We start from the raw sequence: 288,358 nt of genomic DNA on the forward strand, positions 1-288,358 counted from the left end.
GAGAGAGACTATTGGGAACTATTCTGGGCTCAGACGCCTCCTTAGCTGTGAGCAGTGGGAGAACTGGGGATGCAGAGCTGAGGCAGATGTGGGCACAGGGTCCAGGATGCCTCTGGGAGGGTGTGACTCATCTAACAGGAACAGAGCTATAAGCATGGGGCACACACCTCCAGGGGCAGCTGAGTGGGCCAACCCAGAGTCCCAGAGGTAGATGCGGGAAGAGGGATCCTGTCTAAGGGAGCTAATTCCTAGAAAGGGACCTTCACTGAGACTTAGAATCCAATAACCTTTCACTCTTAATCCTCTGGGGAGAAGTCTCTATTTTGACAGGCCAAGGTGACCAGCTGGTTTGATCTCATTTAAATCAATAACCTGGAGTTCTGCTCCTATTAGCAGATGCATAGTGGTCAAGTCACAGATTCTGGAGACGGACGCTGGATTCTACACTCACTCTGTTGTCGATAAACTAGGAGGCAGCAAGGAAGTTGCTTAATCTCTCTGTGTCTCTGTGTCCTTATCTGCAGAGCAGGCTTCTGTGTGGATTTAATTTGAACAGTGCTGGCCCGTAGTAAATGCTCTGTGTTAGTTATAACATGCCTTTTCATCCTCAAATATGGAGCTAATAGAAGTCTTCTTTACAAATGTGTCAACCATTTCTGCCAAGACATTCTTCCTGTTCCTAATCACTTGGCCTGAGGCTCCAGTTCTGACCCTAGAATTATAGAGGGTTCCCTCAGGCAGTTGGTCCCTTTAGAAAAACTTTACACTTTTTTTTAATGGAATAGGTGAGTCATACCTTTTTCAGAAGTTAAGTTCTAAAGTCAGTACATGGAATATAATCATGAATAATCAAAGTTGCCCTTGACATCATACCTTAGGGAGCCACTGCACTGCAATATGAGGACCCAGCATCTCTCATGCACCCACCATGGACAGTCTTCCTGCAATGATGGACCAGATCCATGTTTCTCCAGCTGGGCAACGGGTAAGGGAGACAGCTTGCGTTTAAGAGCCATGTTGTATGAAAGACATGGGTCTCTATATGCTACAAGCCTACTCAGAAAAGCCACATATCCACACTGAGTGACTCATAGAACTGGACACTGATGACCAAGGCAGAGCAGCTTCATGTCTGTATCTCACACAATTTGCTACCAGTCACCCAGAGCTTCCCAGTGACAGATCCACCGTTTGAATCTCTCGTAATCACAGATGTCACTGCAATCAGCTCCTTCCCTGTGGTGAACTGTGCTGCTACCAAGACCCCACAGCTAGCTAGCCCCCTGTTTTCATAGATTCTACTGAGTATTGCCTCACTCCTGATAGTTTCTACTTTTTGAGGCAACAGGGGTATTATCTAATTATCTAATTGTATCACTTGGCTGAAAAGCAGAGTTGATGGTTTGGATTTTTCTTTTCAATCTCTGATCATAAGCTGTCTGAGCTCACCACTGTCCATTGGAATTCAGGTCTGTTCTTGCTGGTTGAATGAGAACTGGGACAGATGCTGAATTCCCCTGGAGGCAGGCCATTGAAAAGTCTGCTTCTATTTACTGTAAAGATACAAAACCGGGCGCCAGAAGGAATCTTGGGACACATTGTTCTGTTCCCCAAAGATACAGTGCAGATGCCCCTAAAGCAAAACTTCTGTTTCCTTACCCCGAAACTTGCTTAAAATGATGCTGCATTAGCCACTGCATGCCATACATCAGAGACAAACCTTACTGAAGAAGTACTCAGATGTTAGTGGAAGTATCCAGAGCTGGGCATAAAAGTACATAAACCATGAAGAGTGGTGCTTTTAGCGTAAATGTTGCATGTTTCCATAGAAACAACACAAAATATGACCAAGGAAATGAACACTGAATGTAAAGTATTTGTTTAATTTTAATGTAAGTAGGTTTTAAGCTGCTTGTTCCCATTGCTATAGAAATGTTCACATGGTAACAGTAAATGCCTTTCATCTCTTTTAGTTTTTAATTGTTTTTTCTGGTGGATTGATTCCTTATGAATAAAGGGGGGACATGAAGCAATGAAAACAGAGCCAGAATCATAGACAATGAAAGGCCAAATGAAAACAGAGTCCAGTGGGATTTGTAATTAGAACCAACGCATCTCAGGCACAGATCCAGAAGACCCTTCTATTCCAGAGCCACAGTTCTATCAACACAGGTCCTTTCATATTTCTAACTTGTTGCTTTTAATTATATTTTTCAGACACACTGAATAGTGGTTTCTCTGATTACAGTTGCCATCTGCTGGATTCCAGAGCAAAGCAAGTCCTGAATGGGAGGGGACGGGAGGGGTCTTCTACTCCAGGCTGTTTTCTGAGCTGAGTGCAGGTCATCCAGGTATGCTCACCCAGATGGAAATCTACTGGGCTGTGCACTTGTGATTTGTAATTGAATTTCAATAAAAGGAAAAATAAGCCATTCCCTGAGGTAATCAAAGACACTCTATTTTAAGAAACAGACGCCACTGTTTTTATTAGCTTCTCATACCTGGGAAAGGACCACGTATTCCCTGCTCAACTCAGAAGTGCTCAAGCATCACCTTGCTTCAGCCAAATAAATGTGAAGGAAATGTAGTGTCACTTCTGTCCAAAGGCTTTGAGTCCCTCTCTCCCCCTGCATTTCTGTCCCTTCTCCCCTCCCTTCGCTCTCTTCCCCTCCCCCACTTGCCAGTCCTTTGGTTCATGGTGCCTTTGACTTGTTGCCAATAAATATCATCCTATGGGAAAGGCAAAGGGGGAAAACCTTTGTGGGGAAAGACAGTAGCAATGGGACCTGTTAAAGAGAGTCTGGGATAGCAGGGAAAGGGAGAAAGAAGAAAGGAGGAGAGAAGTAAGGAGGAGAATGAGGAGGAAGAGGGCACCAGGGAGATGGAGGAAGGGAGGAGGTAGGGAGCCAGAGCCTACACAATGGAGTTGTGGCTCCTGCTAGGAGGAAGAGTCTGTGAGTGAGATAGTCAAGAGGAAAGGTAGGTTTGTGTAGTGATGAAATAATTAGGGGTGTGATGACCACGTGGATGTGTCTAGCACACTTGACAATTGGCTGGGGTCTGGGATAAGAAGATCACATCTCCATCTTCCTCAAAGTTAGACCAACCCTCACTTTCTGCATACCATATCTATATGATTGCCTTTGCTAATACTTTTTTACTTTTCATAAAATGACCCACTTTTAACAGGTGGAATTTGATACACAATACCATTTACTTTAGCATACCCCAAATTGAGCACTTAGGTATAAATCTAACAAAACATAACAAGATATACATGAGCAAAGCTAAAATTATCTGATGAATATCAGAGAACTAAATAAATGGAAAGATATTCATTCCATCTTCATAAAGAGGGAGATTCAATATTGTCAAGATGTTAGTTCTTTTTTCCCCAAATTGATCTATAGATTAAATTCAATCTCATGGAAAATTCAAGCAAATTATTTTATCATTATTGACAAACTGATTCTAAGATTTACATGGAGAAGCAAAAGAACCCACATGATATTGAAGAACAGAGTTAGAGGATTGATGTTACCCAATTTCAAGACTTGATATAAATTAGAGTAAGTCCCATACATATGAACAAACTCCATCTCAAGAGCACATTCATAAGCCCAATGTGTTCATGAGTTCAACAAAGATAGCCTAGGTACCCAACTAACACAATCGGCTATATAGTACTTTACTGTAATAGGTTTACACACAATAATACCTAAAAAGCAAAAAAACACAAAAAATAAAGAAAGCATTTTTAATATTACAGGAAAGACCTTGAAAAATACAGTAGTACAGTACAGCAAGCAGCTGGCATACAAGCACTGGCATTGAGTGAACAGCAAGAAAAGTTACTGATTGGAGGAAGGAGAGGAGGTGGGAGAAGGTAGAGCTGAAGGACCGTCAGCGATAGGAGGTGGAGGGCAAGCTGCAATTTCGCTCACACCTGACATTGGGGGCACAGGTTCTGGTTCTTTGCTGGATTCAGTTCTATTTACCCTCTTGAAGAAACAATCCAGGGACGTCTGGGTCGTAGCTCTTTTTTTCTTATTACAGATGACATGGTAACACTGAATGGTATTCTGGAAGGCTGCTGCAACCTTTGTGTGTGGTTCTACATTTGAATCTTTTGCCTTCAAAATTAATCATGCCTCCTCAAATAAAGAAAATCCCCTTGCAGTGTCCTTCATCATGAATCTCTTTGGTGTGAAAGCACAACAAAAGCTCACAGCTTAAAGGTTTGTATGTAGGGGACTTATTGTATTAGGACAGTGTGATATTGGTAAAAAAAAACAGACAAATGGATCAGTGGAAAAAACAGCCCAGAAACAGATTCACACAAATAGAGTCAACCTACCTTTGACAAGGAGCAGAGGCACTACAATGGAGCAAAGAAAGTCTTCAACAAACGGCACTAGAACAGCTGGACATCTATATGAAAAACGAACTGAGTTTAGACATAGATCTTACGCATGTCACAAAAGTTTACTCAAAGTGGAGCATAAGCCAAAATACAAACTGTAAAGCTACAAAACTCCCAGAAGATAACTTAGGAAAAAACCGAAATACCCTTAAGTATGATGATGACATTTTAGATATGATATTAAAGACATGATTCATGGATGAAATAACTGACAAACTTTAAAACATCTGCTCTGTAAAAGATACTATCAAATGATTTTAAAGATAAGCCACATCTGATAGAGGACCATTATCCAAAATATACAAAGAACTATTAAAACTCAATAATAAGAAGATAAGAAACTCAATTAAAAAATGGTCTAGGGACCCAGACTTGTATGTCCCACCAAAGAAGATATACAGGTGGCAAATAAGCATATAAAAATGCTCCATGTCATATGTCATCAGATAAATGGAAGCTAAAACAATGAGGTACCACTACATGCCTATTTGGAATGGCCAAAGTCCAGAACAGTGACAATAGCAGAGAGGATGTGGAGCAACAGGAATTCTTGTACATTGCTGGTGGGAATGCAAAGTAGTACAGCCACTTTGGAAGACAGTTTGGTGTATTTTTTTTACAAAACTAAACATATTCTTGCCATATGATCAATCAATGGAACTCCTTAGTATTTACCCAAAGGAGATGAAAACTTATCTCCACACAAAAACCTGCACAAAGATATTTATAGCAGCTTTATTAATAATTGCCAAAACCAGGAAGCAACAAAAATGCTCTTCAGTAGGTGAATTGATAAGTAAACTGTGGTAAATACAGAAAATGGAATGGTATTCAGTGGTAAAGAGAAATGAGCTAAAGGTTGATGTCCACATTCCAATGGCATAAGATATCCATCTATTTTGTCCTTTTCCAGCAATAAAAATTAACAGAGATAAATAAAATTGACAAAAGTAATTAGATTAAGAAAAAAAAGAGATCTCAAACAAATAAAATCAGAAGTGAAAGAGGAGACATTACCAAAGATACCAAAGAAATACAAAAGATTGTATGAATAATCAAAGACCAATAAATTGGATAACCTAAGAAAAAATAAACAAATTCCTAGAAATACACAACCTACTGAGATTGAATCAGAAAGAATAAGAAAATCTGAATAAACCAATAATGGGTAAGAAAATTCAATCAGTAATCAAGAACCTCCCCAAACACAATAAGTTAGAACCAGATGGATTCACTGGTGAGTTCTACAAGCATTTAGATAATAATTAGTGACAATCTTTCTTAAATCCATCCAAAAAATAGAAGAGAGAGAAGCATCCCTGAACTCTTTTTACAAGACCAAGATTACCCTGATATTAAAGCCAAATAAGGACACCACAAGAAAACTCTAGACCAGTATCCCTGATGGATTTAGATGTAAAATTGTCATAAAAATATTAGTAAATTTAATTCAATAGTGCAGTTAAAAGGATTGTACATCATGATCAACTGTGATTCATCCCTGGAATGCAAGGATGGTTCAACATATAAAAATCAGTAAATGTGATACATTGCATTAACAGAATGGAAGATGAAATTCATATGATCATCTCAATATATGCAGAACACACATTTGGCGAAATACAGTATCCTTTCCTGATTTTAAAAAAACCTTCAATGAATTGGACATAGATGTGCCTCAACTAATAAAGTTTATATATGGCAAGCCCACAGCTAATATCATACTTAGTGGTGAAAGGTCAAAAGCTTCTCCTCTAAGATCAAGAACAAGACAAGGGTGCACACTCTCACCACTCTTATTCAATCTATTACTGGAAATCCTAACCAAAGCAATCAGGTAATAAAAAGAAATAAAGACATCCAAATCACAGAAGAAGAAGTAAGATTTCTGTTTGTAAATGATATGATTTTATGTGTAGAAAGTCTGAAAGACTCCAACAAAAACTATTTAGAACTAATCAAAGAATTCTAGTAAGGTTGCAGGATACAAAATCAACACACAGAAATCAGTTGTGTTTCTATACACTAAAAATGAAATATCTTTAAAGGAAATAAATTATTCCATTCACAATACTATCAAAAATAGCAAAATAACTTTAAGCAAGGAGGTGAAAACACAGTAAAAATGACAAGAATTTGGTGAAAGAAATTTAAGAAGACACAAACAGATGGAAAAAATACCTTGTGTTCATGGATTAGAAGAATTAATATTGTCAAGATGTCCATTCTATAGCTAAAATGATCATATATTATCTATAGATTCAACTCAACCCCTATCAAAATTCCAATGGCATTTTTCATGGAAATAAAAAAAACCTAAAATTTGTACAGAGCTGTGAAAAACATCAAATAGCCAAAGCAATACCAAGAAAAGAACAAAGCTGGAGGCAACAGACTTCCTATTTCAAGCCGTAATAGAAAGCTACAGTAATCAAAGCTTCATGATGCTGGCATAAAATTAAATGTATCAACCAATGAAACAAAATTTAGAGCTCAGAAATAAACCCTTGCATATACAGGTCAGCTGATCTTTGACATGGGAGCCAGGATTACTCAGTGGGGAAAGGATTGTCTCTAATAAACAGCATTGTGAAAACTGGGTAACTACACGCAAAAGAGTGAAATTAGAGCCCTAACCTACACTACCCACAAATGTAGCTTGGAACTGATTAGGTGGGATGATCTGAGAGAACAGCATTGAAACATGTATATTATCATATGTGAAATAGATTGCCAGTCCACGTTCGATGCATGAGGGTGATCAGGGCTGGTGAACTGGGATGACCCTGAGGGGTGGGATGGGGAGGGAGGGGGGAGGGGTGTTCAGGAGGGGGGACACATGTACATCTGTGGCTGATTCATGTGAATGTATGGCAAAAACCACCACAATATTGTAAAGTAATTAGCCTCCAATTAAAATAAATTTAAAAATAAATAAATAAATTTTTAAAAAAGAAAAAAAAAAGACTTAAGCATAGTGCCTGAAATTATAAAACTCCTAGAAGAAAACATAGGGAAGAAGTTTCTTGACATTGGTCTTGTCAACAATGCTTTGGATATTACATTAAAATCACAAGCAACAAAAGCAAAAATTAATAAGTGTAACTAAGTCAAACTAAAAAGGTTCAGCAGAGCAAAAGAAAAAATCAACAAAATGAAAAGGCAATCTATAGAATGGGAGAAAATATTTACAAACATACATCTGATAAGGGGTTAATATACAAAATGTATCAAGAACTCACACAACGCAAGAACAGATATATATATGTATTCAACTTAAAAACAGGCGTGGAACTGAATAAACAGTTTTAAAAGAAGACATCTAAATGGCCAACAGGTACATGAAAAGTTGCTCAACATCACTAATCATAAGGGAACTGCAAATAAAACTACAATGAGATATCACCTCACACCTGTTTGGATCAGATCAGATTAGTCAGTTCAGTCACTCAGTCGTATCCAACTCTTTGCGACCCCATGAATTGCAGCACGCCAGGCCTCCGTGTCTATCACCAACTCCCGGAGTTCACACAAACTCACGTCCATCGAGGCTGCCGTCCATGGGGTCGCACAGAGTCGGACACTACTGAAGCAACTTAGCAGCAGCAGCAGCAGCATATGAATATTAATCAGGCATGAGAGAAGAGGAAATCCTGTCATTTGCAACAACATGAATGGACCTTGAGGGAATTACTCAAAATGATGAGACAGAGCCATCTCATCCTCTGTCGTCCCCTTCTCCTCCTGCCCCCAATCCCTCCCAGCATCAGAGTCTTTTCCAATGAGTCAACTCTTCGCATGAGGTGGCCAAAGTACTGGAGTTTCAGCTTTAGCATCATTCCTTCCAAAGAAATTCCAGGGCTGATCTCCTTCAGAATGAACTGGTTGGATATCCTTGCAATCCAAGGGACTCTCAAGAGTCTTCTCCAACACCACAGTTCAAAAACATCGTAGCCATTATCAAAAAGACTAGAGATATCAAGTGTCAGTGAGGACTTAGAGAAAAGGGAGCCACGGTGGCCTATTGGTAGGAATGTAAATTGGTACAACCATTATGGAAAACAGCTTGGAGTTTCCACAAAAAATTCAAAATAGAAATTTCATGTGATCGAGTAATTCCACTTCTGGGAATATGTCCAAAGGAAATGAAAACAGGATTTCAGAGCGATATCTGCATTCCTATGTGCTTTGCAGCAGCTTTCACAGTAACCAAGACATGGAAACAATCTTAGGGTCCATCGGTGGATGAATGGATAAAGAAGATTAGATAGATAGATAGGCGTGTGCTAAGTCACTTTAGTTGTGTCTGACTCTTCGAGACACTATAAACCGTAGCCCACCAGGCTCCTCTGTCCATGGATTCTCTAGGCAAGAACACTGGAGTGGGTTGCCATGCCCTCCTTCAAGGGATCTTCCTGAGCCAGGGATCGAACCCGAGTCTTTTACATCTCCTGCACTGGCAGGCGGGATTTTATTTTTTACCACTAGCACCACCTGGGAAGCCCAAATATCTATCTATTTATATCTATCTATCTATCTATCTATCTATATATGAATATTCCGAGAAGGCAATGGCACCCACTCCAGTACTCTTGCCTGGAAAATCCCATGGATGGAGGTGCCTGGTGGGCTACAGTCCATGGGGTCACTAAGAGTAGGACACGACTGAGAGACTTCCCTTTCACTTTTCACTTTCATGCATTGGAGGAGGAAATGGCAACCCACTCCAGTGTTCTGGCCTGGAGAATCCCAGGGACGGGGGAGCCTGGTGGGCTGCCGTCCATGGGGTCGCACAGAGTCAGACACGACTGAAGCAACTTAGCAGCAGCAGCAGCAGCAGCAGCAGCAGCAGCAGCATATGAATATTATTCAGGCATGAGAGAAGAGGAAATCCTGTCATTTGCAACAACATGAATGGACCTTGAGGGAATTACTCAAAATGAAAAAATTCAGATAGAGAAAGACGAATATTGTATGATATCACTTATACATGGACTCGAGAAAAACAAAAATCATAAAAGCAGACAGTAGAATGGTGACTACTAGGGGTTCAGGGATGGGGAGATATTGGTGAGAGGATACAAACTGCTAGTTATAAGACCAATTCGTTCTGGGGACCTAATGTAAAGTAAGCATGTCTTATAGTTAATAACACTGTATTATATACTTGAAATTTGCTAAGAAAGTAAATCTTAAATGCTCTCACCTCAAAAAAAGAAATGGTAATTATGTGATGTGATAGAAGTTTTAGCTTTTGCAATATAGAGGTGTTTTAAATAAACACGTTGTAAGTACACCTTAGAAAACGTAAAACCCACAACATTCATGCACACATGTGTGCTAAGTCACTTCAGTTGTGCCTGACTCTTTGCAGCCCCATGGACTATATGGACTGTAGCCTGTCAGGCTCCTCTGTCCGTGGATTCTCCAGGCAAGATTGCTGGAGTGGGTTGCCATTTCCTTCTCCAGGGGATCTTCCCGACCTAGGGATGGAACCTGCGTCTCTTAAGTCTCCTGCACTGGCAGGCAGGTTCTTTACCACTAGCGCCATCTCAGAAGCCCCAGTATATACCCTGTGCTGGGTTGTGCTCAGTCACTGAGCTGCGTCCGACTCTTTGCAACCCCATGGACTGTAGCCCACCAGGCTCCTCTGCCATGGGGACTCTCCAGGCAAGAATACCAAGTACACCTTAAACCTACACAAATTAAAATGTTGATTATATCTCATTAAAGCTGGAAAAAATAAATGAGCTATCAAGCCCAGAGATGGAAGAACCTTAACTGCACTTTCCTAAGTGAAAGAAGTCATCTGCAAATGCTGCCTATTGTATGATTCCAACTATATGACATTCTGGAAGAGGCAAAACTGTGGCAAGACTAAAAATATCAGTCATTGCCAGGGGTTGAGGTGGGAGGAAGGGAGAAACAAGCCAAGTGCAAGGGTTCCCAGGGTAGAGCTCTGTAAGATGCTCTAATGATGTACACGTTTCATTACACTTGCCCAAACCCACAGAATGTACAGTAGCAAGAATGAAATGTAATATAAACTATGGACTCTGGTAGGGGGGGTTTTGCTACAGGGGGCGGCTATGTTTGAGAGGTGGGGGGTACATGGGAAATCTCTGTACCTTCCCCTCAATTTTGCTGTGGACCTAAAACTATACTTAAAAAATAAAGTATTTTAAAATAATGACTCACATTTTTCTTAGATAATGCATGGACTTGCTCACAGATAGCCCTTGCGATTAAATAATACAAGATACAGCAGCTGACCAAGGGCTCTGAGACTCCAAGGCAGAGGCTGCCATGGGCAACCCCAGGCAGGAAGCAGGTTGGAAACACTTTGCACTCCTGGAGAGGGAGTTCCCAGAACATCGAGCCCGATATGTCAATACACACTGCATGAGAGAGCCAGAGCTGTTCCAACCACCAGGATGGAGACCTGCCTTCCTGGAACCCTGTCTGCATAAGGCAGGGTCCAAGGCCAGTTCCAGGAACTGGAACTTGATTCCAGGCCAGGAATCAAGACTCTCAGACCTGAGAGGATCTGCAGAGGCAAGGGGGTCCTCAGGCCCCATCCTAAACCCTGAGTCAGACTCTGCAAGGAGGAGCCAAACAGTAAAATACTAAAGCTTCCTAAACTTTCCAAGATTGATCATCAGTGAACCTGATGGAACACAACCTTTTTAGTCCAACTTCCCCCCAAGGACTGAGCTACAGATCAGTCCCTCCATCTCTGCTTGTATGCTCCCAATGATGGGGAGCTCACCACCCATGAAGCAGTCCCTTCACGGGATTGTGAGAAACAACTTCCCTGTGGGCCCCAGTCAGCCATCCTCATCTCTCATCCTAGCCCATCTCTGCAGGCGGCTCTGCTCCATCCTCTACCCCCAGGTCCCTGCCTATCCTGAATCTTGGCCCCCAGCAGAGCCCCTGCACATCACCTCCCAGCTGTCCCCATTCAACAGGGAGGTATCCTAGGACTCCTGGTTCAGCTGCTGCCTCTCCCTGCGGACCTCGCCCTACTTCCCTCTGGCACCCTCAGGGGCAAAGTAAACACCCCACCGCCCCCTCAAGTCAGGTGTCAGGGTCCCTTTGACAGCTCAAATGGGGATGAGAGGGGAAAGAAGATTCTGCCAGATGCTGTGTTTGCATTTTGCGTGCTCCCAGCCTCCAACTGCTACATCGACATTTATGTTGCAGGAAAGGGCTGAATCTTCACCTGCAGTCTGGGCTCTACTGATCCTTGATGTGGAGCCCACAGGCGCTGGGGTTTAGGGACCCAGTCACCTTGTGGTTCCAACCTCAGGTTGGGCGGAGGCAGGAGGTCTGCTCTGCATTCTGGAAATCTCTGAGCCCCTCTCTACAAAGGAGCTCCATTATTCCTCTCTGGAGTTCAAACTCCCCCTTCTGTAGCTCAAATCTGCAGTGACAGCCACAGAGCAGGAAACTCACCTGCCCTTCATCCCTGGGCGCAGCTCACGTGGCACATGGAGTAGGGTTTGAAGGGCCCCTGGGAGGCTCAGACCCACTCTCTGGGCTGCGTTTCCTGCAAAGCCACTCACCTGGTGACTCACGCAGGTGTGAACAGTGGATGAAACCTGCTTCCTGCCCCACAACCAGCCCTGAGTGTACCTGGGGGAACAGAGGACAGGGAGCTGCAGGGACCCAGGGTCTTCTGACTGTGGGTGCAGGAACAGGTCCAACTTCATTCTCTAGAGACACATCAGCTCCATCCCACAGGCAGAGAAATGGCCTGAGGGAGAGAGAATGGGCCCCGTCCACCTGTCAGCTGGCCCGTGACTCATGGCTGCTGCACCTGTCAAGCCCTTGGGCTCAGATCCCAAGGACTGCTCTTCTGGGTCTTCACCTGCAGAGTCCTCCACTAGGGGTTCCTTACATGAGACTCCTCACCTGAGAGGGGTGCCCCCGGAAGCCTTGACTGTCAGAAGTTGTCTGAAGCCAAAGGGTGTGTCTTAGACTTGGGCAGGACTTTCACTGTGACCACTAACCCCCACTCACTCCTCTTCAATTAGAGTTTGTTATCTGGAATTCTCATCTGGATTGGGCACTGAAGTTTCTACCCAGAGAAAGGGGACTCAGTCTTTAGATTCTAGGAAGAGGAGCTGTGTCTTCTCCCACAGCAACAGTGCCTCCAACATGTGAAAGCAAGTGAAAATGGAGTTGGTGTTGCTGAGAGCTGAGAGGCCATTAAGGAAGCGTGACTTACGCGCATCTCAGCCTGGGTAGAATCTGCCGTTTTGACCACTACTGTCTTAATGCGCATGTGTGCTCAGTTGCTCAGTCATGTTCAACCCTTCGTGACCCCATAGACTGTAGCCCTCCAGGCTCCTCCGTCCATGGAATCTTCCATGGCAAGAATACTGGAGCTGGTTGCCACTTCCTATTCCAGGGTATCTTCCCCATCCAGGGATCGAATCCACATCTCTTGTCTTAATGCAGGCATCCAAAATCAATCTTCCAGAAACTCAAGATACTCTCAGACCCTTACCTTAAAGTAACTACCTACGTAATTGGATTCTTTCCCTAAAGTAACTTGTGACAACATATTCTTTAAAGACAGTATTTCCTTTATTGCACTAGAATCAATCATAATTCCTGAACAACATTGTGGCTTTTGCTTTTATAAGCCTCTGACTCTTTCTCGTCTCTGGAACACTCTTTCTGTTTATCTAGATTTGTGTCTCCCAAACTGCAAATCTTATTATTCTTTATAGCTTTGATACCAATTAACTTTCAGCATTACATGGTGTCACAAGGGGGATCCAGACCTGTACCTCCAACACCACCATGAAATGAGTAAGGCACCTATGAAAGGTCCTTATCATCGTTTAGTCATCTCCTCGGTAGCCCTGGGTCTTGGGAGTAAGTCCTCTCGGATTTCTAACTTCCCATTTTGGTCAAGATTCTGAGTTACTGGGGTTTATCTGGTGTTAGCTTAATCTGGGAAGGAAATCCTTCACTTTGTGAGCACTGTTCAATTTCTAAGGGCTGACGGACAGTCATCATCCAGAACTCCAGCTCATTTGAAAACTTCCTCTTGTATATTTCTCAGATGTTGGACTAAAAGTACCCACAACAACTTGAAACTCTTTTGGTTTACTCGGGGCTCATTTGAGATTCCTAAATTAGTCTATTTGCATGCTCAATTGGGGGAAAAAAAAAAAACCTATAGGATAAGACTAGCATGGGAAGCGTATTGCAACTGATATTTTGAGGCCCCCAAATGAATTGACTATTGCTTCCCTCAAAGAAACTAACTTACTATTATCTCAAAGGATTTCCCAGTTGGAAAAATTCTGTGAGGTTTCTGAGAACTCTGTCTCTGGCTCCCTCTGCTCCTTCCTGTTCCTCTAACTATCCCCACAAGGCTCTCCTTGCAATTCATCTCTCTCTCTGACCTTTTTTGTTCTAACACTGAGCTTGAGCCCTTGCAGAAGACTAGCCATACTGCCCACCCCCTGTTAAAGACTGTCCCTTTTAAATCAGGTATAATGTAGTCGGATGGGTGGATCAATGTATTTATCATTTAGGTTATACCTTATAAATCTTTGCAAAACTAGACATGCAGTTCAAGGCAGTTAAAATCCACAGATTCTTTTGCAACAACCCCCAAATCTCCCCTATTTGTCTCAAAAGCTTTGTAACCTCTCTGGGAACTCTTATTTAGACCACCTCCAACTCCCAAGGTTAGAAGAAAAAAGAAAAGGAGCAAGGTGTTTTTATATACAAACTGTTAGAAGGCCTCTCTTGCTCAAATAGCCTTTTTAAAATTCTTTGTCAAGCACAAATACGGATCTTAAAGTCTTCTCCACACATAATGAAAGACTTTAGCCATCTGAGCAGGTGGACTTACTTATTTCAACTGTTATTTATAAACTAATGAGTTTTGTATTGTACCTGATTCATGACTAAGCTTTTAAAGTGAAAACTATGAGATTTCTGTGTATACCTGTATGTACGTATGTCTATGCATGTATGTCATAAAAATGGTGTCTTTATACCTCCAAAATGGTATTGCCAAAATTAATTTTTAAAAGAGCTCTATTTAATTAGGTTAAACCAACAAGCACTTATATAAACTTCTCAGAAATATATAAACAAAGCAACCCAAATGAGTTTTGGGTTCACTTGATCTGGGAAAATATTCAATATTATAGTTAGTTATAGTTAGTTTAAGTCTGTTGGTTTAATAAATATAAACATTTCTTCAGAGTTAGCAACATTAAGTATAACACTTTTATTGTATCTAGGTTTACTAAAAGTCAAGTAATATTATGTTATCTCTATTATGAAATTTGTACAGAAAAATACTTTAATAAGTTGTTGTTGTTGTTCAGCTCCTCAGTCGTGTCCAACTCTTTGTGACCCTATGGACTGCAGCACACCAGGCTTCCCTGTTGACATCTCACCATTTCCCAGAATTTGCCCACATTCATGTCTGTTGAATTAGTGATGCCATCCGACCATCTCACCCTCTGTTGCCCTCTTCTCCTTCTGTCTTCAATCTTTCCCAGCATCAGGGTCTTTTCCAGTGAGTCAGTTCTTTGCATCACGTGGCCAGAGTATTGGAGCTTCAGCATCAGTCCTTCCAATGAATATTCAGGGTTGATTTCCTTCAGGATTGACTAGTTTGATCTTCTTGCTGTCCAAGGGACTCTCAAGAGTCTTCTTCTCCAGCACCACTGTTTGAAAATATTAATTCTTCAGCGCTCTGCCTTCTTCATAGTCCAACTCTTACATCTGTACATGACTACAGGAAAGACCATGGCCTTGACTATACAGACCTTTATTGGCAAAGTGGTGTCTCTGCCTTTTAATACACTGGCTAGGTTTGTCATAGCTTTCCTTCCAAGAAGCAATCATCTTGTCATTTCATAGCTGCAGTGGCCACATGACTGTAAAAGATCGATCTTCATTCTAGTTCCCAAGAAGGGCTATACTAAAGAATGTTCAGACTACTGGACAATTGCACTCACTTCCCATGTTAGTAAGGTTATGCTCAGCATCCTTCAAGATAGGCTTCAGCAGTACTTGAGTTGAGAACTTCCAGATGTACAAACTGTTTACAGGGTTTAGAAAAGGCAGAGGAACCAGAGATCAAATCGCCAACATTTGCTGGATCATAGAGAAAGCAAGGGAATTCCAGAAAAACATCTACTTTTGTTTCATAAGAATGTAAATTAACATAAATTGAATAAGAGTTTTAGGTGAACGCTTTAAGAATAATTATGTTTTGTGATATATCAACTTAAAATAGCTTCCCAAATCTCTTTGGTAACTTCATCCTTAGCATTTTGCTAAATTAAGTTAAATAATGAGTTAAGTTAAAGTCATTCAATATGTAGCTCATTCCTAAATAATATGTGATACCAAAACATTAATTACTGAACACAGGCAGATAAACATAGGCAGTTTTTCAGAGAAACAAAAGGTATTTGGGGCAATTAGTAACATGTTTAGTGCCACAGTGAAATTTTTCTATGAGAAAACATATTTCTAGAAATCATAAAACATATAAACTTGCCAACCTACAGAATACTAACATAAAAGAAAATTGCTTCCCTTTTAGTTCTCACTGGAAATCAAAAGTTTCTTGGGGTTTAAAATTTCTAATATATGTGATTAAAGTTATATATATAGCGAGAGGCATGGAGAGAGGGGGGAGGAAGGAAAGGAACATCTACATAAGCAAGGAAAGTAGAATGTGTGTTTTAGGTAAAAGAAGGTTTATTAAAAAGAAATCTTTGGAAGAGAATTTCGTGTGCGGTCAGAACTGGTTGAGATTGGAATGAACTTAATTGAGTAAATGACTCAATATCAAAAGCTAGTATCAAAATATATTTTTTTTCTCTCTGTTTAAAGAACAAAGTGTTTCAGATTATTGGTCTAGTCTTAATGGGAAACTGTGGGCAAAGGTTTTACTTTTGATGTAATCTGTATAGAAAAACAAAGATTCTATAACTCGTAGGCAAGACTCTTTACAACTCTTTAATTTTCTATATTTGCCTGTGGCATCTTTGTCACTTTGAGTAAATGGATAACTAAATATTGTTTTTCAGTGACCTAAGATCTTACTTGATCAAATGTTTGTAAAACTTTCGATATTTTTAATAAGCTCCCCACAAATCACATTCTAACTGAAGTCTTATTAAATTGGAAATAACTTTGAGATTTTCCAGAAGGGTCCCTGGAATACCTCAAAAGATTTATTTTCTCTGTTTATAAAAGAGACATTAAACTAATCAAGCTTATTTGGTAGGCTAAATTACAAGAAAAGCATTGTCAAATAAAGGACGATAAATCTTCTTAGGTTGTACTGTATGGATAAATGTTATTAACATAAATGTTCTAGAAATTACAGGAAACTCCCAAAATTTGGATATGTCCTCGTATGTTATCAGTCATAATTCTTTTTATTACGTTAAGACTCTGTGTGTCATGAAATAATCCATTTTCATTGTCAATTCTGTTCTAATGAATCAGATCTTTAATGTAAAAATAAATTTTGAATCATGTATATGAATTAACTCATTAGAAATAGTGATAAAATGGGGAAAGCAATGTTATTGGAGGCCCAAAGAAAGCCTCCTGAATTCATCAGAGATGTCAAAATTGTCCTAACTATAACCTAGGAAAACCTGTTTATGCATCTGTCGGACATTTTCCTCTCCTCCCAGGAAACACAGCAAATAGACTCGGTCCCTCCAAGGTGGATAGGATGTTGTACCACAGGACTTCCCTGAACTGAAGTGCATAGTCACACAACTCTCAACACAACCTCTGAAAATTATTCCTTTAAAAAGCAGGATGGGCTAGGTTTGCCATTTGCCATATTTTTTTTCCCTCACTGGAACTTGAAGATGTCATTACTCACATACAAGCTTTAACCAAATTTCCCCAACAAGTTATAAATCTTTAAAATTCTGAAATATCTTTAATAATAAAGACAGTCTTACAAAACAGAATGGTTCTTGACATTATTATAGCATCTCAAGATGGTTGTCATTTTATTCGCTAAGTCATCTCTGACTCTTTGCAACCCCGTGGACTGTAGCTCACCTCTGTCCATGAGATTTCCCGGGCAAGGATACTCGAGTGGGTTACCATTTCCTCCTCCAGGGAAGCTTCCTGACTCAGGGGCCAAAGCTGCGCCTCTTATGTCTCCTGCATTGGCAGGTGGGTTCTTTACCACTGTTGCCACCTGGGAAGCCCAGTGAAGATCCATGAACTTCTATTTTGAATGCCATTTACAGCTCACTTTCTAAATGGATCCCTGTTGCTTAAATGTAGCCATAAACTCTCCAAAAGCATAACTCTCACATACTCACCTGTTTCCCTATACCGTGGCAAGTAACTTTCTAAGAGAGCTCCCTAAAATGGAGCTGGGAGGTCATTAAGGAAGCATGATTTATGTATGTTTCAGCCCAGATGGAATCTGATCTTTTGACCACTTACTGCCTTTTAAATCTTTCTTCCTTATTTTGTAAGTTATTAAAAATGATCACACATTTACAGGAGACCTGGAAAATACAGAACAAAGTTACATATAGTTCCACTATATACTACAACTGTTTAAGTAGGTAAATTACGATTTTTTAGTTGACATTTCAATATTGAATTCTCAGAAATTAATAGGATGAATATACAGAGGAGTAGAAGAATGTAATAGACCTGAAAAGTATTATGAACCAGTTTGACATAATTAAGGTTTATTTGATCACTTACTGTCTTAATGCAGGCATCCATAATATGTGCCAGAAACTCAAGATATTTATCAGGCCATTACCCTAAAATAACTCCTGACAGCCTATCCCTTAGGGCACAAATATTTCCTTTCTTGAATCACAGTGAATCACAATTCTTGAGCAACCTCGTGGCTTTGGCTTTTATAAGCTCATGACTCTTTCTCTTTCCTGGAACTCTGTTTGGTTTTACCTGAATCTGCAACTCCCAAATAAAGCTCTTTGCTCTTTGCAGCCTCAATACTAATTACTGTTGCACAACCATCAGCGAAGGGAGCCTTGCCCTTAATCAACAAGTTTAATTGAAAACAAAAGCGTCAGCATCAGCTAGGAGAGCTCCATGTGAGAAAGGGCTAGCTTGTTAAGCTTGCTGATGTAAAGAGGACAAATATTTTCCCTCTACCCTCCTGTGTTCTCCTTGACTGAGAATCCTATAATGAAAGACAAGAGAAAATCAAACAGAACTTTATTAACATATGCACCTCAACATGCACAGTAGACAACCAGGAAAATGAGTAATTCTCCCAATCTGACTTGAATAAAGACTAAAAATGATCTTAGTAAGGAAAGGGGAAGGAGTTGTAGGCCTCTCAGGGGAGAGTGAGGGGTACTTTAGGAAAGATGGCAGGAAACTTGGAAGAACAGATGCGAGGTAGGATAGCTTGTGACAAGCTTTGTCTGGATGCAGTGTCTCCTCTCCTGTGACAAGAGTCAACCGTCCCCATTTGTGAGCCTTCCAGGAGGGGATCTGTGACAACTGAGTTCCTGGAAAGATCTGACTTTAGGCACATTAAGGGGGTTCAGCAAATGCCTTCCCTGCATTTGCTGTTTCTTCCATGCAGACAGTGCTAAATAATCAATGCACCGGTGGACACACCCCAGGTGGTACATGCTACTGTCCAGTCATGTAAGAGATTTTGCCTGAAACGGGCTCACAGTTGCAGGAAAGGGTCCTGGACTGACCCGGGAGACCTACCTTTGAATCTGTCTCTGAAATCTGGGTCTGGGAAGGGGAACACAGGCCCAATGCTTCAGTTACCCAGCGTGGGTTGCCTTTGTCATTTTCACCTGGTGAGTGGATGCTTATCCTGGGACCGTCACCTGGAGCAGATGACACCTGTCAACCAGGTTCCTAAGCACGTGCTCAGTCAGCAAGACCCAGGCTCGGGCTAAACAGCCTTCCCAGAAACTTAGCTTGAATGGGCGTCCTGCAGGGATCCTTGCTTCAGGAATAAGAGCCTCAAGTCCCCTGGGGACTGCACCCTATACCCCACAGTCAGCCTGGGAAGCCAGCTTCCCGTTCTACAATGCTCCTTCCCTCACCAGCCCCAGGAAGGGTGCGCCCTCTCCTCCTCTAGCATCTGCCCATGTGAATTTCTACGCCAAGTTTCTGGGGTAATCTCTGTGTCCCCCGAGTTTACAGGAACTAGCCTGGAGCCCAAGGTCTCCCACCAGCACATCTGAATTTGGTAGTCAGAGCATGGCCATGCTGTCGGGCCAGGTGATTCATAACAGAGCACAGGAACCTTCACCAGGGGATCTGGTTCTGCCCTGACTCTGAAGCCTTCTTGTAGGAATGACACCGTCCTCCCTAACGAGAGCTCTGAGTGTGACAAGGCTATGAACACCCCAGCTAATGGGACACTGTGAGGAAAATGACTGATGTCTGCTGTCCCGCCACCTAGAAGTTCCCACCATGAGGTGCTGATGTGAAAACGGTGGCACATTTGTGACACAACTTTGCAAAATTCTATGGAAAACATTTAAGATGGGGTGATGATTGTGACATCCCTTTAAGCAAAAGACAAAAATAAAATAACATAGTAATGAGCTTGTCCTTTATTCAAGGAAACAACTCATGGTTTTGGGGTTAATTGCCTTACAAGCAGCGTAGCAGTTTCTGAGGGATACGGGGCGAGATGTAGGCCAGGTTAAGCATCTGGGAGTCTCCCAGCCTGTGGTCCTGCACGTTACCATCACTGCCCTGGGAAATTTCCTATTTAACAAACTCGCCAGCGGCTCCCTCCCAGGCCTCCAGAGGGACATCTCTAAGATCAGATCTGATGTGGCCCATTCATATCGCACACCTCAGAGGATCCAGTCCTGGGGCGGACAGCTCCCTCCACCTCCTCTCAGTCTGACCTGCTGCCCCACCCCTCCTTTGACTTCCCAGGACCCACAGCAGTCTTCACTCAGCCCCTACTACGTCCACACCCCGAGCCCCTGTGTTTCCCAGCAGTACAATGTCCCCTCCCTGGTCCCTGTGGTGTGCATGTTTGGAGAGAAAAGTCCACGTTTCCAGGGGAATGCCTTCAACAGTTCCCAGGAGTGTACAAAGGTCACGTTGTGAAAAACTGCCTGTGGTTAGATGCGCACAATCTGCAACCTCACCAGGCTCTGCAGCAAAGCTAAACTCTGCAGTGGAGTCACCGTCAGGTGGAGAGGAGACATGACATTTTAATTCCTGAGAGAAAACTTGATAAAGTCATGTGAGGCTGAGAACGAGGCCACTAATGAAATAATTTCTGGGGAGTGTCTGGACCTATTACACAGAAATGAAGAGTGCCCATTGGAAGCTATGTGAATAATCCATCGCTGGTAGATGATAAAAAGAATTCTCTGAAGCTCTCAGGCAGACTTGAAAAGACCCACTGGGGATCTGGATCTTGGGGCTATTGAAATTCTAGAAATATTCACAGCCCTTTATCCTGGGGCTGCTGAGGAAGTGTCCGACCATGTGACCATCAGGATTTTGCTGGCATGTACCCCATCCTGGGATGTTTTTCTTTCATGTGATCCCCATCTCGACAGCAAAGCTGCCTTCATGTTTAGGGCAGAGGTTTGGGCTTCATCCATGGTTTCCTGGTTAGCATCACATCCCACACCCTGAATTTTATAAGTCCTGGAGAGTTGATCCCTAGTACGTGTCTTCGTTGACGTCCCCCCGGTTCCATACGTGACCTTGCCCCGCCCACCTTGTCTCCTGCATCTTGTCCTCTGAGACTTCACCTGCTCCCGCTCAGCTCCTCTCAACTTCCTGTTCCTTCTTCCACCGTTTTCCCAAAAACTTCACCTTAACTGTCAATCCTCAGAAAAGCTTTCACTGACCCCTGTTCTACCTTAGAATTAGTGTGTGTAGACGTATGCTGTGTGCTAAGTTGTTTCAGTCGTGTCCAACTCTTTGTAACCCTATGGACTGTAGCCTGCCAGGCTCCTCTGTCCATGGGATTTTCCAGGCAAGAATACTGGAGAGGGTTGCCATGCCCTCCTCCAAAGGATCTTGTCAACCCAGAATGGATCCTGGGTCTCTTAATTCCCCTGCATTCCCAGGCACATTCTTTACCACCAGCGCCACCTGGGAAGCCCAAAACATACTCATACATATAAACACACCTGTATTATGTTTACACACTTACCCATATATGCACACTTTCATACATAGAGATATATATGCACCCCTGCACACTCACACATACTCACTCACATCCACACATACCCCACCCACTTACAAATCCACACAAACTCCATTTACACACACACTCCTACAGATCACACACACACACACACACAATCCATCACATTGCCCTGCATCTTGGTCCTCAGAACACACATCACCACCTGGTGTCACCATGTCCATGGTTCCAACACTTGATCACCATTGGCCTTGTCCACCAGGACATCATCTCTAACAGGACAGGAGCTTGGTCTGACCTGTTCAGTGTCTCCTCCTCAACTTCTAGAACTTTCCCTACCATGTGGCAGGTACTCAATGAACATGTATTGGATGATGAGAGAGGCTTCATCCTCAATAAGGTCCAGAGGCTGTAGCAATGACCCCAGACCCCTGGGCAGGGGCTGTGCCATACCCACTGATCACTATCCTTCCCCCATCCCCAATTCTGCACCCACCACACTGATCACTGCCCTTAGAGGTGTAAGCACAGACCTGCCCCATCCTCCCCAGGTCTTGGGCTGTTTCTTCACAGAGATAAGGGGTGGAGTCCCACCTGCCTCATGCACCAGGGTAAGGATCTGGTGCTCCTGACACCCAGCCAGCTCTCACCTGGGCTGAGCCTTCCCACACGCCAACCTCCAGCCAGTTCCCAGAGTCTGCAGGATGGTTTGTGTGGGTTCTCTCCAGCCAGGGGGTGTGCGTCATCCCCGTGGAAACCAATGGAAACCACCGTGTTAACTTATAAACCTGCAGACTGACCCATCAGTGGCAGACATGGAATAGTTGTATGTAAAGTTCGAATGTGATTCTGAAACATTTTTTTTTTAATTCAGTCTTTCCTAAATGTATCACTGCAGTGTATGTCTTTAAACATGCAAGTCCTCTCTTAGGTTTATATAGTGGCAACAAATGGTTTATTTTTTGAGTATTTAACTTAATCAAATAATGGTATATTCCTCCTTCCAGTCTTATTGACCTAATTTTAAGTATAACAGTGGTTTGTGGCACCTCTTTGAGCTTCAAGCCCCTGTTTATAAATGGTGAATGCTCCACTCAGAAGTGAGAACACTGAGTAAAAACACTCTTGAACCATGTGTATTGGCTTTGAAAACCATTTGAGGACCCAGAGGTGAAATTAATGGGCAAAAAACTACAATAAGATTCTAATTCTATGACTTGAGGAGAGAACATTGAAGCAAAAATAAGATACAAATAAAGCTTTAAATAAGATTAAGCACATTAGAACTAATAAAACAGATGTACCAGAGTCAAATAAATAAATCCTAATCCATGCAGGAAGAGTATGCTATATAGGAAATTTGGGTTCCAGCTCTGAGCCCTGGAATGCAAGATAACCAGGAACAGCTAAGCCCTTGCAACAGATAAGCTAAACGTGGTTGTGAAGCAACCTTCGTCTGCTGTCTGAGACTCCCAGTCGATTGTAAGAGATGCTTTTGAGGGCCGCACACAGCCAGTCATTGTCCTAAGAAAGGAGCTCGACAAAGGGGTCACGAAAGACTGAGCCTCAGACGTTTCTGGAGGTGGGTGGAAGTCTGAGCGCTGTGTGGGCTCAGCCACTGTCTTTGGGGCTTCCTGCTCTGTAACTTGGAGAAGGAAATGGCACCCCACTCCACTCTTGCTTGGAAAATCCCATGGACGGAGGAGCCTGGTAGTCTGCAGTCCATGGGGTCGCACAAAGTCAGACACGACTGAAGCAGTAGCAGCAGCTCTGTAACTGATGACATGGATTCTCCCAGGCAGCACGGAGGGTGGATGCAGGCCATCAGTCTGGGCACTTTCTCCACCTGAGGAGAGACCCATCACCACAGGAGTACCTAGCCCACTTCATTAGGACACAATGCCATGGGGGTGTCTGTATCCCCATCTTAGATCTTACTTCTAGGAGTTGTTCCCACCAGGAACAACTCTCATCTTTCCCAGGCTGGCTAAGCTGTGGGCAGATGGCTCAGTCCTTCCTGCCACACAGGGTCTCTGGGTCTCTTCTCTCCGAAGCGTGAGTGACAAGTTGGTACGTGATAGAGGGTGGAAACTTTTGACCCAGTGATCCAACTTCCAGAATTTATCCACGATAACTGATGTATGCAAAGGTACATCTACAGATATTTCACAATGGCAATTATCTCTCGTATAGACTTATAACGGCAAAAATATCCTAAGACTCCAACAGCATGTAATTGATTAAATATAAGAACCTGGTTATCCCTAAGATAAAACAGCAGGCACCACCACCATCAGAGCCTCCAGGGAGAACCCAGGAGTCCAGTTACTTTTAAAGACTCCTTGGGGGACTCTGTGAGCCAGAGGACAATTCCTGCTGCAGGAGAATGATTTGATGTTATTAAAAAGCTACACTCTATTGATACATTTAATTGTTAGGGAAAAGCGGGTACAAAAAAGTGTGTGCAATCAGAATTCATTGTCATTGAGATAGATGCACACACAGGTATGTGTGTACACACTCAAACTCATACAAACACCTGAAAAACCACAGGATATTTGTCACTGTTGTCTCACTGGCAGCATCATATTAATAGGTGATTCTTTTCCTTCCTTTTGCTCATCAGTAATTAACACACTTTCTACAATGATTATGCATTTTATAAGAAAAAAGAAAACATTTTAAAATGCTTCTTATCATCCAAACAGAGTTGCTAGCTCTTGGATGCTTGGGGATGGATATAAAAGGCAACAATGATGATGATATAGCAGAACCCCAAAAAAACTATTTTAGCACTGATTACAGCTATGGAAATTGATGAGAGTTGGAAATTAATTTAAATATATTAGTGTACCTGGAGTCTAATATTCACTGGCTAATTTTCTCCCCATAATCCCTGATCTTGAAACTTCTGACTCAAGAAGATACTCTTTAAAAATTCATAAATGCAAACAAATAAATAGATGAGCTCCCTAAAGCTTGATTCATTGCTCAAAAAAAAAAAGAAAAGTGATATGGAGATTTCACACACAAAGCAGCAGAAATCTTTCAGCTGGCCAGGAAGACTGCACAAGTATGAGTGGGAGGTCTGAGGATTCACCATAGGAGCTGGTGAAGCCCAGACCCATTCCCTGTGGAGCAGTGTGGTAATGAGAGAAGGCGCTGAGGACCGTGGGCCCCGGCGAGAGGTTGTGACCGTCCCTGCAGCCCCGCTCTCTTGTCCAGGCGCTGCGCTTTCCCCAGCAGTGCTTACAGTGAGGGTTTGTGCAGAGGCCACAGGGAGGGTGGGAGGGGCTGGAGGGAGTGACCTTCTGAGTCCAGGCTGACCAGCAGTTGGGAGGGGACTGAGCATCTTTGGATGCGAATGGATGGAATGATAATCAGGGATCCTAGGCTGCAGCCTTCAATTTCTAACCAACCTTTGGAAGGTAGAAGGCAAACCACTCTGAAAACCCAGAAAAGGCTCAGAAAACCTGCTTCAAATATTAACTCATCCTCTGGACCCATTCTGGGCCTCTCATATCATGATGGCCCAGTTTCCTGCTGTGGAATGAAGCTTGCAGGAGCAGCCAGGTGAGGGGAGGTGATGGGTTTCCTCCAGGACCCACATCACTGAAGAGCCCCTGTTCCCCACTGACCCATCACATGAAAATCCTCTCTGTTGATTGCTCTTCTCCAGCAGCTGCTCTTGTGGGCAGAGCCGGGCAGGAGCTACCCTGGCTGGGACGGTGAGAACACCTGGGTTGAGACTTGAGGTAGAGGAGTTCTAGGCCCCAAGTGTGGTCAGGGAGTTGCATATACCTGGCATCCCCTGGGAGGTCAGAAATGCAGAATCCCAGGCCCCGGCATCAGTATCTGCAGTGTCAGCAGCCCCAGGGGACTTGCGAGCACGTTGTTCTCTGAGGAGCTGGACAGCAGCTGCTCTGTCCAGTCAGCACAGCACGGAAGGAAGAAATGCACCCACTGTGGCTGCATAGGGTTGGGCAAGACAGCTCTGAGTAACTACAAACCACAGTCCACAGGTGCTCACACAGGACAGAAGCTACTCTCCCTCACAAAACCCAAGCCTAGAGAAGTGTGGCCAGTGCTGGCAATATTGTTCATGGTCATAGGGAAGGAAGCTCCTCTATCCTGTGTCTAGGAATTCCCCAATAGCTGATTCTTCCTCATGTTCCAAGATGGCTGCTTGAGCTCCAGCCCCCACATCTACATTCTGGCTAAAGCCACTGTCCTTACCTGACTCTAGTCTCCCAACCTTCTCAGCCACCTCCAAATTTGGGGACCAGCTTCACACAAAACCATGGCACCCACAGCCTGTCTCCTGGGATGAGTGCTGGGAAAGTCAGAGGAACTCTTCTAGCAGGGCCAGGTGTGAGCATTCTCTGTGTCCCGTGTTCCCTATCCCATGTGGAAAGAACCTGCCCAGTATCCATCTATAGGGCTTCCCTGGTGGCTCAGTTGGTAAAGAATCCGCTTGCAATGTGGGAGACCTGGGTTTGATCCCTGGGTTGAGAAGATCCCCTGGGGGAGGGCATGGCAACCCACTCCAGTATTCTTGCCTGGAGAGCCCATGGACAGAGGAGGTTGGTAGGCTACAGTCCACGGGGTCACAGAGTCGGACACAACTGAGCGACTAAACACAGCAGAGCATCCATCTATAGGATCCAGCAGGGAGAGAAGGGAGAAAGTCAATACACTTAGGAAAGCTCTCTCACCCCAGGGAATGTGTAAAACCAGGAATAGAACCTGGGGCCAGGGATGCTTGCTGTTTAATCGACAAACACAGCTTGAAGCAGAGGAAGCTCCAGAATATCCAATTAAGTGAACAAGCTACACAGATGCAGCTGTCAGGCCATTAACTCGTTTATCTGGACAGACTCCATTTGGTCCATTACTCTTCGTGGTGAAGTCTCCCCCAGGAATGGCTGCAAGGATGGAGGAATGGGCTTGGGGAGACGACAGGGCAGTCTCTGAGTGGTGTCCCCACCCCGTGGGCTGCAACTCCCTTCAGCCGTCCCTCCCTCAGCCCCAAGCAGGAGGCACACAGGGCCCGTCCTGCTGCTTGGGGACATGGAGGGGAGCCCAGCTGTGAGCAACAGGGAACTCTGCTGGTGTCTCTCCTGGCTGCACCTCCAGGACCATCCACAAAGCCAGCCTGCCTGCAGACAGGAGCCCCGGTCCTCTCCATCTTCTCCACACCTATCCTCGGGGGTCAGCTGTGGCCTGGCCACCTGCCCTCTGTCACACCATGGCTCCAGGTTTCCTGGGCAGACATCAGTGTCCCCTCACACATCATCCTGTGCCTTTGAGCAAACCAATCTCTGGGAAGGAGAATGGGACCACAAAGGTCATTTTTAAAATATCTTTAATTTTTTATTATTTATTTATTGGCAGCACCGCACACATGCGGGATTTTAGTTCCCCTACCAGGGATTGAACCCACAACCCCTGCATTGGAAGCAGGGAATCTTAACCACTGGACCACCTGGCCATGTGAACCAACGACCCACCTAGGCCATTTAGACCCATCAGGATGTGCCCCTGCATTGGGGCTGGGTTACCCTTCCCTGAGACACCCAGGAGATTCAGAGTTCTCTCAACAAAGAACAAGGGGTCTTGGAATGCAGACCCCGTGTCTGCTGCACCTGCTCCTGCTGTTCAGAGGATGGAGTTCGAGCTGCTGCAGCTTGAACTCAAAAGTCACACTGACTTGAAGAAACTGATCTCTCTGTTTCAGATTCCACTCTGCCTGAGTGGGAACTTAACCTTGGGGGATTTGAGGATTCTGTACCCACTTTCTGTCTTGTTTCCAGCGTTGAGTCCACGTCCCAGGGGGGTTATGCAACACCAAAGTATCCAGGAGGGAAGATCAGAGCCCTGGGAACTGCAGTCGAGACCCTGCATGCTGGCTTCTTTGTTCTAAGGTCTCTGAGTCTCCAGGGAGGCGATAAAGAGGTCAGGGGGTTGGAGGAGAGAAAGTATCTTCACCGCAGCCAATGTGCACTTGGCTAAGTGACAGAAAAAAAATGGCAGCCAGAAAACAAGGAGTCATAGCTCCCTCCCATCATTTTATCAACAACTACCCTACTTTTCGCAGGAAGTGCTTTATCAAAGCCTTTTTCTGTCTGAGGGGAAGGGCATTCCTGACTTCCTAGCCCCCTCTGGGCTTCCTGTCTCCCCAGAGAGGGAAGAAACACTAGAGCAACAGTTCTGAGAGGCACCTCCCTAGACACAGACTCTCTAAAAGATGGAGATTTATTATAATATTACGGAACATTTCTCCTACCTCACGTATTAACATCACAGCAAAAAAGAGCCAGTATATTAATACATTAGGTCGAAAGTGCTGTAAGATGCAGGCTCTATGACGAGTACAGTCCATAGGGAGAGTTCAAAGTCAAGAGCAAAGAAGGAATTGAAGCTCAGGCACCTACGGCTATAGAGAACATTCAACACAGCTCAGCTTCTAGTCAGATTAACATAAATCCTTACGCTAAAGACCTATTTACCTCAGTTTCTAATACCCAGTACAAATATGTTTAGCTTTCAATAACAAGAAAAAAATTGTAAGGCGATCAAAACAACAAAAGGCAAGTAAAACAATAAAACAAGTATCAGAACTAGACCACATACTATTACACAGTTGTTGACAGGAAATGTAAAATAACCATTATTAATATGTTAAGAGGGCTTCCCTGATGGCTCAGATGGCAAAGAATCTACCCACAATGCAGGACACCCGGGTTTGATCCCAGGGTTGGGAATATCCCCTGGTAAAGGAAATGGCTACTCACTCCAGTATTCTTGTCTGGTGAATTCCATGGACAGAGGAGCCTGGTGGGCTACAACCCATGGGGTTGCAAAGAGTCGGACACAACTGAGTGACTGAGCACAGCACACAGAGTAACAGTGTATTAGATGATTATACCATAAGGAAATGAATGACAACAAAGTCATGAGGAATGGAAGGGAGGAATAAGATTGCAGTGTTAAAGGTGGCTGAAGTATCAGTGGTACACTCTTATTTGGAGATGGATTTAGACTAGTTGAAATCTGTTTTGCAGACTTTAGAGCAATCGCTTTTTAAAAACATAGTATAAAAATATTTTGGAACCCAAAAGTCAGTCAGTCTGAATTCTACCAAGCATTTAAAGATGTTATACCAATTCTAAAGATCTAAATAAATAAAGAGATACTCCATATTCATGGATTGAAAGATTCAATAATGTTAAGAAATCAACTGTTCAAGATGGGTTTTTATAGACTGACTGTAATCCCCATCAATACCTCAGCAACCTACTTTAGATATATTGATAAATTGATTCTAAAAATTATATGAATATAATTCTAGGCAAAATACCAAGAATAGCCAACACAATACTGAAGGAGAAGAACAAAGAAGAACAAAGTCTGGGGACTCACACCACTTCCTGATTTCAAGACTTCCTATAAAGCTGTAAAAAGATGTAGTAATCAAGACAGTGTGGTATTGGTAGGAAAAAAACAGACACATGGACAATGGAACAGACAAGAGATCCCAGAATGAAAACCACACACATACAGTCAACTGATATTTGACAAAGGAGCAAAGACAATTCAAGGGCGAAAGGACAGAGCCTCAGATGAAGGAGACTGGCCCAACTGGATGTCCACAAGAATACTGATGGGCAAAAGAATGAGTCTTGACTCAAACTCCAAACCTTATACAAAATTTAATCTTAAAAGGATTGTATACTTAAAATTTTAAACTAAAACATGTCTACTTTCTCCAAAGGAGACATACAAATGGCCAATAGGCACATGAAAAATGCTCAACATCACTAATTACTAGAGAAATGTAAATCAAGAGGTATCCATCCATCCACACCAGTCAGAACGACCATCATCAAAAAGTCTACAAATAACAAACGCTGAAGAGGGCATGGAGAAAAGGGAACTCTCCTACACTGTTCGTGGGAATGTAAATTGGTGCAGCCACTATGGAAAACAGTATGGAGGCTCTTTAAAAAACTAAAAATAGAGCTACCATACGATCCACCAATCCCACTTCTGGGTAAATATCCAGATAAAACTGTAATCTGAAAAGACACATTCACCCCTATGTTCATAGCAGCACTATTCACAATAGCCAACACACAGAAGCAACCTAGATGCTCATTGACAGATGAGTGGATAAACCTAGATGCCCACTGACAGATAAGTGGATAAAGAATATGTGGTACATATATACAATGGAATATTACTCAGCCATAAAAAAGAAAAACAATTAAAATGAATAGACTATATTTAATATCTTGTGACAAATCATAATGGAAAAGAATATGTTTATGTATATGTACATATACATATAACTGAGTCACTTTGCTGTACAGAAGAAATCAATACAATACAGTAAATCAAATATACTTCAATAAAATAAAAAAATCTATAGCATGCCTAGAAGAAAATATAGGAGGAAATCTTTTTAAACTAAGATTTGTTAAGTATTTCTTAGACATAATACCAAAAGTATAATTGACAAAAGATAAAACTAATACATTTCACTTTATCAAAATGAAGCATTTGCTCTGGAGTGACATCATCATGGCAGACAAAGAGTTTTCTACCATCTTACTGCCAAAGATCATCCTTTAGACAACAACCGACAGAGGAAAAAGCCTTGTGGAAATCCAGAAGTCCCGTGGAGAAGTTCCAGGTACTGTCAGAGCAAAACAATCTGAAATTGGACGCTCTAAAAATGCAGAAGAGCAGTTTCATTTTACCCACATTACTCATTCCCTGCACGACTTGGGGCCAAGAGAGAGCTTCCTGGACTCTGATTTCTCCCACAGGGTAAAACGAGACAGTATGAGTGAGCACCTGGCTTCCCCAACTGTTCACGTTGCCAAAGCCTCACATCTCTTTCATCCCATGCAAAATGCTAGAATGTGCTGCCTTACCAGGGGCAGGGAGCAGGCTGGGAGAACAGCAGACAGGGCTCTTGCATGAAAAAGACACAGACCCCAACACATTACAGACTCCATCAGGAGGCTGGACCTTAATCCCCAAGCTGGCCCACAGGAACCCTCAGTGCTCCATGAGTCACACACACACACAGAGACACACACAGATATACACAGATACACACATACACACACACAGATACACACACAGACACACACCCAGACACAAACATACACGGACACACACACACACAGAGACACACACACACAGAGACACACACAGACACACATACACAGACACACACACACAGACACACACACACAGACACACACACACACACAACCACCATGTGGCAGGTCCCTGTGCATACTGCCAACTGCCCCAAGAGGAGGCTTTTGAAAGAGGACTGTGAGCATATGCAGAAATTTGGCCTGACTATGTGAGCCTGGGAGAAACCCCACAAATCTGAGCAATCAGCACCACCCTTGGGACAGCAAAAGGAAGCTCAGTACTCAGCCCAGAGCTTTGCAGGATGGAGAGAAGGTGTGTGAGCTTAAGAATTCTATCACAAGAGGGAATAAGATGTATGGAGTAGGTGTGTCCACAGAACAGCCTGAGAAGGCCTCAGACACTTAGAGCTGAGAGACGGTATCACACACGCACACATAGAGGACTCAAACAAAACTGGAAATTAAAGAGGGCATATTACAAGTAATACCACAGAAATACTAGAATTGTAAGAGTGTACTATGAACAATTATATGCCAACAAATTGGAAAACCTAGAAGAATGAATAAATTCCTAGAGAGATACAACCTACCAACACTGAATCATGAAAGTACAAAAAATCCAACTAATATAAAGTAATGAGGTTGAATCAATAATCAAAAACCTTCCAAAAAAGAAAAGCCCAAGACCAGATGGTTCACGGGTGAATTCTACCAAGAATGTAAAGAAAAACTAACACCATCCTTCTCAAACTCTTCTAACAAATTGAAAAGGAGAGAACACTTTCAAACTCATTGTACAAGGCCAGTATTACCAAGATATCAAACCCAGGCTAGGACACTACAAGAAAACCACAGGCCAATATCTCTGATAAATGCAGATGGAAAATTTTTCAACAAAATGCTAGCAAACTGAATTCAACAGAATCTTAAAAAAAAAAAAAATAATACACCATGATTTATCCCTGGGATGCAAGGATGGTTCAACATATTCAATCAATAATGGGATAAACCATATTAATAGAATAAAAGATAAAATCATATTAGCATCTCAATAGACACAGAAAAGTCTTTGGCAAAATACAATATTCATTCATGGTTAAAAACTCAACATAATAAAGGCCATACTTGACAAGCCCACAAATAACATATTCAATAATGAAAGGTTGAAAGCTTTCCTTCTAAGATGAGAAACAAGACAAGGATGCCCACTCCTACCACTCTTATTCAACACAGGAGTTAAATAATACTGGAAATCCTAGCCAGAAAATTAAGGCAAGAAAAAGAAATAAAAATCATCCAAATCATAAAGGGAAAAATGAAATTAGCATTTTTAGAAAACCCTAAATATTCCACCAAAAACTGTTGGAACTAACAAATGAATTCCATAAAGTTGCAGGATACAGAATCAATGTCAAGGAATGAATGGATAAATAAATGTGGCATATATATATAGATACATGTGAATATATATTACACACTGAATATTACTCAGCTGAAGGAAACCCTGCAGTTTGAGACAACATGAATGTCCTCAAAGGGCATTTTTCCATGTGAAATAAGTCAGGCAGAGAAAGATAAGAACTGTATGATCTCACTTACCGGAAGAATCTACAAAAGCCAAACTCATTGAAACAGGGAGTATATTGATAGTGCCAGAGACAGGGATGGGGCGGTAGGGTAGGGTGTTGGGGGTAGGTGAAATGGATGAAGGGAATTAAAAAGATACAAAGTTCCAGTTATAAAATAAGTAAGTCCTGGGGACATAACATACAACATGGTAACTGTAGTCAATAATGTTTTATTTGCATATTTGAAAGTTTTTGAGAATAGGTCTTAAAAGTTCTCATCACAAGAAAAGAAATTCTGTAGCAACATACTATGATAGATATTAATCAGACTTGTGGTGATCTTGCAATGTATACAAATGTCAAGTCATTATGTTGTGCACCCAACAATATTATAATGTTGTATGTCAACTGTACCTCAATTAAAAATAATAATAAAGTTAGAAAAAAAGACAGGAAGCAGGAAACTAGCCAATAATGAGAACAGAGCACCACCTCTACCCACCGCGCCCCCCACCCATGCCATACAGCCCAGGACTCACACCCAAACTCCCCAAACACGGTGAAAAAAGAGTTTAAAGGCCAATTGCAGCCCAGAAAAACAGTCCTCCGTGTCTGGACTCCAAGTTCTGAGGAATCTCTGCAGGAAAGACGGCCTGAGAACACTGCTGTGAAAGGCAGGTCTGTGGGCTCTGGCGGAAGGCACGCAGGGACCCAGAGGGCATCCGAACCCCTCTAGAACTACGATGCGGCTCCACCTTGAGGCAACCTTTCTGGGGGCGCCCTGCCCCAGCCACTACACTCAGGGCTCGCGGCTGATGGAGGAGGAAATCTGCGGCAGGAGAGGCAGCCACGGCACCCAACCCGGCCTGCACCCGCCTCCTCCAACACCAAGAGAGAGCCGGAATGATGCCCTGAGCGCTGACCCGTCTCCAAGATGGACCTAAACCGCGAGCAGGAGGCTCTGGTTCATGCTTTCACAGTACAGCTGGTGTGGGGGCATCATCTAACTCCGACCCTCAACAAGCCCCCTTCACCTCAGCCGTAAGAGCATCTGACTGAGATGCTCTCAGAGCACAGCGAGGAAGTACACAAAGAAGGGAAACGTTTCCCCTGTAGAGTCAGTGCGTTCATCCCCCGCTTCCACGAGAAAGAGGAAAAAGCAAGCCCACAAGTGCAAAATACCCCAGCCCCAGGAGTGAGCAGAGAAATGCAAATCATGACATTTCACACATACTAAGTTGGTGATAAAAACACTGATAATGCTCTTTGCTGGTAAAACATTTGGAAACCGAGAATATTAATAAGTTATCATTGGCAGTGAGAAATTACTTTCAATATTTTGGCAAAATGTTTCAAGAGTGATGGAATTATTTACTCTTTTTGATGCAAAAATCCAATTTTGAAATTTTAACCTGGATAGTAATCAATATACGAAAAAAAGTCATAAGCAGAAAAACCTCAAAGATACCAATACCCATCAATCTATGTAAAATAGATATAAAATACATTAAATGCATATAATATGAATATAACTACTTATTATATATGTTGTATATAATATAGAGGGCTTCCTTGGTGGTTCAGCTGGTAAAGAATCTATCTGCAATGCAGGAGACCTGGGTTTGAGCCCTTGATTGGAAAGATCCCCTGGAGAAGAGAATGGCTACCCAGCCCAGAATTTTTGCCTGGAGAATTCCATGGTAGAGGAGCCTGGAGGGCTATAGAAGCATAGCAATCATTACATTGTAAAATAGTGCCAAGTTTTGATAAAATATATGTAATTAAATGTTTATGTATATACATTATAATTATGAATAATACCTAATAATATGGAAAACAGTTTAAGAGAGTACATCAACTTAATTTTTGTTATATTATTTATTTATTTGGCTGTTTGGTCTTAGCTGCAGCACGTGGGCTCTTCCGTTGCAGCACATGGACTCTCTAGTGGTGGCACACAGGCTCCAGGGTGCACAGGCTCAGTAGTTGCATCACGAGGGACTGGCTGCTCCACAGCATGTGGTATCTTAGTTCCCTGACCAGGGATCAAACCCACTTCCCCTGCATTGCAAAGTGAATTCTCAAGCACTGGACCACCAGGGAAGTCCCCACAGTATGTCAGTACATCAAGTTTAAAAACAGATGTCTGCACAGCAGACAAGATGTAGAACCAAGTAGATCACGTGTAAAAGGAACCAAGAGAAACATGACAAAGCAAATGAATAACTATAGCTGGGAGGATCTTTGAACCTCCCATGAAGAATCACCAGTGTATGTGTGTGTGTGTGTGTGTGTGTGTGTGTGTGTGTGTGTGTGTGTGTAACCTACAAAAATACAACAAACTATGCCATACTTGCATGCTCAGTCGTGTCCAATTCTATGTGATCCCGTGGACTGTACCCCGCCAGGCTCCTCTGTCCATGGGATTTTCCAGGCAAGACTACTGGAGTGGGTTGCCATGCCCTTCTCCAGGGGATCTTCCCAACCCAGGGGTTGAACCCAGGTCTCCTGCATTGCAGGCAGACTCTTTACTGCCTGAGACACTAGGGGTTCACAATGAACTAGTGACTATAACAAAAGAGAAGCAGACTCACAGATACAGAGAAGAAACTAGTGGCCACAGTGGTGGTGGGGCGGTACAGGGGTGGGGAGTGGGAGGTACAAACCATTGGGTGTAAGATAAACTACAGAGCTGTACTGTACAACACGGGGAATACAGCCAATATTTTGTAATAACTGTAAATGGAGTATTAACTTTAAAAACTGTACAAAATTTTTTAATAAAAAATAATAAACCATATTTAAAGACTTGGTATATAAAAAGAATATAAAATAGCTTGATAATTCTTTAATATTGTGTTGAAATATTTTTGATATATTAGCTAAAATATGTTAAGTTAAAAAAAAAAAAAGAAGCAGCACCAATATTCCATGCAATACATTAACCTGAGGAACACAGGGCTGCAAAAACCCCACTGTCTGTCATTCTTCCCTACCCAGGGAGGCACCCAGGGAGGCTCCTGGGTAGGGTGGGGCATCGTCTATGGCAGAGTCCCCAGAGCCAGAATGTGCTGAGGACATAGAAAGCACTGAGTAGAAGTCTGTCGAGTGAATCCCAGGATAGGATTTTACCCATGTGCGTTTCCCAATAGATTTTTGTCAAGAGACACACAGTCTTGCTTGCCTTTCACCAGCAAAAGATGCTAAGGACCACATTTTACTTAAAGGACATTAAGAGTTTATTTCATAAAAGTCACAACATATATTCACTACATAGTTGCATTCATCACCTTTCCTGTGCTATAAACTACTTTAAACACACAATTCTTTCCAATTGCTTATCTTCGGCCAAATTATGTGTAGATAATAGAGTGCCGCAGAAGCCAAAATATATAGCCTATAAATAAAGTGCACTACTCTCATTTTTAGAAATAAAAAGTTGTTCATTACTTCTCCTGATATATATTAGCTGTGTAGAGTGAATATGCAGAGTTAAAAAAACAAAGAATTCTATGTAAAATAAAGACAGTTCCTTATTTGATTTGCTTCACCAGAAACTAAATAAGAAAAAAAAAATCCAAGTGTAAATCTTAGGAATACAGTGTTCTCACTTCTAGGTGCTCTTGGGCACAAGGATATAATGCCAAGTTACAGGTGACCTGGCTTCTGGAATCACAAGACACTTAGAGCGGGGGCCAGCCATACTTTTCACCAAACACTGGGGTCTTTGCCTGCATCAGGCAGGTTCACCCCCCAGGGGCACTGTCACCACACAGGGCCCTGTCACAGGTGCCGAGGCTGGTACATCTGAAGACCCCTCCTCCCTGTGGAGGGACAGAGGTTAACCCCTCCATCAACATGCCACTGTGTCCCACCCTCAACACAGCAGGAGATGCTTGAAGATGACTGTTAACACTCATCGTCATCAGGGCAGTTCCTTTATGAAGGTGCAGAGGAAGATGGGAGGTCTACAAAACCACAGAGAAACTCACCAGGAGACAAAGCAGAGGTGAGGGGACAGGGCGGGACGGTCGTGGGGGGCGGGGCTTTAATGCTATCGCCGTCACAGTTTTCAAGGAAGATTTTCCAGTATCAAAAACAGGTTGGAATTTCTTACCCACACATTTCACAAGCACTCTTAGTGCTGTCATCACAGTGCAACCTTTCGCAGTCTTGCTTCCCAACAACTCCATGGTGTTTTGGTTCACATCTAGGATCGCAAACCCTAGCGTTCCACGGGATCTCGCCCAAACATGGGGTCGTAAGGATCATTCCGTTTCCTGGGGGGCTGAGTCCAGGTCTAGGCCTATAAATAAACATCAACTCAGAAGACACAGCCAGTGCCACCCCCCACCTCCCTAGGTCCGTCAGGACGGGGTTCTTGATTCTCCCCCGCACTCAAGAGCAGCCTGCCACGTGGCTCTGTCAAGGCACCTTTGCAGCAATGTGCAGTCACGTACTGTACCGTGCTACTCTCCACTGTAATCCACTCTTTGGAAAACTGGAAAAGTATTTGCAAGTGATGAGGAAGAAATCCTAGGGATGTTATGCCTTGGAAAACGGTGGCTCTTCTGGCCCATCATGAACACAGAGAAGGCTCAGGTGCCAGGAAAGGAGGAGGGGGTGGATTTTAAGGCTGACTTTGAATCTGAAGAGCAAAAACTCATGAGGAAGGGGCTGAGATGCTTTCGGAGCAGAAGACTCCACCCTCGGTGGAGCTCTTTGCCTTAGCGAGATCCCCATGCACAGACAGGGGCTGGGCAGCCAGCGTCTCCCCCCCACAGCCCTGGGCATCAGCAGAAGCCCAGCGCAGCCATGCGAGCAGACGTGGGGCTGGCCCAGGCTGACACCACCCTGCAGAAAGAATCACTCTTTGGCAGGTGCCTGGCATTGGGGACCCTGTTGTTAGGTGGAGTCGGCAGGTAGAAAACATGCTCATGGGCAGCTGCCTCAGCCCGACCCTCCCCTGCATACAGCAGGACTTTGGTCCAAAGTCCCCATCACAAGGCAGAGGTTAAACTTCTCACCGGTGCTATGGCCCCTGTGCGCCCAGTGTGGAGGGTCCTGTGCTGTGTGTGCGCTGGCAGGGATGAAATGGAAGTGTGTGCCCCAGGGTCCCACCCTCTCCTCTGTGTATCAGGCTGCAGGCAGACTGGCAGACTCTGTCACACGGGCAGATCACAGGTGAGAACAGCTCTCTCGGGGCTGTGACCCCCGGGTCCAGACGGTAACGAGGAGAGGGTCCCAGTGGCGACAGCAGAGCGTTGCTTGCGTTCTGTTTGCAGCAGGTAGAGGGGTTCTGAGCAGCAGGCCGGCCGGGTCTTCAGCCTCTCTGCTCACACGGCAGACAGGTCCACGCGGTGTCCGGAGTGACTGCTCTTGTCCCAAGGGCTGAGCCTGGTGGAGCCCGTAGCAAGCCGGGTCCCATTCATCTGCAAACCACAAAGGAGTGAGGAGTGAAGACTCTGCTCCCAGACAAGAAACCCATGGTGCCCTGGGAGTGTGGAGAGCAAAGCCTAGGGCCAGAAAGCTGCCTGAGAATCCTCCCTAGTTTGAGGAAGGGGCACTGCTCCCCAGAAAAATGAGCACTTTTCCCCACCTTCTTGGCAAGCATTTGCCTGCCTCATAGCCCCCAGTTTCTGGGGTGCACTCAACCCTGCAGTCATTTACTCATCGATCTGTCCTTCCTTCCTTCCTTCATTCATTCGCACATGTATTCATTCATTTGCAAATCTATTCGTCCATCTGCTTATGCAGTCATTCCCTCTGTGTTGATTTATGGAGCAGGCAATGCACCAGGGACCGAGGTAGGCTCTGAGGTCACTCCAGTGAGCCAAGCTGATCGGACTTTAGTTCTCGTGGAGCTTGCATTCTGATGGGAGAGGCGGACAATGGCCATCAAGCAAATGAATAAACTGAACAATTCCCGGGAGTGGCAGGCAGGTATATGATGCTGGAATAGGGAGGGAGCACCTTTGTTCAGTGCTGTCCGGGGAAGACTTCCTGAGATGGGATCCCTGAGCAAGGACCTGACAGGTAGGAAGCTGCATTGCAGTGAGAACGAAGGACACTGCTTGCTCCAGGCTGCCTCGGGACCCTGCTCAGGGGTCTGCAGGGCAGAGAACAAGGAACCACACATCCAAGCCCAGCACTGAAAAGTGCGTGGCTTGTTCAGACCCCTGATCACTCATGATCAATTTTTCAGGCATCTGTAGGGGGAGGAGCCCTGATGTAAAGGCCGGGCTGTGCCAGCAGACTTCTGTGCCTCTGTGGGTCACCAGTGTGTCCAATGTCTGCGTCTTGGTCAACTGACCTTCCATCCCCCTGAGTCAACATAAGAAGTTCTGATCCTGGAAAGTGCAGGAGAGAGGTTCAGGTGACTTCATGAGGAGGGGACCTTGTTGGGGTGTGACATCAGCTTGTGCCACCAGCAGGCCTATGTCAGGTGTGAAAGGGTCAACTGACAAGCACCAGCACCTGAGCCGAGCCTCCATCACCTCGACCTGGGCAGCCATTTGCCCCGACACAGATGGTGCGGATAAAGGAGCTTAGGGAAGGAGGAAGCAGAGGGGCCGGGGCTCAGGACTCGAAAGACACAGGCTCGGGACCCCTTGGTCCTCAGCAAGGTGGGAGCTGTGTGCAGCTCAGTGAAGCTGGAGCAAGTCCCCGGCCGGCAGGGACTGGCTTTGCAGGCAATAAGGACAAGGAACAAGAGCCCTGGGTCAAGGTGGGCCAAGGATGGAAGGCACTTGGAGAAGGATGGGCCGGCACAGGAGGGGTGCAGACAAGACACCACACGCACTCACAATGTCCGAGCTGAAGGGCTTCACGTTGGCCTGGCGGCTGGAACTGCTCGTGAGGGACCATACCTTGGTTTTATGCTTGAAAGCCGCTCTCACCTTCAAAAGCAGAATGGAAGGCTCAATGGAAGCAATTTCAGAAGTGGAAAAAGCAACAATAAGAGGTCATTCTAAAAGGTCCTGAGGAATTTTTGCTGATGCCAGGCCCAGAACACTGCACATGGGGTGAGACAGGATTCGGAGGTATTGGGTCCAGTCAGTGGTTCCAGAGCTGTGCTGTGTGTCATTGATTCGTTTGGCAGATACAGACTGTGCCCATCCCCCGCACCAACTCCCGCCATACCCAACCCTGCACGGGGAGAAAGCTGGATCTCCTGGTCTTTGCTGACCTCACAGCTCTGGGTGAAGAGACAGGACATGCTCAACAATGAACAGCATGAGGGCAGGGCATGTGACTGGCACAGACATCACCCAGAGCAGTAAATGAACAAATGCACGAGTGGGGCAGGCTGTGTGTGGTTCTGAGGCTGCTCCCCTTTCTGCTCCCTCTGCCACGTGGATCAGTCTCAGCCTCTGCTAGGGCTGCTCTCTGGTCTTTGCAATCATGTGACCTCCCTCTTCCATTGGCTTCCATCGTCCTGGGCAACTCACCCTGCGTGTTCCACCCCACATCTCCTTCCTCTCTGCCTGACCTCTCCTGTGCAAATGGACAGAATCTCCTGAAAGAGCACAGAGTGGGTGTTCCCACCCTGTTCTCAATCATCATTCCAGAGGCATTTCCCCATAATCCCAGCCTGTTGTGTGTGTGTGTGTGTGTGTGTGTGTGTGTGTGTGTTGAGTCACTTCAATCATGACCAACTCTGCGACCCCATGGACTGTATGTAGCCCACCAGGTTCCTCTGTCCATGGGATTCTCCAGGCAAGAATGTTGGACTGGGTTGCCATACCCTGCTCTAGGTGATCTTCCCGACCCTGGGATTGAACCCCTGTCTCATGTCTCCTGCAGTGGCAGGTGGGCTCTTTACCACTAGTGCCACCTGGCGCAAATACCGAGAAACATGGTACCAAACCCACAATGTAAGGGTAAAACTTTTCCTATGGATTACTGGTCCTCAGAGATGGGATCCAGAGCAGCCTGCACCATCCCGTGGCCAAGTACAGGGCAGGGGCAATGGCCCAGATTGCACCAAGAGGAATGAGCCCACTCCAAGTGCCCCAGTGCCCTTGGAAGCCGCATCACAAAAGCCCCGTCTCTAATCCCTGTAGTCAAGAGTCTTCCTTACACCCCAGGTCAGCTTCCTGTATGCCTTGGGGGAGGGTTTGCTGGGAGCCCATCTGCATCTCACTCTCCCTAATACACCTGATGCCAAGCAAGGTCCTGAGTCTCCAACTGAGTTACTCTACACTGTCTCCATCTCCCCTGGTCCTCCATGCAGCCAGCAGCCCCTGGGTGACATCAGTGAGGGAGGATTTGTGTATGTTGCTTAGCAACCGGGATGAGGGAGGAGGGACTGATGTGAAGCAGCCGCCTGCACACAACCTGTTACAGAAACCAAGGCTCATTCAGGGTTACAGTCCCAGAAACCAGCCAGATGAGGCCACACCTTTCCTGCTCTCTGTGCCCTTGCAGAAATGAAAAACCAGCTTCATGTTGGCAGGAAGTGGAGCAGACATACCTCTGAATTCAGAAGACAGTGAAAGAGGAAGATGAAAAATCCCTGGGAAGGAAAGGGAAGAAAACGCAGAATTAGAGCCTCTTGCATTTTTGTTACAAACACTTTCTGAGGGTTCCTTCCAATGTCACCCATGGACTCTAGAGTGGCATCAGCATGGCTTGTTGTTGGAGACGATGTGAGCAGGCTGTGATGCTTCACCATGAAACCATGCGGATGGAAGGGTGTCCTGTAACCTAACCTAGATGCAGGCAGACACCATGGCCAAGATACAGAGACAGGTACATGCCCAGATTGGCTTAACCTGGAAGAGGAGCAAACTTGCTGGGGAGGACAGGTGGGAGGGCACGAGCCTACCAGCTAAACAGCCCTTGTGTCCTCACCGGCAGACCAAGTATGATGATGACAACGAAAACAGATCCAAGACGAGGATGTCCCCAAACATCTAGAGACTTCTCCTCTGTGTCAGCACTAGGCAAACACTTCATCTCATTGAGTGCTAAAAGCAGCCCCATGAAGTGGGTCTTATTACTGTTCCCGTTTTATGGAAGCGGAGACCAGGACACAGAGGATAAATGAGGAACCCAGGACCTATGGTGTGTAAGGGCTGCTGCCACGACAACCTATCCCCTGTCACCATAACAACCAGAAGAAAGCTGTGTATAGGGGCTTATTACAGATTAAAAGTGCAACACAGCTGCTGGTCGTGAAGACCCAGAGGCAGCAAGGACATCACGGTAAGGGCTGAGCTGGGCCGCAGTGACATTGGCTGGGATTCAGCCCGCAGCTCGGCTGTGTAGGCTATGGATGGCAATGAGCATTCGCCTCTGTCCTTCCAGCAGGGGCTTGTGGGTCTGGGGACTCGGACTCTGGGCATCTCAGATCTCCGGTTTTCAGGCCGTTACCTTTTCTGTCCTTCCATGTAGAGGGCAGATGAGAACTCAGAACCTGAGGTACCTCCCTCTTCACCACCCCTCCATGCCCGGCTCCCTTTTAGGAGCCACCCACATGCTGATCATCTTCCATTCAAGCTGGATGTATCTCCCACAGGTACTTCCCTGAAAGATGAGGCAACCCTGTTGTAAATGGGGTCCTCCAGGCCCTGTTTGCTCAGAGACCCCAGTGTGTGCCCCATCCATGCCTCTGTCCTCTGGGATGCTCCCACCCTACGGGCTCAAAAGGTGAACCCCTGTGGAGGGAACAGATCAGAGTGTCTCCTTCCTGTTCATCTCCTTCCTACTCATCTATTCACAAAGCTGACAGCTCCCAGGCTGACAATCCCATTGGGCCCTCACCTGTAAGGAGTTGAGTATGGCAAACATGTACTGGAAGACCATGGCCTGGTTGTTGACAGCAAGCACGCCAAAGACCCACGAGGTTCCCAGGATGGGCAGCAGCACGGCCACAGCTTTTGCGGTCAACCTGCCAGAGAAACAGGGATGGGCACTCTGGTGATGGGCAGACAGGGAGGGTCCAGATGCAAGGCTTCTGGCTGGGAGCAGACAGAGCCGCTGCTAGAAGTGAGACCTGGCTCCTGCCTTCAGGAGACCTTGGGTGAGGCGCTGACCACCCCAGATGTATAAGACAAGGTCGCTGCCAGGCCAGCCCTGGGCCAAGCTGATCCAGGGCTTGTTCTGCTCCGGTTGGACTGCAGCCCGTTCTGGGCATCTGGGAGCCAGCACATCCACTGGGCAAACTTGGGATGGCCACCCTGACTCAGCCGGTGGTGATGCTGACGCAAATGCTGATCCCAGGTGTCACAGAGGGAAGCAGAGCTGTGGGGCTGGGTAGAGTGGGAGACACACCCAGTGCTGGGGCACCTGCAGCATCAGCCCTGAGGCTCCCCCTCGGAATGTGAGTTCCTCGAGAAGAAGGATCTCGATTCCCCAGTGTCTGGAAAGCCCAGATAGAGCTGGTGTTGAGGCAGTGCCCATGAGGTTGTCTGAATCCTGGTTGTTTCTGATATGCCCTGCAAATCACATGCTAACTGAAGCCCAGGCTACCTGACTCCTGCAACAGCTCAGCTTTCCATGGGGATGAGGGTGGAGGGAGGCTCTGCATGTGAGCTTTAGAGAAAAGTCTGGAGGCTGATGGGAGCCGTGCTGCCCAGGTCAGCAACCGGCACACCCCTCGTCCTTCAGCGCAGTGGCTGACACAGTCTCGCTCACTGGAGGGTGAGTTGTCTGGAGGCTGGACTTTGCATCTCCACAGCCCCAAAGCGCAGCAAGGCGCCAGAACCTGCAGGCTCTCAGGAAGTGGTCACTGAACGGATGAAGGAAGAGCTCACAGATGAGCCTGCAGACGTGGGGGACATGGATCCAACCCTTTCCGGAAGGTGGTGTAACAGCCCCAAGGCACTTCCGGGTCAGAAAGCCAAGCTCCCGGCACTGACAGCTCCTGGCGGCAAATTCCTGAGAAACCAAAGGTTGTTCCCGCATGTCAGCTCTCAGGGAAGCTGCCGCCGTGTGTTATCATAATGTTAACACCGTTAAAACACCCGAATCTGGGAAATAAAATATCGTGAATGATTTAGGTTCAAACTTTAGATCCTGGAAAAATCTGTAATTGAAAGGAGCAGCCGCCGACAAATCGGTATCAAATGTGCTACTTTAAAGGGATGGTTCATTTTTACTTTAAAAAAGAGAGCAATAAATAAGAATCTTGGGAGAAACTCCTCTAGTTGAGGCTCTCTGTGGGCTTGTTAACCAAGCTGCCAGGTCTTGTCAAAGGTGGAAGGAGCGGGGTCCCTGAACAGTCGAAGGCCCGGGAGGGGGACGCTGTCCACATGCACGTATGCATGACGCATGTACGCACCACGCACGCACGCAAGCAAGCATGTGACTCCTTGATGCCCCGCCCCAACTCGCTCCCCCCAGGGGCGGGGCCTGCGTGGGGCTCCACCTCCTGCATCCTCTAACCACCCAAGGCTCCATGTGGTTCACACCTCCCTCCCCATCCCCAGGTCCCTGATCTCACTGGGAAAACTCAATGTTCTCTGCTGCTTTCTGGGGAGTCTGAAGTCATGACCAATAAATAAGAGATGAGAAAGCAGGTGGAAGGCAGCCCATTAGGGCTCCAGAGGAAGCATCTGATCCCGTTAGTCACTGAGCATTGATTGAGCTGATGGGCAGGAAGGAGAGGCTTAGACTGAATCCAAGAGACGAGGAGCTGGAAGTGTCCCAAGGAGGCTGTGTTGCATCTTCCAGCCCAGCTTCCAGGGCTCCTGCTTCACCAGCCCAGGGAGGGGGTGGTCACTCTAATGACACTAAGAAGGGAGTGAGAGAGCTACTCAGGGTCCAGCTGCACCACGTGAAGAGGAGTCAGTGCTGGGTGACATCAGAGTCAGGGTCTGTCCAGAGAGACCAGCTGGACTCTCTTCAGGAGGTCGGCCCAGGGCCGTTGTGTCACTTGAAGGACACAGGACACGGGAGGGCACAGTGGCATTGCCCCAGTCATGGTTCCTCAGAGAGGCAGAAACACCCTCCAGATCACAGCCCCATCTCCCATGTGTCAGCCTCCACTCCGAGACCAGGTCCCCGTGGAGAGCAGGCAGGTCATGGGCTCAGCCGCCTCCTGGGCCATGATGCATAAAGAGGGGACAGGGGCCAGAGAGAAGGGGTGGGTGTGAGTTGAGACCTAGGCTGCTCTGGGCACAGCCAGGCCAGTGGTCCCCTGGGTGCCAGGTCAGAGGGGCAGCAAGAGCCTGTGCTGGAGACAGACCAGGGCCCTGTCCGTGGAGGGGAGGGCCTACAGACTGAGGTTGGGGTGAGGGAGGGTCGGGCTCCTCCCTGGCCAGGCCCCTTGGCTGGGGACAGGCTGCCTCATGGAGCAGCGCTGCCTGTTCTCGCTGATGAAAGAGGAAAGCAAGTGATCCTGACCCAGGAGCATCTCCAAGGTTTCCAGGGGCTGAAAAAGTCCAAGAAGCCAGAGCCACCTGTCAGGTTAATTTATAGTGTTTGGAATTCATTACAGAATAATTGTCTTATCGATTTGCCGCAGATATATTTACTCTTTTCCCTTTCAGATCAGAAGAGATGTAGTGTAGCTAAAGTAACTTACAGAATGCTAGCTGCCTAGTAACTGTGCCGTGTTTATAAGTCACTTCAGTCATGTCCAACTCTTTGTGACCCCATGGACTGTAGCCTGCCAGGCTCTTCTGTCCATGGGATTCTCAGGCAAGAACACTGGAGTGAGTTGCCTTTTCCTTCTCCAGAGGATCTTCCTTACCAAGGGATCAAACTCGCATGTATTACTTCTCTGGCATTGACAGACGGGTTCTTTACCACTAGCACCACCTGGGAATCCCGGTCTCTTTGTGTAACCCCCTAAATTCCCTGCAAGGAGCCACCTCTCCCACTTCCTGGCCCTGTGGTTTAGAGGTGCTGCCTGCACCCCAGAGCCAGGATGGACCATGTGACTCAGGCCTGAGTTAACTGCTGACTTCCATCCACTGTAACTGATTCATGAATGGGCATATGGCCTGGTCTGAGTCTGCTTGCAGGCTCAGGACCTCTGTCTGATTTTGAGGGAAAGAGACACACTTTCCCATGGACTTGAACCTTCTTTGGCAGCCATTTTGTCACCAGGAGGCACAGTTCATCTCAGGGTGAAGCCAACAGATGATGTGGGGCAGAGAAATGCAGGCAGACTGGGTCCTGGACTAAGCCATTCTAGACTCACTCCTAGACTCATGGTTGCCTTTTGCTTGAATCAGCTTGTGTTGGGTTTTCTGACACTTGCAAGCGGCAGATCCCCAATAATGGGGCGAGGAAACCCCAGAAGGCAGCAAATGTGAGTGTGGAGACACCTGCTCCTTCTGTGGATGGATCAGCCCCAGCACAGGTCAGGCCAACCTTTGAGATGGCAGCTATCACCCCTACCACACAGATCAGCAAAGCAGGGTGCTATGGGATTGAACAGCCCATGAGGTCTCAGCAGATGGTAAGGGCTGAGCCACAACCGACGCAGCAGGACAGTCAGGCTTGAGTACCTCTGTACCCCACCACAAGCTCCTCTAACTCTAGGGGTGAAGCTGTCTCTGGAGGATCATCCAATAAACCCCCTCTTTTACGGATGGGGCAGCGAGCTTGGAAAGGGGGCTGCTCCTGGTTGAGACAGATGAGGGCATGAGCTCTGTGCTCCCTGTGATGTCAAGTGGACACAGAGCTAGCCCAAGAGTGTGACCCGCCTTCCTGCCACCCCCACAGCATCAGTGGCGGGGTGGGGCATGGCTGACAGCCCCGGGTCCAGCTTACTTGAAGGCACTGGGATCTCCATGTATCTTGTAGTTCTCGGCGCTGATCTGTGAAATGACCCTGGTCACCGCGATGAGGATGCCAATGTTGACCTGCACGAGGAGCACAGGAGACAAGGTAAGGGCTGGAGCGCACCTGCAGGACATCTGAGTCCACCTGGGGGCACCCACTCCCCAGCCGGGCTTCTCGAGCAAACAGGTGGCATCTCTGGGAGAAATCTAACAGTGTCTTTGAACTTTCACCTACACAGATCCCCTGCAAGACTGCTTCCAGGAGCACACATCTATGCTAGAGAAAAGACAGCCCAACATCCCAGGGCTAGTCCCCAGAAGCACATCAAAGAAAGCACCTCTCAGGCCTCCCTGGTGATCCAGTAGTTGGGAATCTGCCTTGCAACGTGGGGGACACGAGTTTGGTCCCTGGTCCAGGAGGATCCCACATGCCATGGGGCAATGAAGCCCGTGGACTGCAACTAATGAGACTATGCTCTGGAGCCTGCAAGCCACACTACTGAGCCCACGCACCAGTAAAGCCTGCACACCCTGGAGCCCATGCTCCACGACAGGAGAGGCCACTGCAGTGAAAAGACCACGCATTGCAACAAAGAGTAGCCACCTGCTCGCTGCAACTGGAGAAAGCCTGCGTGCAGCGATGAAGACCCAATGCAGCCAAAAATTTATAAATAAATATTAAAAGAAAGAAAGCAAGCACCGCTCCACTCAGCATTGAGGTAAGGAGGTTGTGAACTTCAGCATCAGACAGAACTGGTTCCAATTTCCTTTCACCATGTACTCCCTGGGTGTGACACTGAAGTCCTCTGAACCTCAGTTTTTCCACCTAATAAGTATTAACACCCACAGTGCAGTCTGAGTGTTGGAAAGATAGGAAATCACATCTCCAAAGCCCCAGTACAGCCTGACTCTCATCTCCTGCCCCTACTCCAGGCTCCCAGCTGTGGGATCCACAGAGGCCATGGTAGAGGATTCTTCATCTTCTGCCGAGTGCTTGCTCCTGCTAGGCAAGGTCCTCTTGGAGTCTGAGGGGCTGGGAGGCTCCTCTTGGGGACTGAGGGCTAGGGGCGGGGGGCTGCAAGGGTCGGTGGCAGTGGCTCCAGCACAACCCATCCTCTCCCATGGGCAGCTCTCCAGGGTCCTGAACAGGAGTCCGACCAGGCAGATGACAGCAGAAGCATCCCCTCCCTCTAGATTTCTTTCCGCTACAGGATCCATGCCAGCTGGAATCCAGGGTCATGCTGTGGCCAGGGACTTCTTTGTATTTGAAAAGCTCAGAGGTCATTTACAGAATCACTGAGGAGTCCGGCTCCTGGCCATGTGTGAACTTCCAGGCCCGACCACAGGTAAGAACAAAGACTTTCCCTGGCAAGCCTCCTAGGGAAAGTGGCCCTCCCCATCCCAGACCTGTGGTACAGCAGAGCATCCTAAGGTCTGAAGGAAGTTGCAGGCAGGCACTCAGGCCCCTCCCACCCTGACCGGCCATGCCACACATATATCTGCATTCCTGGCCTGAATACCTGCATTCCTGGCTTTCTTAGGGGGTCCAACCTGGGGCCTTTCCAAAGCACCTCTGCTGATACCCCTTATCCCAGGAGTCTTGCAGACATGTCTCCCCACTCTGCCTCAGTGACCCGCACCTTCTCCACTCCCAGTCCTCCTCCTACCTCCTCCTCCCTGGCTCCCTGGTCCAGGACTCAGCAGCAGCCTCTCCATCAGTGAGCATCCCTGCCTGCACTGTTCTTTGGGATGGAGCACCAGGAAGCTGGCCCTTGTGCCCATTCAGCCCCTTGCTCACACCATCACAGTAAGTGAATAACGGTTTATTAGTTTTTATGCATGTGTGTGTGTCTATCGTACATTTGTGTCTGACTCTTTGCGACCCCATGGACTGTAGCCTACCAGGCTCCTCTGTCCATGGAAGTCTCCAGGCAAGAATACTGGAGTGGGTTGCCATTTCCTCCTCCAGGGGATCTTCCCCACCCAGGAATCAAACCCACATCTCATGTCTCCTGCATTGGCAGGCAGATTCTTTACCACTGAACCACCTGAGAAGCCCCATTAGCCTTTATAGCAAATAACAAACAGATGCTGTCAGTGGGACCCCAGTCTTCACTGACCACCTCCACACGGGGCAGCTTGGCTCCAGATAGTCAGGCCCCCTCATTCACTCCCATTCTCTCACCTGTAAAGTGAGGTTAAAGGTGGACATCTCCCGAGGTCAGGGAGAATGGAAGAAGCTGGCAAACAGGAATAACCAGCCACGCCAGTGCCCTCCCCACTCCACACTGGGCAACACCCACAGGAGAGCCACACTCAGCAGATGAGAGAGAGGTGGGCCAGCACGGATGTGAAAAACGTGGGGAGCAGCCCATTCAAGTGGGACTGTGACCAGAGAGTGAGGGAACTAACTGGTAGCCACTTTAAGAATGGGAATTTTAGGGACTTCCCTGGTGGGCCAATGGTTAAGAATCTACTTTCCAAGGCAGGGGGCACGAGTCTGATCCCTGGTTGGGACCTAAGATCCCATATCATAGGCAATGCACTTGTGCACCTGAGGTGCATAAGCCTGTGCACCTCAACTAGAGAGAAGCCCACGTGCAGCAACAAAGACCCAATGCAGCCAAAAATAACCATTAAAAAACAGAAAAGAATGTGAATTTTAATTCCAGACACTGAGGTTCAGGGAGGTCTGCAAACAGCATCTTCTGAGGGCAGGTGGACACTGCACAGTCGTCTCCGGAGGCGACAAGCTGTGTCGTGGAGTTGAGACTATCAGCTGGAGTGGTGAATCAAAAGCACAGACCCTGCTTATCTCACCAAGACTCATGATTTTCGTGATTAAACACTTTTCAGTTTCTATGCCTTTGGTTGATTTTCTAGAGTTCTGATACATCTGGGTTTCTCCCCCCTATACTTCCTCCAGTAAATTCCTTGCATTCCAGGGGAAGAATGCTTAGCGTGGTCCTCTCCTGCCTCTCTCACTTTGGGAATTTATATTCTGGGTTCCTCACATACTGGCCAAAGCTGAAGCCTTGTAAGAAAAGACTGGAAACAACCTGAATTGTTTCCGACAAGGAGCAGGTTGGGGGCTACCATGGGCAGCATGCTCCCTGGATGTATTATGAACCAAGGCAGCACTTTCTGTGCAGAAAATGCACACAAGGTGAATGCATATTTATATTCACCTATATCTGCGCAGCACTCCTAGGATACACAAGAAGTTAGTACCAGGGGCATCTGTTTGGGGAGGTGGGTGGAAACCAGAGAGCTGAGAGAGAGACGCGGGCAGAGACTATTCATATATATTGTTAAGCTTTGCTTTCAAATTTTTAGCCATGTGTGTTAATGTTCAAAAGTCAAATTACTTAAATTATAAAAGGGGACTAACATAAATCCCTTTTCCTGTGACTGTTTCAGTGATGTCCTTGGTCTCAGGAGGAAAATAGGCTTAACCATGAAGTGTCCCGATAATTTGGGGGAGAGGATGGAGAAGCCACAAAGCCCAGAACCTGGGAGAGGGACGCCAGGGGAGGAGCCTGAACACCCCACGTGGCCCCAGAGGTCACAACACAACCGCCCCCTCCCTCTGCGGGCTTGAAGGCTGAACTGGGACCCTGCCCCAGACTTCTCAGGTGTGAAGCCAGACGATTCAGGCTACAGTTCACAGACTCCGTGATGTGGTCGCTAAATGCATGATCAGATTACTGCAAATCGTTTAACAGACATAGAAATGCTACAAGTGACTGATCTAATTTCAGATCTTGTGTTATTTCCTGGTCTCTGTATTTAAGACCCGGAAGAAAGCGTTTCAATAATGGTTAAGCTGCCGCATGATTGGATGTTATAATTCATCTCTCCAAAGCTTCTGCTGGGGTTTATTTCCCCTCTCTCTTTCAGCATGGGCCTGTCTGATTTCATCTGGCGTGCACGCTTCCTCTGAGTTGGTAAGACAGTCACGTCCACCACGGCAATACGAGAGAAGGTGCAGAGAACCTGTGATCCCGCATCAACGCACAGTTAAGTGGGAGATGGTGGCTGTGGGTGAAACAAATCTTTGTATTTTCATGAAAATACAAAGCAGAAGCGGACCCAGCTCCCCACTGCATTTCACTCACCCTGGCTTGTGCCTAGCTGCAAACTGGGAAAGGCTCTGCAGTGAGGCATCTGTAACGTGAATATCATGTATCTCATCAACTAAGTGTCTCTGCATTCGAATAGCCAACAAGCTACTTACGACAGAACGTCAAACCAATAATTCACAAGCTCATTTCAGCAGGAAAAAAAGGCGGGGGGGAGGATATACACTCAAGACCATGGGGACCTCTGCTGGGAGGAGGGAACATCGTGGCAGGGCTTCTGGGGTTCAGACCATGCTGTGTTTCTTGACCTGACTCCGGGCTACTCAGGTATTCATGAAAAATCACTGGGATGTGGCCACGATTTCCCAATGAAAGTATAGAGACACATATAGACATAGTAAATGCTGCAGTTTGTATCTTTACTTGTTTCTATGTCCCTATAGGCATTTATGGAGAAGGCAATGGCACCCCATTCCAGTACTCTTGCCTGGAAAATCCCATGGATGGAGGAGCCTGGTAGGCTGCAGTCCATGGGGTTGCTAAGAGTCGGACACAACTGATCGACTTCCCTTTCACTTTTCACTTTCACGCACTGGAGAAGGAAATGGCAACCCACTCCAGTGTCCTTGCCTGCAGAATCCCAGGGACAGGGGAGCCTGGTGGGCTTCCGTCTATGGGGTCGCACAGAGTCAGACACGACTGAAGTGACTTAGCAGCATAGGCATTTATGACTCTGTATTTATATGTCTGTAACTGTAATTGTGTCCATTTCTGTATCTGTATTTAGGAATTGGTAACTGTATCCATGGGGCTTCCCTGGTGGCTCAGTGGTATAGAATCTGCCTGCCAATATAGGAGACGTGGGTTCAATCCCTGGGTTGGGAAGATCCCCTGGAGAAAGAAATGGCAACCCACTCCAGTATTCTTGCCCAGAGAAGACTGGCAGGCTAGAGTCCACAGAGTCACAAAGAGTCGGATATGACTTAGTGACTAGACAACAACTATATCCGTATCTATGTATCTTTATACAATGAGTTGACTCATTGGAAAAGACCCTGATGCTGGGAGGGATTGGGGGCAGGAGGAGAAGGGGACGACAGAGGATGAGATGGCTGGATGGCATCACTGACTTGATGGATGTGAGTCTGAGTGAACTCCGGGAGTTGGTGATGGACAGAGAGGCCTGGCGTGCTGTGATTCATGGGGTCGCAGAGTCGGACACGACTGAGCAACTGAACTGAACTGAACTGACTGATGTATTTTTATGCGCCTGTATTTGTAGAGTCACACAACCACTCTGGCTTCTTCCTAGGTGAGAAGTGGTTGTTGTTCAGTTGCTCAGTTGTGTCCAACTCTTTTCAACCCCATGGACTGCAGCACACCAGGCTTCCCTGTCCTTTTCCCGGAGTTTCCTCAAACTCATGTCCATTGAGTCAGTGACGCCATCCAACCATCTCATCCTCTATCACCCTCTTCTCCTGCCCTCAATCTTTCCCAGCATCAGGGTCTTTTCCAATGAGTCAGTTCTTAACGTTAGGTGCCCAAAGTACTGGAACTTCAGCTTCAGCATCAGTCCTTCTAATGAATATTCAGTGTTGATTTCTTTTAGGATTGACTGGTTTGATCTGCAGTCCAGGGGACTCTCAAGAGTCTTCTTCAGCACCACAGTTTGAAGGCATTTATTCTTTGGCTCTCAGCCTTCTTTATGGTCCAACTCTCACATCCATACATGACTACTGGAAAAACCACAGCTTTGACTATACAAAACTTTGTCAGCAAAGTGATGTCTGCTTTTTAATACACTGTCTAGGCTTGTCATAGCTTTTCTTCCAAGGAGCAAGCATCTTTTAATTTCATGGCTACAGTCACCGTCCACAGTGATTTTTGGAACCCAAGAAGATATTACCTGCCACTGTTTCCACTTTTTCCCCATCTATTTACCATGAAGTGACGGGACCAGATGCCATGACCTTAGTTTTTTGAATGTTGAGTTTTCAGCCAGCCTTTTCACTCTCTTCTTTCACCTTCATCAAGAGGCTTTTTAGTTCTTCTTCACTTTCTGCCTTAAGGATGGTATCATCTGTTTATCTGAGGTTACTGATTCCAGCTTGTGCCTCATGCAGCCTGACATTTCACCTAGTGTACTCTGCATATAAGTTAAATAAGCAGGGTGACAATATACAGCCTTGACATACTCCTTTCCCAGTTTTGAACCAGTCCATTGTTTCATGTGAGAGAAGGACTTTAAAGCTCCAGACTTTTCTCTTCCCTGGCTTGGAGGCTCTCTCCCCAGTGGGGCTGGCATGGAACAAGCCCTTTAGGGGGCTCAGGTTGTGTCCCTGCTTCTGTAAGACCTGCTGGCCCCATAGGTACATCTGCACTCAGGCTCACTGAAGTCACCCAGGGAATGACACCCGTGTCCCTTCATAATCAGGTAGGATGGTTTGTGAAGGGACAGTTGGGAGGGGGGTCGGTATCTGACAGTGGGATGAAGGGTGAGCTGTTCCCAGAAGGGGCTTGGATCTGCCCTTCCCTGGCCTCTGCCAATGGGCCCAGCAGGCATCACCATGACAATCTCTGTCCCCCTGGTTCCTGCCCCTCCAAGACCAACCTCACCAGGACACACAGAAACCACATGTCCCAACATGAACCTGCACCTTGCTAAAGTGTTTTACTTTAAAATTGCCGGGTGTTTTTTAAATGCATGGGATATGCAAACAGGTAGCTCCCAGACACGAATCCCTCTGGAGGGAACCCTATCCCATTGCATCCGTCTAGACATTTCTTTCCCACAGACATACTCCTGTGAACCTGCACCCAGACAGAGCTGTGCACACTTTACACAATGGGGCCAGGCCCTACCTGGGTCCTGAAAACTGCTGTCTTCAGGGGGCCCCTCTGAACAATGGGGAACAACTCAACACGCACAACCCAGGGTCCTCAGAGGAGACAAGGAACATGAGACACACCCAACCACAGCCAGCGTGAGCCCTGAGGCTCAGAGAGGCTGGGTCTCTGGACCCTTCCACTGCGTCCCCCAGCCCAGGGTCTGCATGATTTTTCTCTCAAGGTCCAAGTAGCAAATACTTTTGGCTTTCTAGGCCTCACAGTCTCTACTGAAACAACTCAACTCAATGGCTGCAGCATGACAGCCACTGCAGACGACTTGTAAGTAATCACCTGTGCTGCTGCACAGGCTTTACCACATGGGCCACAGCCCGCTGACCCTGCACTCGATTGTGAAGTCGCTGAACAGTTCTAGGCCTACACCTCCCTCCTCATCATCCAGGGCTCCCTGACTTCCCCTGACCCTCCTCAGACCTCAAGCTGGCTCCACGGTGGGATCCCCTGGAGCTCTGAAAGGTCCTGGAGCCCACATCCAGTAAATCTAGAACCTCTAAGGTGGGAACTGCTCCCACGCTCCCCAGTAACTCCCTTACTAACAAGTTTGAGAACTGCAGTCCTCAGGTGTTGATGGCTGATGTCAAGGAGAGGGGCTGGAGGTAACGCTCCCCCAGGAAGGACAGTGGGGCTCCAGTGATCCTGGAGGACTCAAGGTGTGGGGACCTTGCTGCAGCCGGACCCCATGCTGCATGGGTGGGGGGTAAGGATACAGGCAGGGCAGCCTTGGATCCCCTGCTGTCACTGACTGAAGTCAGATGAAACACTCAGATCACCCAGGGAGTCTGGGAGGGGGCGATGCTGCCGAGCCCTCCAGACCGGGTGGGTTAGGTCAGCACACAGACAGAACAGGGGACTTACACATTCAACTACTTCCCTTCCACCCCTGCCCGCCATCCATGCTCTGACCAGGAGGGTTTAATTGTCGGGGGAACTGGAGTCAGTCTGAGCCTGTGTCTCCATTTGGGTGACAAAGTGAAGGGTCTTCCCTGACCCCAGGAGCAGGAGGCGAGAGTGCCCGCCGGGTCGCTCACGGGGGCCTCTGTCATCCTGTGAAAGGCTGGGTGTAACATGACTGTAGACAGTCTTCACACAGCCCTGGGACAGGGGACAGCCTGGACTGAAAGCTCAGGGACACGTCACCACAGTAACGTGCCCCCTCCTGCAGCTGAAAGCAATTAACTGAAGAACCCAGGTCTGTGCTCAGAGCCCAGAGTTCACGCAGAGGAGGGACACCTGAGCTGACAGTCCCACCCCTTCCCCAACCTGGCAGCCCTTCCTGGAAGGAGCCCTCCTTCACAGAGCAGGTGTGCATCGCCCTGGCCTTGAAGAGACAGCTGTGCCCCCTTCCATCATGGCGGTGACCCAGCTACGTGATTCTGACTACCCATGACAAACAAAGAAAGAAAACACCCAAGCACCACAAGGGAGCCAGCAATTGGAGATGGAGTGCCTGGGACATTGGCTCCTGCGAGACAGAGGAGCTGAGGGCAGAGGGACAGTGTTGGGCCCCAGGGAGTCTGTGGCCAAGGCTGCACTACCGCTGCAGACAGGAGTGTGGCCTGTGGGGGATGGAGCAGCCCCTGCCACCCACTGTCCTGCTTGAGGGAATTGGGGATGCACTCCTGGGCCCTCCTCTTCTGAGTCTCGTCCACATCCATACAGGGCAGAAGGGGCACAGTATCAGGAGGGGCACTTGGTTGATGCCCACCCCTTCCACCAGGGCTCCACGTGGATCCTACAGAGAGCCCAGGGGCCCTGAAGCCCCACAGAGCTGGGAGTGCAGCCCTGCCTCACCGCTGGCACAGATGCTTGAGGGCTGGGACCACTGGGGATCCAGGAGGCTTGCAGCACCTCCCACCAACTCCCCATCTCCTGCTTGTACCTGTGGACACCCCAGAGCCCACATCACCTGGAAGGAGATGGGCATGGAGGGCAGCAAGTCAGTGCAGCCAGAACGAGGGGATCGTGTGCGGGGCTGGCACCACCCACCCTCCCTCCGGTCCCAAACAGACAAGGACACCACAATGAGGTCCCCTCTCTCCCTTCCAGAAATCCTTTACCAAGAAGATGCTGCTGCACTTTGTGTGGCATGAGGATGCCTGAGTGGAATTTTAATTAAGAAGCAGGAAGCCACATCTTCAGGCATCTTCCCTTGGACACATTTCTAATTAACCACCAGGGCCCACAGCTTCAGTCAGTGCCAGTGAATATGCAACAAAGTCAAAAAGAAGATTTCAAATCAGCAGCTGGGGAAGAGAGCAGGGGGTGAGAGAAAGGAGGGCTGGGTTCACAATATTTAGGAAATATCCCCATGGGGGAGGGGAGCAGGGTGGTGGCTTCAGTGCCATCCACAGACCCTCTCTAAGTCCATCGTCTCACCACCATCTCTGGTGACATGGGACATTGGGCTTGTCATTGGGAGTGGGAGGCGATGAATAAGGACACCAAAGGCACAAGTGTGTCCGGCTGGAGTCCCCTCCCATGCCTTCAGTATCAGGGTCGCCCAGGGGTGCTTCAAAGACAGCACCCTTTGGAGAGGTAATAAACACAGCCTGGATCCCACCCTGGGGGTGTGTGGAGAGCATGCTCTGGAGTCCCAGCCCAGAGTGTGAAGAGTGTGTTCTGTGGATGCTCAGGGTGGGCAGGAGGGATGTGGGGGAGGTTCCCCGGTGTCAGCCCCCAACACCTGAGAGGAGAGATGTTCAGACTGGGACAGCATGGGGATGCCTCAGCCCTAACCAGACCCCAGATACTGAGCAGGGTGCAAGGATGCTGTTCCCCCTCCCCAAAGCCTCCTCCCCACAGGGCTTCCTGAGAACCCCCACCTCCAGACCCTGGAGTTCAGGGGGGTGACCCCCGGGCAGTCATGTGGTTCAGGTCGAACAATCATCTGTCTCCAGCTCAGCCTCGGTTATTGGCTCTGGGACAGGCACCTGACCCACAGGAGCCAATCAGAATCTGCCCTGGGACTTCTGCTAGGACTGCTGGGAGCAGTGCCTCCCTCCCCACCCTGAGCTGCAGAGCTGGAGGATGTTGTCAGGGTGCCAGTTCCATCACTTCCTCCCCAGGAAAGCCTGATCCAGATGGAGCCAGCAAGGAGGCAGTGGGGCCAAGAGCTAAGTAGGAGATACCAGCTGACAGCACTGAGTGCCCAGAGCCAGCCAAATCTGATTCCCCCTGCGCTTCCCAGGACTGAGCCGTTTCTGCTCAAGAGAGCTCAAGCTGGTTTACTAGCACCTGAGAAGAAGGAAGAGGAGAGATACCAAGAGGAAGACGGCAAGGAGAAGGGGAGGAGGAGAGGAAGGGCACATCTATAGCAATACAGCTGCAATCACTGGCCAGGAGTTTATCATTCAATCTGCTCCTCTATAAAACAGAAATCACCATCTCTTCAAGTAGCTATTTTAAGGGCAAGGAAAAGAGACATTTAATGTAAAAACATCTTTTTTAAAAGATCTCTATAAATTTGAGCCTTTATCATTAATGTTAAATAACTTCACTGGAAACCAAGTATAAGGACCCAGGGTTAGAACTGTGACCTGCTGCTGCTGCTGCTAAGTCGCTTCAGTCGTGTCCGACTCTGTGCGACCCCATAGACGGAAGCCCACCAGGCTCCTCTGTCCATGGGATTCTCCAGGCAAGAACGCTGGAGTGGGTTGCCATTTCCTCCTCCAATGCATGAAAGTGAAAAGTCAAAGTGAAGTCGCTCAGTCGTGTCCGACTCTTAGTGACCCCATGGACTGCAGCCTACCAGGCTCCTCAGTCCATGGGATTTTCCAGGCAAGAGTACTGGAGTGGGGTGCCATTGCCTTCTCTGAGAACTGTGACCTAGGCCGAGTCAATCAGAGCATTTCAGAACTTTGGCCAATCAGAGCATTTCATTCCTCTGGGAGGGATGACCAATCAGGACAGTCTATTCCTCTGGCCAATCAGAACATTCTGCTTCCACTGGCCTCAGTGAAGGCTGGCCAATCAGAACAGTCCATTCTTCTGGCCAATCAGAGCATTTTGCTCCTCTGACCTCAGTGAGGGGGTCCATGGCAGGCAGGGTTCCAAGTCAAGCCCATTAGAAATGATGAGAATCGATCCTAGGATTTTGTGGGACATGTCAGCAGAACAATAACAAGAAGAGCAAAGGAGTTTTTTTCCCCTAAGACGGATAATGGAATTTTATATGGTCCTAAAAGTTTCTTACCAGCATCTGGGGCAGCCTAAAAATGGAGCCAACTCATAGGAAAACAGAACTGAGATATGAGAAGCTAGAAACACGTGGAGATGGCCACTTCTGAATCTTGAACCCAGCAGCCACAGCAAGCATTCCTGACTATGCGTTTATAAATCCCGATTTCTGTCAACCTCTCTGAGTAGGTCCTTCATAATCACAGGAGTTCTCTTCCCTGTGGTTCCCAGGGAGCTTTGACTAAAGCTTCCTAACGCAGCCTTGGATCCTGCATCTCCTTGACCATGGAGATGTGCATATGAGGAAATTATGAAAGAACGGTGAGGAGGAGAAGAACCAGCTGGGTCTGCACTGCCCCCCTGGGTGCACATCCATACCGGTTGCTTTGGCGGGAAAAGCACCAAGGGCCTTAATCCAGTCTGCATTAAATCTGAAAACATGGCCGACCTTGCCAAGTTCTCTTGGAGTAATGAGGCTCTGGGTCACAGGCCACAAGAGGGGCTGTAACAGGACTGATGCTGCCACAGCCTTGGACATTACTCCCAGGGATCCCAGCCCCATCTCCACACAGCCCAGTGCTCCCTCTACTCCACTACCCCCAGCCCCGCCCAGCTCCGTGCCCACAGGACAGAGAACATACCACGATGATGAACAGGGCAGGGGCCACGAAGGCCCAGATGGCGCCATTCCCGAGTGATAGCCAGCAACTGCAGAGAGAGACAGACGGTTACTTCAGTGCATCACCCCACCCACTCCAGCGCAGGGGCCCTGCATCCAGAACAGGACAGGGACAATGTGGGCATGGTGACAATAATGCCGTTAATCCCAACAGACGTGCCCGTATCCTGCTCACAATTTCAAGAGTATTCCACTCTTGGGAAGAACGTTCTGGGTCTGCAGACCGGCTCAGGCAAAAGAAGGCTTTTACAGGTCACCTAGTTAGTGAAAAACTTCACCATCTCTGAAGAGTCTAGCCAAAATCCAACAAAGGCTTTAATTTTATTATGATAAATAGGCTTTTGTCTATTGGAGGAGTGAGGAGGCATTACATGGCACAGGACTGACCATCCTCATCAGCTCATCAGCTATCTGTCAGTGCCCCTCCTGGCGGTGCCCCCTCAGCTGAGAGGAATGGTTCCCCAGTGGATCCCAGCCAGGGCTCTGACTTCCAGAGAAGCCTTGTCTGGGATGTAGGGTCCAGTTTTAAGGTTGTGAAATTCCTCCTGGATTCCGAGATGTGATTCCAGGGGCTCAGGCAGGACCGCCAGCCATTCTACTACCTCATTTCTCTCCAAAGCCTCAGAATTGCCAAGAGCCTGGGTGTCCCTTAGACACATCCCTCCCTGGATCTGGGCGCAGCCCCAGGGGCCTGGCACACCCTCTGGGATCTGGCCAGGCCCACGACACATCCTCACTGACTCAGGACGTGAATGTCACCTGGTCACTCACTCACAGCTACTCAAGGAGCCTGGCCCCTGCCCCCAGCTTTGCAAACCTAGAGACACATCATCCCCTGAAACTCCATTGCGCACCCCAAGGCAAGCGCTGTGATGACGTTCGCCCTGCAGAGGAGGAGGCTGAGGCCCAGGGAGGTTAGGGGACCCAAGTCCATGCTCCTGCACCTGCCTTTCTGGCCCCAGTCCTCCCCCAACCTGAGACCTCCTGGATCAGGAGACATGAAGTGCCCCAGACACGTGACAGTGCCTGTAAGAGGCTTGTTCCTGTCTGGAACCCAGACCCTGGAGAAAGAGCCTCTTGTCTGAGGATGCGGCATCTCCCATGGAAACACACAGCGAGTACAGTGGTCTCCAACCCAGGCTCCCTGAGAGGGTGATGACTCTGCAGGAGGAAGCCCATGCTTTCCACTGTTGTCATGCAGAGTGCTAAGTGGACGAGCATCCTCAGATCCCCCGTCCCCATCAGCCACTCAGTGACCCTCTGAACATTTGCCAAGGATGCCTTGCTCTCAGGCACGTGAGTGGATGAGAGGCTTGTATCAGACTCAGACCCTGGAGCTGAGCCACATGCTGTGGGCGGCCAGCATCTGCACTCCCAGATGGAAAGACACTGAACAAATGCCAACGAGATGTGTTTGAGATGAAGTTTCTTCTTTTAATTTGCACCTTGACTTCGGATACCACGCAGGCTTGCAAGGAATGAGCCAGAACAGTGGTTGTTTAATTATTCTTATTTCAGTATGCACTCAGACAGCACTTTCTTTAAAAGCCTCATCTCCAGGAAATTGTTGCCCTAAAGTGGAATAAGCCAGATTCCTCCCAGTTTAGTGACTCAGTTGAGAAATTATCTCAGGCTGAAGCTATGACCAAGTTTAACTCCCTCTCTCTTCTTAAACTCTCTCCATGGTGTTTTCTCTCAGTGGCTCAAGGGGGCAGCCTCCTAAAGACGGTTGAGCTAAAGCCTTTTTCTCTTTGGGAGGAAAGGAAATCAACTTTCTAGAACCTGAACACCTGGCCTGGCTGCACAGCACCAACCCAGCCTCTTCTTGATTCAACTCTGGACCCACCAGCTGCAGTTTCAAAACGGTGGCATGAGGTCTAGAACATACAGGGTCCCATCTGCTGCCGCCCCTGCGAGGAGAACCTTGGGGCCCACTGCTGGCGCGCACCGGTCTACACGCACACAGTCTTATGTTCACTGGGCTGTAACTGAATGAGACTTCTTATGAACTAGGCACTTGCTGACCAACCAAGGAAAGGACTCGACACAAAACTGGGCTCCACAGGGGACCAGACAGCATGTCTAGGAAAACTGCATGGATGGAAAGTTCCCATTAGAAACCTGTACCAGCCACCCAGTCCTGGAGGCACTAGAACACCCTCATTGCTAGTTTCAAGGTGGGAGAAAGCCCAAAACACTTTTTAAAAAAAACTGTCAGGGCTGGAAGATGCCAGCCTTGGACAGACCCCTCCCCCAGAAGAACACAGGAAGACAACGAGCCGGGGCCATGGGGACCCTCCCTACGGGAGTCCTGCCAACACAGGAATCACCGTTTCACTTACTTCTTACTTGTTCCATAACTGTCCATGGCAAAGACTATTGAAATGATACAGATCAGAAGAGGAAAACCTGCAGAAAATGAGAGCAGAGTATTGTATTAGCCACTCTCTTTTGATGCATTTATTCATTTTATACCTGACGGATACAAAAAACTGTGTGCTGAGTGCTGAGGGCACAGAACAGCCTCTAGGCTCCAAGGACTTAGAGTCTAAACAAAGAGATAACACACAGGTGCATTTTAGGGCAGATCCGTTATTAATCTATTCTTTATCTGAAAACAACCATTTCTGGCTGCTCAGAAAGCAGCCGTGCATCCTCCGGGCCTCTGACTGATCAGTGCCATGAGCACAGTGTCTCCCTCTGCTCCCCTGCAAGGAAGGGATGGAGGGGGGTGCGGAGACAGCAAGGGGTCCCTTCTACCCACTGACCCTCCCCTCCAGGAGAAAGGGCTCCTGACCAGGAAACTGCACTTGGCAGATTCCAAAGAAAAAAGGGTGGGGGGATACATTACAACAAGTGGGTCTCTGTCGCCCGCCCCTGAGCTGAGTCTGTCCCGCCCATGGGAGACCAGCTCCAGGACCCAGAGGGAAGCCTGCTCCTCTCCCCCACTACCCTCACTCACTCCAGGCCTGGGCACCTCAAGGCCACAGCCCTCCTGGGATGTCTGGTGGCTCAGTCAGCAGACAGCACACCTGCCCTTCTGAGGATCAATTTTAAATTATCTTGAAAAGGAGTTTCTGGAGAAACATCCCATCTCTGAAATACTTTGATTTGATGTCAAAATAGTCTGCATCACAGGATGTCTGCACAAGACATCGCAGGGCTCTCACAGGAGAAGAGCAGCCTCTGGGGAGAGGTGCCGGGGCCAGGAGGAGTTGCGCCTCTCACCACTGACCCGCTACCACACTGGGTTCTCTACCCGCGTGCACAACTTCATAGGAGCCAGAGCCTTTCCAGGTGTTGGAGCCACTGGCTGCCTCCTGCCTCGATGGACCCAGAGTCACAGGAGATAAGCGGAGACCTGGAACCAGGCCCCCACCCTGCTGCTCACTCACTGAGAGCCTCAGTTTCCTCAGATGTCACAGAGAACCCCCACTGCCTGGCTCACTTGGGGTGGGAGGAATACACGGGACCTGAGATGGTGAGGGACCTTGGGGGCATGGCACACCAAGGTCCCCCCACTCCCATCTTCCCGAGGAAGCCCAAGCCTCAGGGTGCAGGAGAAGCAGGTGCTGCAGGAGCACTGGGTCCACAGGACAGCCTGGCAGGTGCACATGGGGCCCTGCAGAGTCCCCAGGGCCCCGTTCAGGTGGGTTCTGAAAGGTGCAGGAAGAACTAGAGGTGCCAGAGAGGATAGATTTTCAAACTCAGTGGCTGAGGCTTCACTTGGAGCTGCCACACCTCTCTCCGCTGATCGTGGCAATGGTGGGGGCCCAAGTCAGAGGCTGTCATCCCTTTACTGCCCAGAGTTAAATGGAAGAGTAGAAGCTTCTTTTTCTGCCTTCACAACTGCGGTGTGATGTGTTTCTCCCACGATCCCCAAAGCAACACTGACAGTCCTTGGTCACAGCTTCTCCTGCACCATCCTCTGTGTCCTGCAGAGGACAGGGCATGGAAAGGTGACCAGAAGGGTCTGAGAAGAGGGCAAGCTCCACTCTGCTTTCTCTGAAACATGCTGCAGGAGCCACAGGGATCGGGTGAGCGCGTTGTTAAGAAGGAAAATTCACAGGCAGCAGGAGGATGAGCGTGGGAACAGGATGCAGACATCAGCCAGCAGGAAGAGCCTGGGCTTTGGAGCCAAATGACACGTGGTTCTAGCCCCAGGGCCAACCTGGACCAGCTGTGAAGCCTCAAGGGCTCGGCTGAACCTCTCTGGGTCACCAGGTTCTCACTCTGTAAATGGAGGTGACATCAGGCTACTTACTGTAAGGACCACACAAGCTGAGCTATGGACGTGATCCAGGAGGCACTGATGTACAAAGTCCATCTCTGTACAATAACCTCCACTATTACTAACAAACTCAGATGTCTTTTCCACTGTTGCTGTCATCTGAAATTCACACCTCAACAACCCATGCAGACATGTGACCTGCTTCCTGCAAACAACTTGAAGTCCCTCTGGCCCTGTCCAAGGATGTTGACCTTATGGAGCTCAAGAAGTGCTCTCTTTAGGCTTCCCTGGTGGCTCAGTGGTAAAGAATCCACCTACCAATGCAGGAGACATGGGTTCGATCTCTGGTCCAGGAAGAGCCCATATGCCATGGTGCAACGAAGCCCATCCACCACAACTGTTGAGCCTGTGCTCTGGAGCCTGGGAGCTACAGCTACTGAGCCTATGTGCCCTGGAGCCCGTGCTCTGAAACAGAAGCCACCGCAATAAGAAGCCCGTGCATCGGAAGTAGAGAGTAGTTCCCACTCTCTGCAACTAGAGAAAAGCCCACGCAGCAGAAAAGACCCAGTACAGCCAAAAATAAGCAAATAAATAAATCTTTTAAAGAAAGCAGTGTTCTCTTTGGAATGTGGTGACCTTTCAGAGGAACCACACTGGTTGTTGCCTCCTAAGACCCAGGGAAGTGGGGAGGGGTGATGTAAGGAGTGACCAGAAGGAGCATTGCTATGAAATATTAACCTGGACACACAGAGCAACGCATGGAGAGGATGGATAATGTGAAATCCAACACAGGGGCAGGGAGGTCTCAGCAGAAAGGGGCAGAGAGATAACAATGCCAGAAGACAAGTGGTCCACCCTCTGGTAGAAGTCACTGAGGCCGTATTCTGGATGCCTCGCTCTGGGCACATGAGAGGTTTGCACTTCCTTATCCAAGGCTGTTGGATCACTGACTCCTTCTGGCCAGTGAGTTGTGAACAGAAGGGACACATGCCTCTATCAGTTAAGTGTTTAATTTCCAGGGTGATATATACCCAAACCATCTTCTCTCTCACAGCAACCAGCTATGGCTCAAGGCAGCATCTTCCCCATCACCCTGGGCTGCTGAGGGACTGCCCTGAGCAGAGCCCCTCTGCGGCCACCAGCCCACTGAGGATACACAGTGTACACAGGAGACAAACGTTGCTGTTTTCAACTGATGTGAGTTGGAAGCTGCTTGTTATGGCAGCGTGACCTAGGCTGTCCTGAATGACACACCTCCCAAGATCTCGGTACTATGTCACTTCCCTGGGACACCAGCACGATTTCAGAGAAAGGCAGGGTCCAGAATGAACTACGATGAAGTTTTCAACCCTAGGTGAGTGAAAGTGAAAGTGTTAGTCACTCAGTCGTGTCCCACTCTTTGCCACCCTATGGACTGTAACCCACCAGGCTCCTCTGTCCATGGGGATTCTCCAGGCAAGAATACTGGAGTGGGTTGCCATGCCCTCCTCCAGGGGACCTTCCCAACCCAGGGATCAAACCTGGGATCTCTTGCATTGCAGGCAGATTCTTTACCATCTGAATCACCAGGGAAGCCTAGATGAGTGGATGCTCACAAAAGAAATGAAGTCATAACAGAGAAAAGTGAAGCAAGCTGCCTTTCTTTCACTTCTGAGTTTATGATCGTTTCTCTGACCACTTGGGAATTTGTGGTCAGAGATTCACATCTGCTGCACCAACATGTAAACAAACACTCAACTGTTTATCACTCACCTCCTCTCCCGGTTCCCAGGTGGACTCCTTGAGGACAGAGATTACATTTCACCCACCTTACAAGTTCAAGCACAGGGCCTGACATACAGAAAAACCTTGGGTAGGTTGTTCATGGGACACCTCCAATTCCAAGTCAGCTAAAACCACAATCCTTGAGTTTCAAAAAATGATACCGTTTGAAGGCTGCTGTAAGAGCAGGCTGAAAATCCCTAGGGAAGTGGCCTTTCTCTGGAGGATCCTTCCTATAGGTGACCTCCTAGGGCCTTGGATCAGCCTCCAGCTTCCTCCTAGTTAATAACTGCAGGTAGAGAGAGTCCAGCCATCTGCAGACTGTCTGTACTCAGGCCCAGAGCTAAGAAGGAGGGATGCAGTTCTGAGCCCTGATGAAATCAGTTAAGGGGACGCAGACTGGAGACAGAGGTGGCAGGCCTGCTGGCACCCATCCCAGCCCTCTGTTTGCAGGGAGTCTCTGATGGAGGCTGTGGAGGCCTAAGAACACCCACAGGGAAGACACTGGGACCAGAAACCACGCAGTCACAGCCACTGCTGTCAAGTAGGAATGGAAACTCAGAGTTTCCAGATCTCCTCGTTTTTCAAAAGAACCCCATAATTTTATGTAAACCTTCTCCATTTTTATATATTGGCAAATATTTCATTGTTTTTCCTCTAATACATTTCAGGCTAAAGAAGCTATCCTTCAAGGCTGGATTGGATTGTGACCCTCACCTCTACCCTGAACCAGCATAGATGGCTCCTGTCACTGCAGAAACAAATTCCGCACTTAATTCATTTCAACCGTCCTTGCTGTGGCTATGGGGTGTGTGTGTGCGCACGTGCACATGTGTGCATGCGCATGCACACACAAATCTAAACTGCATGGCCATTTCCATAAAGAAACTAGTCATCACAGGCGGTTGATCACACATCATCCTGTAAATGCTCACTAAATGAAGCATTTAGTAAGCTTACTAAATGCTTACTAAATGAAGAAGTCAGAGGCAGGAGCAACCCGCCTCTTTCAGGAAGTCACATCAGGATGGAAGGAGACAATTATGCTTGCGTGGGGCCCGTGAGTCTCCTCTCTCCCCATTCCGTTAGCCAGGTCAAAGCACAGAATAAAATGTTTGTTTGCTCCCTGCACCATGAAGTGAAGTGAAGTGAAGTTGCTCAGTCGTGTCCGACTCTTTGCGACCCCACGGACTGTAGCCTACCAGGCTTCTCAGTCCATGGGATTTTCCAGGCAATAGTAATGGAGTGGATTGCCATTTCCTTCTCCAGGGGATCTTCCTGACCAGGGATCAAACCCGGGTCTCCCACATTGTAGACAGATGCTTAAGACTGTGAAAATTAAATCTATTGCAAGAAAACTAGAAAGGAGTAGCAGGTCCCTGATGATGGACTAATGCTTTATAGCAAATGCAAGAATTCCAGGTGTCCATTACTCTGGCAGGAAGCAGGGTCTCCTGTGCTCTGGTGCTCCACCACAAGATGGGCAAGGAGGAAGTTCAACAAACGAGTCACGACAATGGGGAGGTAACTCCCAAGATAAAGGACTACCATAACTGATGAAAGTTAGCTTTTAAAAAAACATAAGCATATAAAGTCTCTGTAAATTTTCCTAAGGGCTTGCTGCAAATTAAGAATTTATTCAAGAAAACCTACTAAAAATAGAGAGGAAAACAGAGAGACTAGGACACCTGGGCTACAATCTGCTCCACTCCAGGCAGGCATGGCTAACAAGACAGACGCCCTCCCCCGAGGCCCAATCCAAAGCCACAATATCTCCCTGGGGCAGACTGCCTGCATATCTCATTCTCCCTAGCACCACGGTGCAGAAACTCTATTCCAGGTAAGTGCAACCAAGAGATCGGAATTCCTTTCCGCCTCCAACCACAACCCACAGTCTACAGAGTCCACCCACCGTGTGACTGGCTGGGAACACAGGGCCCCGACTGCCCTCCCCCCAGGGCACCCATATACTGTGGTATTAGAGGCTACCTTCCCCGCCCAGCACCCCACATTAAAGCTGGGTGTCAATCCAAGAGAAGCTGGCCACTGTTCCCGTACTGGCTCAGGAACATGCCTCTGAGATCTTTTCTAGACAGAAGGGAAGCCAACCATTAGAACAGAACACTCCAAAGCACTCCCCATGGGAACTGACAGTACCTGGCCTCTTCAAGGTGTTTCACATGAAGATGAAATCGCAACCCACCGCTGCCCCCGGCCCCATGCCATCCCCACCTCCCCATCCCATCCCCACCTACCCCATCCTATCCCATAGTAGTAGCGGTGCTTGCTATCTTCTGATCCAAAGACCTTGATCACCATGCTGTACAGATGCAAGCCTTCTACCAGCATCCACGCAAAGGCGCTCAGGAAGAAGTAGTGCAGGAGCATGGCCAGCACCTGGCACGGGGCCTAGGATCAACGCAACGCATAGAAAATAAGCTCTTTCAGGGTGTGAGCAGTGCGTGTTTGCTGTTGTCTCAACCTCCCTCCACAGATTTTCTGGGGGTGCCTTATGGTCATGTGGCTTCATTTCTTTCTGGAGAGTCATGTTTTGCTTTTCCCGGGGGGAAGTGATTTGAGTGGAGCACGTGACTCAAGCAGTAGCCAATCAGAACCCCTCCCAGGTATAGTGATTGGTTCATGACAGGGCAGGGAATCGGCCCAACAAATCGGCATAAATATCCCCATCCCTGCCACAGGATTGGTTCAGGGGCGGGCATGTGACTGGCCAGGTGGATGGCCTGAGCTCCAGAGGGGGCGGAGCCATCAGCAAGCGGGTTTCCCTCATAGCTCCAGACCTAAGGACCCTAGGAGCTTATGAAGTAACCTTGGCTCTGCAGTTGGGAGGTGCTGCAGAGCAAAGTGTATGAGGGGAATGGAATTGAGGGGAAGAGACAAATCAGCATGTGACGTGTCTGTTTTAGTTCTCTACTTCAAGGTGTTGGTTATTTACCTGGAGCTGAACAGCCTGAGTGACACGGCCGCTTCTCTGGAGTTTACTCTCAATGGTGTGTAATAAACAAGAGATGTACAAACTATCTGTAATGTCTGCTTTTCTTGGCTGTTCGGGGCACTGATATCCAGAAGGCCCACCTGCCTTCTCTCTGACTAGATGAGGAGGGCAGCTGTGCTCCTCTCTGTTCAGAGCATCACGGGGCATCTGGTCCCTCCTGCTCCTAGTGTCATGGCCACAGCTTCAGGCTCAGCCATGTGGCCTCAGATTCTCCCGGGACCTCGATCAGAAATTTCAACCCCTCTCCCCCGGGGCCACTATGCTCTCTGTAAGTCCACAGCCACCCATCCCTAAGCTCAGATCAAAGGGCCAGGGAACCAGGAGTCAGGGAGGAAAACAAAGATGAAAACCAAGAACAACCATCTCTGTGGGGGCTCTATATCCTGTCCTCCCAAGGCCCCCTGGACAGTTAATTCTTTGGGGAAGAAAAAGGAACAAGTTGCTAAAATGCTGTGTTTCTTGTCACCAGGCTCTGTTAAAGTTAGATATAAATATGGGATACATCTACTATTTTTGTGGTCCCAGTATTCATGGCTCTGGGTCTTTTAGGACCAGTTTCCCCTTTGGTGTGGGGAGCACCTTACCCCCCTACACACACAGAGGCCTGGATGAGACCAGCCACCACAGTCACCTTTCCTGTCTGTCACAGAGGTCATCCAATGGGTGGATCACTCAAGCAGATCCACCCACTGGAGCCCTGCCTGGGATTTCAGACACCTGGGCTCTGAGAGGGAGAATACTCCCGGGTCCCTGAGATCATCATCTGGACAGTGGATGCCTGGACCACTTCCCCTCCTGCTGCCATCACACCGTGGGAGCTCACTCCTCTCAGTGTGGCCTGGGTCAGCAGCATCAGCCAGATACTGGATGGAAACAGAACTCCAGATCCTGCTGAACCTGAATCTACATTTTAAGAAAATCCCATGTGATGATCCACAGTGGAGTTTGAAAAGCATCCTGTAGGAGAGAATGAGGCTGGTGCAGGTTCTTCTGTCCAAGGCACAGCCAAGAACTTCTTAGATGCTTGGTTGAACCCCTAAACCTGCGAGCAGAGGAGAGTGGATCTCTCCTTAGGCAGCAGCCCCAGGACAGGCAGGTGGGCTGAGGACACTGCTGGGCATAAGGATAAGAGGCTCTGCTGACCCTCACGTAGGGGGATAAAGAGTTCATCTTCCTTTAGCCAAATGTGATTGTATCCCAGGACTGATTCATACCGCTCGGGTCTCTTTCTGTCCTAATTTAGAGCAAGCCCATCTCTGCTTCTCCTTCCCATCAACCAGGCTTATAACCCACATCACCCAAGCCTGGGTCATTCTGGTCTCAGCATTTGACTTACTGTGAGATCTAAGACTTCCGAAGCTCCCCAGAGAATTCCCTGCCTGATTCAAAGGGTACAGAAATGTGGGTCTAGGTTTCACAGTCTGTTTGTGGAGAGCACCTGCCCTGGGTAGTCAGAGGAGGGGTGTGGCTGTGTGCAGTCAGAGCAGAAATGGAGAGCAGTGTCTGCAGCAAGACTGCACGAGGTCAGATTTTGGTCGGCACTTACCTGGGCGAGTCACTATAACCCTCTGTGCCTCAGTCCTGCCTCTGTGGCATCACTTCCTGGGCTTGATATGAGGATTAACTGAGTGGATCTATGTAAGCCCTTAGCACAGCGTCCAGCATGCAGTCAGGGCCATACCTGTCTTCACTACCAAGACTGATGTGAGCAGGGAGGCCAGTTCATGCCGGTCATCTTCCCTGTCTCTCCCAGAGGAACCACAGCCTGGCTATCTAGTGGTCTGAACTTGGAGTTGAAATCAGCAGGTGCCACCCCTGCTGATGCCTCCCTGGTGATGGGAGGAGGGGATGGGAGGGAGGCCCACTGTGGACACATCAGGACCCAGGAGACCCACTCACCGTGCCCGGCTCGAAGCGGAAGCTGATAAGCAGCAGGACCTGGGCCACCAGGACAGCGCAGGACAGGTTGGCGTGGATGTGGTAACGCTGGTTCCGGATGGTGCTGACCGAGCTGGGGGCAGAGAGGCACTGGCTAAGCTGTGGCTTCCCCCTACTGCTCCTCCAAGAATCACCAAAGAGGTCTTGATAAGCCTGCCTGGGTGCTGCCACTTCTGGTTATGAACCATCAGTGCCTCCCTATTACTCCTGGAAATGACCCAGCTCATTCCACAGGCCCTGCAGGACCTGACCCTTGCCCATCACTCCGACTCAGCTCTTTCCTTCCTCTGGTCACAGACCCCTTTTTCTGGTTCTCCAAGATCCCCAGCCCGCTCCATCCTTGAGGTCTCTGCACCAGCTATTACTCTGCAGTAAAGTCCCTCCCCGGGTCTCCCCTTAGAGAGAACTTCCTGAGCCTGAGGGAGCCCACTTCCTCTCTAAACTGCCCTCAGGGCTCAGACGGCTGTGGAGATGTGTGTTCAGGCCTTCGCATCCTCACTTGTCATCTGCCTCCCCACCCCCACCCCCAATCAGGCATGCTTTTACTGTCTGGGGTGCAACTGCATCCTCAGAGGTGACTATAGGCCTGGGTGGGTTGGAGTGGGGGTGGTGATGGGTTTGGACTTGCTGAGCAAATAGCTGGGGAACAAGGGAATCAAAGCAGGAACATCCTGAGCATAACACTGAGGCCCCTCCAAACCCGCCTCCATCTCCTCTTACCTGGCTCAGATCCTACCAGAAGCTCCTGTGTACAGTGGGAACCCCCGCTCCACCCCTCAGAGTGCCCAGGTCCCTGGTGGGCTGCAGCAGGGGCCCAGGGAAGCTAACAGCTTCCCCTGCCATTGTGGCAGATCCCGGACCAACCAAACCAGGGACCCCCCTAGACAGACAGTCACCCAGGTGGCCAGTGTCCTCAGGGAACAGGGCAGGTGAGGAGGGGTGCCAACTTCCAGGAGGAACCCCGTGAGCAGAGGAAGCACCTGAGCACCCCTTGAGACTGAGGCCCATCCAGGTGTGAGTAACACGCCCTTCTTAGAAGTCCAACAGCTCTGAGGGGAGTGTGCAAACCTATCTTCCCGGCTGACTGCCCAGACTCTCGGCTCTGATCTTGTTTTTCTGTCCCAGTCCTGAAAGAGCCATGGGCAGACTTAGCTGCCAGTATCCACTTGGTGGCGGGGGTTGGAGGTATCCCCTCAAGCTCTGACCAGACTGATGTGACTTCAGTGGGCGGAAGGGGCCCTCCAGGGATCTTACCCCTGCGGCTTCCAGCAGCCCAGCCCCACAAGGATCTGGCTGCTTTGATAACATTTTGGGTGGGGGGGTGGGGGGCGGGAGGTCCTTTGTTCTGGCACTCACCTGGTCAAAAGCCAGAAAGTCCTGTGGGCTGGGGAACTTTTCAGAACTTTCCAGCTTAGCTCAAGCCAGGTGCCTTCCAATTCGACAGCCCTTCCTCTCTCCTCCGTCTTTTCCAGAACCCCACAGGCTCCCCACACCCCAGATCTCAAAACAAAAGGTACTTGAGGAACAACCATCCACCTGTCACACACTGTGTGTGCAGAATCTAAACAGAGGCCAGCATTTGCCATCCCATCCACACCCCCAGCCCAGTACAAGTGCCAGAAGGGAAATCGAGGTGGGCAGGGGTGGCACTGACATTCGCACGAAGCTGCCAACCTCCTGGCCCCCAGGGGAGAACAGAAGATGACTCACGAGAGCACGGCGAAGGTGACCAGCGTGATGGCCAGGCAGAGCACGGACAGAGAGCAGCCGATGTAGCTGATGGACGAGAGCGCCACCTGGTGTCCGCGTGTGAGCTGTGCGGGAAGCAGAGCGGAGGTGGTCAGCCATCTGGTCCAGGTCCTACAGGGGGACTTGCCCAGTGGTTAGTGCCACCCGAGCCTGACTGAGGGGAGGGAAGGTAGAGTTCAGGTTGGAAAGGGTCCCGGGCTAATGCACAGCTGAGCACCAGGTAGTCATCGGGCCGTTCTGAGTTGGTGGTGACTGACAGTCCCTGCCTCTGCCAGATACCCTGCTGTTGCCATCAAGAGGGCAAGGCCTTTGATGTTGGCCCTTGGTTCTGTACATTTCAGATGCTCCAAAAGGCTCCACCAATCTCTCAGATTCCTCCACCCACCAGTCTCTGTGAGCCTACTGCCTACCCCTCCCCCACCCATCCCCAAGCAGCCTGCCTGCTCCTTGCCTCCCTGTCTAGAATGTGACATCCACAGCTACCCAGGAGATGTAGTGTTTGCTTAAGAGCCTGATCCATAGGCCTTGGTTCAAGTCACAACATGCCCTTGTCCCCAGCCAATGACCTAGGAATGAATTTACACATGTAAAATGCTCAGAGCGACATAAGAGTTTGCTATTATCCCTGATGTCAAATACAGCATAAACAAACTCAGTGGGTTAAGTGGATGCAAAGTCACAAAGGATGGTGACAGAAACCACAGCTCACTTAAGAGACCAATCCAAGACTCCAGGAGCTAGCATCTCAAGGTCATACACATTTGAACCTGGGATCCAAGAAACTCCGTGCTCCCTAAGCCACACAACTAGAAGACCAGCTTCCGGCAGAGGTCACTGCAGTACACTTCCTGCTGGGGCTCATGGCTCCTCCCCCAGCATGAAAGACCCAGCCTGGAGTTCATTCTGCATCTGTGTCCAGCCCTGGACATCAAGGACCCTCCAGCCTTGTCCAGGACACCCAGAACCTTGACCTCCAGCTAAACCACCTTCTTCCCTGTTCATTGGGACCTGAGCATGCATGCTAAGTCACTTCAGTTACATCTGACTCTTTGTGACCCCATGGGCTGTAGCCAGCCAGGCTCCTCTGTCCATGGGGATTCTCCAGGCAAGAATACTGGACTGGGTTGCCATGTCCTCCTCCAGGGGATCTTTCCAACCCAGGGAATGAACCTGCATCTCCTGCATTGGCAGGCAGGTTCTTTACCACTGAGCCACCTGGGACCTAACCAGGAACAAAAGGAGGAAACACTGAGATCTGTAAAAGGGCTGTTGGCCAGGATAAGGGAAATGCTACAGGCACAGGAGGCCCCACCAGGAAACGTAAGTGGATCGCAAGGAACAATTTGGGAGCCAGCAGCTCTGGGCCTGAGGACTCATCACTTAATGGGGTCTACTTCCTTAAGATCTGAGTCACTCAACTCATCCCCAGGGGTCAGGAAACATTTCAGATCTCTGGCTGAAGGGAGGTGGGGAGGCTGAAGCCTGGACCCAGCAGCCCTAGACGTCAAGGCAGGGCCCTTGTGAGTAACTCCTATCTTTGCAGCACAGCAAGCTTCCTAGGCGGGTGGGGCCACTAGTGGACTCCTCCAGCAGCCTTCCTTCTCAGCAACATCACAAGATCTTGGATCCTAAACTTCCCCATCTGCAGATGGAACACACGGTGCTCCGAGTCATCAGATCCCTTAGGAAGACAAACGGAAATATATTCCTGGAGCCACGCTCCCACACGGTATCACTCAACACTCTAATTCCTGTGAGATGTTGTCACTGGTCTTCTGTGAAATGACGTTTCTGGTTTTAGATAAGTTTCAGAGAAGTTGCACTCTCTATCTGCCTTTAAAGATGTTTTGGTGAATATAAGCAATATAAGGCTTCTGAGAAATCCTACAGGTGAATATACATATATATATATATATAGAGAGAGAGAGCTGTGTTAAACTTGGCATTTCTCAAACTCTTTGGGGGAGGGGAATAGAGTACATCTTTGGAAGTGCTGTTACTTCAAGTGATGCTTTTGAGAAACGGAAATGAAAACCCAAAGAGGAAACACTAACATTATACTGACTATGTCATCTTTCCTTGCTGTCTCATAAGACAATAGAAGTGTCTTGTCACAGTTACAATGATCCTTGCCAACAAGAGAAGGTTTGAAGTGTTGGTTACCAGAGTTTATAGACATCAGCAGGCCATCAACAGTTCTTGGAAACTGAGATTGACCTCGGCAGCACTCACTAAATTGAAATTAACTTAAATGACCAATGGAAATGCCAGCAAATGAAATATAGCCCCATGTCTGTATCAACAAGGTAGGCTGGCTCTGGTGACATGCTCACCCCGTTGCCACTGGGAAGTCCCCTCCCTAGTCTGGCCCTGAAGCGCAAGTTCTGTGCATGGAGTCCTCTGCACCCTGAGGTCTCAGCTCATCCCCCTCCCTGTTCATCGCTCTACTGCCCAAACATCTCACATCCCCTCAGTGTGAGCATCCCACTCTCTGACACCAGTCACATTTCATGGGGGGAGTCTTCTCTCTCCCAGAGAGATGGGGGGCTCTTTGAGGACAGAGATCACGTTCCTGAAATTTCCACTGCCTGATCACCCACAGCTCTGAGACCAGCAGGTACTACTGAGAATGAGGGTTCATTTGCTGAAGGTTTCAGGGTAGAAAGAGCCCTGGAGTCTATTCCCGACTCCCCCACTGATTCACCATAAAAGATGAATTTAATGTACACCATTTTGTGTATACCTCTTAGAAAAATAATGAAACTTTACCTCCTCCATTCACAGAGCTCTAGTGAGCTTCCTGTGGGCTCATGTGAGGTTCACTGCACAGCATAAAAGCTTCCAGATGTGAGGGCTATACCTGGCCAGCCACACTCACTGAAATCTTTGCCTGCTTTCTGCACACAGGCTCTGCCTAGTGCTTCTGAAAAATGAGAGTCCAGCCCTAGCCTCATACCCACAGCTACCCAGTACTCTACCATATGCCCCGCAGCCCCACTGTCAACCAACCTGCGGAAAACTGAAAGTGTTAGTTGCTCAGTCTGATATTTGCAACCCGATGCAAAGAATTCTTTGTAACCAGGCTCTTCTGTCCATGGAATTCTCCAGGCAATAATCATGGAGTGGGTAGCCATTCCCTTCTCCAGGGGATCTTCCTGACCCAGGGATCAAACCTGGGTCTCCTGGATTGCAATAAGATTTTTTACCATCTGAGTTACCACAGAAGCCCTCAACCAACCCTATTATCAACCAACTCAACCATCAACCCACACCACCATCAGCCAACCTCACCATCAACAACTTTATTATCAACCAATTCTACACCAGCACCCAACCCCACATCATCTGTCAATCTCACCAGCAACCAACCCCACCATCAGCTAATCTCACCATCAACCAACCCCACTGTCAATCAACCCCACCATCAGCCAACCCTATTATCAACCAACTCAACCCATCAACCAACCTTACCATTAATCAAAACTCACCATCAACCTATTTTTCATCACAGCTTTTACCAACCCCACCAAAGCCAGCCTTAAGCCAACCACAATAGGGAACACTTTAAAAATGAGATAAGGCCCCTTCCTCGAGCAGAACTATTATCCTGGTTGCTGCTGCTGCTGCTAAGTCACTTCAGTCGTGTCCAACTCTGTGCGACCCCATAGATGGCAGCCCACCAGGCTCCCCTATCCCTGCGATTCTCTAGGCAAGCATACTGGAGTGGATTGCCATTTCCTTCTCCAATGCATGAAAGTGAAAAGTCAAAGTGAAGTTGCTCAGTCGTGTCCGACTCTTAGCGACCCATGGACTGCAGCCTACCCGGCTCCTCAGTCCATGGGATTTTCCAGGTAAGAGTACTAGAGTGGGGTGCCATTGCCTTCTTAGCCAGTCTCAAAATGCTCATACAGAGCAGAAGGCAAGCTATTAATATATCGGAAGGTCATACTTTACACGGCACTTGCATGATAAAGCAAGCCTATGAGGGGAAAATGAGAGGTGATCAGAAGGACCTTTGAAAACCTCTCAGGTCCCCTACAAACCATGGTCTGTGCAGGTAACCTCATACATCATTCTTCAGCACAGTGGTCCAAGTAGCACTGAGGCAGACCACAGGAGGAACCTGCCTGCAGAAGTTAGAGTCTTCAAATTTTTCTTGTTTAAAACAGCTGTCAAATCCACAGAGCAGAACAGTGTGTGTGTTGGTGTTGGGATAATCTGAGAGACTCTGCTTGCCTGAAGGGTTTACTCCCCCTCTCTTTTTATATAAGAGCTTGATAACTTTAACGCATGTTCAGCCCACTGGTTTGCCAGTGTGTTAAGTGAACTTGTGTTAAACATGGCTCCACTGTAAGCAGCCAACAGCCTGTGCCTTGTGAAGTTGGATAGGAGGGAAAGTGGACTTCACACTGGCCCCAGCATGCAACCGGAAGCAGACAGAGAGGACAGGAGAGGACCTCCTGGACCAGAAGCAGGGTGCACTCTAGTGGTGAGGTCCATGGAGACAAGGGTTGTCTGTCTTGCTCCTGTCCAGATCCCCAGCGTCTGACAAGGACTGGCAAACTCTAGATGTTCGAGAGATGAACCAAAGATCAGATTCACCTGCATTCACTGCAGACTGGATGGTTAAGATGGGGAGAACAGAAGTGCCTTTATTGGGCATCTACTGTATACAGGCACCAAACCAGCAAAGGAGGCTGTGAGTGGGGATCGTGGTTCTCATGTTGAAGAAACATGACTGCTCATCACTGCACAGCTGGCGAGGAAGTACTGGACTGACCCCAGATGGCCTGGACCCCCATCGGCAGCAAGCATGTATTAAGCACCCACTGAGTGCCAAGCCTGGGGCTTAACTTGCAGGAGAGAAAGCAGATAATGAACAAAGCACAAACAGATACTGATAAATACATGAGTGAATAAATAAGGTCACTAGTTCTGAGCTTGATCAGGCTTAGATAATCAAAGGCCTTGCTGGAGGTTACTGTCGGGGACAGGAGGGGGTACCTAGACGTGAGAGTCATTCCAGGTCCTCTCTCTCCCCTCAGAGCTCATCCCCACCCAGTCCTGTTGGCTCCTCTGCTAACATGCAGGCATACATCTCTCCTTATCCTCAGTTTCCAGAGCCTCTATCTTAACCTCCTCTACTTCTTGGACTGCCTCGCTGCTCCCCGACTGCACCCCATCTTCAGCCAAGTCTCCACTTGGCTGAGCAGACATGGGTCTGACATGGGTCTGAGCTCACCCACCTCCTGGGCACCCTTGCACCCAGAATGAAATCCTTGTTCCTGCCCGGGTCTGCAAGGCCCCCAGTGCTCAGTCCCGCCAGCATCTCTGCCTCACCACCTTACTCACTTACTCTTTCAGGAGGGTCCACACAGGAAAGGAAGGCCTTCCCAGGAATTCAGCAGAGGGGACTGAACATAGGAAGTGGGGGACAAAGTCTGGGAACCCTCGGAAAAGGAGATGATGGTGACAGTCCCCAGAGAACAGCCACAGCAAGAACTTCTACCCTTGTAGGGTGGGAAGGACAACAGGAGGGGGTGATGTGAGCAGAGCCAGGACCACTGGAGAGCTGGAAACACAACAGGCCTGTCCCCTGAGCTGGGGTCCTGGGGGGAGGGCGGTACAGCGGGAGCAGGGACCACGGAGGGGCCATGGGCGGCATAGGAGCATCTGAGCAGAGAGCAGACCGGTGTCACTTCATGCCTGCCTCTCATTGGCTGGGCTCGGCAGGAAGCCAGTTGTCAAGGGAACCTGTGGCTGAGCAGAGTGAAGGACAAGTGGGGACAATCTGAGAGCGTGCAGCCCACCCGCTGGGTCAGCCCAGATGTAGATGCTCTCAGCCCCTCACTGCTCCTGGACCCTGCGTTCCATCAATTTCCCCTGCCTCCACCACCCCACCCCTGGCTCTTTGCAAGGCCTGCTCCGTCCTGCCTTCTGGTCTACCTTCTGCTGGGACCCAGGCTCTGCTGGAGCCTGCCCCTCCCCTGGTCCCCTCTGACCCTGGCTAAACCACGTGCCTTCCTTCAGCCCTGGACAGGAGGGGTATGTGGCTCACTGGGCAGCCGAGGTTTGACAACAGTCTCCGGGCTTAATCATCTGTGGGTTTCACTAGCAACACCCTCTGCACGCAGTCCAGACTGCAGGTGACTTTCACTATGTTCCAGTGATGGAAATGAGACCAGAGCTCCAAGCTTCTCGGCTGCTTGAAGGGCACCATCGTGAACTACAGGGGTGCACTGGTGGGGGAGAAACCCCACCAGATGCACGAAGACTGGGGTCCATGTCTTTAAAAAGGTGTCATCGACCTGCCTTCCTCAGGCTAGTCACCTCATCAGCAGAGTCAGCTGGGGGCTAGAACTGAGCCATTTCACTCCCTGGTTACCCAGACCAGGCCCCTCGGGCTGTCTTAACCATCTCCACTCAGTCATACAGCTGTGTACCAGTCTGAGGCTGACTGGGAAGACTACTTCAGTCTTTTAAAAAAAAATGAGAAATTTAATTCAGGGCAATGTTTGCAAAGGGGAACAGAGATGCCACAGGAATGATGGTGTTACCCAGGTATTAATTAAATCACAGCCGGAAGCCACCTGCCTTGGTCAAAGGTCACCTGGGGAAGCCAGGGCCACGGGCTGGAGGAGCTGCCAGAAGGAGGCTGCAGAGACAAGGCCATTGCCAGGAAAGCTGCCTGAGGCTCAGGGAGAGAGGATGGCACTTGGCTTCACCCTTCCCATCTTCTGCCAGAGCCCCAAAGGGCAGCCAGCACTGGTCAGCCCTAGGATGCTGAGTCCAGCAGGGGGAGGGGTGAGTCTGAGAGCAAAGGCCCAGGATCCAGACATGCCTAGGGTCCTGGGGATTGGATCCCTCCTGCATCCAGCCCTGGGCAGCTGGGCCGTGGGTGTCAGGGAGCCCGTGCCTCTGCCCCTGAGCCTGCCAACATGGCTGGGAGGCTGCCAGCTCCCAAGATGCTAACTGGAAGCTGTGTGATATCCGGCTTTACACGTGGGGGTGGGGATCAGGGGGAACTCGGCTTTATACGTGGGGGTGAGGATCAGGGGGAACTCAAGACGGAGATTGCAAAGCACACAGAGCAACTGTTGTGGGAGGCATATGGACGATGGGGTGACATGGAGCCAACACACCAGCCACCCCAACACTCTCTGCACAGAGGCAGGGCTGGAGCAGACCTCCCCATAAATGGTGGCTTCAAGCACCTAGCTACGAGAAGTTCAAACCTTGGGCTGTTCTACCCAGCAAGTCTACTGCGGTGATTTGTCCTACAGACGCACTTGCAGTGACGGGAAGGGTGTCTGCTCACAGATATTTATTGTTTGCAGCAGCCAAAGACTGTTGTCACCTGACATGGATCCACAGAGGCTTAGAGAAATCCCGGGGTTGAGGGTGGGGGAAGGGGGGTACCCAGTGGTGAAAATGAATGAGGCAGGTCCGCGTAGACAGAGATGAAGCAGTCGCCAGGATGTACTGATACGTCTCTCAAAAGCACAGAATGGTTTTTACAGCACACAACTCTGTGTTTAAGGAGCAGAGGGTGACACGGAGACTGTCTCTGAGGTGAGAGAGTCAGCCCTGCTCTGGGCAGGGGGCTGGGAGACACGAGAAGGGATGGGGCCCACGTGTTCAGCTCCACCTTCTGTGTTATTTACTGCATTTTCCCAAGTAGCGCAGCATCTTTACAGCAAGCATAGCCTGAGAAATTGGCCCTGGCGTTGTCTCAGTCCTGCAAGGAGCCCTCGGGCTCCTGCAGGGCCCCTCACCCCTGACATGGGGGGAGGTAACTTCTCCAAGAGGGTCCCCTTTCCCATCACCATGTGGTGATCCATCATGTTTATGACAAAAAATGCAGAGTGCACCCAATCTGGGTCAGAATGCACTTCAGTCCCCAGCTCAGTCCTCCAGCCCAGAGCTAACCACCTTGAATGGCTACAGAACCCTTGGGCTCTCTGCCCTGCGTTCTGTCTCTCCCTCCTGTTGGCCTCCTTCTGGCAGGTGGGCTGCACAGCAGTCTTTTTACCTCCAGATGGAGATGCCCCTGGCTCCACCCTGACTCCACCCCTGCATCCTCCCTCCTGGCAGCTACCCTCACCGCCTTCCCCGCAGGAAGCAAGCTCTCCCTCCTGAAGGGGGTTCAGAGACAGGAGCCCTTGGGATCCCACCGTCAGCTCCCCCTGAGCAGAGGTTTCTCAGAAGAGTCTAGGATAAATAAAGCAATAGCTGCTTTTCCTCTAAGGTAGTAGCCTGGGTCTGGTTGAAGGACAGGAGGATAATTAAATTTGCCAGGAGGGGATGCTGAGCCCACAGCAAGGCACTGTCCCTAGGACAGCAGGGTCAGGTTCATGGACAAGCTGAGCTCCCCAAACATCTGATTCCTCCTCCTGCAACTCTTTCCCAGGTGGGCCCAGTGCCTGCATGCCTGGGGTTCTAGCGGGGAGAGAAGGATGACAGGCAGTGGCCCAGCCCCAGAGCTCAGCCAACGTGCCCACCAGAGAGGCAGCAAGGAAAGGGCCCTGGGAGCCCTGGAGGGAGGCAGGAGGGAGAGAAATGGGAGGGGGAGAGGACGAGAAGGGAGAGAGATGGGAGAGGCAGGGGAGGGGGAAGGGAGGAGGGAGAAGGGAGGCACTCTCTGCAGTCCCCAGTGCCCAGCTCAGCACCATCACAGGCTCTCAGGCTCCATGGAGGTGCAGGGTCAGAAGAGGAAGTTCCTGGTCCACACACAGCCTGAAGGCCTTGGCTGGTGAATCAGCAAAAGGGAGAGAGCAGGTGGGCTTCCCTGGTGGTGCAGATGGTCAAGAATCTGCCTGCAATGCAGGAGACCTGGGTTCGATCCTCGGTTTGGAAGATGCCCCAGAGAAGGGAATGGCGATCCACTCCAGTATTCTTGCCCAGAGAATCCCAAGAACAGAGGAGCCTGGTGGGCTACAGTTCATGGGGTTTCAAAGACTCGGACACAACCGAGCAAATAACACACACGCACAGAGGGCAGGTGTGCAAGTCAGAGCCCAGAGGACGAGCCAGGACCCAGTGGGAGCCTGTCAGCTCCCCCTTTTGCTACATAACAGACCAGGGAACTGAGGAGTGATGTAGGGAGACTTTCTGGATCCATAAGAGAAAGGCATTTAGGACAGCCCCCTTCTGTGGAAACCCACAGGGTGAGGCATTACACCCTGGGAGAGAAAAGGGCAAAACAAGAGACTTTTCAGCTCCCTCCTCCCACAGGACTCCCATTAACAGGGAAATAGTAGTCCCGACTCTGCCCAGAGCACAGGACCCTACTGTCCTTTCAAAGAATGAAAGGAGAAGGACGACGCTGGGACACATGCTCTGACACTGCCATGTAGGGAGGTCTGGGGTCCCCAGGCTCAGGGGACCCCAGTCCCCTGCCTACTCCTGTCTGACATGGCTCCACTGGCCACATCCCAGGTGGGTGCCGCTGCTGACATCACTGCAGTCTCGGTCAGCCTGAGTGCCTGGGGCTGGGTGTTCATAGCTCAGTACTCATGACTCAGTGCTTGGAGCTCAGTACTTGGGCTGGGTGCTCTAACTCAGTACTAACAACTGGGTGCTTGGAGTTCAGTTCTCAGGGCTGAGATGCATCTGACTCCCTACTACAACTCCACAAGGAGAGGGTCCCCACTCATGTCACAGGCAGGTAAGCTGAGGTTCAGAGAAGGCACTTGCCCAAAGCCATGCAGAGTGTTAGGGGATGGACCAAGCATTCAACTGACCAAGAGACAGAATGGGGCCACTGCTTAGGGATAGAGCTGTACACAGTAGGTACTCATCAGAGTAAGTGATGTGCACCCTTGGAGACATCATCCTGATGGTGAACTGAGCCCTCTGCCAGCACCAACTAAATCCTGGCCCAGTCTGTCTCTGATACACCCACCAGGACCACAAATACAGCTCAGAGAGGGGCCAGTTCACTAGCCCCAGGGCTGCCTTGTAATTAGGTTCCACCCCACACCCACCCTGTGCCCTCCCTGGCAGCCAGAGCTGGGGGCATAGCCTCAGGTGGCTGCAGCCCAGGCGATCCTCTAACCACTGGCCCCGAGTGGACATGGGCCCTGAGAGGTCGGGGGAGGGGCTCTGGTGAAAGCAGGTGCCCCCCCCACCACTGCAGCTCCAGGCTCAGGAAGGCGTGGTGTGCCCCAGCCATGGCCTTCCTTTCCCACCAGTGGCTAGATTTAGAAATGCCCAGAAAAACCTGGAGTTTGCTTCAGGACATGGACTCCTCTGAGTCAGAGACCACAAACACCATTGCCCTCAGAGAGGCAGCTTATATAAATTCATGAGGCCATCTGGGAGCTTGCATACATAATAAACAAGCAAGACTATTCTTCCAAAAAGAAACATCTTTATCTGCATTTCTTTTCCCAAAGTTCCTCTTAGTGGATATGTCATTTCTCTTCCCTAGAAAAGAATAAGCAGCATTTTGCTGCCTTCCTAAAAACACAATGCGAACATGATGATGAATGGCCCCTCGTGAGGAAGGCAATAGGGAGTGGTGGGGGCTGTGGAGAACTGCAGTGCAGACCCCTGCCTGCAGGGGCCATGGCTGCTTGCTCAGGAGTGGAAGCTCTCTATGGTCAGATCTTTTTTTCCTTTTTTTAAAAAAGAAAACCAGAAATCCAAAATTTTAGATAACAGCTGAATTTTGAAGTATCGACAAATGACAAAAAGGCCATCATTAAAAAGTCTACAAATAACAAATGCTGGAGAGGATGTGGAGAAAAAGGAACCCTCCTACAGTGTTTTTGGGAATGTAAATTGGTAGAGCCATTATGAAGAACAGTATGAAGATTACTCAAAACACAAAAAATAGAGCTACCATACGATCTAGTGATCCCACTCTTGGGCATATATCTGGAGAAAACTATAATTCAAAAAGGTACATGCACCCCTAAGTTCACTGCAGCGCTATTTCCAACAGCCAAGACAAATCAGTTCAGCTCAGTTCACTCAGTTGTGTCCAACTCTTTGCGACCCTGTGAACCGCAGCATGCCAGGCCTGCCTGTCCATCACCAACTCCCGGAGTTCACCCAAACTCACGTCTGTTGAGCCATCCAACCATCTCATCCTCTGTCATCCCCTTCTCCTCCTGCCCTCAATCTTTCCCAGCATCAGGGTCTTTCAGACAAAGACAAATATCATGTGATATCACTTATATGAGGAACCTAAAATATGATACAAAAGAACTTATCTATGCAACAGAAACAGACTCACAGACATAGAGAATAGATTTGTGGTTGCCAAGGGAGAAGGGAGCTGGGGGAGGGAAGGACTGCAAGTTTGGGGTTAGCAGATCAAACAGTTATATACAGGATGGATAAACAACAAGGGCCACTGTATCGCACAGGGAAATATATTCACTATTCTGTGATAAACCATAATGAAAGCAAATAGGTATATATGCATAACTGAGTCACTTTGTTGTACAGTAGAAATTAATACAATATTGTAAATCAACTATACATCAATAAAATAATTTTTTAAAAAAAGAAATATTGACAAATGGGGGGCTTCCCTGATGGCTCAGACAGTAAAGAATCTGCCTGCAATGCAACAGACCTGGGTTCGATCCCTGAGTCAGGAAGATCCCTTGGAGAAGGGAATGGCAACCCACTCTAGTATTCTTGCTTGGATAACCCCATGGACAGAGGAGCCTGGCGGGCCACATTCCATGGGATGGCAAAGAGTTGGACGTGACTGAGCAACTAACACTTTCACGGACAAAAGGGCTAACCAAAACAGGTCTACGGGCCAAGTCAGCCTGCAGACCACAGGCTGTGACCCTGTCTTAGGGAACTGCTCCTTCCCCAGGCTACCTGGCTGATGGGAACATGAGGGGGCCCCTGGGGTCCAGCTCTCCCAGGGGCACCTGTCCTGGCACAGAGCTCCTGCCCCCACCAGGATAGATGCCCACACTCAGGCTGCTCTGAAAGAGCCCACGAGGGAGCCAGGGGCCAGCACCCTGGAGAAAGTCTGAGCTGTGCTGCGTGGGCCTCCAGTGCTCCTGCCGGTTCTGGGCTGTGCTCACCACCACCTCACCTTGGGCATTACCAGGTTCAGCCATCACCATGACTGTCTGTCATAGCACAGCTTTCCCACATTAGACAGCAAGCCTGTGCTCTGAAATGCAAGCCTCGGGTGGGGATCCCAGACACAGGAAGGACTGAATTCCCCCTAAGGCAAGAGATACCTTCAGCCTTTGTTCCAGAGTCTCTCTGTTCTCACCTCCTCCAAATTCTGCCTGTTCTGATTTCCCTGCCTATAAATTCCATGCATAAGTCTGACACTGCGGTTACCGTCGCTTCAACAAGAAACCCACCTGCCCCTATCCCCGGATCCTGCCTGGACCAGCCCACCTGAGCAGCCCGACAGTGGGAGCCTCTGTTCCTCGGTCCCCGGTGCCCCCTGCTGGTCAATCCTTGGAGATGAGGGAGGTTCTAGCATCTGTGCACCTGCAGTCCCTGTGCCTGGGAATCAGGGTTACAGACTAACCCCACATGCACTCAGCATTCCAGTGTCCAGCAAGAACACTCTGTGTTTCCCTAAGCTCCTCTCCCGGGTGGAACTGACTCCCTCATCCACGCACTTGTTCAGCCACATGGCACTGGGAGTCAGGAAGAGCCCTCAATGATATGCTCTCGGTCTTTAGCAACTGCTTCTCCAAGCTGTGAATCGTTACTCACTCATTTGGGATCATTCCACACAAGTGCATCAGTGGGAATGTATCACACAGGCCGGGGTTCAGCCCAGTCTCTCTTGACTCTTATTTGACTCACTCTGGGAGGAAAGGTCTTCCAAGAGCCAACCACCAAGGAGGAAGCTGGGTGGGAGAGGAGCCAGGAGAGACAGACAGAGAGAAGGGCTGACAGGTGGATGTAAGCTCAGAGGAGAGAACCTGTCCAAGACCCTGAGACCTGGGCCAGGAGGCAGAGCTTAGGAAGATTCAGCCTCAACATCAGGAAAATAAAAGCATCTGTGCTGTTTTTACTAATTCTCCAAAAGCACCACGGATCTGGCATCTACTTGTGATAACTGCCTTGTTTTTTTTTAAATGTTCATGAAAATGTTCATTTTTAGCATGGATAATTTTAAACCATTTTCAAATCGACCTTTCCTGGCAATGAGTAGATATGATTTGCTTCCATGAAGACACCCACAGGCTGTCTAAATCTGGCATCGCCGCTGAGTAGGGATGGATCTGTAATCACAGATGCTCTGTGACCCCGGTTTCTTAGTTTCCTGGACCGAGCTCCTCCCTTCCATCCTCTCCCACCCACAGGCACAAACACAACTTCCTGCTGAGTGTTGGGAGCCCCTGCCCGTTCCCACTGCTCTGCAGACCTACCCACATCATACAGGAAATCAGATTTAGTCCTTGGTATTTTAAGGATCAGGGTTTCCCAGGTGGCGCTAGTGGTAAAGACTCTGCCTCCCAATGCAGGAGATACAAGAGATGCGGGTTCAATCCCTGGCTGGGGAAGATCCCCTGGAGGAGGGCATGGCAGCCCACTCCAGTATTCTTGCCTGGAGAATCCCATGGACAGAGGAGACTGGTGGGCCACAGCCCATGGGATCGCATAGTCCGACATGACTGAAGTGACTTAGCACACACACACCCATGTAAAGGATGCAGAGGAGGAAGCTCTGCTTGTGGGCCATCCATGGGCATGGCCACCAGCCTAAGCTTTGGGGTTGGAGAGCAGAGCTCAGTTCTAGACTCTGTCCCCAGGTGACCTCAGGCAAGTCCCCAAGCCCTCATCTGTGATGGTGATGGTGACAGTCCCCCACCCCCCACCCACATGGCAAGGCCCGAAGGAGGCAACAGACCCCAAGCAGTCCTGTCTTAACTGTCATCAGCCGGCACCCAGCTCTGTGACCCACCCTTGGACCACAGTTGCCTCCAAGGACTCCAGAACTGCCCTTGTCAGGGGAGCACCCTGAAGACCCCGCTGTGGGCAGAACACTAGCCCTGCTGACTCTGGGTCTGCCCTGCCTGCGGCTCACTGTCTTCTTTGTTTCTTGTGTCCCTGGAACTCCTCTCCCCAAAGGCAGTCTCACTAGCTTCCTCTGCACCTAACTTCCTGGCGGGGATCTGTCCGACTCCCTCCTTTCAGACCCCAACCAAGATCACCCAAGATCATCCGTCTCTAGTGAGCACACACTTGGAATCAGACTAACCCTAATCCGCCCTTCTTATCTGTAATGATTGGCCTGGCCATTTTCACAGGACGTGAGCACAAGCTTGACCTGACTTTTACAGAGGAGATGGCTGTACCCAGGGTCTATTCAGAGAGCGGTCTGGAGCCAGTACAGCCTGAGCACTACTCAGGCCCCATCCGGACCTGTGGAGCCTAGGTCAGCATCTTCACAAGACCCAGTGGTCCCTGAGCACGCGCAGTTCAGGCTGCTGGTCTGTGGGCATCGGACTGGGCCAGGCCACGGATACACCTCTGACACGTGGCCTAGAAAGGATAATTAACGACACATCTAAACAATCGAGAGATTTTGCACAAAACTAATCTCCAGTTTTACTCAATTAAAGAAGGGGCAGCAGCATCTGCATCCGCAGTGGCTGCCCGGTCAGCTGGGTGAGGGGTCTCAATTCACCTTGCCCCCACCCTCCATGATGGCCCCCACTCGCACCACTCTCAGCCCCCCAGACATTCAGGTCTGAAGTCCCCGGCACCTTTCCTGGGAGCTGCACCAGCCCCTGGCCACTTCTGCTCAAGCCTTTGCATCTGCTGCTCCCTTCTCTCACGTCTGCATGGTTCTTCCCTCACTCCCCTGGGGTGTCTACCCATCACCCCCAGCTCAGGAGGCCCTGCGGGGACACCTCTGTCTTCCCACCTTACCCTACCATGACTGCCTTCACATGCTGTGTCTCCATCCCCACTCAAGATCTTGAGCACTGAACTTTCCAGAATAAGGCAAAACCTAGGGGTCACTTGGAACTCAGCAATTCACTGATGAATGGATGGACGACAGGCCGGGCCACCCCGCCCTCTGGGCCTCACTTTCTCCACTTGTCAAGGAAGGGGGCTTGGCCACAGGACCACATAGGTTCCCCGTCGAGGCAGCACAGTGCCTCTTCCAGGGACTAAAGAGAGTGGCTGGATCTTCCCCATGACACCAGAGGGACGCTGAGTGAGCCATGAGGGCCAAGGCCCTGGCAGGAGGGAGGACAAAGGGGCCGGTGTGGAGGACAGAGGGGAGGACTGAGCCTCTTGGAGGCCGTGCTCCTCATTTCTGGAGCCTGAGGTGCTAAGAGACACGAGTGGGAGCAGAACCTGTGGACCAGGACAAGCAAGGGAGGCAGAGAAAGGAGCCAAGTGGATGGACGGCTAGAATGGGTCCCCCTCTTGCAGTCAAAGTAGCTGATGCTTGGGTCCTGCAAATAGGGACTTACCCTCTCCACTTCAAGGCACTCTTGCTGTCTTATTTCATTTTTCTTTAAATCACTAGCAGTTGCCCCCGGCTGGTCTCCCCAGCTACCATTGGTTCCCAACCCAGCATGCTCCCTGATTTAGGATCAAAGAACTGCAGGTCAACAAGAGAAAGGGTTTTGACTGAACACACGGGAAGGATGGAAACGGAAAGGGAGGAGCACCGATCAACTCATTCCTAAATGTCACACCTTTAAAAAAACATTCCCACTGGGAATGTTTGGGGCTCATACCTGCCTGGACAAAGACTCACCACGAAGGGTGCTGGGCGGAGAGGTGGGCTCATGCCCCTCAGGCCTATGATAGAACCATCTGCTCTGAACCTCTAAAAACTCACTACCCAAAGGACCCAGACACGTCAGACCTGGGCTTCATTTCATGCATCATCAGGATTCCCAGGCAAAACCCAGAGGCTCTTGGTGACTCTGTCTGATGGGGTTGCTGAAAAGTGTGCTTACCCAACTCTCACTTGATGCTTCATCACAAGACCAAAGGGGGTCGTCTGTCCAGATAGACAGCATTGGGCATGTACACGCATGGACTGTGTAGGGGGTGTCTGGCCCCCCCACGTCCGCTGGAAGTCCTCTCTGGAGTCTCCGTAAGTAATTCACAGTCTGCTTGGAAAACCCATGATGTGCTTTGCAAACAGAAAGATCCCCATGCTCACTGCCCTCCCTCCATATACACCAACCTCATCTATTCATGCCTCCTGTCCTCTGCACTTGCTGGTTCTTAACCCGGAATATTCCTCTCCCAGGCCTTCTAGAGATGAGCCTCTTCTGGCCATTCAATTGTCACTTCCTCAGAGACACCTGCCTCCTCCCCACCACCTCCCTCCTCCCCGCCTGCCATCTCTTCCATCCTTCTCCCCAAGGGTCTTCCTAAACTTATTGCTCTTTGAAATTACCTATTTAGTTGCTAATTTGTTTATGATCTGTCTTTCCCACTAGAATATAAACTACTCCAAAGCAGAAACACACGGCTTTTCTTGTTTACAAATGAAACTCCAGGCCTGACACCTTAGGTCCCTGATGGGTATTTGTCGAATGATGGTGGATGAGATTTCGATCCTTAGGTAAACACCGCTTGCAGCCTGGGTGTTGCTATAGAAATCTCTCCTTCCCTAACAAAACTGATACAATCGTGGGCTTATCAAATATTTGCTGACACCCAATATATGCAGCACTTGGACTACAAAACCTCAGGAGAATAGAGTCTGTTCATAAACAGACAGACCCAAGAATGGATGTGCCCCGAGAGAATGGGTCCCTGTTAACTGGAGGTGGATTTGCCGGAGTGCCTCCCAGGGAAGGTCATATGGCCAAAGAGACTCACCCAGTGCTGGCATCTCACTTCCCAGCAGGGTTCAGCTCTGCTGACGAAGGAGGAAGAAGAGGTCCCTACCCAGCTCTTGCCTCACTATTCTGAGAACTCTGTCCCAGCATCACCCAAAATCTTCAAAAGGAGCCAGAAATTCAGAGTCATAAATAAAATTTTTCAATTTCCAAAACACAGTATGGGATGAAACCAAACTTGTCTCTAGGTGCCTGGCCTGCTCTGCTTCTTAGGAGATCCCAGGAGGCATCCCATCACCTCGCTGCTCTCCCGCCCCCACCAGTAAAACTCAATTTCCTTTGGGGCCCTAAGAAGCCAAGGAAGCCATCACGCACAGGGACCCATTGTGGCTCAGAGAATCCCATGCAGGGCATTTGCATTTTCGTTTTGCCTTGTCAACAGCAGAAATTTATTTCTCACAGTTCTGGAGGCTGGAAGTCTGAGATCAGAGTGCCAACACAGTCAGGTTCTGGTGAGGGCCCACAGACTGGACTGCCAAGTTCTCTCTGTGTTCTCACATGGTGGAAGGGGGCAAAAGAGCTTTCTTGGGTGTCTTTCATAAGGGGACTAATCCTGTTCATGACCATCACATTAAGTATTAGGATTCCAATGTGTGAGTTTTAGGGGGACACAAAGTTCATGCCATATCATTATCATTGTTGTAATTATTCCATCTATGACTATATAAGATTTTATCTAGTATAGAGTTGGTGGACATTTGGATGATTTCCAGATCTGAGTTATAAGTAAAGAAGCTACGAACACTTCTGCACATAACTTTTGTCATTTCTTCATTCCTGTCTGTAGAATTGCTCTATCACAGGGCAAGAAATACTTTTAGTAAGTCTAAGGTTTGGCCCACCTAACATCTGTCTTGTTCTTATATAAACACAAGTGTGGGGGACGGAAATGGGGGGAGGGTAGGTAGGGAGAGGCAGTTTGAGATAATATTCTTTTTATTAATTAATTGTATTACTTTTGGTTGCAGTGGGGCTTTGTTGCTGCTCAAGCGCTTCCTCTAGTTGCGGCAAGTGCGCTTCTCACTGAGCTGCCTTCCCTCGTTATGGACCGTGGGATCCGGACAGCCTGCGTCAGCAGTTGGTGCACGCCGGCTCGTATTTGTGGCTCCCTGGCGCTAGAGCACAGGCGCAGTAGTTGTGGCCCACAGGCTGAGTCGCTCTGCAGCATGTGGCATCTTCCCAGGGATCAGACATATGGACCAGGGATCAAACCTGTGCCTCCTGCATTGGCAAGCAGACTCTTATCCACTGTACCACCAGGGAAGTCCTGAGATAATATTTTTTAGTAGATTTTAAGCTCTGACATACTTTAAGGTATCTGGAAGGCCAGGCTGAAGACTCCTGTTTTTGCAAAACTATCCATGATTATCAAGGCCCTTCATTTTTACTTCAAAATCTCTGTATCTTCTTAACAGAGTCTTTCAAAAAGGAGACGTTTTTAATTATGCTGAGGTCTAATTCATCAATTCTTCCCTTTTTTTGGAATTAAATCTAAGAACTCTTCAACCAGGTCTAGGTCCTAAAGATCTCTATTTTTTTTTTCTAAAAGTTCTATAGTTTCACATTTTATACTTGTCTGTGGTCTCTTTCAAATTAATGTTTGTATAAACTGGAAAGTTTGGTTGAGGTTCATTCTTTTGTATAGGAACATACATCCTTTTGTCTATGGATGCTCCCACAACATTTGTTGAAAAGACTATTCTTTCTCAGAGAAATTGAATTGCTTTTACCACTTTGTTAATGTAATGTATACAGAAGTAGAAAAATAATGTTGCACATGAAACATATAATGTTATAAACCAATGTTACCTCAAAAAAAAAAAAAAGGCAAGCAGCAAAAAGGATAGCAACAATAACAAAAAATTAGTTGGGGAGAAAATATTTGTAAATCACTTATTCAACAAAGGACTTGTAGTTGGACTGAATAAAGAACTATCAATATTGTGAGAAAAAAAAAAACTGTCTACATTAACAGAATTAAGGGGCGAAAAGCCACATGTTTTCAGTTGATGCTGAAAAAGTATTTGACAAAATTTAGTACCCTTTCATGATAAAAAGCAGTCAGCAAACTAGGTGAATGGTTAAATAAACTGTGGTACATTTATACCATGGAATCAGTTCACTCTACTCAGCAATTTTGAAAAATGAACTACTGATACAATTGGAATGGACTCCAAGTGTATTATGCAGAGCAAAGAAGTCAATCTGCTATATATTGTCTTATTCCATTTATATAGCATTCTTGAAGTAACAAAATTCGAGACAGAGAATAGATTAGTGGTTGCCAGGGGTTTGGGATGGAAGATGGGGAAATTAGAGGGGTTGCCCAAGGGAGCCTTTGTTGATGGAACAATTCTATATTTTGGTTGGACAGGTACACGAAACTACACACGATAAGACTGCCATATAGAGAACTAGAGAAGTCTGAATAAACTCTATGGGTTGTACCAATGTCAATTTCCAATTTTGTTATTGGGCTATACTTAGGGCATCTGCATTTTTAAAGGCCATTTTTCTCTCCTGTTAAAAGCTATGCTTGCCTTGAACCAAAGAAATTAATCTCCAGTCCTTAATGCTGACCAAGCCAAACAGGTAATAAAGATGAAATATTCTGAAGCAGAGAAACCCAGCCAGGAGGGGCCTCTCCCATCCTTAACGTGAGGGTAGACATCTTGGCCCTCTTTGGAGAGGAGGACCCAGGAGTCAGCTGGGAATCCCCTTCCCCACCTCAGGACTCACTCCTACTGGAGCTGGAAGTCAGGTCCCTTAGAAACAGGTCCGAAGCCCAAGGTTTCCCATGTCATGGCAGAAATGCTCAGAGAACATGGTGTGGCCACCCTGGACATACATGCTCCTGCATGTCACCACTGGCAACACCTTCTCTGGACATCCAGGCACACTGCTTATAGTCGAGGACCATGCTCTGCTGGATCCCATGGCACAGGAAGGGTTTCAACACCCAGTGATCCAAAGGCAGAAAATGCTGCAATGACCACCTCCCAGGCTGCACATGAATCCCTGAGAGGGACCCAGGGTCTGCACAGATGCTGCCCAAGGAAACCTAGAGCAAAGGGGGTTTCACCAAAGAACTGGAGCTTCACAGATGTCCCCAACCACTGGGCTTCCCTTCCCATCTGCCCTGCTGCAACCGAAACCCCTAGGCACTGATGACGAAGACCTGCACCCTGCCTCCACTGTCGGCTGATGGAGAAAGGGCGCCTCCTCGCAGCCCAGGAGCCCCTCCCCGTCTGGCGCTTACCTCCAGCGGGACCACCTGCATCAGGATAGCAAAGTTGGTGAGGTGCGTGCAGCGGCAGACGGAGTAGCTGAGGTTCCCTTCCGTGAGCGCACAGCCCTGGTTCGACCAGATGCCTTCTCCGGAGCTGAGGACACAGACGGAAAGGTCAGCGGGAAGCAACCGCCCAGCCTTGCCCCAGGGGCTGAGAAACTGTTCTCACTCAACAGGCTGATGAGTCTTGTTGATCGGGCCACAAGGGAACAAGCACCTGTTTCCTTCTGGGAGGGGGAAGCTGTGTAGCCATGTTAGCACAATCACTTTGGAAAACACCTGGTCTGAGGTCCAATAAACATGAAGTGTCTCTTGGCCACCTGAAGGTCTTCTTTGGAGAAATGTCTATGCAGGTCTTGAGCCATTTTTCGATCGAGTGTCTTTGTTTCTGTTACTGAGTGGTATGGACAGTCTGTATATTTTGGAAATTAACCCCTTGTCGGTCACAGCATTTGCAAATACTTTCTCCTGTTCTGTGGTTGTCTTTTCTTTTTGCTTATGGTTTCCTTTGTTGGGCATGTACTCAAACAAAACTCTAATTTGAAAAGATACGTGCACCCCAATATGCACAGCAGCACTAGTTACAATAACCAAGACATGGAAGCAGCCTAGATGTCCACTGACAGATGAATGGATAAAGAAGACATGGTACATGTATACAGTGGAATATTACTCAGCCATGAAAAAGAATGAAATAATGCCATTTGCAGCAACATGGATGAGCCTAGAGATGACCACACTAAATAAGTCAGAAAGAGAAAGACAAATACCATGTATCACTTACATGTGGAATCTAAAATATGATACAAATTAACATATCTAAGAAACAAAAAGGACTCACAGACACAAAGCACAGACTTGTGGTTGCCAAGGGGGAGGGGAAGCGGAGGGAAGGGCTGGGGGTTTGGGACTAGCAGATGCAAACTATTATGCATAAAATGGGTAAACACAGTCCTACCATATAGCACAGGGAACTATATTCAATATCCTGTGATGAACCATAATGGAAAAGAATATGAAACAGAATGGATATGTATATATAACTGAGTCACTTTGCTGTACAGAATAAATTAACACAACATTGTAAATCAACTATACTTCAGCAAAAATTTCATAAAAATGGAGTGTGTAGGTCCTGCAACCCAGCAACCCCAGCTAGAGAATGCTGAGCTATGTGCACAGGGACACATCTGGGATGTTTCCTGAATGACGGGTGATGTTAGAGAACACTTTAAAGTTACCTAATGTCCACCTCCCTGGTGGCTCAGACAGTAAAGAATCTGCCTGCGATGCAAGAGACTCGGGTTTGATCCCTGGGTCAGGAAGATCCCCTGGAGAAGGGAATGGCTACCCAATCCAGTAATCTTGCCTGGAGAATCCCATGGACAGAGAGGCCTGGCAGGCTACAGTCCATGGGGTTGCAAAGAGTTGGACACAATTGAGCGACTAACACTTTCACACTAATGTCTACCTCAGGGACCTGGATAAGGCATGAACACTAGTAAAAAGCAACATGTATTCATACGGACAAAACACACAAACATAACATCCAATGTTGAATGCATAATAATGAAACAAGGGCATGACGCAAAAGATCAAATATTTTCTACGAATATAACTACACACTATACATAAGTTATTCAGAAAACTCCCCACAGAGAGAGCAAAAGACTAGGATAAGATGTAAACATCTTTTACGTGTTTGCTTTTCTTTATAATGTTCTAATTCTTTAAACAATCACGTTTTGACATATTACCTGCATCATGTCTTCAAGTACAAACCAAGACAAAAATTACTTGAAGCAAGGGTGCTCAAATGCTAACTGGGGTTCATTCTTGTGGTGAGAATATCAGCAATTACAATTTTCCTCTCTGTACCGCTGTATATTTCCAAATCCAAAAAAAAAAAAAAAAAAGAAGAGAGATGTTTAAATGGTTCTTCCCAGAAACTGCAACTCTGAGTGATCAGCAAAGACAAATCTTTGCTTTGGCCAAAGGCAGGGGCCCTTGGGGAAAGGTTTTATAAAGCTGAAGCAGTTTAAAAGCTCTAGTTCCGCTTTGCTTTATGTTCAGTTTTCATGACAACATCAGCCGTGGATGAGGAATGCAGCCGTCCCAGAGGGTGGCGTATAAAGACAGTCCTGCCTGCTCCTGCTCACGCCCAGTGAACGAAACACACACGGGCGGCATCTTTATTTTCATCCCTGAGGCAGATGGTGTCCCTATGAGGATGCTGTGATCGTAACTCTGGGTGAGCCTTGGGCAGCACGCAACTTAAGGGTGGGTGGGGTTGAAGGGGTCATCGGGCAGGGACTCAGGGTGGTGCTGAGCCTGATGACATGGGAACAGGGGCTTTGGAGGCGAGGTTCATGACAAGCGAGGTGGGGGCATTTAGCAGAGACCAGACAGCACAGCCAGGACCACTGGAACCGATCAGTTTAGGGCTGCCACCCCCCAATGAGATCAGAATAAAAGGGCCTTAGAGATGGGCAGGAACTCCCCCACCATGCCACCTGTTAGGGCTAACTGGCTTCCGTTCCTTGAGACACTCGCTGCTGGGCTGTATGCGACCTCTGTCTACTGAATATATGAATGCCATACTTGAATTAGAGGGTGACCGGAAAACTAGAAGGCACAGAATTTGGGGAGCGCGATCACAGGGGTGGAAAGTGCACCTTGCACAGACGCCAAGAGTGACGATGAATTAAAAACCAACCATGAAAGTCACGTTTTCCCGAACGGAGCCACGAAGGCATGACGATGTCTTCATTAGCCAGGGGACCTGAGCCCCGTGTGGTGTCACCTCTGCCTGCATAAAGAGCTGCATCCCAGGGAGCCCGTGTAAACAAGAAGCCTCGCTCCCCAGTCTGTGCGTCAATAAATCTGCCATGGAAGCCAGGCCAAGCGATGTCAAATAACAGGAAAATATGCGTCTCACCCTGTGACCGAGGAAGTTGGCATCTGAGCAGAAAACCATTCACCCACATGCATAAATGGAATGTGTATATATAAATATGAAAATGCTTCATATTATGCGTATTCTGTAGATGTGGGCAGAACACACACAAGAAAGGATGGTGGAATAATGCAAGAAACATGAAACTAAACAACCATATGTTTCCTGGGAATGTAAATATAAGACATGCACAAGTTACTGAAAGATACACACAAAAATCTGCCCTCTGTGTTACTGCAGGCTCTAGGAAAGGAGATCAGGATAAGATCTCAAAGTCCAACAGGACATGTGCTTTTCTAAATAATGTTTTATTTTTTAAAAGAATAATGCTTTAATATATTGCTGCTATCATTTGCTAAAGTGTAAGCTAGGAAAAAAATAGCCTAGAATTCTAAGCTCAGTGAGACCATCTTTCAAAAATAAAAGTGCACGTTCTCAGAAAAATAAGAATGGGACTTGCTGCCAGCAGACTCGCACTACAAGAGGAGTTATGGGAACATACCAGACAGAAAGTGTGTTCTACACAAAGTGATAAAATAGCTGGAGATTGAAAACATGAAGGGAAATTATTATGCTTTTAATATTTATTTTTATTTATTTATTTGACTGCTCTGGGTCTTAGTTGCTGCATTTGGGCTCTAGTTCTCTGACCAGGGATTGAACCTGTAGCCCCTGCATTGGGAGCTCAGAGTCTTAGCCCCTAGACCACCAAGGAAGTCCCCACAATTATCACTTTCTTAATTTTAATTGCCTTAGAGGACAACTAATTACCTAGAGTAACAATACTCCCAACATACTGTGCATTTATGACATCTGTAAAGATAAAATGTATAATAATGCTAATGCTAAGTCACTTCAGTCGTGTCCGACTCTGTGTGAGCCCATAAACGGCAGCCCACCAGGCTCCGCCGTCCCTGGGATTCTCCAGGCAAGAACACTGGAGTGGGTTGCCATTTCCTTCTCCAATGCATGAAAGAGAAAAGTGAAAGTGAAGTCACTCAGTCGTGTCCGACTCTTAGCGACCCCATGGACTGCAGCCTACCAGGCTCCTCCATCCATGGATTTTCCAGGCAAGAGTACTGGAGTGGGGTGCCATTGCCTTCTCCGATGTATAATAAGAATAGTACTAATTATGGGCAAGAACAGCTATGAAACGATTGTTGTATTGTCTCTGAGTACATGTGAGGTGGTATAATATTATTGGCGGGTAGACACAGATGAATTAAAGATATATATTCTAAGCCCTCTAGGGCAACCTTACAAAAAAGTTAAAAGGAAGTATACACCAGGAGTCAATAGCAGATAAAAAATGGTATCAAAAATACACAGAAAAATCCAAATGGAGTAAGAAAAGGAGAATATAAGAAGCAAAAAAAATAAATAAATAAAAGTAGATCATGATCTGGTCGGGTGTGTGATCGAGCACGGACATCCTGGCCATCTCCCTCACTCTTCTCTCTACTCCCTCCGTCCCCTCCTCTGCCCCCTCCTCGCCCAGGGACCCTCCCACGCAGACAGTACCTGAAGTCCAGGAAGGCGCAATACAGGAAGATTCGGTTGCTCTCATTGGTGGCCTCAGTGTACTGCCTTTGAGTCTGAAATGAGAGAGGATGGACACACCTCATGATACAGCCAGGAAGACAAGTTGCCAACACTGGTGGGAAAGCCAAATGCTCATGATACAGCCAGGAAGACAAACTGCCAACACTGGTGGGAGAGCCAAACGCTCGCGACCCCCAAGAGTCCAGGTTGTGGACACACAAAGCCCTTGACCTTCCACTGCAACCCTTGTGGACAGAGAAGGTGGGTCACCCAGCCCCATCTCTCACATGGCGCTCCTTTGCCCACAAATCAGGGCTCCTTTGCATTCAGGTCCTTTGCACTTGCTGGGTCCTTCTGCTAGAAAGCTGTTACCCTAAGACAACCCTCCCTACCTTCAGGTCTCTCCTCAGGAGATCCACCTGCCCATTCAAATCAGTTTCAACCTATCCCTTCCTCTTACTGCATTTTTCATAGTACTGATCACGCAGAATGTTGCATATTTACTTACTTCCTTGTCTGCTAGCTTCCTCTCTAGAACCTGCACACAGAGAACCTGTGGCATCTCGTTTCCTCATATCCCCTGTGCCTACCCTAGTGTCTGGCACACAGCACGTGCCTACTAAATACTTATTGAACCAATGAACAAGTGAACAGATCCATCAACAGCCCTGTTACTAGGATTCTCACTCCCCTAAGAGAGAAAGTCTCGTTCCCAGGTTACTCCTGGATGCCAACTCGGGGTATCTGGTATCAGCTGCTCTGCCCTCAGCAACACACAGAGGCTTCTCCAAGAATCTTGCCAGGGAGCTCAGGAAGCCAGCAGCTCCATTGGAAACCAGAATAAACGGTATCTAATCAATTCCCAGTCGATAAATCAAGAACCAGAGATCAAATAGCCAACATCTGTTGGATCATAGAAAAAAACAAGAGAATCCCAGAAGAACATCTACTTCTGCTTCATTGACTACACTAAAGGCTTTGACTGTGTGGATCACAACAAACTGTGGAAAATTCCTCAAGAGATGGGAATACCAGACCACCTTACCTGCCTCCTGAGAAACCTGTCTGCAGGTCAAGAAGCAACAGTCAGAACCAGACATGAAACAACAGACTGGTTCAAAATTTTTTAAAGAGTACATCATGGCTGTATACTGTCACGCTGTTTATTTAACTTATATGCAGAGTACATCATGCGAAATACTGGGCTGGATAAAGCACAAGCTGGAATCAAGATGGCTGGGAGAAATATCAATAACCTCAGATATGCAGATGACACCACTCTTATGGCAGAAAGTGAAGAGGGACTAAAGAGCCTCTTGCTGAAAGTGAAAGAGGAGAGTGAAAAAGCTGATTTAAAACTTAACATTCAAAAAACGAAGATCATGACATCTGGTCCCATCACTTCATGGCAAATAGATGGGGAAACAATGGAAACAGTGAGAGGCTTTATTTTCTTAGGCTCCAAAATCACTGAAGATGGTGACTGCAGCAATGAAATTAAAAGACACTTGCTTCTTGGAAGAAAAGCTATGACAAACCTAGACAGCACATTAAAAAGCTGAGACATTACTTTGCTAACAAAGGTCCATATAATCAAAGCTATGGTTTTTCCAGTAGTTATATATGGATGTGACAGTTGGACCATAAAGAAGGCTGAGCATCGAAGAACAGATATTTTTGAACCATGATGTTGGAGAAGACTCTTTAGAGCCCCTTGGATTGCAAGGAGATCCAACCAGTCAATTCTAAAGGAAATCAATCCTGAATATTCACTGGAAGGACTGATACTGAAGCTCTAAAGCTTTGGCCACCTGATGCAAAGAGCTGACTCATTAGAAAAGACCCTGATACTGGGAAAGACTGAATGCAAGAGGAGAAGGGGACAAAGAGGACAAGATGGTTGGATGGAATCACTGACTCAACAGACATGAGTTTGAGCAACCTCCAAGAGATGGTAAAGGACAGGGAAGCCTGGAATGCTGCAGTCCATGAGGCTGCAAAGAGTTGGACACGACTGACTGAATAACAACAACAAAGTGAATATAACAAAAAAGAGACAGACTCACAGATATAGAGAACAAGTTTAGTGGTTACCAGCGGGTAGAGGAAAGGGAGGAGGGGCGATTGGCTTAAAACCGAACATTCAAAAAACTAAGATCACGGCATCCGGTCCCATCACTTCATGGCAAAAAGAAGGGTAAAAAGTGGAAGCAGTGACAGATTTTATTTTCTAGGGCTCCAAAATCAGTGCAGACAATGATGATGACTGCAGCCATGAAATTAAAAGATGTTACTCCTTGGAAGGAAAGCTATGACAAACCTAGCTGCTGCTGCTGCTGCTGCTGCTGCTGCTGCTAAGGCGCTTCAGTCGTGTCCGACTCTGTGCGACCCCAGAAACAGCAGCCCACCAGGCTCCCCTGTCCCTGGGATTCTCCAGGCAAGAACACTGGAATGGGCTGCCATTTCCTTCTGCAATGCATGAAAGTGAAAAGTCAAAGTGAAGTCGCTCAGTCATGTCCGACTCTAGCGACCCCATGGACTGCAGCCTACCAGGCTTCTCTGTCCATGGGATTTTCCAGGCAAAAGTACTGCAGTGGGGTGCTATTGCCTTCTTCTGACAAACCTAGACAATGTATTAAAAAGCAAAGACATCACTTTGCCAACAAAGGTTCATATAGTGAAAGTCATAGTTTTTCCAGTAGTCATGTACAGATGTGAGGGTTGGACTATAAAGATGGCTGAGCACCAAAGAATAAATGCCTTCAAAGTGTGGTGCTGAAGAAGACTCTTGAGAGTCCCTTGGACAACAAGGAGATCAAACCAGGCAGTCTTAAAGGAAATCAACTCTGAATATTCATTGGAAGGACTGATGCTGAAGCTGAGGCTCCAATACTTTGGCCTCCTGTGGCGAAGAGCCAGCTCATTGGAAAAGAGCCTGATGCTGGGAAAGATTGAAGGCAAAAGGAGAAGAGGGCAGCAGAGGATGAAATTGTTAGACAGGATCACTTACTCAATGGACATGAATTTGAGCAAACTCTGGGAGATAGTGAAGGACAGGGAAGCCTGGCGTGCTGCAGTCCATGAGGTTGCAAAGAGTTGGACATGACTTAGTGACTGAACAACTTAACATGAATAAAATAAGCTACAAGGAGAAAAAATTTTTTAAAAAACAAAACAATAAAATAATAAATAAAAATAAAATAAGCTACAAGGACGGGCTTTCCAGGTGGCACTAGTGGTAAAGAACCTGCCTGCTAATGCAGGAAACACAAGAGATGCAGGTTTGATCCCTGGGTTAGGAAGACCCCTGGAGTAGAAAATGGCAACCCACTCCAGTATTCTTGCCTGGGAAATTTCATGGACAAGGAAGCCGGGTGGGCTACAGTCCATGAGGTCACAAAGAGTCAGACATGACTGAGCGACTAACACATAAACACAATCCACAAGGATAAGCTGTACAACCCAGGGAATATAGCCAATATTTTATAATAACTGTAAATGGAGTATAACCTTTAAAAAAAAAAAAAAAGTGTGGTCTCCACAGAAGCCTCAGCATCCCAGGGCCCCACCACAGAACCCGAAACTCTGGGGGTGGGAACAGCCTCTGGGTTTTCACAAGTACTTGAGGTTCCCACACGAACTTGAGAACCACTAAAAGCTAGCAAGAGGCTCCCTCTTCTGTCCCCTCCTCCTGTCTCGGTCTGCCGTGGCCTTTGTGCTCAGACACAGACAGCCCTGTGGTTGCAGCCATTCAGAACCACAGAAGGTCATTAGCGGGGAAATGGCAACATGTGAAACCCATAAAGTCAAAACTACAATAAGAACCTGGTAGCCCCACCCAGTACCAGCAAGGCTTCCTTGGCCCTGAGTAACACCAGACCTCTTCAGAACACCACTGTGTACCCTTCCCCGCTTCCCTCTCCCCACTGGCAAGCACTAGTTTGTTCTCGATATCTGTGAGTCTGCTTCTCTTTTGTTATAATCACTAGTTTGCTGTATTCTTTTAGGTTCCACCTACAAGTGATATAAGGAGATCTAACCAGTCCATTCTGAAGGAGATCAGCCTTGGGATTTCTTTGGAAGGAATGATGCTAAAGCTGAAACTCCAGTACTTTGGCCACCTCATGCGAAGATTGACTCATTGGAAAAGACTCTGATGCTGGGAGGGATTGGGGGCAGGAGAAGGGGACGACAGAGGATGAGATGGCTGGATGGCATCACTGACTTGATGGACGTGAGTCTGAGTGAACTCCGGGAGTTGGTGATGGACAGGGAGGCCTGGCGTGCTGCGATTCATGGGGTCGCAAAGAGTCAGACACGACTGAGCAACTGAACTGAACTGACAAGTGATATCACACAGTATCTGTCTTCCTCTGTCTGACTTATTTCACTTAGCATCATGCCCTCCATCCACGTTGCTGCATATGGCAAAATTTCATTCTTTTTTACGGCTGAGTAAGTATTCCAAAGATCTTCACGCCCCAGATAATCACAATGGTGTGATCACTCACCTACAGCTAGACATCCTGGAATGTGAAGTCAAGTGGGTCTTAGGAAGTACAAAGCTAGGGGAGGTGATGGAATTCCAGTTGAGCTATTTCAAATCCTAAAAGATGATGCTGTGAAAGTGCTGCACTCAATATGTCAGAAAATTTGGAAAACTCAGCAGTGGCCACAGGACTGGAAAAGGTCAGTTTTCATTCCAATCCCTAAGAAAGGCAATGCCAAAGAATGCTCAGACTACCACACAACTGTGCTCATTTCACACGCTAGTAAAGTAATGCTCAAAATTCTCAAAGCCAGGCTTCAGCAATACGTGAACAATGAACTTCCAGATGTTCAAGCTGGTTTTAGAAAAGGCAGAGGAACCAGAGATCAAATTTTTAACATTTTCTGGATCATCAAAAAAGCAAGAGAGTTCCAGGAGAACATCTATTTCTGCTTTATTGACTATGCCAAAGCCTTTGACTGTGTGGATCACAATAAACTGTGGAAAAGTCTGAAAGAGAGGGGAATACCAAACCACCTGACCTGCCTCTTGAGAAATCTGTATGCAGGTCAGGAAGCAACAGTTAGAACTGGACATGGAACAACAGACTGGTTCCAAATAGGAAAAGGAGTACGTCAAGGCTGTATATTGTCACCCTGCTTATTTAACTTCTATGCAGAGTACATCATGAGAAACGCTGGGCTACATGAAGCACAAGCTGGAATCAAGATTGCCGGGAGAAATATCAATAAGCTCAGATATGCAGATGACTCCACCCTGATGGCAGAAAGTGAAGAAGAATTAAAGAGCCTCTTGATGAAAGTGAAAGAGGAGAGTGAAAAAGTTGGCTTACAGCTCAACATTCAGAAAACGAAGATCATGGCATCCGGTCCCATCACTTCATGGGAAATAGATGGGGAAACAGTGGAAACAGTGGCTGACTTTATTTGGGGGGCTCCAAAATCACTGCAGATGGTGACTGAAGCCATGAAATTAAAAGACGCATACTCCTTGGAAGGAAAGTTATGACCCACCTAGACAGCATATTAAAAAGCAGAGACATTACTTTGTCAACAAAGGTCCATCTAGTCAAGGCTATAGTTTTTCCAGTAGTTACGTATGGATGTGAGAGTGGAACTATAAAGAAAGCTGAGTGCAGAAGAATTGATACTTTTGAACTGTGGTGTTGGATAAGACTCTTGAGAGTCCCTTGGACTGCAAGGAGATCCAACCAGTCCATCCTAAATGAAATCAGTCCTGGGTGTTCATTGGAAGGACTGATGTTGAAGCTGAAACTCCAATATTTTGGCCACCTGATGCAAAGAGCTGACTCATTTGAAAAGACCCTGATGTTGGGAAAGATTGAAGGCAGGAGAAGGGGACGACAGAGGATGAGACGGTTAGATGGCATCACCAACTCAATGGACATCAGTTTGGGTAAACTCCAGGAGTTGGTGATAGACAGGGAGGCCTGGCGTGCTGCAGTTCACGGGGTCACAAAGAGTTGGAAATGACTGAGCGACTAAATTGAAATGAAGTATTCCATTGTGTATATATACCACATCTCCTTTATCCATTTGTTAACGGACTTCCATACCCTGGAGATTGTAAATGCTGCTGTGAACATTGGGGTGCGTGTATCTTTTCAAATTAGTGCTCTGGGGTTTTTTTTTAGACATCACCCAGGAGTGGAATTGCTGGGTCATATATATGGCAGTTCTTATTTTCAGTTTTTTATGGAATCTCTATACTATTTTCTGATTCAATCAACATGAACTTGGGCAAACTCTGGGAGACGGTGAGAGACAGGAAGGCCTGGTGTGCTGCAGTCCATGGGGTCGCAAAGAGCCAGACACGACTTAGCAACCGAACAACAACATACCCTTTTCCCCAGTGGTTGCACCAGTTTCCATTCTCACCAACAGCATTTTCCCTTTTCCCCACATCCTCATTTGCTCTTTGTGTTACTTTTTGATGATGGCCATTTTCCGATAGGTGTGATGTGATAACTCCTCAAGGTTTGGATCTACATTTCTCTGGTGACTTGAGATGTTAGGAATCTTTTCACATGCCTGTTGACCATCTGCATTTCCTCTTTGGAAAAACATCTATTCAGTTCTTCTGCCTATTTTTAAATCAGTTTTTTTTAAATGTCAAATTGTGTGAGCTGTTTGTATACTTTGGATATTAACCCCTTATCAGCCATATCATTTGCAAATACCTTTTCTCCTTCAGTAGGCTGTCTTTCCATTTTGTCATGGCTTCCTTCGCCTTGCAAAAGCTTTTAAGTTTAATTAGGTCCCATTTGTTTACTATGCACCATTTTTAAACAAGGAATGCATTTGTGTGATGCTTGTGTAATGGAATAAACATTAGGGCAGCCAGGACCAGAAGGAGCAAGCCAGCAACGTTGTCCGAGGCCCTGAGGGCTTCCCCAGGAAGAGGAGCCACCCCTTCTCTCATCGCCAGCCCTGCTCTGAGCACGAGGAAGTATTTCCACGTGGGAGCGGAACAGAGACTGGAGCCCTGACCCTCTGACACTGGACCTAAATCACTCTTCAAGGGGAATTTAAAAATCAGGCACAACCCAGAAGCCAAGCGCCTGTGTGGTCGGCAGGGTGGAGAGCAGACGGCGCTCCCCGGGATCTAGGGCCAGGATCACACCCGAAACAGGAAACCCCGTCTGGGTTCCTCCCGGCTAGGCTCCTGCGATGGGAAAAGCAGATCCCCTCCTTCTGTTTGGAATCTGCAGCCAAAATGGAACAAAAGCTCTCAGCACGCCTCCAGGAAAGACTAGACAGTTCCCAGGAGCACAGGAGGAAGGAAGGGCGTGTGTGAACGCACCGGGCGTGGTGCTGCCTGAGAAAGGAGGGCGGGTCCACCAGGTCATGGCCCACTTTCCCAGAGAGATGTGGGCGATGCTGTCTGGCCATCGTGAAAACCATCCCCATCAGTCATCCCAGGACCCAGGAAACGGAGGTCCCCATTGGGAAGGGGGAAAAGCAGCAGCCACCTTGACCTCCCTGGGCCCTGAGGCTGAGGACCCTGCAGAGCCCTGCGGTCCACAGGGAAAGTCTGATTCTTCACCAGACATCTCTTCCTAAGCACCAAAGTCCCATGGGGAAAAGGCTACATGGGCCCCAGGGAACGTCTCCTATGGGATCTGAGACTCCCGCAAACAACCATAAGGGTTTCCCATTTGGGGAGAAGCAAGTGGGATTAATCAGGTGTTCACTGTCTGCTGCAGGTTCGGCAAGAGGTCTCTATCTGAGAGACACACCTTAGAAGAGAGAAAATCTACCCCACAGCAGCCTATGAATGTTCCTCATTTAGAAACTTGCTTGCTTTTCATTCAAGGACAATTGTCCCTGGGTATTCATGGGGGACTTGTTCTAGGACCCCCGAGGACACCCAAATCCATGGATGCGCAAGTGCCTTATACAAAACGGTGTGGTTTTTGCATATAACCTACACACATCCTCCCATATACTTTTTTTTAAAATCTTGGATTGGCTTTATTGAAAATCATTGAAAATTCTAACCATAGAATAATCAGTATAGAGTCTATTCACTGAGCGCCTATTATGGATTGAACATGGTAGATGAGTACTTACAACTTTTAATTCACAATACCGCTCTGAAGCAGGAATCGTTACTCCCACTTTATGTATTAGAAAAGATCATTTGCTTAAAATCTCAGGAGAGCATCTAAAAATGTCGTGATTCAGCCAGGGCTTCATGCTATTGATATGTGTCTGTAAGACACGTTATCCCACCAGCACCCTCATGAAATTCTTAATAATTAAGAGATAAACCATAAAACAAACAATAAAATTCAAAAGCTACATCATATCCATGTCACTTTCCATATCATTTTGGGCTTTTGCTTTGTGCCATTGGGCATCTATTTCTATGGGGGTTGTTTTGTTTTTTTGTTTGTGGTCAGATACAGACATGCTGCAGTCCATGGGGTTGCAAAGGGTCAGACCCGACTGAGCAACTAAACAACCACAGAGGCCCTTTAAATGAGATGAGAACATCACTTGCCAAACTGCCCTCGAACTAGGAGGCAGGATCTGCTCATTCCTATCCCAGTTGCTGTGGGACTGAGGAGAGCTTCACAAGCAAGGTCAATGCCTTCCTTTATCATCTAGGCAGACAGGACAGTATATTTGGAGGGGGAGGGGGGGCAAGTAGAGTTGCTTTACAATGGTGTGTTAGTTTCTGCTGTCCAACGACGTGAGTTGGCTATATGTATACACATATCCCCTTCCCTCATGGACCTCCCTCCCAGTGCCCACCCCACCCCTCTAGGTCGTTGCAGAGCCCCGAGCTGAGCTCCCTGTGCTGTGCGGCAGCTTCCCACGAGCTGTCTGTTTCACACACTGTGGTGTATAAATATCAATGCGACTCTCTCAGTTTGTCCCACCCTCTCCTTCCCTGCTGTGTCCACACGTCAGGTCTCTATGTGTGCGTCTCTATTTCTGCCCTGCAAATAGTTTCATCTGTACCACTTTTCTAGATTCCACATGTATGCATTAATATATGAGATTTGTTTTTCTCTTTTTGATTTATGACAGACTCTAGGTTCATTCATCTCTCAACAAACGACCCAATTTTGTTTCTTTTATGACTGAGTAATGTTCCACTGTATATATGTACCACATCTTCTTTATTCATTCATCTGCTGATAGACATGTACATTCTTTCCATGTCTTGGCTATTGTGAATAGGGCTGCAATGAACACCGGGATGCAAGTGTCTTTTTGAATTATGGGTTCTCTCAGGTTTATGCCCAGTAGTGGGATTGCTGAGTCACATGGTAGTTCTATTTGTATTTTCTTAAGGAACCTCCGTAGTGTTTGCCATAGTGGCTGTATCAACTTACATTCCCATTAACTGAACAAGAGGGTTCCCTTTTCTTCATACCCTTTCCAGCATTTATTGTTTGTAGATACTTCTGATGATGGCCATTCTGACCAGTGTGAGGTGACACCTCATTGTTTCGATCTGCATTTCTCTAATAATTAGTGAGAAATGGGGTGTTTCCCACCATATCAATAAACAAGGATGTTACAGCTATCAGCAATTCCGGCCCTCCAAATGTGAGTTTCTGAGCCCAGAGGGGGCCCAGGAAGAATGAGGCCTGTGATTTGGCAGCAAGCTGCAGCCACTCCCTACTGTGAGCACCGAGGAGCCTGGGGATACAAAAAAAAAACAGGATGCTCGCCTCAGAGAGCTGAGATGCATACGAAAGGAATGATTTCAGTAAGCCCAGACTCTTACATCTTCCCATATATAGAAAAGTACTAAAGTCCTTAACTTGAGATATCTGGTTTTCCTCAATATTTTGTTGTTCAACCTACCTGCCCCTTGTTGCCAATGTCTATATAACCTGACTCCTTCCCACCAGCTCCTCAGAACAGTTCTCTTGGGGTCACTGAGATGCTGTGTCCCAGGCTTGAAGTCCTAAAAATCCCCACCAAACAAAACATAACTCTCAACTTTTAGGTTGTGACTATTGTTTCCAGTCAACATTAGTGATGCTCAGCATCTAATCAAAAAATACATAGAAACAAATGACCACAAAGACACAACAACCCAAAACCTATGGGGTGCAGCAAAAGCAGTTTTAAGAGGGAAGTTTATAACGATTCAATCCTACCTCAAGAAACAAGAAACATCTCAACTAAACAACCTAAATTTATACCTAAAGCAACTAAAGAAGAACAAACCAAACCCAAAGTTAGTAGAAGGAAAGAAATCATAAAAGTCAGCACAAAAATGAAACAGAAATGAAGAAAACATTGGCAAAAATTAATGAAACTAGGACTTCCCTGGTGGCCTAGTGGTAAAGAATCCACCTTCCATTGCAGGGGACATGAGTCTGGGCCCCAGTCAGAGAGCTAAGATCCCACATGCCCCGGGGCCAAAAAACAAAAACATAAAACAGAAGCAATATTGTAACAAATTCAATAAAGACTGTAAAAATGGTCTATATGAAAAAAAAATCTTTAAAAAAAATCAATGAAACTAAAAGCTGATTCTTTGAGAAGATAAACAAAATTGATAAACCTTTAGCCAGACCCATCAAGAAAAAAGAGAGTTCAAATCAATAAAGTTAGAGATGAAAACGGAGAAATTGCAACTGACACCACAGAAATACAAAGGATCATAAAAGACTACTATAAGCATGCATAGGCCAATAAAATGGACAACCTGGAAGAAATGGACAAATTCTTAGAAAGGTACAAATTTCCAAGACTGAACCAAGAAGAAATAGGAAATACAAACAGACAAATCACAAGTAATAAAATTGAAACTGTAATTAAAAATATTTCAACAAAGTCCAGAACCAGTTGAGTTCACAGGCAAATTCCATCAAACATTTAAAGAGCTAACATGCACCCTTCTCAAACTCTTCCAAAAACTGCAGAGAAAAGAACACTCTCAAGTTCATTCTATGAGGTCAACATCATCCTGATACCAAAACCAGACAAAGATATCACAAAAAAAGAAAATTACTGATCAATATCACTGATAAACATAGACACAAAAGTCCTCAACCAAACACTGGCAAACAGAATTCCACATTAAACAGAACACATTTAAAAGGATCATACACTATGATCTAGTGGGATTTATCCCCTGGATGCATGGATTCTTCAAAATAAGCAACTCCCATATACTTTAAATCATCTGTAGTTTATGTATAATCCTAATACAATGTAAATGCTATGCAAATAGTTGTCAGTGCAAGGCAAATTGATATTCTTTTTTGGAACTTTCTGAAATTTGTTTCCAATATTCTCCATCTGAGGTTGGTTGTTTCTATGGATGTGGAACTGGCAGATATGGAGGGCCAACTGTATATAGTTAAACTTATGCATTAGTTGGAAGGACACTTGTCTATCACTGTGCCAAGAAACACACATGGAGCACTATGTCCCTTAATTTGACACTTAGTAAAGCAAAGGCGGACCAGAAAGAAGGCTGAGCACCAAAGAATTTATGCTTTCAAACTGTGGTGCTACAGAAGACTCTTGAGAGTCCCTCAGACAGCAAGGAGATCAAACCAATCAATCCTAAAGGAAATCAACCCTGAATACTCATTGTAAGAACTGATGCTGAAGCTGAAGCTCCAAGACTTTGGCCACCTGATGCAAAGAGCTGACTCATTGGAAAAGACTCTGATGCTGGAAAAGATTGAAGGCAGGAGGAGAAGGGGATGACAGAGGATGAAATGGTTAGATGATGTCACCAAGTCAATGTGAGCTTAAGCAAATTCAGGTAGACGGTGAAGGACAGGGAAGCCTGGCATGCTGCAGTCCAGGGGGTCTCAGAGAGTTGGACATGACTGAGCAACTGAACAATAGAAGCAATGGCAGGGGTCTTAGCGCACCCCCGCCCCCCACCCAGAGCTGCAGGCATGTGTGCACGGCTGTTAGTCAGCAGGAGGTCTGGAGCAGCCCCCTCTGCTGGTCACCTTCCTCTCTGACCAGGCTCATCTCATGAGCCAAGGACCAGGCCTCTGCATGGCTGAAATGCATCCCCACTTTATGGAAACAAGAATGGCAGAGGTATCGTTGAGTCGGGGATGACAGGGGACACCCTTCATCCAGCCTCAGCCTTCTGGAATTTTCAGGTGTTTCTTTCACTCACAGAATCACAGGCAGCACAGCACAGCAGAAGCAGCCCCTCCTGAAGATGGTAAGACAGGTTCCAGCACTGGCAGGATGGGGGCAAGGCAGGGCCCCAAGAAAGAGACCCCTGAGATTCACCTCTGGACGGGGAGACCTAGGCAGCCTAGTGGGTTGAGTTGCACAAATGCTGAGGGTGAAAGTTCAGGTGGGCTGAGAACTGAGACCTTTGACCCCATGGAGCAGATCAAGGAGGCTCTCTGGCTCCACACCAGCCCCCCAACTCCAGCACCATTTGCACTGGGCTTTGCCCTTTCTGGCTCCCAGGAGGAGTGGGCCATGCCTGGGGCACTGAGAACCCACAAGCGCTGCACTCAGACCCTCCCAAGATCCCTCAGTGTGTGATCAGCTCATCAGAGGCCCTTATCCACGGCCCCCAGGCTCTCTCCATTCAAATGCTGCCTGAATCCCCATCTCCACCAACCCTTCAAGGCCCACCAGCCAACAGAAGCTTCTTTGGGCTTAAGTTTGTCTGTCCTGTCTGTGGACAGACACGTCCTGACTACACGATGCACGGATGGCCCCAGAGGCGCTAACATACACTTGTTCTCATCCTCAGAGGACAGCTGGGCCTCAGTCCCAGATGGACCCCAGCCTCCCGACCTGCCTCTTCCCTCCACGTGCAGCTGAGCACAGCCGGAGACACGGAGAAGGGCCTGGGCGGGACACATCAGCACACCCACGGCCATCAGGAGAGGGTCAGAGATGCCCACCAAGGATCCCATCCAGAGGCCTGGGGACGGCGGAGTCCCACACCTGCAGGAAACTTGAGTTTTTCCGCCTTCACTGTCCCTGTGGAGTTCTGGGCAGGGGCAGGTCTGGTGACAGAAGGGAATTAAATTCTAAATGTGATCCTCTGTGATCTCCAGACCCAAGTCCTCTCTCCTCTGTTAAATCTCACGGGTCCAGTGTGAGGCCCCCAGCCTCTTGATTCTCACATTCATGGTTTATATTCGGTGTGTAAACCTACAAGGCAGGTGAGAGAAACATGCAGAGAGAAAATTGCTTTGCTGCTTCCAGCAAAAAAAAAAAAAAAAAAAGGAAAAAACCCAAGAAGTTACACAGGAATCTGGAATTAGAACAGCCTGCTTCAAATTGAACAGAAAATGTTCTCACATCATCCCTGTGGCCCAGGTAACAGGAGTCAGGACTGTCTCAGTGGACAATGTGCTGACATAAACTATACACATCCCCAGGCCTGTTCCCACATGTGGTATTTACAGCTGCGATGTCTCAGAGAGATGGGTCCCAGGGAAGGCAGAGTGCGGGGCAGAAAACAGAAGCAGAAAGAGGCAGAAATGTGTGGGGACGAAGGCAGCTGTGAGCTCTTGTCAGCCTGGAGGTTGGGGTTCTTTCTAAAAGTCTCCATCCCTATTTCACATGAATGGGCTGCAAAGATTCTTGTTTTTTGTTGTTGCTGGTTGTTTGGTTTTTTTTTTTTTTTTTTGGCTGTGCTGAGTCTTTGTTGCTAGGCCAGCTTTTCTCTAGTTGTGACAAGCAGGGGCCCCTCTCTACTTGTGGCGCCCAGGCTTCCGATTGTGGTGGGTTATCTAGTTGCGGAGCATGGGCTCTAGGGCATGCAGGCTCAGTAGCTGCGGCATTTGGGCTTAGCTGCCGTGTGGCATGTGGGATCTTCCCAGGCTGGGGATGGAACTCGAGTCCCCTGCATTGGCGGGTGGATTCTTAACCGCTGGACCACCAGAGAAGTCCAGATTCTTGCTTGTAAAACACAAGGAAAACCTTGTGTTGAGCCACACACTCAGGACTATTTGATGCTAGACAGCTGTTTATTCATGGCTCACAAGAGTCTGGGGTCACTACATAGGTTTGCTTCCAGTTTGACTCAAATATTAAAGAACAAAGGCAACTGCCCTGGTCTCAGATCCCTCATGTTTATCCCCACCTCCCTCCTCACCCACTTATTCCCCCCTCAAGTTAACACAGAGACAGCAGGTGTCCCCAGAAAACCCCCAGGGAACGGTGCCTCACAGACCTCAGAGCCAGGCCAGCTATACCCAAAAGGGGCACCTTGACCCTGGAGGGTTTAAATCTCAGAGGAGACCCTCTTTGCCCTCTCCTTCCTAATCCAAGAGGGGAGAATGGAAGACACCTAAGGAATTGTCTGAATTAGGACAAGTTCACTCAAGTAGCAAAAATATCTTTTCTATGGAAAACATGAAATCCTTGTTTTTCTGGGATCATCTCCTCCCATGAGAAAATATACGCCTTAAAAAAAGAAATAAATGCCATTATTTTTCTTACAGTGCCTCAAAATACATTCTGTATGAACCCATGAGCCTGAGCTAATGATATCGCCATAATATACAGGGTGGATTTTCAGAAAGAAAATGAGTTATAAAGACACATCCTGACAATCAGCAAGTAGATGAGTGGGGCAGAGCAGAGACCCAGAGGCAGCTCCACACAAATCCAGTGACCTGGCGTTTGACAAAAGAACAAAAGTCATTTAATGAAGGAAGGCTAGCTATTTCACTAAATAATGCCAAAGCAACTGGACATCCATAGGACAATCAGTCAATCAATAACCCAACCTAAAGCCCAACCTTACACAAAAATTAACAGAAAATAGATCCTACATTAAATGCTTAAGATAATTTTTATTTATCTATTTATTTTTGGCTGTGCTGTCTTCACTGCTGTGCAGGCTTTTCCCTAGTTGTGGCAACGAGAGTCGCTCTCAAGCTGTGGTATGTCTGCTTCTCCTTGCAGGGGCCTCCCCTGTTGCAGAGCACGGTTCCTAGGGCAAGTGGGCTTCGGTAGTTGCGGCACATGGGCTCAGCAGTCGCAGTTCCCTGGCCTCTAGAGTGCAGGCTCAGCAGTTGTGGCACAGGGGCTTAGCTGCCCCGTGGCACGTGGGGTCTTCCCGGACCAGGGGTAGAACCCATGTCCCCTGCACTGGCAGGCGGGTTCTTTACCAGTGAGCCATGAGGGAAGCCCTTCATTAAATGTAAAACATAAAACTAGAAAACGTTTAGAAGATAACAGGAGAAAACCTTCAGTACCTAGAGTTCATTAAAGAGTACTGAGCTATGACGCCAAAAATACATGCCATAAAATTGAAAAATAAATAAATCGGGCTTCATAAAAACTAAACACTTCACACTCTGTGGAAGACCCTGTTAAGAGGATAAAAAGATGAACTACAGCCTAGGAGAAATATTTGCAAACCATACATCTGACAGAGGAGTCATATCAAGCATACATAAAGGATTCTCAAAACTCAATTGTAAAAAAAAAAAAAAAAAGAATCCAATTAGAAAAGGGAGAAAAGGCATGAACAGACATTTCACTGAAGAGGATACACAGATGGCAAATAAGCAGAAGACAAGATTTTCAGCATCACTAACCCTCAGGGAAATTCAAATTCAGACCACAATGAGAACAACTCAAATAAAAGACTGAACCGAACACTGGCAAAGATTCAGAGAAACTAAATTGCTCATACACTGCTGGTGGGAATGTGAAATGGTGCAGCCACTCTAAAAAAGAGTTTGGAAGTTTTAAGAAATATTGAAAATACTTATCCCATGATCCTGCAATTGTACTCCTGGGAATCTACCCCAGAGAAATAGAAACTACTTTCACGCAAGAAGTAGAATTACAGCTTTACTTGTAATAATCAAAACCGGGTAACAACTAAAACATCCCTCAGTGGGTGACTGGCTAAACACGCTGCAGTTTATCTAGACCCCAGATGACTATTTGGCCAAAAGGGTTTAAGCTAGTGATACACGTTGACAGTTTGCATGTATCTCATGGGCATTAGGTTGAGTGAAGAAAGCCAATTTCAAAAGGCGACATCTGTATGCTTCTATTTAAGCACCCTTTTCAAAATGACAAAACCATAAAGATGGAAAACAGATTGTTGGTTGCCAGGAATGAGGGATGGTGAGGGGAAGGAAGTACAGCCAAAGGAGATGTTTTGGGTGGTAAGATGGTTCTGCACCTTGATTTCAGTGATGTTCTGGTGAATCGAGCATTATCCCAAAACAAATGGTTTTAAAACCCCATTTTCAGGACAGAAATAGAGATGCAGATGTAGAAAACAGATGTGTGGACCCAGTGTTGTGGAGGAAAGAGGGGGGATGAATTGGGAGACTGAGACTGACATATATACACTACCATCTCTATAGGTAGATGTAAATAGATAGCTCATGGGATGGTACCATACAATCCGCTGTATAGCAGGGAGCTCAGCTCCACAGCTCTGTGATGACCCAGATGGGTGGGATGAGGCAGCTGCAGAGAGGGTCAAGAGGGAGGGGTTACATGTATACATAGAGCTGATTCACTTTGTTGTACAGCAGAAACTAACACCACATTGTAAAACAACTCTACCCCAATTAAAAAAAAAATAATAAGTTTAGCATCGGATCAGCAATCACCCAGCCAAGCTTTCTAGCTGGAATAAACACAACTCAAGCAGGAGATAAAATGTCCCCAACCATTAAGCCGGGGATTTTAATATTTAAGCCTCATTTTGATTAGATGAAATCTGCAGAGGAACACAGAAGTTTGTCAGTAAGCCAGCTAAGGGGGTCACAGGTGATATACTGTTACTCTCCTTGCTGGGGACAATACTACCGGATTTGTAGTTATCCTTCCTTCCTCCCAGTACCTTGGATCTCAACTATTTGTCACCATGTATGAGTCCCAGGCAAGCCCAGCACAGACAGATGCAGGCAGACCCTGGCGTAGGCTGGGTAGGCTCCCTCACTTTCTCCCCGGGGCCTCCTTCCATCTCCCGGGGCCCTGGTTGCTACATTAACGCCCATCTTTGCATCCTGAGATGTGTGTGTGTTTTATTCCCACTGTGAAGCACAAGTATCTCTTGTGTGGTCTGGGCCAGAACAAAGGGAAGCGATGGCCCCACAGAGGGTCGGTCCACAGGCTTCCGTGCCCCGCCCCTCCATGTCAGAGTCCATCCCACACCCACATCAAAGTGGTCAGCTTTTGCCTCCAGGTCTCCTTCTGGAAAATTTTTCTTCCCACATGCTTCTTGCTCATAGAATATTTGTGTTAAAAAATTTTTTCCCTGGATACCTGGGTTGAATTTTTCAAAGATACTTCACAAACTTTAATGTTATTTGAACTGTGATACAAGAAAGGAAAAAAAGAAGCTAGACTTAAAATATGGCTTCAACACTGATCTGTTTGATCTTCCTCAAATGAACTTGCTGCCCTTCTCTCCCGCCCTGACAACTGTCTCCATGAAGGGAAAAGGAAGGGTGGTGGTCCCTAAATCAATCAACTACATCGATTCTTGCTCTCACCCAGTGGAATGTTTTCCTACAGCCTGAAAAGCTTCCAGGACTATAAACTCAACTATAATCTCGAATGTATCTCTGAAAAGAGTTTTCAATTAAAACAGGTGAATGGTTCCTCATGTATATGCATCCTCAGATGGGAGGGGAAAATATAATTTTCATATCACAAACTACAAAGCAGAACTCTCAGCGTAAAAACTTTTAGGATTTGCACATAATCAGGAAATTTCAATTACAGGTATGCCCCTGGGGGTCACATGGGCAGGTCCCAGGGAGTGTAATACTTTAATTTCTATGCAAATAACAAGATAGGTTTAAAGGTTATAAAATTCTGATCTGTTTTACAGCCTGGTTCTGTGGCTGTTAATAATAATAAATCAGGTTTGCAGCCTTGAACCCTCTAATAAACCACATTAAAATGATGTTATTTTTCATGAATGAAGAGCAATTTTACTTAGAAAAGAAAGTAGGAGTTTAGAAGCCCACAATTTGCATTCTTGAACAGTCTAAGAACTCTCTTTAGTGTGCACTGTGAGACATTCCTGTTAATCGTCTTTGCTTCCCACTTTCCTGTTTGCTATTCTATTTTGCTGGCTCATATATTATATATGAAAGTGACACTGAAAGTGGCTCAGTCGTGTCTGACTCTTTGTGACCCCATGGACTATACAGTCCGTGAAATTCTCCAAGCCAGAATACTGGAGTGGGTAGCCTTTCCCTTCTCCAGGGGATCTTCCCAATCCAGGGATTGAACCCAGGTCTCCCGCATTGCAGGCGGATTCTTTACCAGTTGAGCCACAAGGGAAACCCAGGAATACTGGAGTGGGTAGCCTATCCCTTCTCCAGGGAAGCTTCCTGACCCAGGAATTGAACCAGGATCTCCTGCATTGCAGGCGGATTCTTTACCAACTGAGCTATCAGGGAAGCCATACAGTTTAACCCAAATTTCCCCAGGCCTTAAACTCACACACGTAAAAACATTCTTTTCTTAAAGCAAGAGAGAATGCATAAAACCTTTCCCTTGAAGTTCTCTTCCCATATACTAAAAGCCTACCTTTGAAAAGGGTAAAACCATGACTCTCAAACAGATAAACTGGGTTGGCCAAAAAGCCCATTTGAGTTTTTCCATATGATGTTGTAGAATTAAAATGAATTATTGTCGTTTAGTGGCTAAGTCATGTCCAACTCTGCAACCCCATGGACTGTAGCCCACCGGGCTCCTCTGTCCATGGGATTTCCCAGGCAAGAATGCTGGGGTGGGTGGCCATTTCCTCCTCAAGGGGATCTTCCAGACCCAAGGATCCAACCTGAGTCTCCTGCACGGTCAGGCGTATTCTTTACCATCTGAGCCAGCAGAGAAGCCATATAAAATGAATATCTATAAACTATATTATCTAACTCATTAATGAATGAAGCAATCATTAAATGTTAGTATCACTTCAAAGGAAAATTCAAAGAATCATGCATCTATGAGACCATCAGGAACACTCAAATAAATTTACTTAATAGATACAAAACTGGCAAAACGGTGTTGCAATCCACAGGGATATGAATCATCTCGCTGACACTCCGTCTCTGCCAGACAACATTTGCATTTCAATGGGAAGAATTAAAGATTTCAATGTGAACAGTTCACAGAAAATGATTTTGTAAGCCAGATCCCGAAGGTCCTAAAATATGAACACGACCAATTACTTGTGAAATGAACACCTGTTATTCTCATGGTATAAAAGCCATTTGAGATTTTTTTTTTCCAAACCACCATGTTTGCTTCAACACAAGGCTCTTACTTAAAGATAAACCTCTTCCTGATCTGGCATAGTACTTTGCTAGAATTTAGCAGCATTGGATCAAGAAGCATTTCCAAGAAAAAAAAAAAAACACTTCTCATTTGTCGTGATGTAAATACGACAAAAAGGAAGATGCAAATGTGAGTGCACAGGACAACGAAAGAAAAAGCCAACAGACGGCAGCGAGGAGGGGATCCGGCCGGTGAACACTCCTGGTTCTGCCATGACAGCGGCGGTGCCATGAGGAATGTCAGAAAGGCAAATGCAAGAAACACTGGAAATGATGTTTTGGAAAACCCACACCCTACAGGGGAGGTCTCAGTGCCTGGATCTGAGAGAGAACAGGCCCAGGCTCTGTGCATGTGAGGGGACCCTGCGGCTGGCGGAATATCCCCCAAGTGAGTTCTGTGCTGTGAACAAGGGCTGAGATGCCTGGGGCGCAGGTCCTGAACGCACTGCGCAGGGAGCGCTCAGTCCACCACAGGATCAGCCGGTCCGGTGGGTGATGTCACAACTGTCCTTCACCCCTCCAGAGGCTCCTATGATCCCCTAAAGAGTTCATGAAACCGTCTTCCTGACTCGATTCCATAAAGCCACCAAGAAAGGATAGCACCCTCGATTCCCATTACTCTGGATGCTCGGAATCTGCCCTCACACCTCTCGGTTTCCCCTGACTTCACTCTAGTGGGTCTCTCCTCACTCTCCCTTTCTCTCGACAGCTCCACGTGACTTGGGTCTAAGCTAATCCATGCACCTTCACCTCCTGATCATTCACTGAAAGAGAAGTCCGTCGGCCCCTGGAGGAGGAAAGCCCTGGAAGCGTCGCTGGCTATTCTGTGACGGTGAACAGGAGCAGTCACTCCGCCTCCACAAAGACCAGTGCTCCTGCCCCAAGCAGAAGTTGTGCTGAGTCCAGGCGCAGACGAGAGAGATGAATGAGGAGTGACTACAACGGTCAGTGGAGTGGCAGGAGGCTAGGCAGGAGCACCCCCAGAACAGCTCAGGACCCCAGCCCTTCCAGAGCTGAACTCAGTGCAGGCTCTCGGGCCCTCCTGCAGCTGCAGCCCCACCTGTCTTCCTCCAGCCCTTAAGCCGGCTTCTGGGATGAGACTCAGAGTAGCCAGAGACGGAATGTGAGCACCTGGGTGGAGGTGGCCACCTCCAGAGGGCATCACTTACAGGCAAAGCTTTTCCACCATGTGGTGTGGGCAGTGACCTCCCTCAGCTCTGCTCCTGGGACCCCCCTCCCCTCCCGACACTTTGTCTTTCTTGGTCTTACCAACAGACCCCAGGAGTCATCTGGAAATTCTCAGATCAGTACTCACCAGGTCGGGCTACAAAAGATGAGATTTCTGCAGAAATGTGAGGAAGAGGAGAACTCAGTGTGAACCATTTAATTAAAAACTGCTGGGTGAGATATGGGTTTGGAAACATACTTTGAAACAAGCCTGAGTCCCTTCTCAGGTGAGTATTTCATTTCATTGTCCCAGGCATCCTGGAAAAGGGAAGCCCTTCTCTTCCCTTACATATTATTTACTCGCTAAGTCATGTCCGACTCTTTTGCGAACCCAAGGACTATAGCCTGCCAGGCTTCTCTGTCCATGGGATTTCCCAGGCAAGAATACTGGAGTGGGTTGTCATTTCTTTCTCCAGAGGATCTTCCTGACCCAGTGATCAAACCCATGTCTCCTGCATTGCCAGGTGGATTCTTTCCCACTGAGCCACCAGGGGAGTGCCTTCCTTTAAATAGCTCCTTATTAGTGAAGAAAGGTTAAGAAGCTTTAGAAATTCAGACATTTACTGCTGTCCCAAAGATCTTACACTCCAGACAAGTCTATGTCGTTACTCAGATTTCCCAGTCTGTTTCAACAGAGGATTCTCGATGGAAATTTATCATTTAAATACAAACACCCAAGTTCTGTGTCAAATCAAATTGTAGAAAAGACAGTGAAGTATGCCAGCAGCCTTTGTTGGAATCTATTGAAAGAGACAATGAATTCTCATTTCCTGGGGTGTATCGGCAGAATCTTCAATGTTACACTGGTACGGCCTCACCAAGAAGACCGCGTCCTTGTTCCTCCAGCTAAACACAGATGGTGAACATCAGAAGTGGAGGACCATAGGAGTGGTTCACAGCATCTGGAAATCTGGACTAGAAAATCCAACTCAAACTGTAGTTGGAGCAACCCCAGAACACCTGGCTGCCCAGTTCACAGCACTTCCTGCCACAAACGCAGCCAGTGAGTTTTGAGAACTGCATTGATGATAATGATGTGGTGATGGTGGTGATGATGGTGATAATTCTTGTGGAAAAGACAAGAGGTCTGCTGTTCTATTGCATAACGGGCCACCAGCAGCCACAAGTGCAGTGCTGTCCCAGACGTTGTTTTCATCGTTTACTCCCTAAGTCTTGTCTGACTGTTTTGTGACTCCATGGATTGCAGCACACCAGACTCCTCTGTCCATGGGATTTCCCAGGCAAGAGCACTGGAGTGGGTTGCCATTTCCTTCTCCAGGGGATCTTCCTGACTCAGGGATCCAACCCGAATCTCCTGCACTGGCAGGCAGATTCTTTACCACTGAGGCAACTGGGAGTTGCTAAATTCCCAGCTTTCTGCACAAATTCTTGGAACCTCGTAGATCCAATACACACTCCAAATACCTTGCAAATGAAGCATCTTTGCCTAGTTTCACAGGGATGAGACAGAGCTGAAGCAGTGGGTGGATGCCTTGCTGCACCACCCAGGGTAACCTCATAAGCCCTGACTTACTTCAGGCTTCAAGTGCTGGCTCTGGTCTCCTCCTGGTGCACCTCCCACTGCTCAACCTCCCCCAGCTCCACCTCCCCAGACACCTCTCCTTCGGGTGACAGACTTTCAGTCTCACCACCAGCCCCAAGTAGAGATGTAGCCAGTCCTTGGTGAGGGGCTCACATCTTGCTCTCATCCAACAGAGCTGGGTACCAGACTCACCTTCACTCACAGGTGTCCTCAGGGGTGACCCTGGTACACACCCAACCCACAAAGCATGTGTCCTCCACATGTTATGCCATCTGGTCAGCCTCACGGTTATGCCATGTGGTCAGAAGGAAGGGCAAACATCCCTACTCAGCTGCCACCAGAAGCCAGCTCAGTTGACCCCTCGAGGAGCACCTGATCATTTTGCAGGGGGTGCGTGGATGAAGGCTATGTCTTGGTTACATTTGCATCTAACACAGAAAATACTATGATGAGCGTTTCATTCCCAGCATTTTGGACCACGAAGAGAAGAGCAGATGTGCAGGTTAAAGAAAAGCGTATGAAGGCAGACAAGTGTGTGGGGTGCAGACATGCAAAACCACAAGGGTGGACTGGAAGTGAACGAGCGATGCTGAGAGTGGGCCTCAGGGCGCCCTCCTGAGAGCCACTGACTCACCAGGCAGCCCTGCCACACCTGCTTCACACCTGGGGCTCACATAGCCCTCATGCCTGTCTGCAGACAGCATAACGGCTTCCATTAGACACAGGGGGAAACTGAGAACAGAGACCTCTAGCAACCAGCTCAAGGTTACAGAGTAACCTATGACAGAGCTGGGACTTCAACATGGGGGTTAGCTTCAGAGCCTGCACTCAGCCGATGGGGAAAGCAGTGGCCTGGTTTAGCCCCATGGAGGATCTAGAGGAGGACAAGGCAGCCAGCCTCCCCACTGCGCTCTGAGCACCAGGACTCTTGGCAGAATGAAGTGCAGGAGAGGGGGCAAGTGGAAGACAAGGTCTGGGTCCCCTCACAATTTCGGGGAGAAGAGAAGGCAGGTCCTGCTGCCCAGGCCCTGGACTACAGACCTGGTTCTGGATGCCCTTGAATTCAGGTTTGTCCCGTGCTGTGAAGAAGAGCCATACCAACATCTGAAAGTGATTTCATCCTCCCCACAAACGAGGACAAGAACCTTTGATGTGAGCTACAAAAAGTTCCTGGATCAGCAACCTATTATCATTGTGGAGTGAGTCACTGATCTGAGCATCAGCTGGGATGCCTGGAATGCCTCCACCCTACAAGTTCAAGGAGCCCAAAGCACGGGCATCTCTCTCCCGGGCTGCACCCCAAGCACTCTCCCATCCCATCGCTTCCCGGAGGTCGGGAGCTCAAACCCAGGAGACTCGGGTGAGCCCCAGGCACATCTGGGCTGCACCAGAACTACAGCTGGACTCCGAGCCCAGAGGATGGGTGGCCGTGCCTTCCCAGCCAGCTGCAGGACAGTTGAGGGAAACGCCCTCCCCAAGGAGGGGAGACTCCCAGATAATAGGGACTCCCCACCCAGGGTCATCTCTGCCCCCATGCAGTCTTAGAAAGGTCACTGGCCTTGGACTGACCCTGCGTTCACAGACTCCCTCTCAGCAAACAGGATACACAACCCTGAGTACCAGGTGGGGAGCAAGACAGAGGTCTGTGACAGACGGACATCTGTTCTCTATTGTGCAGGGAAAGGATCTCTGACCACCAACAGTGACCACACGTCCCTCCTGTGAAGCTGGCCCCGTGACTAAATGCTGATGGGTGGACACACTGCATCGAGATGTCAGGAGCCTCCTGCTGAGGAGCTGATGGAGCCCCCAGCCCCAAATCTCCCCCCACACCGATGTGTGATGTGGGGATGACAAGTGGAGCACCACCCCCTGAGAAAGAAACAGCCCGCTGTTCAAGCCACTATCATGGGAGGTGGTGAGGATTTTTGAGGATGCCATGTTGCTGCTGCTGCTGCTGCTAAATCGCTTCAGTCGTGTCCGACTCTGTGTGACCCCATAGACAGAAGCCAAAACTTCTTGTACTGATTCATTGCCTGCTATGAAGCACGGAAGTGGGGGGTGATGCATGGCATCACCCAGAAAGTGGCGGGAATGCCCCTCCCGCTGATGCCAGCCTCTGTCCGCAAAGACGAGAATTCCCACCCTGACTCAGCAGAAGGACACAGTTGGTGATGAAGGCAGTGCTGACCATTTCCACATCTCACAGCTGAAATCCCCTCTGCCTCTGCCCCTTCTCTTATCAGGGCTGCTGACCAGACCCCAATCATCTCAGCTTCCATCCCAGCAGCCGACCAGGGGTGGCAGAGCTGGAGAGGGTCCCCGGAAGACCCTTCACCCAATGAACAAGGTGTGGGTGCGAGGGCTAGGCAGTGGTGAGGGGGCTCACGGGAACCATCAGCGCCTCCTGGCTGTGGGTCTCTTGCCTTTCATGCCCCCACCCACCGCTGGGGAGCAAATGGGAACAGGTACAGTCACCTCCTGGGCATGAGAGCACGTGGCTGATACCCACATGGGTCTCCTCCAGGAGTGTCACCTGTAACCCTAGTGTTACTTGCACACTTGACTGCAGAAAGTGACACACCCGCCCTGAGGTGACCGTGCACTGACATACCCATGCTGTGCTGTGTCCACACAGGCTGTGGGGCAGCACAGGACCAGCACTGGGCTCATTCAGCCATCTTTCCTCCAGAGGGTCCAAACACTTAGGCCCCTTCCTGTTCTGCCTGTTCTCAGAGATGGGTCCTGACCCACCTAGCACAGCACACCTGCTCCATCATCTCCTTCCCAGAGTCGTGGAAGTGAATGAAAACAGACGGGAGTGGTTTATATAACAGCAAAGAACTCAGATGGTAAAGAATCTGCCTGTAGTGCAGGAGATGCAGGTTTGATCCCCGGGTCAGGAAGATTCCCTGGAGGAGGACATGGCAACCCATTCCAGTATTCTTGCCTGGAGAATCCCAAGGACAGAGGAGCCTGGCAGGCTACATTCCATGGGGTCTCAAGAATCGGACATGACTTAATGACAAACAACAACAAAGAATTAATACCATCCTGGCTGCTTCTAGGGATGCTAAGGCCTCAGTTGACCCCTGTGCGCCTCTGTCCCCACCCCAGGCCTCCCCCAACTCCACACTTCGCTGGGCTTTGGGTAGACTCAGGAGACCTGGAGGCCCCCAGCTGAGAGCAAGAATAACAAAACCACCTTCCCAGGGAGACAGGCAGTGACAGGTAAGAGAACTGAAGTGCAGGTGGGCCAATGGGAGGAGACACCTCCACCCCCCAACTCTCCCTAACCCACCCCCTCCACGTAAGGAGCCAGAGGCCACTCAGCTCAGACAACTGTCATAACCAAGGGAGGCGCCCCTCCGCCCCGAACTCTGAGTTTTCCCCAACAGGGTCTGTGACCGGAACTTACATGAAACTGACCAGTTTTTAAATGTCCCCAACTAAACCAAATTATCCATCTGACTGGAAGCCATCATGTCAAACTGTGGCCTGAATCCTGCCCCCAACTCGCTTGGAAGAAACGCAAACTCCAGAGCTCGTGCTGCAGAACCGAACACGTGCTCAGGACGTAGTTCACCCACATTCCGTCCTCCTGCTCACTTAGGTCACCCCATAAACAAGGAGCTGTCACCCCAGAGGCCCCTCAGACAGCACGAGGTTGGGGGACATCCCTTATACATGGCAGGTATTTCCTTCAAAAACAAAACGTCTTCAGTTTGGAAAGTGATTAATGGGAACTTTTTTTTTTTGGCCAACAGAAAATATATGAAGTCAAAAACTACGATGCACTTTTTTCTTCAACCTACACATCCATCATTCATTCAACAAACATTTATTAGATGTCTGCTATGAGATAAGACACAGCAGTGAGCAAAATGTCTATTTCCCACCTCCATGGAATTATTTTTCTAATGCAGGGAGACAAGATAAATGTATGAAATACATAATATTTAGACTCTGTTATGTGCTATGGAGAAAAGTAAAACAGAACTTGGGAATTGGAAGGGCGGGAATGCAAGGGTTAGCTGCCAATGTTTGAAAATAAGGCGATTCCACACAAGCCTCTGGCCTTGCAGCCCCTTGCAGCTGTGACCTCAGACAGGCCGTGTCCTCTGAGTCACCTCCCCATTTGTCATCCCATGCCTGTTAGGGGTTCTGGCCCCTGACACTGGCCTGGAAAGCCTCTGTCTGCTGGGTTGCCCTTTGCTGGGCACATACTCCCACCCCCAGCAGCTTCCTCAGCCTCGCACCCTAGCTGGCGTGTCCTCACCTCCCCTTACATCCTTGACTTCATCACTCAGTTCATAGCCTGGGGCTCAGGTCTCCCACCAGCCCCAAGGAGAAGAGCTGTTTCCAGAATCCAGGTTGATGAGCCAAGAGGGTAACCTGTCTGCCTCCTGCCCCGCCCTGGTCTGGTCCCCTCTGAGCAAGACAGAACTGCGGGAGGAGCCAAGGGCCAGAAAGAGGACTTGTGGGTGACACTTCAGGCTGCCCTGGGGCCTCAGAGGTGGAGTGCAGCGTGCACAGCCCACTCTCTAAGAAGTCCGGGCCCTGGGGGCTCTCACATGAGGGAGAACAGACAGATCCCTAATTCAGCCCAAGGCTGCATTCTCAAACTCACCCCCACAGGGATCAGCGCCCCCGACTTCGTATGCGGCATGAAGTCCCTGCTCCCCGCTCCCCCTCCCGGTAACTGCACATGGAACCCCCACCCAGAACACAGGAGGGCGGTCCCGGGAATGGCCACCCTGCTGACCGAGGTCATAACTCAGGTGTCCACAGGGGAGGCCAGTGGGACAAGGCAGCCACCACTCAGCTGTCACTCAGCCCCGCCATCCCGCCAGGCAGCAGGACCTGCTCGGGTTTCTGGAGAGGACCTGGAAGTTAAGATGTTAAGGTTAAAAATCCCCTGATTTTGATACTGGCAATGGTTTCAAAACTGTTTGAAACAGGGCCCTCTTCCATGGGCTGAAGGTGGTCCGAGGGCCACCACTGTGCAAGCTCAGAGCCAAGTGTGAACACAACTTTGCAGGTTCACGGGGACATTTGCCTGTGATGGGTCCTGCCAACTGCTCCACAAGGCTGGAGCAGACATCACTACTGTGGTCCCTGCAGTGCGGACAACAAACTCCCACAGGTGCACAATTTACCCTAAATCACACCGTTTGCCCCAAATCCAGGGGTACATCAGGAACTGGCCAGAGCTGTGCGAGCCCCCAGTCAGCCCACAGCTTCCCGAGGGGCCGGTCATCTGCCATGGACACTGCAAGGTGATGTCAGGTCCACACAGGGAAGAGAAATGTCAGCATTTTCTATTTAATGGTAATATATCTCCAGGTATATTTGAAAAATGTTGGCCAAGCACAAGATGTCATAGATGCTAGTGATTAAGATTTTACCCTCATCTTAAGAAATAACGTAAACCTATTTTACTAAGTAACTGAAATATACATAACCACACATCAAATCCATGATTCACAAGCAGGTTCTTTTTAATGAGTGTCAGCTCCTTCTGAATGAGGGGGCGGAAGCAGAGGAGAAGAAGGGGGAGGAGAGGGAGGGAGGAGGAGGAAGGGGAAGGAGGGAGAGGACGATGGGGAGGGGGAGAGGAGAGACAGGATATAGGGGGAGAAGGAGTGGGAGGGGAAGAAGAGAAGATAAAGGAGGAAGGGGGAGGAGGGGGATGAGAAGGCAGGAGAGGAGGGACAGCGGCAGGAGGAGAAGGAGGGGAACAGAAGGGAGGGGAGGAGGGAAGAAGGGGAGGGTGGAAGGAAGGAGGGGGAGGGGAGAACTAGGAGGCAGCGACAAAGCCCTTCTCCACTCTGGCTGCACATGTCTCCCGATGTGCGTGCTCAGTCGCTCAGTCATGTCCGACCCTTTGCTACTCCATGGGCTAGGGCCCGCCAGGCTCCTCTGTCCATGGGATTCTCCAGGCGAGAATACTGGAGCATGTTGCCATGCCCTCCTCCAAGGGATCTTCCCGACCCTGGGGTCAAACCGAGGTCTCTCACCTTGCGGGTGGATTCTTTATTGTCTGAGCCACCAGGGAAGACCCACGTCTCATGGTCAACAGTTCCGAGTCCTGTTAGAGGGACAACAAACCCCATCCATCTCTTCCAGAGCCTGGGAAACCCACGGAGCCACAACAGACCCCTCACCCCAGTGGAGAGAGTCACTTCAGGGGTCTCACATGAGTTTCTGCAGGACCAGGGGGGTGATGCCCAGAGCAGTCCAGTCTCTCTGCAGGGGGTGGGCCTCTGCAGGGACCCGGAGCCCAGGGGAGAAAACGGACAGAAACCCAGATTTTTCATGAGAAATCTCCAATCTTAAAGTGTTTGCAATGAATTCACTATTTTAAAGCAGGAAGCCTCTCCAGACGCAGGGCAGAGCTGACCTTCGCCAGGTGGACGCTCCTCCTCACGCTGAGATGTCGCCACCCTGCTGTCAGTGGGGGTGTGCCTGGGGATGGCTCCCTCCTGATAAACACAAAGCCAGCCCCTCAAGTCTCCTGTGCCCAACTCTTCTCCAGGCACCTCTGCAGGGGTGACGCTTGTTTCCCTGCTTCATTGCTTTTCCGCTGTCTCTGAGCGGCTTCTGTGGGCCCTGAGCAGCACTAGTCGCGATCCTCCAGGTGATGCCCATGCAGTCCCAACCCGGGAACCTGTGTGTATGCATGGCTCCCACCCCCTCCCCATGTCCCTGGTCCTGAGACCAGAGCAGTTGTGTTCCCTGTGAGGATCCTGCTGGGATGGGAGCTTAGATGAGGCCCCGGAAGAGCTGTACCCTCCACTGACCGCCCCCCGCCTCCGCCCACTGTCCTTGTGGAGGAGAAGGCAGTGGATCCCCGGATCAGCCAGCAGCCTCTCTCTGGGGCTCCCCTAGGGGAACCTGTTCTGTCCAGCCCCAGACATAGGCCTCTCTCTCACACGTGCATCCTTATGAATTTTGTCTCAAGGTCCCTAACAAGAGGTCAGTGGCTCCTCCTCCCCCCCGAGGACTGGGGTGCTCCCTGCCCCTCCCCCATATGAGGGCCCAGAGGTGCATCCACCCCCCTCACACACTCAGCCTGCACCTGTTCTTCTTATTTGAGTGCTGTACACAGTGAAGGGGAAGATCCCCTGGAGAAGGAAATGGCAACCCACTCCAGCATTCTTGCCTGGAGAATCCCATGGACAGAGGAGCCTGGTGGGCTACAGTCCATAGGGTCGCAAAGAGTCAAACACGACTGAAGTGAGTTAGCATGCACGCATGCCCGTGAAAAATCAGTGAAAAATCAGGTTTTATGCAAAAGCAGCTTCTCTGGGAAAATCTACAGGGCAAGGAGACAGGATGTGTGCCCCACTGCTGCTGCCCCATCAGTGGGGTGGGGGGGTCCCTAGTCATGCCCAGTTTTCTCCCAACTCCAAGGTCAAGGGTCCGTCCCAGGCATGGTTGCCGGGGCCACTGCTCTTGTCACAGAGTTAGAGGAAGGTGGCCCCTCCATTATGTCTGACTCTAACCAGGCAGAGGCAACTCTCACAGGTTGGGGGAGAGGTGTGAGTGTCCATGTGTCTTACCACTGGACCTGGGGCTGGCCAGGTGAGCATCAGTTCACTACATTTGCCCAGGATCCCAGTACCAATCCCCTGGCTGTCTGGCCTCAGTAGGGGAGGAGAGAGGGTGTGCTCTCAGGAAGACAGTGGGGTGGGCTCATCCCTCTGGGAGGAGCTCCAGCCAGCCCCCAGCTCAGGGGAGGGCTCAGGAGCCACTACTGCTATTGGCGTCATGATCACAGTGGAGGGTGGTGGGCAGACAGGGGCTACACAGAGGTGATGTCCATCCTCCTGGGAAACCAGGCTCACCCCTGGAGGGACCTGAGCTGACCAGCTCCCCTTCCACCTCCATCTGACTTGGTGTCATCAGAGCATCCTTAATCCCCTCAGGACAGAAAGGAGTCACCGCCCCTGCAGAGCCCCAGCCCTCCTCGCCTGCTCTGGAATTCCTTATCCATGCCCCACCAAGTCCGAGCCCACTGAGTCCCTTCCCCCTATCTTCACTGGAGAGCCCCTCTCCTGGCTGTGTTTCCACCGTCCCAGAGCAAACTATCTGTGAGCAACACGAGGGAAGTGCAGTCCTGCAGCTGGCCCATCCCTGCCTCCAGGCGTGTTTTACATGGCCTGAACGGTGTTCCAAAATTTTGGAAAATTTCTCATTAAAAATTCCAGATTCACTTGAAAAACTAGATTTGTCAAGTCCAGTTTGGAAAATACATACACTCTCCAACAAACACAACCCTCACTTGGAGATACCAAATAAAACTGCAAAGATGCTGCCTGGGCTGAGCTGGGGACCCATTCAGTTGGCAGGGAGGTGGGGTTGGCCCAGGTGCTGGGTCACCGAGCCCCCAGCAGTGGTGGGAACATGTGTATGGATGGTGCAAACAAGCTCCCACCCGGGCAGGCTGGACACAGGAGCAGCTTCATGCTTCCCTGACATGGATTTGTTTTCAAAGCTTTGCTTATGTTTTTTTTTTTAGAGTAGATAAACAAGAAGGAGATTAAGAGCACTTAATAGTGTCATAATTTTTCTCTCTATTGGTTTTGATGTGAATGAATCTCCAAGCAATCATCTTGCCTTTTATAAATATAATGGAAATAATTAACTGAGAGCACAAAAACTTCTCCATATTGTAATTCCCGCAATATAAAATGCATGCGTGTGTGTAAGGTATTAATAAGTCCATATCACTCCAATTAAGTGATGGACCATGGCAGCGTTTTTATGTTCAGATCTTTAAACAACTAAACATCATGTTTTGGGCCCAGCTATTAACATCACAGCAACAACTTAATGTAGAAAAGCTAAGTCTTGAGTGGTGTATTTGTCTTGTTCACGGCATAAAACACGGACCAAGTTCAAAGATGTTGACTGAAGTTTACATTTATTCCACAGAGAATCCAGGCTGCATTTTAAGGCAGAGCTTGGATGGCTACAGACCTGGATTCAATCTCCGTAGCTAACACTTCCCAGCTGGATCACCAGGAGAAAGTCATCCCATTTTTCCAAGCTCAGTGTCCTTGTCATCAAAAGATCCTACTATGGCACCACGTGCTGCACACAGCATGACATGTAAAAATGCACGAGACAATTTAGGGGAAAAGACAAGCATTCATCAAATGACTGCATGATGAGTGTGAGTACCACCAGGGAACGGGCCACAGCAGTGACTCCCACCTGGTCCAGGTGGGTCAGGGAAGGAAGGCCTCTCAGAACATGACAACACAGCCGATCTAAGCCGTGGGCAGATGTAGCACGTGCCAAGACCCTGTGGCTAAGGCAGAGAGGGGGCAGGAGGCTGGCACAGAATGAGGCTGAGAGAAAAGACAAAAATTTGCAGACTTAGAACTTATTCAAAATGCAAAGAAGGTGGGAAAGGCTTTTAAGCACAGAAGTCACATGATGCGATGGACACCTCAAAGACAGTCGTCCCTCAGTATCGGCAGGGGACTGGCTCATGCACGCCCTTCAAACACCAAAATCTGCTTGAGTCACTTATTTAAAATGGTGTAATATTTGCACGTAAGCTATACACGCACTCCAACACACTTCAAATCATCTCTAGAATGCTTAAAACATCTGTTGTTGTTGTCATTTAGTTGCCAAGTCATAGCCAACTCTTTTGTGAATCCATGGATGGTAACCTACCAGGCTCCTCTGTCCATGGGATTTCCCAGGCAAGATTACTGGAGTGGGTAGCCGTGCCCTTCGCCAGGGCCTCCTCCCGACCCAGGGACTGAACCTGCATCCCCTGCATCACCAGGTGTGTTCTTTACCACTGAGCCACCAGGGAGGCCCATTGGAACACCTAATACAATGCAAATACTGCATAATTCATCGCAAACTCCATATAAATGCTATGCAAACGGTTGCCAGCACACAATATGCTCAAGTTTTACCTTTTGGACCTTTCTGGAATTTGCTTTTCTAATATTCTTGATCCAAGATTGGTTGAACCCACGGGTATGGAGGACTGAGTAATACACTCAGTATTCTGTGTGTAGAGGGGACAAGTCTGGCAGTGGGTAGATAGTCATGCAGTTGAAGGGGAGATGACAGTCTTGGGCAAGGACCGTGGAGACCAGACAGGAATGGATTTGGGACACAAGCTGGGAACCCAGCCAGTAGGCTGGTCTTGTTTGCTCCTGCTCAGAGCCGTCCCTGTGGTGGGGCCAGCAGAGGGCAGGCTCTGTCCTGGCAAGTACATGCTCAGTCCCTCAGTCATGTCTGACTCTTTGTGACCCCACAGACCATAGCCCACCAGGCTCCTCTGTCCATGGGAATCTCCAGGCAAGAATAGCAGAGCGGGTTGCCGTGTCCTCCAGGGGATCTTCCCAACCCAGGGATGGAACTTGTGTCTCCTGCATCTCCTACACTGCAGGCAGGGATGCCCCAGGTCATCAACACACCCAGAACTTTCTTCAGCACTGGGTGACTCCGTGTGTGTCCCCAGCCCTCACCCACTTCACTGAGGCCCCAACTTGACTTAGCTGTCACCCCCACACACACCCTTGTCCAAGCAGATGCAGCATCCATGGAAACACCACTGGGCATCATGCAGCTGGGCCAGCCCCTGGCTAGGTTCATGTCCCTTCCCCTTCTGTGGTCACCCCCACCCACAGTCTGTGCTCCCCATGTCAGGCAGAGTGGCAGCCCCAAGCCCCCATCACCCCAACTCCTGTTAGCTAGAGAAAAGGAGTGCTCACTCCCTTTCGCATCAAAGAAGTGCCTGTCTAGATCCCTCATCAGGGCACACACTGCTGGCTCAGCCCAGCCACACGTAAGAATTCCATGTATCCAGGCTAACCTCGAAAGAGAAAAGATCAATAATCCAATACCGCACACCCACCCCCGCCCCAGTGGGGAAGAGAACACCACGTTCAGGCAAGTCTGTGCTGCACATCTGCACCCCCCAGAGCCCACAGAGGAGCAGAGCATGGACGTGGCTCTAAAGCATGTTTGTTGAATGAACGAAGGAGTGTCTGCATTGCCAGCTTGCAGGATTCCCATCCGACACGAAGGCAGCCGAGGACACGGCCAGCTCTGGAAACCTCTGCTTCCTCAGACTCCTCCCCACCACCACCAGCCCCAACCCCTGCCACTGCTGCTCCAAACCACAGCCCAACCCCATCTGGATGAGCTCAGAGGGGACCCACCCAAACGCCGGCTCTCGAACAAAACAGAAAACAGCATCGCCAGCTCGGCTCCTGCATGGCTGAGTGATAAATGCAGGCAAATCTCACCACGTTTCGCTGCACAAACCACAGGTGGTGGCTTAGTCGCTAAGTCCTGTCTGACTCTTTCAGCCTCATGGACTGTAGCCCACTAGGTTCTTCTGTCCACTGAATTCCCCAGGCAAGAATACTGGAGTGGGTTGTCATTTCCTTCTCCAGGGGATCTTCCCGACCCAGAGATTGAACCCTCATCTCCAGCACTGCCAGCAGCCTCTTTACCACTGAGCCACCAGGGGAGGAACCACAGACTCATCAAGAATTTCAGAAATGAGTATTAATGACAGTTTTATTTAATTGGGGAGGAGAGTGATCAGACTAATGAAGTGGCTGTGGGGACAGTCTCGGTATTTCTCCAACAAACATAACCGCCTCGGGACAGGGAGGGGAGGAAGGAGAGAGATCACTGGTGAAAACCCACCAAGCTTTACCAGAGCTGCAGGGTCAGTGCCCTGTGCTGCCTCCCTGGAGGAAAACAGAGGGATTTGTTGTTGGAACTTCCACATGTACCTCATAAGCTACCTGGCTGCCACTGCGCATCATAAAAGTCACAGGATGATGGCTGGAAGCTTCAACCGAGGCATCAGATTATTTCCAGGAAAACAAACTGAGTTGTGAAACCTACCACAAAGCTGAACTTTCAGTGTCAGAATCCGTTAGATGACTCCTCCATGGGGAGGGTCTAAATGGAATTATAAGAGCGTTGGTCACTCAGTCGTGTCAGAACATTTGTGACCCTATGACCTGTAGCCTGCCAGGCTCCTCTGTCCAAAGTTGAACAATAAAGGGTGGATTTATGAGACTGTCTCTAAAGAGAAGAACTCATGAATTCGATCAGGACCCCAGGCAGGAGGGCTGCTCCAGCCAGCCTGGTAGCGGCAACCCAGTGGCAGAGGGCAGGGATGGAGCTGATAAGACCCCTGCAGGTGACAGCTTGTGAGCTGGTGTTGATTCCTTGGGCTAAGCTCTCGTGGCTGTGTCTGAAGGGCTCAGGGCTGCACCTGGACAGAAACATCACCTCTTCTCTCTGAGGGTCAAGGGGGTATGAATCATGGGGCTTCCCTGGTGATCCAGTGGTTAAGATTCCATCCACACTGCCAATGCACCGGGCACAGGCTTGATCCCTGGTCAGGGAACCAAGATCCCATATGACATGGCATAGCCCATAAAGGGCAGTGGTGGGGATGGGGCTGTCAGAATCTGCACCAGGAAAGAGGCCAGCTGGATTATCTCAAAGGCATCCTGCCCACGTGGCCTTTCACAGAGGAGTCACTTGAACAGCAGGTCAACACCCCGAATGTGGGAGGTGGGGGATGACAACATCTTGTAGATTTTTGAGCAATAGCAAAAGCCATGGGGCTTCCCACATGGCACCACTGGTAAAGAACCCATCTGCCAATGCAGGAGAGATATAAGAGATCTGGGTTCAATCCCTGGGTCTGGAAGATCCCCTGGAGGAAGGCATGGCAACCCACTCCAGTATTCTTGCCTGGAGAATCCCATGGACAGAGAAGCCTGGCAGGCTACAGTCCATGGGGTCTCACAGAGTCGGACACTATTGAAGGGACTTAGCACACATGCACAAAAGCAACCCCACTATTTGGAACACAGAGCTGGTCCCTGGAGGGAAGGTAGGTCACTTTGCCTAAGGAGCCAGAGGTCTCTGGGGACACAGGGAGTTGGCACCCCCATCGTGAGCTGCAAAGTCTCAGAGCTCTCTACAGTAGACCTGGGTGGTCCAGTCAAGGTCAGTGGCAGAGAAAGGAAGTGTGGCCTAGAAGCATCCCTGCCTTGACGGAGGGGATGTCTAGGTTGAAACCCCTGAAGCCAATGACCTATGGAAGACAAGGACTAAATTAAGGGTGGAGGGCTGGTGTTTGCTAAGACCCAACCTTTTGGGAAAGAGCATGAGAATGAATGAGAAATAACAGGATAATAAATCTGAGGGTTGGGAACATGGAAGCTGGAGTCGGGTAAAGGGATGATCAATTGAAAAGAACATATGTGTGATGTGACTGCATGGTGTCTTGAGTTGTGAACAAGTCATGCCACTAATGGGCCAATATGTAGATGCATCCAGCCAGAGTTTCCATCAATCCCACAAAATCCACCAGGACCCATGGACTCAGATCCTGGAAGATAGTAAGCCAGGCCTGAAGGGAGAGAATAAGATGATAACCCAGGGTTTTAGCTGAGCTGGGCAAACACCTGCCACTCACTCCTCCCCCACCCAAGCTGGCTCTGCTCTCAAAGGCCTCAGCCCAGTGATCTGCGGGGAGGGAAGTGGGCAGGCCCAGGAGAAAGAACTGGAAAGACACGAACCAGCTGGAGGCACTGAATCTCAGCAGTTTTCTCAGGAAAAGCCATAAAACTAAACACAGAGAGTTCAAACAGGCCTTTCCATCCATGTTTAACTAGAACTGCAGGCAGTGAGGACCAAAGCTTTGCCTAGTCCTTATTCCCAGGGCGTCTGTGTAGTGATTTCAAAAACACAGAATGAGAAGCAGTATCTCCTCTGCCCAGGTGTAGCCAGAATGCCCCACGGGAAGATGCTACGTGGTTAAGATTCACTTAGAGATGAGAGGAGCCTGGTACCCATGGTCTCTCCAGGACCACACTGTCAGCACACAACAGATGTTCTGTGTTCAGCAAACTGGCTAGTTAAGTGATGGGCTTCTACACGCATCACTTATGTAGAATGAGTGGTCCAATTCCAATGTAGGATTACTGGTCTTCTGTTTCTTTTCAGTGTGATTGGGACACACAGCAGGCGATACACGCTAAATTATCCAGCATTCACGTCTGGCCACAAAACAAGCGGGAGAGCACTGTTCCATGGAAGGGGGAGGACCACGGTTCCTAGGGAAGCAGGCTGACATCCTGCATCCTAGCCCTGAGGCACAACTGAGCAGGCTCCTCTGTGGAGGAGAGACAAGGTGTGCTGAGCATGTATCTGCCTCTATGACCCATTACACTAATCAGAATGAAAGGTCTGGGCACAGAAATCTCACAGCTTAGAGAAGTCTGCCCACCCCAGAATGATGGATGTCAACTCAGCAACCTGGTCACCCTCCCTGAGTGTTTCAGTAGCCCTACTGAATTACTAGACTCGTAAACTACACTTTGTGGTAGACAAGACAATGCCCCCTCCCCCAAAGAGATCATATTCCAATCCCCAGAATCTGGGAATGCTATTTTACAGGGGAAGGGGCCTTGCAAGTGGTGTGTGCTCAGTCACTCAGTCGTGTCTGATTCTTTGTGACCCCATGGACTGCAGTCCATCCAGCTCCTCTGTCCATGGGATTCTCCAGGCACTAATACTGGAGTGGATTGCCATTTCCTCCTCCAGGGGATCTTCCCAACCCAGGGATTGAACCCAGGTCTCCTGCATTGAAGGCAGGTTCTTTACCACCTGAGCTATCAGGGAAGTCCTTTGCAAGTGAGGTTAAGTTAAAATTCTTGAGATGGGGAGGTTATCCTAGATGTTCTGTAAGGACCTGGCATGATCCCCAGGGTCCTTATAAGAGGGAAGGAGGAGGGGCAGAGACAGAGGAGACATGACGACGGAAGCCGAGGTCAAAGAGAGAGGTTTGAACATGCCGTGCTGCTAGTTCTGGAAGCAGAAGGGAGAGATGAGCCAAAGAATGCCAGGGTCTCTAGAAGCTGCAAGGAAACAGAGCTCCCCTGGAGCCTCCAGAAGGAATGCAGACCTGTTGGCATCTTGATTTCAGTCCAAGGGGATCAATATTAGAGTATAAGATGATAAAGTGTGCATGTATTTCATTTGTCTATTTTTTTTATTGAAGAATGATTGCTTTACAATGTTGTGATATTAAACAGTTTCTGCCTTACAACAGAGTGCATCAACTATATGTAGACATATATCCCCTCCCTCTTGGACCTCCCTCCCACCCCTCTATCTCACCTGTCTAGGTCATCACAGGGCACCAAGCTGAGCTCCGTGTGCTACAAGCAGCTTCCCACTAGCTGTCTATTTCACACACCGTAGTGTATACATGTCAGCGCTCCCCTCTCAATTTGCCCCACCCTCTCCTCCCCGCCCGCTGCGTCCCTACATCTGTGTCTCTATTCTCGCCCTGCAAACAGGTTTATCTGCATGGATAAAGCAGATGTGGCACATAAATACCATGGAATATTAACTCAGACTTAAAAAGAAACAAAACGGAGTCATTCGTAGAGCTGTGGATGGACCTAGCGTCTGTCATATAGAAGAAGTAAGTCAGAAAGAGAAAAACAAATACTGTACATTAGGTTGTGCAGTTTTCAACCACTAGTTTTGTGGTGTTTTGTTACATCAGCAGTAGGAAACTAAACACATCCTTCTTCTGGAGAAAACAGTGGGTACATTTGAGGATTTAAAAATGTTTAACTTGCACGTGGCCAAAATAGTCAAAATGAAACATAACAGACAACGAGTTAACACTGTGAGAGGCTGACAGCCTTTAGAAGTCAATAAGGAAACAAAGAATATAAGCAATAAAAATGCAAATCGCTGATTCAATAGGACCAGGTGTCTGGCCTCACTCATAATCAAAGAAATGCAAATAAAAATACAACAAGAACAGCATGAGACTTCTTGCCATGAGAATTTGCAATCATGTGGGGAAATAGGTGCCTCTTCTGGACAATACAAATTGTTACAAGGTTTCTGAAGGGCGTTTTGTATACCAAATGTGTGTGTTAATGTGTATCAAATGTTAAAATGTGTATCAGGCCAAAAGTTGTCAACGCAGCCTTAGAAGAACCAAGCTGGGGGCCCTGAGCCCATCTCAGGATCTCTCAGGAATCTGCAGCAGTTAGGAGAGCGAGGTATTGGCACAGAATACACAGTGAAGTAGGGGCACAGTCCGGAAACAGAACTGCATGTAACAGTGAACCGATTTATGACAAAGGTGACACCGCAGTGTAAAAAACAGGGGGGGGGCGCATAGCTTTTCAACAACTAGAGCGAGGTAAATTAGATAGCCACCTGGGAAAAATAAATCTTGACCTCTCCTTCATAGCACACAGAAACCATTACAGAAGGACTAGATGTAAAGGTGAGAGAGAAAACAATAGAACTTTCACGTAGCTCAGAGAACTATCTTCATGACCTTGGGTGAGGCGACATTCCTTGACCAGGACACAAAAAGCATGAAGCGTAAAAGGAGAGTTTGATGACGTCAACCACACTAAAACTTCAAACTCCAGTTCACCAGGAGACAGCTTAAGAGTAAAAGGGCAAGATCCAGTCGGAAAAGATATCTGCAGTTCATATATTCAACGAATATCTCATACTCAAAATGTATAAAGAACACCTAAAATAATCACAAGGGGGACAAAGCAGACCTCCAATAGAAAAATAGGCAAAAGACTTGAATAATATGGACAAAATAAAGCATAGCACTATGGTCAATAAGTGTATAAAAAGGTGATTGACTGCATTAATCATTGTGCCTGTGCATGTGTGTGTGTGTGCATGTGTGTGTGTACGTGCGTGCCCGCTCAGTCACATGGCACTTTGCAACCCCATGGACTGTAGTCTGACAGGTTCCTCTGTCCATGGGGATTCTCCAGGCAAGAATACTAGAGTGGGTCACCATTTCCTTCTCCAGGAGATCTTCCCAACCCAGGAATTAGTCATTAGGGGACAGTAAATAAAGACCAAAATGAGACACTGTTAACCAACAGAATAGTTAACCTGGAAACAGCAGACAATGCCAAGTGCTGGCAGCTGGAATTCTCACACTGATGGGAGAGTGGAAACCAGCAATCCACTTTGGGGAACTGGTTTGGCATTTGCCTATTCAAGGAACATATGCACACCCTATGACCTAGCAGTTCCTCTCCTAAGCTTGTGCCAGGCAGAAATGTCTGTATACAGTCACCAAATGGCCCAGACATCTTTAAGCAGCACTAGTTGTAATATCGCAAATGGTCTGATGGGGAAATCCCTGAGGGGTGCTCTGGGATGCTGGTCATGCTCAGTTTTTTGATGGGAGGAGATGATTTCATGAGTGTGTTTGCTCTGCCAGTGTCACACTGCACACATCTGTGTGTGCTTTTCTGTAAGTCCATTATTACTTGAGTAAGACATCTGCTTTTCAAACCGGGAGGCAATGAGAAGTTTGCTCTGAATAATCTGAACTCCCAGCTTTCACATTTGGATTCCTTGATTCTATTTGCTCCCTTGGGAAGGAAATGGAGATCTAGCTCAAACATCCCAAAAGAAATTTTCAAAGAAGAGTAATGAGTAGACATTAAGCAGGGCAATTTTACTTGTTAAGAACTTATCCTAAAGAGATAACTGAACTAGAGCACAGAAGGCCCATTATAGAGTTGTTTATAATCATGAACACATGCAATGAACTAAATAGACAACAGTGGAAGACAACATGGCTATCATGCAGCCATGAAAATGATTAATGTATCGCTATTGGCATGAAAACAAACATTCAAAAGTGGACACCACAACCCAAGCACGGCCTCATGACAGGAAGCTGTGTGCAGAGCAAAAACGTTTACCCAGAAGCTCCTGCAGGAAGCTCATTCATATTGGTGTTCATACTGGGGGACTTTCAAATGATACTGAGCTATGTGTGGGTGTGTGCATGTATGTGTATGTGTGTGCACATGTGTGTCTACATGCTTGCACGTGTATGTGTGCAGACACGTGTGGGTACATGTGTGTTTTTTAATAGCCATGTGTAGGCACCATGGTGTGCAAGGCAGTCTGCAGACCAGGAATAACCTAGATCCCTAGTGCACCAAAAAATGACCCTAGGAAGAAAATAAAACTTTTGTTTCATGCCAAATAAAACTATTTTCTCCTCCACAATAAACCCTAGAGAAATAACAGCTGCATGCCATGACCCCAGCCAGGAGAGTTCATTCCTTACAATAATATCAGCCCACTTCTGTGCCTCTCTCTTCAATCTTGTTCTGAATATTAAAATTTAAGAAGCATAGAAAAGCAACTATTTTTAATAGTACAAAGTGGGAAATGACCAAATCCATTCATCATGGAGAAATAAACTGGGTGGACTATTACACCACCCTGAGAACAACCTGGCCATTGCTGCTGCTGCAACAACACACCAGGGAGTCTCTGGGGGTCTCTGGCACTATCTGGAGATGTATTTGGTTGTCACTACTTGGGGGAGGCGGTTACTGGCATTGCATGGGTAGAGGCCAGGGAAGCTGCTCAGGTGCACGTGATGCCTCACTTCAATAGTTCTGCACACAAGAAGCCCTGTCTGACACACATCTCATCAAAGTGATGCTGACCATCTCAAGTGCCCAAGCACATCTGAGCCACGGTTCTGTGCGGTGGGGACATTAATGCCGGAGCTCGGTGTCCCTCGGGACCCACCTGGAGTCCATCCCCAGAGGTTCTTGATTCAAATGCCCTGGCTGATGAGACACATATGTCGACTCTGGTCAAGGTGCCCCCAAGACTCTTCAGGGAGGAAATCTGTCCTGCTCAGATGGGAAAGCTTAGTAAAACTGGGGGACACGGGGACAGGCTGAGGCGATGACTGAGTCCTCTGTCCTCTCACAGTGCCCAGGGTCAGAGGCCAAGCTGGGCTCACAAATGCCCTGATCCAACTTGCCCTCTGCACCCTGACATTCAGACTAACTGACGGTACCTGAGGAACCTGGAAGTGGACTGAATGGCATGGTTATGTGTCCCGGAAACAGACCTGGGCCCCTGGTGGGTCACCCTCTTGCATGCCTGGGCTTAACTAAGTGTCCTCTACAAGACCCCTAGGACAGGCCTGTGGCCACTGTCCCTTGGAGACCCCGTGGAGCCCCTGATCTGTGTCAGGAAAAGATGCCAGCCACATCAGACTTGTCCCTGCTGCTGCAATAAAGCACAGCAGCTCCAAGCCACGTGTCTCTCAGTGATGATGGGGACAGTCCCCCAGCCCCCACGTTTCCACTGAGCCCCGCTCACCCCCACTTTGCCCGCTAGCACGGGCCTCCACAAAAAAATTTCCCATCGGACAAATCATTTTAACTTAAAAAAGCATGCCTCCAAAAACATCCTCAGAAATGTAAAAGCAACCTTCAAAAGAAAAACCTCCAAAACCCTGGAGAACGCTTGGCTGAGACAAGCCTCAATTATCGTCCTCGGTTGGTTTGATAAAAATTCCTCTCCGCCTCGCCTCTGGATGACAGTCTTCACTCAGAAAACTTTCTTTTTTAAAAATAACTACAGTAACCCACTATTAAAATGGGGATTGCATTTTAATCCACCCTTTCTTTTTCTCTGGTTTCCAAACTGGCACCTTCCTGATTTCAGAGAAGGAAAAAAAAAAATGTAAACCTCTACAAAATGTCCAGCAGCTGCAGCAAGTCCAGCAGAAGCTGGAATTCAAGCTCCACCAAGAAAGAGAACATGTATTTTTGGAGGATTAAGTCCCCCACCATCTCACTCCCTTAATGCACACCACTTTCTGAACCAATCCAGTGACAAGAAGGTGTCAAGAACCAGGGAGAGACAGTGTCACCGGGAGCCCCTGACCAGAGCCTTCTAGAATAAAGGGATGCTTATCCAAACATCTCTCCTTAGCTGCTGGAGTCTGGAAGGGTGGTGTTCTTAAAGAAAAAAAAAAAAAAATGTTTTCAAAAAGCACAGCAACACTCAGCTGTATCTGGTGTTGTTTCTCCAGCCACACCTGAAGGCCAGTGGCTTTTTGTTGGTTTTTTAATTAGAGGATAATTACTTTACAATATTGTGATGGGTCTGGCCAAACATCTACATGAATCGGCATTAGGTACACATATGTCCCCTCCCTCTCAAATCCCCCTCCCACCTCCTTCCCCATCATACCCCTCTAGGTTGTCACAAAGCCCTGGCTTTGGGTTCCCTGCATCATACATAGAACACCCTTTGAAGCCAACCCCCATCTCCCTCCAGCCAGGCCCCGGGTTACACAGCACAGCTCAGGCAGAGCTGTCTGCACCTGCTTCCCACCCACACCTTCCGGAGCCTCTGTGCTGGAGGGCAGGAACACTCTATCTCTATGGGGCGGCTAGTTCCAGGCTCTGCTGCTCCCCACACTGCTATTCATCTGGGTCATGTGGGTGATAACCGGAGTGAGATATTTAATCTGTGAGACCTATTCTATATCACCTGTGGTTGACAGCTCATAATGCTGCATTTTCTGAAATTAATTAAACACAGACATGCAGATCACCAGAGCAGCCAGGAAGAAGGAATCTGGCCAGCAGCATGCATTCTCAAAGTGACTTCATGTGTAGAGACTGAGCTCTTCCCATTGTCTCTGTTATTTGTCACTCCACTGCCCCAGAACAGCCAGAGGCCATGACAGGGGAGGGAGGGGAGCAGCCTGGGGTCTATTTGCAAGTAGACACACACTTTCCCAACAGCCTAGAATAGAGGCGGTACCTCTCACAACAGGAAAATGCACAAGGTCTTTCCCTCTAACAAACCGCTTACAAAATACTGGAAACAACTCAAATGCCCATATGCAAGACAGGAGTTGATAGGCACAGGACGGTTGAATAAAGCCACACAACAGAGTACTACGCAGTGGAAAGAAAAAAAAAGACGTGGACAATCTCCATGAACTGGTTTAGAGTTATTTCCAGGGTAAACTGTGAAGTGAAAAAGCGATCTAGTGGTTAAGAACCTGCCTGCCAATGCAGGGAACACAGGTTCAATCCCTGGTCCGGGAACTAACAGTCCACATGCCGCAGAGCAACTAAGCCCTTGTGTCACAACTACTGAAGCCAGCACGTCCTAGAGCCTGCGCTCTGCAATAAAAGAAGCCACTGCAACGAGAAGCTCAAACACAGCAACGAAGGGGAGCCCCTACTGGCCACAACTAAAGAAAGCCCACACACAGCAAGGAAGACCCTATGCAGCCAAACACAAACAAACAAAGCTTTTGTAAAAATTGTGACGTTCAATAGAGTTTTTAATATTAGGAGCTTGGGATTAACATATACACAACATATACACACTATTATATATAAAATAATCAACAAGGACCTACTGTATAGCACAAGAAACTATACCTAATATAAGTATTCTTGCCTGGAAAATTCCATGGACAGAGGAACCTTGTGGGCTACTGTCCATGGGGTCATAAAGAGTTGGACACGACTGAGCAACTAACAGATTAACAGACAGATATTATATACACACATATATATATATATACACACACACACATATATCAGTTCAGTTGCTCAGTTGTGTCCAACTCTTTGCAACCCCACGGACAGCAGCATGCCAAGCTTCTCTGTTCATCACCAACTCCTGGAGCGATATATATATAGTGAAAAAGTTGGCTTAAAGCTCAACATTCAGAAAACGAAGATCATGGCATCCGGTCCCATCACTTCATGGGAAATAGATGGGGAAACAGTGGAAACAGTGGCAGACTTTATTTTTTGGGGCTCCAAAATCACTGCAGATGGTGACTGCAGCCATGAAATTAAAAGACGCTTACTCCTTGGAAGGAAAGTTATGACCAACCTAGATAGCGTATTCAAAAGCAGAGACATTACTTTGCCAACAAAGGTCCGTCTAGTCAAGGCTATGGTTTTTCCAGTGGTCATGTATGGATGTGAGAGTTGGACTGTGAAGAAGGCTGAGCACCGAAGAATTGATGCTTTTGAACTGTGGTGTTGGAGAAGACTCTTGAGAGTCCCTTGGACTGCAAGGAGATCCAACCAGTCCATTCTGAAGGAGATCAGCCCTGGGATTTCTGTGGAAGGAATGATGCTAAAGCTGAAACTCCAGTACTTTGGCCACCTCATGCGAAGAGCTGACTCACTGGAAAAGACTCTGATGCTGGGAGGGATTGGGGGCAGGAGGAGAAGGGGACGACAAAGGATGAGATGGCTGGATGGCATCACTGACTCGATGGACGTGAGTCTGAGTGAACTCCGGGAGTTAGTGATGGACAGGGAGGCCTGGCGTGCTGCGATTCATGGGGTCGCAAAGAGTCGGACACGACTGAGCTGATAGTCACTTTGCTGCATACCTGAAGCTAACACAACATTGTAAATCAGTATACTTCAATATAAAATAATTTCTTTTAAACAAAGAGTTTTATGGCATGCTATCCTTCATGGAATGAAGAGGAGATACGAGAAAACATACGTGCACCTGTTTGTTCAGCACCAATGGCATACAGGAAGGAGAAACCGGAAACTAAGAGAACTGCTCACCTAGAGCGTGTGGTGGGATGGAGTGGCAGGCGCAGAGGAGGCGTAGGGCAGAGAAGGGTGTCACTCCTCCGAGCGCACCTGCTCGTGGAGACCTAACCCTTAGGACTGTGGTAACATCCCGCATACTTCCCAAATAAATCAGTAGCTAAAATCAGCCGGAACGGGGCACAGCCATCACAGAATACGAACAAGCACAGATGAATCTAACTGGATCACAAATGATTAAATCACTTGAAGGGAACAGGCAAGAAAGAAACGAACCTAGGTAACTTTATAAAAGAGAATTTCAACTGTATAGTGTAAGCAAATGACAGAGAGAATAGAAACAAATACTGTCCTCTAGTTGGTACATTTGTTTCCCACAGGGGATGGGTTAGCAATCCCAGAACTACTGTGTATGTGTGAGGGGCTTACACAAATCAGTAAAAACACTGAGAATCATAACAGCCAGTTTTGGAGAATGAAGGATGTGAGAAAAGGCTCAATATGGAATCTAGAAAAAATACAGATGGATTAATATAAATACATAATATGATGCATGTGTTTGCTTGTTTAAGTACATGCATACATTTCCAAATTCTGTTCAGAGGATCAAGAAGCAATAACACTCCAGCAGAAACATATGCAGAGTACATCATGCAAAATACCAAGCTGGAGGAATCACAAGCTGGAATCTAGATTGCCAGGAGAAATATCAACAATCTCAGCTATGCAGATGACACCACCCTAATGGTAGAAAGTGAAGAGGAACTAAACAGCCTCTTGATGAGGGTGAAAGAGGAGAGTGGAAAAGCTGGCTTAAAACTCAACATTCAAAAGCCTAAGCTCATAGCATCCAGACCCATCGGTTCATGGCAAATAGATAGATACAAAGTGGCAACAGTGGCAAACATTATCTTCTTGGGCTCTAAAATCACTGCAGACAGTGACTGCAGCCACAAAATTAAAAGACACTTGCTCCTTGGAAGAAACGCTATGACAAACCTAGAGAGCATATTAAAAAACAAAAACATCACTTTGCTGACAAAGGCTATGGCTCTTCTAGTAGTCATGTATGGATATGAGAGTTAGACCATAAAGAAGGAGCATCAAAGAATTGATGCCTTTGAATTATGGTGTTGGAGAAGACTCTTGAGAATTCCTTGGACAGAAAGGAGTTCAAACCAGTCAGTCAATCCTAAAAGAAATCAACCCTGAATATTCACTGGAAGAAGGACTGATGCTAAAGCTGAAGCTCCAATCTTTCAGCCACCTGACGTGAAGAGCCGACTCATTAGAAAAGACCCTGATGTTGGGAAAGACTGAAGGCAAAAGGAGAAGGGGGTGGCAGAGGATTAAAAGGGGGTGGCACAGTATCACTGACTCAGTGTACAGGAATCTGAGCAAACACTGGGAGAAAGTGAAGGACAGGAAAGCCTGGTGTGTTTCAGTCCACGAGGTTGCAAAGAGTTGGACATGACTTAGTAACTGAACAACAACAACAGAAATGAGTGCACGTGGCACCCAGAGCCTGGTTTCTAAACACTACTCTCCAAGAAAATGAACCAGGGCTCCATGGAGATATGGTGGGTTCCATGAGCCTAGAACGTCTCTAGTGCTAGAAAGTTAGGAAAGACTCAAAAATGATGAGGACATATCAAAAGGACACAGAAGCCAACTGGAAAAGGCCCCCAAAGGTCAAAGCTGGGACAATTTAAACAACAAAATAAGTAATGATAGTATTGGATTATAGCTTATTGAGCAAAAATAAGTATCTAAAATATATTGATATAAATAAGTAATTCAATGAGGTGCCCTTGTATTAAAATTCCAATTAATAAATGTAGAAAGAATGATGGACATAGAAAATCAACCTTTGGCAAACACTACAGTAATAACTTGCAGGTAATAACCATCACTGGATGCTAAAATTCATGGAGAAAGTATCATGAGATATAAAACAGCTGTGTAGTGTCATGGTACCTCTCTGACAAGAGATTATGATTTGCAAAGGGAAAATGATAACTTCAAAGTGGATAAACTAGGAAAACACCCTCCTCAACCAAGCAATCAAAGTGAGCATCACTGGTGATAATGAATACCATCTTTAATGTCTGTATTTGAGCTGAATTGTGCCCCCAAAATCCCTGTGTTGGAGACCTAGGCCCGAGGACCACAGGATACAGGATGTTTGGGGCTGGTGCACTGGGATGACCCAGAGGGATGGTATGGGGAGGGACCTGGGAGGGGGGTTCAGGATTGGGAACATGTGTACACCCATGGCGGATTCATGTTGATGTATGGCAAAACCAATACAACATTGTAAAGTAATTAGCCTCTAATTAAAATAAATAAATTTAAATTTAAAAAAATAAAAAAATAAAGAATTGTACCTTAAAATATTAACATTAGGATGAACTGGGTATATGGGAACTCTGTCTTATTTTGCAATTTTCCCTTTTTTCCTTAAGTCTAAAATCATTTCAAATAAAAATCTAAAAAAAAAAAATCACAGGGGTTGTCAACTGGTGATCAGCTGACCCAATTCAACCCACAGATGTATTGTATTTTGGTTGAAAATGTTTAAAGCAAATTTGAATGAACTGCCAACAATACAAATCCAGAGATGCAATTTTACATCCAGATGTATGGCTTCCTTTCAAAACATCAGAAGTTGTGGCATTACCGCCGAGGAAGCCCCATCGCACGCCCCCATCCTCAGGACCAAAGGCCCTGGTGTCCCAGAGCTGAGTTCACACACTGCACGGCTCAGCCCAGGCAGTCAGACGGCTTGAGAGGGTATGGAATCCCAAGGGCACGTGGGTGCCAGCTCCCCACAGGGCGGAGTACAGGGCTTCCTTCAGAGCCCTAGTCCTCAAGCACCTGGGCATCCTGAGACTCAGAAGTCCAGGTGCTAGAATTCATCAGGGCTTCTGCTCTCACAGTCCCCAGCTTGGGGAGCTGCACTCCATCATTTAGATGCTACAGAGGTGCAGGTGCACAACCCCCCACAGGTGATCCTGGGGGAACTGCACCCACTAGCCTGCCACCCTCTGGCCCAGGACAGGCTCACGGTCCAGGCAGACGAACTTACATACCCTCCCTCCTGCTCTCTCCTGGGGCCTCCCGTGGTGACAAGGGGACATGCACAGAGAGGCAGTCCTCACTCAGCACCAGCACGGGGTCCCTAACCGGCCCAGACCACCCTTGGGTGGAGCTCCTCCAGTCCTTCGAGCTGCAAGGTGCCCTTCTGGAAAACTCTCTCTTTGCTAAAGTCAGCCGAAGCTGGAGTCTGTTCCTGTGTTGCAGACTATGAACTGAACACACGCTAACTACTTCCTAGGTGGGTGTCATTATCCCAGCTTACTAAGGATGAAACAGAGGCAGGGAGGCTAACACCCCATTGGGGAGCACACAGCTGTATTTGTTGAGTCAGTGTATGAGCCAATGAATAAACATCATCTCAGAGGACAAATTATACCTGTGATAGTTTTGTGATGCAGATTTTCTTACTATCTCCTAGATTACTTACCTCTCTTACCCTGAAATGACTTCGGCTAGGCAATACCAGCCCCTTCCACATGAGGCTCACACTGTGAATTGCGATGGCAGCCACACTTTCCCCAGTATCTGGGCTGGTCACTGTGGTCCCCATCCCGCCTGGGTCTCCTCCCCCGTGGTGGCTGCAGCAGCTCCCGCTGAGAGGCACACAGCAGCCTCGGGTCAGAGGCAGGCAGACCCAGCACAGTCTGGCTCTGTCCACAGCCCCGTCGCTGGTCCTCCAGGAAATGGTATCAGATATACAGAGGGACAGACCCTCCATTTTGACCACTTCCCAGAGTCCTACTACTGGAACATCACCAATATTGGGCTCAATCTCTTCCAAACTTTATGACAAGCCTGATGGATGGACGGCCTGTCTTTGGGACTTACAGTCAGATGGATTGAAGGCCAATAGATGAGTGAATTTTAGACAACAGCCATTGAAACTGACAGCACTTAGTGCTTCAAGACACTGACTTTTGGTTTTCTAATTCTCAAAGTTTCCAAAGAATCTGCTTCTCTCAGTCTGTTTCTTTCTGAGGTTAACAAAGGTCTCATCTTCACTGGGGATGCAAGAGATGTGGGTTCGATCCCTGAGTTGGGAAGATTCCCTGGAGAAGGAAATGGTAACTTATTCCAGTATTCTTGCCTGGGAGATCCCATGGACAGAGGAGCCTGGTGGGAGGCAGTCCATGGGGTCACAGAGTTGGACATGACTAAGTGACTGAGCATGCACGCACACATCTTCATTGACCAAGGAAAACCGACCATTCCATCTTGATTCTCAAATAAAGGTTCTGATTAGTGGCTAAGAGCAATTCTAACTGGCCAGAGAGCTGCCATTTCTGAAGCATCTTTTAGGCAGGGGACTCTGGCTCTTGCCCCAGAATTGACTACAGCAAGGAGATGCCCTCAGTAACGTCTCGAGGGTGGTGTACATCTGCTCCCCATTTCCATCCCCCTCAACTGGACTGTCTATTTCAACAGCCTGTGTGCCAGCTACCTGGCCATATGCTCTGAGCTGGGAAGGTAACAGCCCTGCAGGCTCCCCACGCCAGACAAGACACTCAGAGGAGCCGCAGGAACATATCGGCGGAGACCTGCAAATCAGCACAACTGGCATCGGCCAAAGGATGGATCAGAATCTGGACTGTTTGATGGTTTGGGGAGCAAGGAATGTGAAGTAAGAAGACACTGTGATGGTTTGAGGATGGGCTCTGATGATACACACTCTGGGTACCAGGCACGCCTGACACATCTACTCTGAACAAGGTGTGGAGCAGGCGCCCAGGCTACACTGGCCATCATGGTCTACCTGACCCAGGTCCCCACCCACAGGCAACACGGAACACTTAGTGAGCACTGGGGTCTCCAAACAAGGCCCCTTGATACCAGGGCAGTGGATTCTGGTTTATTTCACTGTACCCGTGACTGACTGGAGTTGGTTTCCTAAAAAAAGAAAAAATAGTGACAACATTGTTTTAATGTAAAGAATCAAGTGGCATGACATTAAAGAGAATGAAATAATGCCATTTGTAGCAACACAGATAGACCTAGAGATTGTCATACTGTGTGAAGTAAGTCAGACAGAGAAGGGGAAATATTGCATGAAATCCCTTATATGGGAAAGCTAAAAAGAAACTGTACAAATGAACTCATTTACAAAACAGAAAGAGACTCACAGACTTAGAGAATGAACTTATGGTTGCTGGGGGCAAGGGGGCGGAGAAGGATAGGAGAAAGGGATAGTTAGGGAGTTTGGGATGGACATGTACACACCGCTGTATTTAAAATGGATAATCAACAAGGACCTACTGTATAGCACAGGGAACTCTGCTCAATGTTAGGTGGCAGCCTGGATGGGAGGGGAGTTTGGGGGAGGATGGATACCTGTATATGTATGGCTGAGTCCCTTTGCTGCCCATCTGAAGCTGTCACATTGTTAATCAGCTGTATTCCAGTGTAAAATAAAATTTTAAAAAGTATTGTGTGGCTTGAAATAAACTGATGGCAAAACATCACAAAAGATATTGGCTGAGCAGGACACCAGCCGGCAGGGACAGCTGACTCTGGCAACATGTGAGTTTTTGTCTCATTGGTTGAAAAGTCTCTCTGGGAAAACTCTAGAATGAAACTCGCTCTAAAAGTACAGTTTGGATCAGGCATCATCGCAGGGGTGTTCTGGGACGTGGCCCGGAACCAGAGCCCCTCAGATGCACAGGCATCAGGAAATGCCAAGGGCATCCCCACAACCTGACGATGGGGGGTCTGTTTATGGCCTTGCTGACTTGCTGGGAGCTAGTAAAGAGAGGGTTCTGTGGATCAGAACATGGGCATCCCGTTTTGAAGGAGAGGAAAAGTGAGAGAGGGGAAGGATGCGAGGTCCTGAGGGTGCCCAAGGGTCTTGGACACCATCCGACTCAGAAAGGGACTGGGAGGCAGCCGAGATAAATAAACAAAATCCCTTCTACTCTTCAAATCCAGGTTCACACCAGCCTGATCTAACAAGGATGGTGGTTGTGGGAGCTGTGGGTGTGTGTGTGTGTCTGTGTGTGCATGTGTGTGTCTATATATATGCTGGGTCTGCACTTGTGCGTTTATCTGTATGTGAGTGTGTGTACTGGGGTGTGTGTGTATGCATGTGTGTCTGTATGTGTGCTACATAAGAGTGTGTGCATATATGTGTGTTTAGGTGTGTATACTGTGTATGTGTGTGTGTCTGTGTCTGCTGGATCTGGTTGTGCACATATTATTTGTGTGGCAGTGTGTGTCCTGGGGATGTGTGTGTGTGCACATGGACATCCATGCCCTGTGAACTCACGGGGGGTCCAGACACCAAGAAGCCCTGCATTCAGTCCTCTGTCCCCATCTCCCCTGCCCACTCAGCCTCCTGTCTCAGCTTCAGGACCTTGTCCCCAAGCCCCCAACTCCTCAGCCCCTGCAGCCCCAGCTCAGCCCACCCCCCGACATCCGCCAAGACTCACAGCCCCCTTTCCTAGGGCCACTTCAACCTCAAACCCACATCGCTTCCGAAATTATTCAGAGCAAGCCTTCTCTGCTTTTATGCACTTGGATTACAGACTTGCAATACCTCCATGCCACATTATAAAACCCCCAACACCAGAAGCACTAAAAATGCCTCTGTTTCACACTAGAACCAAATTTCCAACACAGACTGAGCCTGCTGAGCTCATTTTGCCTAGTTAGCTGCCTCCTCTGAATGGCAGCCGGGGAAGAGTCTCTGGCCTGGGTGAGCACCCTCTCCATAGAAAGAGGAGCCACACAAATCAGGACAGAGCTACTTATATGGTGCTGCTGCCTCTGAGCTCAGCACTCGTTCAACAAATATTTTCTGAGCCAAAGCTCAATGCCAGGCATCAAGAGGAAGGAATAGATGATTCCAAATGGGGTCCAGGGCAGCTTCCCCGCAAATGCACAGGCTGGTTTAAGAGATGGTCAGTTTGAACGCTTATTTCGATTCCCACTCCTCTCTAGCTACCCTCCCTTTTACATATACTTTCTGTACATCCACAACTGCTGTGAGTTCAGCTACTGAGAGTCCTCAACGGCCAGAATTGCTGTTAGTAGATAAGAGCTTCCTGTCCAAGGTCACTCCCTTCCTATACAGCCCTCAGTCATGTACTGGACTAAAGGCGAGAGCCCCAAACTTTCAAGGGGACCATTCTGAAGGGCCATCCCAGCTTCAGAGCTCACCACAGGGTCACCTTCAGTCTTTGTTGAGAATGCATCACAGGCCGCCTTCTCCTTCTACTCAGCCTTCCTTCCTTTCCCATATAAGTCAAGCTTGCAATCCTTCTTGAATAAACTTCTTGCACACAAATGTCAAAAAAAAGAAGAGATGGTCAGTTTGCATAAATAGTAAGATGCGATCCTTGGAGGCGGCACTAGGGCTCAGCAAAGACGTTAAAGAGGGAGATGTGTGTCTTCCCTGGGGAGATCATGGAGGAGTCAGTAATGACTCCAGTGACCTTGACACGGGTGGGACTAGACCCGAGATGTGGAAGGCCTTCCAGATAACAGGAGAGGCACACACAAAGGCAGAGGCCCACCAGGCCCAGACTTCACGGGAGAGCGAGTGTTTCTGTTCCTCTGGACAGAGGTTCAAGCAGAAAGTCACACTGGAAAGGTCCACTCAAGACTGACCGTGTGGCCCGAAGTTGAAATGAGTCTTCAGGGAAACCTGAGTCACTGAAAGATTTTAAATAGCTGAATAAGACCACCTGGCATGTGTTTCTGGAAGATAAGCCTGGGAACTCGGGGAGAATAAAGTGGGGAGAACAGTCAGGAAGCTTCTAGCTCAGGCAGAACCAAACCAGCAATGAGACTCCGAACCAGGGGTGGGGCAGCGGGAGGGAGAAGGTGAGGGATGCTTGGAAAACAGGGTCACAGCTGGTCCCACCAAGAGACCAAGAGCCAGGAGGGCACCAGGGCGCCAGACTCTGAGCAGAGAGAAGACGATACAGTGACAGGAGGTCACAGAGGACATGAAGGCTGGGGGGTAACGTGCCCACCTGCACACCTAGGTGGAGAAACCTGCCGGGGAACAGGAGTGATGCCATGGGGAGAGGTGGGTTTTGTGTCACCAGGAACATCAGTCCGGAAGTGGTGGCTGAAATCAAGGCAACCCCATGAATTCAGAGAGGTAAACGTTCCTGCAGACGGAGTTGGAGCAGGTGGCGCAGCAGAGGAGGGGCTGATACCAGAGAAAGGGCACCACCTGCAGGGGACATGTCCTGCAGACCCGAAAGTGGGAACCTCAGGGGCTGCAGGGGGTGGGGTAGGCTTTGACAGAGTGCAGGTGAGCAGAGGACTCTAGAGAGGCACTGTGTGCAGGCGAAGTCGCTTCAGTCGTGTCTGACTCTCCATTACCCTGTGGACGATAGCCCACCAGGCTCCTCTGTCCATGGGGATTCTCCAGGCAAGAGTACTGGAGGAATCTTCCCAACCCAGGGATGGAACCCGAGTCTCATATGTCTCCTGTATTAGCAGGTAGGTTCTTTACCACTAGCACCACCTGGGAAGTTCCTCTGAAGACATGTGAGACCATCTCTGCAGTGTGAAAATGTATATAGAAAGTGGAGATGGTAAAAATCAACCTAGTTCAAAGAAGAGAAGGGGAGATGGATGTTGAATAAGATCTCTGAAACATGGGATCCAGCGAAGCCACTTCTGCAAGTACCTACCCAGAAGGACTGAAAGTAGGATCTAGGAGAAATGCTTGCACACACACACGTTCATGGCAGCATTACGCACAACAGCCTAAAGGTGGGAGCAACCCAAGTGTTCACTGATGGATGTATGGATGAGCAAAGCATGGTCCATCCACACCATAGACTAGGATTCGGCCTTAAAAAGAAGGACATTCTGGGGCTTCCCTGGCAGTCCAAATGGTTAAATTTCTGCACTTCTACTGCAGGGGGCGCAGGTTCAATCCCTGGTCTGGGAACTAGGATTCCGAAAGCTTCACAGCGAGGCCATAACAGAAAAAAAAAAAAAAAAACAGAGGACATTCTGTTCTTTCTGTTCTGACTTTTGCTATCACACAGATGAACCTTGAGGACTTGATGCTCAGTGAAATAAGCCAGACACGAAGAGACAAATCCTCTCTGATTCTACTTACACGAAGGCCCCAGAGGAGTCAAAGCCATAGAGATGGAAAAGAAAACAGTGTGTGCCGGGCAGGGACGGAGGATAAGGAGGGGGAATTCGTGTTTAATGAGGACAGAGTTTGGGTTTTTGGAAATCAGGAGAGCTCTGGGGAGGGATGGTGGTGAAGGATGCGCACCAATGTGAAACGTGCTTAACACCACTGAACTGTACACTTAAAAATGGTCAAGATGGTGCAATTTATGTCATGTGTATTTTACCACAATTTTTTTAATGTTTTGTGATTTTTCAAAAAGAAAGGAGAGAGACAGGGTGGGGGAACATTCTCAGGTGAAGACTGTTTGCAGGTGGATGAAGAGGACGAGAGGAGGGGGAAGGAGCAGGTGGCAGGGTGGGGGTGGCCGTGGATGGAGGGAAGGTTCCTGAAGAAAGGCTGGCTGTGGAGTAGAGAAGGAAGGAGTGATGAGAGGGGCAGTGAGGAATCAGGAAGATCAGCGAGTTTAGCTCAGTCACTCAGTGCTATCTGACTCTTTGAGATGCCAGACTAGCACACCGGGCTTCTTTGTCCTTCACTAGCTCCTGGAATTCGCTCAAACTTATGTCCATTGAGTCGATGATGCCATCCAACCATCTCATCCTCTGTTGTCCCCTTCTCCTCCTGCCTTCAATCTTTCCCAGCATCACAGGCTTTTCCAGTGAGTCAGTTCTTTGCATCAGGTGGCCAAAGTATTCGAGCTTCAGCTTCAACATCAGTCCTTCCAGGGAATATTCAAGACTGATTTCCTTTAGGATGGACTGGTTGGATCTCCTTCCAGTCCAAGAGACTCTCAAGAGTCTTCTCCAACATCACAGTTCAAAAGCATCAGTTCTTCGGCACTCAGCTTTCTTTATGGTCCAGCTGTCACATCCATACACGACTACTGGAAAAACCATAGCTTTGCTGCTGCTGCTAAGTCGCTTCAGTCGTGTCTGACTCTGTGAGACCCCATAGATGGCAGCCCACCAGGTTCCCCTGTCCCTGGGATTCTCCAGGCAAGAATACTGGAGTGGGTTGCCATTTCCTTCTCCTAGCTTTGACTAGACAGACCGTTGTTGGCAAAATAATGTCTCTGCTTTTTAATATGCTGTCTAGGTTGGTCATAGCTTTTCTTCAAAGGAGAAAGTGTCTTTTGATTTCATGGCTGCAATCACCATCTGCAGTGATTTTGGAGCCCAGGAAAATAAAGTATGTCACTGTTTCCATTGTTTACCATCTATTTGCCATGAAGTGATGGGACCGGATGCCATGATCTTAGTTTTTTGAATGTTGAGTTTCAAGCAAGCTTTTTCACTTTCCTCCTTCACTTTCATCAAGAGGCTCTTTAGTTCCTCTTCTCTTTCTGCCATAAGGGTGGTATCATCTGCATATCTGAGGTTATTGATATTTCTCCCGGCAATCTTGATTCCAACTTGTGCTTCATCCAGTCCGGCATTTCGCATGATGTACTCTGCATATAAATTAAATAAGCACGTTGACAATATACAACCTTGACGTACTCCTTTCGCAATTTGGAAGCAGTCCGTTGTTCCATGTCCAGTTCTAACTGTTGCTTCTTTACCTGAATACAGATTTCTCAGGAGGCAGATAAGGTGGTCTGGTATTTCCATCTCTTAAGAATTTTCCACAATTTGCTGTGACCCACACAGTCAAAGCCTTTAGCATAGTCAATGAAGCAGAAGTAGATGTTTTTCTCTTGCTTTTTCTATGATCTAACAGATGTTGGCAATTTGGTCTCTGGTTCCTCTGCCTTTTCTAAATCCAACTTGAACATCTGGAAGTTCTTGGTTCACGTACTGCTGAAGCGTAGCTTGGAGAATTTTGAGCATTACTTTGCTAGCGCGTGTGAGATGAGTGCAATTGTGCAGTAGTTTGAACATCCTCTGGCAACAAGAGAATGGGAAAGACTAGAGATTGCATCAAGAAAATTAGAGATACCAAGGGAACATTTCATGCAAAGACGGGCACAATAAAAGACAGAAACAGTATGGACCTAACAGAAGCAGAAGATATTAAGAAGAGGTGGCAAGAATATATAGAATAACTATTCAAAAAAGATCTTAGTGACCCAGATAACCATGACGGTGTGATCACTCACCTAGAGTCAGACATCCTGGAGTGCTCGGTCAAGTGGGCCTTAGGAAGCATCACTATGAACAAAGCTAGTGGAGGCGCTAGAATTCCAGCTGAGCTATTTCAAATCCTGAAAGATGATGCTGTGAAAGTGCTGAACTCAATATGCCAGCAAATTTGAAAACTCAGCAGTGGCCACAGGACTGGAAAAGGTCTGTTTTCATTCCAATACCAATCAGCAAGATGGTCAGGATGAAGGAGGTAATGGAGCAACCAAGAGCAAGCTGTCTGGTGGTGGCTATCTGCCTGGGAAAGCACAAGTGCAGACAGACACTGGCCAGAAAGTGTGGACAAATGGGCAGAGCTGGGTTCTGAGGGGACCAAGAAGGGGCCTGACCTCCGTGGGGAATCAGGGCTGGGGGGTGGCAGGGTGAGACAGGAGTTGCAGTGACAGCAACTTGTCCTGACTCGTCAGCTTCCCTCAATGCTGTCTCATTGAGGAGGTGATAAAAACACAGGTAGACAGACACAGGGGTCGGCACATAGTAGGTCTTCAGATAATGTTGGCGGAATGGGATGGAACAGTATGAAATGGAATGAAACAGAAGATCCTGGCGGGAATGGTCTTTGCAGGACTCCAAAGGATCAAAAGTGGATTGAGTTCTTATTACACACAACACAGATAAACAAGGTCCTACTGTTCAGTGCAGGGATCTCTGTTCAACATCTATCATAAACCATCATGGAAGACAGTATGGAAAAGAACGTATACGGAATCACTTTGCTCTACAGCAGAAATGGATACAACATTGTAAATCAACTAAACTTCAATAAAAATTTAATATATATATATTGTATTCTTTAATAAATTCCTTGAGAACGTCAAGCTTCAACCATAGTGCACGATTCTGGCACAAGGAAAGTCACACTTTTTAAAGGACAGGTGCACACCTGTGTCCCTGATACACCTGTCATTCTTATCACAAAGACAGAGTGAAGGCGGAGACAGTCACAGTTACAACGGGGCAAAACAAACAGCTCAAAACTGAAAGCATAGAAACGGCTCTGCGAAATGGCTAACATATTTCCCAGAAAGAACCAAACTCTCTATCTCACTAATGGCTATCAACTAAGATAAGTGAGAATGAGCCAAGATATCCCATCCTCCAAAGACAACATTTATTGTAAAACAGAAATAGCCACAGTTGCTGTGCACACATCTGTAAAAGCAACGTCTGATCTCAGAGGCCTTTTTACACAAAATTAATACTGTGTGTCCAACCCCAGAGCTATCCAGGGGACTTTCCACTGCTGTTCAAAAATAATCACAAGAATGGATGCCAAAATCCTAATTCCGGCCAGCACCAATCCATCCAAGATTCTTTCTACAATCATACAGACGATCGAATATTCCTTGCTGCAAAAGGAAATCAAAGAGCAGAAATGAGGACAAATTCATTCTAACTCACCAAGTGGTGCCGGAGGTGGACAGTGATAAGAGGGGAGCCCGATAAATTCTGGGAGAGCTTCGGCATCGGGGAGACCTCCAGGGAGATCAGATAGCTGGTCGCAGAGAGCAAGCAGTTTTTATAATTTGCTGCCTCAGCAATCCTTGGGAACAAATGAAAAATCATTACAAAACAGAAATTTAAAAACAAACAAACAAACAAACAAAAAAACCCTTGAGTTTAAAATTTCAAGTTAAGCCTGGGACTTTTGAGACTGAAATCTTTTGGGGGTGGAGCTTTGATTTCTATCAAACAGCACATTCTGCTCCAAGACTTGGTGTTGGTACTAAAAGGTGAGATGGAGCCCTTGACCTCACAGAGTCTATAGAAGGAGAGGGTAACCCAGGAAGTGGGGAAGAACAAGAGTATCAAAACAATGAGATTAAATCTCAGCCATACATTCCCTTGACCTGGGACAAGTGACTTACCTGTTGGAATTTTCCATGCCCAAATTATAAACTGCTGTGGCAAACAGTAACATGATGGACACCTGTTGTCTTGTCACCCAGTAGCCCTTCATCCCTCTCCTGATAAAGGCACCTCAGCTTCCCTCCAAGTGACCACTCCTTCCTGACTTATAGCCCATATGCTTTGGAGGGACCTCCATCCTTAACTCAAGAGTAAACCCCGCTATCACATTTTGAGTGAATTAGTGCACTGCATTCCTCAGACCATACTGATTGTTCAGATGTAAGCACATGTTCCATTAAGATCCGAAGAGAAGTAACAAGATTCAGATGGAAATGCTGGGTCAGAGATCCTCACTTCTCTCTGCTAGATGTCAGTCCAGAACCGTGAGGTTCCAGCAGTGGCTTATAGTCATGACCAGAGAGACTGACTGGGAAGGAGGTCCACATCCAGGAAAAGCTGAGAGATGAAGTTGGGTGATAGCAACTGGATGCTGGATCAAGCTACTCCTGAAGCCAGCTGTCCATGCACCTTTCAGCTTATGGGATCCAACAAACTCCCCTTTTGTTTAAAACAGCTTATGCCTGGGTTTCTGTTGCTTATGCCCAATCAAAAGAATCTTGGCTGATAGACATAGTACTTGTCTCATGGAGTTATGAAGCTGAAATGACATTCAGGGCCAGGACTAGGATGAGGGAAGCAAGGAACTTGGGGTGCAAGATCTAAGAAGGTGTTCACATTCAGGGTTTGCCACTTGCAGCACATGAATGACTCCATGAATGAACACGGCTCTGAACGCTGTGTTCTTGGTGACTGCTTATCTAGCCCTCACCCTCGCCCTGCCTGGTATATGGTCAGTAATCAGCAAATGTCTGTTGCCTTACTCTGAACTTCAAGACATTTCACTAGGATGCCTGCGACATGAAGTCATTCAGCCCCGACTCAGGTCACCCAGTCATCTGCTGGTTTCTTTCCTAATCTGGACTTTTGCATGGGGATTCTGTCCCTTCCCTGTGTTTATACTCACAGAACCATCTTCATAACATCAAGCAGATCCCTGGGAGCTGGGTGTACAATCTACTTCCTCCCTCAACTAGTTTTACCTGTTAACTAGACTCAAAGCTGGTGATCTGGACTAGAGCCAGTGGGACCCACGCATCTCCCCCCTAACACCACCATCATCACCATGGGACCCAGCTCTTTAAACAAGCCCCTAACATCAGTTCCTTAAAAAAGAGCAGGTCCCCAGCAGCACACAGAACTATTCCTGGAATTGTCAATGTGAGATGTTTTTAAAAAATATCGTAAAGATTTAAAACCCCTGGGACTTCCCTAGTGGTCCAGTGGTTAAGACTCTGCACTGCTGAGCCCGCACACCACAACTAAAGAGGCCCCCGTGCCTCCACAAACAGCCTGCACGCCGCAAAGAAGACCAAGCGTAGTCCAAAACTAAAAAAAGATTGAAAACCCTAGCCCTGCCTTCATGGAAATACCCTGCTGAAGGGTATTTCCAACAGAAAATATTTCCTGTAGCAAAACAGAGGCATGGATTCCTCGTGTTTGTGAATATCACCAAGGTTGGAAAGCTGAGGAGCTGCTGCAAACTCAGAGAACACGGCTGATTTGCTATCTGATGCTTTCTCTGGAAAGGCATCACTGTGCAAGCCCCAAGCTACAAGACACATATGGAATAAGTCACACAGGTTTAAAAAAGTGAAAGACACTGAAAAGCAAATCTCACTCCAGCTCGTGGTTCTCAGCCATTGTTTTTCATTATGGCCCCCTAAAGAGTCCTATTAGACCCATTTTTCCTAACACCCCACCATTACTCCATCAACACCTGCCCATCCCGTGAAATCGTAGTACCACACACATAGAGTAAATCTGCTTATGTACTTCAATATGCTTTAGGTAACTTTGCAGAGCCACAGCCACTGTCATATCTCAGACTCCTTGCCCTCAAAACCAATTTTCACCTTCTGGAGGTGATAATGTCCCCACTGAAAAGGCAGGGAGTTCAGCCACTGCTATGGAAAGTTAAGACTCGCTGGATGTCACCAGGGACCAGTTCAGACCCAAAGACAGAAAGAGTGGTCCTCAGTAACACAGAGGCCTGCTCTCTTGCAGAACAATGAGGCTGCCCGGGTAGACCACCTCTCCGCTTGTGATTTCAGGGAGCTGAGATGTTTTGAGCTCAGCGCAGTATCCACTGAGATACGGTGAAATGCTTGCCAACACCTCATAGTCTATGCTTCTCTCTGTGAAGTCAGCATGTATGTAATTCCACCAACATAATAGAAATCATTTGTCTAGCAAAAATTAGGACTATATATTAGCCAACAGTAAAATCACAACCATAAGACCCTACATACACATCGTTATTTGTCACATCTCCCCTCTCCCCATCCACGTCCATTTCTAACAATTCATCAGGTCAGCTGTCATCTCCCACTAGGATGTAAGCTCCATCGGGGGCTGGCTTCTTACGCATTCTGTTCACAGCTCTCTAAGCCCTTAGAACCAAGCCTGACACACAGTAGGTTCTCAACTAATATGTGTTCAGTGAATTAATCTTCTCACAGACAGACCGTGATGACTTAGATCAAAATCTTAAGAAAAACATGTAAAAAATGGAAAACCTATGGAGAATCTTCTCTCCATAAACACAGTGCAAATCCAGAGTGGATTCCTGGATTTGGCCCCAGGAACACATGGATTCAGCCAAATGCAGCCTAGTAAACATTGCCTTTGAGGGCAGGAACTGATATCAGACTCAACAGTCTACACTGTGCCCTTAGGAGCATTTTTAATCTGGAAAAGCACAATTTCCCAATACAGATGGGTTTACACTGATGGTCTCCAGTGACTCACTGCTCATGCAGCCAGGGAGCCTTTCCTTCTGGCTGAGTTTGCCCTGCAGAGAGGCCCAGGTCGGGGTCCATGGTGGCTGAGCCAGGAGGAGCCCACCATCCCAACACCACCACCCAAGTCGACAATCACAAGACATCAGATGGACTAAGAAATTACTGTTTACTTTTTAGATGGGATAATGGCATGGAGTTCATTCTGTATTTTTAAAAGTCTTTGTCTTTTAAAAATAGAGACTAAATATTTACAGATGAAACTACATGATGTCAGAGATTTGCCTCAAAATAATTGGTGGGGCCAGGGTGAGGGAGCGGGGTGGGCAGAGGAAGCCCAAACGGCCGTGGGTGGTCCCGGTTGTAACCCGGTGATGACCGTCTCTTTTGTTTTTACAGATGTTCGATTTTTTTTCATAATAAAAAGAGGGTTTTTTTATGACTTCATTTAATCTCTCTGGTACCTCCAGTTTTAATAAGGGTTTTCCTTTGTCTTCATAAATCTGATCCAGGCTTGATTTTCTTTTATTTTAACCTGTTATCTGGGGAGCAGTAACACTTGGAGACTGGATTATCTGTCACTTTGGAATTGACTGTACCAGGGCTTGGGGGCCTTCCTGAATAAGAAAACAGGCTCATTCTAGATGCCAGGGGAGAAATGGCAAAGAAGACAGTCCCGGGAGTCGGGGCCACATGGTTGCACCCCCCTGTACAGGCCCTGCCCTCTGCTTTGGGGCGTTCAGCCAATGGCAGCATCCACAGGAAATCAGAACCAGTCGGAGAGGAGAGTGAGACCCAGATAGCACTGTTTTTGTGGGGTCACAAAAAGGGCATGGTGCCCATCCCCACAGCCCTGCATCTTTGTCCTAGGAACTGTGTTCTCCAGACCCCATCAGCCCAGAGTGGCAGCATCGTGCCCCACTCCCTCCTTCTGAGAACACTTCCTGTTATTATGTTGTTGTTTAGTCATTAAGTCGTGTGGACTCTTTTGTGACCCCATGGCCTGTAGCCCGCCAGGTTCTTATGTCCATGGGATTCTCTGGGCAAGAATACTGGAGTGGGTTGCCATGCCCTCCCCCAGAGGATCTTCCCAACTCACGGATCAAACCTGAGTCTCCTGCATTGGCAGGCAGATTCTTTACCCCCTTTACTGAGCCACCTGGGAAGCCCTCCTGTTATTACTCTATCCTTGATAGTAGGGAGCACACCCTGAGCACAGCCTGGCAAATGGCCTCGCCTTCTAACTTCCCCCAAATTACCATCTGGTCCTGCTGGGGACCTGACTGACATGGGCCAAAGTCCAGCCTGCACCCTCACATATTTCAGCACACTTGAGCCACGACCCCTCTGCTGGTCATCTGTGCCTGAGATTACACGTGGAGAGGTCCCATTTGTTTATTCTGTTTTTATTTCCATGACTCTGGGAGGTGGGTCAAGGAGGAATCTTGCACAACAAAAGAAACAATAAACAAGGTTCAGACAACCCTCAGAATGGGAGAAAACAACTGCAAAAGAAACAACTGACAAAGGATTAATCTCCAGAATATATACAAGCAGCTCACATAGCTCAGTATCAGAAAAGCAAAAAGTCCAATCCAAAGATGGGCAGAAGACCTAAATAGACATTTCTCCAAAGAAGACATACAGATGGCCAATAAACACATGAAAAGACTGTCAACATCCCTAATTATCAGAGAAATGCAAATTAAAACTATAGTGAGGTATCATCTCACTCCAGTCAGAATGGCCATCATCAGAAAATCTACAAAAAATAAATGTTGGAGAGGATGTGGAGAAAAAGGAACTCTCCTACACTGTTGGTGGGAATGTAAATGGATATGGCCATTATGGAGAACAGTATGGAGATTCCTTGAAAAACTAGGAATAAATCTACCATACAGCCCAGGAATCCTACTACTGGCATATACCCTGCTAAGTTAAGCTAAGCTAAGCTAAGTCGCTTCAGTTATGTCCGACTCTGTGTGACCCCATAGACGGAAGCCCACCAGGCTCCGCCGTCCCTGGGATTCTCCAGGCAAGAACACTGAAGTGGGTTGCCATTTCCTTCTCCAATGCATGAAAGAGAAAAGTGAAAGTGAAGTTGCTCAGTCGTGTCCGACTCTTAGTGACCCCACGGACTGCAGCCCACCAGGCTCCTCCATCCATGGGATTTTCCAGGCAAGAGTACTGGAGTGGGGTGCCATTGCCTTCTCCAATATACCCTGAGGAAACCACAATTCCAAAAGACACATGTACCCCAGTGTTCATTGCACACCGTTTACAATAGTCAAGACATGGAAGCAACCTAGATGTCCATTAACAGATGAATGGATAAAGAAGATGTGGTACATATATACAGTGGAATATTACTCAGCCATAAAAAAGAATGGATTTGAGTCAGTTCTAGTGAGGTGGATGAAACTAGAGCCTGTTATACAGAGCAAAGTAAGTCAGAAAGAGAAAAACAAATATCATGTATTAACACATATATATGGAATCTAGAAAAATGGTGTTGAGGAGCCTATTTGCAGGAAGGAATGGAGACACAGATGCAGAGAATGGACCTGTGGACACGGACGCCATGGGTGGGGGGGAGAGAGTGGAACAAATGGAGAAAGCAGCATGAACATAGGTACACTGTCACGTGCAAGGCGGGGAACTGCTGAGACGCTGCCGTGTAACGCAGGCAGCCCAGTCTGGTGCTCTGTGGGATGGGATGGGAGAGGGGAGGGAAACTCCACAGGGAGGGGATACGTGTATGTCTGACTCAAGTTGTTGTACAATAGAAACCAACACAACATTGCAAAAATTTAAAAATTAAAAAAAGAAAGAAAGCATAGAGAGGATGGAAGAGTTCAGGATCTCTAGGGCAGATCTGGGAACTCTGAAATCTGCAAGCAGAATACCCAAGCACATGGAGAGATGAGTTCTGGTCCTCAAGCAAGAGAAATCAGCATGCGTGGAACAAAAAAAGCAGTCTCATTAAAAGACCACTCCAAGTACGAGGGCCCCACAGGTGAACCAGAAGGCTGAGTGCCAAAGAACTGATGCTTTTGGATTGTGGTGCTGGAGAAGATTCTTGAGAGTCCCATGGACAGCAAGAAGATCAAACCAGTCAATCCTAAAGGAAATCAACCCTGAATATTCATTGGAAAGACTGGGGCTGAAGCAGAAGCTCCAATACTTTGGCCACCTGATGTTAAGAGCCAATTCATTGGAAAAGAGCCTGATGCTGGGAAAGATCAAGGACAGGAGGAGAAGTGGGTGACAGAGGATGAGATGGTTGGATAGCATCACTGAATCAATGGACATGAGTTTGAGCAAACTCTAGGAGATGGTGAAGGACAGGGAAGCTTGGTGTGCTGCAGTCCATAGGGTCGCAAAGAGTTGGACATGACTGACCGACTGAACAACAGCAACAGGTAAACCAGGTTGTACAGGGAGATTTAATACAAAAAGTAAAACTGGAAATATCCCATAGTAAATGAACTCCTTTTCTAGCAAGTTCCTGCTCAAACATGGTGTCCTGCTCACTCCAGAGTCTATCTCCATCCTCTATCAGAGCTGCATTCTCACTGATGCTTGAGGGAGCAGTGAGGGGACAGGAAATGCTAAGCAAAGGAAACTTAAACCTCCTGAAAGATCTGAAAGATGCTGCACATGGAGGCATGGGGGAGAGCCTTGGAGAGACTTGGGAGAATTCTCAAGTGGTATGAGAAGCCTCTGACTGACAGACCAAAAAAGAGAGCACCCACCAGGATGGTGGACCTGACCTCCGTGGTGCTCAGGTGGCTTAGTCACTAAGTTCTTGGTATCTAGAAGCAGTTCCCTGGTGTTTCAGTGATAAAGAATCTGCCTGCCAATGCTGGAGACACAGGTTGGATCCCTGATCTTGGAGGATCCCACATGCTGCAAGCAACTATTGTGCTCCCGTGGCCTTGAGCCCATGCTCCCCAACAAGAGAAGCCACTGCCACGAGAAGCCCATGCGCTGCAACTGGAGAAAAAGCCCACACAGCAGTGAAAATTCAGCACAGCCAATATATAATAAAGTAGTTCAGTGGGGCCTCTCAAGAGACAATGGCAAGAACCAGAATCTCTGCCCCAACCAGGACCCTCCCCTCCAAACCTTGCATTGCAAGAGTCATGCCAACAGAAAATGCTAGAAACAGTGCACCTAGATTCCCAGCTCCTACCATTCTGCCATTTTTGCTTTGTCTGGCATCTCTCTCTCTCTCTCTCTCTCTCACACACACACACACACACACACACACACCCCTTCTTTTTGCTGAATCATCAGAAAGTACATCATGACACTCCACCTCTAAATACTTTAAGTGTATCTTCTAAAAATAAAGACTGCCTCCTACATAACCACCCTATCCATCACCACGCTCAGAAATCTGACCCAGCTTCAACCCGTGATCTGGTGCCCGGTCCATAGTCCAGCGTCCTCAGTGTCCCCAGGGTGTCTGTCAGAGCTCTGCTTTCCTGTCAAGGAAGGGGCAGCATCCATTTAGTCACCATGTCCTCCCAGTCCCCTCTGACCTGGAACAGGCCCTGCTCCTGTCACTGCTTCCACTGCATGTACGTGTGACAGTCCAAACCGAGGCTTTACGAAACAGCCCTTGACTGTTTCTTCATGGGGAGCATCAGGCCGAGCATCTGGGGGCAGGATGACTCTTGCCACTGCCTCCTATCGGGGGATGCAGTACATCAGCCTGCCCCAATGCCCGTGAGACTGAGCATAACCCCTTGACTAAAGTGGTCTCTGCTCTCCAGGATGTTCTCACATAGTGATTAACAGGTACCTTGTGGGACAACAGGGAAGAACCCTGTCTCCACACAATCCCTCACCCAGGGGTGTCAGCATTGAGGATGACTGCCCGAATCAGTTGCTATACCGAGGGCTGCTACACGGTGATTCTGACCCTGTCCTTCCTTCTACCTGGATGGCTTGGCTTTACAAAGACGTGAAGACGGGAATTCCCTGGAGGACCAGCAGTTAAGACACCATGCTTCCAATGCAGGGCACAAGGGTTCAATTCCTGGCCGGGGAGCTCCCACATGCCTCACAGCATGGCCAAAAATAAATGAAAACATATAGCATTAAAAGTAAAAAGAAATGCAGACATTAAAGTTAAAGTCTACCCCCTGGAACATATCCTTCTGAAGCACAAGTGAGTCCATCACTGAGAGGCTGAAATCCAGAGGCCCGAGTCCCAGCCCTGAAGTCAAGGAGTCCCATCCCTTCTGAGTCCCAGGCCCATCTATGGAGGAGGAGCAGGTGACTCTGCGCCCTGTCCAGCTCAGATCGCTGGTTTGAAGGAACAGCTGTCCCAGCTGCCCACATGGCAGATGAACTGAACATTTCTCATCACTATTGGGCCAGAGACAGGGACCTCAGAGGATCCCTTGTGTCCAGGCCCATGCAGGGACAAAGGACACCCCCATCCAGGACCTGTGGATGGTCAGTCATTGCCCCAGGGCAGACATCAGTGGGGCCCGAATGGTCAACAGAGGACAGGTGGGGGGAAGAGCCCATCCAGCCCTGTCACCCTCCTATCCCATTAATCTCATGTGCTGACTCCACACCCCAGGCAGGTTTAAAGGATGTCACGATTCCACCACATCCTTTCAACCTCACACACAAAAAACATAAATGTGTGAGGGTAATAACACACAAAACTAAAGTGGAATGACATCAGCTGTGCAAGCAAGTGGGAACACCAGAACATTATCAAGGCGATTGCACTAATCTGCTTCTAATTGTGCATGGAATTTGATAATTATCTTAAAGGCAGAGAATGGGAGAACAGCCAAGCATCTTATGCAATGACAAAGGAAGAGCTTACATATGTTCAAGGGCACCAAGCTTTACTTAAACCATTAACTCAGAGCTCACAGAAGTCCTCAGAAATCAGGACAACCGTCCTATCTTAGAAAGAAGCAAGCAGGCAGAGAGACCACCAGGCTTGTGTCAAGTTCACCAGCTGGGCGGGGTGGCCGACCGGGAGTAAAAAGCCAGGAGCCTGGCTCCAAGTCTGCGTGTGAACTACAGCTGGCATCACCCCTGTGCCACCTTGTGCTACAGGAGCTAAGACAACAAATATAGGGACCACACTTGATGAGCCCACAGGGTGATTCTTTCTGAGGTTAATGTTGACAACAAGACATCTTTGCATCACGTGTTAACCTTAGAACTGAAGACCCAACACCTGAAAAATAAGTGGTCATCATCATAAAATCATTCTGTTTTGACTTCAGGAAAATAACTGAACACTTGTATTCATTGCTGGCAGAGTTCAGAGGTCCATGTTTCAGTGGGTAGAGGGCTGTGAGTTGGGGGGTTCTTTGCCTGTGTCAGTCTCCCAGCCCACAACTTGCAGAGGGTGTGAGAGCAGATCATGGCGCCCTGGGTCCTGAGGCTCCAGGGAGTCCTGCCTGGAGACCCCTGGGCAGCGAGAGTAGGAGAGGGATGGGAGGGTTGGACCCCTTAGGATCAGATTTTTGGCACCAGGGAACAGTTTTGTAGAAGACAATTTTTCCATGAACAAGGGGTGGGGTTAAGGGACAGTCTTGGAATAATTCAAGTGTATTACATTTATTGTTCACTTTATATTATTATTACATCAGCTCTACCTCAGATCATCAGGCAGTAGATCCTGGAGGTTGGAGACCCCTGCTTAGGATGGAGGATAATCACACCTGGTGGTCAAGCTTTAAGAATGGGGTTCGACTCCCCACAGCAGGGCAGACTTAGCCTTGTCCCTGTCCCTGCGGCCAGCACTGATACAACAGTGTCCACCAGGGCTGTGCAAACCATAGGCACTGCCTGGCCTTGTAAATAAGATTTATTGGCACTCAGCCACCCTCATTTCTTTATGTATTGTCCAGGGCTGCCTTTACACAGCAGATGTGACAGAAACAGTATAGCAGGTAAAGCCAAAAATATTAACCATCTGGACCTTTATGCAAAACTTTGCCAACACCCAGAGAGAGTGTGTTTCTGGTCACAGTGAATCAGAGTACCCACTGCCATGTGTAACCCTCTGCTGCTGCTGCTGCTTCAGTCATGTCCGACTCTGTGCGACCCCATAGAAGGCAGCCCACCAGGCTCCCCCGTCCCTAGGACTCTCCAGGCAAGAACACTGGAGTGGGTTGCCATTTCCTTCTCTGATGCATGAAAGTGAAAAGTTAAAGTGAAATCGCTCAGTCGTGTCCGACTCTTAGCGACCCCATGGACTGCAGCCGACCAGGGTCCTCTGTCCATGGATTTTCCAGGCAAGAGTACTGGAGTGGGGTGCCATCGCCTTCTCCGTGTGTAACCCTCAGTTCTGCCTTTGTCCCCTTTTCCAAGGATGAGGGGCGCTGCAGATGTGGTATAAACATGGTCCTCCCCACACCCTTACTCCAACCCACAGAAGGATTTGGCCATCCCCGGGAATATACATTTTTATCGATTTCACTGAAAAGTCTGTTTCAGTCTGAACCTTCAGCAGTGAGAGAGGTAAATATATAAATTGGGGCTAAGGCTGGGTCCACTATTCATTCATACTCTTGGGTTTGGAGAAATTTCCCTCAAATAGTCTAGAGGGCATATTTCCGAGGAAAGCGGGTTGCTTCGTTTGTGACTTTCCTGAAGAATTCTGGAAAGCACACCCAGGGTGCCAGGTTAAAAGTGAACCCGACAACCTGCAGGCTTTCCCCGGCAATCACGCCCAGAACAAGGCTTCCCTCCAAGTCAGCGAAACCACGACTGCCTGCTTCCCCCAGGCCTAGCCTAGGGTTTTGTACCAAGAGCTGGTCCCTGGTATCAGATGGGAGAAGAGTCTTCCTCTGAGAGAGCCCACGATAACAGGACTATTTGCATCATTAGAAAGTATTTATCATTTCTCGTTTATCTGTAGGCGGTTAAAAATAGCTGCCTGCTTTCCATCACACAGGCCTCCAAATACCCAGCAGCGGCACCAGTGTCTGAAACCCGCCCCCGCAGCGCCTTCCCATCAGCAGAGATAGTGAGCTTGCAGGAACACGCTCTCTCATACTATCAGCTCTTCCAGGCGTGGTCCTCGCAGGGCAGCCAAACGGGGCCTCGTCGGGGCCAGGGGTGGAGGCGCTGCGCGGCTCCCTCTGAGATGCACAGCTCTGTCTCCAGGAACCTTTTCAGAGCCTCCACTCTGGGCCGGGCGCTGTGCCAGACACCCGGGAAGACAGATGGACCAGAGCCTGCCTGCTGCCCTCTGCAGGGCCCCTGTCTAGGGCGGATCTGTGGCCAACAGAAACGGCTTTGCCTTCCAAACATTAACTGTACAAATGGGCCCCTTGGGCTCTTGGGTTCATACCTCATTGGCAATTTCTCTGCCCCGGCCCTAGGCTCTGCTTCCCTGTCCCCTCCAAGGGACCCCTTGAAAGGGAGGAACAGGTCCCACGCCTAATCTTTGCTGGGGGAACCAGCCCCTCCCTGTGGTCTCAGTACAGCTGATCCACCCCCAAATCCTAGAAGGTCATGTGAACAGACCTGGCCAATGAGAGAGCAGGATCCTCTCCTGCCATGACTGGGGCCAGGATGGGCACGTGACCCAAGTTGGCCAATCACAATCTTCCCTAGATTTCTAATGAAACTGACTTTTCATTCATGAAAGACAATTACTTTCCTTCTTGAGATCTCAGGACCCAAACCCATGTGGGTCTGAATCTACGGGAGCCAGCAATGCCTCTATGAAGGGGCTTGCCAGGAAATGAGTTGACATGGAGGAGAGCAGAGGCAGGGAAAGGAAAAACCAGGTCAAAGCACTATCTTCTGGGTCCCTGGATCCAGCCATGCTCGAAGCTGACTACTCCTGCCCTTCTTAGTCCCATGAGCCCTCAGTTCCCTTCTGTCTAAGCTGTTATATCCAACACAGTCTTGACTGATGTAGGCATGTGCTGCTCGTTTCCCATTCTACAAAAGTGGAAACTGAGGCTCAGAGGGGTTAACTGACTTGTCCAAGGTCACACAGTTCCAGGTGGAATGGTCACTCAGCCGGTGCTCCTGACCACTGCACTATCAGCCCAGGCCCCTGAGGCTTGCTGAAGCCCCAGTGTAGGCATCCCTGCATCTTCTTCTTTTGCTCGAACAGAGAAGCACCAGGCACTGGCACCACAAGTTCTCTGATAACAATACTGCATGAGCCTCTGGTGGCAGGGAGGTGGGGGTGTCCCAGTGATCTGCTACCCAGCAAACAGGCACCACCTCCCCACTCCATGCTACATGGTCCCCAGAAACTCACTTGGTGCTGGCCGGCTGGATGTTGCTCAAGTAATAGTGCACCGAATGGTAGAGAAGCCCCACGATGGTGGTCCAGGCTGGGGAAAGAGCAGACGACCAGACACCTGTCAGCATCCCCAGTGATAAACAAGAGAAGCACAAAGCCCCCATCAAAAGTGCTTGCCCAGCAACACACAGTGTAGACCTCAGACCTGGGAACCCAGCAGCTCCTCAAGGGCAAGGGGAAGGACATTCAGGGGCAGAACTGACTACGAGGACAGAGTTTGAGAAGAGATTCCACTCCATCCTTCAACTGTGAATGCAACCGCGGCAACCACTCCCTGCTCCGCCCCGAGCCAGCTCTGGACACATAGATGCTACAACTCTTGGCGGAGAGTGGGTGGGTGGGCAGGGAGACATTCCAGGAACACCACGCACCTCCGAAGGCAGAGCCCGGTCGAGCTGTGGTTGGCGGTGCCAGGCAATAGCACTGCAGCCATGAGCGTATGTCAGGGGCTATCTGTGCTTGCAGTATTTACAGCAATCTCAGCACTCCAGTGAGGCAGCGGATGCAGGATTTACAAGTGACCCAGACACCTGGCACTCCTTCTGCTGGGTCCCACCTCTCTGTGCTATTCCAACTTGGAAACAGGAATCATCCATTCTGTTACCTCCCTCTGCTAGCTTAATAGGAGGTTGGGAGGAGCAAGTCCCACAATGCTTCCTGAGTTCTTCAGGATATCTGTTGAGTGTGTTGAAATTTCAGGAATATATATTAACAATTCACGTCACATTTACGACGGGCCAGGTACTGGTGTAAGAGCTGTCTCTTCTAATGCTCACCACAAAATATTGGGGCAGATACTAAGACTGTCCCCTAAGTCACAGATGAGGAAACGGAGGCCAGGCAGGTTCAGTAACTTGCCCAGTTGAGTGGCTGAACTGGGATTCGAGCCCAGGAATTTCAGCCACGGAGTGGGTGCTTGTGACCAGTTAGTTCTACTGCCAAGTGTGAGAAGTTTCCATGTGGGCAGACCACACGAGGCTGTGATCTTGCTGATTCTGAAAAACTGGGGATTTCTAACAGTCATGCGGGCACATGAGATGAGACCCCACGTGCAGTGGTATGCATTAGGTCAACCTTGGCATTGCCCCTGGACCTCTCCCTTCTACAATTCACTCCGAGTGTGGGAGGACAGTCCCCTGAAAGCAGGACACCCCGACATCCCTGAGCACCCTTCACAAAGCAAACTAGAGGGTACAGGGAGCAGAGGTCAGCTCCCAAGGGCTGGGGAGTGAGAGCCCCGAGCTGGAGAGGGGACCACCACCCAGACTGGTCCTCAGTCTTGAAGGCAGAATGGGAAGAGCGTGGCCAGATGGTCAGGTGCTGAGAATCTACAACCCCCTTGACTTCCCAAGGTCCCTGGGACAGAGTGACATGCCTGCAGAGGCACAGTCATCTTTCAAGGGGCAGGGGGACAGTCATGATAGCAAAAATGGCCAGAGCCACCTGGGTCCCCCTAGAGAGTAATTGAGATCACCTTGGCTGCTGTCCCATCACTATCCTTGACTTCAGCTTCCCAGGAGGAGAACCCCAGACTCCTGAGCAGATAAAATCCCTCACCCAGCCACCCAGCCAGAGGCCACCCCAGCAGGGAGGGGAGGTGGCCACATCAGCTCATGGTCCACTAAGAATCCTCCAGTGAGCAAGTGTAGAGTGCAGATTGCCAGCCTGCCTCCTCAGTCCCAGTGCACAAGGCTGGATTGTAGTCTGCATTATGAAGACATCTCAGGAGCATCAATGACACATGGTGTTCCCACCATGGAAACCTGGCCCCATCGGAACAGGGAGGAGGGCTGGGGCAGCCCCTCAGCCAGGTCACAGCTCACAGGCTGAGTCCCTCTGCAAGGGTCCCAAGCTGCACTCACCTTGGCTGTGGAAAGCCTCGTGGGGGATCTCAATGTAGTTCTGCCCCCGGGCTGGGAAGCGGTAGTGGGAGGAATTCATGGTCTTGGGGAGCATTCTGGCCACTGAAAAGTCTAAAACAAGCCAGAGAGAGGACGCTGTAGTCAGTCAACTCCAGGGCAGGAAACTGGGCTGTAAAATCCCATCTGCTTTTGCTTTTTTTTGACAGAATGAGCTCTCCTGGGGAGCGTAATTACCTTTAGGAAATAAGAACCTAAAAAATGAGTGTCCAGAGCAGTAATTGTGACCATGTGGCAGACCTGTCTGACTGCCACCCGCTGCGTGTGGGGGTGGGTGGGGCTCCTGGCCTGAGGTGACCCCTCTGCCCTCAGGGCAGCCCCTCAGCTTAAGATGCCTCAGCACTGACTGCATCCAATCTGGCAGGGAGACCCTGGTGCTGAGGGGCTCCTCCTCCTCACTGGGGACCCCACAAAACACAGGAAAATGAAATGCCCATGACATTCATCTTCTAAGTGAGGCAAAAGCATCACCACATGGAGGGACCTGCCTTAGCCGACAAACTCCCATTAAAGCCAACCCAAGTGAGTGAATGAAGCTTCCTTTCCAGAAGTGTGGCTCTGGTGATAAAGTATTAGGGTACCAAGTTTCCCGGGAGGCGCTAGTGGTAAAGAACCCGCCTTCCAACACAGGAGATGCAGGTCAGATCCCTGGGTCAGGAAGATCCCGTGGAGGAATAAATGGCAACCCAGTCCAGTATTCTTGCCTGGAAACTCCCATGGACAGTGAAATCTGGCAGGCTATAATCCATGGGGTTGCAAAGAGTCGGACATGAATGAGCAACTTAGCGTGCACACATGCTCCCTAGACACAGACTCTGAAAATATCAAGAACCATGATGTCCACTTGTAGGAGACCATGTGACCAATATCTTGGAGAAACCTGCAGCTGACCCTAGGGAACCTGGTACCCCACAGACACTCCAGGGGCTGCTGCTGCTCATCTCCTGCCCTGCACTGAGACAGTTGTCACCCGAGATGAATCTGGCCCTTAAGTCAGTCTCAAAGGCTCCCATGGTCCTGTGTGTACATCCCAGCTGAGCATGGTTGTTCCGAGCTAACTCTGTCTTCCTCCAAAATGTCACTGCACATCAGACAATGTAGTTTAGGACAATGAAGAGGAGCATCTCCACTGATGGCATGTGAGGTTTGTGTGTACCTGGGCACACGGAAGAAAATGCAGGAGTGCAGCAAAATTCAACAAGCAGGTGGCATTGCCTGCACCCGCTGCTTCCACCCGCCCTCGCCTGCCGCACAGCCAGCCTCACCCACACCCCCACTGCCGAGCTACCTGCCATGGACGAGGAACCCACGATGGCGACCTGGGGCTTGCTGGCCTGCAGGTTGTAAGTTATGTGGCTCATGACGGTGTCGATGGTGTCTATCAAGCCCGGCACCACAGCGCTGTCCTGAAACAACATCACGACAGGAAGGAGACGTGAAGATAGCGCTCACTAAGCACATGCATGAGTCGGAGGCATCAAACGCACAAACGCACAAGATCAAGCTTCAAGTTCACTGTCAACATTCCTGCAAAGGAGGACACCCAGCATTGGCTGAGTGATGTTTCCGGCCAAGCTCTGGCCTCACGACGACCAGATGAGAGGAGAAACAGTCACACCGCTGACCCATTTCACAGGCGCGGAGGTCTGACCGCTGAGGTCACCCAGCCCAGCAGAGCTCACACAACGTGAGTACTGGCTGAGGTTGACCCCAGAGCATCACCAGAGCATCAGCTCCAAGGCTTCCACACTCAGACACAGGGTAACCGGACCTGGTCCTGGGTCCACTCTGAACTCACTGCGGACCTTGGCATCTCTCTGATCTGCACCCCCTACTCCATCCTCTTCTGCTTCATGAGGAGGGGGCTCATTGCTCCCAACACCCTCCAGGATGAAGACAGCAGTTCTGTCCTAATCTCCACAAAGGGGAGGGTACTTTGGAGGTGCCAGCACCCCAAGTCACCCCTGGCCTCCCTGACAAGCCTGGTGTGTCTCTTCCTTTTTCCAAGGGCCTCTCCACTCTGAGTCCGCAAAGCAGAGGCGATCCTAGTGGGCGCTGCCCCCAAGGAGGCAGGGAGTCCCTCCAGGACACCTTGTATCTCTGCAGCCCGCTCAGACTGGGCTGATTGCTCCTTATCCTCAGACACACGTCTAGCAGGGAGGGGGCATCTCAGTTCCCCTGAGGGTGTGGTGTGTGAATCTCTGCCATCATACCCCTCTCTCCTTCCCGCCCTTCTGAAAAAAGCATCCATCTGTTGCTAAGTGTCCCAGGCGTTCTCTCACAAACATATGCTCCATAAGAGTCTAATGAGCTGGAAATAGAACATGGAGGCCAATTTTAGATATTTCCTTTCAGGCCCATGGCCTGACTTCAATCAGCCAAGCACAGTTAAGCACATGAAAATCTGTGTTTCTGGCATGCAGTTCTGTTGGGTATGGCTGATTCATACCTTCCCTTTAACGCACAGTAGAGCCTGCCTGAGTCTGAATAGTTTCATGATTATTCATATTTTGTGGCAGAGCATTCAGAAAAAGTTCATGTGAAATGATGCTGAAAGTATATTTGCTCAGGTCCTTCTTGGCCATCTTCTGGGAGCTTTCTAGGTGGCAGTTCTGTCCCCCTGGAAATCATCAACTTTGGAGGACTGTGTCTTTTAAAACAGAATTTGTTTCTAGGGAATATTATATTGATCTTAAGTTCATGACTGTTTTTCTCTTCCTTTGCCACTGTGAAGTCTCATCCCATTCTATTTGAAGCTGTTCAAATAAAAAGTTCAGGTGTAAATCTTGGAGCAATCTCACTCATAATAAGAAGGAGAGGTCATTCTGCCACAAACTGGCAGATAAGTTTTAAACATTATAGGAGTTCAGGAGAAGGAGTACTTTAAACAATGGTGTGCTTGCAGCCCTTCCAGGCAAGACAGTCAAGAGTTCTCCTCTTCCCCGCTTCTCCACCCCTGCTGGGCAACTCAGGAAGTCACATGTTGAAACAGTAGCCTCAGAAAATGGGCAGAGCCAGGAATCAGGTCACTGGGCAGAGAAGAGGCTCCCCGGGCTCACATCATATTTGGCATGGGTGAGAACGAAATGTCCACTGCATGGAGCCACTGGGATGGATAGTCCATTTGTTACTGCGACATAGCCTAACCTAGCCTGCTTATACAGCATTGCTGAAGAATGCTTAACATCATTAGGAAAGATCCTAAATAAAGAGAAACTGGTAAATTCAGATAGCATATTTATAGAATATATATGCATATAAGAATTGTATATAATTATATATAATTCCCTGGCAATCCAGTGGTTAAGACTCTGTGCTCTCACTACCAAGGGTGCAGGTTCAATCTCTGGTCAGGGAACTAAAATCCCACAAACCACATGTTGTGGCCAAAAAAGAGAGAGAGAAATTTCTATTATACACATATAAGAGAACTGAAAACTAGATTGTAAGAAATACATATATATATATATATATATGTGTGTGTGTGTGTATATATATATATATGTATATATATATAGGACTTCCCTGGTAGCTCAGACGGTAAAAGCATCTGCCTACAATGCAGGAGACCCAGTTTCGATCCCTGGGTCAGGAAGATCCCCTGGAGAAGGAAATGGCAACACACTCCTGTACTCTTGCCTGGAAAATCCCATGGATGGAGGAGCCTGGTAGGCTATAGTCCATGGGGTCGCAAAGAGTCGGACATGAATGAGCAACTTAGCGTGCACACATGCTCCCTAGACACAGACTGAGCGACTCCACTTTCACTTTTACATATATATAAGAATATGAAAAATCATTATCACTCAGTCTGAGAATTTCAGGTGATTTTTATTTTATATGTATTTATCTGCATTTTCTAACTACTCCAAACATATTCACTTGTTTTATTTCTTAAATAAGTAAAATCAGGAAAGTTATTTTTAAAAAGAAAAGAGAAAGCATTTCATTCTCCTAATTCTTTAGAGTACAGAGAAAAGGAGAAGCTGCTTTGATTTCTACATATAATCATTCATAATCATGAAGTGTATATTGTCACACGTTTGACTTTTCTCACTTAATACAGTGATCTTTAATCAAATATGTTTTATTATCATTCAATGACAATGTGATGGTAAAAAAAAAAAAAAAACTACTAAAATGATAAACAAGCATACATTCCTCATGAAGAAATCCAACCATTTCCCTGCTCTGTGTTGAGGACAGCACCATGTACTGATGTTTGCAGAGCTCTGATCCACAGAGAAAACAGAGCATTGAAAATTAATCACATATCCTGTCAAAATAAGCTCTAATATCCCAGATCTCATGACTGAGAGATGCATCATTTCTCTTATAGATGTGAACTGGGCCATATTTATGCCACTTCAAGGAAGACAAAATGGTTCCCAAGGTACTTCTGAAGACCAAAATGTTCTTTTCTCTTACCTCTGATACAGCAGTCCAGCTGGGCAAACGAAGAACCTCTCCCACGGTGTTTAAGAAAGTCTAAAGGCAGACAGGATGACACTGCTTAGCATATATTCTTAAGCCTCAAAATCATAAGACCTTTCATTTTCTCATCTCCATCAACCACAGGCTGGGTTTTGCATATATACAGCAGTAAACGAAAATAGCTCTCATCAGTGCATCAGGTTATATTTACAAAGCACTTTGATAGATGGTATCTTATTTGCTCCAGGTGACACTCATTAGTCAGTGGCAAGTATTTACATCGCTGACTCCTGATCTAGAGCAGTTCATTTGAATAGAAATATAATGCAAGCCAAATTTTTGTTTTAGATTTTCTAGTGGCCACATTTTTAAAAGTTAAAAGAAAATAGGTGAAATTACTTTTTAATATTTTACTTAGCCAAATATAGCTAAAATATCGCTTCAACATGCAATCAATATAAGAATCACCAGTTTGATATTTTACATTCATCTGTTACACTAAACTTTAGAGCTCCAGTGTGTATTTACACTTAGATTTGAACTGGCCACAGTTCCAGTATTCAAGAGCCACGTGTGGCTAATGGCCACCTTATTACCCAGCATAAGAAATTCCTTTTCACTTTTTTGTTCAACTATTGGTGGTGAGAAGTCAGAACATCGTGGAAAATTGGATAATGAATGCCAAAGATTTTTATTTCTCATTCAATCCCAATTGGTGGGGTTTGGGGTAAATCCACATGATTCCTCTACAGGACACTCAGAGTCAAGTATCCATCCCCACATGGCCCCCACCAGAGGTTTAAAACTGATGAGCCACAGGCTGCATCCGATTCATAAAGGTCTTTTATTTGGTTTGTACACAACTGCTTTTAAATTTGTTAGCTGCCCACTTTTCTTTTTTTTTAATGGGTGAGATTCCATTTTAAAATTCTGGGTTTTTGCTTTGCTTGCAAAATCAGAAGAAGTAAACATAATGGTTAAAATCAGGAGGCTCTCTAGAAGCTCACTGCTACTCCCCATGGGTGGGTACTTCCCGGTGAGCCACAGTCTCTACTCTTCTTTCTTGTCTGTCCGACCTAATATCCATTTACTTTGTTCCTCTGGCTCCTGAATGCATTTGATTTTGCTACCTCTGACACTGTCCAATGTATCTGAGGGGAAACAGGGGAGTTGAAAGAGTAAATCACCCAGCTTTAACAGTTTCCTGTGTAGACTTGCATGGAATTTTATGTTCCCATATAGACATCCCTGCAAGACTATAGAAGGGCCTCAACCCTCCCTCTGGGTAGCCTCACTCCCACCCACTGAGCTCAACTGAAGAACCCGAAGTACTTCCTGCAGGAAGCCTGGAAGTGCTTATACAGGGCTGTCTTGGCCCCGCCCATTTCTCCATATGATTGGCTGAGCCACCAAGCCAGTTCCGTTCCCTTGGCTGGTGATTGGTCTAGGCATGGTCATGTCAGGGGAACCACGGGAAAGAATTTCCTGCCCTGTAAAGACAGAAGTGCCCCCTGCCTTTCCTTTTCCTCCTGGTCTTTGTCAGTGAGGTGTGGTGTTTGGAGCCATTTCAGTCACTTGGAAATAGAATAGAATGCCAAGGGAACTGCAATTGCCACCTAGATCCCTGCTGAAAGACTGAAGTAATCAAACCTGGAGTGAAGCAATTAAATGCCCCTATTTTAACAATACTTGGTCATATTACTGCTTACTTGCAACCAAAACCATTCTAACAGAGACAGACTTGGGTCATCAAAGTATCCCTATGTCACAGACTTGGAAACTGAGGCTTGAAAACAGCGTAGATCTAAGGGTTAAACCCAGGCTTGCCTGACTCCAGAGTCACTGAGCGGCTGCAGCTCAGGACACTTTTCAGACTCCATGGTCCATCTTCACCCTCTCAGTCCTGAGCCTCTTGGAAGCAGGAAGTAGTTCTTGGTCATCCTGGATCCCCAGAACTTACCACATTCTATGAATGAATGAACAAAATCTGAGAAGGCTTACTCTTGCTTCTCTCACCTGGGCAGGAGAGCTACTGGGACAAATGCCTCCTAGCAAATCAAGACGTCTTGTTTAATGAACACATGCTTTCCCGTGCTTCTTTGGCTGCTTCTTTGGGTTTGTCATCAGCAAGGAAACCAGGAAGGATTGAGAACTCTTAAAAAGTGCCAGAGTCATACTATGCACATAGGAGCCTTCTAAGAACCCAATAAAGTAAGTACTATTATCTCCCCATATCTCAGATGAGCAAAGTGAGGCAGAGATATAAAGTAACTTGACCAAGGGTGCACAGTAAGTAACCAGCAGAGAGATGTTCAGCCCAGCAATCAGACCCTATACATCCTGCTCTTAACCCTTATCTACACTTTTGAAGTATAATAGTCTCACATTCCTTTTCTCTGGATATCAGCAGCCAAGAGCCCTGTGCTGAGATTGAAGTTATCAGGCGCATACAAGCCCAGCATCCTCCTCTACCTTGACCTGGAAAGATCTTAAGGAGAATGTAAAGAGAAAGTACCTTGGTTCTCATGCCATACACAGTGCATTCACTAAGTGTTTTCAATAACTTTGGGAATTCCCATTGAGATACGTGTCACAGCATTGGGGTCACACTATGACCCCATGGCTAAATCTGCCAAAGACCCAACTCTGCATTCTAGCTGTTGCCAAGGGAGGTAGCAGAGTTTAGAGCCAGAGTTGCAAATTCAAATGCCTACAGGGGTCAAGTGGAGCTCCCCTGGTGGCTCAAACAGTAAAGAATTTTTCTGCAATGCAGGAGACCTGGGTTTGGTCCCTGGGTCAGGAAGATCCCCTGGAGGAGGGCTTTGGCAACCCACTCCAGTATTCTTGCCTGGAGAATCCCACAGACAGAGGAAACTGGTGGGTTGCAGTCCATAGGGTCACAGAATTGGACATGACTGAAACGACTAGGCATGCGAAGGGACCAGGCAGATGGAGAGACAGGCCCGCCTGGCTGGACACTGGGAAAAGGAGATGAAGAGTCGAGTCTCATCTGAAGGAAGTTCCACCGAGCTGTGTAGAGCTGACTACACAGTGTGTAGTCCACGCCGTCTGGCTATTCATGAGAATTCTGAAATCCAGGCTTCTATATAAAAGCTTCTGATTTTTTCAGCTCCATGTAGGTCAAACAAGACACACTTGTCAGCCATGGTCTGGCAGTTTGCCATCCCTGATCGACTAGGCACAGAAATCACATAGCCTTTACCTTGGTGAGGTTGAATGCCGTCTCCTCTGAGAGGGATTTATTGGGTAAGCTGAGGGACATATTTTGAAGGTAACTCAGAACAACTCCAGGACGCCGGAAGTTTTTCCTCTCCTCTGTCAAGTTGGTTATGATGGGATGGTAGGCATTGGTGGGCGCCTGAAAGAAATCAGTGACACGAGTTCCTGTTAAGAACTAAAGCCAAGATGTCTACAGAAGTTCAGTCTGTCCTTTGGGCCTCATACTTCTCACACCATAATAATCATGATGACAGCACTTCCTATATGCTCTTGTGACCATTTAACATATATTAACGTTTCATCCTTACAACAACCTCGTGAAATACACACGCGATTGATAGATGAAACTAAGCATGGAGAGGCTTATGCAGAAATAAATGAGAGAACTGGGATTTGAACCCAAACAGGTGGTTCTAGAGTCTGTTCCTTCACTATTACATTAAAGTTCTCATGGAAGGAAAATTGATTGATTACAAATGCTCATATCAGAAGGGAACACTTTCTAAAGGAATGGACCCTTCCTCAAACATCAGAAGAAGATGGTGCAGAGAGAAGCTAAGTGTCCAGGCCACCTCCTTCTCGCTCTCCAGTCATGGTGCCAAGTGCACCAAGAAACAGCCTCATGTTGGGTGATCCCTGGTAAGTCTTGTTGACTCCATGTGGGCACCTGAGGCTATAGGTCACGGGGAGCCAAGGGTCTTCCCTTTAGTCATGTTGAGCATCAAGAATTAGTGCTAACGCTGGCTACCAGGACAGAGCCAGTCAGTCTAATGGGATCCCCACTCTCCTGGCACATAGTCCAAGCAAAAAGACATCACCAAGATGGGGGGCAAAACTAAACACATCTGCTCACCATGGTGTTCACTGTGGGTGTCACGGAGAAGCTGGGTGGTGTTGAAGACAGCGAAAGCTGCTCTCCTGGAAAAAAAAAATAATAATAATACTTAATTAAGGACTGAAACATGGTCACTTCGTTCACCTTCAGGAAGGCCTGTTCGGTTTTTTTTTTAACAAAAATCTACCAGTTTCAGACACAAACTAAGAGACACTGAGAACGCTGTGAGTAGGAATGTTTCTGGAAAGATAAAAGTGTAATAAATCAGCCAAATGGGGAGATTGTATGGATTTTCACAGATCAAATTATTTTTCTATTTATAGTCTAAATTGCTTGGAAACACCCTTCAGGCAAAACATCATATAAAAAGATGATTTCATACAAGCTTGCACCAATTTCAAATAAATAAAAAAGCAAAAGAAATGGATTTCCATCACCCTGTGGACTAGTTAGACATAAAATACAGAGGGTTGTGAATCACTGGGCTGGGACAGACAGGGAACCTGGCCCCTTCCCATCCAGCAAGATGACACTGGAACCCAGTCCAGTGGTGGGGAGACCATCTTCTTGAGCCCCCCCATCCCAAGGATTCTATTCAAAGACCCCATGTGGTCAGTTATGAATGCCCACAATCAGAAAGACATCCAAAACCAAAGATGTAGCCATGGGACTTCCCTGGTGGTCCGGTGGTTAAGAATCCACCTTGCAATGCAAGAGACACAGGTTCAACCCCTGGTCTCGGAAGCTCCCCCATGCCACAGGGCAACTAAGTGCTCGAGCTGCATCTCCTGAAGCCCTCTTGCCCAGAGCCCCTGCTCTGCAACAAGAGAAACCACCACAATGAGAAGCCTGCACGCCGCAAGGAAGAGTAGCCTCCACTCACCACGACCAGAGAGAGTTCGTGCACAGCAACGAAGACCCAGCACAGGCAAAAAGAAACAAGACAAAACATGCGCCATGATTTAATGTTTTCTGCCTGTTTGTCACCAGCTAAGGGATTAGGAGAAGGGCCCCCTCCAGACAGGTCACCCAGGGAAATGCTCTCCCTTTGGGCACCTGCAGCCTAGCTCACAGCTTCATGTACAGACAGATCTTTATGCAAAGAACAGGTTCTACCCTGTCCTGTGGGCACAGCACCACAGCAGCTGGATTTCAGCCTCAGTTGTCTGAGCACAGCTGCCCTGAACCCAGCTGAGCTGGACTAAGTAATGGTCCAGGAGCCCCACACCAGGTCTTTAGGGGTCTTTGAGGGACACTTTTCAATACAGGATTTACATCATGGCCTCTGTCTTCAGAACCAAATCCCCAAAGTGATGTGGGATTGAGTCCAGTTCTGGTTCAGTAAAGGTAGGGCCTGAAGCCCCCGGGATACACAAGTATTAAGAGAACACTTCTCCAGTCTCCCAAAATCGCACAGAGCCCTCCCCAAATGTGAAGAGTGAGGGTGAACACACACACATGATTCAGTTGCAGGGACTTCCTGACACACTGCACTGTGGCAGCAGGGGGGTGGAGAGGTGGGGTGGAGGTGGGGATGAGGAGACTGACAGGCCACATCCCTAAGGCCAGAGATGTCCTGGTGACAGGTTTTGCTGTGACAGCTAAAAGGGCCAGGAACATTAAAGCCTCTTTCCAGTGATGCTAAAACAGTAAGCTCCTGGGGAGGCAGGAGTCGTTTGAGACTCTCAATAACACAAGTACAGATGCTATCTTGGTCTCTAGGTGACAAATCTCGGAATCTTAGGCAATAAACTGCTGTCGATTGATATCCTTTTTCGTCCTAAAGGACGGTATATTTTGTCTTGTGTCACCTCTGTGAAAGGGAATGAATTCTGTTTTCTCAGTGAACGATGGAGACATCAGAGGCTGCTGTGGATATAGGCTGGTTTTGCTTGCACAGTGGCTCCGAGGTCAGCGCCCTGACTGTGCTCTGGAGGGGGACTGGTGGGGGGAGCCCTGACCTCACTGCCATTTCAGTGGGGTGGCCTGTGAGCCAGGCTTAAGCCAATCAGCATATTCCACATCCCCACCCACAGTAATTGGTTCGTGGTCAGTGTGGGCCAACAACAGTGATGGCCAGCCGGGTTGTAGTGGATGACAGAAAAAAGAAGCTCCTTGTTTCCTGCTAAGGTTTCGTGGGGATAGGGCGGTGGGGAGGGGAGGAATGTGCTCCTGGAGGGAATGGCAGCCATCCTGGCACCACAAGAAAACAAAAGAAGGCAAAGTCCAAAACAGATTCCCTAGTGACATCACTTGAGCCACAAAAGGTCACATATTATATGACTCCATTTATACGGACTATCCAGGATAGGTAAATCCACAGAGAAGGTAAGTTAGTGATTGCCAGGGGCAGGGGAGGAGGAAATGGGGAGGACAGCTCATGGGGGCTGGGTTTCTCTGGGGAGGATGGTTGCACAACATGTGGACATAGTAAGTACCACTGAATCGTGTACTGTAAAAAGGTGACATTCACACTACATGAATTTTAGCTCAATTTTTTTTAACAAAGTGACTTACCAAGTCCCACGGCTCATCGTGGTTGCATGAGACTTTGAAACCAGGTCTGCCGGCCCACCAGGTCCCTGATCTGAACCACCGCTCTGTGCTGAGCAGGAACGGAGGTGGGCAGGGGTGCTCTCTGAGGGTCCATGGGTGAGTTTGACACGCGGAAGGGATGTGGCAAATATTTGTGCATCAAATGGACCGGGAACACTTGCTTCCCAAAACTTTCCATAACCATCTATCACAAACTTCAAAAATTCCCTGGTGACCAGCGTGAGAATATTCGCTTCAGTGTGTTTCTGGTAAATTATGAATTCCTCCATCTTAGGGAGAAGGGGTTCTAGAAAAAACTGATCAGGACGCATTCACCCTGCAGTACCAACAGCCCAGCAGGAGAGAGCAGAGAACTACCTGCTGCGGGTAAAGGGGCGGTAGATAGGAAAGTCCCCGCCCCCCAGTGTTTACGTCACACCCGGCCTGCAGCCCCTCCCCTCTCACTGACCAATGGCAGCTGTGAAGTACATGGCGATCTCATCCGGTGTCAGAGCCCGTTCCCAGATGATGAACTCGTCAAAAGCTCTGTTCTCGTAGTTCTTGGTCAGGTCCAGCACGAGGTTGTCATTGGACTCCCCGTAGGCAGGAGACGCTTTTCCACTTGGGTCTGAGGTCCTCAGGGTCCCGTTGACGTAGACTTTCAGGCCCTCCTCGGACTTCCATGTAAACAGGACGTGAGTCCAGTAGTGGCCTGGGAAAGAGCAGACACACCCTTCTGAAGACGTGGGTTCGAGCTCCACACTCAGTGGTTATCCTAGTTTTATACACATTTCTCTCCCTTACAATAGTAGGTCATTGGTTGAGTCCTAAGTCATAATATGGGCTTCCCCGGTGGCTCAGATGGTAAAGAAGCTGCCTGCAATTCAGGAGACCTGGATTCGATCCCTGGGTTGGGAAGATTCTCTGAAGAAGGGAATAGCAACCCACTCCAGTATTCTTGCCAGGAGAATTCCATGGACAGAGAAGGCTGGTGGCCTACAGTCCATGGGGTCACAAAGAGTCGGACACAACTGAGCAACTAACACACACACACAGGTCATAATACACATCTGACTTCCCTCAGTCTTAGGAGCTCAGGAAAGAAGTTACTCTCACTCCCCAAAGCCCAGAAGCCTGTTCAAAGATATCCTTTGCCATTTTAAGTTAAATGAAAATAACAACTAATGGTCAGTCCAGTGTGTACATGTCAAAAAAATAATAATTAAAAAACTTTTAAAAAGTGAAAGTGAAAGTGAAGTGAACTCCCCCAGTCCTGTCTGACTCTTTTCGACCCCATGGACTGTAGCCTACCAGGCTCCTCCCTCCATGGGATTCTCCAGGCAAGAATACTGGAGTGGGTTGCCATTTCCTTCTCCAGGGGATCTTCCCGACCCAGGGATTGAACCTGGGTCTCCCACATTCCAGGCAGACGCTTTAACGTCTGAGCCACCAGGGAAGCAAACTTTTAAAAAGGAGAGCTTATTTTAAAAAATTAACTTGTTCAAAAATATTTTTTAATCCAGCCTAGGCCACCCCCAGGCAGGTCAGTGAGACATACCTGAGAGCCTGATTCAGCCCTCAGGCCACCGGTACCCAACTCCGCCCTGACCTTGAGCATGTGATGGCAGCCTGGGGGAGGACAGACCACTCCTGGCTCCTCTAGACCCTTCATCAGGAGCCTTGGTGGTGACTCATGGCTCTGGCATGAGAACCACAATGACCCACAAGAAGAAATTTCGCCAGACTTTGACACCAGTTGGCCCCACAGAGAGCCTCACTTCATTGTGTAGTGAGTGTTCAGATGCAGCCAGTGACCTGCTGCTGAAATAGGCCCTTTATAGGATGTATAAGCAGTTACCCCAGGCTTCTCGCTCAGGATTGGGCAACTTTCTAACCTTCAGTCTCAGGAGAGCATGGATCCCAGATAGGTCCAAAGTATCACTGTCAGGACTTCCCTGGTGGTCCAGTGGTTAAAGAACCTACCTGCCAATGCAGGGGTCATGGGTTCCATCTCTGGTCTGGGAAGACACTACATGGCATAGGGCAGCTGAGCCCATGCTCCACGACTATTGAGCCTGCGTTTTAGAGCTCTTGGGTCAAAACTACTGAACCCACATGCTGCAACTATTGAAGTCCACGAGCCCTAGAGACTGTGCTCTCCAACAAGAGAAGCCATCGCAATGAGAAGCTCACACACTGTAACTAGACAGTAGCCCCTGTTGCAGTGAAAAGGAAAAAAGAGAATGAGTTTTTATCTTTCCCTTTCCTGAGAACAAAGAAGATAAAGGGAACAGTGAGCAGGCCTGAATATTCCTAGTTTTTTTTTACTTCAGTTGCTCTTAACTCTGCATGTCTGTATCTAAGTTCACTCTTCTGCCTCCTAACTCTGCAGAAGCTACAATTCACATTTTTTCCTTTGACTCTATGCTAAATACATCCCTTATCTGGTGTTTATCCTTACAACACCCTTCCCCTTGTAGTTACATATCATAAAGAAGGCCACAGAGCCACCCAACTGCCAGACTCAATGACTGGGTTACTGAAGCCAGTTTATGACAGTCTTTGAAACAATGCAAGAGGAAGAAGTCAAGATCCTCTCACCTTTGTTCCTCATCACTGACTCCTGACTGTGAGCCCTTGCCTTATATAAACCCCTAGACTCCTCATGGAGGCGGGGCGCACAATTCTTAAGGTATAAGCCTACTGTGTTACTTTCTATTTCTTTCAAGCTCTGCTTTCATATTGTTTTTTTATTCAGCTTTGGTGGGTAGAGAAGTCCAGGATTTTGGCTAGCAACATCCCTGCTCACCGCAACTAGAGAAAAGCCCACACACAGCAACAAAGACCCAGCACTGCTGCTGCTGCTGTTAAGTCGCTTCAATCGTGTCCAACTCTGTGCGACCCCAGAGACGGCAGCCCACCAGGCTCCCCCGTCCCTGGGATTCTCCAGGCAAGAACACTGGAGTGGGTTGCCATTTCCTTCTCCAATGCTTGAAAGTGAAAAGTGAAAGTGAAGTCGCTCAGTCGTGTCCGACTCCTAGCGACCCCATGAACTGCAGCCTACCAGGCTCCTCAGTCCATGGGATTTGCCAGGCGAGAGTACTGGAGTGGGTTGCCATTGCCTTCTCCGAAGACCCAACACAGACAAAAGTAAATAAATACATAAATTTTTTTAAATAATAAAAATAAAAATGTTTCTCTTCATTTCATAATTTTTAGAAAAGTATCATTGTCCTTGAATGTGAAAATACCTTCAAGGAACAAATAAGAGCACAATATCAGGCAGAAATATTTACAATTCTCCCCATTTCTCTGGGTAGATGAACAATCAGGGTTCAATAGATTTGACCTTAAAACATACCAAGAAAACTTCTCGGTACCTGATACTGTGTCAGCCCCAAAGGGGCAGGGAGATCAGACTGTTACATAAGAGACTGATAGCAGTTAGAACATGATAAGAGCTGTGAACAAGGTGCAGGACATGCACGTCAGTAAGGAGAGGCGAGGCAGAGACGATTTCTGGCCCTGAGGATCAGAGAGGGCAGACATGCAAAGTTCTCTCGAAGTCTGCATGCACTGAATTTGCCCCTTTTCCAGAGGTACAAGCCTGACCCCAGCTTATAGTACCAGCAGAATCAGGCAGATGCATTCGGTATTCCCTGGGCACCGCTCTCTTCTAGGTTCCTTTCGTGTTAACTCACTTCACTCTCACAGTCGCCCTTTGACCTAATACTGTCACTGTGCTGACGATACAGATGAGGACGCTGAGATACAGGGTGGGTGAGTAAGGCACTTGGGTCCACACAGCTGGCAGAGAGGGTACAGAGCGAGACCTGACCCAGGCTGCTTGGCTCCATGTTTTTAAAAAAAAAAAAAAAATGGAGACACGCAGCCTTCCTTGAAGTGGTCCAGAAAATGAGTTTTCCTTAACTAGGTCAGGGATGTCGTCACTTCCTCCTGGAGGAGACCATTCTAGACTCTCAGTTTGCCTTCCACCTGTGAGATTCCCTTCCTAGTCTCTAGTCTGGACTGGATGCCCCCTCCATGCTACCTTAAGATGCTCTGAGTCCCTGGTCACCTCTCTCCATCTTAGTTCACAGACCTCCAGCCTCCCCCAGGTGCCTGCCCCACACCTTTGCCCTCCTGCCTGGTCAGCTAGGATCACACTGTGCCACCGAGAAAACAGGAATCTGTGGAACAGAACCATGTGGCCTCCCAACACCCACCTAGGAACTCAGGCACATCTGCACACACCCAGCTCCCCGCCCCTCCACCTCCGCTTCCCAGGTCCTGGAGCATCCTTCCTGAATCCCGGGGCCCCTCGCTGCCTGGTGCCCTTGCCTCTCCTCCAGCATCCTTTCTTTCCCTCAATCATCAGCCCCTCTTTTCCAAAGGCTTTTTCACATCAAAGTCGAAACATTTGCAAGTTTGCACCACTAAAAAGGAGGAGGGCCAGAGATGGAGGAAAGGAAAGGAATAGAAGAGGAGGAGGAGAAGGCAAAAGGAAGATGCAGGAAAAAGAGGGGAAGACAGGAAAAGGAGAAACAATAAGCACTGGGCCGAGAGCTATATTCCAGCCTGTGAGCGAGGTATCGTTAATATCTTCACTGCACGGAAACTGAGGCTCCCGTGCACTAAGTAACGTGACGCGGTAACACTGTCTGCAGTCAGACGGAATCCTGGCCCTTAGCTAACCAGGCAGACATCTAAGCAAACGATGCTATCTCACCCTTTCCAGTGAGTCTTCCCAAGCAGCCCCTTGGACGAAGAAGGGGCTCACGTGCCCCAAGGACAGCGCCCCGAAGCTCTACATCCATTGGGTTCATCCGCTTCCTATCAGGAGGTGGAGGGGGCGGGACACCGGAACTCCTCCCGCCTCCCCCGCTCCCCGACCTCCCCGAGCATCTCTCAGGCCAGTGGCGCCCTTACCTGGGGGGCTGAAGCTGGCCTCCCATGTCACGGATTTGTTATGCGTGTATAGCTCCACTGAGCCCTTGCCGCCCCTGGAGCAGACCTTGAACCCGTTGGAAATGACCTGTCCTCCATAGGCAGAAGGGATTGATGTGGACTGTTCTCCTTGTGTCTTCCAGAAAAAAGAGAAGGAGACCCCTGAGGACAGGAAAGACGTGCGGTTATTATTAATGAAAAGTGAATGGGCCTTAACCTCATAGAAGCAGGTCGGTCTCCCTGCTTTTTGATTTTCATTCAAAAGGTAATTTTTTTCTCATTCTAGAGACAATGTATGTTCAATGCAGAAAATACAGACAATAATAACAGGTAATATTTATTAAGAGTTCACTGGGTACCAGACACTTTTCTAAGGGTTTTAAACAAATGCTCTCCTCTTAAATATGGAGAAGGAAATGGCAACTCACTCCAGTATTCTTGCCTGGAAAATCCCATGGATGGAGAAGCCTGGTGGGCTACAGCCCACGGGTTTGCGAAGAGTCAGACATGACTAAACACAGCATATACCTCTTAAAATTTTAATATTACAAAATGAGGTTATCACCCCCATTACACAGATGAAGAAACTAAGGCTGGTTTGCCCAAGGTCCCTAAACTAGAGACCGACTCAGATTAGATTCAAAAAATCTGATGCACAGATGTCATCTATTAAGGCAGATCCTTCCAAAACCTCTTCCATAAGCATTTTACAAAGAAAAGAACCAATTCATACATACTGGTTTATAAGCCACATTTTTTTATACTTGTGTTATCATAGACTCCTTCCAATGTTCATAAATATGCCTTGATGTCATCTTTGTTTTTAACTGTACAATATGACAGTCTAAACGGTTACTGTAGGGAATTCCCTGGAAACCTAGTGCTTAGGGTTCTGCTCTCACTGCAGAGGGCACGGGTTCAATCGCTGACTGGGGAACTAAGAGCCTGCAAACTGCTTGGTGCACCCAATAAGTAAAGCAACAAATAAGCAAGCAAGAACTGTAAAGTTTTTATATGTTTATTTTATTTTTAGTTGCACTGGGTCTTCACTGCTGTTCGAGGGCTTTCTCTAGTTGCGGCAAGTGGGAGCTACTCTTTGTTGTGGTGTGCAGGCTTCTCATTTAGGGGGCTTCTCTAATTTCAGAGCACCAGCTCTAAGCTCCAGAGAAGGCAATGGCACCCCACTCCAGTACTCTTGCCTGGGAAATCCCGTGGACGGAGGAGCCTGGTGGGTTGCAGTCCATGGGGTCACTAAGAGTCGGACATGACTGAGCAACTTCACTTTCACTTTTCACTTTCATGCGTTGGAGAAGGAAATGGCAACCCACTCCAGTGTTCTTGCCTGGAGAATCCCAGGGACAGGGGAGCTTGGTGGGCTGCCGTCTCTGGGGTCGCACAGAGTCGGACACGACTGAAGTGACTTAGCAGCAGCAGCAGCAGCACCAGCTCTAAGCTCGAAGACTTCAGTAGTTGCAGCCCACAGGCTTAGTTGCCCCTCGGCATGTGGAATCTTCCCAGAACAGGGATGGAACCCATGTCCCCTGCATTGACAGGAGGATTCTCATCCACTGTACCACCAGGGAAGTCCTGTAGATTTTTTTTAAACAGCAACCTCCCCATGACTAAGTCTTTATGAGTTTTCTTCAAGTTTTAATTTCCCAAACCGAACTGGAAACTAAACCTCTCTGCACATCTCAGATTAAATGCCTTTACAATAGATTCCCAGTAGAGCATTTTTAGTCAAAGAGGAAGCCCACTTTGAAAGGTTATGAAACCTATAATTGTTCATTTCCAACAAAGCAGGGCCCATGGAGGCCCTGGCAGCCAAGATAGCTAAGTCCAGCTCCTAATGGTGAAGACCTGACCCAGGATTACCTTGCAGACAAGGGAGGAGGGAGGAGAAGGGGAGGGGGGCAAGCTCCCCAGGGAGGGCTGACAAAGGCCAGACGAGCTAGAGGCTCCTGTCATTGCCCTTTGGAGCCCGATCACCCCCACTCTGCTTCTCCAACTCCAGTAACATTTACCCTTTCTTTGCACAAGAGTAAACTGTGTGAGTGTGAGAGAGACAGAATGCATGCAACCTGCTGGGCACAGCTTGTAATAGCTGGAAATAAATCAGGCAGCCTTGGCCCCCTCAACCTAGTCCAGGCTTCAGGGATGCTGAGAGAGGAGTTACTCAGGGCTGATCAAAACAGGCCCAAGATTGGAACTCCCTGGTGGTTCAGTGGTTAAGAATCCACCTGCCTATGCAGGGGACACAGGTTCAATCCCTGGTCCAGGAAGATACCACATACCACAGACCAACTAAGCTCACACCACAAGTACTAAAGCCCGTGCACCCTAGAACGTGAGCTCCTCAATAAGAGAAGCCACCTCAATGAGAAGCCCACACACCGCAACTAGAGAGCAGCCCCACTTTGCCGCAACTAGAGAAAGCCCATGTGCAGCAACAAAGACCCAGCACAGCCAAAAATAAACAAATACGTTTTAAAAGCTAATAAAGTAATATGTACAGCATAATACCACGTGTCTCTAAAAAATTCATAAAACAATATCATAATTTTTAAAAAAAAAGATGAAACGTGAAATAATAGATGAGGCTCAGAGAGACTGCAGAGCAGAGTTTCAAGTCTCCAGGAGTATGTTCTTAGGACTATTGGGGAAAGAAAAAAGTCCTCAAAAGTGCCCTGGGACACGGGTCACTGCAACTAAATGACAGGACTTTGGTAGGTTGTCCAGAGAGCATCTGGGCTGTCCCAGACACTGTTCTTCTTTGCCTTTGCAAAGGCACCAGGTGGAGGGGAGTCCCGGGCCCGGGGTCCCCCAGGTCTTCTGTCTGCCATCCACTGCAGGGGCACAGAGCCCGAAAACGAAACCCCAAGTCTTCTTGCTTTGCCTGTCCACTCAGAAACAACCAATTTCACAGAGACACGAACACAGCACATTGTGAAACTTCTGTTATGAAACAATGTCCCAGTGGGATTCACAAAAGTCCATTTTTTCCCAAACACTTTGCTGCATTGAAAAATTCCTTTCGCTCAATCCTGTCTTGGTGGAATGTCTTTCTCTCCAGGAAGAAAAATTAAACATAAAACATTCAATTTCGCCTTAGGTAAGGGAAGATCGAAGCAGATGATGGTTTCTACAAGCCAAGCTTTTCATTTTGGTTCATTCGGCCGACAAAATAATCATTTCTCTCTGAGGAACAGCTTGTATTTAAACATCAATTTACGTCTTCATTGAGTCTTCAAAGATTCGCAATGAGTCCTCTAATATTAGTATTTTCAGGAACTTTGCTTCTTGCGCTTGAAATTGTCAATACAAAGAAGAAAAGGCTAAAGGAAAAAGAAGTGCAGTATTGACAAACTGATTCAACACTTTTCTTCTTCTTACGAGCATTAAATCCTCATCCATCCCAAAAGTAAAGAGAGGAAAGTTCTCTCTTGATAGAACAAACAAACAAAAAAAATTCCAGCTGTCCCAAGAAAAGATGGATACATTTGAGTGCATAAATATTATAAAATTCTGCAAGCCAAAAAACTTAAAGCCATGACAAAGTCAAAAGACAAATGACAACCCAGGAAAAAAATATTTGTAAAACATTTAACAAGCAAGAAATAAATGTCCTTGCTATATAAAGAACACTTTAAAAAGAAAAATAAGTTCTACTGTTTAAGAACTTACTTCGTTCAAGATAAAATGTCCCAAGAATTTTACATGAGTTAACTCTTTTAATCCTCCCAACAACCCTGTGAAGTAGGGATTAGTATGGTCCCCATTTGACAAGTGAGAAAACTGAAGCCCAGAGAGGTAAAGTAACTTGTCTAAAGCCACATAGCTAGTGATGGAGTCAGCACTGGAACCAGGCAGTCTGGCTCTGGAATCTGCGACTGTCATCTCTCTATCCTCTCATGAAGATGACGTTCTTTGGGAGAGAGCTCACTTACTGAATTAGACAACAAAGTTTCTCAAGAATTCCATGGAGGAGAAAAATGCCTACAGATGCGGAAGTCTTGCTGTGCACTATCATCTCTGTGTCTGTGCTGAGTGGGGCAGAAGCAGCAGGTAGGAATGGGCAAGGAATCTCTCCAGGTAGAGGACCAGACCCGCAGACTCGGCACCATGTCCTGCGTGTTCATAACACAAGGAGACCCACAAGTGATGTAGCAGCCTGGATATCCATCCTTCCTCACCCAGCACAGCATTCTTGGGGAGAATCACCACCCCCCCCCCACCAACCTCTGTGTCCTCTAGGTCAAGTGGGACTAATTACACAGTGGACTGATTACACAGCCCCAGGCTCACAAGGGCTGGAGCAGTCTGAATCACAGTGACTGGTTCAGGGATGGCCATGCATCAGCTGATAAAATGGACTCCTGGAGGCTGTGAGTCGACATTGCTATCACACCTGGAAAGCCCTCCTGAGAACAGAGCCAAAGTGATGGAGACACGAGCTTCCAGTGACGTCATCTAAGCACCTGGACCCAGATCGTCGTGGTAGACTGAATCTCCTGAAGAAGCCACAGCATCTCCCAGCCCATCTGCTTTCATGCCAATGGACCTTCCCATTCTCTTCCAAGACTTAGGCCAGTTTCTCCACCTGCCCTCTGGCTGATCTGACCAAGAAGAAACAACAGAAGTGGCCCTGGCCAGGTTCCAGAGATAGCCATTAATTGTCCGGAAGCTTCAGGTTTCGGCTTCTTGGAGCACAGAACAAGTCCAGGCTCTGCTGGTAGAGAAAGAAACCACATAGAGGAGCCGGAGGTGCCAGATGTGAGTGAAGAAAGTGGTCTTGAGAAACCAGCTCAGGGGCACCTTCCGAGGACCCAGTCCTGGCTGCCATGGCTATAGCCATGAGAGAACCCTGCCAAGGCCCAGAACTGTGAGAGGTGATGCTAAATTGCATTTCACTTGTTAAGTTTGGGAGTGCTTGTTATGCAGCAGTCGATAACCAGAACACAGTCTTATTTGGAGCCTCTGAATAAATCCCCCGAGCCTAGCTGAGTTGAATTCCCATTGCTTACAAACTTTCAGCTGACTATGACTGTCCATAGAGGATGAGTCCCCTTCCTGACCCTGAAGGCCACCAAAGGCCACCACAAGGATGTGCACATGGCTTCCTCACTCCTTCCTGACCATCACTTTGGGTGACAGATTCAGGGGGAGGGTGCTGGGGAAGCTGCTGCAGGGTGAGCAGAGGGAGCAAAGTGAGTGTTAGTCACTCAGGTCCAACTCTTTGCAACCACATGGACTGTAGCCCACCAGGCTCCTCTGTCCATGGGGATTCTCCAGGCAGGAATACTGGAGTGGGTAGCCATGCCCTTCTCCAGGGGATCTTCCTGACCCAGGGATTGAACCTGGGTCTCCCACATTGCAGGCAGATTCTTTACCATCTGAGCCACCAGGGAAGAGGGAGTAAGGAGATGCTCTATTCTTTTCTGTTTCCAAGAGGACTTGGTTCAAGACAGAGGTGGCCCTCAGCCTATGTGAGACACATGTCCACCTACAATGTGATAGCATGAAATGAGCTCATCCACACCTGTCAGCCACCTGAAAGCAAGTTTCCATGAGAACCACCCAGAGCCTGCAGAGCAGGCTCAAGAATGTTCTGGAGTGGGGAGTTGAGGGCATGAAAACCAAGGCCATCCCAACAGGCATAAGAAAAGATGCTCAACATTGCTGATTATCAGAGAAATGCAAATCAAAACTACAGTGAGGCACCATCTCACACCCGTCAGAATGGCTACCACTGAAAAGTCTACAAATAACAAATGCTGGAGAGGGTGTGAGAAAAGGGAACCCTCCTCCACTGTTTGTGGGAATGTAAACTGGTACAGCCACTGTGGAGAACAGTATGGACGTTCCTCAAAAAACTAAAAATCAAGTTGCCATGGGATCCAGCAATTCTACTCCTGGGTCTGTATCTGGACAAGTCTATAACTGAAAAGGATGCATGCACCCCCGTGTTCATTGCAGCACTATTCAGAGTAGACAGGACATAGAAACGACCCAAAAGTCCATCCGTAGATGAATGGGTGAAGAAGACAGCCCCTCCCCCATCTTTAAACCATCTCCACATCTCTGACTCTGCCCCTCTGCCCTCTCTCTTTATAAGGACTCCTGTGATGTCTCTGCCCCACACAGACAATCAGGACAGTCCCCATCTCAAGTTCCTCAACTTAACCACTCAACTTCATCAAAAAGGGTAAAGAGTACATGGCATCACTGTGTATTACTTTTTACAACTGCCTGTTCATCTACAATTATCTCAAAATAAAAAGGATCTCATAAAAGAAAATAAAAGAGATTTTGCTGGGTCGGGAAGGCCTTTAATCTGATCTGGCTGGTTCAAAGTCCAATTTTATTACAGCGTATCTCAGGCATGGGAGTTGGATGTTCTCCCAGTTTTTGGTCAAGAGAGCCTCCAGAACTGGGGCCTTGGTTTCTTTATTTGTAGAAAAAATAGAAGACATCAAGGGAATCTACCAACTGTAGGATTCTAAGCGGGTTTTCCATGTGGTGTGGCCACTGTGCAGGAGGAGAGGAATGTACAGGGTTCTGATAACAGAGCATCTCTACGGAGTGGCCGCCTGCTGAGTGCTTCTAAAAGAGCACAGGCTGGGAGACAGTGATGGGGAGGTTTGGGCTTTCTGGCTAAGCTGGGAAAAGACCAGACACCTCGTGGCAATCAATCAGCAAGCTTCTGCCATCGAATCAGATTTCTAACTCTGACTTTTCTTAAGACCCTAAAGTGTATCTGTACCTCCCCATTTCAGCAGAGTACAGGGCAATATGATGATTTCTTCCTACATCTTTCTAAGAGTTGATAGTTTCAGTCACTCTGGTCTTGGACAGATTCTCCAAGAGAATTTTAGCATATCATCATGCCTTTATATGGGCTTCCTGGGTGGCTCAGATGGTAAAGAATCTGCCTGCAATGCAGGAGACCTGGGTTTGATCCCTGGATTGGAAAGATCCTCTGGAGAAGGCCATGGCAATCCACTTCAGTATTCTTGCCTGGAGAATTCCATAGGCAGAAGAGCCTGGTGGGCTACAGTCCATGGGGTCACAAAGAATCAGACACCATTGAGCAACCAACACTTTCACTTTCATGGCTTTATACAACAGGAATCACAGTATGAGATACTAATCCCTTCTCAGTCATCTTTCAGTTCTGATTATGATGAGAAGAAAGTCCATTTGTATGTAAGTAACAATTGCTAATCCCTGTTTTAACAAAGAAATGCCACATCTCGAATTCAGAGCCTCTGGTGGGAATTGGTACCCACATGGAATTCAACAACGCAGGAATCTTCCACTTAAAATGATAATTGGGTTTCAGTTCTTGGGGATGATAAGTTTCCTTTTCAATTGAATCTAGTGAGTGAGGGAAAGTCGCTCAGTCGTGTCCGACTATTTGCGACACCATGGACTATAGTCCATGGAATTCTCCATGAACCCATGCTAGAATACTAGAGCGGGTAACGGTTCCTTTCTCCAGGGGGTCTCCAAGGGATCTTCCAACCCAGGGATCGAACCCAGGTCTCCCACATGGCAGGCAGATTCTTTACCAGCTAAGCCACCAGGGAAGCCCAAGTTTTATAGTTCAGGTGCTACGTGTATACGGTAAAAAAAAAAAAAAAAAAAAAAAAATCGTAAAAGAAATTTAAAAGTGAGAAAAATTTGAGAATCTTAAAAACTGTCTTAAAAACATTCTAGCTTGACTGGAAATTTAGATAATTGCATCATTCAACCTCAACCAATTAAAGTAAATAACCCACCCTTGGACTTCCTTGGCATAAATACATCCTGCCTTGCTGCCTTCATAGTCTATATTATATAAGCTGAGTTAAGGGGATGACATGCCCTTTTTTTTTTTTTGTCCACATTAGGGCTGTAAGGATAGAATTATGTCTGGCTGTGTACATTTCTTCAGTAAAACTTTCAAGTGATCTATTCTCACCTGTTCTCAAGAGTGCAGAGACCCAGGTGCTAAAACACAGTCTTAGGAATGGCTCCTAAGACTTTCTTATTCATCCTAAAAATCAGAGAACAATTGAGGAGCAAAGTGTGAGGCTATATATACATAGTTAAGTGAATGCAAGAGACCTTACTCATAAAGTAGAAATGTTACAAGGTATCAACTCTATGGCCCAAAATTCATTGTCTTTCCCAAAAATATCTTGATTCTCACTTGACACAGAGAAGTGGTGAAGATGCTGAAGCTTCCACACTGTACCTTAGATTTTTTTTTTTCCCCTCAGCTCCATGATTACAAGGAAGCAATAACCAAAATAGGGTGGGAGAAATGATATAACAAAGAGCAAAATTTGGAGAGAAAAAAAGCTAAATATCATAGTGGTGGAGAACCTGGTTAACAGAAGAGACCCTGGGTGAAAGATGAGGAATTGCATCTTCAGTCATAGTTGAGTTTGCAATGGTAGGAGAAGTGATCAATGAAATGCAGAGAAAAAGATGACCGAGACTCAGAAGGATAGTGTTTCTCTGACTTTAATATACATGACAGAGGCCATAAACTCAAAAGCCTGTCTTCCCAGGGGCACTGACTCCATAAGAGAGCCAGCGTATTTCCTGTAGGCAGCTCAGGCTGTATTTTTCAACTTGCAGACACACTCTTTGTCAGATCAAGCCCTGCATGTGAACTGCTACTCATGCCTATGCTTCCTGCCTCCCCAGAAGGCTCTCTAATTTCTTCTAGAAATATCTGGTGCCGTAGGACTCTCTTTCACTCTCACCATTTCTCTCCTCAATATTATTTTAAGAAAGCCACAGGTGAGTGGCCACTTCCCTTCAGTTTCATCAAGCAGAGCGCTGAGAGTCCAAAGTGAAAGTGAAGGTTGCTCAGTCGTGTCTGACTCTTTGTGACCCCATGGACAATACAGTCCATGGAATTCTCCAGGCCAGAATACTGGAGTGGGTAGCCATTCCCTTCTCTAGGAGATCTTCCCAACCCAGGGATTGAACCCAGGTCTCCCGCATTAGAGGTGGATTCTTTACCAGCTGAGCCACCAGGGAAACCCAAGAATACTGGAGTGGGTAGCCTATACCTTCTCCAGGGAATCTCTTCCTGACCCAGAAATCATGAACCAGGCTCTCCTGCACTGCAGGCAGATTCTTTACCAGCTGAGCTACCAGGGAAGCTGTGAGAGTCCAAGGGACTACCAGAGAGCTGAGAGTCTAAGGGACTCAGGAAACCTGGAGACCATTGGACAGTCACCTTAGCTCTAACCAACTGATGCCAGGAGGGTGGGTAACACTAGGATTTACTGATTTTTCAAGAGAAGACAGAAGTAGAGATTTTTTAATGAAATTTTATCTTTCAGGGAAGTTGAGTATTAATTTAAAAAAAACATTTAAAGCACCGTGAGAGAGGCTCTGTTTCTGCAAACAGTTAGGCAGTCTTTTTGAACCCACCCATTCTGCCAAAAGCTTCCCAGGTGGTGCTGGTGGTAAAGAACTTGCCTGCCAATGCAGAAGATGTTAAGAGATGCAGGTTCGATCCCTGGGTTGGAAAGATTCCCTGAAGGAGGGCGTGACAACCCACTCCAGTATTCTTGCCTGGAGAATCCCATGGACAGAAGAACCTAGCAAGCTATAGTCCATAGAGTTGCAAAGAGTTGGACATGACTAAAACAACTTAACATGCACACATTCTGCCAAAAAACAATTTAGAAAACTTGTTAAAATAGAAAATTTGTGAGAACCGACATAATGCCAGCAAACAAAACACATTTGTGGGCTAGAGTCAGCCTTGAGCAGTTCTGAGATTTGGTCCATGAAAACCACCCAGAGGGCCTGGGTTAAAATTCAGATCTCCAGGCCCTGTCCACAGATTTGGATTCAGTGGGTCCTGGGCTGGAGACTGAGAAATTCCATTTTTAGCAGTCTCTGCAATGGACTCTTCTGCTGATGGTCTGGAAACAATACTTAAAGAAACTCAGCAGTAAATCATCCTGTGACTCTAGGCTATCTTGTGCCTTCTCTGGACCTCAGTCTCCCCATCTGTGAAATGGACGTGGTGAATGAATACTTCTCTCTGAAGCTCAATCAGGCTTTCAAACATCCCTAAAACCCCCAATCATCTAAGGAAGACAGAAGCTGGATCTGTGCCCAACCATCAGGCCCTTCTGGAAATTTTTGTCCTGAAACACCATTCAGAATATTTTACCATTTTGTTGATGGCATAGAAGTTAATGACTTAATGCAAAGTTGAAGTTAGTAACCTAATGCAAATAGTCTAAAAAGTCCTGTCGATGCTGAGAAGAGAATATGGATGCTGAGATTTTCCAGCTGCTGCTATGGAGCTGTAGCAGGTTTCTTGGTGTTTATAAGCCGAGGAAGCTCTAATGCACAAGAGGGAAAAAAGAAGGGTACATTTCCGGAGGGAGGAAAAATTAACAAGTAAAACAGGAAGAAGGTCTTTCTGGCAGGCATTCAAGGTGATTGAGAGTTGAAGTGGAATTAGAGGTAATTACTCAAAACAAATTTAGTCCAATATCAGAAAGAAGTATCAGAGGGGTGCAAAAATGGGATGGCCCATTCAGGATGGAGAAGGACTCATCACAGGTGATATGCAAATAATGGCCCATCAGATATGTGCTGGGGAAGGATTCAAAGGCATTTAAGCATCAGAAAGACAGACTAGATGTATCTGTTCAGTTGACAGGGATCAAGCATCTATCATGCTGATATTCATCCCTGAAAATACAGCAGTGACTAAGACAGACGAGTCCCTGCCCTTGCAGAGCTAAATGTCCAAGAAGGAAGACACATAATGAGCAGGTCATCACCAAAGATGCAAGGGACAGAGGGGGACATACAGGAACCTGTGAGAGCAAAGAGGAATGCAAACTGGTGTGGGACTCATCTCTGTAAGAGCCACACTGGAGCTGAGCCCTCAAGGTCTATAGGGAGGACTTCCCTGGTGGTCTAGTGGTTAAGAATCCACTTTCCAACTGGTTAAGAATCTACCTTCCAATGCAAGGGATGTGCGTTCAATCCCTGGTCAGGAAACAAAGATCCCACATGCTGAGGGGTAACTAAGCCTGTGCAAAGCAACTGAAGAAAGCCCACATGCCTCAACAAAGACCCAGCAAAGCCAATAAAACAATAAAATTAAAATAAGATTTACAGGGGAGTGAAACAAGATGCTGGAACACTCCAGGAAGACTCCCCCCTCATGTGGATTTCTGCTGGTCGTGGGAGTTGGAGGAGAATTGCCTCAGTATTGAAGAAACACAGACTGTACTTCCTTTGGTTAATGTTCAAATAGACTTTCTCTCTCAAAGGATCCTCCAGAGCCTCTCTCCCATTTGCACCCAACGCCCATGAGGAAATTTCCCAGGAGGCACAATTTGCCAAAAGGCAGGTCACACAGTCAGCTCAGAGAAACTGGTGGAGCAGATGGAGAAGAGCCCTAAGATAAGCAGGTCATGGGTTCAAAATGTCAGAGTGAGCAGCTGGCAGAGAAGGAAGATCCCACGTTCTAGCTGAGAACTCGGAGAAGGAACAGCTAAATTGCTCAGATGTTTTATCCTTTTTTGAAAAGTTCAAACCTCAACCCTGTCTGCTACAACGTTCTTAAAAAAAAAAAAAATCAGCCAAAAATATGAACAGAGACCACAAGAGAATTGGGAAATCACAAATATGAAAATAATTGACCTGCTTGACTGGGTGTGGGAAGTGTTTCTCTCTTTGTTTAAGTGTTGAGGGAATTCCCTGGTGGTCCAGTGGTTAGGACTCTGTGCTGTCATTGCCAGGGCCTGGGTTCAATCTCTGGTCAGGGAACTAAGATCCCACAAGTCACACAGCACAGCCAGACATATATATATATATATGGTCCCAGCTCTGCAACTACAGAGTAGCCCCTGCTCTCTGCAACTAGAGAAAGACTTCAAGCAACAATAAAGACCCAGCAAAGCAAAAAAAAAAAAAAAAAAAAAGTTTAATCACTAAAAGTGCACTTGAAATCATCTCACCTACTTCAAAAGCCATGTGGAGTTTGATTTGAAAAATGTTGGATGGACTTTCCTTTTCAAATCCTGTTCTCCTTAAACCTAGAAATGTAAGCTCATTGAGGCCCCAGGGAAACCCCCCAGAGCAAAGGATATGGTTAATAAAATGGAGAAATGCCTACAGTGATCCTTAGGATGACACCCATGTTTGGTGGTCCTGTCTGAAATCCAAACTGAAGGATGTGGACCAAGAAATACCCAACCTCCCTCAGCATCCACCACATAAAGACCCCTGCTAGCATGGTCCCAGGGGGTCAAAGTTGACTTGAGGTTTCCTAGCTTCACCGCATATCTGGCCATACTCTAGAAAAGTAGCCACCCAAAAAATACCTTCAAAGGCTCCAGTTAACCAGGACACACGAGAAGCTATCAACAGGGTGGTAACATGAAGCCAAAGTTTACAGCTCTCTATACCATGTGAGCTCTTGTCTGTCTCTCTTTTTTTTTTTTTGAGGATGAAATGAGTTAATACATGTAATGGGATTAGAACACTCAATTTAGTTCAGTTCAGTCGTTCAGCCATGTCCAACTCTTTGCGACCCCATGGACTGCAGCATGCCAGGTTTCCCTGTCCATCACCAACTCCCGGAGCTTGCTCAAACTCATGTCCATCGAGTCAGTGATGCCATCCAACCTCTCGTCCTCTGTTGTCCCCTTCTTCTCCTGCCTTCAATCTTTCCCAGCATCATGGTCTTTTCCAGTGAGTCAGCTCTTCACATCAGGTGGCCAAAGTACTGGAGTTTCAGCTTCAGCATCAGTCCTTCCAATGAATATTCAGGACCGATTTCCTTTAGGATGGACTGGTTTGATCTCCTTGCAGTCCAAGAACACTGGCACCAAGTAAACGATGCATGATTGTGGGTGATTATGACGATTGGTCCAACCATGTCAGCCCCTGTCAGAGGGTCACATCTGAGCAGGCAGATGGAGTGAGGACCACGATCCTGGGGACAGGAGGCACATGGGGAGGCACCCATACAGGACAGGACCCCAGGGGCTTCTCAGTGTTGGACCGGCCACGTGCCAGTCTTCAGAACAACCCCATAGCAGGGAACTAAAATCTGGCTTTGATTGACCCATGTTACAGGTAAGGAATTTGGACTCAGAAGTTAGGTGGTTGCCCAAGGTCACCACAGAAAGGATTAGAACACCACTGAAACCCAAGCCGCCTGGCCCTGGAGCCCAAACCATTAACATGCTCTATGTCCAGCAGGTCCAATGATCAAAGGGTCAGAAGTCAGTGATGAGCTGAAGGGCAATGTCCAACGCAAAAGAGGGCCCTCCATTTAGCCCCACAAAATAGGAATAGGGAGGGAGATTTCTCAAGAGAAACCGGGAATTTGTGTTTTTATGTGAAATTGTCCTATTTTTCAACTCTGGTAGCTAATCAAAAAACTTTAACTCCATGCCTACAAGGCACAGCCACAGGGCAGGGTGAGCTCAGAGGCCTCTAGTTTACGACCTGAGAATTCAGGTAAAGTTTTCCGATAGTTCTGATTTCCAGTAGCTGGTCACTATCATAGTCACCACTGGTCCCATCATAGTCATCGTTCAAAGGCTGGTTATCTGTGACAGTGCCCAGTTACTAGAATTCCTGGGACCTTCCCCTCCCACCTGAGTCAATTCCAGTTGGTAGCTGGGGCTGTAGAGACACCTTTCTTCCAAAGAGAAGCTGTTGCCTCTCAGACCCAGAGACAAACTGGACAGAAACACACCCCTATCCTGCTTCTCCTCCTCGGCCATCCTGATCTAGGCAGGGAAAGGGTGGGGCAGGCACCGGCTGCCCTCTTGTTTCTCAGTCCTTGTAGCTGAGGCGGGGCTGTTTTAAATTTAGAGAAATAAACAACTCTGCTGTGTTTATAGGGCTGTTTGAATTCAGGAACAGCTTGAACTGTGGATTTGTAAACCTGGCTGTGGTTTTAGACCTCAAATCCCTTTCTCAAAACTCTGGGTTCTGCAAAGTCCAAAATGTATCCTCCCACACGTTATCACCTTGTTAAGCTTTGTTTACTTTTACTGGAATGTAACCCATAGGGCCTGGGGAGTGGGAGAACAATGAATTCATCACAGGGCAGTTTTGATAAGCCCATTGGATGCTCCAAAAGACTTAGGGCTTTCAGACCCGCTTGCATTAAATTTTTTTTTCCTAGAAAGAAAAATTTTCAGTTACTTAGGATAATGGAATTTGGAGGCTCGAAACTGATTTGGATGGCAGAGGACAGTTTCCCAGAACGTTTTGAAATGTGGCTCAAATCTTCATTTTCTGAAGCTCAGATCCGAGAGAGCCGGTTACTTTTCATAGAGACAAAAAAAAAAGGGGGGGGAAGAAGAAGAAGGAATAGGTTCCTAACTTCTCTTTTGTACCTATGTGTTTCACCCACGGTATTATTTTAACCACAGGCCCACAACCTTTCGCTGGGACAGCTCTCACCACTGCCCCCTCCAATCTCCACGGATATAAAAGAAGCGAACCCATGGCACGAGTCTTAAAAGGCATGCCCCGCCCAGACCCATGGCCAACATCCTGGAGCCAGAAATAACGTCCCGTGAGCCACACCATCAATTTCCTGCCCACAAACGCCACGGTCCCATCCAAACTCCACTGCGACATCACCGTGTCTGCTTTTTATGGAGGGTTCTTTTTCGTCTGTTTCTTGGGGGTTTTGGTTGTTGTTGTTTGTTGCTTTTTGCTTTACAAGATTAAATACTTTGCTCTCATGCCTCTGCAAAATGGTGTTTTAATTCCGTCTCCAGGGCCAGTCTCTGCATCCCCGTCCCCACTCCTCCCCTCAAGTCCGTATGTGACATGAGCACGCATGGTGCAGCTGAACTTTGTCTTCACATCTGCCACAGCCCAGAGGAACAGATGCCACCTGGCAATGAAATGAACTTGAAAGAAAGGAAGAAAAGAATGGAGCGCATCACTCACCCTCAGGGCCACACTGTGCCGGATTACTGATGCAGGAAGTTTTGTTCTTTCTGTAATAGAGAAATGTGACTCCTTTTCCCTCCTTGAGGTAAATGCCTTTGTTGACCTTTCCTTCTACAATATCTAAGTAAGAAGAATGGCAAACATTGTAGATTAATAATTGCAGGAGATGAAAAGTCCGGACACCTGTCAGGCTTACAAACCACTTTGATCTAAATATGCTGTATTCTTTCTATTTATAATTAAATATTTCTATTCAATGACGTTACAGATATTATTTAATATTAATGGTATTTAACATTTCATAATTGCGAACTAGACTATAAGTAATGTATTAGTGTCAATATTAAATAATATTCTCTTATTAATATTGTATCCTAGTAATTAATATCACACCAGTTTATAATATGCACTGTAATATGACCACATTATAAGTACTGTATTTGTCAACAGTTGAGTTACTAGGAGGCATATGATTAGAATCTCCTACTGTCCTAAACTTTGATGCCATCCACCTCTTCATGAGTCCTTCTCACTGTCATCTTCACACGAGACTTTTCAGGTGAAACTCTGAGATTCAATTTCAAATGTAAAACTACACCTGTACTCTCTATCTTTCTGAATTCTCTCATTGAAAGCCCGTGATCTAACACATGGGAACCCATGATTTTAAGAGCATTCCTTTTCAGGCTCTAGGAGGGAAACTCAGAGCCACACTTCGAGGCACCCAGCAGAGCCTGCCAGTGACTGGACTGCAGGGCCAGTAGTCCTGGCGGGGACGCCAGCTCCCCCATCATTTTGTTTGTCCCATTCCGATAGCAGACCTCTCTGATGGTGTCAGTGTGATGTACATGGTTTACAGAATAGATAAGGGAAGACTCTAAAAGCCAAGGGTGATGAGTCACACATGATTGACTGGGACCAAAGCCACCCAGATGCTGCCCCTGCCCTGTGGCAGCTGCGTCCTGCCCTTAGACCTGGTGGTCCAGATGAAGATGGACAGAAGCGCCAGGAGAACTTTGACTTGACCACTACCCTAGGGCAGATTCTCTAACAACCACTGGCATGTAGATACCAACCTGAAGGACTTCAACATCTTTCCTTATTGTTTTAAATTCATTTTTTTTAATCTATCTCGTTTATTGCTGGGGGTGGGGAATCTATATATTACATAGTTAAAATGGGCAACTTGAAGTTGCAGGATTGAATGAGGCTGTATAAACCCCTAAACCAGACTATTTGCTTGGCAAAATTAATTTTGGAAGTGAAACATCCCATAGTTGAAAGAACGATCAGGTCATATATTTTTTAAAAGGTCAGGAGCAAGACCTAAGTTATCTGAGCCAGCTTTCCATACTGACCAGAAAGCTGCCCAATTGCTACTATCTGTCCTGTTTTGTGCTGCCTAAGAAAAATCTGAAACATGTGGTCCTTGGAGGTTATTAAATAAGATAATCATTTAACCATGACTCTTGTGGGTGTGTCTTTTAGAAAACAGCTTCTAATGATTAAAAAAAAAAAAAAAATTCCAGCTACAGAAGAAATGCTGATTCTAGTGTTTGCAAGACATCAAATTTTTGATGAGGTATTTTAAAATTGACTTTAATTTTTCATTTCAAGGGCATGTTTTTCCTTCTCAAAAGAATATAATCCATTAAAAAATCCAAACAAGGTTTATTTTTTGGAAACTATCTCATCTTATGTCTGTACTGTTCTGAAAATAAGCTGCTGGTTTGGAAGACCCCGGTTGCTTGAAAGTGCATAGACACCCCCTACCCGACTATCCTTCAGTCTGTGATATTTCCTTTAGAATTAAGCCGCAGTCTTAAGTCCTTACCATCAAATACCCTGACTCTTTGGCTCTTGGGGAGATATTTGCTCATTTGCTAGTCAAGATATAGTGAATTCATATAGAACCAGATCGGATTGGCCTTTCAATTCATTGCAGATCCAAACTTAACACAGAAGTAACACATGCTCACCTACAGTTGCAGAGAAATTTGAGTAGGCAGAGTCATTGGTATAAACAAAGGTAGAATTATGAGAAGGGAGCACAGTGAGGTTGTGGGTTCGTGATGCTGGGTGAAACAACAAAAAAAAAAGCACAATGAATGAGTGACACAAAAAACAAATGGAACCGACATATCTCTCAACATAATACACACCCATAAGCGTGCTTCCATCCCACAAACAGCTCGGGTTCTCTCTCCCAGCCCCACCTCCTTCTTACTTATTCAGTCAACATTATGGCAACTCCAGCAGCCCCATACTGTCCCCAAGCTAGGGTGCTGTGGCTGTTGTATTTGGTTCCAACGTGCTGGCCCCAACTCCCATTCAGATACTTTAGTTGAGAGATATGAAATTGAACTCGGCCACGAAGTAGCCTTAACAAAAAGGATTAACGGTTGTGATGTCACAAGAACTGATGAAACAGAAGCACAGCATGAAAACAACTACACGTTATTACAACAAATGGACAAAACAACAGAGATTTAATTCAGCAACAAATAACAAAGCAGTGCATCCATGCAATAATTTCCAACACCATTCAACCGTCCCCAGCAGTAAAATGTGCTGATGGATTCTATTCCTTTTTCTTTTTGCCTTAAGAAACCTGTAATCAAATTGAAATATGCCAGCAGTGCACTATAACATAAAGAATAGATCCCGTGGAAAAGGGCAGTGAAACCTTTATTATTCGAGTGTTTTGGGACAAACACCAATGTAGTTTGAGTTTTATGGGAAATTAATATTTTGGGTGAACAAAATCCAACCACAATGTAATTGTATCTGATAACCTATGACAATGAGATGAGTTGACAGGGTGAGGACAGAACTATACGGATCATTATTTGAACTCTTGTTTAAAGTAATTACGGAAATGTTAGCACCCAGGTCCTAAACACGGAGCTGTTTTGACAATGCATTTTCCAGTTGGAATGATCTCCTTTCAAAGGCTTTAAAATAAAAGCCCTGAGAAGAGAAAATTAGATTATGACAAGGGAAAGCCATTTCTTTTGACCCGAGATAGTCACAAAATGAACTGCCACAGGAACAGTCCATCGCTATAGCACAGACTATTTGGAGAATATATGAAGCCCCAGTGGTTCAATGTAAGTTTTCATCATGGCCGCCATTGCTGCCCAACATGCAGGCAAGGAAGAGATAATGCCAGATGAAGGCAGGGCCTTGGGTAGCCCTGCACAGGAGGACAGCATCCTTCTGGAGGGCCCTGCTCTTTGAGTGCCTCTAAGGATGCCAACAACAGAGACATTCACTGTAATACTTCCTGATTTGCAAAGTTTAAGAAAGACATTTTAGAATCTGAAGTGACAATTTATGGCAGCACATGACGTCCTGGGAATAAGGAACAAATCAGTGTATTGGTGTGAGAATCCTAATGAGCAGCAATGTGGGTTTTTTTTTTTTTTAATCCATTGCAAAGAACCAGTACAGACAATCTGAGCATGTGCTAGCATGGTTGTACATAAGCCTCCTGCTGTACAAATCAATCATTGGACATAATCAAGAGGAATAAAAATTAAAATGTCAGAACATCCCAAATTGCTCAAAACTTACACTTTAAAAAATCTTATTGGAATGGAAAAAGTACTCAGGGCTGTCTGGGGTTTCTCCTTCCGGTAAAAGTCTGAACTGAGTCAGATAGAAACTTTATTTTCCATGGAATTGCAGACCACTGGAATCATCTTAGGTGATGTTCGATCTTCTCAAGGCGTGGGGGTTGAGGGGGGCTATCAGTGAAGCATGGAAGAGCTGATGGGTAGGTGGGATTACCTTTGCTAAATGAAATTGTGACCCCACAAACAGGGCATTAGTCTTCACTGGCACAATCCTTGGCCCTAGGTTCAGATGGGCCCCTGCTTTGGCAGGCGTGTAGATTATACCATTTGTGTCTACCTAGAAAACATACATCCTGACTCGTACAGAGGTTGATCCATCAGGTACAAGTTAAAGCTGAAAACCGCTGCTTTTGTTTTAAGGTTGTTGGAGAAAATGCACATCTTAATATTTTGAAACATAAATGTTTTCTTTTAATCATAAAAACATATAAAACTTCTAGTGAAAATACTTTGCAATAACAATTATTAAGGGGAAGCAACACAAATATCTATTCATCTCTGTCATCCTGGCTTCACAGCTGATGCTGTTTGTTGTTCCCTGTCTCTCTAGACTGCCCCTGATTCCTGAGAGATGCCCATGGGGCCCCAGTTTCTGTTTCCACCCGTGTCTACCTCCAGTTGTCTCCTGAAGTTCGTGGATCCCGTCCACATTTTCCAATGGCCAGTAATGGGAAGCAGAAGCCAGGACCTCAAACCCTTGAGGGAAAAAAGAATAAAAATGTTACATCACTATTAGGAAAGAAAGAGCTGGACATAAGGAGCTACTTACTACCTACATCAGGAATTGCAGGAAGAGTTAATTATCAGAGTGACTTCGGAGGTACTCAAAATGTCTTTGAATAGATTCGACACACACTCCCAGGTTTCAAAAACTCAATAAACTAAAAATAAATGAATATTTTTACAGGATAAAACATACTAAATAGGAATAGATACCTTTTAGCCCAAAGAAAATAAAAGCCATTCTGCCTAATGGCACAACACATGAAGCATGCCCACATGTGTCAGAGAAAAAGATAAGAATGTCCATTATCCCACCGTTAGTTCCTATGCTTTAAGAGAAATAGCTGATGCAATCAGACAAGAGAGAAAAAAAGGCTGAAAAAGAGGAGGAAGCCAGCAGCTATATTGTGCAGACATCGTGTGAGATTCTTTACAAATACATCCTCATTTCAGTCTAACAATAATCTATAAAATAATTGTACTTCTAGCCATATGTTAAGACAAGGAATACAATGCCACCTCAGTAGACACCCAGCCAACTGGTTTTAGATACAATCCTCCATATACATCTCCTGAATTGATCTTGATCTTTCTATTTTTGCTCTGCTTCCTCCATACTAAAAATCAATCCTTTAAAAGTCTCCTTTAGGGTCCTTGTACTTTGAGTAGACATCATATTGTGCAGACATGTTCTTTTTTATTCTGCTCTTCTCACTTAATATCATATGAATTATTTCATTTTTTTTTTCTCTCTAACTCTCATAATGGAATTTGGGTAATAGTCTCTGGAGAGGCTGCACCATCACACACTCAACTGTTCTCCTAACTTGAATCTTCTCTTGGATTAATTCTCTGTGAACAGTTCCCAGAAATGGAAATAAAGATCCAGATGACTAAATAATAATCAACTGCCTTCAGTGTCTGCCAGGTCCCAGTAAAGTTAAAATTACCAAAGTAATCTTTGTGTTGTTCATTGTAAAAAATATTTTTTAAGAAGAGATAATATGATCATTATTTTCAAATGATGTATGCCTGATAATGAAAATGAAAAACTATTACAAATAAGAAAAGAATTTAGTAAGTGAAAAACTGTTACAAATGGTAAAAGAATTTAGTAAGGAGGCTGATACAAATTAAACATGCAAATGTGAATAGCTCTCTTGTATTCATATAATAATGCTAAAAAAAAATAGAAGAAAGGTTTTAATTTATAAATGCAATCAATAAAGAGAAGACATTTAAGGACAAAAGAATAAGAACTACACAACATTCTCACGAAGAAAACAATCAAATCATACTGAAGGATGTAAAAGAACCCTTGAATAAATGAAGGGCTTCCCTGGTAGCTCAGCTGGTAAAGAATCCGCCTGAAATGCAGGAGACACCGGTTGACTTGACCTATTCTTAATAAAGAAAACTCAAAAATCAAAAAATATCTACTAAATATTCTCAACATCTCTAATTATCAAAAATACAACATTAATTATCAAAAATTAAAAATACAGTGAGGTACCACCTCACACCAACCAGAATAGCCATCATAAAAAAGTCTACACATAATGAATGCTGGAAAGTGTGGAGAAAATGGAACTCTCCCACACTGTTGGTGGGAATATAAATTGGTGCAGTCACTATGGAAAGCAGTATGGAGGTTCTTTAAAAAACTGAAAATAGAAGCACCGTATGACCCAGAAATCCCATTCCTGGGCACATATCCAGAGAAAACTCTAATTCAGAAAGATGCATGCACCCCCAGTGTTCATTTCAGCACTATTTAGAACAGTCTAGACATGGAAGCAACTTAAGTGTCCATCACCAGATGAATGGATAAAGAAGAAGTGGTACATATGTATACAATGGAGTACAATTCAGCCATAAAAAATGAGATAATGCCATTTGCACCAACATGGATGGACCTTAGAGATTATCTTACTAAGTGAAGTAAACAAGGCAGAGAAAGACAAATGCTAAATGATATCACTTATATGTGGAATCGAAAAAAAAAAAGATACAAATTAAGTTATTTACAAAACAGAAATAGACTCACAAACATGGAAAATTAACATATGGTTACCAAAGGGGAAAGTAGGGGAAGGGATAAATTACAAATTTGGGATTAAAATATATATACTACTATATACAAAATAGACATAGACAGTTCAAGGAAAAAGAAATACAAATTACTTTTAGAAATATAAGAAGTTCAACCATGCTGATAATTTTAAAAAGCATGTTAAAACTACAGCGAGCTAGCCTATTCACTTATCAGACTGGCAAATGAAAAGTTACACTTATTAGAAGACTTAAGTATCCCTTGGACTGCAAGGAGATCAAACCATTCAATCCTAAAGGAAATAAACCCTGAATATTCATTAGGAAGGACTGTTACTGAAGCTGAAGCTCCAATACTTTGGCCACCTGATGCAAAGAGGCAACTCATTGGAACAGACCCTGATGCTGGGAAAGACTGAAGGCAAAAGGAGAAGGGGGTGGCAGAGGATGAGTTGGTTAGATAGCATCACTGACTCAATGGACATGAATCTGAGCAAACTCCAGGAGATAGTGGAGGACAGAGGAGCCTGGTAAGCTACAGTCCATGAGGTCACAAAGAGTCAGACAGGACTTACTGACTGAACAACAACACACTGAAGTGGGCAAGTTCTACCACCTTTTCTGGTGGGGGTTCACCTTTCTGGAGGGCAATATCTATCAAAATCTTAAGCTCACATGATGTTTGACCTAGCAATTTAATTCCCAGAAATTTATTCTGAAGATCTAGCGTATTCTCATGCATATGATCAAAGACCTATGTACAAGGGTATTTGTTGCAGAATTTTTAAAATAGTAACAGAAACCTGCAAACAGCCTACATGCTCATTTACAGAGGGCTGGCTAAATAAATATGGAACATCTATATAATGATCTAGGGTGTAACTAGGATAAATAATGATGCTGATTTACATGTACTGACATAGAATATTCTTTAGTCGTATTGTTAAGATAAAAAAAATCAAGGTGAGAAAAATATGTATATTGTGAACTATTTTGTGTAAAATACAGTGTTTCAGAGGGCAGGGAAAAGAGAAAGAGGGGGTGCTTGGCTGTGTACTCTAGAAACTGAGAAGACTCGTTTGGGGTGACAAAATTGAGAAATGGGGTGTAAGATGCGAGATTTTCATTTCTGTTTTGTTAACTGTTATAGTGAAGTTGCTCAGTCGTGTCCGACTCTTTGCGACCCCGTGGACTGTAGCCTACCAGGCTTCTCCATCCATAAGATTCTCCAGGCAAGAATACTGGAGTGGGTTACCATTTCCTTCTCCAGGAGATCTTCCCGACCCAAGGATCGAACCTGGGTGTCCCACATTGGAGGCAGACGCTTTAACCTCTGAGCCACCAGGGAAGCAATTGAATGTTAGGACCTGTATTTTAACAACCATTTAAGTCTTGCTTTCACAGTTAAAGTGACCGTAGATAATGTCCATATGAAATTTTCAGAGAAAACTGAAGCACTCCATCTAACATCTGAATTTCTACCAGGATGCCAAACATGTGCCCAGGTCCAGATTATCGGGTTCTTTTTTCAGTTTGCATCTGTGAGGCTGTCCCTTCAGGGTTATGTACATGCATCAAAAATGGAAGCCAAGAATCTAGCTAATTCTACAATAGGGGCCACAGAGAGGTAGCTGTGTGCACAACTAACTCTCTTGTACCTGTTAGGGACTTATGTCTCTGGGAAATCAGTGGTTCTATTCCAGGACCTCCACAGTAAGAATATGAAATGCAAAAATCAAAAATATTCATCCCTATTTATACCATGATTTTTTTCCCCTAAAATCTGGGATATTAATTTTGAAGAGGAGAAGACATCATTGACTTGATATTCAACTCATCTGGGGAAAAAAAATAGGAAAAGGAAATAACATCTGTTGAGCAAAGAACAGATGTTATATCTTCAGAATTTTCGTCTTCATAAAATGAAGCCTGTGGGTAATAAATTTCTTTCCATTATCAGCTCCACTGAGAAATGGCCATGTCCATCCTGGGCAGGAAGGTTCATAGAATCGAGGGATTGTGTCTTGTTCACATAGAAAGATGCCCCCCCCCCCCTCCGCCACCTGCCTGCCAGCCAGTGCCCAGTGATGGGAAGTATCAGTGGTTGGGTGAGGGGGTCTGTAACCAGGAGAGGGCCTGAACGCTACCCACCAAATGGCCCAGATGTAACTATCAACACTGAGTTTGTCCAGTAAGTCATGAAGGAGGTGCACACTGAAATATCCATGAGGGCCAGGGGCATGAGGAGTTACCTGCAGGGAGGCCAGGGATGATGCTCACTGTGGCTTCCGACTTGGAAGGCACAGGTGATCAGAAAAGGTGCTGGGAACACACACCGGGACCACCCCGGTTTCTCACTCCCAGGTCTCAGGGCGGTGGCGGCTGGGCGGGGAAGAAAATGAGTGTCCTGTCTAAAGAAAGTGACTTCTTCCCAAGCCAATGATCCCACCTCTGTAGGAGGATATGCCTAGTATTGCCAGGTCTCCCACTTTCAAAAAGAAGTCAGAGGGACTTCCCTGGTGGTCCAGTGGCTAAGATTCCACACTCCAAATGCGGAGGGTCCAGGTTCAATTCCTGGTTGGGGAACTAGATCTCACAGGCCACAACGAAGTGTTTGCATGCCATAGCTAAAGATCCCACATGCACAACTAAGACACAGAGCAGCCAAATATATAAATACTAAATAAATATTTTTTAAATCAGAAATACATATTTTTTAAATTTGAAATCTCCCCACATGGTAATGTCAGCAATTTAGGTTTTTTTAATTAATTAAAACATTATGTGGCATTAATAAGACATATCAAGGAAATTAATTGAACACATAGATTTCCTTTTACAACCTAAAGAGTAAACAATCCATGAACCTAAAAGTGTCAGAAGAAAAGGGTTTCATTTTTTTGTGAATTAGACACTTCAGCTATTTTCCCAAAAAGAAGGTGATATGGAATCTTCAGGTTGTACAGTCACCCTGGTTTTCACCAAAGAAACCTAAACAGACTAAATGTCTACTTAGACAAGACAACAGCTGAGGGGTAACACGGTTCATACAGGGTCTTCAAAACATCCCCCAGCCCTAAAAAATAAACTGAGAGAGACAGACTTCCAGCCTAGGTCACAACTATAAAGCAGTTCTTCAGACATACAGATAGCCAACAGGGAAAGGAAAAGATACTAAACATCAGAGAAATGCAAATCAAAAGTGCAAAACTCACACCGGTCAGAATCATCATCATCAAAATGTCTACAACTAAATAAATGCTGGTGAGGGTGTGGAGAAAAGGGAACCCTCCTACACTGTTGGTGGGAATGTAAGTTGGTGCAGCCACTATGAAGAATAGCATGGGGTTCCTCCAAAAGCTAAAAAGAGTTACCATACCATCCTGAAATACCACTCCTGGATATTTATCCAGAGAAAACTCTAATTCAAAAAGACGAATGCACCCTTATTTCACAGCAGCAGTATTTACAATAGCCAAGACATGGAAATAACCTAAATGTCTATTGACAGATGAATGGATAAAGAAGATGTGGCCTGTGTAAGCAGTGGAATGTTATTCAGTCATGAAAAAAAGTGAAATAATGCCATTTGCAGCAACATGGATGCAACAAGAGACTCTTATACTAAATGAGGTAAGTCAGACAGAGAAAGACAAATACCATATGATATCACTTACATGTGGAATCTAAAATATGACCACAAATGAACTTAGCTATGAAACAAACACACGCACAGACATAGAGAACAGACTTGTGATTGTCAAGGTGGCGGGGAGGATTGGGAGTTGGGGGTTAGCAGATACAAACTATTACATATACAATGGATAAACAATAAGATCCTACTGTATAGCACAGGAAACTATATTCAATATTTCGTGATAAACCATAATGGGAAAGAGTATGATAAATATATATATATACATATATATATACACACACATGTACGTATGTATAACTGAATCACTTTGCAGTACAGCAGAAATTAACACGACATGGCAAATCAACTATAGTTCAATAAAATACATTTTTAAAAAATCAGTTCTTCAGGAATAATTTCTCATCCATATTTAATGTTTCATTGATCCAGTTTGGTGAGGGGGGAGGGACGGAGGGGTATCAATACTCAGAAAGAAAGTTAATAATAGCTTTTGTTTTTCCTTTTCAGTTTTTCTTCCAGATTTTTCTATTCCATCCTTTCCCTGTTACTTACTCTCTGTGTCAGTAGAGGGAAGCCCTCACCCCTTGAATGTGTGGAGGGAAATATGTCTCCAGGGTTCCACTGACTTCACTGGACAGAAAACTACACCACACAGAGGAAAACTGGTCCCTGCCAATCCCGTGCCAACCGTGGTCCCCTCCTGTTTGGCCCATGACACACCGAGTTCATGCCACAGCAGGACTCCCTGCTGTCGCCCCTGCCCCGAAGTCCCCTTGCTCTCTTGCTGTGCATAACCAGCTCTGTCTTTCAAGCCTCGGTCCACGGGACATACCCTCTGAGAGGCCTGCCCTGATCACCTTTTATCGCCCACCATCCACTCTTTCTACCAACCCCCTTCTTTGTCTTCCCATGGCACTCACACTATAATTTAAAAGTTTTTGTTTGTTAGTATATTTGTAGTCTGTCTCCTCTATCAGACTCTTTGCAACTTGAGTGCAAAGACTGTTCTGTTTGTACCATATCCCAGTTGTTTAAAACAAGGCCTGGTGTGTGTGTGTGTGTGTGTGTGTACATGTATGTGTCAGAAATCTGGGTTTTTGAACTTGAACTCTCCCCACCCAGGTTTCAGTGTCTACTGCTCCTTTTTAGTAACATGTCTGTGATCGTCAGTATTAGTATGATTTCTCTAAGGTAGTTAGTTGACCAATAGAAAAAGATCTTCTACACTAACTTAGGATGTGAAAGGAACAGTCTCTCTATGAAACCAAGGCTGGATTCAAGCTGCTCCTTGAAGCTGAGAGCCTAGGATGCGAGTGCATGTGGGGAGATGTGGCCAAAGGCACAATGTGGGAACGCCCCTGCAGCTCTCCTTCCTCCCTGATGGGGCTGGGGTCTCAGGACTGCTTTGTTCACTCTGCCTGATGTTCTTGGCCAGACCCCTCCCCTCATCTCTCCTGGGAAATCCGCGTGAGCTATGAGGCGTGGGTTAGCGGTAGGGCTCACACAGCCTCCCTCTAGTGCAATGCTAGATGATTTATTTATCCCCAAATCATTCAGCATTTTGGCCAAGGAAAGGGGAGCCGGTGAAAATTTACCAGCTTCGCATCCTTTTCAACGGAAGACTGAACTTGAATGTGCAGATAAAAAGAAACAGCAGCACAACCTGGAAGGGTCTGGGAAAGGGGCGGCAGGTGCTATGTTGAGCTGCCAAGGTGGCAAGAAGAAGCCCCTGAAGCAGCCCAAGAAGCAGCTCAGGAGACGGATAAGGAAGATAAGACATCCAAGCTGAAACAGGAGGAGGAGCAGAAGAAATCGGAGGAACTAAAAGGGAAGGCTGCCAGGGAAACGCCCCTGGCCACAGGTGGAATAAAGAAATCTGGAGAAACATCTGCTGGTCCTGGTGCCTGAGGCAATGACGACCCTTAATCCCGTTTCTGCTTAAACATCTGGATTCCCTGCCATAATGTCTGATGCCACCTATAGCTAGGAGGAAGTGTTGTCTTGGAACCTGTTCTCCATTTAAGGATAAACTTGCAGATAAAGACAGGGAGATGACAGGATGCCCACCGTGAGGGCCGCGTCACTCCAATGGGGACAGACCCCCCACCCCACGTCCACCTTCACCCAGCACCAAGCTGGTGCTCCCACGAGACCGGGGTCCGTCTCCTGGAACCTGGATTCACACCGTGGGGATGCTGCGCCCACCATCTCTGGTGGGTTGTGGAGGCAGCAGGGCTGCTCTAGACAAGAATCACGGCCAGAAGCACGCTCACCCCCAGGCCAGTGTTGCTCTCATGGCTCCCAGGCAAAGACTTGGGGATGTTAGTGTGAGGTCCCCTCCACCATGCATGCACCAGCCAAGCAGCAAATGGGAACAAGGGCCAGTAAGTGCACCCCTGCCATGGTCCCAGAGACCTCCTTCTCTGGGAAGGAGCAAGGAAAAGTTTCTCGCTTCTTCCGTCCTCCCTGTGGAAAGCCTCATGGTGAGGCGTCCAGACAGGACTCACGATGGCAAAGGGAAAGGGAACCCAGCCGGGGGTGGGTGAGGGGTTTCCTCGGAGGGGCTGGAGCAGTCAAGCTCCCGTCGGAGAGATGTGGACAAAAGAGGGCAGGGACAAAAGGATGGGGACAAAAGCTGCTCTAAGGCAGCTCAAGTGAATCTGCGCTGGAGACGCACGACATGAGTCAAGGACAGAAGATGCTTCACCTACGAACATCCCATTTCCTGAATCACAAGTGTTCAGATGCCCCAGAGCGAGAGGCTCGGGGCGCAGAGAGACCTGCTTCTCCAAGTCAGAGGTGGAGGACGATGAGTGACCCAGGGGACAAGGTGTCAGGACAGCTGGTGGGGCCAGCGGAGCCCAAGAAGGGCTCCTTCCCCAAGAGCCTCAGAGACACACAAGCAAACTGCCTCCAGACCCCAGACTGGGCAGGAAGAACAGGTAGTGAGCAGAAGATGGGGAAGCTGCCTTACCTGGATGGACGTGTGACCTGGTGTGGGCCCCGCGCACCTGCACACAAAACATCACACTATAAGACACAAGCAACCTCCCAGCAGAAATCTGTTCCCGACTCGACGAGCACCGCCTGGGCACGTTACCTGAAAATCACAATAAAATAACAGCAGCCAGGAGTGCCAGCAGCAAAGAGGCAGCAGCTTCTTCATGGTTTTTTCAGAGGTGAAAATATGATCCAAGTGGAATTCCTGAGGGTCTGTGACAGAGTTGCCTTTAACTTTCACTTCTTTGGGAAAGGGACATTGTCACAGGTTCCAGAAATAAGAACACCATCTGTTTAGCTAGAGTTTGTGAACTTCAGAGTGAGGGCAGAGTCGTGGAGAGTTAAGAGGTGTTTCTTGCCTGTCTCCAAACTTCAGAGTCTTCGGTGATCAATAAACACATTGGAGCGACCAACCGGCCCCGGGATGAGGGGAGGAGAAACTGCTTCCGATCCAAACTCCTGAAAAGCTATCCAGGGCTGGGACTGCAGTGGCGAGGCTCAGGGGGCAATCTTGGGTCCCTCACGGTTTTCTTTTGCTGTCAAGAGCCGTCATTTGTCCCCATTCAGGTCTGGAGTTGGACATTGCCCTTTTCCCTGGAAGCGGGAGGAATTGTGTCTGGAGCTCCCGGGGCTCTCCGGCCAGCGCCTTGCTGCCTAAGTTCTTCTGGTGTGACTCAGGCTTACACCTCCGTCTGTCCCCCGGCACGGCGCTCGGAGTGGAGAGAGTGAGTGATGTAAGGCTCTCTCCTCAAACTTTGTTCAGCTCTGCTCCTCTGTTTATATCCCACGGCTGCTGGATCCTTTCTGGGTCCTAACACCGGTCTGTTAAGAAGAACTGGGAATTATTTTCAGGATCTGCGGTTCTGAAGCAGAGCAGACAGAGCCAGGGTGTGGACATACCTTAGCTGCCTTCCCTTAACACCCTCAAAGTCAGTGTAAATACTAATAAATACAAAACATACAACAGACAATAAACTCTGTTTAGAGCTGAGTCTTCTTTGCCCAAAGAAAAAAGTAAGGTGATCTAGGGATGGAAAAAAAAAAAAAAAACACCCACACCCATTCCCCAGCTCATGCCCTCCACAGGATGCTGGCCACTTTTCTCTTTAACCCTTTCAGAGATGAATGAAACTGTTTACAAGGTGCACTGGGCCATTACACCAAACCCCACATCTTCCCCCCAGCCACAGCATCCAGGGACCCTTAGCCAGCCTCATCTTACTTTACTAGAAACTAAAACTTTAATCTATATTGCATACATGTCCACACACACACACCATTAAGTAACACAGTTAACCCACACAAATACCAACTCGTGTCTCATGCGTTGCAGGCAGATTCTTTACTGTCTGAGCCATCAGGGATGCCCCTAACTAACACACACTTAATTAACTAACACTTACCTCCCTGTACCCTCTCCAACACGTAACTAGCTGTGTGTTCTTAGGCAAGTTACTGAACCTCTCTGTTTCAAATTCCTCATCTGTAAAATGGAGGTAATAGTTTCAGCTCCAAAGAGCTGTAACAAGAAATGAGATGATACATATAAGGCTTTCAAAGCAGTGCTTGGAAAATATGTAGCACTCCATAAACGCTCGCTGTTTTTTGCAAGGAAAAAAAAAAATATCACTCAATAAATGCTAGCTGTGATTATTATTATAAAGTAGAAAATAACACTCATTAAATGTTAACTAATATTATCAGCTCCTTCGTCCTGACTTTAAATGGGAACGGAGTCCAAGTACTTCCTAAAGAGGATAAGAAAAATGACCTCCAGTCTCCATGGGGAAGAACAAAAAAAAGTGATGTCAAAACTGTAAAGTGATTATTTTTAACTTGCGCCTGTAGCCCACAACCTCTCAGATGATCTGATAGCCTGAACTTCCCTGTACAGCGGCAGCAGGGTTCCAGAAAATTCCTGCGCACGTTTCTCCATCTCTTCGCACTTGAAAAAAATGGCAGGTTCCACTGTCATAACTGCACCTTTATCCTGTAGCCTAGACTGATGGCCTCAGTGGAAACTTACAGCCTTTATCTCTGCATTTCATCTGCTTTCTCTCCTTCCCACCGCCTCCCTCTGGAAGAAAGAGAAAGATGCAAGAGGAGGGGGGGCCAATGCAGACTTTCCTTAGTCCGCTTCTTAATTTACGAAACATTAGACAGATTGCTGATTAAATGGACCTGTCCCATCACTGAGACTGAACCACGCTGGCTGTGTTCTTTTTTTAACCATAAAAATCACCATCAACCCAGAGATGGTCATACTGAGTGAAGAAAGTCAGACATGTATCATATGATATTACTTACATGTGGAACCTAAAAAAATGGTACAAATGAACTTATTTACAAAACAGAAATTGAGTGACAGATGTAGACAGCAACCTTATGGTTACTGGGTAGAAAGGGGGAGGGATGAATTGGGAGATTGGGGCTGACATATATACACTACCATATATAAAAGAGATGACCAATAAGGACCTACTGCATAGCACAAGGTACTCTACTCAATACTCTGTGATGACCTACACGGGGAAAGGATCTAAAGAAGAGTGGATATGTGTATATGCATAACTGATTTTCTTCGCTGTACAGCAGAAATCAACACAACATTGTGAGCCAACTATACTCCAATAAACATTTTTTAAAAATCACCATCAGATAACAGGAGGCATCTCAGTACAATAACAGCAATAAAAACTGGGTAGAAATCAAAGTCAGCGGAACCTGCCCTCACTCCCCATAGACTTGCTTTTCGTCTCAATCCCAGATAGCAGGTTCGTGCTCATTCACATCTCTCACCTTTCTCGGTTCCTTTTCATGGGCTGAGATGAGCCCATCTTTGTGTAAAGCATCCTTTCCTATGGTGGGGGCATTTTGGAAAAGATACTGATGGAGTGTGGAATCCCATCTGGAATCCCATCCCTGTGAATCCCTTTACCAGAGGTTGGTAAAAGAACGTAAACCTTCAATTATAAGATGAGGATCCAAAATATAATATGGTGACTCTAGTGGATAAGACTATATGGTGTAATTAACATTTCTAAGAGAGTAGAATTTATGTTCTCATCCCCAAAAAAAGATAAATATGTGAGATGTGAGGTGACAGATGTGTTAATTAGCTCTGCTGTGGGAGTCTTTTCACAGTGTACATGTATATCAAATCATCACATCGCACACCTTAAATATATTACAATTTTGTCAATTATACTATGATAAAGCTGAAACAAATCAAAGGAAGCTTAAATTCCAATTAGGCTCTATTCAATACAGTTTTACAGGGATGAAACAAAGTGTAAAGTTGACTGAAAATAGGGGCTTAGCTGGATTATTCACCCACAGCTGGATATGTGTCCTCCTGCTCAGCAGGAGGACAGCGTGGAGCTCATGAAGAGCCCTGTAGAGCTGCCCAGACGCTGGCAGGGTGATGAATTCTCAGTGCCTGGTTCTCCTCTCCCTCAGCTGCACCTCCCCACCCACACAGCCTTCAACACACCATCACATTTGTAAAGAGCTCCCTGGGCAGGGCTGGCCCTGTCCCACTGGGTTCCGTGGAGATGCCGCCCCAGGAAGAACTATGATGCCCCCAGCCAGTGTTAGGGGTATAAGCAACACACAGATACCATAGACATCAACAGGGTTAGAGCTTGAGAGATGAATGCACTGCAGAAATGGTGGGAGGGAGTTGGGGAATTCTCTCTCTTAAGGGACAAGGGAAGGAAGAACATTCTGGAAAGACATTCTGGAAGGAGCCTAGGGTGTACCAAGGGCCTGTGTTGTTTCTGCCAGCCCAGGCTTCCCCTTCCCCTTCTGTGGCCACAAGTAAGTGGTCTTCCTTTGGAGGGTGCGCCCTCCATCAGCCCACGTGCTTCTGTCGGGAGGGCAGGTAGCGGGGGAGGGTGGGAACCCCCCCGCAGCACCTCCGTGCCCCAGGCCTGTGATTGTTGTACATCCTACTGCTAGGCTCTAATCTTCCCAGACCAGCGCCTTGGAAGAGAAGAGGCCCCCCACCCCCACTGGAGCTGCTATAACCCCGAAGGATCTTAAATTAAGGCTTTTCATACCCGCTTTTCCACTATAAAGAGTTACTATGGTGGAAAGAATGGACAGACTGGAGTCTGCTGAGCTCCTTCGAGGCTAGAGCCAGTTTTTGCCGACAGGCACCAATCAATTCACGTTTCCCTGGAGGAAGTTTGAGCTTGGCTTCTGTGATCAAGAGTCCTGGCGAAAGGGATGGATCTCAGAAGCTGCAGTCGTTTGTCCTTCAGTGACCTGTAGGCACAGAAGGGAAGGGGCAGGAGGGGAGGGGGGACAGAGAGAGAGGTGGAGCTTGGTTGCTGGCATCCCAGGCCCTCTTGCTCATCACTGCTGGTCCTGTCAGCCTCACTCCTTAGTCCTACGCACTGGGATGATCTTCCTGATAGCAGCCCCTGCCAGCCTCACTCCCCACAGTGTGCCTTTGCCCGCCTGGGGCCCCTTCCACTTGACAGATGAGATGTGGGGGTGGTGGGGGCACGTGGCCACATGCATCATTACCCAGAACTGGGGCACTCACTGACAGGGAGCAGCCCTGCCCAGTGGGTTCAGGACCCAGCAGATAAACACCCCCCTTCTCTTCTACTCCAGGGTTGGCAACCCAATAACAACCTTTGAATTGACTTTCTCATCAGCCTGTTTTATTTCCCTGTAAAGGCAATGGCAAGCCACTCCAGTACTCTTGCCTAGAAAATACCATGGATGGAGGAGCCTGGTAGGCTGCAGTCCATGGGGTCGCTACAAGTCCAACGCGACTGAGTGACTTCACTTTCACTTTTCACTTTCACACAATGGAGAAGACAATGGCAACCCACTCCAGTGTTCTTGCCTGGAGAATCCCAGGGACAGCAGAGCCTGGTGGGCTGCCGTCTATGGGGTCGCACAGAGTCGGACACGACTGAAGCGACTTAGCAGCAGCAGCAAACACCTTCATGCCTGGAATCAACCTCCAAGAAAGCTACACACACACATTGTCAACCCCAGGCTCTGCTTCTGGGCAACCAAGAATAAGATTGACCATCAGAGGCAGATGAACTTAGAGCCTGTCATACAGAGTGAAGTAAGTCCAAAAGAGAAAAACAAATACCATATATTAAGGCATATATATGGAGTCTAGAAAAATGGTACGGACAAACCTATTTTCGGGGAAGGAATGGAGAGACAGAAAGAACAGACTTGTGCAAACAACAGGGAAAGGGGAGCGTAGGATGAATTGGGAGATTAGCGCTGACATAATAGACTACCACGTGTAAAACAGATGGCCAGTGGGAAGCTGCTGTATAACACAGGGAGTTCAGCTCAGTGCTCTGTGATGACCTAGAGAGGTGAGGTGGGGGTCGGGGGTAGGAGGGAAGCTCGAGAGGGAGGAGATCAGTCAGTTCAGTTCAGTTCAGTCGCTCAGTCGTGTCCGACTCTTTGCGACCCCATGAATCACAGCACGCCAGGCCTCCCTGTCCATCACCAACTCCCGGAGTTCACTCAAACTCATGTCCATCGAGTCGGTGATGCCATCCAGCCATCTCATCCTCTGTGGTCCCCTTCTCCTCCTGCCCCCAATCCCTCCCAGCATCAGAGTCTTTTCCAATGAATCAACTCTTCGTATGAGGGAGGAGATATGTATATATAATATGGCAGATACCGATGCAATACTGTAAAGCAATTATCCTCCAATTTAAATTTTTTTAAGAAAAAGACTAAGCCTCAGGGGTGACAGTCCCGTAGGTCCTGACATGCAGGTAGAGCCTCATAGAGTCACTGGACACCCTGAGGTCACATGCACAATTCTGTTTGAATGCAAACACATGAACTTTTGAGAGGAGAGTGTTCCATAGCTTTCATCCAATTTCCAAAGAGGAGGGGAGGGTTAGAGCTTAAGAAATTGTTGAGTTTGGTGGGGGGGAGGGTTCTAAGAAGACTGCCTAGAAGACATGGCTAACTGCCTGCCCCAAATCCAGTCTCTCCCTTCTCCCCAGGCAGAATCCCAAGTGCATGGGGCAGCGAGGGGGGACTTCACTGGTGGCCCAGTGGTTAAGACTCTGTGCTTCTACTGCAGGCACATGGGTTCAATTCCTGGTTGGGAAACTAAGATCCTGCATGGCCAAAAAATAATAAGTGCATTAGTGTGCCTGTAACTCAGTTAAAAACAGTGACTTCCCTTTCAGCTGGGGTGACCAGGGTACCACGCACAGTGAGATATAGGCAGATGCCTGTGGCACAGCCTTCCAAGAAAACACTCTTGACCTTTGCTCTTCCTGAAGCCTGCTGATCTTCACCTTTTCTCTGGCCCAAGCACAGAAGTGATGAGAAGAGACGGAGCAGCTGTGCTGTGATTGTGGGCACAGAAACCCAAACTTTTCTCCAAGGACATGGAAGGCTGGAAAGAGCACTACCCCCTTCACCACAAGAGCAGCCTCCACATCTACAAAAGTGAGAATTTCTTGAGTCCACCAGCACGCGGAGGTCAGGGTGCCCACCAGGCCTGAAATGTGAGGAAGACAGACCCCTCTAAGGAGAGGTGTGCATGAGTCTTGGCTCACATGAGAGGGGGCATGAGGAAATGGGGCCCAGACAGGTAAGGAGAATTCAGCAAAAGAACTGCAGTGAATTTGGAAAGGCAGGTGTGAGCTAGATGAAAGCATAAGGCCCCCTGTTGCTGCAGACAGAGGGGAGTTCACACCCCAGCCCAGGCCCTTCTCCATGATCAGAGGTGCTAAGAAGAAGATGGTGGTGGTGCGAGCTGGGAGGCAGCCTCTCAGCAGTGTTCACAGGAGAAGTGAGTGGCCACCATGGCACAGGCATGACACCTGTCTGGACCTTCTCCACCAGGGACCAAAATCCTGACATTACTGGAGAAGGACAGCTGCCACTGCACCCCAGGGTACTGGGGAGAACTTCCGTGACTGGAGGAAGGCAAGACACCACTCTGTCCCCGGAGAGGGGCAGAAAGGTCCCCTTGTACCCAAACAGGGAGAGAGCCACTGAGGACATCTGCCCACAGTGCAGGGCAACCTGAGCCTGAGGCTGACCAGGGAAATGGACTTCCCACCACCACACTTCCAGGCCAGCTGGACTCATCATCTTAGGAATGGGAGAGGCGAGAGCATGGGGAGCTGTTCTGGCTGAGGAGAAAGGCCTGGAACTGAAAGTAGAGCAGGAACAGTGAGGAACTCCCTCTGCTGAACAACCCCACCCCAAGTGCAAGGCTATGCCAGAGGAGACTGAAGCCGGTGCAGTGCTGACGGGAACCATGGCTACAGAACCCAAGCCAGCTCCACTCCCCACCAGACTGATTTAACATGCACATACATGCAAGCAGGCATATGCACACATGCATATACACACACGTGTGTGTGCACATGCACACATATACATGCATGTGTGTGCATGCACACACAAGCAAACCTGTACTCATGCATGCACACACAGACACACACACATACACGTGAACATGTGCAGACACATACATATACATGCATGTGTGTATACATGCATATATGTGTTCACATGTGTGCATATATTATGAACATACATGTGCACAAGTAAACATGTGCTCATGCATGTACACACATACGCGCACACACATAACATGCATAGATGTGTAGTGCACAGTTATAAGTTAAAATGCATGCTTATGCATGCATGCATTATACACATGCATAAGCACATGTGTACACTACTGCACACACACACATTAATGCCCAGCAGAAAAGAGCTGTTGTACTCTTTTCCCAGCAGCAGTACTGTTGACCTCAGTCCTCACTGTGTTACACCTGATGCCCAGCATTTATTCTAAAAGTATGACACACAAAAAAGCAGGGAAAACCATGTCTAGAGATAAAAAAAAAAATCAAAACTATATCAGAAAGTTTTAAATAGCTGTGACTAATATGTTAAATGCTTTAGTGGGAAAGTGTGACAGTATTCATGTACAGAAGGGGAAATTCTACAGAGAGATGAAAATTATAGGAAGGAATCAATGGAAATGCTGCCACTAAAAATAAAACATAACAGATCAAACACTCCTTCTGGGAGCTCATAAGCAGATGCAATACAGGCAGAGAAGGAATCCGTGAACCCTGTGATGGGTCGATTAAAATTATCCAGGCTAAACGACAAAGTAAAAAAAGGAACTTCTAAAAACCAGAGCATGAAGGAGCAGTGTCCAATATTCTCATATGTGTATACTGAAATTCCAGAAGTAGAAGTGAGAAACTGAGACAACAAAATATATTTGAAGAGCAAATAACTAAGAATGCTGGAAAATAATGGGCTACATTTAACCACAAATTAAAGAAGTGCAGACAGTCCCCAAAAAAGATAAATCCCAAACATACCACAACTATGCACACACACACACATGTACACACACACAGAGACACACACAACACATATGCATGTGCACATTCATCATGCCACACACATACACACAACACAGAGATGCATGTGCATGTACACACACGTGTACACACGTAAAGAACACACATATGCATGTGCATATTCCTCATGCCACATGTACACACATGCACACACACCTCACACACCAGATAAACACACCATACACACAAACCACACATCCCTAGACACGTGACATCAAAAGAGAAATAAGAGAAAAATACACATTACATACAGAGGAGCAAAGACAAGAATTACAATAACCTTCTTATCGGAAAGTATGTGAGTCAAAAGACAATAAAGTGAAATATCTGGAGTTTGGGATGGTAGGAAGAGGGAAACTGTGACTCAAAAGTCTATACCTAATAATAGTATTTTTCAAAATGAAAGAAGAGACTAAGAATAGGGGAGTGAGGAGTGACTGATCCTGGGTATAGAGTTTCTTTTGAGAGATGATAAAACTGTCCTGAAATTAGAAACCAGGGATGGTTGCACAAATCATGGTTTGATATTAAAAGTCATTGAATTTTGCACTTTAAAAAAGTGAGTTGGATGGACCTAGAGGATCGAAACCAGGTCTCCCACATTGCAGGCAGATTCTTTACCAGCTGAGCCACCAGGGAAGCCCTCAAGATATCCAGAAATGGTTACAATTGAGGTAAATAGGAAAGACTATTTATCTTATTTTTAATTGCTGTAAAACTTGAATTGTCAAAAAAAGAGTAGAACATGCTGTAGGTTGATAGCATGTGTAAAAGCAGGATGTATGAGAAGAACTATAGAAGAAGGGAGGGAGAAAGTGGGAACATACACTTGTGAAGGGCCTGCCCCACACACAGTGGTATAATATGGTTGGAAGGTAGTGTCAACTACAAATTGGCACTTGCCATCTATCTCCATAGGATTAAGTCATGTGCTGCCACAGCTGCTGACCTTCAACAGCCCCTGAAAGGAGTTCAGGGTGGAGAGCAGAAATAGGCACCTTGTGCTCTGGGAAATCTGGCAGGACAGGTCTTCAGATAGATATTTTCAGGAGCAGATTCTATGAGCCCAATTCTTATATCTCCTCATATTTAGAAAAGTGTTAAAATCCTTCATGGTGACAATTGTTCTTCATGACTAGCACAAGCTTCATGAGACTAGCAGAAATCTTCTGGAGAAATATGTGCTTGATTGCATGTATTCCCACTTCACCATATACTGGCCTCTCTGGGGCAGGTTCTCAGAGTTATCTGAGGTGCTGGCTCCCAGGCTGCAGTCCTCATTTTGCCCCCAAATGGAACTTGACTCAGAACTCTCGCATTGTGCATTTTTTAAGTTAACAGTAGCATGTAACCTATTAAAGAAATATATCCTTCGATAACCATTGGGAGAAAATGCAGTAAACCTTACGACAACCACCAGAAAAAAATGTTTGCTATGCTAAGTCACTTCAGTCCTGTCTGACTCTGTGCGACCCCAGAGACGGCAGCCCACCAGGCTCCCCCATCCCTGGGATCCTCCAGGCAAGAACACTGGAGTGGGTTGCCATTTCCTTCTCCAATGCATGAAAGAGAAAAGTGAAAGTGAAGTCGCTCAGTCGTGTCCGACTCTTAGTGACCCCATGGATTGCAGCCTAACAGGCTCCTCCGTCCATGGGATTTTCCAAGCAAGAGTACTTGGAGTCGGGTGGCATTGCCTTCTCTGAAAAAAAAAAAAAAATTTATAGAGGTACAAATAACAAGCTAATAATAATAATACATAAGGGCTTTCCTGGTGGCTCAGATGGTAAAGAATCTGCCTGCAAAGCAGGAGACTAAGGTTCATTCCCTGGGTTGGGAACATCCCCTGGAGAAGGGAATAACAACCCACTCCAGTATTCTCATCTGGAGAATTCCATGGACAGAGGAGCCTGCTGCACTACAGCCCATATGGTCACAAACAGCTGGACACAACTGAGTGACTATACACACACTCCAATAATACACAAAATAGAATCATAGTAAATTCTGAATTCATCCAGAAGCAGACCATAAATGAGAGATAAAAAGATAAGGAAGGACGAATGAAACAAATAGAAAATAACTAGCAAAACAAAGAAAAGAACTGGCAAGGAGAGTAGATTTTATTCAGTCACCACATTGAATCTAGTTGATCCAAAAACACCAAATAGAAGACAAAGATTCTCAGACTGGATAAAATAGAAAGACCAAAAAATATACTGTCTATTATAAGAAACACATTTTAAATATAAATACACAGCAAGGTTAAAAATTAGACAGAAAAGATATATCTTGCAAACACTAGACAAAAGAACACTGAAGTGGCTATATTATCAGACAAAGTAGGTTTCAGAACAGAAGGGTTTTATCAGGGATAAAGAGAGTCATTACATTACAAAGGGATGAATTCAGCAACAACACGTAACAACTCTAAATATGCATTCAACGGACAAAAGAAGCACAAAATACATGATACAAAAACTAGTATAAGTGAAAGAAGAAAGAGGTAAACCTTCAGTTATATCTGGAGACTCCTCTCTCAGTAATCAATAAAATAAGTAGACAGAAAATCACTAAGGATATAGACCTGACCAACACCAACACATCTATCAATGTACGTTGCTGGGGTATATAATGACATTTATAAAACACTCCACTCGACAACAGAGAAATGATATCCCTGTATACGCACATAAAGCATTAACTAATTGTGACCCCATGGACTGTAGCCTACCAGGCTCCTCCGTCCATGGGATTTTCCAGGCAATAGTACTGGAGTGGGTTGCCATTTCCTTCTCCAATATTTAAATGCACATAAAACATTAACCAAAGTTGATCATAAAAAGAACCTCAATAAATATAAAACACTGAAATCATATAAAATATGGTCTCTAATCAATGGAGTTAGACTAGAAATCCAAAGGAAAGAGAGCTACCTGGATTGGAGGTGATGAAAATGTTCTAAAATTAGATTATGGTGATGGTTACATGACTGTCAATACTCTAAAAATACTGAACTGTACACTTTAAATCAATGAACTTTAGAGTATATAAATTACTAGAACTAACAAGTGAGCTTACCACAGTCACATGAAACAAGGTCAACATAAAAAATTTATCGTATTTTGAGATGCTAATTCTTTGGAAGGAATGATGCTAAAGCTGAAACTCCAGTACTTCGGCCACCTCATGCGCAGAGTTGACTCATTGGAAAAGACTCTGATGCTGGGAGGGATTGGGGGCAGGAGGAGAAGGGGACGACAGAGGATGAGATGGCTGGATGGCATCACTGACCTGATGGACGTGAGTCTCAGTGAACTCCGGGAGTTGGTGATGGACAGGGAGGCCTGGCGTGCTGCGATTCATGGGGTCGCAAAGAGTCAGACACGACTGAGCAACTGAACTGAACTGAACAAGGAATGATTAGAAATTAAAATATAAACGTCATTAATAATAGAGTGCCCCCAAGTGAAATATGCATGAATTAACAAAATATGTACAAAGAATACCTAAATAAATGGAAAGATGCACTGTATTCTTGAATACTGTTAAAATATCTATTCCCTCTCCAAGTAATCCACTCATATTCCAATTCTACAACCCCAATCAAAATCCCACTTTTTTAATATATATGTAATCAACACTGATTCTAAAAGGAATATGGAAAGGCAAAGAAACTGGATTAGTCAAAACTATTTTGGTAAATATGTACAAAATTGGAGAGCTTTAAGACTTATTATAAACCTGCAGTCATCAATAGAGCATAGCATTAGAAAAAAATTATATGTTTAAATAGATGAAATAGACAAGAGGATGCAGAAGTAGACCCAAACTCATTGTTAATTGATTTTCAACAAGGGGAACACAATGGAGAAAGGATAGATTTTTCAACATATGGGACTGGGACTATTGGACATTCACATTAAGGGAAAAAAAAAAAGACTCAACTGAAGCCTTGTCATGCAACAAAAACTTAGCTCAAATTGAATCATAGTTCTAAACATAAAATCTAAATATATAAAACTTCTAGAAGAAAACATGGAGGAAATATTTGTGACCTTGAGTAAGGCAAAGACTTACTGGAAAAGATACAAAAAGTACAAACCATAAAAGAAAAAAATGAGAAACTGGACTTCATCCAACTAAACTAAATGTTAAACCTAAACTCTCAGAAAGACTAAGTAAGAAAATGAAGACAGAAGACTAGATGAAAATATCTGCAAAATGCATATTTTCATAAAAGACTCTCAAGTCTCAATAAAACAACTCAGTACAAAATGGATAAAAGGTCTTGAGGACACACTTTACCAAGGAAGATACATTTTGATGGAAAATTAGCATCCTTTGCAATGTAGAGTACATGAATTTAATCTTTGGTCAGGGAACTAAGATCCCACATGCTGCAGAGCAACTAATCCCAGGCATCACAGCTACTGAGCCCCACACTCTAGAATCAATGCACAACTCACAACTAGAGAGAGTCCGTGAACTGCAACAAAAGATTCCACATGGTGCATCAAAGACCCTGCATGCTGCAACTAAGACCTGACACAGCCAAATACAAAACAATAATTGAGAAAAGAAGTTTTTAAATAGGAGATACTGTTACACCCATATAAGATTGGAAAGAAACTACGAGGCCAAGTGATGGTGAGGAGGTAAATCAACAGGAACTCTCAAACATTACTGCTAAGAATGTTCCAGCCATTTGAAGAACAAGTCTTCAGTTTTGTATAAACCAGTCCATTCTGAAGGAGATCAGCCCTGGGATTTCTTTGGAAGGAATGATGCTAAAGCTGAAACTCCAGTCCTTTGGCCACCTCATGCGAAGAGTTGACTCATTGGAAAAGACTCTGATGCTGGGAGGGATTGGGGGCAGGAGGAGAAGGGGACCACAGAGGATGAGATGGCTGGATGGCATCACTGACTCGATGGACGTGAGTCTCAGTGAACTCCGGGAGTTGGTGACGGACAGGGAGGCCTGGCGTGCTGCGATTCATGGGGTCACAAAGAGTTGGACACGACTGAGCGACTGAACTGAACTGAACTGAAACACATACCGAAAGCTTCCCTGGTGGTTCAGTCAGTAAAGAATCTGCCAGCAGTGCAGAAGACCAGGGTTCAGGAAGATCCCCTGGAGAAGGAAATGGCAGCACACTCCAATATTTTTGCCTGGTGGGCTACAGTTCATGGATTCGCAAGAGTCAGACACGACTTAGTGACTAAACCACCACCACCACCAGACACATACCCATCATATGACCCAGCAATCCCACTACTAGGTATGTACCCAAGATGAAACATGGTCACACAAAAGCCTGCATGCAGATATTGATAGCATATCAACAAATACTAGAGACAACCCAAACGTGCTTCAACTAGTGAATGGATCGACAAACTCTATCCATAAAAGGGATATCCATAAAAGTACTTCTTCTTTTTTCTAAAAAGGAAAAATATTGACACACACAGCAGCATAAGGCTTTAATTCATTATCCCAAGTGAAAGAATAAGTTCATCTATATGGCATTCTTATAAAGATAAAATAGTAGAGACAGGAAATAGATCATTGGTTGTCAGGGTGAGGGTGAAAGGAGATGCTAGCTCTAAAAGGGCACAAGAGAAAATGTAGGGGATGTTCAGCTTGTTCCATATCTTGCTATGGTGACGGATACATGACCCTATGTGTTTGTCCAAGCTCATAGAACTGTACTCTAAAAGGGGTGATTTTTTTCTACATATAAATTATATACCTGTCCCAAAAGTCCTGTAGACTAATAACAGCAGATACGAGGGTAAGCAGAAGCTTGGGTCTTTTGATGACATCATGAACTATCATACCTGTCCCTCTATTTCCTAAGCCAATGGAGTCTAGTTTCAGTTACGTGTACTTGAAAATAATCTCCAACTGATACAAAATGACAAACTAATTTTGACCTCATCATAATTACTCATCTTAAGTGATTTCTCAGTCCACAGTGAGTTTTCCACTTTGTTCTAAACTCAGCCACTTAAACAGTCATGGGTACCTACCTACAAATCCATGTTCATTTTCATCTACCTGAAACTGAGGGATAAACAACTCTAGATATTAACAGATGGGACCAGCGCCAATGAGTCACTAAGTAATAATTGTACATCATTATCACCACCATCATCATATGAGCAATTAACATATCCTCCAGCAAACAATATGACTTGCTATTTAGAAGTGAAATCAGCTGCAGAGAAAAGGACAGTCATCGTGCCCCTTTTAGGAAACCATCCTGGACCACTGTAGTGAAACTGGCAATTAATTAATATTCTACTGTCTGTCTCAGTGAATAGCAATGTCAAGATCCATAAAAACCTTCAAAGGTAGAATTGCATTTCAAGGGATTTATTCCAGGAGAGACTACAACAACAAATATTCTAATCCTGACTTTCTTAAACTACAAATGAAATTAAACTAGAAAAATTTTAAAGACATTTGGATTTGAAATCAAGTTGAATTACACCCACAATTTTGTGATTTATTAGCCTGTTACAACTTAAACCACAACCAAAGAATTTTCATAGTACCCTTCCCCAAAACATCCTCCTTTAAGACTGTGTCAACCAGGCTGCTTTCCACTAGAAAGGACAGAAAATCAAACTGAAAACAGATTTCAACAAAAGGGAAAAAAAGTTGTGAAAAGTCCAGAGGATAATACAGCCATATTCAGAACTCAGTCAAGGTCATCAGAAATTTAGGTTCTATTTGTCAGTCTCCACTTACTCTCTGTTGGCTCAATTCTCTAGAAATAGAGAAAGAATAACAGTAAAAGTGGATATATGGCTAAATATCATATACTATACTTCCCCTCCCCGAAAGTTCTTTTAAACATGTTAACAGTTGAAAGCAAAATAATACAAAAATAATAGCAACAATATTGACAGATGAAGTCATTAACATATGTGAATGTAATATGTAAGACAATTGTGCATAAAGAGAGGGGTAGGACTTTCCTGGAAGTCCAGTGGTTAAAACTGCATGGGACACAGTTTTGACACCTGGTCGAGGAACTAAGATCCTACATGCCATGCAATGTGGCCAAGGTGGAAAAAAAAATAACTTGGGGTTAAAGAACATTAGAGGGACAGGACATCTACATTCAAATTGAATTAATAATATTCTAAACAGATTGTGAAGAGTTGAGAACGTATTTTGTAATCTCTAGAGCAAATAGACATAGTCAAAATGAAAATAATATATAAAAGGAAATGCTAAGATACAATCCAACAAACCAAAAGAAATCAGGAAAGAAGAAATAGAGAAACAAAAACATTAAACAAACAAAAAATAATAAAATGGTTAATTATACACAACACATCAATTTTGGGCTTCCCAGGCGGTGCTAGTGTTAAACAATCTGCCTGCAAATGCAGGAGAAGCTAGAAATGCAGTTTCAATCCCTTGATTGGGAAGATCTCCTGCAGTAGGGAATAGCAATCCACTCCAGTATTCTTGCCTGGCAAATTCCATGGGCAGAGGAGCCTGATGGGCAACAGTTCCTGGGGTCACAGAGTCGAAGGCAACTGAGCAACTGAGCACACACCAATTTTAAAGACAACTGTCAGATTAGATTTTATATGATGACCTAAATATATGCTAGCTCTATGAAACTTACTCACACATAATGATACAAATAAGTTAAAAGTAAGATAGTGGAAAAAGACATGCAAGCAAATACTAACTCCCTTCAAAAAAAAAAAAAAAAGATGGGCTGGTTATATTCATATCAAACAAGATAGACATCAAAACAAAATTACCAAAGATAAAGAGGAATATCACATACATAAAAAAGTCAATTCATCAAGAAGATATAACAATACTAAATGTGTATACATCTAACTATAGAGCTTCAAAACACAGGAAGAAAAAACTGATGAATTCAAAGGAGAAATAGACAAAGCCAGAGTAAGATGTGGAGACTTCAACACTCTCTCAGTAACAGATAGAACTAGGAGGCAGAAAGTTAGAAGGGATTTAGAATAAATAAGCAACATGATCAACCATCTGGATCTAATTGGCATTAATGGAACACTCCACCCAATAACAGCAAAATACACAAGTGCACATTAAGCATTCACCAAGATGGACCAAATCCTAGGCCATAAAACAAATCTTGACCAATTTTAATAAGTGAAGTCATACAAAGTATGCTCTCTGGACATAATGAAATTGAAGCCTTGTCTCTAGCATTGCCTGCATTTGCAGGCAGATTTTTTATCACTAGAAATCAGTAAGAGAAAAGGAACAGAAAACCTTCCAATCACTTGGAAATTAAACAGCAGACTCCCAACTAATCCACAGGCAAAAGAGGGACAGTCAAAGGAAATTAGAAAATATTTTGAACAGATCAAAAAGAAAACCACAACATAAAATGTGGACTACAGCTAACCCAGTGCTTAGAGCGAAATTTATAGCATGAAATGAGTACATTAAAATGAAGAAAGAAAGATCCCAAATCAATAAACTAAGTTGCCATGTTAAGACTAGAAAAGAAAGTCAAATAAACCCAAATAAAGAGGAAAGAACCCAAATCAAAAGAAATGTTTTGCTAAGACATAGTGCTGTGCTTAGTAGCTCAGTTATGTCTGACTCTTTGTGACCCCAAGGACTGTAGCCTGTCAGGTTCCTCTGTCCATGGGGATTCTCCAAGCAAGAATACTGGAGTGGGTTGCCATTCCCTCCTCTAGGGGATCTTCCCAACCCAGGGATCAAACCCAGGTTTCTCGAATTGCAGGTGGATTCTTTACCAACTGAGCCACCAGGGAAGCCCTTGATATTATAGGTCACCAAAGATTTCTGAGCCAGTAAATTGTTCAGAAATTTAAGGCATTTCAACAATTCTCTGCTTGGAAATCTTCGGTGATATATAATTACTCACCAAAGAGAGGATGGTTATTACTATATCCTTCGCTATTATGCTCCCACATCATTTCCCAATATTATCTTCTTCTCCTTCTTGTTTTCCAATCAAATTGAATATTTCAACCATTATCATTCACCCCTTCCAGCTCCTTTTGTTCACAAGACTCCACTTGGAATTTCCTTTCCAATCTTCACCTTAAAATTTAAATTGTCCCAACTTTAGGATAAAATGCTCCATCCTCAGTCCTACATATTGAATACTTCTAATATTATGATGCTGTCTTATATGCTTTATTTTGCCTACTATTTCTGATAATTCCATGAGGTAGATACTAATTATTTCTATATTTTCTAAGTAAGGAAAGTGTGGCACAGACCAATAAATAACTTGCCAGAGATCACACAGGTAATAAAAAGGGGAACAGGTAATTGAGCTCAGACAGCCTGGCTCCTGAATTAATCCTCCCAACCACTTTAAGGTCTGTCTCTCTTCTCTGAACCCTCAGAGTATTGTGTCTACACCTGTCTTGAGTCAGCAATTAAATCCTGCCTTGAATTTTGAGTGTTTGTATCCTTAACTCTCTTATTAGATTATTAGTTCCTAGAGCACAAAGACCAGGTCATATCTACTCCCTATTAAATAGAATTCAAGCTGAATACAAATTTGTGGGATGGAGGGAGAGAAGGTGTATTAGTCAGTGTTCTCTAGGTAAACTGAATAAATAAATATACATATGTATATTCTATATACATAAGTGTATATATGTCTAGATATATAGTAAATCAACCCTGAATTGTCATTGGAATGACTGGTGCTGAAACTGAAGCTCCAATACTTTGGCCACTGATGTGAGGAACCAACTCACTGGAAAAGATCCTGATGCTGGGAAAGATTGAAGGCAGGAGAAGGAGACAACAGAGGATGAGATGGTTGGATGGCATCATTGACTCGATGGACATGAGTTTAAGCAAACTCCAGGAGATGGCAAAGGACAGGGAAGCCTGGCATGCTGAGATCTCCCTGGGGCCACAAAGAGTTGGACAAGACTGAGCAATTGAACAACAGCAACAAATATGTATTGAGATGGAGAGATACGAGAGAAAGATTCATTTACTTTGAGGAATTGGCTCATGTGATCATGGAAGCTAAAGAAGTCTTGAGATAAGGCTAAGCATCAGCCTTTTTTCTTGCACCCACTAACTCCCTTCCCCCCAAACACTGATTTTTAATGCATCAACACCCTCACAGAAGCTTCAGCTGGGAGAAGTGATCTGTGGATAAGCTTCACATATACCCATAAACCCATCATCATAGAAGACCCTGAACAAAACACTTCATCATCTGCAGGCCCTCTGCCACTACATTTTCAGAGGATTTGTTTACATTGTTAAATATTTATTGAGCATCTACTGCACACCAGCTCCTGGAGATGGAACAGTGAACAAGAAAAACAAATGCCTGTCCTCAAGGAACATATATTCCAGTCGGGGGAGGAGGGCGGTGGTGGATAGGAGAAACATATAAGACACAAGTAAACAAAAAATAAGAAAACTGTGAAAAGTATTCTAAATACAATAAAACACTGTTTGGTGTCCTAGACTGGGGAGAGGGAATGGAGGTATGACTAGGTGATGATCCGGGAGAACCTTCCTTGCTATACAGGTTATATTTGAGCTGAGCCCTGAATGATTTGATGGAATGTACAACTCTTGAGGGAAGAGCATGCCAGATGAAGAGAAGATCAAATTCCCAAAGGCAAAAGTGACCTGGTGTCCATGAGAATTAGAAAAACTGACATGGCTAGAACACAGTAGGAAGGGGTAGAATGGTCCAAAAGGAAGGTGGGAGATGCAGGGGTTAGATCATGAACAGCTCTTGTAGACCATGGAAAGGAGGTTGGACTGGATTCAACAGAGAGTGAGAAACCACTGGAAAGTTTTGAAGCGGAGAGAAGATGAGCTACTTGATATTTTTAAAAGACTGCTCCAGAGGCTGTGTAGATGCTAAACACTTGGAGGGCAGGGCACCGTTGTATGCAGGATATCTAGTTTCCTGAGATCAGACACATCCAGGGTGGTATGGCCATAGACAGGAAATCTAGCTTAGAAGCTTTGGGGGACATTGAGCCAGGAGGTAATGGTGGTTTGGGCAGGGTAGTAGTAATGGGAATGAAGATGTACTTTTGAAAATAAGGCGGGTGGGAGTTGATGATGGATTGGATAAGGCCAAGAAGAGACTCTGACAAGTCAACACTGACTCCTGGGTTATTGGTTTGAGAAACCAAGTAGATGGTGAAACCAAGAAGGACCTTGAACAGGAACTGGCTGGTGGCAGCAGGAGACTTGGAATCAAGTGGGGGGAGGGCAATACTGAACCCACTTTATTTGTTTGTTATTTACTCTCTCAGTTGTGTCCAACTCTTTGCAACCCTGTGGACTGTAGCCAACCAGGTTCCTCTGTCCATGGGATTTTCCAGGCAAGAATACTGGAGTGGGTTGCCACTCCCTTCTCCAGGGGATCTTCCCTACCTAGGGATCGAACCCAGGTCTCCTGCATTGCAGGCAGATTCTTTACCTCTGAGCCACCATGGAAACCCACAGGAAATCCAGAATTAGATAGATAACCAGATTCCAAGGGGGCCCCCATTCTGCCAGGGCCCATGTGGGTCTTCGGTGATGGCCGATGTGAGCTGTGAGCCCCAGTGTGAAGACGGATTGACTAGAGCACGTCCTCCCCCTTCCACCATGTTGGAGGTCCTCAAGGAGTGGCCTGGACACCAGGAGACTCAGGAGTCTTGTAAGACCATCAGAGAATGTGAAAGCTTCCAAGCTGGGATCCAAGAGCAAACTTCTGCTATGAGGCAGAAGAAGGGACCTGGGGACCCCCGAGAGCTCCTGGCATCCTCACATCTCAGCGTTGAATCACACATCACAGCTCCATGGTCTGCTCCACAGCATGGGCTGGTGGAGCTCTGAAGAATTCACACATTGCCCACAAGAACCACTTTAGGAACTATTTGTATAACTAAAAATGTCCTTCTTGACTTTTTGGCTTGTAATTTTAACGGGTGGAAACACCCACTTGCTCAGTTTGCTTTCTGAAGTATGTTTATCTCCACTTCAGCGGAGTGGTCCCACTGTGTCTGTCCCTGGGCCCCAGCGGCTGGAGTTGTTCATAAAAGAACCTTTCACAGCCCCATAGACCTCTCCCTAGGATCCTCCTAGGGGGCTCACCCATATTTATTTGTTTTCAATGTGGTGTTTTGCTAAGTGTCCGTGGAATGTTTCTCTCTTGCCAACTGAGCTGGAACAGAACAGGAAAGCAGGCAGCTGACACTATAGTCAATTCCTTAAAAGTAACGTTAGAAAAAAACAAGGAGGAAGCACCCTCTCCGCTTCTCTTCCTTTCTCAGCTATCAGACATCTTCCCAGAATATGAGATACCTTCCTTCAGTCTTCTCTTCTGAGACCCTGGAGCATGATTAGACCCAATATCAACCTCCAAGCCTTCAGACCCCAGCCAAACCCTGTTCTTGAATGAAATGACTTGGAATTCAGTAGATTAGATGTGATTTTGGCTACTGGGTATGACAAAGGGGAGAGGGAAGCAAACTAAAACTCTCCCTTTGTGGCCAACAGAAATCTCATCAGGCTGTTTTGGTGTTTGCTCACTGGCTTTTTTTGTTTGCTTTTATTTGTTGTTTTTTTGGTTTGGTTAGTTGGTTTTTTTGGGTAATCTCACATTGTCCCAAAGAAGATACTCTATCATTTTTATCTTTGAAAAGCAAAAAAAAGACAAATTTACTTGGGATTTAGCTGGTAATATATCTAAGAGGGCCCTATGTATTTGCTGGTCCTAAAACCTTTCGTAAATCCTGGGAGAAAAGATTTGAACATACTTCCAGCTGTTCCATTTCATTCCTGGTCAACCACATTTCCCATGAAGACTTACAACCCACTAAAAATTCCAAAGAAGATGGGTTATCTCATTCAGCAGTGTTTCTAAAATAAAGTAATGACTGCCATTGACCGTTTAATGGGTTTGACACTACTCTCATGAGAAAAGTAATAAAATTTAAAAAAAGATGGTGTTACTGGAATGATTTTGCTGATGGGGAGATGGTTTTGAGGACTGAAGGCCACAGTACATTTATAGATTTGGGGTACAGGGGAAATGGGGTGTGGCAAGAAGAATGTGAGCTGGCAATGCTCAAATTGTACTTTTGAAATAGTGTCCAACCCCTCAGCCTCAGGGGGTCAAGGGACAATAGAAAACATCTGTCCAGTAATCACTAATGTTAATTACTGGATATTTTCACATTTGCCACAGAGTAGGGTAACCCAGGTCATAGAACTCAGATGTCTAAATAGCTCATGTGTCCCAGTCTGAATGATTTTTATTTCCTTGACCCTAAATTTTGGATGCCTCTAAGCCATATTTAAGAAATTGCCTCAGAACATGAAGAATTTTTGAAATTACAAAGTTTTTATGCCCTGAACTCATCTGTTTGTCTCACATTTAACAGTCGCGAATTGTTCCACATCATTGAAGAAAAATATATTCTTTCTGCAATCATTAAAGGTCCAATAACCTGAATCCTGGACCTAATCTCCTACAGGTTGTTTCAAACTAGTCAATTCCTGTTATTACTGTTACTATGCAGGCTGAGTGGGCATCATTTGTGCACTTCATTTCTTTTCATTAAATTATTCCTATAATGGCAGGAACTATCTTTTTCTTTATTTCCATTGTATGTGTACTCAGAGATTATCAGACATGTGCTCAGTCACAGAGTCATGTCTGACTCTTTGGGACCCCATGGACTGTAGCCCACCAGGCTCCTCTGTGCATGGGATTTCCCAGGTAAGAATACTGGAGTGGGTTGCCATTCCCTTCTCCAATCAGACATGACACATAAAAATTATAAATGTGGAAAATCATATTGTTTCTAATTTATCTAAATTAATCACATTAAACTACTCCATAGTATATTCTTCTGAGAGCAGTTGGTCTGGATTCCAAATTATATCCTGTAGTGAGGAATGGTGGATTGGCCAAAGTCCATTTGAAAACTGGAGTATAACATAGGGCTAAAATGTCATGATCTACACACTCACAATGTCAGGAAAATCCTCTCAAAATCATTTGCAAAAAATAATTTGAAAGTTCAGAATGAAGGTTACTTCCAAGATGTTAAAGCACCACGAAGGCTGTTGTATGGGAAATAATAAACCATTGCTTATAAATCAGAAAGACAGATTGACCTGAAGTGTGCAGACTGTCACACACCTTACTTAGATCTATAGAAACAGCCATTATCAAAGAGGGAGAAAAAATATCCTTGCATGTGGCCCCGCTGCAAAAGCATGATTGTGTCTATAACCAATCTTGTTTTCCTCAAATCTGTGCAGCTGCAGTTCCTCTGGATATCCAGAGGAACCCAGACTCTAAGAGCCGAAGAAGAGGCAGTGGCATGAGGAAGTTTTCATTCATTTTGGAAAATGAGAAAATATATCTGAAACAATGACCTTTTTGAGACTTTTAACAAGCATATCCTTAGTTTCCTTTGACATTTTTTTCTCAGCACTCATAAGGAGCTCCTCCATCAAGCCGACTACTGGACAGTGCAAAGTCTTGGCAGAAGTAGATTAGATCATTTCCCATCTTTGTAGCCATCATCATCACAGACATCCTCCTCCTCTTCACCGTGGTAGGTCACATCATCTTCTTCATCAGCATCTTCATCATTATCACCTTCATCCTCCTCCTCAAAGCAGACACTTAGGGAGCAATAACCCTGTGCAGACCTCCTTCTATGCGCCGACCTGTAATAGTTCACTGACTTCTTACAACAACCCTAATGAAATACACGCTATTCTTTAAATTGAGGGTAGTTGATATACAATATTGCGTTAGTTTCAGGTGTACGAAAAGTGATCCCATTTCTTTTCATGTTATTTTCCATTATAGGTTATTACAAGATATTGAATATCATTCCTCTGCTATACAGTAAATTCTTGCCCCTCATCTATTTCAGGGATAGCAGTTTGTATCTATTAATCCCATACTCCTAATTTATCATTCCTTCCCTCCCTTTCCCTTTGATAATCACAAGTTTGTTTTCTGTGTCTGTGAGTCTGTTTCTGTTTAGTATATAGATTCATTTCTATTATTTTTTAGATTCAACATGTAAGTGACATCACAAAATATTTGTCTTTCTCTGTCTGACTTACTTCTCTAAGTATAATATTCTCTAGGTTCATCCATGTTGCTGCAAATGGCAAGACTTCATTCTTTATATGGCTGAGTAATATTCCATCTTCTTAAACCTATCATCTGTTCATGGGCATTTGGGCTGCCTCCATGTCTTGGCTGTTGTAAATAGTGCTGCAAGGGACATTGGGGTGCATGTGTCTTTTTTAATTAGAAGTTTTATCTTTTCTGAAAGTATACCAAGGAGAAGGTGCTGGAGATTTATTTTTCATCCATGTTTTGCAGATGAGAAACTGAAGCCCAAAGAAGTGTGGTGGGTTGTCCAAGACCAAACAGTTTATGAGTAGGGGTATAAAGATTAGAACCCGGGAAGTCTTATTCTGGCACCCACATTCTTAACCACTACACTGTGCAGCCTCTCTATGTCCAAAATATTCCAAAAGAAAAATGTCTCATAAAAAATTTCAAGGTTACTCCTTCCTGGGTATTTTATTCATTAGTGCACAAATACGTAGTTATCACAACCACACACACACAAAACATACGATTGCCTCAATTTCGTTCTTTCTCAAATATACATACAGGCTCACATTCACATGCACTGCTGAAGGGATCAAATTTTTCACAGTGATTTCACGTGCAGTGATTCAAAGACTTTGGAAACCTTCCCAGTCTCATAGCATCTTCCTCTCAGGAGAATGCTTCTTTCTTTAACCTATATTAAAAAAAGCCTCATATTCCATCCCTGCTTGAGCCTTTTAACAATTGTCCCTCCCCATTTGCCACAATAATAAAGCATGGAAATAGCTGGCCAATATGCCCAGCAGGACTCTCATTAGAGGAGAAATAGTACCACTCACACTTCGCTCTGCCTGAAATAAAGTCTGAGGCGCCTTACGAAGAATTTTTAAATTGTGAGTCCGTGTGGAACAAGAAAACAAAATCAATGTGCAGTGAACATGTTTATAACAATTTATAAGGCAGGCAATTTTTTCTGTTTGATGGGGGGAATGTGATGTAGCGGTAATTAGATGTAAACTTTTGGAAAGAATTCAAGAATGATAAATATAAGGAAACATAAATGTAATGAGGAGGTGGCAAAACCTCTCCATATGTTACTTTCCCAGTAAAATGTGTTGCCAAATAGGTTACACTATAGCTGCAGAGAAAAGAATTCTTGCTAGATTTTGAGGGTTTTTTTTTCTTTTTGGCCATATTACCTAAGCCAAATATGAGCTAATATACAGCATCCATAGTAACCATGATGCAGTCAAGCAAGTACAGTAAGTGCCCTACATAAGAACCTTTAAGTTTCGAACTTTCAAAGATGGAAAAGTCCATCAACCTCAGGCATGAGTGAAACTGCAACTTGCCCTCCGTCTCCTATTGTTGACGTTCCTTCAGCTCTACCATCTCTCACCTCCTCTCCCTCCTCCAGTCAGTGACTCTTCTTGTCTGTTCACTCAATACCAGCCCCTGTATGCCAGCTGTTTTACAGAGGCTAAAGTGTCTGCCTGGAATGCGGGAGACCCGAGATCAATCCCTGGGTCAGGAAGATCCCCTGGAGAAGGAAAATGGAACCCCACTCCAGTACTCTTGCCTGGAGAATCCCATGGAGGGAGGAGGCTGGTAGGCTACAGTCCATGAGGTCGCAAAGAGTCGGACTCGACTCAGCGACTTCACTTTCACTTTTTTCACTGTGCTTTTCAAGGTCCTGTACTGTGAGATTAAAAAAACTGTTTTCTTTGATTCACAGACTTAGACAATGAACTTATGGCTGTTGGGGGTGGGGAGCAAAGAATAGGGGGGAAGGGATAGTTAGTTTAGAATGAACATGTACACACTACAATATTAAAAATGGATAACCAATAAGGACCTACCGTATAGCACATGGAACTCTGCTCAATGTTACAGGGCAGGGTGGATGGGAGGAGAGTTTGGGGGAGAATGGTTACATACTTATGTACGGCTGAGTCCTTTTGCTGTTCACCTGAAACTATCACAACATTGTTTAGCGGCTACGCTGCTGCTGCTGCTAAGTCGCTTCAGTCGTGTCCGACTCTGCGACCCCGTAGACGGCAGCCCAGCAGGCTCCCCCGTCCCTGGGATTCTCCAGGCAAGAACACTGGAGTGGGTTGCCATTACACCAATACAAAACAGAAACTTTAAGAAACAAACCAAAAAGGTCACTGTTTTATTTTTTGTGTTTTTTTATGCATTATTTGTGTGAAAAGTATTATAAACCTATTACACTACATTACTTAGAGCCAATTGTGTTAGTTGGGTACCTCAGCTAACTTTTTGGAACTTGTGAACAAATTGGACTTACAAAGGTGCTCTCAGAATGGAACTCGTTTGTATGTAGGGAATTTACTGTAATGATTAAAAGTTGTATACAGACTGTTGACCTTTTTGGTCTCCTGCAAGGTTGAGAGAAATAGTGAAGAAAGTGCATCGTGGAAGATGCTGCAACCAGGAAAAAAAAGCACACCAAAATAGTGAAAAAAAGTCTGACATAGAAGCTCTGCCAGTGAGTTCCATACCTGCTGCCAACCCATTTGATGGAAGCAAAAGGAACACGTACTATTGGTCCACGGGAAGAGATGGCCAGCGGAGGTTTCTGGCTGCAGGCACGGCTGCATCCAGGAACTTGAACGGCATCTTGTTGCACAGTTTTGCCTCCCTATGTCAGCTGTCCTCAGACCCTGTCCTTGTGGGAAGACCTGTGGGAGATGCTAGCAGCTCCAGGCCCGGGTTCCCTCTCTGACTCACTGTGACTCTGTCCTCAGACCAGTTTCTGACAAAGACCACAGAGAAGTCATGACCATTTAAACCTCAGTCATCAAGGAGTGGGAGAGGACACAGCAACCAGTTAATCTAGGCAAGTCAACATGTTAGGGGAACCACCGACTGAAACCACCCGCCCTTGGCCACGCACCACAGTAACCGCTTGCATGAGTTATCTTAAACAGGAGGTCCTGGTAAGGAACACAGAGCTAACAAGCTACCACCATCTGAAAGAATTCAGGAAAGGTCAAAAGGAGGGAGGAATTGCCAGTTCATATGTCCAACCAACCTCCCAGAATCCTCCTCACTGGAATCCATCTTGGCTGAGCAATGCACGTGCCACCAGGAAGGACCCTGAGTCAGTGATTGGCCAGAGACAAGCTGGAAACCAACCCCATCACCATAAAAGCTGAGACTGGGAGCCACATGACAGAGCAGTCCTCCTGGGTTACCTTACCCTGCTGCTTTCTGTCAGGGCACCCCTTCCCAACAGGCTCTTACTTTGTCAACACATGAATCCTTGGACAGTTCATTTCCAGGTGTTAGAAAAGAGCTCACTCTCGGGACCTGGAAGGGTCCCCTTCCTGAAACAAACATATAGGAGAACAAGGGAGCCTCATGGGGGAGAATGAAGGAGAGCAGGACTCTGTGGGACCCTCCCAGGAACAAATTCTTTCTGTGTTCCCTATTTCTCGTTTGTAGGAAATAGGCTCCATTCAGCCTCCTTGACCTTGCTGAGTTTCAAAGGGCAGATTCAAACCAACCGTTGCTAATCAGGGGAGGAAGGGGTTGCAGAGAGGAGGAGCAGTCAAGAAGCAACAGGGCAGGGTCCCGGTTCCTCGTCAAGGAAGATATATAACAAAGTCTTTGAGTTCTGCAGGAACTAAGGCCCCCAACCCAGGTGGAGGATGGCAACTTCAGGCTGAGCGCAAGATTACTGGAGCCCCACCCTGTTACCTCACCACCCACCAATCAGAAAAAGCCTGCACACAGCAGATGATAACAGAAACTCTGACCCTGCTTCCCAAAAGAGTCTCCTTTGAAAAACTTTCCCGTTTGAGCAGAATCTTCGATCTTGGTTTTTAGACACCCGTTTGCCTCCTCCCCAGGTTCCTTCCCAGGTGGCTCAGTGGTAAAGAATCCGCCCACCAATGCAGGAGATGCAGGAGACGTGGGTTCGATCCCTGGGTTGGGAAGATTCCCTGGAGAAGGAAATGGCAACCCATTCCAGTATTCTTGCCTGGGAAATTCCATGGACAGAGGAGCCTGGCAGGGTATATAGTCCACGGGGTCACAAAAGAGTCAGACACCACTGAGTGACTAACACAGGTTGCTGGCCTCCTGAATAAAGGAAACTTTCCGTTCCAACCAACGCTTGTGTCTCAAGTATTGGCTTTCAAGCACTGAGCAGTCAAACCTGAGTTAGGTAAAGAGAACTCTACCATTTTTCCCAAAAGGAACCCTGAACTTGCTGCAGATATTTAAGGGGGAAATCCTCAAAATGATTGGGGTTTTTAGGAAGCTTAAAAATATCCAAGATTACTCATTCCCTGATAATGGAACCAAGTCAGATTATATGAATTTTTAGAGGTCCCATCATACCCCAAATGCTTTACAAGTAGCTAAATAAATGATTTAAGATTTAGATCTTTAGAATGATTAAGATTTACAGGTACCAATCTAGGAAGATGTCCAAGAAATACTGCGTGAAAAAAACAAGTTACAGAACCATTGATGCAGAACCATACACTTGTATATAAACAGTGAGCGACTTTATTTTGGGGGGCTCCAAAGTCACTGCAGATGGTGACTGCAGCCACGAAATTAAGACACTTGTTCCTTGGAAGGAAAGTTGTGACCAACCTATACAGCATATTAAAAAGCAGAGACATTACTTTGCCAATAAAGGTCTGTCTAGTTAAAGCTATGTTTTTTCCAGTAGTCACGTATGGATGTGAGAGTTGGACTATAAAGAAAGCTAATCACTGAAGAATTGATGCTTTTGAACTGTGGTGTTGGAGAAGACTCTGGAGAGTCCCTTCGACTGCAAGGAGATCCAACCAGTCCATCTTAAAGGGAATCAGTCCTGAATATCCATTGGAAGGACTGATGCTGACTGAAGCTGAAGCTCCAATAGTTTGGCCACCTGATGTGAAGAACTAACTCATTGGAAAAGATCCTGATACTGGGAAAGATTGAAGGCAGGAGTAGAAGGGGATGACAGAGGATGAGATGGTTGGATGGCATCACTGACTTGATGGACATGAGTTTGAATAAGCTCTGGAAGTTGGTGATGGACAGAGAAGCCTGGCATGCTACAGTCCATGTGGTTGCAAAGAGTCGGACACAACTGAATGAACTGAACTGAACTGACACCATGTATGTAAAGTGGGTTTCCCAGGCTCAGTGGTAAAGAATCCACCTATCAATGCAGAAGATGCAGGAGACATGGGTTCAATCCCTGGTCAGGAAGATCCCCCAGAGAAGCAAATGGCAACCTACTCCAGTATTCTTGCCTGAGAAATCCCAGGGACAGAGGAGCCTGGGGGACTACAGTCCACGAGACCACAAAGAGTAGGACCTGACTGAGCGACCAAGCCTTCATGCATTTATGTAAAGTACATGCACACACACATACCATCATTTTTCTCTAGATACTTTTGACTGAAAAAAAATTCACAGCCTTAAAGTTGAGAATTATATTTTACTTGGTGGCCTTACTGAGGACTTTAGCCTGGGATGGTAGCCTCTCAGATCGCTCTGAGGAACAGCTCCAAAGAAGTCAGGGAGGGGCAGGATACATAGGAGATTTGGTGAGGAGAAGAATGCAGCCAAACATCAAAAGATTCACGCGAGGGGACTTCCCTAGTGGTCCAGTGAGTCAGCTTGCAATGCAAGGGACACAAGTCCAATTCCTGGTTGGGGAACTAAGACCTCACATGCCTAGGAGCAACTAAGCCCATAGACCAAACTAGAGAGTCCATGTACCGCAATGAAGATCCTGTGTGCAGCCAAATAAATAAAAAAATTTTTAAAGATTACTGCCAGTCACAAAAAACAGACATCTCAAGTTAATGATTTTAGAATTTTTCTACATATGCAGAGATGTAGGAGTCTGGGCTTATTGAAATGATTCCTTTGATATGCACTTTAACAGTGTAGCAGCAGCATCCAGCTTTTCTCCATCCTGAATCCCCTCAGGGCTGCAGCGGATGATGGCTTTATTACTGCAGATCCTTTGTTTACTGTAGTGGCAGGTGACATCATTTGCCACAGAACACAGAAGTGTATACAAAGGCATAGAAAATGTTCTGGAAGCATAGGCAGCAAACTCAGAAAAGAATGTACCTCTGGAAATAACGGGGCCAGAAGTCAAAAAGGTCATCTAGTCTCATATATAACATTTCACATCTTTACAAGAAGAATGACTCCACATATGACTTTACTAAATCCTGTATCATGAAAGTTTAGACTACATAGGGGGATTTCTCATTTGGAGAAACCAGCTTAACTATAGAGAACAGTATAGAGATTCCTCAAAAAAAAAAACAAAACTAAACTAGAGTTACCATCAGTTCAGTTCAGTGCAGTCGCTCAGTCGTGTCCGACTCTTTGCGACCCCGTGAATTGCAGTACGCCAGGCCTCCCTGTCCATCACCAACTCCCGGAGTTCACTCAGACTCATGTCCATCGAGTCAGTGATGCCATCCAGCCATCTCATCCTCTGTCATCCCCTTCTCCTCCTGCCCCCAATCCCTCCCAGCATCAGAGTCTTTTCCAATGAGTCAACTCTTCGCATGAGGTGGCCAAAGGACTGGAGTTTCAGCTTTAGCATCATTCCTTCCAAAGAAACCCCAGGGCTGATCTCCTTCAGAATGGACTGGTTGGATCTCCTTGCAGTCCAAGGGACTCTCAAGAGTCTTCTCCAACACCACAGTTCAAAAGCATCAATTCTTGGGCCATATCATCCAGCAATTCTGCTCATGGGCATACATCTGGGCAAAACTGTAATTTGGAAAGATACACATGCCCCAATGTTTATAGCAGCACTATTTACAATACCCACGACATGGAAACAACTTAAGTGTCCATTGACAGGTGAATGGATAAAGAAAATGTGGTATAGGCACACACAGACACTCACACACACACACACACACACACACACACACACAATGGAATACTACTCGGCCATGAAAAAGAACAAAATAATGCCATTTGCAGCAACATGGGTGGACCTAGAGATGATGATACTGAGTGAAGTAAGTCAGAAAGAGAGAGACAAACACCATATGGTAGCACTTACATGTGGAATCTAAACTATAAAGCAAATGACCGTATCTATGAAACAGAAACAGACTCACAAACCTAGAGAACAGATTTGTGGTTGCCAAGGAGGAGAGGGTTGAGAGAGGGATAGCCTGGGAGTTTGGGATTAGCAGATGTAAACTATTAAATACAGGACGGATAAACAACAAGGTCCTAGTCTATAGCACAGAGAACTATATTCAATATCCTGTGATGAACCATAATGGACAAGAATATGAAAAAGAATGGATGTATGTATATAACTGAATCACTTTGTTGTACAGCAGAAATTAATATAACAGTGTAAATCAACCACACTTCAATAAAAATATTTTTTTTAAAAAACAGCTTGTTGCACTCTTCTTTATTAGATTCAATTCTTCACTCATCTTTTGTTTTCCAAATATATAAAATTCACCCATATGATGTTCAAGAACCTGAGATCCATCAACAGCAGAGAAACAAACCTCCTCCCAAACCACATAAACCAAACGTATCCCTTACTTTCTCTCAGAAGTAGAGAATAAAGAATATTCTTTACCAATTCGAAGACTTTAAAATAGCAGATGAAAGAATGCCATATGTTCTCAAAGCTTCTGACCTCTATTTACTTCTATATTTAGCTCGAGCTTCTTCAGATGAATAACTGTTTGTTTGGGCAACGTCAGCAGCCCTGTTGCACTGTCTGCCTTCTTTAGTAAGAAACTGGTCCATGTTTGGGAAACCACAGGCCCTACTTTTTACTGCTTGGTTGGACGTGTTGGAATCAGCCATCTGCGGAAAACGAGGGTGGTACATGGCTCACTGTTAAGTGCTACAAGGAACACGGATTAATACAACAGATGACTCCTGACTCAAAGAATTCACAGTCCTGCTGGAAAGACAAAGTGGACTCACGTGAATGAAAGAAAAGACCATGGAAGGTGGTGTGTGATGAGCAGCCAGAATAAGCAGCCATCAATGTAAGAGCATCTCTACTCATGACATATCCATTGTATAAGGAGGATGATATAATGGCATTGGGGGCAGACAAAGGGGATTCTTTTTTTTTTTTTTTAATTTACTTTTTATTTACTTTTTATTTGGAGGATAATCACTTTACAAGGTTGAGTTGGTTTCTGCCATACAACAACATGAATCAGCTATGTCTCCTCCCTCTTGAACCTTCCTTCCATCTGCCCCCTACCCCATCCCATATATATGGAATCTAGAAAAATGGTACTGATGAACCTATCTGCAGGGCAGGAATAGAGACAGACATAGAGAACAGGCTTGTGGACACAAAGGGGTAGGAGAAGGTGGGACGAATTGAGAAAGTAGCATTGAAACATACACATTCAGTTCAGTTCAGTTGAGTCGCTCAGTCGTGTCTGACTCTTTGCGACCCCATGAATCACAGCACACCAGGCCTCCCTGTCCATCACCAACTCCCGGAGTTCACTCAGACTCATGTCCATCGAGTCAGTGATGCCATCCAGCCATCTCATCCTCTGTCGTCCCCTTCTCCTCCTGCCCCCAATCCCTCCCAGCATCAGGGTCTTTTCCAATGAGTCAACTATTTGCATGAAGTGGCCAAAGTATTGGAGCTTCAGCTTTAGCATCATTCCTTCCAAAGAAATCCCAGGGCTGATCTCCTTCAGAATGGACTGATTGGATCTCCTTGCAGTCCAAGGGACTCTCAAGAGTCTTCTCCAACACCACAGTTCAAAAGCATCAATTCTTCGGCACTCAGCTTTCTTCACAGTCCAACTCTCACATCCATACATGACCCCTGGAAAAACCATAGCCTTGACTAGACAGCCCTTTGTTGACAAAGTAATGTCTCTGCTTTTGAATATGCTATCTAGGTTGGTCATAACTTTCCTTCCAAGGAGTAAGCGTCTTTTAATTTCATGGCTGCAATCACCATCTGCAGTGATTTTGGAGCCCCAAAAAATAAAGTCTGACACTGTTTCCACTGTTTTTGCATCTATTTCCCATGAAGTGATGGGACCAGATGCCATGATCTTCGTTTTCTGAATGCTGAGTTTTAAGCCAATTTTTTCACTCTCCTCTTTCACCTTCATCAAGAGGCTTTTTAGTTCCTCTTCACTTTCTGCCATAAGGGTGGTGTCATCTGCATATCTGAGGTTATTGATATTTCTCTCAGCAATCTTGATTTCAGCCTGTGCTTCTTCCAGCCCAGCATTTCTCATGATGTACTCTGCATATAAGTTAAATAAGTAGGATGACAATATACATCCTTGACATACTCCTTTTCCTATTTGGAACCAGTCTGTTGTTCCATGTCCAGTTCTAACTGTTGCTTCCTGACCTGCATACAAATTTCTCAAGAGGCAGGTCAGCTGGTCTTACAAATAGCTATGAAAAGAAGAGAAGCGAAAAGCAAAGGAGAAAAGGAAAGATATAAGCATCTGAATGCAGAGTTCCAAAGAATAGCAAGAAGAGATAAGAAAGCCTTCCTCAGTGATCAATGCAAAGAAATAGAGGAAAACAACAGAATGGGAAAGACTAGAGATCTCTTCAAGGAAATTAGAGATACCAAGGGAAGATTTCATGCAAAGATGGGCTCAATAAAGGAGAGAAATGGTATGGACCTAACAGAAGCAGAAGATATTAAGAAGAGATGGCAAGAATACACAGAAGAACTGTACAAAAAAGATATTCATGACCCAGATAATCACGATGGTGTGATCACTCACCTAGAGCCAGACATCCTGGAATGTGAAGTCAAGTGGGCCTTAGGAAGCATCACTATGAACAAAGCTAGTGGAGGTGATGGAATTCCAGTTGAGCTATTTCAAATCCTGAAAGATGATGCTGTGAAAGTGCTGCATTCAATATGCCAGCAAATTTGGAAAACTCAGCAGTGGCCACAGGACTGGAAAAGGTCAGTTTTCATTCCAATTCCAAAGAAAGGCAATGCCAAAGAATGCTCAAACTACTGCACAATTGCACTCATCTCACACGCTAGTAAAGTAATGCTCAAAATTCTCCAAGCCAGGCTTCAGCAATACATGAACCGTGAACTTCCAGATGTTCAAGCTGGTTTTAGAAAAGGCAGAGGAACCAGAGACCAAATTGCCAACATCCGCTGGATCATGGAAAAAGCAAGAGAGTTCCCGAAAAACATCTATTTCTGCTTTATTGACTATGCCAAAGCCTTTGACTGTGTGGATCACATACACATTACCAGATGTTAAAAAACTGTATTCTTTAACTGCTTTCTAGATGAGAGATCAGCAGAGGATTTCATTGGATAAATGAGCCCCAGTACTAGGTAGGATCCCTGGAGGAGGGCATGGCAATCCACTCCAGTATTCTTGCCTGGAGAATACCATGAACAGAGGAGACCAGCAGGCTACAGTCCATGGGGTCGCACAGTGTCAGACACGACTGAAGCGACCCAGCCAGGGTGCACACACTAGGTAGGGTAACATTTGTGTTGTGCATTGTTGGGTTTTCTCCACTCACCAGTCATACCCCACCCCCATGTACTTGTTCACCTGTGCGATGACCTAAGCCACTCTCTGACCCGAGGTCAGACACAAAGGCTCAAGCCACCTGATGGAAAATCATGATAAAGCTCCAACTCTCCACATGCTCCACATGAAAGGAGGTTGACCTCCAAAGATGCTACCATCAAGGGATCAAGGTGTCTGACTTCCGTTGGGTCCCCATGGAGCTGAAGTCAGCCCTCCAAGCATGGGAGTTGCCCAGCTGGGGCTGGTATCCCTGAGAGCATGTGACAAGGTGCTTCTGGGAGGGCAGGAAACAACTGGAAAACTTGTGGTAGAGAGCCTGTTCTGGCATCGTGACCCTTCAAAACAGAAGAGATGCAAAGGGCCAATGAGCCCATGAAGGATTGCTCAACCACATTAGTCATTAGGAAGATGCAAAGTAAAACTACCGTGACTTCCCACTCCACACACCCAGAGTGGCTAAAATTACAAAGACTGGCTACCCCCCAGTGTTGGATATGGAAGAGTCTGAAAGCCCACACATTGCTGGGAATGTGAGGGAAGGGATGGATGGAGGAAGATGCAGTGGTTGACCTCTGGGAAGCCAAAAAGGAATCTGCACAAAAAAATAAAATTCATAAAAAATAAATAAAACAAATATACGGGACTTCCTTGGTGGTCCAGTGGCCAAGACTCCAGGCTCCCAATGCAGGGGGCCAGGGTTCAATCTTTGGTCAGGGAACTAGATCCCACGTGTTGCAACTGAAGATACCAAGTGCTGCAACTATGACTCGGCACAGGCAAATAAATAAATATATATTTTAAAGTAATCGGCACCTGTTTTGGAGGCTATGCAGCTTTTCCTGGGGGACCCTGAGGATACAGTTCTTTCTGCCAGGCAGAAATGAAGGCTCAAGTTTGCAAGATCTTCTGATTTGTATGGATTTTTTGGAGACGGTGGAAATTCTAAATTTCATGTAAAAGCCTTTGATGTTTCAACATTGCCAACTAATTCAAATATTCTGAAAAGATGTGTGCAAGCCAGATAAGGCTCCAGGGCTACCAGTTTGAATCTCTTTAAGAGAGGTTGTTGACAAATTAACAATAGGGATTTGACAAAGAAAGGAATACCACCTGGGACAAAGACCATCACAGATGTTTAAATCCTCAAGAAAAGAGAAGCAAGGCAATGTCTCCCCTCCCCCACTCCAGGATCAAGATTGAATGCTTTTTTTATTGGAGCTGAGTATTGATGAACAGACCTTGCCCAGTAGGTCAAGTGACCTGCCTCAGGCACTTCTTTCAACCTATCAAGCATCTGAGATTCTTACAGCTTTATAATCTCTGCTCCTATAATTACCCTAAGTGATACAAAATGGTGTTCCGTGAATGTGAAAACATCCATCCTCACTAGGAAAACAAAACTGTCAACTCTGAAAAAGACCATTTCTACTTTTAGCTTTCTCGATCATTCCGCCTTCCCCCAATGGAGTTAAATGTTCCTGCGATTTATAATAGAAAGCAATTAACAGACAATCCACCATCTTCAGCTAATGCGGCTCCTTCAAATGCAATGTTTCTGAAGAAACAGATAAAAGCTAGTCTGGAGTGATCACATTGTGTGAGGCAATTCCTTTTATATCTTTTGAAAGTGATTTCAGACAAATCCACTTTGCCAAAAAAGCCAACGCCTAGTACGCTTGCACTTTATTTTCTTGGCATCCCCCAGTCCGTTCATTTTTTTGGCAATTAGGGAAATTTTTTATGATAACCGCCCACACTTGAGCCAGGCTCTCCCCTTTCCCTTCTTCATCCCTCCACCCCTGCAGGATTTTCCTGAAATTGTGTCTCCCTGGGGAAATTCAACCTCTGACCCCTGCTGCTTTCCTGGACTGCCTATGACGTATCTTAATTCCAATCTAGACTTTCATTCCAAACCCTCCCAGTAAAGAGGCGGGTATATTCCAGGTTGAAGGCCAGAGCCCAGTGATCCTTACTGGGTCATGACGGAAAGGTTTTGCGGTGGTCGACCTGGGTGTGAGTCCCAGTTCTTGCTTCCTGCTGGCTAAGAAACACCATGGCAGCCTGTGTAGTGAGTGTTCTTTGTGTAAAGCGCAAGGAATAACATTTACTCCAAAGGATTAAGTGAGATTATATTAGCAAAGTGCCTCATGTCCGATAAGCGCCTCAACAAGCATTGGTGCCCACCTCCTCTCCTCAAACGCCCAGGGTACCACATGCTCATGTCTAGCCCCAGGAGCTGATATGTGGTAAGTTGCTCTGACTCTTTGCAGACACTGTAGCCCCTCCAGACCCCTCTGTCCTTGGGATTCTCTAGGCAAGAATACTGGAGTGGGTTGCCGTTTCCTCCTCCAGGGGATCTTGCTGACCCAGGGATCGAACTGGAGTCTCTTAGTCTCTTAAGTCTCCTGTATTACCATGAAGGTTCTTTACCACTAGCACCACCTGGGAATCCAGGAGCTGATACTGGTCATATTTTTTTAATCCTCTCTCTGAGGGCCCCCTCGAGCAGGCCCTAATGGTGTTGTGAAATGAAATGTTTTCTGCTTTATGCTCTACCAGTAAACATGCCTTTTCCAAATGTAAATTTCTGAGCCCAGGTAAAACTGAACCGGCTATTTGGAAGCCATCAGCTATTTCCTCCCCGCCAAGCACTGAGGAGCTGGAGGGGATGTGAGAGGCAGCCAACCACTACATTCGCCATCTCTTAAACAAGGAATTAGTATGTGAACAATAAAGAAAGGATTGGCCCCAAGTAGCTAGATGCACATGAAAGAAATTATTTCAGCAAGCCCAGACATTTGCATCTTCCCATATATAGAGGATCACTAGATTTTCTATGTGAGAGATTTCAGTTCAGTTCAGTCACTCAGTCATGTCTGACTCTTTGCAACCCTATGGACTGCAGTGCACCAGACTTCCCTGTCCTTCACTATCTCCTGGAGCTTGCTCAAACTCATGTCCATTGAGTCGGTGATGCCATCCAACCATCTCATCCTCTGTTGCCCCTTCTCCTCTTGCCATTAATCTTTCCCGGCATCAGAGTCTTTTCCAATGAGTCTGCTCTTCTCATCAGGTGGCCAAAGTACTGGAGCTTCAGCTTCAGCATCAGTCCTTCCAATGAATATTCAGTGTTGATTTCTTTTAGAATTGACTGGGTTGATGTTTTTGCAGTCCCAGGGACTCTCAAGAGTCTTCTCCAACACCACAGTTCAAAAGCATTAATTCCTCAGTACTCAGACTTCTTTATGAAGGTCCAACTCTCACATCCATACATGACTACTGGAAAAACTACAGCTTTGACTATATGGACCTTTGTTGCAAAATGATGTCTCTGCTTTTTAATACGCTGTCTAGGTTTGTCAGAGGTTTTCTTCCAAAGAGCAAGCATCTTTTAACTTGATGGCTGCAGTCACCATCTGCAGTGACTTTGGAGCCCAAGAAAATAAAGTCTGTCACTGTTTCCTTTGTTTCCCCATCTATTTGCCATGATGTAATGGGACCGGATGCCATGATCTTAGTTTTTTGTGTGTCTCCTACATTGCAGGTAGATTCTTTGCCCACTGACCCACTGGGGAAGCCCATGAGAGATTTAGTTTTCTCTTAATTAACAATAATCTTTTAGTGTTCAGATAACCTGCTCCTCCCTGCAAACTTGTATATAGTTGGCTCCTCTCCAGCTTCCTTGGAGTCAACTCTCTTGGGGTCACCTGAGATACTGTCTCCTGGGCTCAAGTCCTAACATTTCCACCAAATAAAACCTAACTCTCAACTTTTAGGTTGCGCATATTTGTTTAATCGACAGTTCACCTGCATCCTTTGGCTTCTGTTTCCTAGCATCTCTTTGAGTGACGTCACTGATTCTGTGACTGTGATGATCAGAAGAGACGCGTGTCCTATATTCTCCTGCTCCCATCCAGGCCAAGCCTTTCTGGGGTTCCTCTCTGCGCTCTTTGCTTGAAGGCAGAGCATTCTGAGCCTCAAGTTGGAAGGGCCTGCATTCCTGAAACTCCTCATGGAAGAGCATCACCAACCCTTATCTAGACTTTTCTGTGGGAAAGAAAGAAAAATTTCTTGCGTGTTTTAAACTTTTAATTTCATGTTGGAGAGTATAGCAATGCTGTGATTAGCAATGCTGTGATAGATTCAGGTGAACAACAAAGCCACTCGGCCATATATATACATGTATCCATTCTCCCCCAAACTCCCTTCCCATCCAGCCTGCCACATCACTTTGAGCAGAGTTCCCTGTGCTATACAGTAGGTCCTGGTTGGTTGCGTGTGTATGTGTATTTGTGTTCAGTCGTGTCCAATTCTTTGGGATCCCATGGACTATAGCCCACCAGGCTCCTCCATCCATGGGATTTTCCAGGCAAGAACACTGGAATAGGTTGCCATTCCCTCCTTCAGGAGATCTGCCCTACCCAGGGATCAAAACTGCATCTCCTCCATTGGCAGGCATATTCTTTCCCACTGAGCCACTGGGAAGCCCCTTTGCTGGTTATCTATTTTAAATACAGTCATGTGTACATATCCATCCCAAATGCCCTAACTATCCAGTGGATAGTGTAACTATCCACTCACCCCAGCAACCATAAATTTCTTCTCTAAGTCTGTGAGGCTGTTTCTGTTTCACAAATAAGTTCATTTGTATCATTTCTTTTCAATTCTGCATGTAACAGATGTCACACAGTATTTCTCGGAAAGAAAATTTCTTAATTGTTTTGGAGGAACGTGTCATTATACATGAATGTGGTAGGCAGCGACATCATACCTACTCTGGAGCCTGAAGAGGACAAATCCTCTACTTCCCCACCACGGCAGGTTCGTGGGAAGCCTGTGGCCCAGGATCTGTGAGTGTGGTCTTCTTCCCTGGCCTCCACATCCTGGGGAACAAAGCCCACTGCAGGCTCACACCCTGGGCTTGCTGCCTTTCCTGAAAGCCAGCCTTCCCAAGCCCCCTCAGTCAGTTCTATTTTCCAAGCCCCACCCTTCGTCGCCCCAGTGACTCTGAACCCTCAACATCCTTTTCAAAACTTTCCTTTTTGCACAAGAGAGCCAGGGGCGGTCTCTGGCTTCCCACCAAGACCCCTGACTAATACGCTTGATATCAGCAGGGGAAAAATGTTTACACATACTTTGTCTGTTGTCAGCCAAGCCGGCCACCCCTCCTCCCTGCAACTCGATGGGATGCTGCGGCCAAGCGGCACGCCCTTGGCAGGAACATGGGCTTGTGAATTTACGACAGTCCAAACAGCCTGGCCTGGTCATCATTTGGCCACGAAGTGCGTGTTGGCAGAGAAGGGCCGGTGAAGGCGGTGCTGAATTCCACGAGCAGCATCTGATTTCTGAGTGTCAGTGATAAGACCTGATTCCACTAGGAGAAAGTCAGGGGAGCTCACACCGCCACTCTGAAGACGGCAGCCACGGAGGTGAGCCATGGTGACCCCTCGACGGTCGGTTTGGTTCCAGTTTTGTTACATGGATCACCCTGCGATGGTGTTACCAACATAAGTCCAGAGGTGTGTGGATAACCCCTCGCCCCACCAGCTGGTTCTCCTCCTGCCCTCGGCCCCTGATTGGAAAGACAGCCTTGCTGTCATTGCTGTTTACTCTTTGCGACCCCGTAGACTGTAGCCCGCCAGGCTCCTCTGTCCATGGGATTTCCCAGGGGCAAGAATACTGGTGTGGGCTGCCATCTCCTCCTCCAGGGGATCTTCCCGACCCAGGAATCAAACGTGGATCTCCTGCATTGCAGGTGGATTCTTTACCACTGAGCCACCCGGAAGCCCAAAAGATAGCCTAGTTCTGTGTCAGGTAAGACGATGCCAACTTCAGGAACAAGCAAATCCAGAGTCACCGATGCCCACACACAGCATTCATTTCTCGCTCACACAGACCCCAAATCGTGGTCATACTCGCACAGATCTCTGTGTGGTGACCAGGAACCAGGGTACCGTCAACCAACTGACCTCTCTCAAGCCAGCAGACAGGCCCTCGAGTAAACGGCTGCTGCTGTGGGGTGACTCCCAGGTCAAGACTGGAAGCATCACGTTTGGTCCACTCACTTCCATCAGCCACACCCACATGCACGGGAAGCCAGGACAGCAAACCCTGAGCCCCCAAAGAAAGGAGAGACAGGACCAGCAGCACTCCCTGCTCCATGGACCCCCAGTCACTCCCCGGCCACCCAGCCTAAGCAGCATGTGTCTGACAGGACCAGCATGTTCATGGCCACCTGTCTTACCCCTCGGAGCCAAGTCCAGGACAGGATGAGAGGTGTATGACTGCAATTGATGGCTCTGATTTCAGTGCAGGGAAATATACAAGCCTTTTTTTTTTTTCCTTAGATGCCAGAGAATGAGCCACTGGGATGTTCACATGATGGTGTCCACCTCGATCAACCACACCCTCTGGGAAGCCGGCTGACCCCCCACTGCCCTGAGATTATGGAGAAATTGGAGCCTCCTTCACTGTCTCCACCCGAACAAACAAAGTGTAAGAAAGGAAACAGCTGTGCTTGTGCACTGGCTCAAACAGTCCACTTGGCCACTGCGACATTGACACTGGCGGGAAGTTGTCTCACCTGAAGACTGCCTTCTTCCTTCTCTCCAGAGGGCTGTTTGCCAGCTGCTTCTTTCCCCGAATTAGAAAGGATGGGCAGCCTCACGCCTCTGAGATCCGGAGGAGCCACAGCACATGCTTACTTGGCCACCTGTCTCCCAAACCACCCACACCCCTCGCGCGGATGGCTTCTCCTGCTCCCCCTCAGAGCTAATTCAGGATTTAATTACTTTAACCATCTGGCAAAGCTTCTGTGTGTCCGCTGGGACCCCTGCAACGTGTCAGGATGGGAACTAACATCCACGGCGGCACTGGGAGGTGTCCGCCACACGCTCCAGATGAGACAAGAGAGACGGAGGAAGCAGGTGCCCTTCATCCTCTCCGTTTGTCATTTTCGCCTGGAAATTGACAAGAAGTGAAGTTGAACAGTGGGGATATAGTGCATATGGACTGTCTGTGAGGCTTTCTGCCAAGATGTCTAGAATCTCAGCAGAAGGACTCGATGGCAATGCCATTTCAGTCCTGGGAGTAGGCGGCAAACCCGCTTGTCTGCTGCCCTCATGTGGAGATTCCTTCACGCCTCTCTGTTCCCTGGACCCCGAGTTCTGAGCTCACATTTTGCAGGGATAAGTCCGTCAGATAGAGACAGGCTGCACTTACTGTGGAGACAGGATGCCTTGTTGTTATTGTTCAGTGGCTCAGTTGTGTCCAACTCTTTGCGACCCCATGAACAGCAGTATGCCAGGCTTCCCTGTCCTTCACTATCTTCTGGAGCCTGCTCAAACTCATGTCCATTGAGTTGGTGATACCAACTCCTGCTGCCCGCAATCTTTCCCAGCATCAGCGTTTGTTCCAATGAGTTGGCTCTTCATATCAGATGGCCAAAGTATTGGAACTTCCGCATTAGTCCTTGCAATGAATATTCAGGACTGATTTCCTTTAGGATTGATTTGTTTGATCTCCTTGCAGTCCAAGGGACTCTAAAGAATCTTCTCCAGCACCACAATTCAAAAATATCAATTCTCCAACATTCAGTGTTCTTTATGGTCCAACTCTCACATCTGTACATGCCTACTGGAAAAACCATAATATGCAGTAGCCTTTTGTTGATTTTCCTGGGCAGGACCACCCAGTCCAACAGAAAGAGCATCTGACCAAGTCCTGCTGTCTCCTTCAGCCTTGGCTACAGATATTCCCTTCTCACTGTGTCCCAACCACGGGGACCTTCCCTCTCTTCAAAAAGACCCCGGTCCCTCCTGCCCAGGGCTTTGCACATGCAGCTCCCTTGGCCCGCATTACCGCCTAAGACACCTTCAGCAGACCACTCAGCCTGTAGACATCAGCTCTAAGGTTCCATCCTGACTTCTGAAACCAGCTCACGAGCTCATGTATGTCCACAGCCCTCTGCTGCGCTTTGTTGCTTGTGGCCTTGAAAGCTAACGATTGCCCATGTCAGTGATTCTGTGTCTCCCAAATGAAAATAATAACCCCAACACGTTAGGGATCAAGTTCAAGTTTACTCACCAATCCCCTCCAGTCCCTGGGACATGTGGTGGGCACTCAACATTTTTGAATGAAAAAAGGGGATTAAAAGGGCAGATGGCCAATGCAGTGAGGTTGGCCAACATCCTTTGTGAAATCATCTCCCCAACATGCCCTCCTCACTGTGCCTCAACACTAAGTGTGGTCCAAGAACCACAGACTCAGAATCGTTGCAAGCTGGTGAGAAATGCAGACCCTCGGGCCACCCCAGACCTGCTGAGTCAGAGGCTGAACAGGATCCCAGGTGATGCTTGGGCTCCTTAGAAAACACAGGTAAACAAGGAAAAAGCTATGACTTTTGTCTCTGAATCCTTTTGCTAAAACCATACCCCTTTCTTCTTCCCAAGCATCCAATATCTTCTAAGATCTTAGGAATCCCCAAAGCAGCAGCCTTTGGCAGAGAGAGCTGTGTCGTCCTACAAAGCACCTTGACACCTCAAAGCATTTTCCAGCTTCAAATAGATGCCTGGTGCTTCCCACGTTAACTCCCCTGTTAACTCCCCACATTAACTTGCTCCCTTAAGCCCTCCCCAGGGAACACTGCTGCAAAGTCTAGCTCTCTGGATGGACTTTTTATTTTCAGCTCTTAGTCTGCCAGAGACTCAATCTCATTTAAGCTTAGAACACTAAATTATGTCCAGATGCAAGTCAAAGAGCATAATCATCTCCCTAAACCACCCCCCCACCATGACATGATGTGACACTGAGCATCAGAGGAACAGCACCTGCCTCCTCAGCTTGACCACGCTTCCCACCAGCATCACTGCAGGGGCGGTGGGGCGAGGGGGTGGGAGGGTCGCTTTGCCAGCCCTGCATTCAGGTCCCCGGGCTTCACATCCTCCCTTCCTGGAGGCCATCAGCTCAAGTAGACAAATGTAAAGGGTTTCCAGTCCCCCGTGCCTCTTCCTGGCATTTCAGAAGACACAGCAGCCTGTCCACCACCATCCCAGTGCTCTGGAGTGCTTACAGGACTCCCTGGCAGTGAACAAACATCCCCGGGCAAGAACTCAGGAAACTGATACCAAAGGGAACCTGGTCCTCTGGGCCAGCCCAGGCAGCCAAACCGCACTTGTTCCGCTTGATCACACACCGGGTGACCTCCTTTCCCTAATGGCTTACAAATCCCTTCTGCGGTCATTCATAACAGGAGGTTCATTCACATCCCCTTTCCGGATGTAAACTGGAGGTGTGATTACCGTGGATCGTTGTTTTTTTTTTTCTTTTCCATCGCGTGTGTGGCCACAAACGTGGGGCACGAGTGCCCCCTGGTGGCTCTTCTAGGAATTCATCCAACCCTGCCTGCTACTGCTGCTGCTAAGTCGCTTCAGTCGTGTCCAATTCTGTGCGATCCGAGACGGCAGCCCACCAGGCTTCCCCATCCCTGGGATTCTCCAGGCAAGAACACTGGAGTGGGTTGCCATTTCCTTCTCCAATGCATGAAAGTGAAAAATGAAAGTGAAGTCGCTCAGTCGTGTCCGACTCTAGAGACCCCATGGACTGCAGCCTACCAGGCTCCTCCGTCCATGGGATTTTCCAGGCAAAAGTACTGGAGTGGAGTGCCATTGCCTTCTCCGACACCTGCCTGAGCAACTCCTAACTGAACATGATGGAGCAGGGCCCTGTGCCTGCGGGATGGGGCAGTGGGGACCTGGAGGAAGTCGCTGGACGCCTGACAATCCAGACCAGGCCCTCAGGCCTGGCGCTTCCGCTTTACTCGCCGATGGTCCTGAGCGTCTGCAACAGGGCCTGACACGGGTGCTCAATACACAGCATTAAAAGGATACATGAAAATAAGGAGACAAGGAGGGACCACGGTGAAAGTCCCCATGCAGGCAGAGCACAGAGTGTGACCCGGGCGAGGGGCGCTGCAGAGTCGCGGAGGTGCCGCTCTGAGATGCCACGTGGCCTGAGACTGGGATCGGAGGAGCCCAGTGTGAAGCCTTTCAGGGCTGGGAGCTCCTGGGGGGAGGTTGGGGGTGCAGTGCAAGCCATGGAGGCACCCACTGTGCCTGACTGAGTAAGGATTCCCAAAGAGGTCCTGCATCCTCATCCTGATTTAACCTGTGGGATTCACCCTTGAAGGGTAGAGAGACTGTGCAGGTGTGACTGAGCTACAAGCTCCGGATTTGAGAAGGTCCTGGGCCACACAGGTGACCCAGAGTCATCACCGGGTCCTTCTGAGAGGGAGTAGGAGGGTCAGAGTCAGAGAGGTGAAGACAGAAGCAGAGGTCAGGGGGCTTTGAGGGGGTGGGCACAAGCCAAGGAATTGGACGGCCTCTTGAAGCTGAAAAAGTCAAGAAAATCTTCTCCCCTGAAGCCTCCAGAAGAATGGAAACCCCTTAACCTTTGACTTCTGATCTCGAGAACCGTAAGAGACTAAATTTATTTTAAGCCACTAAAGAGATAGATTACAGGGAAACACAGACCAGGCAGAGAAAACAGCAGAACAAAGGTGCCGGGTGTCCAGGAGGCTGGCATATGTGGGACCTGGGAGCAGACCAGAGAAGGAGAGAGCTGGGGGAGGGAGGCACCAGCCAAGCCAGGAAAGTCAGGATGTGCTTGAAAGGCCGTCGGAAGGCTGGGTTTCACTCTTAGGGCGGGGCGGGGCAGCTTTAAGTAGTGTAGGTACATAGATCATTTAAAGTTTACAGAGATCTTTGGCAAGGGTTTTCCTTTTATTTAACAGAATTTTTTTTCTCAGCCTCGGGAGACGTGGATCGGAATCTGTTTATGAAACAGGCAGAGCTGCAGCCCTGCACAGGTTTATCCCATGAGGACACCACGCCCAGGCCTGACGGTGCACACAACCACAGGCAAACTGTCTGATGAAATGAGGACTTCATCATTCTGGATAGAAGAGAATCATCACAGTGATTTCCCAAACTTGATTGATGGTAAGGAAATTCTAGGGGACTTTTTAAAAGAACAGATTACCAGACCATTCTCTGAAGATTCTAAGTATGGGGTGAAGTCTAGGAATTTCTATATTCAACTATGCATGCATTCATGCTAAGTCAATTCAGTTGTGTCCAACTCTTTTGACCCTGTGGACTGTACAGGCTCCTCTGTCCATGAGATTCTCCAGGCAAGAATACTGGAATGGGTTTCCATACCCTCCTCCAGGGGATCTTCCAGACCCAGGGATCAAACCCTGGTCTCCTGCATTGGCAGGCAGATTTTTTATCGCTGAGCCACCTGGGAAGCCCATTCAAATATACCCTGAGTGATTTAGAAACAGAAGATCTGGACTTTCCTGGTAGTACAGTGGATGGGAATCCACCTACCAGTGCAGGGGACACGGGTTCAATCCCCGGTCCAGGAAGATTCCACATGTCATGGAGCAACCAAGCCGGTGTGCCAGAACTACTGACCCCACGCTCTGGAGCCCATGAGCTGCAACTGCTGGGCCATTGTGCTGCAACTGCTGAAGTCCATGTGCCTAGAGCCTGTGCTCTGCAACAGGGGAAGCCATAGCAATGAAGAGTAGTTCTTGCTCACTGCAAGTAGAGAAAGCTTCTCTACAGCAGCGAGGACCCAGCACAACCAAAACATAAAATAAATAAATTTATTATTAAAAAAGAAAAGAAATAGAAGATCTGAACACACCAATGATGAGAAAGTTTATTAATTAAAATCAGTAATCAGAAACCCCCCAACATACAGTAGAAACTAACACAACATTGTAAAGCAACTATACTCCAATAAAAAAACAATTAAAAAAATAAAACTAGACCTTTATCCCAATAGAGAAAGGTCTAGTACCAGATGCCTTCCCCGGTGAATTCTACAAACTCTTAAAGAAGAATTAACACCAATTTTTCTCAAACACTTCCAAAAAATAGGAGGAAACACTTCCAAACTCATTTTATGAGGTCAGCATTACTCTGATATCAAAGCCAGACAAGGACGGACTACCCTGGTGGTCCAGTGGTCAAGACTTCGCCTTCCAATGCACGGGATGCAGGTTCAATCTCTAGTCAGAGAGCTAAGATCCCACATGCCGACCAAAGAAACCAAACATATGGCAGAAGCAATATTGTAACAAATTCAACAAAGACTTTACAAATGATCCATATCAAAAAAATCTACAAAAAAAGAAGGCAGACAAGGAAATGACAGGAAAAGAAAATCACAAGTGACCCTTGTCAGGCATGCCAACCCTCCACTACCCACTACGCCACTGTCCCATACAGTTGAAAATCTCATATACCTTCAGGCTGCTCAAAAACTTAGCTATAGCCTACTGTTGACCAGAAACCTTACCAAAAACACAGGGTTGATTAATGCATATTGTATATGTTATGCATATTATATACTGTATTCTTATAATAAAAGAAGCTAGAGAAATGAAAATGTTATTAAGAAAGCCTTAAGGAAGAGAAAATGCATTTATGGTACTGACTGTGTGAACACCTTAAAGTTATATCATCCATTTATGAAATGAATGGTCCATCTGCCAGTATACCAATCAATGCTGCTTTGTTTGGTACAAAACACTATAGATATTATATGTGTTACTAACACTTGACATCAAAAATGAAAAGATAATGTGAAAATGGAATCTCACTTATTTACACACATAACAATTCAGGCCTTGATAATGAAGAAGCCACAATATACTTTATGGTCACCTAGTGTGATCAGTGTGATTGCTTTATGGTAGTTCAGCCTATACACTAATGAATGCATCATTGTAACATTTTTATGGCCTACAGTATTACAGTCTTATTCTTAATACACTATTGGAAACATTGTTATATTTTTAAAATTAATTTTATTTATTTGTTTGGCTGTCCTGGGTCTTGGTTGCTGCTCGGGCTTTTCTCTAGTTGCGGTGAGCGGGGGCTACTCTCTAGTTTCAGTGAGCAGGCTTCTCATTGTGATAGCTTCTCTTGCTGTGGAGCAGGGGCTCCAGGCACACGGGCTTCAGTAACTGCAGCTCCCAGGCTCTAGAGCACAGACTCAGTAGTTGTGGCTTAGTTACTCAGTTGCTCTAAGGCATGTGGGATCTTCCCAGACCAGGGATCAAACCCGTGTCTCCTGCATTAACAGGTAGATTCTTTATCACTGAGCCAGCAGGAAAGCCTTGTTCAGTTCTGTTCAGTTGCTCAGTCATGTCCGACTCTTTGAGATCCCATGAATCGCAGCACGCCAGGCCTCTCTGTCCATCACCAACTCCAGGAGTTCACCCAGACTCACGTCCATCGAGTCAGTGATGCCATCCAGCCATCTCATCCTCTGTCGTCCCCTTCTCCTCTTGCCCCCAATCCCTCCCAGCATCAAAGTCTTTTCCAATGAGTCAACTCTTCGCATGAGGTGGCCAAAGTACTGGAGTTTCAGCTTTAGCATCATTCCTTCCAAAGAAATCCCGGGGCTGATCTCCTTCAGAATGGACTGGCTGGATCTCCTTGCAGTCCAAGGGACTCTCAAGAGTCTTCTCCAACACCACGGTTCAAAAGCATCAATTCTTCGGCGCTCAGCCTTCTTCACAGTCCAACTCTCACATCCATACATGACCACTGGAAAAACCATAGCCTTGACTAGACGGACCTTTGTTGGCAAAGTAATGTCTCTGCTTTTCAATATGCCATCTAGGTTGGTCATAACTTTCCTTCCAAGGAGTAAGTGTCACCATCTGCAGTGATTTTGGAGCCCAAAAAAAACAAAATCTGACACTGTTTCTACTGCTTCCCCATCTATTTCCCATGAAGTGATGGGACCGGATGCCATGATCTTCATTTTCTGAATGTTGAGCTGTAAGCCAACTTTTTCACTCTCCACTTTCACTTTCATCAAGAGGCTTTTTAGTTCCTCTTCACTTTCTGCCATAAGGGTGGTGTCATCTGCATGTCTAAGGTTATTGATATTTCTCCCGGCAATCTTGATTCCAGCTTGTGTTTCTTCCAGTCCAGCGTTTCTCATGATGTACTCTGCATATAAGTTAAATAAACAGGGTGACAAAATACAGCCTTGACGTACTCTTTTTCCTATTTGGAACCAGTCTGTTGTTCCATGTCCAGTTCTAACTGTTGCTTCCTGACCTGCATAGAGATTTCTCAAGAGGCAGGTCAGGTGGTCTGGTATTCCCATCTCTTGAAGAATTTTCCACAGTTTAGTGTGATCCACACAGTCAAAGGCTTTGGCATAGTCAATAAAGCAGAAATAGATGTTTTTCTGGAACTCTCTTGCTTTTTCCATGATCCAGTGGATGTTGGCAATTTGATCTCTGGTTCCTCTGCCTTTTCTAAAACCAGCTTAAACATCAGGAAGTTCATGGTTCATATATTGCTGAAGCCTGGCTTGGAGAATTTTGAGCATTACTTTACTAGCGTGTGACATGAGTGCAATTGTGCAGTAGTTTGAGCATTCTTTGGCATTGCCTTTCTTTGGAATTGGAATGAAAACTGACCTTTTCCAGTCCTGTAGTCACTACTGAGTTTTCCAAATTTGCTGGCATATTGAATGCAGCACTTTCACAGCATCATCTTTCAGGATTTGAAATAGCTCAACTGGAATTCCATCACCTCCAGTAGCTTTGTTCATAGTGATGCTTCCTAAGGCCCACTTGACTTTACATGCCAGGATGTGTGGCTCTAGGTGAGTGATCACACCATCGTGATTATCTGGGTCATGAATATCTTTTTTGTACAGTTCTTCTGTGTATTCTTGCCATCTCTTTTTAATATCTTCTGCTTCTGTTAGGTCCATACCATTTCTGTCCTTTATTGAGCAATTTTTAAAAACCTTTCACCTGTGATGATAGCTGATAGGCAGTTTCTCAGATTATGAGAGAGAGAGGCATACTGTACAGGAATGTAATTCTTTGAAACTAAAGTTATAAAACAGTAAGAAAACCAACATGCTATTAATTTTATATGAAATATCACTCAGTTTATGTAAGGATGACTAGCATCTACATATGTTTTATGCATTCATAACATACCTAAATTTTTCTTTTTCTTTGTTATTTCTACGCCACAGGATTTGTCTGCAAGTTTTTTCAAATTGTCACAAATCTCAAAAAAAAATGTTTCAATGCTTCCAGACATTTGCCGATTAATAAACTGTACCTTATATGCCAATATTCATTGGAAAGACTGGTGCTGAAGCTGAAGCTTCCATACTTTGGTCACCTGATGTGAAGAACTGACTCATTAGAAAAGACCCTGATGCTGGGAAAGATTGAAGGTGAGAGGAGAATGGGATGACAGAGGATGAGATGGTTGGATGGCATCACTGACTTGATGGACATGAGTTTGAGTAAACTCTGAGAGTTGGTGATGGACAGGGAAGCCTGGCCTGCCGCAGTCCTTGGGATCACAGAGTCGGACATGACAGAGTGACTGAACTGAACTGAAACTGTAACATGAATTTGTTTTTAAAGTTCCAGTGTGTGTGTGTGTGTTAGTTGCTCAGTCATGTCTGACTTTGCTACCCCATGGACTGTAGCCCACCAGGCCCCTCTGTCCATGGAATTCTCCAGGCAAGAATACTGGAATGGGTTGCCATTTCCTTCTCCAGGGGATCTTCTCAATCCAAGGATCAAACCCTGGTCTCTTGCAGTGCAGGCAGATTTTTTTACCATCTGAGCCACCAGAGAAGCCCTGCTAAATTTCCAATATATTTATTGAAAACAAACTGGAGAGAGGATGGCCAGGATGGTGGAGTAGGAAGACTTTGAGTTCACCTCCTCCCACAGGCACTAACATCACAACAATTTACAGAGCAACTGTTGTTGCGGAAGACTGGAATCTAACACAAAAGATCTACCACAATCAAAGACAGAAAGAAGGGACTTCCCTGGTGGTCCAGGAGTAAAGAATCCACCTGTCATGCAGGAAACACGGATTCAGTCCCTGGTCCAGGAAGATCCCACGTGCCTCAGGGCAACTAACCCATGTGCCACAACTACTGAGCCCACACTCCAGAGCCTGCGGGCTGCAGCTACGGAGTTCAGGTGCTGTAACTAGTGAAGCCTGCGCGTCCTAAAGCCCATGCACAGCAATAAGAATAAATGAAAGCACAATCCTATTTAAGAAAAAAAAGGAGAAACCACAATGAGATGGGTAGGAGGGCTGGAAACACAGTACAGTTAAGTCCCATGTCCCACACCCCCAGGTGGGTGACCCACAAACAGGAGAATAGCTACAGTTGCAGAAGTTCTCCCCAAGGAGCAAAGCGTTTAAGCCCCACACTGGGTTCCCCAGGCCAGGGGTCCTTCACCAAGAAGACAAGCCCCCAGAACATTTGGCCTTGAAGGTCAGCAGGGCTTACTTCTGGGAGACCCAGAGTGAAACAGAGCCTCCACTCTCACAGGGTGCACACAGAATCTCACTCATCCCGGGATCCAGGGCAGAAGCAGGAACGTGGAAGGAGCCTGGGTCGGCCCCACCTGCTGATCTTGGAGGGCCTCCCTGAGAGGCAGGAGGCCATGGGGACACAGATACTGGCATGGCCATTTTGGGGGAGCCCATTCTACCACATGCACACTGGTGCCAGCAGGTGGCATTCCTATTTATCTTGCTACGTTTTTAGCTCCGAGCTGACCTGCAGCAGAATGGGGACGCCTCAGGTCAGGCGTCTAACCGGGCCCTAATACAGCCCCACCCAGCAGCAGGCTGGGTGCCTGAAGACCCTCTGAGCTCACAGCCACCTGGGACCTGGCCCTGCCCCTGGAGGGCCCATGGCACACCAGGTCAATGGCACCAATCCAGGGAACCACCGGGCCCCACAGCCAGCCATCCAGGCCCATCACCACCCACCAGCAGACTTGCACCAGCTCCAGGACCTGGCCTCACCCACTGGTGAGTGGACACCAGCCCACAGCCACCACAGCCCAACAGCCTGCCACGCCAGGGGCTAGTCCAACCTCCAGAGGCCAGCACCAGACCCAGGACACCCTGGGCCCCTTAACCAGCCCCCTTGGGATCCTGGGCCACCCATCAGCTTTGGGAGACTGAGGATCCTGTAGCTCCAACTGTGTGAGGAACTGTCCCCCGATATCAGCAGGCCGACACCAACTCCAGGACCCCAGGGCCCTGCAGCCAGAGACCCTGGGCCCCACCCCCCAGCAGGCCAAGAGCAGCTCCGACACACTGGACCCCTCAGCCAGCCACATCAGGAGCCGTCCCTGTGCACCAGCAGGTTGCCACAAGGTCTGGAGCTCCCAGCGCTGCAACCACCCACACCTGAACCTGGCTCTGTGCACAATGGGCCAGCAGTAGCCCCAGGACACCCCAGGGCTCCACAGTCAGTGACCTCGTGACCCAACCCCATGCACCAGTACCCAGCAGCCACCACACAAAGCCACCAACCAGATCAGGGGCCAGCCACGCTGACCAAAACACCGCACAGCTGTCAGAATGACTGTTTTCTAAAAGATAAGAAGTGTGTTGGCGAGGATATAGAAAAGGGAAACCCTTATACACTTGGTGGGAATGTAAACTGGAATATAAACTATGGAAAATAGTATGGAGATTCATCAAAAAATTAGAATACTAAAGCTACCATGTAATCCAGAAAATCCACTGTTGGGTATATATACAAAGAAAACAAAAACATTAATCAAAAAGATAAATGCACCTCTATATTCATTTGCAGCATTCTTTACAGTAGTCAAAATATGGAAGCAACCTAAGTGTCCATCAACAGATGAATGGATAAAAACGACATCACAGAGACACACACACACATGCACACATGCACATATGTAATGGAATACTCCTCAGCCATAAAAAAAGAATGAAATCTTGCTATTTGCAACGTGGATGGACCTAGAGGATGTATTACGCTAAGTGAAATAAGTCAGACAGAAAAAGACAAATGCTATATGATTTTACTTATACGTAGAATCAAAAACAAAGCAGATGAACAAACATAACCAAACAGAAACGGTTACAGAAACAGAAAACAAACAGGGTTGCCAGAGGGAGGGGCAAGGGAGAGAGAAACTTCCAGTCGCAAAATAAATGAGTCATAGAAGTGAAATGTACAGTGTGGGGAGTGTAGTCAACAACTAAGTAATATTTTTGCATGGTGACGTATTTGTAACTAGACATCACGGTGATCAGTTTGAAATGTATAGAAATACCAAATTACTAGGTGTGTAACAGAAACAAACACAGTGTTGTAGGCCAAACACACTTCAAAAATCAACAGATAAATAAACTTAGAGAAAAACATCAGTTTTGTGGTTACCAGAGGTGGAGGGTGGAAGGAAGGGGTGTTGGATGAAGGTGACCAAAGGTACAAACTCCAAATTGTAAGATAATTAAGTACTAGTGACATAATGTACAACATGGTAAATATAATTAACACTATTATATGTTATATCAGTTCAGTTCAGCTCATTTCAGTTCACTCATTCAGTCTTGTCTGACTCTTTACGACCCCATGGACTGCAGCACGCCAGGCCTCCATGTCCATCACCAACTCTCAGAGTTTACTCAAACTCATGTCCATTGAGTCGGTGATGCCATCCAACCATCTCATCCTCTGTCGTCCCCTTCTCCTCTTGCCTTCAACCTTTCCCAACATCAGGGTCTTTTCAAACGAGTCAGCTCTTCGCATCAGGTGGCCAAAATATTGGAGCTTCAGCTTCAATATCAGTCTTTCCAATGAATAAACAGGACTTATTTCCTTTAGGATGGACTGGTTGGATCTGCTTGCAGTCCAAGGGACTCTCAAGAGTCTTCTCCAACATCACAGTTCAAAAGCATCAATTCTTCTGTGCTCAGCTTTCTTTATAGTCCAACTTTCACATCCATACATGACTGCTGGAAAAACCATAGCCTTGACTAGATGGACCTTTGTTAACAAAGTAATATCTTTGCTTTTAATATGCTGTCTAGGTTGGTCATCACTTTCCTTCCAAGGAGTAAGCGTCTTTTAATTTCATGGCTGCAGTCACCATCTGCAGTGATTTTGGAGCCCCAAAAAACAAAGTCAGCCACCGTTTCCTCATCTATTTGCCATGAAGTGATGGGACCGGATGCCATGATCTTAGTTTTCTGAATGTTGAGCTTTAAGCCAACTTTTTCACTCTCCTCTTTCACTTTCATCAAGAGGCTCTTTAGTTTTTCTTCACTTTCTGCCATAAGGCAAATTGTTTCGAGTACTTTACCTAATACCCAGAAACTATTCAGTTGTCCTAGTTTCTGAGCCAGGAGCTCTCTTCAGCCTTGTGTGTGTCCTGAGCTTTGTTCCCTCTCCTCCTTCTGGGTGGTTCTTTCCCTGCCTTGGGTGGTTTCCCCACATGCCCATGCAGGACTCTACCCTCACACTTTAGCTGTTTCTTCTCCCTTGACCCCCAAGTCCACCTCCTCAATTTGAGGTCAGCTGGGCTCCTCCTCATCACCCTCCCTGGCCACAGCCTGGAAACTCTCTCCAGTAAACTGGCATGTTTGCAGGGCTTGTCTCATATGTTCTCTATCCCTCTGAGATCATTGTTTTTCACTGCTTGAAATTCAAAATCTTAAAAACCCACTTTGTCCAACTTTCCACTTGTTTCAGGTGTCTGTGTAGAGGGGTGGGGGCAGAAATCCCATCTCTATCACTTTCGTTAAGACTCCTCAGTACAGGGGATCCCTGGTGGTCCAGTGGTTAAGACTCTGCCTTCCGCTGCAGGTGGCACAGGTTCAATCCCTGGTTGGGGAGCTCAATGTGGCCAAAATTAAGAAAAAAAAAGGAGGAGAAATAAAGTCTTCTCATTACACATAAATAAATACTCTTTAAGCCACGTCTCAGTTTTCTGTCATGTGCAATAGGAAAAAAAATACCCAGACAATACAGCTACCCGTCTTCAACTGTTTCATTTCACTCTGTTAAAGTGTCTTCAGTCATGTCAATTGAAGATTCACCCAGGTAACCAAAAATCTTTTTTAAATGTCAATACTTCCAGCAAGAGTGAAGAGCTATCAACTCTTCCTCATATGAATGTAAATGGTTTCTGACTGCTTCCCACCTGATAGCTGGCGGAGATCAGCAAGACCGAAAACAGAAAGTTGGGTTGTGGGGGGAAGAAAAGAAACGGTCTGAAATTTGGAGAGGGAGTAAACTTTGGGAGAAAAACACACCTGGGTGGGAAGAAGGAAGAGCTTTTTTCTGTGCAAGAACATTGATGAAAAATATTTAAAAGGAGAGCCCCAAACATGCCCAATTATTAGGCTCCATCATATGAACCTGCCATTTTGTAGGTCAAAAGATAAGCTATTGGACTTCCCTGGTGGTCCAATGATAAGACTTTGCACTTCCAATGCAGGGGACACAGGTTTGAGCCCTAGTTGGAGAACTAAGATCCCACACGCTGTGTGTCACAGCCAAAAAAAAAAAAAAAAAACAAACAAATAAGGTAAGCTATCAGTAATGCTGTACTGTGCAACAAAATACTTATTTCAAAACTTTGCAACGAGCAAACTCGCTTGCTGCTCCCAGGATGGAAAACAAAGGCTGGTACAGTTTAGCCATCCTGTGAGCCACTTTATTTAGTTATTCCCCCATGGTTCTGACATGGGTATAAAGGCATCAGGTGGACAGAAGAACTCCCATGGAGCCTGGGGCAAAGCTGGGAAAGGGTGGTCAAGGGGTGCATTTGTGCAGAGACCTGAGCGTCAGAAAGGAGCCAGTCAGGCATAAACCTTTCAGGCAAATGGGATGGAAAGAAGGGTATGCGCTGCATGGGACAGAGAACGATGATGTGCCTGGAGCAATGGGGACAGTCAGTGCGGATGAACTGAAGAGCCAAGATAAGACTTCACATTTTACTCTCAGAGACATCAGACATCACCAGGAGCAACTAAGTCCCATGGTTTGCCCTCCTTCAAAAATAACTCTATGACCTGATTAAGTAAGACATTTCCTAACTAGGAAATTAACTCTGTATTTCTCATGCCCCTATTCATATGACCTGATAGTTAAGGTTGGGTGAATGTGAGACTTCGTTTCAGAAACACAAATCTGCTCCCAAGTTGGAGAATAACTCTCTTAGTTTAAATAAAGCAGAGAGAGAGACCCTCCTCTTCCTAGAATATGTTGCTATTTAATGACCTATGAGACAGAGGCCCAACTTGACCATGGGCTCTTAAAAGATGAGAGCGTGTGGACTCCCCTGGTGGCGCAGTGGATAAGAATCCGCCTGCCAATGCAGGGGACGTGGGTTTGAACCCTGATCCAGGAAGATTCCCCATGCCTCGGAGCAATTAAGCCCATGGGCCACAACTACTGAGCCCGTGCTCTGGGAGCCCGCATGCCACAACTACCGAAGCCCCTGCTCCACAGCAAGAGAAGCCACCACAATGAGAAGCCCTCACACTGCTCCCAAGAGTAGCCCCCACTCGTCACAACTAGAGAAAACCCAAGCAAAGCAACAAAGACCCAGGGCAACCAAATATAAATAAATAAATAAAATTTTAAAAAAAATGATGGGAGAGACAATGTGTGTGTGTCAAACATTTTAGCAGAGAAACTGAGAATTTCAGAGAGAGCATAGTCATGCACTGAGCACGTAACACTGCTCTGTTTCTTCTTTCTGTTCATTTCTGAGAAGAGGAAGCTGCCTTATTGCACCACCCTCCTAAACTGCAATATTAGGGGGATTTTTCTATCCGCATCAAAAAGATCAGGTACCACAAGGATCACACTGATGACCTGTCTTCTCTAAAAGCAGTTTCCATTCAGATCTTCCTACATCAGGCACCCTCAACATTTCAAGACCACTTGACATTTGGGGCATTAAAAGGTCAAAGTCAGTAGACAAAATTCTGGTATAATTCCAGACTAGAGAAAATAGGAAAGAATTTTCATTTAAGAAGACAGCACACACAGGGAACTGTATTCAATACCCTGTGATAAACTATAATGGAAAAGAATATGAAAAAGAATATATATGTATCACTGACTCACTTTGCTATAGAACAGAAATTAATACAACACTGTAAATCAACTATCCTTCAATAAAATAAAAATTTTTAATGGTAATTTTGGGAAGCAGTGGAGATGTTAACTAACTGCTGTGGTTATTGTGTTACCATACACACAAGGATCAAATCATCACATTGCAACCTTAAAATTACACCATGCTATGTATCAATTATATCTCATTAAAGCTGGAAAAAATGAAAACACTACCATCTGTTTAAAAATAGCTCATAAATATTTAGAGTTAACACAAAATAAATTTGCACATTATATAGAAAGTGACAACTTTGAAACAAGAAGCAATGAAAACTACCGAAAGCATTAGACAAAATATTTAGTCTAACACAGATGTAGAGAACAAATTTATGGGTACCAAGGTGGGGGAGGGGGGCTGAACTGGAAGGTTGGCAATGACATATATACACTATTATGTATAAAATAGATAGCTAATGAGAACCCACTGATTATCACAGGGAACTCTACCCAGTGCTCTAAGATGACCCAAATGGGAAGGAATTCTAAAAAAAAGAGGGGCTATATGTGTATATATATATAGCTGATTCATTTTGCTGTGTAGCAGAAACTAGCACAACATTGTACACTGATGATATTCCAGTAAAAATTACTTTAAATAAAAAACAGTCTAACAATTTTTTAACTAACGAAAACTAATTTTTAAATATCTAAGCTGAAGCTGAAGTTAAAGAAATTAGAAAAAGCTTTTAAAACTTCAAGGAAAAAGGAAAGGAATTAATGCAAAAGAAACAAAACTTTAAGAAACATACCAGTGTGAGAGCTATCTTAAAAATCCAAGAACTTATGCTTTTTAAATAATCTAAGAAAAATAAAAGCCTGCTCAAATGTAAAATAAGAAATGATAAAGGAGAATTAATTGCAGAGAAAGAAAATTAAAGAGAACTGGAGGGAATAATGTGTTTAAATCTATGCAAATAAGCTAGAATTACTAAATGACAAATTTATTGTTCAAAGAAAATGTAATCTCACAAAACTGCTTTCATAAGAATTGTTATTTTAGCTTAGAAAATGATGGGAAAATACCCTTAAACCACCTCCATTGAACATAGTTCCAGAGGATAAACCAATGAAACAGGGACTCTCTCATTCATTGCTGGCGGGAATGCAAAATGATATAGCACTGTGGAACACAATGTGACCGTTTCTTACAAAATTAATCATCCTTTTATCATGAAACCCACCAAACACACTCCTTGGTATTTACCCAATTGTGTGTGTGCTCAATTGCTCAGTTGTGTCCAACTCTGTGACCCCATGGACTGTAGCACGCAAGGTTCCCCCATCTGTGGGATTATCTCAGGCAAGAATACTGGAGTGGGTTGCCATTGGTTCAATCTCTGGTCAGGGAACTAAAATCCCACAAGCCAAGAGGCACATCCAAAACATATCTTTTTAAATTAAAAATGATGTCCTATTTGCCTCCTTAGCACAGTAGGCAGCACGTCAGTCTCATAAAAAAAAAAGCTATCCTTCGGTAGGTGGATGGATACTCTGTGGTCCATAGACAGTGGAGTGTTATTCAGTGCCAAAATCCAACGAGCTACCCACTCCTGAAAAGACACGGAGGAGCCTTAAATGCTTATTACTAACTGAAAAGGCCAATCTGAAAAGACTACCTGCTGTAGTTGCAGTCTCACTGGTAGTAAGAGAACTGCAAATTAAAACCACGAGGAATCACCTTTTTTCACTGATCATAATGGCAAAATTATAAAAGTTGAATAACACACACAGTGTTACTGAAACTACAGGAGAACAAGAGCTCAGTTTTGCCAGGGGGAATGTACCCTGGAAGAACCACTAGAGAAGGCAGGTAAGGAACAGCTATCAGAGTTAATCTGTGACCACAATTCCACTCCTAGGAATTTACCCTGCAGATACATACGCACACACACAAAATAGCAAACACACAAGGATATACTTACTGCAGTGTTTGTCATAGTAAAATATCATAAACAACCCAGATATCCTCAATGGCAGACTAGTTAAAGAAATTCTGAGGAGTCTATACAGCTGTAGTGGGTTGCAACTATTTAAAGAGACAGAGAGTGAGACCCTGGGATTGCCCTAGGTGTCCAGCGGTTAGCACTCCATGCTTCCCTTACAGGGGGCAAGCGTTCAATCCCTGCTCAGGGGACTAAGATCCCACATGTCACACTATGTGGCCAAAAAAGAGAGGGTGAGAGAGAGATATCCATATACAATGTGAAGAGATCTTCTAGTCATATTTATAGGTGGAAAAAGGGCAGGTGCATATTGTGTAAGTAACCTAATTTTTGTGTTTTTCAATAGTAGAAAGATAACAGTATATATTATGTGTTTATGCATAAACAAATTATGGGAGGTTACATAAGACACAAAAGGGCATGGCAACCCACTCCAGTATTCCTGCCTGGAGAATCCCATGGACAGCAAGCCTCGCATGGAGCTGCAAAGAGTCAGAAACGACTGATGTGACTTAGCACAAATCTGTTATCCCCTGGGGTGAGGCAGAAAAGGCCAGGATGGGGAGTTTTCACCAGGATGCCTTTTAATGTGGCTTCATTTTTGGACCAAATAAATGCATTATGCTTGCCTTGTTCCAATCATTAAAAGTATTAACAGCTCATTAAGTTTGTATACACCCTGTACGGTATATGGAACATTATCCTACCAGTTTGTCATCATTGGTTACTGGGTAGGAAGAGGATGGAAGAAAAAAATGGTCATCCTTTTTTAAAGTGCCAGAGAAAAAGAACATGTATGGTGACATGAACCATGAGGCTAGGAAAAGTGCTTGTCTCAGACCATGTGACTTCAGATGGCATATATATATATATATATATATATATATATAAATAAATATATATATATAAATATATAGTCTTATTTTTATATAATTAACATCTACTATTGTGTAATCATTTTTAATTTTATAGAAAATGTTCAACAAGTCAAAAATATAATTTCTCAAAAAGAAAAACCAAACAAGATTTTACATCATAGAAAGAAATCTTTAGCCCTTCTTTACAAAAAAAATCTGCAAATCAGAAATGGGGATGTTTTCTTTTAAAAGAGAATTTTTGTTTTCTTATCATATTCTAAGGTACAAATAATACACTCCAAATTCAGTTGTATTTGTGTCTTATCCTGCACTTTTTTCAGTATCAGTTCAGTTGCTCTTTACAACCCCATGGACTGCAGCACACAAGCACACTCCCTGTCCATCACCAACTCCCTATTACCAACTCAAACTCATGTCCATTGAGTCAGTGATGCCATCCAACCATCTCATCCTCTGTCATCCCCTTCTCCTCCCGCCTTCAATCTTTCCCAGCATCAGGGTCTTTTCAAATGAGTCAGTTCTTTGCATCAGGTGGCCAAAGTATTGGAGTTTCAGCTTCAACATCAGTCCTTCCAATGAATAAACAGGACTGATTTCCTTTAGGATGGACTGGTTGGATCTCCTTGCAGTCCAAGGGACTCTCAAGAGTCTTCTCCAACACCACAGATCAAAAGCATCAATTCTTCGGCACTCAGCCTTCTTTATAGTCCAACTCTCACATCCAAACATGACTACTGGTAAAACCATAGCCTTGACTAGACGGACTTTTGTTGGCAAAGTAATGTCTCTGCTTTTCAATATGCTGTCTAGGTTGGTCATAAGTTTTCTTCCAAGGAGTAAGCGTCTTTTAATTTCATGGCTGCAGTCACCATCAGCAGTGATTTTGGAGCCCCCAAAAATAAAGTCTCTCACTGTTTCCACTGTTTCCCCATCTATTTGCCATGAAGCGATGGGACCAGATGCCATGATCTTAGCTTTCTGAATGTTGAGCTTTAAGCCAACTTTTTCACTCTCCTCTTTCACTTTCATCAAGAAGCTCTTTAGCTTTTCTTCGCTTTGTGCCATAGGGTGGTGTCATCTGCATATCTGATGAGTACTTTTTTACTCTCTTAAAAAGAAATCCTCAGGACTAGTATGCTTGACGTTGTTTCAAGGCTTCAGAAACATTGAGATACTTATGTAGTCATGAAATAATGTCTACTGTGAAACAATGGTTTATAAATGCACTCGTTAATTCTTAACACTAGATTATGCTTGATAGGGTTCATTAAATGATTCCCTTAACTTTTTTGTATGTTTGTAAATTTTTCCAAAATAGAAAAAGGTTAAAATTTTACAATATAAAATGAGTTAGTAGATGTAAGGGCTTCTAGGGTGGCTCAGCTGGTAAAGAATCTGCCTGCAATACAGGAGACCCCAGTTCATGATTCCTGGGTTGGGAAGTTCCCCCAGAGAAGGGAGAGGCTACCCTCTCCAGTATTCTTGGGCTCCCCTGGTATTCTTGGGCTTCAAACAGTAAAGAACCCACCTGCAATGAGAGAGACCTGGGTTCGATCCCTGGGTTGGGAAGATCCCCTGGATGAGGGCATGGCAACCCACTCCAGTATTCTTGCCTGGAGAATCCCCATGGACAGAGGAGGCTGGTGGGCTACAGTCCATGGGGACACAAAGAGTCAGACATGACAGAGCAACTAAGCACTGCACAGCACAGTTGTGGAAAATGATTCAGGAGTAAAATTGCTGAGATGTATTCCAGCTCTGTGTGATTTGAGAATCACGAGGAAAATTCACTGTGCTCTTCTTACATCAGCAGTTCTCTTAAAAAGAAAGTAATTTCTCACAGTTTTCCCTGAAGCCTAAGAGACACAATACTTTTCCTGTCTTTCATAAGAATAATATTTTTAATGGATGACAAATAAGTATATGTCGATTCTTGTCATTGTGGGAACTAAACTGCATTATGAAATGTTCAGGAAAACTTGTACAGTGTGAGGACATGGTGAATTGCAATCTTTCTCTTTGTCAGGCTGGCCTCTCCTACCCTTACGGTAACCATCGCAACCCAGATGATTGGTGAGAATGGAAGAAAGAAAGCAGTTCTACAGAGGAAAAAATTGGGGTCCATAGACTTCTTGTGATCTGAGCCTACGTCTCTTTCACTCAAAAGTACTTTGTGTTTTCCACTTCCCCAAATCACTTTCTGCGCAAAATGACTTACAGTAAAGGCCTATGAAATCAGTCAATAATATAAATTGGCAATGAACAGTGGCAAAGCTGAGAATGTTCATTGCGTATTATGACTCAAAATTAAGCAGACATTGCACAGCAAAGGAAATTGTCAACAAACTGAAAAGACAACCTACAAAATGGAAGAACGTATTTGCTAACAATGCAACTGACAAAGGATTAATTTCCAAAATATACAAATAGCTCTAAAACTCACATATTAAAAACAATCTAATCAAAAATGGGCAGAAGACCTAAAGAGACACTTCTCCAAAGGAGAGCTATAGACGGCCAACAGGCATATAAGAAAATGCTCACCATCACTAATAATTAGAGAAATGCACATCAAAACTACAATGAGATATCACTTCACACTGGCAGAATGGCCATCGTCAAAAGTCTACAAATAGTAAATGTTAGAGAGGGTGTGGAGAAAAGGGAACCCTCCTACACTGTTAGTGGGAATGTAAATTGGTGAAACCACCTTGGAGAACAGTATGAAGCTTCCTTTAAAAACTAAAACTAGAGTTACCATATGATCCAGCAATCCCACTCCAGGGCATACATCCAGAGAAAACTTCAATTTGAAAAAAACACATGCACTGCACCCATACAATATTCACAGCAGCACTATTTACAATAGCCAAGACATGTAAACAACCTAAGTGTCCATCCATAGATGAATGGATAAAGAAAGGCTTCCCAGGTGGCCCAGTGGTAAAGAACCTGTCTGCCAGTGCAGGAGGTGCAAGAAACCTGGGCTCCACCCCTGGGCCGGGAAGATCCCCCGGAGGAGGAAATGGTCACCCACTCCAGTATTCTTGCCTGGAAAATCCCATGGACAGAGGGGGAAGATCCCCTGGAGAAGGAAATGGTCACCCACTCCAGTACTCTTGCCTAGAGAATCCCATGGACAGAGGAGCCTGGCGTGCTACAGTCCACGGGATCACAAAGATTTGGACACAACTGAACGACTGAGCACACACACACATCCCAGCTGGTTCTGTGGTTAAGAATCCGCCTGTCAATGCAGGAGACGTGGGTTCAATACCTGATCCGGGAGGATCCCACACGCCAAGGAGCAACTAAGCCTGTGCGCTGTAACTACTAAGCCCACATGCAAAACTACTGAAGCCCAAGCACTCTGGAGCCCGTACTCTGCAACGAGAGAAGCCACTGCAATGAGAAGCCGTGCACGGCAACTAGAAAGTAGCTCGTACAGCAAGGAAGACTCAGCACAGCCAAAAATAAATATTTTTATAATTTATGTATAAAAAAAGAATCTGACAGAATTTGACCTGCTAAAATTACAGAAGAGAAATCAGAAGGGAATGAAAGACTAATCAAGGTCTCGGATATTTTTACCAAAAAAAAAAAAAAAAAATTATGACTATGCTGTGAAAATTAGTGTGAATTGAAGTATGGACTATAACTACCATATAGATTGTATTCCTCCTGAATTAACACAGTCCATTTTTGGAGAATTTGCACATAATTTCAATTACAAACTCAGTGGCATTAAATAGAAAATCTGTCATAATTTTGAACTTCATTTTTCAAAATAAAGTCCTAATCATTTTTCACTCTTCACTCTGAAATGTTGATCCTTGTTTTAAATAGATTTATTTCAAGTGACTACTTTTAATACTTATTATCCTCAGACGATGAGGACATAAATCAAAGAGCTTTATTAAATTAGAGTACTTCAAGGATTTGATATTACCAAATACTTGGTGATTTAATCATAAAAGGATCGCTAACCAGAAAAATCTGCATCCTTCTCCACATCTCAGTGATAATGTTGATTACAAAATCACCACTCCAAGCCTGTCCCCTTCAGACTCATATGACATCTCAGTTGTCTGACATAAAAAGCCAGATTTGATTTGGATTTCAAGGTCAGGCCAGGCCCCATGCGCTTAACCTACACAAATACCTTCCCCTCTGTGCTGGCTTCTTGTTAAAATAAAAGAAAAAGGGACCTCCCTGGCAGTCTAGCGGTTAAGACTCTGCACTGCCAATGCAGGGGGACATGAGTTCAATCCCTGGGTGGGGAACTATGATCCCACATGCCACGTGGTGCAGCCAAAAAGTTTTTTAAAAATAAAAGAAAAAGTCCTAAAATAAAGTTGAGAGTCCCACTATTTCAAACCTGTCTCAATTTCTACACAATGAAAATAACAAGAAATTTAAAAACCTGAAGATCTACAGATTTCTATGTTGCATGAAGTAAAGTGAAGTGAAGTTACTCAGTCATGTCCAACTCTTTGCAACCCCGTGGACTGTAGCCCACCAGGCTCTTCTGTCCATGGGATTCTCCAGGCAAGAATACTGGAGTGGGTTGCCATTTCCTTCTCCAGGAGATCTTCCCAACCCAGGGACTGAATCCCGGTCTCCTACATTGCAGGCAGACACTTTATCCTCTGAGCCACCTATGTTGCATAAACACTGTATAAATTGAGTGAAAAAATGAGTCCTCTCCAGACATACATACACACACACTCATACACACAATCACACACACACACATTCATATACACTCTCAAATGGAAGTAAGCAGATACATTTCCTGTCTCATTCACAGGTAATGATGATTTAAAACCATAAAGTATGACTTACAATAAGAATTCACAAAGGCAAACACCTACAAACCCATTCTGGGGCCAGGTACAAACAAATACGCATAAATTTGTCAGCAGGAGGAGCTGTGACAACCTGGAGAACCCATTCCATCCATGTGGGAATGGGGTGGCTCCAGATCTTTTCAGATCCGAAAGTGAAAATCTAAATTTGCATGCAAAATTTTATAACATATATTGCCAGTAGGAATAAAATGAATTAAGACCCCTAAAGAGAGAAATTTGGCACTATCTAGCAGAATTCAATGTGCCTTTACCCTTTGACCCCCAAGTCCACTTCTAGTTACCAGCTTCAAAAGTTCAAGAAATTATATCCAGGCAAGACTCTCTTTCAAAACACTGGAATAACCCTCATGTCCATCAAAAGGGTCTGTGAATGCATCTTGGATTGCTATGTAACATAATATATACCTTGTTGTTGTTTAGTCACTAAGTCGTGTCCAGCTGTTTTGCGACCCCATGGACCATAGCCCTCCAGGCTCCTCTGTCTGTGAGATTCTTGCCTCTTCCCAGGCAAGACTTCTGGAATGAGTTGCCATTTCCTTCTCCAGGTTATCTTCCCAGATCAGGGCTCAAACCAGTCTCCTGCATTAGCAGGCACATTCTTTACCACTGAGCCATGTGGCAAGCCCAGTATATACCTATGCAGCATAAAAATGAATCTGAACATCTACTGCTGTGGAGTGTGTCCAGGATACATTACTTACTTTATTTATTTTAATTTTGGCTGCACTGGGTCTTTGTCGCCCCAAGGGCTCTTTGCAGCACATCAGTTCAGTTCAGTCGCTCAGTCGTGTCCGACTCTTTGAGACCCCATGAATCGCAGCAGGCCAGGCCTTCCTGTCCATCACCAACTCCCAGAGTTCACTCAGACCCACATCCATCGAGTCAGTGATGCCATCCAGCCATCTCATCCTCTGTCGTCCCCTTCTCCTCCTGCCCCCAATCCCTCCCAGCATCAGAGTCTTTTCCAATGAGTCAACTCTTTGCATGAGGTGACCAAAGTACTGGAGTTTCAGCTTTAGCATCATTCCTTCCAAAGAAATCCCAGGGCTGATCTCCTTCAGAATGGACTGGCTGGATCTCCTTGCAGTCCAAGGGACTCTCAAGAGTCTTCTCCAACACCACAGTTCAAAAGCATCAATTCTTCGGCGCTCAGCCTTCTTCACAGTCCAACTCTCACATCCATACATGACCACAGGAAAAACCATAGCCTTGACTAGACGGACCTTTGTTGGCAAAGTAATGTCTCTGCTTTTGAATATGCTATCTAGGTTGGTCATAACTTTCCTTCCAAGGAGTAAGCGTCTTTTAATTTCATGGCTGCAGTCACCATCAGCAGTGATTTTGGAGCCCCCCAAAATAAAGTCTGACGCTGTTTCCACTGTTTCCCCATCTATTTCCCATGAAGTGATGGGACCGGATGCCATGATCTTCATTTTCTGAATGTTGAGCTTTAAGCCAACTTTTTCACTCTCCTCTTTCACTTTCATCAAGAGGCTTTTTAGTTCCTCTTCACTTTCTGCCATAAGGGTGGTGTTATCTGCATATGCTGAGGTTTATTGATATTTCTCCCGGCAATCTTGATTCCAGCTTGTGTTTCTTCCAGTCCAGCGTTTCTCATGATATACTCTGCATAGAAGTTAAATAAGCAGGGTGACAATATACAGCCTTGACGTACTCCTTTTCCTATTTGGAACCAGTCTGTTGTTCCATGTCCAGTTCTAACTGTTGCTTCCTGACCTGCATACAGATTTCTCAAGAGGCAGGTCAGGTGGTCTGGTATTCCCATCTCTTTCAGAATCTTCCACAGTTTATTGTGATCCACACAGTCAAAGGCTTTGGCATAGTCAATAAAGCAGAAATAGATGTTTTTCTGGAACTCTCTTGCTTTTTCCATGATTCAGCGGATGTTGGCAATTTGATCTCTGGTTCCTCTGCCTTTTCTAAAACCAGCTTGAACATCTGGAAGTTCACAGTTCACATATTGCTGAAGCCTGGCTTGGAGAATTTTGAGCATTACTTTACTAGCATGTGCTGCTGCTGCTGCTAAGTCACTTCAGTCGTGTCCGACTGTGTGTGACCCCATAGACGGCAGCCCACCAGGCTCCCCCCTCCCTGGGATTCTCCAGGCAAGAACACTGGAGTGGGTTGCCATTCCCTTCTCCAATGCATGAAAGTGAAAAAATGAAAGTGAAGTCGCTCAGTTGTGTCGGACTCTTAGTGACCGACACCATGGACTGCAGCCCACCAGGCTCCTCCATCCGTGGGATTTTCCAGGCAAGAGTACTGGAGTGGGATGCCATTGCATGTGAGATGAGTGCAGTTGTGCAGCAGTTTGAGCATTCTTTGTCATTGCCTTTCTTTGGGATTGCAGCACATAGAGGCTTCTCTATTGCAGTGCAACACCTTTAGAGCACAGGGGCTCAGGAGTTGCGGTTTGAGGGCATAGTTTCCCTGCAGCATGTGGGATCTTAGTTCCCGAACCAGGGATCGAACCAGAGTCCCCTGGATTGCAAAGCAGATTCTTAACCACTGGACCATGAGGAAAGTCCCCAGAATACATTACTTCGCGTTCAGAAAAGTATATATAGTATGAAAACTTTTGTGTAAGGAAGGTAAAATATAAATTACATAGCACACACTCAAATACAACCATACACATACATGGGCTTTATATATATATATATATTTTTTTTTTTTTCTTTTCCAAAAGAAACAGTGGAAGGGTAAACCAAAAACAAATAAACTGATTACCTGTGAGGAGGGTGATTAACAGAAGTAAGTCTTGACCTCTCCATGTAACTTGGTTTTTGGTTCTAGGTTTAGAGCCATAAATGTTTCTTCCTCTTTAAAAAAAAAAAAAAAGCTTAAAAATCCTTTTTAAAACCTGAAATATACAAATCTAACTCTGTACCAAATTGATGGCATAACCAAGAAAAGAAGCATCATTTCAAGTGATTTTGAAACACTGTATTTTGACCCCATACTGTTAGTGGGAGAGAAAACACATACTCAGAAGGAACTTGTAAACTACATTCAGCGTGATTCTCATAAGTGGTGATGTTGGCAGTAGTATAAAGCATTAATTTAACATAGTTAGAAACCAAGATTTCAGCATAACAAGACCTAACTATAAAATCAAAGAAAAGTACATTCTTAATGTTTACTTGAAAATAATAGTATGAACTGATTTTTTTCCCTTTTAGAAAAGACTTATTTCCTATCTTTGTCAATTGAAAGGCTAGAAACAATAACAAATTAGTAACCACAGTCCTAGCACCCAGATTCTGGGCTCTAAGGAGCATCTCTCTAGGACTTCCTGGAGAAATCTCTGAGGTCTGAAGCAGGAAATGAATGGGAGAACCCTGAGATAGCTTGTTTCATCTCAAGCAAAAATGTTATTAAAAGAGAGAAGGGGGACTTGCCTGGTGGTCCAGTGGTTACAGTTCTGTGCTTCCACTGCAGGTGGAAAGGGTTCAATCCCTGTCTGAGAACTAAGGTCCCACATGCCATGCGGTGCAGCCACCCCCCTCCAAAATAAATGTTTCTAATTCTTAAAAATTAAAATTTTAAAAAAGAGAGAAAAAGGTCCTATCAAAATGACACAGGGACTAACTTGATGGGGTCCCCATTGGACAAAGATAGTACAGTTTGACCATCAAAAACGAAAATAAGGGGTACTTCCCTGGCAGTCCAGTGGTTAGGATTCCACACTTTCACTGCAGGGGGCACAGGTTTGATCCCTGATCGGGGACTAAGATCCTGCTTGCTGCGCAGTCTAAATAAATAAATAAATTGCAAATAAATAAATAAATAAGTTATTTATGGAACTTCTCTGCAGTCCAGTGGTTAAGAGTTCTCCTTGCAATGCAGGGAATGGATGTTCAATACCTGGTCAGGGAACTAAGGTTAAACATGCCATTAGGTATGGCAAAAAAGAAAAAACAAAGTTCTACAATATATTGAAGCACACAAAATATATTAAAATATATGCATACCTAAAAATAGTGCAATGAAAAAAAAATCTCATTGGTCACTTGTGTGGGTTGCTAGTGTCAAATCACTAGTTAGAAAATCATCAGAAGGCAGGACTCAGGTATTTATTCCGTTTGTCCAACATGGGCCATGTTTTAGGACAACCAAACAGTAGATGAAGAAAAGATATTCCCGATAAAGAGTCAGCCAACAAATGTAGAAGTGACAGAAAACTAGGAGACTGCCATTTTGCCATCGAAATGAACCAGTGAATCCAGAACTCATCAACGACTGCTAAAGCCATCAGATGAAAGACTGAGGCAGAACCCTTATCAATTAGATTTTCATCACAGAAGTTTTCATACCTGTGCCAAGGCAGACTTCCAAGAACCGTATCACAGCAAAACAAATTAACCGTAATTCCTTCTGTTCATCAAATATATAATCAATGATAGAATTTTTTGGATTGTCTACCAAATACATGTTTAAGAGTTTGTCAAAATCCAGATCCAAACACGGACCACAGATCACTTCCTATTCACGTTGATCTTACATGTCTATTAAGCTACAATTTCTCCCCTCTTTTTTTCTAGAAGGAAGTTGTTCTGTTCAGTTTTCCATATTCTGGATTTTGCAGACTTGTTCTGAATAGTGTGATTTTTTAATATTTAGTTAGTTGGCTGTGCTAGGCCTTAGTTGCAGCATGCAGGATCTAGTTCCCTGATCATGGATCAAACCTGGGGCCCTGCACTGGGAGTGTGGAGTTCTAGCCACTGGACCACCAGAGAAGCCCCTGAAGAGTTTGATTTGACATATTTCTCTGACTCCATATTTCTATAAATTGGTGGTTACATTTAAGAGCTTGATTTGACTCTTGAAGCTTATCTTTCGGGCAGCAATATTTCACAGGTGGGACTTTGGATAATAATATTGGCCATAATGGCATAGTTTTACTCTCTCTGCATATAAAGACAGACAGAAACTAGGGTAGCAAAAACAAAAAATATTACACCATCTCAAAAAAACAAAGAAACAAGAAGCCAAGTGGGGGGCAAACCACTGGTGTCTGGATGACCCATTTAGTACCAGCATCTCTGACAGAAAAAGGAAAAGAAAAGGCCACAGTGGGACTTCCCTGGTGGTCCAGTGGCTAAGACTCCACACTCCCAGTGCCGGGGGCCAGGTTTGACCCCTGGTCAGGGAACCAGATCCTGCATGCTGCAACTAAAGAGCCCACAAGCCACAACTAAGACCTAGAGCAACCAAATGAAGAAATATTAAAAAAAAAAAAAAAAAGGCAACAGGGCCACTTTGGGGTCTGAAGCAGAATCCCAAAGCAGTCAACAAGCTCTTCACCGAGGAGCAGAAAGCTGGCCAGTGTGCGAGCAGCAACTGAGAGGTGTCCTGCATGGTGGAAGGTGGTGCTTCAGGGACCAGCAGAAGCTGGAGCATCTTTATCTTGTGAATACAGGAAATTAACAACCATCTAAGCTGGACATTCATGCCCTTCAAACTCCACGTGTTGCAACCCTAACTCTCAGGGTGGCTCTATTTGGAGAAGTAGCCTACAGGGAGGCTTCTGAAAGTTCAGGACACTGAAGTCCCAAAATAAAGCGAGAGGAAGAGATTATGGTGGAAACTCATATGAGACAGTTTCTGAAAGCGAAAGAAGAAAATAAGTAAGTAAAATCAGTTCAGTTCAGTCGCTCAGTCGTGTCCGACTCTTTGCGACGCCATGAATCGCAGTACACCAGGCCTCTCTGTCCATCACCAACTCCCAGAGTTCACCCAAACTCATGTCCATTGAGTCGGTGATGCCATCGAACCATCTCATCCTCTGTCGTCCCCTTCTCCTCCTGCCCCCAATCCCTCCCAGCATCAGGGTCTTTTCCAATGAGTCAACTCTTGGCATGAAGTGGCCAAAGTATTGGACTTTCAGTTTCAGCATCAGTCCTTCCAATGAACACCCAGGACTGATCTCCTTTAGGATGGACTGGTTGGATCTCCTTGCAGTCCAAGGGACTCTCAAGAGTCTTCTCCAACACCACAGTTCAAAAGCATCAATTCTTCGGCGCTCAGCCTTCTTCACAGTCCAACTCTCACATCCATACATGAACACAGGAAAAACCATAGCCTTGACTAGACGAACCTTTGTTGGCAAAGTAATGTCTCTGCTTTTGAATACACTATCTAAGTTGGTCATAACTTTCCTTCCAAGGAGTAAGCGTCTTTTAATTTCATGGCTGCAGTCACCATCAGCAGTGATTTTGGAGCCCCCCAAAATAAAGTCTGACACTGTTTCCACTGTTTCCCCATCTATTTCCCATGAAGTGATGGAACCGGATGCCATGATCTTCATTTTCTGAATGTTGAGCTGTAAGCCAACTTTTTCACTCTCCTCTTTCACCTTCATCAAGAGGCTTTTTAGTTCCTCTTCACATTCTGCCATAAGGGTGGTGTCATCTGCATATCTGAGGTTATTGATATTTCTCCCAGCAATCTTGATTCCAGCTTGTGTTTCTTCCAGTCCAGCGTTTCTCATGATGTACTCTGCATAGAAGTTAAATAAGCAGGGTGATATTATACAGCCTTGATGTACTCCTTTTCCTATTTGGAACCAGTCTGTTGTTCCGTGTCCAGTTCTAACTGTTGCTTCCTGTCCTGCATACAGATTTCTCAAGAGGCAGGTCAGGTGGTGTGGTATTCCCATCTCTTGGAAGAATTTTCCAGAGTTTATTGTGATCCACACAGTCAAAGGCTTTGGCATAGTCAATAAAGCAGAAATAGATATTTTTCTGGAACTCTCTTGCTTTTTCCATGATTCAGCGGATGTTGGCAATTTGATCTCTGGCTCCTGTGCCTTTTCTAAAACCAGCTTGAAGATCAGGAAGTTCACGGTTCACGTATTGCTGAAGCCTGTCTTGGAGAATTTTGAGCATTCTTTTACTGGCATGTGAGATGAGTGCAATTGTGTGGTAGTTTGAGCATTCTTTGGCACTGCCTTTCTTTGGGATTGGAATTAAAACTGACCTTTTCCAGAGTCTAATCGAGTTTTGCCAAGAAAATGCACTGGTCATAGCAAACACCCTCTTCCAACAACACAAGAGAAGACTCTACACATGGACATCACCAGATGGTCAACACCGAAATCAGATTGATTATATTCTTTGCAGCCAAAGATGGAGAAGCTCTATACAATCAACAAAAACAAAAACAGGAGCTGACTGTGGCTCAGATCCTGAACTCCTTATTGCCAAATTCAGACTGAAATTGAAGAAAGTAGGGAAAACCACTAGACCATTCAGGTATGACTTAAATCAAATCCCTTATGATTATACAGTGGAAGTGAGAAATAGACTTAAGGGCCTAGATCTGATAGACAGAGTGCCTGATGAACTATGGAATGAGGTTCGTGACATTGTACAGGAGACAGGGATCAAAACCATCCCCATGGAAAAGAAATGCAAAAAAGCAAAGTGGCTGTCTGGGGAGGCCTTACAAATAGCTGTGAAAAGAAAAAAAGCAAAAAGCAAAGGAGAAAAGGAAAGATATAAGCATCTGAATGCAGAGTTCCAAAGAACAGCAAGAAGAGATAAGAAAGCCTTCCTCAGTGATCAATGCAAAGAAATAGAGGAAAACAACAGAATGGGAATGACTAGAGATCTCTTCAAGAAAATTAGAGATACCAAGGGGATATGTCATGCAAAGATGGGCTAAATAAAGAACAGAAATGGTATGGACCTAATAGAAGCAGAAGATATTAAGAGGTGGCAAGAATACACAGAAGAACTGTACAAACAAGATCTTCACGACCCAGATAATCACGATGGTGTGATCACTGACCTAGAGCCAGACATCCTGGAATGTGAAGTTAAGTGGGCCTTAGAAAGCATCACTACGAACAAAGCTAGTGGAGGTGATGGAATTCCAGTTGAGCTATTTCAAACCCTGAAAGATGATGCTGTGAAAGTAAATAAAATAATGTACAATGAAATGATGCCAGAAAAATACCTCCTCTAGAAAAGAGTAAAACTATAACCTTAATATTTCAAAATGAGCAAAAACTATGAAAATAATGCAAGATATTAAATCAATCTAGCCCCCAAAGAGAAGTTTGACATTTCCTTTTTAAAAACTTTTATTCAAGTATGGCTGATTTACAATGTTGTGTTAATTTCTGCTGTACAGCAAAGTGATTCAGTTACACACACACACATATATTTGTTTTCAGATTCTTTTCCATTATGGCTTATCACAGGATATTGAATATAATAGTTCCCTGTGCTACACAGTATATGACTTTGTCGTTTATCAATCCTGTATTTGGGGTTATTCCCTCCCTCACCGCCCTCCCCCTTGGTAACCAGTCTGTTGTCTGTTTCTGTTTCATAGATATGTTCATTTGCATCATATTTTAGATTCCATATATAAGTGATATCATATGTGTCTTTCTCTTTCTGGCTTACTTCACTTAGTATGATAATCCCTAGGTCTATCCAAGTTACTGCAAATGGGACAATGCCTTTTGAGAATGATTTTCATAAACTGCAACCAGATAACCCCCTGCCCATTTCTAAGGAAAAAAAGGTTCAAACCATATATATACAAAAACATTCATGTAGTTATATAAAAAAAAGTCAGTATGTTGGTTCTTAGCAATTATTTGAAAAGTACATACTCATTTTTAATACAATGTATGACAGGGTAAATGATCACCCCCAAAGCCATCCCCTACTTCACTCTAACAGAACCCCAGATTTGTTCTGGATCTAAGTCAGTCCCATTTCTTTCCAAGCACCTTCTTTTGTATCTCCCACAGCAGAGCATGGGACTCCAGCTGTGCGCTCCAAACCCAGGCTCTGAATCAGAAGTGAGTCATAGGACAGCGTTTCTAATGCCAGTGAGGGTGGGGACAGGAACACTGCTTCTGGAGTCAAGCATCAGGGGCAGAGGGTCTAGATGGAAGCCTAGAGGAAGTGATGGTCAGAGAAAGTGATGACTGAGGTGGGAACCAGAGAAGTTTTTTGGTTTTGTTCTGTTTTTCTTTAAGTTTTATTATTTATTTATTTGTGGCTGTGCTTGGTCTTCGTTGCCACACGGGCATTTCTCCAGTTCTAGCGAGTGGGGCTTACTCTCTAGTTGCTGTGTGTGGGCTTCTCATTTCAGTGTCTTCTTTTGTTCCTGAGCACAGGCTCTAGGCCTACAGGCTTCAGTAGCTGCAGCACGAGCTCAGCAGTTGCAGCTCTAGAGCACAGGCTCAATGGTTGTGGCACACCAGCTTAGTTGCTCCAGCATGTGGGATCTTCCCAGGCAAAGGATTGAACTTGTGTCTCCTGTATGGGCAGGTGGATTCTTTACCACTGAGCCACCAGCAAAGTCCTGTTTTTTTGGTCGCACTACACAGTGTGTGGGGTCTCACTTCCAGGGATTGAACCTGTTCCTCCTGCAGTGGAAGCACAGTTTCAATCGTTGGACCACCAGGGAAGTCCCAGGAACTAGAGTTTTAAGTCACCATTTTATGAGTAGTTCTGTGTTATAACAAAATTTACCTGCTAACACAATCCCATAAGTATAGGGGAAATCATGAAAATTCAGGGAACGAGACTCCTTAAATTTCCTAGCTACTCATTCTTCAGTCTGCTCAGTGGAGAAAGGAACAGGCCACCTCGGCCCCACTGTTTAATTACTGGCAATTATTAATAAAAGGCACAAATACACTGCTGCTGCTACTGCTGCTAAGTCACTTCAGTCGTGTCCGACTCTGTGCGACCCCATAGACGGCAGCCCACCAGGCTCCGCCGTCCCTGGGATTCTCCAGGCAAGCACACTGGAGTGGGTTGCCATTTCCTTCTCCAATGCATGAAAGTGAAAAGTGAAAGTGAAGTCGCTCAGTCATTTCTGACTCTTAGCGACCCCATGGACTGCAGCCTACCAGGCTCCTCCGTCCATGGGATCTTCCAGGCAAGAGTACTGGAGTGGGGTGCCATTGCCTTCTCCGACAAATACACCTGTTATGACAAAATTACTGGCAAAAAGAAACTAGTGAGCTTCCATCTTTTTTTTTTTTTTTTGCAATTTAAGCTTTCAATTTCGTATCCTCATGACAGTTTTCTTTGATTTTCCCTACTTTTCTCCTAGATCTTCTCCCTATAAATCCAATCCTATCACCAGTCAATATTTTCTGAGCTCTGATTGGAGCATAACACAATATGAATATTTAAAAAGGAGGTAAAAGTATACATCTCACTTTGAGTATCTCTGGAATTCAAGTACCTCTAAAAACACAAAATACGAATTCACAGAATGTGGCAACAAGGAAACCATTTCATTAAATGTGTTTAATTCAGCAGGGACTATTATATGTGCATCTTACATCATGTCAGACACTGGGGATACAAAGTTGAGGATAATACGGCAAAACACAAATGCAAAAGATTTTTAAAATAATTTTGATTTTCCACCCATCTGCAAAACTTGAAATTTAGAGGGACTTCCCTGGTGGTCCAGTGACTAAGACTCTGCCTTCCAGGTGCAGGGGCCCTGGGTTCGACCCCTTGTCAGGAAACTAGATCCCACATGCTTCAACCAAGAAGTTGTATGCCCAAACTAAAGACCCCACACACTGCAACTAAGGCCCAGTGCAGACAAATAGACAACTTTTTTTTTAAGTTAAAATTTAGAAACATCAAAGTTTTAGTAGTACAGGGAGATGAAAGGACATTTGAGTTCAGTGCATTTGCAAATGAGCTAGACGCATTCTGAAAACCAAAAGATGAGCAAAGAAACATAATCTGACCAAATGGAATAATGTGTCTGACAATGGGATGGCCTGTCCATGCTGTGGGTTACTAGGTAATTATTGAAAGTGGCGTAAAACCACCTGATGTAGAAAAGCCCCTAGGAGAAAGTGGAAAATGGTCATGAAACAGTATTATAGTATAATCCCACTCTTTGAGGAAACATTTGAAGTATCAACAAAATGTTGACAATAGTTACCTCTAAAGAGTAAGTGGGAAATGTGGTGGCTGTGTATGTTTTAACTGTTTAAATCCCTAAACTTTTAATACAGAAAGTCTATCACATTTTTCCCTTTGGGGGGGAAAAAAAGACCAGACATGTAAGGAAATAAAAAAGCAAATGTTACTCACCGCCAGACTGCCTATCAGTTCACTTTACCAGTGTTGTCGAGAACACTCTTCCTAAGTTTGGTTTCCCATTTTTCACGCCTGGAAGACCACAATACAACAATCTATCCTAACCAATAGTTGTCTGTAAACTAACTGGCCTTGAATTCGTAACTTCAAATAGGTTCAAGTGTCACCCTTACAGCTTGGGGAAGCACCTTAATTTTTCACCCCTTCCTCATAAGAAGGAAACTTATTTACAAAAGCAAAGATATGGAATTAACCTGTGTCCATTGACAGATGAATGGATAAGGAAAATGTAGTATACACTACATATACATATGTAAGATGCAAAACTGTTTAGCCTTAAAAAAAGATGGAAATCCTGTCATTTACATAAATGAGCTGCAAGGACATTATGCTCAGTGAAATAAGCCAAAGACAGAAAAACAAATAGTACATGGCAATAGTCCTATGTGGAATATAAAAAAGTTGAACTCAGAAGCGGAGTAGGAAGGTGGTTGCCAGGGTAAGAGGGTGGTGCAGGAGGGGGAGATGGAGAGGTGTTGGTCAAAGGGCACAAAGTTTCAGTTATGCTGGATAAATGAGGTCTTGAGACCCAAGGTACAGTATGGTGACTGTAGTTAGTAACCCTGTATTAAGATTGAAATGTGTTGAAAGAGTAATCCGAAATGTTCTCACTAGACACAAAAAATAACTCTGAGGTGATGGATTTGTTGAATAGCTTGACTGTGGTAACCATATCAAAACATCACATGGCACACCATAAATACAATTTGTGTCAATTATGTTTCAGTGAAGTTGGGGAAAGAAAATGGTTAACAGAAGATGATACCTGGAATTCCTTGTGGATATTTATTGTTTTCACTGAGATGCTTGCTCTATGTTGTAACCATGCTGTCATCCCCCCTTTTCTGAAATACTGCAGCAAAAAGCCAAGTGGACTTGACTGGGGCAAGGCTGGATTGTCACTGGGCCCTGGGCAACCACTGCTGCTGCCAAGAGAGTATCTAATAGGCCACTCTGACCCTTCTCCAGTGGCTCTGCACTGTGTTGTGTGTGTGGACTCTATAAACAGGTTTGAAAACCCCTATGAGCCTCCAGCAACCCTGCATCCTGGGCCTCCACTGCCCACTCTCCAGCCACATCCTCTGCCCTAGCATTTTGCTCCCTTTGCCTCAAGTACTTTTCTTTCAGGATACCTTCAGATCACGGGCCTCCCTTCCAGGTCTCAAATAGATTCAATTCTTGTCATGCTTTCAAGGCACTGTCTAAGTTTCCATCTTAGCACTCACTACAGTCATGACATTTCTGCAGATGCCTGACTGCTCATTTCCCAAGATGAAAGCTGCAAGGCCAGCATTACACCCCAGGGCATGGAGCTCAGAATTTAGGAAGTGAACTGCCCATGTTAGAAAAATACTGCTTATCTGGAACGGCATCTACTTTGCTTCTTAAACACAAGGAACTGAAAACTCAATGCAAGGGTCTTCTTCCAGGTAGCATCTAACAGATCTAGCATCTAACAGAACTGTCCTAATCCAATGACTCATATGTGGCAAAGTTCCTGATGGACCACTTTCCCCACTCCTTTAAGGAAACAACTTGGAATAAATGGATAAAAGGTAATGCAAACTACAAATCCCGAGGGAAATACTTCAAAATACCAGATCGTAATGGCATAAAATCCTCCCTGCCACTTCCCACCCCATTCCCAACAATCCCACCCCTCATCTCCAAGCCCTGAATTCCTTTCCTCCTCAGGGATGAGATTTAAAGGACACAAGGGAGCAATATGGGGCTTCTTTGGTGGCTCAGATGGTGAAGAATCCACCTGCAATGCTGGAGACCTGGGTTCAATCCCTGGGTTGGAAAGATCCCCTGGAGGGCATGGCAACCCACTCCAGTATTGCCTGGAGAATCCCCATGGATGGAGTAACCTGGCGGGCTACAGTCCCTGGGGTTGCAGAGCTGAACACGACTGAGCAAAACTAAGCACAGCACAGCAAAGCAAGCAAGAAGACATAATCCTTCCCCTCACGACAATTAGACTAGTAAGATAAACAATGTCAAGTGCAAATTTACTGTTCTGACCAGAGCTGAGGCAGCTCAGAGACATGGCCACAGCAGGGACCCTTGTTGCTGTTGTCACTTGAGTAGGGTCTGACTCCGCAAGCCCATCAACTGCAGTACACCAGGCTTCTTTCACTATCACCCTCTTTGCTTAAACTCACATCCATTAAGTCAGTGATGCTATCCAACCATCTCATCCTGTCACCCCCTCCCTTCTCCTCCTGCCCTCAACCTTTCCCAACATAATAGTCTTTTCCAGCGAGTT

General features: G+C 46.4%; 1 protein-coding gene, 1 non-coding gene and 1 pseudogene across 4 annotated transcripts; 2 read left to right on the top strand and 1 right to left on the bottom strand.

Annotated features, from left to right (window-relative positions):
* Nucleotides 1–35,558: 35,558 nt before the first annotated feature.
* ADGRD1 (adhesion G protein-coupled receptor D1) lies at nt 35,559–212,287 on the bottom strand. Of its 3 annotated transcripts, XM_070769337.1 has the most exons (26): nt 211,164–212,045; nt 211,038–211,074; nt 202,243–202,326; nt 199,972–200,067; nt 197,990–198,112; nt 183,008–183,187; nt 178,548–178,790; nt 175,562–175,626; nt 174,692–174,847; nt 171,463–171,522; nt 168,323–168,440; nt 166,978–167,088; nt 165,071–165,146; nt 152,492–152,633; nt 95,211–95,284; nt 90,704–90,827; nt 70,580–70,683; nt 68,831–68,942; nt 66,174–66,327; nt 60,269–60,335; nt 57,889–57,955; nt 46,072–46,163; nt 42,112–42,238; nt 40,820–40,861; nt 39,150–39,242; nt 35,559–37,775 (listed from the first exon to the last, which is right to left on the bottom strand). In XM_070769337.1, the coding sequence occupies exons 1-26, from the start codon at nt 211,227–211,229 to the stop codon at nt 37,680–37,682; spliced, it is 2,709 nt and encodes a 902-aa protein (XP_070625438.1). In that variant the 5' UTR covers nt 211,230–212,045; the 3' UTR covers nt 35,559–37,679. The 3 variants fall into 3 exon arrangements, with proteins under 3 accessions (XP_070625438.1, XP_019833441.2, XP_070625439.1); XM_019977882.2 differs by lacking the exon at nt 199,972–200,067 and having other exon boundaries at nt 211,164–212,030; XM_070769338.1 differs by lacking the exons at nt 35,559–37,775; nt 39,150–39,242; nt 40,820–40,861; ... (2 more) ...; nt 57,889–57,955; nt 60,269–60,335 and adding an exon at nt 60,361–61,861 and having other exon boundaries at nt 211,164–212,287.
* TRNAW-CCA (transfer RNA tryptophan (anticodon CCA)) lies at nt 206,919–206,991 on the top strand. Its single transcript has one exon. It is a non-coding gene; the product is annotated as a tRNA-Trp (tRNA).
* Nucleotides 209,760–210,162, top strand: LOC109571420 (translation machinery-associated protein 7-like; annotated as a pseudogene).
* Nucleotides 212,288–288,358: the final 76,071 nt, after the last annotated feature.

The sequence above is a fragment of the Bos indicus genome, chromosome 17 (genome assembly GCF_029378745.1).
Source record: "Bos indicus isolate NIAB-ARS_2022 breed Sahiwal x Tharparkar chromosome 17, NIAB-ARS_B.indTharparkar_mat_pri_1.0, whole genome shotgun sequence".
Lineage (NCBI taxonomy): Eukaryota > Metazoa > Chordata > Mammalia > Artiodactyla > Bovidae > Bos > Bos indicus.

Bases quoted from the DNA above. Each gene is read 5' to 3' on its own strand.
- ADGRD1 (XM_070769337.1), bottom strand. From the start codon at position 211,229: ATGAAGAAGCTGCTGCCTCTTTGCTGCTGGCACTCCTGGCTGCTGTTA. The intron at 60,336-66,173 runs GTAGGTGGGGAT...CATTTTCTGCAG, and splicing joins CTACTATGGGATAGGATGGG to GTTTTCCTCTTCTGATCTGT. The intron at 37,776-39,149 runs GTGAGTGCGTGT...TGTGGTTTGCAG, and splicing joins AGCCCTTCAGCTCGGACATT to ATGAATGGGACCCGGCTTGC.